Raw genomic sequence first — 255,892 nt, forward strand, 5'->3', positions numbered from 1 at the left:
GAGTTTTTCCTAATATCCAACCTAGACCTCCCCCACCGCAACTTGATTCCATTGCTCCTTGTTCTGCCATCTGTCACTACCTAGAACAGCCTCTCTCCATCCTCTTTGGAACCTCCCTTCAGGAAGTTGAAGGCTGCTATCAAATCCCCCCTCACTCTTCTCTTCTGCAGACTAAATAAGCCCAAATCCCTCAGCCTCTCCTTGTAGGTCATGTGCTCCAGCCCCCTAATCATTTTGGTTGCCCTCCACTGGACCCTCTCCAATGTGTTCACATCCATTCTATAGTGGGTGGCGGGGGGCGCAGACCTGGACACAATACTCCAGATGTGGCCTCATCAGTGCTGAATAAAAGAGAATAATCACTCCCCTAGATCTACTGGCAATGCTCCTACTCATGCAGCCCAATATGTCATTAGCCTTCTTGGCTACAAGGGCACACTGTTGACTCATATCCAGCTCCTCATCCACTGTAACCCCCAGGTACTTTTCTGCAGAACTGCTACTTAGCTGGTCAGTCCCCAGCCTGTAACAATGCTTGGGATTCTTCCGTCCCAAGTGCAGGACTCTGCACTTGTCCTTGTAGAACCTCATCATATTTCTTTTGGCTCAATCCTCTAATTTGTCTAGGTCACTCTGGACACTGTCCCTACCCTCCTCTCCCCCTAGCTTAGTGTCATCCGTGAACTGGCTGAGGGTGCAATCCGTCTCCTCACCCAGGTCATTGATAAAGATGTTGAACAAAACTGGCCCAGAACTGACTCTTGGGGCACTCTGCTTGGAACCAACAGTCAGATGTCCATTGCCTTCCCCGTATCCACAGAGCCAGAAGGCAATCAGGTTGGTCAGGCATGACTTGCCCTTGGTGAATCCGTGGACTATTCCTGATCCCTGGGAAGGTGGGGGCCATGTGCCTATCAATGGGTGGGCATGGCCTGCCCCTACAGTGGGGGGGCTTGGCTCCCATGGGGATCCCAGGTGGCAGGGCAGGGTTGGAGGCTTCCCTCCCCTGCACCCAAAGTTCACTCACTGGCGATGCTCTTCATTCACATACATAATAGGACACATGCTGTACTCACAGAGATGAAAATCTGGAGTAGCTGCACATGAAGAGACCTCACTTCATCTTTCCACCGGTGTACATGAAAGCAGGCGCTGACTCAATAAATATCATATACCAAAAAATCATTTTGACAGGGTGCATTGCTTAGAGAGAAATCCCTTCCCTTCATGCTTTGTTAAGGAACACAGTTCTAAAATTAAGGAATTTTTTTTTTGTAATTTTATTACTCAAAGAAGGGTGTGGCTCCAGTAATGTGTGTATATTTATATATGGAAACATGCAGCAAACCAACCACTAGCATTGACAACGTCAACAGAGAAGCCCACAAAAATTAAGCACAGGGGTAGGGCGGGATCACATTTAAACTCCTAACCTGCAATGGCCCCTCTCCATTTTTCCATTCATACTTGGAGGAACTGTTGTTCTATGCACCGAGCCATGTGCACATCAGCACCACCAACAGAAATACAGGTGGTGGGAGGTTCTGGGAGCTCTGCATAACATCTGGGTGACATCGGAATCTCTCCTGGTTAGCAGTCCAAGCGCTCAGCTTCCAGGAAACGCTGTTAACTTCTGCTCCTATGGAGTTACAAAGGCTGCATGTCTAGCCCCGAGGAAATGCCTCACACCGCTCCACATAAAGTGCTACATAGTCCTGTATTTTGCTACAGCTCCACAATTACCCTTGTGGCTGGGAGAGGTTTTGACACTTCAAGGGAAATGCCATGTCACCCTCTTTCAAAATGATGGGGACCTTGAAGACAGAGCATGTGAAGTAGGTGAAGGCCTAAGACAGTGACATGCACACCTCTGTGTGGGGAATGCCCTGCAGGAAACCATCCTTAAACTGATGTTATACAAGTCAATAAATTATTCCAGCTTCTTTTACAACATAAGCTCCCATGGTAAACATGCACTACACTAGTTAGGGAAAGTGTGTGTCTGAAGGGCAATGAATATAGCCCTTTCTTAGAGGCATCACGCTAACACAGTGTTTCTTAAACACTGGAACACCAAACAATATTTTTATGGGGAACACCAAGATTTTTTTCTGTTGAGCAAAATAAAAACTGCCCCTAGGGAAAATTTGTGGAGCAAAAAAAAATAAATACCACTGGACCTGGGAGCACCACAACCCCGCCCCCGCAGGAAGCCTGCCCTACTAACAGTCTGGTACATGGAACTGAAAATGTAGACCACAAACAAGTAAGGATAATAATAAACAAATGCTAAATAAGGTCATGTGTCTGGCCAGGAGGGAGGGTAGACCAGGGTCTCGGGGCAGGGTGTCTGGCCAGGAGGGAGGGTGGACGAAGGTCTCGGGGCAGGGTGTCTGGCCAGGAGGGAGGGTGGACGAAGGTCTCGGGGCAGGGTGTCTGGCCAGGAGGGAGGGTGCAGGAGGGGAGTTGGAGCAGGGTGTCAGGGCAAGCTGGGAATGCGGGGTCTTGGCAAGGAGAGGGGAGTGAGAGGGGTTTGGGTGAGGGGTCTGGGCATGAGGGGGGATGCTTACCTGGCTTGGCACCCTGCTGCTGCATCCTCCAGGGAGCATGCTTTTGTTCCTCGTGGTGGGGGGAAGGAAAGAGCTTAGTTCCCCCCCCCCCATGCAGCAGGGAACCCAGCCCAGCTGCAGCACCAGGCCAGGCTTCGCGCTGGCAGGGCGGGGGGGGGAGTAGTAACCCCGACCGTCCCTGAGAGATTAAACTCTGCCACTTCCTCGGCAGGCTGGGGAGGGGCGCAGAGAAGAGAGAGGAGCAGGGCTGGGGGGCAGCAGAGCCCGAGTGCACCACAGGCAGGGGTGGGGCAGCAGAGCCCAAGCACGCCCCAGGTGGGGGGGGGGGGGGCAGAGCCTGAGCTGCGTTCCCCGCAGGCAGCAGTTTTAAAACACTGAGGTCCAGGAGCGGCTCCTCAGCTCCGGCCACCCTCCCCCTCCCCCTCCCAGCAGCAGCAGCTGCTGTAAAGCGGCCGCCTGAACACGTGGCGGAGGAGGCTGCGCAGCACCCGGGGCCCCGTGGGTCTATTTGAAAACATGGGATGGTGGGCGGGCGAAGCCCGCCCACCTTCTAAAAGCCCCTCCCCAGCCTTATGGGAGGGACACTGGACCCATGTCCAACTAATTGCTTGGGACAAAGAATGAATAAAGGATCAAGGAGTGCGGGTTAGAGGTTCAAAATAAGGGAGCCGGATGGGGACACCGAGCAGAGAACCCCGGACAGCGCCCACTGCTCCTCAAAGCTGTCGATGGAGCCAGTGGACGCCGCCCAGAGGAACTCTGCCCGGATTCGTGACACAAGGGAGGAGCGGAAATAGGCCCCACAGTCGCAGAGAACCCCCTCGTCTAGCATCCTCCTCCTGGTATTGTAGATGGTGCTCTTAGCTAGAGCCAGGAGGAGGTTGACGAGGAGGTCTCGCGACTTTGTGGGGCCACGGATAGGGTGTGCGTAAATGAATAGGTGGGGGGAAAAGTGCAGCCAGAACCTCAATAAGAGGTTCTGGAGGAGCCGGAATAGGGGCTGCAACCTGGCGCATTCGAGGTAGGCGTGCGCCAGGTTCTCCCTCACGCCGCAGAAGGGGCAGGTGTCTGGAATGGGGGTAAACCGTGCCAAGTACACGCCCGTGCTCACGGCTCCGTGAAGGAGCCGCCAACTGATGTCCCCGATGGGCCGCGGAATTAGATCGGAATAGACGCTGGCCCACCGGGGTTCCCCACCCTCTACGGGTCTTAGATAGTCCCGCCATTTGGTATCAGGGCGGGACACGAGGGTGGGGAAATGCAGGGTGTGGAGCACGAGCGTGTACAGGAAACAGACCGGCTGCAGATTTTGCAGCCGGCTGGGGGTCCAGGGGTGGGGAGGCCGGGGGGCCCCGTGGGACAGGGGCCATCCTGCAAGCTGCGGGGCGGGGAAGGAGGCAGCTGCAGAGGGGGCTGTCTAGGGCTCTGCAGGGGAGCAGAATGTTTTCTGTTCTCTCCACAGCGCACCTCGGACTGGCTCGCGGCACCCTGGTGTGCCACGTAAGAAACGCTGCACCAGCACAATCATTTGCACTAGGTAACCAGCATGTTTCCCATAGTCCAGAAACTAAGCAATCCATGGCCTCGGTAACTTCCCTATGGTTGGACTGGAAGTGTGCACTACCCATTAGTAAATGGCATATTAAAGTGCAGGGTTAAGTTTGGTAAATGATTCATTTCCATCTGCAGGTGGCGTTGTCCATTAAAAAAGGGGACACAACAAGATATTAAAATCACGCAGAAAGGAACAACCCCACAACATTTACTCTAAATTCAAGAACTTCCTGCAACGCAAGCAAAGGCTTTCTAACTACTACAACAGCACACAACCGGAGCGGACAGCTGTGGATTGCAGTGGTGGGTCTTTGTTCCATGTTCTCAACCCAGGTTGCACTTCCACGGGTTTTTGTTTGCCTGCACCAAGAGCACCACCTTCCACTGCTCAAATGTCTCTTGAGCACGTGTTGTGAAAATATATCTAAATGCATCACTCACCAAAATTAACTACAATTTGTATGTATTCATATGCAATAGATTCCAAGTGGCGTAACTGCACCGATCCCGGATATTAGAGAGGCAAAATGAGTGAAGGAATATTTTTACTGGACCAAATTCAGTGAATGAAAGAGACAAGCTTTCAAGTCACACAAAGCTCTTCTTCAGGTCTCAGACCTATAGTCCCAGATCCTGTACCGAACTAGAACAGAGGCGTGTGACTTCACTCAGACCTGAAGAAGACCTCTGCATAGTTTGAAAGCTTGTCTCTTTCACCAGCAGAAGTTTGTTCAATTAAAGATATTACCTGAACCACTTTAGCTCTCTAATACAATAGATGTCCATTACTAAATTTTTACTATTAATAAATTACTAAATTTTGCTAAATGTTTACAATAGATGCCCATTACCATTTTCTAGATGAGGCTTAAAGTGGAGTTTGTTAATATTATGAACTTTGTTCCGGTGCTAAATATCTAACTAAACATTAGGAAAACAAATATTGTTTTTTTTTACTTTGCTTTGTATGGGTTGGAATATTATCAGTAGTTATTGCAATGGGAATCTCATTTCTATTCCAGTTTTCCTTGTGACTGTGACACCATGAGCAAATCACCTACCCTGTTTGAACCTGCATTCCCCACCAGTAAAACAAACCTACTACTACTGATTTCACAGAGGTGTTGTGAATACTAAACCACACTGAGAAAGCATATCTTAGATGACAGAGGCATGATGTTCCATTGCAGAATATTTGCTGGCCTGTCCCTTGCATAGCAATGTTCTCCTTCCCCAGAAGTCAAGCTGCTCAGAGAGGTTTTCAGAAAGCAGACTATGGCAGGGTTTACACTGGAATCCTTCCTACGAGTCAACACAAGTTTGCCAAACACGGCTTGTTTCATAAACTATGTTGGGTTTGACATACCAACATTGTCTGATTAATATTCCTGGCCAACACTACTGGTATCTTTTCTTTTGACATCTCAGGCTATGACTACACTGAAGGTTTATTTTGGAATAAGCTTTTCCGGAAGATATCTTCCAGAAATGCTTATTTCAAAATAGAGCGTCCACACACATCCTTTTCCAAAAAAGCTTTTTCGGAAAAAGGGTTATTCTTCATGGAATGAGGTCTACCACGGTTGGAAAAGGCCATCCGTTATTTCGACTTTCTGTCAAAATAATTGAATTGCAGTGTGTACACTAGTATTGTTTTTCCAGAATAACAGCCATTATTCCGGAAAAACTGTGCTGTGTTGATACATCCTCAATCTCGGATGCTGTATCGTCTGCTTACTACAGAAGAGTAAGTCTACAATAGTAGAGTCCCAACCCAGCAGCCTTTCTGGTGAATGAAAACTAATGCAAATGACTCATTCATCTTCTCAGCAATGATCAGATCTTAATTAACTGCATCCTTTATGCCCTGGTAGTCAGGTTCATACACAACATGTCCTGTCACTCGTTTCTTTACTCTTTCCTTTTTTGTCCTGTGGAATTCCCAATTCCTGTGCCCTCTGTGAGGGTTCCCCTTACATTTCTATCTCATCGCCCATGGTAGTGCTTCCTATCGGCCTTCTCCAAATAACTGACCTGAAGCTGATTCTGCTAGTGACTGCCTCCCTGCCTGAGGAAACTGCCAGGGTTAGATGGGAAGAAAATCAGTGGCCACCTCAGAAGCAGCAAGACCAGTAGACTCTAGTAACAGAGGAAAGAACTGAAACCATTTTTTCAGCCTTAGCTGTTGTTACTGACTTGAGATAGACTCAATAACCTTGAATTCTCCTGGACAAAATAGGATTATTGACCATCATGCACTCCTAGGTTGGATCAACTCTCCAAAGCTTAAAAATTTCTTGTGCAGCAACATGAAGAGAAGAAGCCTTTTTCTGAGAGCCAAATACATATCTACTATGATAAGAATGCCTGTTGTCACAATCATCTGAAGAAGTGGATTTTGCCCACGAAAGCGCATGATACCATCTACATGTTTTGTTAGTCTTGAAGGTGCTATTAGACTATTTGTTGGTTTTTAAGTTTTTCTAGTTACTGACTAACTCGTCTACCCCTCTGAATCCCTAGGTTGTTATGCATTTGTTTGGAGTTTGCAGATCAAAAAAAAGGATTTCAGACACAGTTGTATTTCTGCCTAATTGGAAAATGTCAGTGCAGAGCTTGATTTTCTTTTGGTTTTCCTTAGCATGATAGAATTAATTGTAGTATTGCATGCAAATGGGATTAATATTGTACCTAATGCTTTTGTTATGCAGCTCTTCAAACAGTGAGCTATTCTCCATGAGGCTATTTTGGTACCTTCCAGGGAAAGCTGATGCCCACTCGAGGGAAATGGAAAGGAACAATATTGTTTTTCTTTTACCGGACTTGGTTAAGCCAAAACCAGATAATAATTACTGCATGTTAAAGGAGAAATTCATCTCTCAGATGTGCAGCTCTCTGATTTCACTGGGAGACCCTGGTACACATTTCAAGGCCACAAAATGTTCAACAGACACATCTTCATTTTGACCCTAAAGTGCAAAGTGAGTGATCCTATGATGAAACTGAAGAAACTCTCCTTTAGTATGACTAGAACCTCATCTTCTGATAGAGTATTTGCATCAGCCTCTCTTTTTTAAAACTTGCCATAATTCCTCCCACAATATAACTCTCATGTGAAGTCTTCCAAATTAAACCTATTGGTAACAGTCCCATATGGTTAGACTTAGGCAACCCAGTAAAGCATATAATCAATACTGCAACTCAAACTTCTTGCGTCAGTGATTAAGAAAAAACCATCTAGCTAGAAAGTATTAAATCATGAGCATCGTTCAGTCCCAATGATTCTGCTCTGCTTTTATTGGCAGGGATACACAGTATTAGACAGAAAGATCTACACACATACCTATGTGTAGGCATTCACACAGAGATGATTTCCACCTTGGAGCAATAAAAATTAATAACAAAAATAATTAAACCTTTGCAGCCTCCAAGCACTTAGAAGCCTCAGAGTCCCAGTGTCAGATGCTGCTGGAAATGCAGCTTCCTCCTGAGAGAGATTTAGGTTTGGCTGTAGGAACTATCCAACTGCACTGATCACAACACTAAGTGATAGATTATACAATCATATCGACTTCCAAATCCCTGGGTTAATTCTTTTAATTGTCTCTGCACATCTTTTCCCATTAGGCTGATATAACTTGCTTAAGTACACAAGAATTGATTTATGACAGCAGTGGGGATGGTAATCAGAATCCTGGTATCCAATTAATATGCTCTCTGTAAGAGATACAGGACAAAAGTAAAAGTCTCCTGCATGGGAGTACTACAATTTGGTATTGACGTCAAAGGCAGAGCCACACAGGAAGAGCAGAAACCAAGGCTGTGCATAGGAGAATTTTGCCCTAGCAATAGATTGTAGAAAAGCAAAATCCCTGCCTCCTCTTCTTAATTCTCAAGTGCCATCTTCCAAAAGTGGTAGGTGCATTTTTAAATAGATCAGAGAAATGTAAAGGACTCATTACAGGTTCAGTGCTAGGAAGAGATGAAAACCTACTGGATCTCATTACAGTCCTTCATCTCACCAGGGTGCAAGGGTGACCATTAACACTGATCTTCATTTGTCTCTTTATATAAGGAGGCATCTATTTCACCGTATGTTTAACATCAGTTGTAAGCTCCCTATAAGTCTATTGTCTTCCATATAGTACAACAGTGAGCATCGCAGAATGTTCACTGAAACAGCATACTTTCAGAAAACACTGACTATTCACTAACAGTGATTTTTTAATTTGTAAATACAAGTCAGAAATCTAGTCAAACAATGCTCTTTCAGGCAGGGAACAGAAACAAGGCCAGGGTCCAATCAAAGCTAACCAATGCAGTTCATAATTCAAATTGCAGATATTGGCTATTTTGCAGCAAATTCTTTGTGAACAAGCTACAAACCAAGAATGAGTGACAAAATTCTCAAATAATGAATACATGTGAAACAATTGCAAAACAACCTCAAACAATTTATGAGCCGAGAACAAAGACAACTCCATCTAATGTATTATTAATTATGAATTATTCACTCAACTCTATTCAACCATATCAAAGGCTGCTTTGATAGATCTAAAAGAGCCAGCGTGAACCCCTGACCTTTGTACATCACTAGGAAGGACTCATCAGCCAATGAGAACCACACAGTCTCTGTACCATATGCCAGTCTGAAGCTGGATTGACTGTTAGAAAAGACTTAACCAAGTACTTAAAATTACAAAAGGCATAGTGAAAACTACTCATCTCACTCTTTTTACCTTAGCTGGAGTTATGAGGAAAAAAAGAGAGTTGTTCAAACAAATAAAATGGGAGTTAAATTAAAAGGAAATAATTTTGCCTAGAGCATAGTCAACCTGTGAGGCTACAGGAGGTCATGGAGTCAATACTAGGCCTAATGTTTTTTAAAAAGAATGATAACAGAGTGGATTGATTTCAATGAAAGTGATTAAAACAGTTATTTACATCAAGGTTTCTATTTGATAAAATGGTTTAAATTAAACCATGATTAAAATTGGTTATTTAAATCTTGTTTTGCATTAGTACCTTTTATTTTCTTAAAGAAAAGTTGATTCTCACTGGTTGGTAACCATTAAAACACATAGACTGGCAACTAAACATAGCCTTTCTCCTAAATTTGGTACTATTTTTGCTAACCAGGAGGATGCACTATGTCTATAAATATTTATTTAAGCATTCAAATAGCTTAGACATTTATTCAGAATCTTAATTTCTACAGTTTTGACTGTGTTAGAAAATGGTGAGTGATGCATTTTTTACTTATTAGATTATGATTCACTTTTTACTCATGATTTATGTCTGTTTGGAAAAACTGGAATTCAATTAAAAAATTGAAAAACATTACTTTTTTAAGTTAAATAAAACTAATGTACAGAATATATAAGGACAATAAAAATTAATTAAAATGTGTTTTGTATCTATAAATAAATGATTTACTAAACAAAGGAAGATTATCTGTAGTTAATGAATCAACGCATTTGCTTCTGATTACCATGTCCTTCAAGATTTTAGAACAATAGATCTCATCCTTCCATGCCTAGTTTTTACTCTTAGATTGGAAAAGACAAGTTCGCTTTTTCTACCCCCAATCAGTTTCTTAGCTTTGAATGAATTAATCATTGAACGGAAAAGACTGAAATGAAGAAGGTACTCTCTTTGCACCTGCAGAAGAAGGTACTGTAGTCAAAAGCTGTTTTAGCACTACCTGTTTAGCTTAGCCAATGACTTTCTCCTGTTCAAGTGGTTTACTTTCTTTAAAACTTTGGTAACAAACATGTATTGATTAATATGTTTTTACTTAATTAAATTATTTTGATATATTAATTAAATTATTTTGATATATTGTAATAAGTTTAGGCCCTAACACAAGCTGTCATATTTCAAATTCAGTTTTAAATAGGTTCACTCCTAAAAGAAAAATGTATTTAATTTAAATTTAAAAAGGCAATCTAAATTTTTAAAAATAGGGGTTGTTTTTTTTAATTGATTTTTATCCACCCTGAATGCCAGTGCCATTTGTATGTAGTGCAAGCTAAAACGAGAAACAATAAATCTCGTACTTAGGGGCATAATGAGATCACCTGAAAGGTCAGGAAGTAATGCATATTCATCTGTCCCAAATACTCTTCCTTGCTGAATTCTATTCTGTCACCTGTCCTGTTCAGTGTGTACATGAAGCAACTGGTGGTGATGGTCAGACTGTTTGGATTGTAGCTCCACCACTAGGCTGATTACATCCATCTCTGTTTCTGTTGTATTGGACCTAAACTATGTGGTTTATCGATTTTCCAGTGTTGAGCCAATACTAGGGCTTAGCAAAGAATTCATTGGCTGAAGCTTAACCAGGATAACACAGCAGTAGTGCTGATAGGACTCAGGAGGAAACTGAGGCAAGATGGTGGTTATTAACCCTTTAGATTGAGAATTTTTTTCCTGCCTTTTGTTATTCAAGTTTGCAACCTCACAACTCAGCTCAATTTTTAGGTTCATAAGCAGCCCAGATAAGCAGCAGTGATGAAGGATGCTATTTCCCACTTCCTTTAATTACACGCTTTTGACCATTCCTTACATGATGAACACCCACAAGTTACAGCCTATGAGAAATGCCACAGCCTACTCACTTAGAGGAGCTTTCCGCAAGGAGCAAGCAGTGTTGGGGGCTACTCTGCTGGGAATTCCCAATGAGAGGCAAGCAATTCGGAGATTCACTCATCTGCTGATCCAGCAGAATCTGTTTACCCAGGCTGTGACTGGGGGGGATGGTTTAAAAAGGTTTGTGGGGTTGGATGAGGGAGATACCACATTGTGTTATTTAATATGTTTGTTTAGGTGCCATTCTAAATTAGTTTTTTACCTAGTGAAAACTCCTATAGGTTGTTTGATAGGCACACTTAATATATAGGAAAAATAAGCATCTTACCTGATGGCTTGAACATAGCAAAAGCAGAGCTGTTTGGTTTGGCCCCAAGACAAAGCAGGCCCCTGTGATGCTAGACAAGATTCACATACTTTCCCAAGGCTTTTCCTAACCCAAGCCCAAGATCCCTGAGGTGGCCCCAGTACTTATCTTATCCCAGAACCACAGCCATAGCACGACAGACTCCTACTCTTATCTTACAAATTATTACTAAACCTAAACCTAGCATGGATTCATTAAACGTCCCTAACCCCAGTCCTAAGCCAGCCCCAAATATTCCAGGGTCAGTGCCAAACTGACTAAACGCTGTATTTGCCCAAAGATCCCATCCTAAGCTTAGGCCAAGCCCACAATCTGGTCTTGATCTTCTACTTCTCCCAAGATCTTGAAATGGACCCCAGCCCATATTTAGAGTTAAACCCCTAAACTGGACCAATCCTGGATCCTTCTTTGTTCCCATGACCAGGCCCCAAGTCCAAAGGAGCCATTTATCCCAGAGATATCAGGACCCATCTATTTATGTTTTATTCATAATTGTGTTTTAATTATAATTTTGTAGTAGAGAATTAAAAAATCACTGTGCATGAAGCTTTCTTGGCAAAAATGATCTGGACAAACTGGTGAGTGAAGTGGTCTGAAGTGAATAAGAAGAAATTGAATAAAGACAAAGGCAAAGTATTCCATGTAGGAAGGAACAATCAGCTGCATACATAGGGTACATCTACACTGCAGGCTAAAGTCGAGTTAAGATACGCAACTTGAGCTACATTTACTACATAGCTGAGGTCAAAGTCGCTTAACTAGGCTTTTGGTACTATCTACACAGCAGGAAGTCGAAGGAAGAACACTCTTCCTTCGACTTCCCTTACTCCTTGTGAAATGAGGGTTACAGAAATTGAAGTAAGAAGTCCGTTATTTCAAAATAATTTTGAAATAACGGGCTTGCTGTGTAGACACACACTCTGTTATTTTGAAATAACATGAGTAATTTTGAAATAAGAGTGCAGTATAGACATAGCTATACAAAATGAGAAACAACTGCTTAGGAAAGAATACTACGGAAAGGGATTTAGGGATCATAGCAGACCCCAAGTTAAATATGAGTCAATAGCGTAACACTGTTGCAAAAAAGCAAACATCATTCTGAGATGTATTCTAGGGGTGTTGTAAACCAAATACAAGATATAATTCTTCTGTTCTACTCTAGGCTGATTAGACCTGAGCTGGAATACAGTGTCTAGATCTAGGCACTGCATTTCAGGAAAGATGTGGACAAATTAGAGACAGTCCAGAGAAGAGCAACAAAAATGATTAAAGATAAAGAAAACATTACCTCTGAGGGAAGATTGAAAAAACTGGGTTAGTTTAATCTGGAGAAAACTGAGGGTGCGTCTACACAGCAGGGCTTAACTCAAAATAAGCTACGCAAATTGAGCTACGTCAATTGCGTAGCTTATTTCAAAATAGCTTATTTTGAAATAGGGAGCGTCTACACAGCACTTATTTCGAAATAGAGCACTCTTCCTCTGACTTCCCTTACTCCTTGTACAACGAAGGTTACAGGAGTCAGAGTAAGAAGTCTTGCAGTTTGACAGTATTTTGACATTATTTCGAAATAATTGTCTGCTGCGTAGATGTGGACTAAGTTATTTCAGAATAATGCTAGTTATTTTGAAATAATGTTGCTGTGTAGACATAACCTGAGAAGGAACATAACCTTTTATGTACTTGAAAACTGTTCTCACAAGAAGGAGGGAGATAAATTGTTCTCATTACCCTCTGAGGATAGGACAGGAAGCAATGGGCTTAAATGAGCAAGAGAAATTCAGGTTAGATATTAGCAAAAACTTCCTAAATGTCAGGGTGGTTAAACACTGAAATAAATTGCCTAGGGAGGTTGTAGACTTCCTATCACTGGAGATTTTTTAAAAGTAGATTAGACAAGTACCTGTCAGGTAATACTTAGTCATGCCATGAGGTGACCTCTCAAGGACCCTTTGGGTATGTCTACACTGCAACACTATTTTGAAATAACTAGAGCTATTCTGAAATAACTTAGGGTATGTCTACACTAGCCACCCTAGGTTGAACTAGGGTGGCTCATGTAGTCATTCGAACTTGCAAATGAAGCCAGGGATTTAATTATATCTTATAAATATATTTGCATGTTCCGGGCTCCACCATTTTTAAATGCCTGGTAGTTTGAACTCCCTGCCCGCGGCTACACATGGCATGGGCTAGGTAGTTCGAACTAAAGCCCCTAATTCAGACTACCATTACTCCTCCTGCAATGAGAAGGAGGCATTGCAGGCATTATTTTCCGAAAGATCCCCGTCTAGACTGGCGCTTTTTTCTGGAAAAACTCCGAGACGGAAAAAAGCAGCAGCTATTTTTATGCAAATGAAGCGGGGGGGATTTAAATCCCCACTTCATTTGCAATTGCGATGTGTCTAATTTGCATCCCTTTTATGGAAAAGGGATGCAGTCTAGACACAGCCCTAGTGAAATAGTTTTTCCTAATATCCAACCTAGACCTTTCCCACCACAGCTTGAGACCATTGCTCCTTGTTCTGCCATCTGTCACTACTGAAAACAGCCTCTCTCCATCCTCTATGGAACCTCCCTTCAGGAAGTTGAAGGCTGCTATCAAATCCCCCCTCACTCTTCTCTTCTGCAGACTAAACAGACCCAACTCCCTCAGCCTCTCCTCATAGGTCATATGCTCCAGCCCTCTAATCATTTTGATCACCCTCCGCTGGACCCTGTCCAATGTGTCCACATCCTTTTTGTAGTGGGGGGCCCAGAACTGGACACAATACTCCAGATGTGGCCTCACCAGAGCCGAATAAAGGGGAATAATGACATCTCTGGATCTGCTGGCAATGCTCCTCTTAATGCAACCTAATATGCCATTAGCCTTCTTGGCTACAAGGGCACACTGTTGACTCATATCCAGCTTCTCATCCACTGTAACCCCCAGGTCTTTTTCTGCAGAACTACTACTTAACTGGTTGGTCCCCAGCCTGTAACAATGCTTGGGATTCTTCCATCCCAAGTGCGGGACTCTGCACTCATCCTTGTTGAACCTCATCAGATTTCTTGTGGCCCAATCCTCCAATTTGTCTAAGTCACTCTGGACCCTATCTCTGCCCGCAAGTGTATCTACCTTGTCATCAAAACATTTCCAGTCTTCCTGTTCACCCAGTTTTTCCAGTAAAATCTGCCTAATCTGGTTATGCACCCCCTCCTGGATATTTGCCAGATTGCTGAGAAGGGATCTAAAATCTGAATCACATGTGCCCTTTCCCTGAGAGGGCTGAGAGGCCATCTCTCTGTCTTTGGGCCACTAGGAATGAACACCGATTGCAGGCCTCCTGTCTGACACCCTTCTTAGCAGAGGAGACCCCTCAGTCCAGTTGCCTAGGCCCAGAACCAATGCAGCTTTCACACTGAACCTCGTGACAGCTCTTGGCTACTCCCCAGAATCCCACTGAGGCGTGAGCCTTCTGGTTTACAGTTTAGCTCTTCAGGGACAGCTCAGACCAAAAGCAACTAGACGCCACCTCGCAAAGTTTCTAACCTCTCCGTTAGACAAGAGAGGCTTCCAAAGCACCTCTCCCCACCCCTGGGGAATCACAGAACAACCTTCCCCCACGAGTCCTACTTATCTGGGGAAGAAAATGACTCACAAAAAGGGGAACAGGAAGGTCATGGCTGGGTTGGTGTCAGGATCCTGCTGGCACCTACCCTGCCTTTGGTAGCATGGAGCAGACAGGATCACCTCACTCTCCTCCCCTTACCAGAGCCCCCACAGGCTCTGAAAGGTTTAAAATATGCAGGGCTAAAGTGACTGGGTCTCCAGTCCAAGGCAGGGCAGCATCAGGTATAATGTGCAGGGAGAAGCCAGCAGTCATGAGGCAGGATGGGGCTGCATTCCCTACCCCTTAATACTGGGGAGCTCTGTGTACTCTCTGATGCTGGCCAGTCTCCCTGGTCACACAGCCAATCACAGCCTCACACCCCAATCTGTGCCCTGATACTTCATTGCGCCTCCAGAAGGGTGTTCCCCCCAGTCTGAAAAACAAAGCTGGAGGAAACCCCACCACACCCCTCCCCTGAGAGTCCATCTGTATCAGGGAGGTGGGTTCCCCTGGCCTCATCACTGTGCTCTTGCAGCAGCTTTCCTCTGCTTGGGCTGATAAAAATGGCCAAAGACCCAGAGCAGAGCAGCCCCTCCCCTTTTACAACCTTCTGTAATGGGACCTCCTGATCAGCCAGACCAGGTGACCTCAAAGCCCTACAGGTGATTTCGCGGTCAGTTCCTGGGCGAGAGCTGGTCTTTTCTCTAGAGAGCTTCTGATTGAATAGCGGACCTGATTTAATAACCCTCTAGCATTAGCCTGGTGCGTCAGCCCCCTGGACTTCTAGTTCAACATGCAGGGTTCTCAAAGGCAAACACACACCATGTTCAAAATGGAGTCTGCAATCTGGCACAGATACCTCTAAAAAGCATGCACTAGCTAACAAAATTAGTAAGCTGTGTGTTGACAGAGTCCCTAAATCATTTTCAGTCTTCCCATTCCTTCCACTCCTGTTTACTCCACTCTGTTCAGCTGTTGGCCTCTTACTCCTACTCCAGATTAAATTGCTTCCTATTACAACTCCATTTCTTCCTCATTCTGTGGCTTTCTCTGTTTTCTACACAAACACATGCACATATGTATTCTTCAAATGTTATCTTAATTGGCTGACAGGTGAATTATTCTTGAAGATAAATTCTGTGGTTTAGCACTGAATGGCTGAAAAGAAGAGAACTTAGCAAGGCTGATGTTTTTGGAGTATGTTGGGGATCTCATTTTTTGTCAGTGAAATGAAGGAAGATTTGATAGAGTAAGGGTGACAGTAGGGCCCAGAAAGAGATCTGACAGTAGGAATGATCTTGAAATCTTGCTGATGCCATGTGTAGCTCAAAGAAAGAGAAGACTGATACAGGAGATCAACCAATGGATTTGCCAGTGGTTTGAGATTTATAGGGTAAGAGTTTGAAAGATGTAAAAATGCAGGAAGGGAAGGTGATTGTTTAATGTGATCCAAGCGAATAGAACTAGGCCTACTGGGATAAAAATGGAAAAGGATGTTTAAGGGTTAATGTCAAGAGACTACACAAGCAGTGACCCCTGTTAGACTGTGGAGTAGTTTCCCAAGAAGTGGTACAAGCCCAATAGCATCAGCTGTTTAAACTAATGTGAAAAAAATACTCAAGAATATATTGTAGAGAATTATCCTACCATTGCAGGGAGTGAATAACATAATCGAATGGCTCTGATACATCTTCAGCTCTGTGACACTTGTATTAGCCTCCAGTATTAACTAGAACATCCGCTGTCACTTAACTAACACAAGCCTATACACACAGCTCATAAACCTGAAGTATCTGATTGCCTGCTGTCTCCTTTTTGTCATCTGTTTCACTCTCTCTCAAAACACTATTTGCAAAAGATGTAGGAAGCATGACAGCAGTTTGCAAACTATATGACAAACATATACAAATTGATGCAACATAAACAAATTGATGATTTACTACTGTCAAAACTCAGCAGTAACATTTTCAGAAAGAAATTATACAATTTAAACATTGGTTTTATGCAACTAGTAAATGTGCTCTGGTATAAAGCCTGATTACCTCTATATTTTGGCTGAAAATTTGAGTGAATTAAAGTAACCAGTCCCATGATGCATTCCAAAAAGTGGGTGTGAAATGGTGATTAAGTCAATGGCAAAACTCCTATTCATTTGAGTAAGAGCAGGATGACACTTTAGGTATATTGATGCAAAGGAAAAAAATATTATTTGCGGATGCAAAATATTTGCATTTACTTTTAAATTCTGCATACAAAATAATATATATATCGTTCTATATTGGCTTCCATTGTTTACCATACAAAGGGACACCTGAAACAGATTTACTAAAAACAGACCTTAATGCTCCATTTTCTCTCTATCCTATTCTAGACAATTAATACAGTATTTGTCTATATAGGTTAAATTTCTCTATTTAAGAGAAACAGACATGTAGATCTTGGTGAAAAAATATCTAGAAAAGGAAACACATAATTTGTTCAGAGATGGGTGCCAAAACATATTGCCAGATCCTTAAGAGGATGAGTTCTTTATTACAAATATTAAGTACTAGGGCTATTAAGGGGATTAGTATTCTGAAGATGTGAAGTGGTCCAGCCTTTTAAGTCATTGCATTTAGTCTTATATCAAGAAGTTTTTCAGTTTTGCAGATTCCTAAACACGTTATAACAGTCTCAGATCCATTCTTTACAATGCAATTTTATCAAAAGTCATTTCTCCGTTTACAAAATTGCAACAGTATTACCAACTCTTAATCCAAAGCACAAGTGTGGGTTTTTTTAGTCATAATTCAATGAAGTGAGTGCATCTTTTGCAAGGTCATTGCATCTGTTTTCCTATTAAAAGATATATATTGGTGTGGGACAGAAAAAAAATTAGAAATTCCTAGGATTTTCACTTCTTACTTATACTGGAAAGTTAGAAACCTGAAAGTTCTGCTACAAGTCACTTCCACTCAAATCTAACTTGTGTTCTAGCCTTTTGTGTGTTTATTTATATGAATGTGTTAAATTCTCATCTCTATGGAAATCTGATTACCCTGAACATCACTTCCACTAATTGTTTGATTTTTAAAAATCACAATCTTTTGTCTTACAGGTTTTGGATTGGACACCCAAAAATAAATGAGATAATTTTCTAATTATGAATATCTGAAAACTGAGAAGCCCATGAGGGCTAAAAGCTATAAGGGCTGGAAAGCTCAATAGACAGAGAAAATACAGGTGATGAAAAGTCAGGTGTTTTCCTTATCTTAGAAAAGAGGAGATTAAAGGGGGTTATGATAGAGATCTAGAAAATCATGACTGGTGTGGAAAAAGTGAATAAGGAAAAGTTACTTACTTGTTACCATACCACAAGAACTAGGGGTCACCAAATGAAATGAATAGGTAGCAGGTTTAAAACAAACAAAAGGAAGTTTTTCTTCACACTGCGCATGGTCAGCCTATGCAACTCCTTGCCAGAGGAAGTTGTGAAAACCAGGACTTTAACAGGGTTCAAGAAAGAGCTAGATAAATTCATGGAAGTTAGGTCCATTAATGGCTGTTAGCCAGGGTGCGTAGGAATGATGTCCCTAGCCTCTGTCAGAGGCTGGGAATGGGTGACTGGAGAGGGATTGCTTGAAGATTCCCTGTTCTGTTCACTCCCTCTGGGGCATCTGCATTGGCTACTGTCAGCAGACAGAACACTGGGCTAGATGGACCTTTGGTCTGACCCAGTATGGCCGTTCTTATGTTTTTAGGTAAGTGCTAAGGCTGATGGCAATGAATACAATTATGATGGAATGAACATAAAGGCTTTTCAATGAAAGGAAAATCTCTCCAATTTCCTTTAATGTGAATTTGCCATTGAACTCAGAAGTAGGACAGGGTGCTCGTCACAGACTTCCTTTCCCTTCTTCTACAACCTTTAGAACAAAAGTAACTCATCCTAGAATCTTCATACTCACCTTACTATTCATAGTAGGTTTCCAAAGAGCTAATGTGCTGCAATGTAGGTTGAGTGAAGGATATCTGTGTCTCAGCAGTCTCCCAGTCAACCCAACGTGAACATGCTCTCTGCTGTCTTTGGGGCTTTTGGAAGAAGAGAACATAAGGACAGAGTGCTTTCACCTCACCTTACCTTACCTTGGAGTCCTGTTTCATAAGGTATTATTCATTTCTAAACTGACCTTGCTTTTCACTTCATCTCACTGTTGCTCCATCAATTTCAACCACATTTGAAGGTCCATTCTCTATTAGTTTTGCCTAGTCAATAAAGTTCACGTAGCTATGACTCATCAGCACATAAATGAATCAACTGATCTGATTTACTAAGAAGACTATATTTATTATGCGACATTTTTCAAGTATAATTCAGCTTGCCCTTGATGGTAATAAATGAGATATCAGCTCCCCTGAGACAAGAGAACCCGCCCCTGTATTTTCCAGGCATGGCCCTAGCCAGATTCCATTTTAGAGACGGGAAACAGCCATATCTTTGATTAAAAAGGAACCTTTAATCAAATAAAGTGCCTCATCAAGCAAGAGCCAAGATTCCAATACTCTTGACTGCAGCACACAAATAATCCAAAATCAAATCTCCACCACACACACAACCCATTACCACTTGGTGTAAACGTGACATCCATCACAAGTAGGGAGAATGTCCTTCAGCATTTTTACTCTTGTCCTTAGATTCATTTGTCTTCTCTCCCTCCCCCATACCAGATATGCTTTTTATACATTTTTTTAAATCCTTCTCCTCAGGCTGATCCTCTGGGGTATTTCTGTGGAAGCTCCAGTCTACATTCTTTGTCCAAAAAGAAATGTTTCCAAGGAGAGTAACTGATACAGACTGTGCATGAGCCAGGAGTAACTGCAGTGGCCTTTGGGTAACTTAGTAGTGACTAGTTTTCCTTCTTGCTGCTGTCGTTTCACTTTGTGACAATAGTCATTTTGATTAATGTTACATCATCCTTGGGATCTTTGACCCTAACCATAATTTTAGTGAATAAAATTAAATACATAATAGTTCATTAACAACAACAGCCCTGAGGATATCATTTTACATTTCTTGTGCTTCTGTACATGCAGAATTGCATATGTATACCTATCTCTATGCGGACTCTCATCTTAAGGAGTCTTTCTGGTCATCTAGACTGTTTCATTTCAACTGTGCAAGACATAGCAATTGACAGAATGAATGACTTTTTCTTTGGCCTCACAAGCCCTGCAGAACACAATGCAAGCAAATGAAGGAGACTTGAACTCCATATCAATGAAGAAACCATTTTTCAGTCAGTTGAGAGGTCTAATTATTTTAAACAGCATTTGCAGAGCTATCTCCTTGGATTAGTCTACACATAATTCTGCTATATGGAATGTTCGTTTATTTATTGCACGCGACAAACTACACAGGCCAGAAAGGAGGTGGGGAACTCTGCTATAAGGAGTTTTTAGTGGAAGTAGTATTTTGATTGTAATTGTTTTAAACCCTAGGCTAACAATGTTGTGATATATTTGAATATATTTCATTTTTCTGGGTATTTCTGAGACTGGTAATGTGCTATATACAGCAATCAAAAAGACTTTGCAGCCTTAGTAGCTCCACATTGATTGATTAAAAATGCAGGAAATGTGCAAATCTAATGTATTTCCCCTATTTTGTTGGTTTCCTGTTTGCATTTCTTTCCTTTTGGGCGGGGAAAACAGGCGTGTCCATTTCATATTGCTGTGGTCCATTTCACTGGTGTTTAAGCTGTGTAGGAGAATGTATAAATCCAAACAAGACACCTTTCTCTGGATTGATAAATACTCAGGAGATTGATTGACTGTTTGTTTGGACGTTAATTTCCTAAAACCTCTTATACTAGCCACCACCAGGCAGATTTGAACCTGGAACCTCTGAAATGGGTATAGGAGCCTCTACCCTCTGAGCTAAAAGCCACCTGGCTCCCACCAGCGGTGGAGAAGCCTCTTGGTCTTAACTGTTGCTGTGGTCTAGGTGCTACTGCATTAGTGATTCACATTAGGTGTGTGGGTTACATAATCAAAACCAAAGCTGAGAACTACCCCTGACATTGTCCCTCTTGCCTCAGGGCTGGGCTCTCACAAAGTTGGCTGTTTTAAGGGTTTTGCCACTGAGCCACATTAGGGAAATTTTCATTTTCTCCTATTATTCAGGCCAGATGTAATGAAATCTAAAACTGTTTAATGTAGAAGGTTAATCTGCCTTGAATTATTATTTGAATGCAGAGTGTTTCTGGGTTTTCCATTTCAGCAAAATTAAACTGCTCCAAGAACCGAAAATAAGCGGGGAGTGCATTTACAAAGCGTGGCACAAATTGGCCTGAAATGCCTCCAAAACGTGCTTTTATTGGGATGCACGGCTAATTTATCACCACACCTCGCTTATATAAAAGTATTAAGAGAAGGCAGAGCCTGCGTGAAGCATTTCCGGGAGGTATCATTCGCTCCTATTTAAAAAGGCAGCGAGTCAAGACAAGCCCCTTAGGTATGTTGTCGGGATGGGGGTAGGGGTGCAGAAACTGTATGTGCCATTTCTCTCCGTCGCCCTGCGCTCTCCTGTCAGTTACATCAACATGTGGCGCCCAACGTGGAGTTAATTCTCCCGGCAGCATTACAGCAAAAGTCCCAGCGATCCGACAGTCGCACAGCGCTGGGAGGGAAATCGTTTTACAAAGAGTTAATCCTCTGCTGCCTGAAACCCCACAGGACCCAGGGCTGCGTCCCTCCTAAGCCAAGGCAGTTTATTTCAGTCCGGCCGTATGAGCATTTCACCTGCTGCCCCTCTGGGGACGAAGCATTCATTAGAACGCAGTGAACAAGCGCACGCCCTGCTCGGAGACAGGCTGCTGACATTGTAGGGACCGGATCAGGGAGATCTTAGGGTCTGCTTCTTGCTCTCTGAGCCCCCTTCCGTGCCTCCAGCACAGACCCTGGCAGAGCAAATTGGCTCATTTCAACAGACTCCCCGGCCCCGCCAAGGGAACGTGTCAGCCCAGCCCTCCCGCTCTACCCAAATATTCGAGACTGAGCTTGAGGGGTGTTCGCGCGTGGGCTTTTCAACTAACCGCTGCTCTTTACTGGGACCAGCGCAACGGCGGCAAAACCGAGAGTCTCTTCTTCTCCACAGATCGGTGCCTCGTCTGTTGCTGTCCCTTCAGAACCTGAGCCCACCTACAGAACCTGGGCAGCGGGGCTAGCAACACCCCCCCCCCCCTCTTCCTTTGGGATAAACTAGCGGAATCCTTGGGGTAAATCGCCCGGCGCGGAGCAGGGTCAGATGTAGCCCCACGCGCGTGCACCCCACACGTCCCTGCGGGATCGGGTTCGCCTGGCGCCTGCCACGTGCCGCCCCCCAGCTCTCCTCTTGCAGATTCTATCTGTGGGTTCCGTCCTCACCCCCCTCTGGGCTTCAGGCCGGGCGAGGCGGGGCTGGGCTGGGCAGCGCGCTTGTCCCGGAGCCCGAGGAAAACTCGCGTCTAAGGGGCTACGCTCAGGGACCAGCTGGCCGGAGATTGGCTCCGGCTCCTCCTTGCGATGCATTAGCATTGAGAGACGCAGCTGGCAAGTAGCCACTGGGGGGCCAAAGCGAAGTGTGCGTCACAGCCCGGGCCGGGGAGGGGAGACGGGGGCTTTTTGGAAGAAAGGAAAAAAAAATAAGAGTGAGCTTGGAGCAGCATGCCCCTCAGTCTGCGCCAATGGCAGCCCGAGCCGGCGAGCCTGCGCTGGGTTGGGGGCAGGGCTTGCTGGGGCTGGCTGCCGAGCGCTGGAGCTGAGCCCGGGAGGCTCGCGGCGCTCCGAGGCCTGGCGAGCCGGGGCGTGTTAATGCTGCTGTTGATGGCCAGTCCTTCCCACCCGCCTGGCAGCCGCGGCGGGGATGGTCGCTGCGCACGGGCAGTGAGCGGCGAGCAAGCGAAGGCAGCGGGCAAAGCCCGTCGGTCGGCAGAGGAGCAGCGGCTGCCCACGCGTGGCTGGACGCCTGGCCGCAGCGAGTCCTCCGGCCGGCTACAGTGACAGGCGCCCGGGGATGTGAGGAGCCGGGGGCACAGCACAGCCGGGGAAAGAGCCGAGGAGGCCCGGGAAGGAGCCGTGCCGCCGAGGCAGAGCGGCAGACCCCTTGCGAGCGTGTGGCCCGCCCGCCAGTCCCAGCTCCCTGCCCTCGGCGCGATTCTCCCACGCGACCCCCCATGCACAGATAGCGAAGTCCCCGCGGACGGGCGGAGAGGCTGAAGTTTCAGGTGGGCAGCGGCTGCGTGGCCGGGCGCGCCGGACCCCCGGGATCGGAGGATGGCGACCGAAGGGGGAGCCGGGCTGGCCAAGTCCGCCGTGGAGAAGCTGTCGGACGCCATGGGCGAGAAGACCAAGCAGCTGGGCACGGCCATGCAAGACGTGCACCGGCAGCGGCGGCTGATCCTGGTGATCGTGTGCGTGGCCCTCTTCCTGGATAACATGCTCTACATGGTGATCGTGCCCATCATGCCGGTCTACATCTCCACCATGTGGAAGGCGACCGAGAACCTCTCGAGCGAGGCCAACGCCAGCGGGGCCAACGCCAACTGGGCCAAGTCGGTGCTGGGGCGCGGCTACCACCCGGAGAACGAGGACATCAAGATCGGGGTGCTCTTCGCCTCCAAGGCCATCCTGCAGCTGCTGGTCAACCCCCTGAGCGGCACCTTCATCGACCGCGTGGGCTACGACATCCCGCTGCTGATCGGCCTGACCGTCATGTTCCTTTCCACCATCATCTTCGCCCTGGCCGAGAACTACGCCACCCTCTTCGCGGCGCGCAGCCTGCAGGGGCTAGGCTCGGCCTTCGCCGACACCTCCGGCATCGCCATGATCGCCGACAAGTACACGGAGGAGTCGGAGCGCAGCCGGGCCCTGGGCATCGCCCTGGCCTTCATCTCCTTCGGCAGCCTGGTGGCGCCCCCCTTCGGCGGCGTGCTCTACTGCATCGCCGGCCGGCGGGCGCCCTTCCTGGTGCTGGCCTGCATCTGCCTGCTGGACGGCCTGCTGCTGCTCACCGTCATGCGGCCCTTCGGCGGCCGGGCGCGGGCCAACATGCCCGTGGGCACCTCCATCCACCGCCTCATGGTGGACCCCTACATCGCCGTGGTGGCCGGCGCGCTCACCACGTGCAACATCCCGCTGGCCTTCCTGGAGCCCACCATCGCCACGTGGATGAAGAAGACCATGGGCGCCTCGGAGTGGCAGATGGGGATCACATGGCTCCCCGCCTTCTTCCCCCACGTGCTGGGCGTCTACCTCACCATCAAGCTGGCCGCCCAGTACCCGCACCTGCAGTGGTTCTATGCGGCTCTGGGCATGGCCATCATCGGGGCCAGCTCCTGCACCGTGCCCGCCTGCCGGAACTTCGGGCAGCTCATCGTCCCGCTCTGCGGCATCTGCTTCGGCATCGCCCTGGTGGACACCGCCCTGCTGCCCACCCTGGCCTTCCTCGTGGACGTGCGCCACGTGTCGGTTTACGGCAGCGTCTATGCCATCGCGGATATTTCCTACTCCGTGGCCTACGCCCTGGGGCCCATCGTCGCCAGCCAGATCGTGCACACGCTGGGCTTCCCGCAGCTGAACCTGGGCATGGGGCTGGCCAACGTGCTCTACGCCCCGGTCCTCCTGTTCCTCAGAAACGTCTGCCACATGAAAGCCTCTCACTCCGAGAGGAACATCCTGCTGGAGGAGGGACCCAAAGGGCTCTATGACACCATCAAAATGGAGGAGCGCAAAGGCAAAGGGAGACCCCCCCATCCAGCAGGGGAGGTGGAAGGAAACAGCCTGGAGTCTTACCACAGGGACCTGGTAGGGGCCTCGGAGGAGGACTCCTCAGACTATGAATACAGTTAGGCTGCACGGAGCGGCCAGAAGACGGGTTACAGTGGGGGGAGGGAGCGAAAGTATTATTGCATTTGTTTATGTACCAATGTGCACTATCTACAAATAACCTTTGTCATGCTGTAATGGCTTTCGTCGTCTTCTCGACGTGTGTTGAGTTGGTATTTCCTTAGACACCGGCAGGGGAAAATCAGGAGGAAGACTAATTGAATGACGTATTTACTGTGGTGGTCCTTCCGAAAAACGTTTAGCTGGGGTCTCTTGTGCAAAAGTTTTCTCCAGTCGAAACCGTGTGTGACATATTGTATATCTCTGTAAAATGTATAAAGGGGTGGGCGTGTGTAAGAAAATTCAGATTGCATAGCCAAGGACTTAAAATTCGCTCAATCTTGTATATATGTACGGACATCTTTATTTGGTTTCATATGTAACAACCACCAAAAAATCGCGTATTATTTGTTCTTTGGGAATCAGCTCTAGCATTATACTCATTTCTTTCTGTTGTGCTGCTATCCGGGAAATGCAATATACTGTACCATGTGTAAGTCCAAATCTACAAGGATAATATGATCGAAATAAATGAAGTTTGAGGGGATCCATAGTCTTCGTTTCATTGTTCGATGTTGAGAGCAAAGCTATGACTCTAACAAATGCCAAGTAGTTCCCTATGACATTAACCTCGTTTATTTTCTAAGATTGATTCAATAAAGATAAACCCCTGGGGGGATGGGACCGCTCATTCTTTGAATTCTATGTAAAAGTGTTCCGACAGAATTCCAAACACAGTATTAAGCATCACTGCATACAGTGGTTTAGTATTAAGGTGGTTTAAAAAAAAACACGGCACTTTTGCAATAAAGTGTTCACATACTCAAGAGCTTCCGAATTTTGTATTTCTACCAGGTACCTTTACGGTAATGTACAGCATGTAGCCCTGCCTCTATCACATAATTATAATCGACGGGGATAAAATAAACAGTAAGTTCCAACTCTCTATAACGTCTCTCGTGATTTCCAAGCGCTTCACAAAGCATGTCAGGATCATGGGCTAAAAAAAGACGAAGGTGATTTATTCAGACGTACCCACAAGGTAGAACCTTTGGTCCAAACGCAAACATGGAACCGAAGTTCTTATTTGTCCTTTAAAATTCCCCCTTGCTTAGAGGTCGATATAATGCATCGTTTATTTAAATGTCCATCCGGTTATTAGACAAAACGAACTACTTGTTTTCAAAAAAAATAAGAGTCCCCTGTCAGTGTGTATATTAATGGAAGTAGTTCCCTCCAGCTTCCTAGAAAAATGAGTGCTGCAAAGAAGAAACAGAGCAAACCGTTCATCAATTTCACTCTCCCATCAAGGTTTCCGCTTGATATAGGGCACTGTGATAGCAGCTTTCGGGGCATCCCAGACCCTGCGCTGCGGTGCAAATAACAATGAAACACTGCGTTGTAATGGAATTCCGATTTCGGTAACTAAGGTTCAATATTGACTGTAGGACCAAGCTGAGTCCTACTTTCATAAAATAAATCTTAGCTCTTTGCAATGACCAAAAAGAAATGGAACACGTAAGGATGTAACAAATATTTCGCCCAGAGTCCGATAACTGGGATTTCCCTGACATCCTTCCATACAGTGATCATCAGATAAATCGGCTATAACTTAATGTCACTGAAAACTTACCTTCTTTTCAGTGTGTCTAGTTCAAATGATCGTTTGCTTTTGTGTTGGTCGGTGAGGAGGCTCATCTAGTGTAGCCATCTACTGCCCACTAACTAAGCACCCACACTCGGATTTCATTTTAAACCAGCCGGGAAAGAGCTTACTTGCCTCTTCCAGGACAAATAATGCTTTGTAAAAGAGCCCGCTGTGACTGAAGCGAGTTACTCGTTTATCTACCGAATTCCGATTCTAATCATTCAACCCCTTTTGTTACCCACCTTCGTCAACAGTGCTACTTTAAACCCCGGGTGCGCGTCCAATTGCTCCTTCCCCTGAAACCCGCTCCCCTGCAGCTAAGGGGCTTGAGGGTTGGAAATAAGATCTGGCTCCATTCTAACGAACGCGGGGAAAGCAGAAGCTGCTGCTGTTTAAAGGGGGCGAGAACTTGCGTTACCACTGAATTAAAGGCAGCAACACTGGGAACTGTTTTCCTCCCGTGGAGTCAGAGCTGTGTATTTCCCTCCCACTGGCCCACCCCCAGTTACGCCGTTAATCATACAGTGAACGCCAAGCGGGGGGCTCTAGCTGGAGCCTGGAAGCGGCGATCAATATACAGGAAGGTGCTCGCCGTCAACCGGTCCCTTCAAGGGCTGGCGAGTATTAGCGCTTCCCAGTGGGGCCGGGGAAGGGATTTCATTGCCCTTTTCCCTACGCCAGACAGCCCCGGGGAGGGCGAATCGGCCATTCAAACAACGGCTGCCCAGACTGAAATGTGGCTTTATTACAGTCAACGCCTCCCGCCGTCCCTGCGCCAGCTTTCCACTCAGAAAGAGGCGCTTCCCTTTGAAATAGACGCCCTGGGTCTGTGCCCGCGCCTGGCAGCCCCTCCCGGCAGCGCGGGAGCCCTGTGGCTTTCAGAGGCTGGGAGAGGGGCCGCAACCCGCCCAGCCCCTGCGGCTGGCCCGGCGGGGAGGGTGCGCGCCTCTTGTCCCGCCTGTAGGCAAGCTGCGCTCTAGCTGGCGTCCGGCTCGGAGCGGGGCTGGGTTGCCGGATGGGAGCGAATAGGAAGGGAGGGGGAGGAGTCAGGAGGCTGCACGAAGAGGTTCGCCCCGCGCCCGCGTGTGTCCAGAAGGAAAGGGAGGCACGAAAGTACCTTGGACAGAGCCAAAGCCGGCGCCGCAGCCTCCCCATTGACCAGCGCGCGTCGGAGCCTGCGAGCCGCCCTTCGACGCCTGAAATCCCCGGCCCCTCCGCGCCTTTGAAACTCTGACTTCGAGCGTCGGGGTGGAACAGGTGAGGGGCAGGCGCTGCCCGGCGGGGCTCGGGCCAGGCGCCTTTCGTCTGTGCCTTCCCCTTCCTTCGCGCCGGCCAGGTGCGCCGCCCTCCCCGCGCGGGTGCGCCTTCCCAGGCACTCCGGCCAGCCGGCGGCTCCGCGGCTCCAGCTCGGCAGGCAGGGGCTGTTGCCTTTGCCGCTACACGCTGGGGACGCCCCCCGTTGCGGGAAGGGGCTTGGGTTTTATTGCGGCTGTTAATTAGCTCCGCTGCCGACTCCGTGGTGCGGGGGGTCGTGGCCAGGGTCGGTCAGTCCCTGTGCGCGGCAGCGCGCCTGGCACCTTTTCACGGGGCTGCGTCCAGGAGGGCGCTTTGAAACACGTAACCGAGAGCCTCGCCCAGTTCGCGCTCCGGAGCCTGGCGCCCGGGCGAGCTCTGTGCCAAAGGGTCCCAGCCATGGCTCGGCGCCCCAGGCTGAGCGCTTCCTCGCGGCGGGGCTATTGCCATCAGGGGTGATTGCCCAGCGGGAGGGCCAGTGGCGATGACAAGCCGTTGGCCAGGGACTCGGGCCCGGGCTCCTCAGCTCCCCACGCGGGGCCCCGGGCCTTTCTGTGCGTCCCGGGCACGGAGCGCGACAGCCTCGGGCAGGTATCTGCCGCGCCACAACTTCGCATTCGCCGCAGAAACTTCAGCGCCGCGGCGCCTCCAGCTGTCGGGCAAGAGGGGGCGGAGAAGCCGCTGGAAAAAGGCAGCAGGGCAAGGGCGGCTGCAGGTGACCGCTGGCTTGGGGCGCAGCGAGGGATCCGGGCTCCCGGGGTGCAAGAAGAGCTGGTTGCTCAGCGGGAGCAGCCCTCTGCCCTGTGCCCCGGAGCCTCCAGCCGCGCCCTCGTCTCCCCTTCTGCTGCAGCCTGAGGCGCGGAGCTCTCAGCCTGCGTTGCCCAAAGGATGGAGGCCTTGGTGCGGAGACCTTCCCATGGCCGCCTGGCGCCGGCTAATACTCCCTCTGCCTCCTTCCCTCTCGGGCAGCGACCTGTTTGCTGCCCGCCCCAGCCCAGCGGCCGCTGCATCCCAGTAGCTTTGGGCACTTGCGGGGCTCCCACCGGCACTGCCAGGGGGAGGTTAGACGCTGGGGTTACATCAGTAGCTCTCGTTCTGTCTTGGCAGTGCCAGCCAGGGGCTACTGCCCTCTGAGCCTCCCTCCCCAGCTCACCTTGTGTGTCCATCTCCTACTCTGTGCCTAGCTCTGCAACCCTTGAAAGGCTGGGTCAGCACCAAGAGAAGTCCCTGAGGTGCTCAGGGTTCCCCACAAAATGCTGAAAGCCTTCAAACCCCACCGAGGCCCAAGGGACTTCAAGGTGATCAGGACCTTGTAGGAGGCACTTGGAGGGAATCAGGCCTGTTGCTCATGGAGAGAGGCTGCAAAAGATCTACTGGGTTAGCTTGGTCTATCTCATAGCTAATGCAGGATTCCCCCCTAGCTTGTCTCTCTTGCAATGGAGCTTTAAAGGTCTCAAGAAATGAAAGCTTAAGGACTTCACTGCCCAGGTTCTTCCAACATGATTCTGCCTAAATGTTCCCCTTCATCCCAGGACTTTATTTCACGCGGTACAAAGATATATAAGAGGTCTTAATAATAATAATTAATAATAAAGGTTGTGATTTCCCAGTCAACATCATCTATTAAGCCAATGGCCATGTGACTCCCAGGTTTAAAGTAGGCATTAAATAGCCCTGACTTTAGTATTTTATAACCGAACAAGCCCTAGAAATTCATCGCTTTCAGTACATGCTCTTGAGAATAAGCATGATTGGTTGTAAGCAGTTGGTAGCTTCACACTATTACAGTATAAATTGCAAGAAGTATTTTAACTGATAGCTAAAACCTATCTATTGACTCCAATAATGAGTCAGAAACAAACCCACATAAATGGGTCAGTCTCTCTGTTAGCTGCTACAGAAAAGGGCAATCTCCTCTGCTGTGGATTTTTGCTGTTGGTGTGAAGTAGGGTGAACATCGCATGTTTCCTGCAAATGGCAGCTTCCTACTAAACAACATGGACTTAACTGAAGGAACTGTAAGGGTATTTCAGCCATCCATAATCAATTACTTAATTTTTGGCCCAATAATTTTAACAATGTTCCTTTTAATGAGAGTAAGTAACCATAAAGTTATCTTGCTTTTCTCTTTTCCTGGGATTTTCCATCATTAGAGGCAACATTTGTTTTTCTTGCACAACGTTTAAGTGAATTTAGGATTTGTGAGAGAGACTAGATTGACAGCATTTTCAACTGAAAACAAGATTCTATCCACTGAAAATACAAAACATAACGAACTATAGTGCAAGCTTTGCCCTATTACTCCAAGTCCTTGTACATGATCCATATTGTTTCTTTATATTGTTCTTCATGTTCACTAAATGAAGGACAGGATCTAATGGCTTAATTAGAAGCAAGAGAGGTTTAGGTTAGATATTAGGGGAAACTTTCTAATTATAAGGGTAGTTAAACCCTAGGACAGGCTTCCAAGGGAATTTGTCCCATCACAGGAAGATTTTAAGAACAGGCTGGAAAAAGCTGTCAGGGATAATCTACAATTACTTAGTCCTGACCCAGTGCAAGGGACTGGACTTGATGTCTCTCTGAGGCCTACATTTCTATGATTCTATAATTTTACTAACCCGAGGTGCTTTGCATTTGCTAGATTTTTCCACAGATAAAGAACAAATATGTACTTTGAGACTAGGTGACATTTAGTTCAATTTAAATAAAAGAATAAGGAAAGACAGAAACACAGTAAAGTCTGCCTGTGAGAGCACCAGAGGTGTGTTTCTTCTGTACAGGCTGTGGCAGTTCCAAAGACAAACTGACTGCTCTGTCTTTGAACATAGGTTTTTATGAATTTAGAGGCAGAATACAGAGAACTAAAGCATCATAGTTTCACAGCTATATGCAGCACAGAAGTCAATAAGCACTACAGAAAGTTTAAATTGTTTTAAGTTTATGTTGTTTGTTTAATTTTCATAAATACTTGTTGAGATTTTTGTAGTTACTATATCGGGAGCTGAGTGGTACTCTGCGTTAATGTGGCCTTTCACCTCATAGTCTCTATACTGAAGCACATCGCAGATCAAAAAGAGTTTGGTGTTTTTCATTCCAAGGGCCTGTAGAAATCCACCAGTGTTTTAAAATATCTCACAATATGGCACAAGCATTAGTCCATCCATCAGAGCCTCTGAACTGGAATAACAGAAGGAATTTCAAATGGCAATTTATTGGCAGAGCTGTGCAGAGGCCAAAAGACTGGACTAGCAAAGATGGCATAGAATCATAGGCTTCGTCTACACTGCAGCCCTATTTTGGGATACCGGAGGTATCCTGAAATAGCCATTCCACATCTTTTGAGCGTGCCCATTATTTTGAAATATAACGGCCTTGTTATTCTGACGTCCCTGAAAAACTCATTTCACGAGGAATAAGGGACATTTTGGAATAGCGATTTATTTCAAAATAAGTGCGGTGTAGACAGCACCAAATTTTAAAATAAGCTATTTCAAAATTGACTCAAAATAAGCTACATAATTTGCGCCAAGGCAGGACCAAGTAACCCTCGCCCATCCCTGCCAGTGTTTGTCCAACCTGTTCTTAAAAACCTCCAGTGATAGAAATTCCGCAACTTTACTTGGAAGCCATTCCAGAGCTGAATGTAATTGAAATACAATCGGGGTTGAACTGGTATAATTATATTAGCAAAAAGTCACTCCCCACCTCACATAGTTATACTAGTACAAAAGCTGTCTGCAAACGAGGACTTACTCTGAAATCATGTGACACACTGCAAGGTAAATTAGCATGACAAAAGGAAGTGTATCAAAACTGGCAAAAGAGAACCTATTAAGTGCCCAGGATCTTTCTCCAGAAATGAATTTATAGACAAATGCAACAAATTGAATGCCAAAGTAATATTCTAAGGATTCTATGCAGTTTTCTTTAGATATTGTAGTTCTGTTTCTTTTCCATTTTGCATTCTTATGCTTCAGTATATGATTGCACAGGGAACGCTATATACTGTGCATATTTTGGTAATAAATAACTGTCACTGACTTGGCTTTAAATCTTTTCTCTTTTCAGAACCGATGTGTTCAGCTCTGTAAGTACCCTCAAGTGGCTTCAGTTTCTGGCCTCAGTAAAAGATATCAAAAGAAATGCAAGGATGCCTGTCTTAGAGAAATCCACACAGAAGGAAAAAGATGCATGCAGCAAGGATGAGACAGTAAGTAACTCTTTTTGGACAAAACTAAATACCAGAACTGGATTAAAGAAAGGTGTTTTTTTTTAATTACTATCAAAATGAAACTCAGTGATGAATACAAACACTATTCTTCACCTTATTTCTTTATTTTTGGGAAACAATGGTCACTTGCAACAAGACTGTTAATCCAGTTTAGCACTTTTCGTATTCAAACTACAAGCAATTCATCCTCACTTGGCACTTGTGATCATGCCTAGATAGTTATGTATTATCCATATTCTACAGAGGCAGAAAGAGAGACCAAAAATAGAGGTGATTCTTTACAACAAAACCTGAAGTGGCAAAATATTTTTTTTACCAGTGCAGGCCTATCTGTTTCTCACATACAAATCATGTATGGGTAAATATGTTAAAATAAATAGATGATTTACAGAACTTAGGTCAGAAGTCTGGATGAGCATGCCCAAAATTAGTTACTTGCATCCATCAAGTGTGAAACTTTTGCCCTTTGTGAAGCTATGGAACTAATAGCAATCTTACTTGGACAAAGCATGGTGGAATCAGAGTACCTGACATCACCAGGACATACCATGTTTTATGCCCACTGCCACTGAACTGCTCAAACACATTCCAAAGGAGATTGCATGATTGTACTGTGCTCCAAATGGACAAAAATCACAATTAGACCACTTAATTACATTTTCATTTATAATGTATATACATGCATTGGAGGCAGTGGGGCCGACAGCCATCACGGGCTCACGGGCCAGGTGTGGAGGGGCTGGCTCTGCGTCCCCAGACCTTAGGTGGGAGGGGTAGAGCTGGCAACAGTCAGGCTGAAGCATCACCTGGAGTGCAGCACTGGGCCCCCTTCACAGCACTCAGAGCCATGCGCAGTGTGAGGAGTGGTGCTCCAACAGCTATTAAAAAGTCCCAGGGCTCTGGCTGCTACTGCTGCCACATTGCTGGGCCCCAGAGCAACTTCCCCTTTGTCCCCTCCTGTCACCAGGCCCAATTAGAGGCTAAATTAGACCTTCGTCTTTGTAAATTAATTCATCACACTCTCCGTGGGTAACTAAGTATTATGCCCATTTTACAGATGGGGAAATTGAGGCAAAGTGATGCTTTTCCCATAGCCTTGGATGGCAGTAGTAGAGCTGGAATTTGAACACAGAGTTCCTTGTTCCCAGTTCTTGGTTCACAGCACTAGTTTCTCACTCACATTCTCTCTCTGATAAAGGAACAAACCCATTACAAATGAATTTACAGTATATCAGATAGGGTAAAGCAATCTGAAGGCTTCTTATTTATGAAACAGGCAAAAGCCAAAACAAAAGAATGAGTATCTATTTAAAGAACTGATCCAGACAAACACTCCACTGAATGATAAATATTAATGGCAGGGTACGGATGGCTTTCAGGACTCTGAGGCAACCATACACCAATCAGAGGACTACTCTTGTGATTTCTGATTTTTACTCAAAATCCGTAATATTTTTCCATCCTTCCATGGTTCTCTGCATGGTTTACCTCCTCTGCTAGACTTCTCTGCTCTTTTTATTTTTAATGAAAGCTCATATTTGTTTTCCTTAATACCATCTTATAAAACAAAGTGATACTGTCTGACAGTAATGCATGGTAACACCAAGAAATGCTGTTTGAGAGCCATCATTGATTCATTACTATATAGGCAACTATGCTCATCACCAGAGATCTTACGTTAGGTCAATATTGTCACTGATCCATCTCCACTGAAGTGACACAATTACAACAATGTTCAAAACCACAACTGCTAAAAGACACCGCACATTTAAAATCTACAAGGGTGCCACTTGAATGCATTGATACTGCCTCGTGGCATGCAGAATTATTAGAACGATGAGCCAAACATAGACTGTAGCTAAAAGAATCTCCCCTGGAGAATTAAAGGTGTCCAAAAGGGAAGTTTTCCTAAGGAGTCTGAATTCTTTTCTAGAGAAAGAGCTCATTGGGATTCCATATTTCAGTCCTGGGGGAATTCTGCAGTTTTACTACGGCTCCAAATGTAACAATTGAAGAATTCCCCCAGGACTACTATTTTTCCTTTTAGTCACCCTCAAAGAAAAGCTCTGTGCATCTATTCCTTAAAATCAGTCTGCATGTGAAGGGCAGCACCAACTAATTCCAAAGGAATCTCTGCATATTTTATGTTAAACTTGTTAAGATTCCTGCATCATCAGGAAGGCTTCCCTTAATGAGAAATTTAATTCTTTCAGGGAGATTGCTTTAAGTGTTGCCTTCATCTGGCCCACCTTTTATAATACACATACAAAGAAAAAAAAACATTTGTATGCTATTTTTATAGCAGCTAGTGCAAAAAATATGTGACAGAAATGGCATGTGAGCAAAGCTAGAAGTATGGATCTGAGCATAGACATTACCATCTTAAAACCAGTCTTAACCTGTATATTTCTCTAAAATAGTCATACCAACTGTTGTAACTCAACCAAAAACAAATACTACAAATGATTGAAAATATTTAGTGCTCTATCTTTTTATCATTAGACACTGCCCAAGCTTCCAGTCCCTCCGTTGCAACAGACCTTGCACGTGTACTTACAAAGCATGAAACACTTAGTGCCAGATGAGCAATTTAGGAAGACAGAGGCCATAGTAGAAAAATTTGGAGTTGCAGGAGGCGAAGGAGAATTCTTGCAGCAAAAACTTCTAGAGAGAAGGGAGAAGACTGGAAACTGGGTAAGCAAATGCATATTAGAAAATCAATGGCTTATGTGTAAGCATGTTCATTTATAATTTATTTGTGATGTTCTACAACATGATGTACATGAAAACTCTTTAGATCAGGTTACTCTAAATCAGAACACCTTCTGCGATCAAGGCCAGAAGTTAGATTAGTTTAAAAAGTGCAGGTGCTTTTTACTCTTTTTCTACCCACATTCCCAGAAGGACAGAGTGGAATGTTTCTAAGATGATTTGCTGGTGGCATTGTTAAAAATGTAGATATTTACAATGCCATCATTAGACTTTGGGTCAACAGCTCAGTAGGATGGAAGAGGAGAGTTCACTGTTTTAAGCTATTTGCACATGCAGGCAGAGAGCGCTACTTCACATGCCTTTGGAAATCTTGAGAGCTAGACATTCTCCACAAACTGATGGGGCTACAAAAGGAATGTGGGCATAGTGTACTACTGGGTACCAAATCCGTCTGATTCTTGATCAAGTCAAATTATCCTGGGCTGTATAAATGGGAACATGTTTTATTTAAGACTATTATTTGCCTTTCTGTCAGATTTCCCTACAATAGCCTCTTTGCAGAAAGATATATTGCATGCTCCATTCTAAAGACTTCAATCTTTAAACAATCTAGGGTTCTGCTTCTTAATCCGGAAAAGTTCAATAGGTTATAGATAAATTGTGTTTGATCTTTGCAGATAGTTACATGCCATCCTTTCTGAAGCTGTCTCTACTGGCCAATTTGGAAAATGGCAGTTGTGACAGCATATTGGATAATGCATGAGTGATAGAAATTGTGACTAAACTAGAAAAATTGTATATATTAAGGTTTATCCGTCTTATCTACTAAGAGGGAAAAATCTAAGTAAAAAATTATCTCCCAGGTATAGAGACTACACATAGGCTATGTCTAGACTGCAAGCCTCTTTCGAAAGAGCCTCTTTCGAAAGATACTTTCGAAAGAGCCTCTTTCGAAAGAGAGCGTCTAGACTGCACGCGGAATTTCGAAAAAGCAAGCCGCTTTTTCGAAAGAAAGCACCCAGTGAGTCTGGATGCTCTCTTTCTAAAAAGCCTGTTTGCTTTCAAGAACGCCTTCTTTCGAAAGAGCACTTTCGAAAGAAGGCGTTCTTCCTCGTGGAATTAGGTTTACCACCGTCGAAAGAAAAGCCGCACTCTTTCGATTTAATTTCGAAAGAATGCGGCTGCAGTCTAGACGCAGGTGAAGTTTTTTCGAAAAAAGGCTACTTTTTTCGAAAAAACCCCTGAGTCTGGACACAGCCATAGATATCATGTGCAAGCTGCACTGAATGGTCAAATCTCCTTTTGTTATTCTTTTTCTAAAACAATAATTCATACATTTACTAAATAAAATGTGTTTCTGATCACTATTTAAAGAAAAAGATCATTCAAATGAGAAATGTGATCCATCTAAAGGGTACAAAATTATAGATATGCCACAAATAAGGCTTTTCTGAAATATCGCAACATAGAGTCTGGCTATTAAAATTAATCACTCAATTGTGAAGACAAACTAGAATGATTTTATTTTGGAATTTAACTTCCCAGGAATACAGCTTTGGCCTCTTCTCCTGAAGACTCCAGGGAATGTGGGGGAAGGAGTTATTTTCAGCATCTGTTCCAATAGCACTGAAAAAAAATCTCAAAGGAAATCTTTTAGAGCAGATGCAAACATTCATAATTAGCTTTTCATAATTTCTCTGTTTCTATTTACTGTACTCAAAGCGATAAATTCAGACAAACACCTTGATTTTCCAAACAATTCTCTGTCTTCCTAATAATGTTGATCAGCCACAGCACGAAACAGTGGCTGGGGACATGAAAATTGTCTTTATTGTATTTTCAATTTCTATACACAAGTGCTTAGAAGGTCATTACTTGTGCTTGTGTGGATCAAGTACTGATCCCAATCACATGCCAACAGGGACCTTTGAGGTTTCTCCTATTGGGCATACAAAAACTCAGGCACCCTGAATCACTCACCACTTTTGAAAATTTAGGCCCTGGTATTGTTTGTTTTGAACTGTATTATATATCTAAATCTGTGCCCTGTTGGCATGTTAGTGGACCACTGACTATTATGGGGTTCTGTGCAGGCTCAGGATTCCACTCATCCACTATTATCTGCAGGATCAGGGTCTATGCTTGTTAAGTTCTCTAGGACTATGTACAGCTCACCATTCTGCACAGCAGTAAGCGCACGCAGGGTACTTGAGCAATAATAAAAATGGCATCTAGGCAATATCAACCAACATTTGTAGCAACTGTCTCCATAAGAGAAGCCTTCTCTGGTTCTGTTCTATTCATCCTTAAACATACAGTTTATGCCATTAAGAAATAAATGCTTACCATTGTTTTTGAAAAATACTTTTCTGTGAACAATATATAAGTATTAATACAATACACTGTCTTACCTTTTTATGGTACACACTGTAAATTATCATACACTAAATGATAGGTTAATGGATTGGTGGCTGATTTAGAGTGAGCTGAGACCACTGAGCCCAGACTGAAAATGATCAATGGCCCTATTAATCAAAGCCCATGTTTGATGCATAGTGTCACCAACCGCCTATACACACACACACACATGCACACACTACTCCTTTTACTTGGTTCTAAGATGTTTCATGCCCTTTCCTTAGGTGTTTAACTACTGGTTGGATGACATGTACCTTAACAACCGGTTGGCTCTTCCAGTCAATTCCAGCCCTGCAATTATCTTTGCTCATCAGCATTTCAAGGATACAAATGACCAGCTGAGGTAATGTATTAAAGACCATAGTTTTTGCCTCTGGAAAAAACCTTAAAATATGCTATTCTGGTAAAGAGACAACTAGCTTGTTTGAATGAATGAGATGCCAGTCATTAAACCATTCCCTATTGTACATACTATAGCTATAAGCAGCTTCTAGTTTCAGGCATGCAGAAACCTTATGTTAAGAATGATACTTTTAATAGAAAAATTTGCCATCTCATTTATCATTTTAAACAATAGATACTAATAGGACTTTTGCAACTAAGGATGCTTGTGAGATATCTTAAACTGCTTGTCCGGAACTTTCCCAAACCAGAGCTCTTTGCTGGAAAATGAAATCCTGACTCTATGCATGCTGCTTAGACTGAAAGAGACTCCAATATGCTAAAGACACAATTCAGCAAGCTGTAGCAGAGACCTACATATCAGCCACCCTAATCTGAGGTTTTTGTGCCATGCAGGACAAACTTTTATGCTCAGTTTAGCATCTCCTGGGAACTGATGAGTAAGGAAAAATATAAGCGCAAAAGCTTGTATACTGCCTAATCTCCCACCATGTACCCAAAGGCTGCACAAATGCTGGAAAATAGGCATTAACTTTGTTAGAGTCAAAACAACCTGAAAATGCAATGGCAACAATTGGGATACCAAGGACTAGTACTGAGAAATCAACACCCTCCAACAATACAATAAAGTCCATTCTAACACAACAGTGACTGCTTTATTGGATAACAGATTGATACAGAAGACTGTTGCAGAGCTGAAAGAAAATAACTTGGGATGTATCTACCCAGCAGTGTTATTTCGAAATAACAGCCGATATTCTGAAAAAAAACGAGCATCTACACAGCAATTCTGTTATTTTGAAATAATGGATGGCTTATTCTGACTTCTGTAAACCTCAGTCCATGAGAAATAACGCCTATTCTGAAATAGCTATTTCGGAATAGCAGTATTGTAGATACTCCACTGCTGCTATTTCGAAATAGCTCCTTTCCCAAGCCACTCAAAGTAATTATTCCCCAGTGTCTCCTGGGGCTCTAAATCAAGGTAGCACATCCACATTAGGGGAATCTGCCTTGGACTAATTTTGAGGCTTCTCTGTAGTGTAGACGTGCTATTTCGAAATAAGCTATTTTCGAGTATTTCTTCTGGAATAGCTTATTTCGAAATAAGCGTGCAGTGTTGATGTACCCCTGGAGATACAATATTAAAACATGAACTAGAAGAAAATCATTTGCAGGGCTCATGAAGAATTAGGCCATATATAAGCAGCAGTGCTGATTGTATAATCAGAAAACTGGGTTGCGGGAAGGATCACTTTAACAGACAATGTTTTCAAAAATTACTTTTTATCCCAAAGTAATTGCATTACTCCTGATTATACCTGCTGCTGCATGTATAAACAATGAATTCTGGAGCTCTGTTGCATCCAAATAATATCTTTGGTATTGACCTTTCCCACTCCCATGCAGAGCAAATTAAGAAGCTTTTTGGTTTGAACAAACAACTGTGACTTTTTATGGGGGGATTATACAACAGGGGAGAGATTGGGGGAAGAACCTGGAGTGGGCGTGGGAAGTGGTAGACGTGCCACGCTCACAGCTGGGCCAGGTGTGAAGAAAAGTGACAAGGGCAGTCACCCCAGGAGACACTGTGCACGAAGCATAGCCCCAATCTCTGCGCTGACACCAAAGGTCTCGGTTCAGATGGTGGCGATGTGCTTCGAGTGAGGCCGTCTGTTGCCTACACAGACATGGGCACTTTTCTGCAGGGGCCTGGATGTCTCAGGGGAGCATCACTACCCCTACAGCCTGGAGACATGCAGGCATGGGAATGTGCCAGCCAGGCCAACAGCCTGTGGGCGAGAAGGGGCGTAACTGAGGGGGGAATGTTGGGGTTGGCCATGGCTCCACTGAAGGGTGCTGTGTGGCATCGGGGTCACAGAGCTGTCCTGGTGCCACAAGCCCTTTCCTTTCTGCCTGCAGCTTTAAACTCTGCAGGACAAGGGGGGCATTGGAGGTGTTGGGGTGTGGCCAGAGTGGCCACAAGTGCAGCTGTGAGAGGCCTCTGGAGCCCAATTATTTCAAAATAGCAGCAGCTGAGGCTGTGTCTAGACCGCAGGCTTCTTTCGGAAGAACCTTTTTTCGGAAGAGATCTTCTGGAAAAACTTCTTCTGAAAGAGAGCATTCACACACAACAGTGCATCGAAAAAGCGATCTGCTTTTTTGAAAGACAGCATCCACACTGAATGGACACTATCTCTCATTTAAGTTGTGATTACTAGGGACAGAATGGCAACCAGGGTACCTGTGCTTTTTCCTCTTTCCTCTTCTTTCGAAAGAATTTCCTCTTCCCCATCTATGCACATCTTTTTGCAAAAGAGCTCTTTCGGAAAAAGGCTTCTTCCTTGTAGAAAGATGATTACCAATGCCAGAAAAAAACCCTCTGTTCTTTTGATTTGCTTTCGGAAGAACGCAATTACAGTGCGGATGTAACTCATGTTTTGTTGGAAAAACGGCTATTTTTCTGACAAAACTCTGTAGTGTAGACATACCCTCAGGCTACGTCTTCACTGGCCCCTTCTTCGGAAGGGGCATGCTAATTTTGAAAGTGGGAATAGGGAAATCCGCGGGGGATTTAAATATCCCCCGCGGGATTTAAATAAACATGTCCGCCGCTTTTTTCCCAGCTTGGGGAAAAGCTGGAAAAAAGTGTCTAGACTGGCCCGATCCTCCGGAAAAAAGCCCTATTCCAGAGGATCTCTTATTCCTACTTCAAAGAGAGGAATAAGAGATCCTCCGGAATAGGGCTTTTTTCCGGAGGATCGGGCCAGTCTAGACGCTTTTTTCCGGCTTTTCCCCAAGCCGGGAAAAAAGCGGCGGACATGTTTATTTAAATCCCGTGGGGGATATTTAAATCCCCCGCGGATTTCCTTATTCCCACTTTCAAAATTAGCATGCCCCTTCCGAAGAAGGGGCCAGTGTAGATGTAGCCTCAGGGTGTCCACACAAATGCTATATCAAAATAACAATTTTAAAATAAGCGTTATTGCTCATGATAAGCAGGAGTTATTGTTTCAAAATAGCAAGCCCGTTTTTTTCGAAATAACAGGCTTGGTAGTGTGGATACTCTACTTGTTATTTCAGAATAATGGGAGTAATTTCCTAGTGGAGACCAGTGCTGAGAGTAGCTACATTTATTTTAAAAATGAAAACATGAAGAATAAACAATGTTAACCAAGCCAAGTATACAATATACATCCCCAAATGTTATTAAAAATAAGTTTCCAATTCTTAACCTTTACCAAATCATTTCCCCTTTTTAAAAAGCAATACAGAGCAAATCTACTTTCAAATATTGCAATTTCCTTTTAGCAGTTTCCAGATGCACTTTACTGAAAGAGTAAATGTATATGCATTTATGCTATTATAGTTTTATAAAAACAGCCAGAACCTTGAAACTTATCAGGATTATATTAACATTTTGCATAGACAGTGCACCACATCTTTTTAAAACCTACACTAAACATTAGAATAAACGTGCTTCCTCTTGTTACTGAATAGAGTCACTGTGCACATTCTTTTCTATGAAACTACATTTTGCATTTCTCTAAACCATGTGACCTGTAACAAGCAAACACTTTTAGCATAGAGGATGCCATTCAGAAACATAGCAAATGCGCGGTCTAAGGAAGTCATGTGCCTGCCACACAGCTATGGAGTAAGAATATATATTTCAGGACACCAAGAACTTCTATACACCAGGTAGTACTTTAAGCATTTATATTACTGAGAAGCCAATCTACAATGCAGCCCCATCCCTTCTGTAAACAGCTATTTCCAAATAGCCTCCTGAGGTATCCAATCAAAATTGATTTAACTGTTAAATATAATTACTACTTGATTATAAACTGTGTGGGGCAGAGACTGTCATTTTATTCTGTTTGCATAGCACGTAGCACAATGGGGCCTGGTCTATGACTAGAGCTCTTAGGCACTATGCCCATACAAATACATCACAGTGTAATTATACACACCAGTCAACTAATTTTTCCTCTGTATGTGTGTATGTTAAAATTAATCACAGAGGGTTTTTTCCCCCTGTTCTTGCCAAGAGACAGACTCTGTCAGGCAAGAAAAGGGGGAAATTGATCTTTATGGGCCTTCTCAGGCTCAGGCTGAACTCCCAGAAATGGCACACAGTTGCTGCCTAGCAAAAGAGTGATGGTATGTCTATATTTTACTTACAGGTTTGCTGCTAATCTCATTTCAGGAGTGCTGGATTATAAAGCTTTATTGGATGTGTAAGTATTTTGGAAATAGAATCACGGACTGATTGCAAATATAAAGAGCTCAAATTAGGAATGGTTGGAGGTATCCAAAGTCAGATGGCATTAGGTTGTAATTCACTGGACCAGTGTGAGGACCTGAAATTGTTCAGGTCTGGTAGCTTTGGCAAGACCATGGTAGCGTTACATGCTTCTCCTTTCTTTTTACCATATGCAGCGCCAAATGAGGATTCTTCATAAGTCATGTCAGTCATCTGACAGATACACAGTTCAACATAAAAATGTGACTAATGTGACTGTTTCAGACCTACCTAAGGAATCCATCCTCCCCAGCCACAGATCAGTGGTGGTGATGTCATAGCAAAGTTTGCAACCCCCCCCCCCCCCCCGCCCTTTGAGAACAGTACCATTAATAACTGCCATAGCACCATTCATCCAAAGGAATTTCACAAACTTCATTCTACAGTACCACTGAAATGCATCCAACCAAAGAGTAGAATGCGGCAGACAATCAACACACAGCACACTGCACCACAGGGGAGGGAAGAAACATTTTAGATCCTGAGATAACGAGAGCCCCCTCGTCACACATCCTGACCAGCATTCATTTGGGTCAGGGAAAGGCAAAGATGATATTTAGCCATTTGAGATCTCACTTAGGGTGACCGGATAGAAAGTGTGAAAGATCAGGACAGGCAGTGAGAGGGGTAACAGGTGCCTATGTAAGAAAAAGTTCAGAATATTGGGACAGTTCCTGTAAAATCGGGACATCTGATCATCTTTGTCTCATCACCTGTGAAATTACTATAAGAAAAGAAATTAAAGGAGTTGTTGGATTTTTTTACTTCAGAGTTTGAAACTATTCAGAAACTTACCACAGTTGCTCAGGACTACATGCTTATGTCTATGATAAACTGTAGATTTGTATGCTATACCTGCATATCTAAAAATACATCTTTAAGTGGCAGCATGGTATACATCTATGAAGAGCTAGGAATACATATTGCTTAGCAAAGTTGTAACATTTTATCTTTAATATTTTGACCTGGTTTCTTTGATCTATAGAAGACTCATCACAGCATTTCTTGTGTTGCTTTAATAATTCTTTACTCCCTTACTCATGAAGTGTTATGGTTGTTGCTAATCTTTGGATACCAATACTAATATTTCCTCATTATAATCATCAATGTGCTTGCCAATATCCATTGTTGCCCTGTTACAATTATAGGATTGTCATTGTAATCTTAGCATCTTTTGGATCATTACTTTGGCAAACACAGTAGGCACACAACTAGTATCCAAAAGCAGTTCATAACTTTCCAACATATGTAGTTTTAGCTATGTAAATAGCCTAGTTGCTTGGGTAAAGTATTTCAAACAAAGCATAACTCAGGTATAAAAAAATTTATAACAGAAGAACATAGATTAACCTGTATTAAATCAGTGCAAGTTTTTCTGTCAGAATACTATAGCATAATGTCCCTTTCCTAAAATCATGATAATCAGAGGTTTTCTTACCATTTATTTACTGCTCTTGTAAAAATAGGCCCAATTTGAGATTGGGAATCCATTGGATTTTCACTACATCAGAAAGCCTAGCGAGCTGACAATCTAAATAGACAGGACAAAGGTGGAAAGAAAGGAAGTATTATTATCCCCATTTTACAGATGAAGACCTAGGTACAAAGAGACTAAGGCCCGGTCTATACTACAGCAGAATGTCGAATTAAGATACGTTATACCAGCTATGTTAATTATGTAGCTGGAATTGGTGTATCTTAAATCATCTTTCTGCACCATTCACACAGTGGGAGGCCAACAGAGCAAATGCTCCCATCAGCTTCCCTTACTCCTCACAAAAGGAAGAGTACCAGGTGCTGGCTGGAGCTGCCCTCAGCATTTGATTTATAGGTCTGTGTTAGACCCGGTAAATTGAACACCAGAAGATCAACCTCTGGAGCACCAATCTTCTGCAATGTGTAGATGTGGCCTATATAACTTTCCCAAGGAAGTCTATTGCAGACCTGGGAGTTAAACCACTCTCTTGGTCTAATGTCTTAACCATAAAGCCTGGAATTTCCCTGTGACCCCTCCCCACAATGACAACTACATTCATTTTTACTGCTTTGCCTATACCATAAACTCAAATTCATAATCAGAAAAGTAAATATTCCACAGCAAAGTAACTCAATATGTGGGGCTTCATATATGAAAGATTTTATGTTGGATGATGAAAAGTGAGAGTTTACTGTATATTCACAGATGATGAATATATTTTGCAGTCACTGATTTGCATGCCTTGATATTGTTTGAGTCACCCACATATATTCATTGGATGCAAATACAGTTGCATAATGAATATGCATGAATGTGCCAGAAGTGATGTATTTAACTTCGGAAGGGGAATTCATCATTTCTTTACACTGTAATCTAGTTTTTATTATTCCATTTGTATTGTACCTAATCTAATTGTAACAGAACAAAGGACAGATTAGATTTCTTTTCCTTTCTGTCCCTCTCTCTTTCTCTTTCTACTTTTCTCTGGCTTTGTTTTTCTCCTCTCTTTCCAGCAATTCTATTCCTGTTGATTTTGCTCGTGGACAGCTCTCTGGTCATCCTCTCTGTATGAAGCAATACTATGGACTCTTTTCTTCCTATCGTCTTCCAGGCCATACCAAAGATACTCTTGTCGCCCAGAAAAGCAGCATAATGCCAGAACCAGAGCACATCATTGTTGCTTGTAACAATCAGGTGAGTAACCATTTTGGTTCTAGACCTTTTCTTCTTTCCTTCAGAAATCTAGCATGCGTACATTTTCTTGGTAACAATGTAATATGATCATTGGTCCAGTAACACAATTAATGTCCAATGCATGATGGCACTGGGCTCAGTCCTGAAGGCAATACTTAGTTCTGCCAAACATTTTAACAAGAAGCTCACAGAGGTGTTTTTTTCTTAGCCCAGTTTACATTCGGAGCACACTGCTACAGAGAGGAGAGATTAGAGGCTAGAGAAAATACTACAGCATTTGGTTTCCATTCAAATAAAAAGCTTATCAAGCATAGAAGCAACACCGCTGGGCAAACAAATTTACATGAAGTGCATTTACTAAAATGTTTATGTTTTGACCTCAAAAACTATGTTGGGGGTATTGGCATGCCTCAAAGTGCTCGGCCTTTACAATTTAGAGTGAGGATAGAAGGAGAAAGGACCTAGTACAGTATTCTTCCCATACAGCATTTTGTTTGCAAGTCCTTGACATTTAGTACAATATGGTACATTCCGAAGGCAAAGATTTTGCTTTTTTAATGCATTGTAAGGAGTAGAGCCGGTCAGAAAATTGGATTTCTCTTCCCCAGAAGATTGTGGCATTTTAACATTGTTTTCTTTTGGAATTGAGATGAAAAAGTCAACGTTTCAGAATCATTGGCAATGTCATGAGAAATCCTGGACTCATGTAATTGTCTGTATAAGGCAATACCCCTGGAATCCCAGCCTTCTAACCTGTGTGGTCAGGACAATGAGCCAATCAAGAGTAATAATGAGAGGGCAGAAGATTAAGGAACCTATGGGTGGCAAGAAGAGTGAGGCATGACATGTCTAGAGGAAGGAACTAGCAGTCAAAATCTATTTGAAGGACCTGAAGGATAATGATCAGAATCAAGAATCAGGCCTACAGGTTGAACCTTGGTGGTCTGGAACCCACAGACCCTGACTGGTCCCAAGCAAGGGGATTTGCTGGACCAGGGGATGTGTCTCCCTTCCTGGCCCATGCTGCCCACTAGGTTAGGGATCCAGCTGGCCCCTGCTGCTCCCTAGCTCCTCACTAGACGCCACAGGCTGTGCTGCTGCCGGGGATGGAGCACCGCGGCTGGAACTCCACAGCTGCCTGGCTCTGCAACTGGGGCTGGAGCTCTGTAGTCAAGGGCTGGGGCAGAGAGCAGGAGCCAGAGCTCCATGGCTGGGGCCAGAGCTCACTGGCTGCAGCTGAGGCTGGGGCAGGAGCTCCCCAACTGCTGGAACCAGAACAGGGCCGGGGCAGAGCTCCATGGCTGCCACTGGGGCTGGAGCTCCTTACTGTGCCGCCCGTTTTCTTCCCCCCACTGGGCTCCCAGCTGTGTTGCTGGTGCCCCCTACCACTCCTGCCCTGCCACCAGACCTCCCTGTTCCTGGGCTCTGTGGTCCAGGAACATCCCTGGTCTGAGCCAGACTGCGAATGTTGCTGGACCAGGGAGTTGCCGGACCAGGGAAGTACAACCTGTAGTCCTGTGTGGTGTAGAGTTGGGGGGTTGTTTTGTTTGTTTTGGGGGGGGTTGGTTTTTTTTGCTTTGTTTTTGGCAGGAGAGGAAGTTTTAGTAGATAAAGGTCTGAGCTGGTCTTAACTCAGACCCTGTCAGTTTCTCTAGAAAGGGGGTGAGTGGCTCCTGATTTGCATGGGGGTGAGAGCAGAATAAGGTGCACATTATTTGAATAAGATTAAAAACACCCAAGGAATTAAATCCTGGAAGCATGTTAATAATTTCCCTGGTCCCAGCTATTTTAAAATAGCATGGGGCTCTGCATTGCTGTTCCCTGTAGAAGCCACAGTGCGCCTTATTCTGCTCTCACCCTAGGAGCCACTCAACGAAGTCAGGGGCATTAAACTGGTTCAAACCCAGACAGGCGAGAGCACAGTATCAGCACACTACGTCCCTCAGCCATGTAATTCTCACTGGGCAGACTATAGCATTCCCACATGGGGCAAGAGGTGCTCTTACAATACGTCTACACTGCACAGCTATTTTGAAGTAAGCTATTCCAGAACAGTTATTCCGAAATAGCTTATTTCAAAATAGCACTTCTACATTGCAGGGAAGCCCCAAAATTAGTCAAAGACAGGCTTCACTAATGTAGATGTGCTATCTTGAGTTAGAGCCCCAAGAGGAATAACTTAGAATGGCCCTGGTGAGGCCTGGTGAGGCCTGGTGATAACCCCTGGTGAGTTATCTCGAAATAACGGTGCAGTGTGGACGCACCATTACAGAACTCAGTACCATCTGGCTGTGATCCTCCTGACTTTATCATCTCCCTGCAGTTCTTTGTTTTGGATGTTGTCATTAATTTCCGCCGTCTGAGCGAAGGGGATCTATTCACTCAGTTAAGAAAGATTGTCAGAATGGCAGAGAACGAAGAAGAGAGGCTGCCTCCGATTGGTCTACTGACATCTGATGGAAGAACCGAGTGGGCAGAGGCCAGGACAATCCTCATGAAAGGTTAGCAGTGGCAACCCCAATCTTCTCTTCCTCCTCCTCCTCCTCCTCAGATCTTGTCCTTGATGGATGGTGAACTGTAAGGTGGCTAAAATCTCAGCTCAATACTTGTAAGCATGCAAATGTGTCATCACACAGTGTAGCAGAAAATATGATTTTGAGCCTTTAGCTGTGTAACTCCAACTGCTATGCCCTGTGGATAGATTTCATCCCCTACTTGGTCTTTCATCTGATACATTTTGAACATTCCATCAGAGTTTGTTATTTTTCTAGTTCCTCATGGTCAAACTGTGATGATGAGTACAACACAACCATAGGCTTTAATCGGCGTTGGACAGTGTAGCGTTTTATGTTTTACACTGTAGTCAGACTGAAGCAAGGTAAGGGAAATCTCCCTATTTATCTTTCTCTCTGGACAACACCGACTAAAGCCTATAGTTGTGTCATGCTCATCATCACAGTTTGACCATGAGGAACTAGAAAAATAACAAACTCTGATGGAATGTTCAGTTCCCCTCTGAAAAATGCGAAATCATCCATTTATCTCTGGCTCAGAGATACCAAGAAGAACATTATTTGTACGTTAGAAATGAACTAGAGTTTACCTAGCACCTTGTCATTTCAAAATATATCCCAAGAGGATATTTCGCGTTGCAAATAATTGATAATGGCTTTTTAGACAATCCACCCACCCTCAGCCCTCATTACAAATAAACAATAAACATGGAATTAAGCATTAGCTTTTCTAAAAGATGCACCGTATGGACATGATGAGCTTCTACCTAGATAGTACTGTGTTAAGTACAGATTAGAAAATTCTCTATCTTTCTTAAACTCCACGGCTGCGTCTAGACTGGCCACTTGATTTTGCACAAGAGCACTGACGTTCTACTGTCCGAAATCAGTGCTTCTTGAGCATATGTTTTGACGTTCCCGTTCGGGCAAAAGCCTTTTTCCGGAAATGTTTTTGTGCAAGAGGGCCAGTGTAGACAGCTAAAAACTGCTTTGCGCAAAAAAGCCCCGATGGCAAAAATTGCGATAGGGGCTTTCTTGCACAAAACCACATCTAGATTGGCATGGATGCTTTTCCGCAAAAAGTGCTTTTGCGGAAAAGCGTCCATGCCAATCTAGATGCTCTTTTCCGCAAATGCTTTTAACGGAAAAACTTTTCCGTTAAAATTATTTGTGGAAAATCATGCCAGTTTAGACGTAGCCCACATGATTGAAGAAATATTGAGCTCATTTCTTGTATCTGTAGTGCTTTCCTCATGTTCAGCCTGATTGTCTTCTGGTGTGATCAGTGTAACTCCATTGATTTCAAAGGAAGTTAAAGCAATTTTAATCTGCTAACGGTCTGTGTTTTCAATCATTCAGGATCTCCAAGAATATTGCCTTTGTAAGAGGGTTGGCTCTACAGCACACTGCAGCCTACCCTATGGTACAGAAGAGGCCTTTGTTCTGTGGATAGAGAATGTCTGTATCCAAGAAGTGCCAATCTGACACTATTCTCCTATTCTAAAATTGATTGTGTTTAGGAATTTCATCTTCTACAAAGTCTGCTGGATTGGCATGTGCCAGCTTGTTGAAATGCCCTAAGAGCTCATGTTCTTGGCTCTGATTTGGTTCTTGGATACTCTGATTTTCCTTTTGAGTGGATTAACATTGATTACTCAATGCATCAATACTTTTGGCTAAGCATTTAGTTGCTTTCAATGTTGAGTCTTGTGTTTGCATTCCCTTTTCATACTCTGAGCTCCATTCCTCCAAATTCCTGAGCAACCAGCAAAAGTTTTCTTGATGTGATTTGTAAAGAATCACTATGTAAACACAGAAACTCCCAGTGAATTTTGGAGAGAATTGTCTTGTCTAGATACCAGCAAAGAAAGAGAGCCTACCTAAGCTGGCAAATTGGGTACCAAGATGGAAAAGAGTTATTTAAAGGCCAGGATCTGAAAGACATTTTCACACTTGAGAAGTTTCATGCTAATAATGTTCATAAGTGCAGAGTGTTTCTATGTGTGCAAATACTTTTCAGGTATTGACACTTATTTGTTCAGGTGAGAGATTGGTACAGGAAAGAATGTGCAAGACTCACGACAAACAGATTTTGCACATATAGGTATTAGTGCATGTCATGGCTATGAAAGTTTGGTTCCCAAAATAAAACCTACCTCCTTTATTTTTCTCTATTGGGTTGATAGTCTACTGCCAATTATTTTGAATTACTACTATCCTGGATTACACTAGGGCATGGGGGAAAGGAGGGGAATGGTATCCTAATTAAGTTTTACTATAGCATTTGTAGTATTTCCCATTCTACATGCAGGAAATTCAGTCAATACTAAAGGTGAGATAAACATTTATTCATTTTGTCACTAACTGTAACCTGCATCAGCCATCAAAACACAAAGTTCAGGCATCACTTCAGAATTATTAAAGAACCCCTCTGCTGAGACAAAAGTTGGCATTTTTTAGATAGTAAATAGTAATTAAGGATCTGATCCACAGATCAATGAAATCAGCAGAAAGATTCGCTGTGCTTTTGTTCAGGCCTTTATTAAATTACTACAATATTTGAAGGCACAAGTTTGCATACCATAAAATGGTAGCCATTTTTGTATAAACTTATAGCAAGACATTTTCTTTAAAATATTGCTACCTTTTTTCCTGTTTTTCATAGTTCCTTTAAATCCACTTTTCATTCTTCTTTGCAAATGGTCTGCTCCTTGAATTTCTACTTGCCATTCATTTAGATCACGTGCTGGAAAGAAATACACATTTTACTTCTGCATGTATGCAAGGGATATAAGTGCATATATTATATGCTCACAGTAAATAGCTTATATTTTGATCAGTGTGTCCTTCTAATAAGAAAAAAAAGTTTGTATTTACAAAGGATACCAAATTCACAGCACTGGAAACTGAAGTCAACAGATCAGAGACAGCATAACATGTGTCAATAACTTTCACAAATCCCCAAGTTATCAACCCACACAACATTCATACAAGTAATCTTGATGTGAACAGTTTTCTATCCCAATCCCAATTCTCTTGAGTCCAGCAGTCTCATAGATCTCAATGTTCTACCAATAAATAAACTATCAACCCTTTCATTGCTGTTGGAGTTTGTCTAGACTTCCAGGAAACACCTTCATGCAGATGAGTCAAAGGAGACGTTGAGATATAATAGCATTAAAATATATTTGGGGATTGACTTTGGACACCTAGCAGTTTTCTTACCATGAGTGGATGGAGATCCATAGCCGTACTGATGTCATGAGAAAAAAAAGAATTGAAGAGACATACAGATTAATAGTTGGAATAAAAAACATAACTGCTGAATTTCAGCAAAAGAGGGAAGAAAAAACAGCTGCGTTGTTCCAAACATTTGAGAAAGAGCTAGTATAGCTTATCCTGATTTTGTTATTTTAAAAGCAATTATTCCCATTTTATTATTCCCATGCCAATCCCATGCATTAAAAACCATGCCAGAAAGACATAAGAATCATGAGATTGGTTTAAAAAGTATGATTTTTTTAAAGTCTTTGCCTTACGGTTTCTGAGCCAGAAGAGTACTCTCATGCCACTTTTTCAGGCTTCTCTATGCAACCCTGAGGGCAGAAACATTTTTTAAAAATGAAGCTGAGATTTTCAACTAATCATCTGTTCCCAGGAGCCGTGGCTCTTAAATAATAATATATTAAAACCTAACAGAGCTTTGCCTCTCAAAGCATATGACAATTATTAATGCATTTACGCTCACAATACCCCTGTGACGTAGAAAAGGGCTATTAATATGGTTAAGTTATTGCTAGAAATGGAGAACTGAGGCATGGGGAGCATATTTACAGTTAGGGGACTGAGACAAAGAGAGACAAAGGGTGTGTGTAGACTGCACCCTTAGCTTGAAATAAGATAAGCAATTTGCGCTTCGCAAATTGTGTATCTTATTTCGATTCTTTTTCAAAATAGGCTATTTTGCAATTTGGCACGTCTACATGGTGACAAATTTCAAAATAAAGCACTATTTTGTAATATCCCTTGTGGAACGAGGTTTACAGGGATGCTGAAATAGTGCATCCGCTATATTTCGTAACAGTGGACACATTCAAAAGAGGCGGGATAGCTATTTTGGGATACCTCTGTTATCCCAAAATAGCATTGCAGTGTAGACGTACCTAAGTGATTTGTCCAAGGCCCCACAGTAAGTCTGTGTTAGAGCAGGAAATTGAAAACATGTCCTAGCCTAGTACCCTAACTATACTGCAAAACCTGACAAACATCAAGCACGAACAAAACAAATACATTTGGAAAAGGAAATCAACAGTTAATTGTGAAGAGTGTGCTGTAGTAAGAGAAATTTAACAGAACCATATAGAATGGAAACTCCCTGAACTCACATACCACAGAGATTTATAGTAGTTCAATACACCCAAGAAAAAGATCATTAAAGTAGCTTTAAAGCAAAGTTTAAAAGGAAAGAATAGAAATACTTATAGCAATGGATCATCCTGAAATATACTACAGTTTCATATGGACACATGATTATTAATGTCCTTTCATCTGGGGTGAAACGTTGCTTGTAATGGTGACGCATTTAGGCAGAGGTGGGACAGACTAAAAGAGTCAGCCAGTTCTCCAGTGCTGGGAGAAAGGGAGCGAGGCAGCAGGAATGGGTTTTCAACACTGGAAAGGGGTATTATGAAGATAAGCAGAGTAGAGTTTGTGAGACACTCAAATATGATGAGAATGGGGAAATGGGGGGCATATAAATGTGATTAGATAGAGAAGAAAAAATGGGAATTTAAGAGAGTGAGAGTGCAAAGAAGCTATAAGATGTTATGTTGTACACCAGTCACGATTGTTATACACACACAGTCATTAACTGAGTTCATATTGCAAACCTAATAAAATACAAAGATCTAAATTTGGATCCGGTGAAAGCATGTGCAAATCTACTAAAGTCATTAGAGTTGCAGTCTCATAGGGTACGTCTAAACTACATGCCTCCGTCGACGGAGGCATGTAGATTAGCCAGATCGGCAGAGGGAAATGAAGCCGCGATTAAAATAATCGCGGCTTCATTTAAATTTAAATGGCTGCCCCGCTCTGCCGATCAGCTGTTTGTCGGCAGATCGGGGCAGTCTGGACGCGACGCGCCGACAAAGAAGCCTTTCTTGATCGGCACAGGTAAACCTGGTTTCACGAGGCATACCTGTGTCGATCAAGAAAGGCTTCTTTGTCGGCGCGTCGCGTCCAGACTGCCCCGATCTGCCAACAAACAGCTGATCGGCAGAGCGGGGCAGACATTTAAATTTAAATGAAGCCGCGATTATTTTAATCGCGGCTTCATTTCCCTCTGCCGATCTGGCTAATCTACATGCCTCCGTCGACGGAGGCATGTAGTCTAGACACACCCATAGGGTATGTCTACACTACCCCCCTAGTTCGAACTAGGGGGGTAATGTATGCATACCGAACTTGCTAATGAAGCCTGGGATTTGAATTTCCCGGGCTTCATTAGCATAAAGCCAGCTCCGCCATTTTTAAAAGCCGGCTTGTTCGAACCCCGTGCCGCGCGGCTACACACGGCACGGGCTAGATAGTTCGAACTACGTAGTTATTCCGAACTATCTGTACGCCTCGTGGAACGTAGTTCGAACTATCTAGCCCGTGCCGCGTGTAGCCGCGCGGCACGGGGTTCGAACAAGCCGGCTTTTAAAAATGGCGGAGCCGGCTTTATGCTAATGAAGCCCGGGAAATTCAAATCCCGGGCTTCATTAGCAAGTTCGGTATGCATACATTACCCCCCTAGTTCGAACTAGGGGGATAGTGTAGACATACCCTTAGTGTCTAAAGTTAGCCCCTTTGATTCCCTTCTTTTCCTATTAAAAAAATAAGTCCCCTAGAAAGATTAATTTATCAGATTAAATACAATTTTGTGTGTTAGATGGGGTGGAGGGGCACAAGCTAAAATTGTTTATGCAGTTTTTGTTCTCTGCTAAGCCCTTGTTTTCATTCCTTCTAGGATTTTTTTCCCCATCCTAAGTCATGGTACATGAGTTCTTTTTCAGTTCATTTTCTGCTTACATGATGAACTTGTCAGTGTTTGACTGATTGGTTCTCTGGACATGTTCTGGTTCATTTGTAAAGGTATCTTCCGATTGCTTTGCTGTTTCTAACATGGGAGTCTCATTTTATTCACTTTTCTTTGTGCATTTTCTTCCTCCTTTTCACTGTACAGTGACTGAAGAGATAGTGTAAATGACAACCTCACATGAAGGAAGTGAGCAGCTGTAGGCTGTTAAGAGGGATTTTAAGTCAATGTATGAAACTGGTTAGTTTTTTATAACAACCATTTAACAACAATCACTAATATATCCTAGACTACAATCACAAGTCTTCCTTAAATTTGCCACACTTACCTTTTCAATTAATGATTAAGAACTAACAATAAACATTTTTTCCACTTCATATTGGCCTTCCCATTGAAGGCCAGACTTTACATTCCTAATATTTTGGTGTTAAAAGCCATAGATAGATAGATAGATAGATAGATAGATAGATAGATAGATAGATAGATAGATAGATAGATAGATAGATAGATAGATAGATAGATAGATAGATCATTCCTGCCTTTATTCATCACAAAGAAGAAAAAGGGAGTGCAAGCCCAGTTGTTGAAAAATTCTATGCACATCACCTTTGAGGGGGGATGGGAGAGAGAAGCACAGACTGAAAACCAAAGTAAGTGCACTTTGTTCAAAGTGTGTCAGACAGAATGGAACGAAGGAGATGCAGAGCATAGATTATGCAATAAAGTGTTCACAAAACAAACCCCACAACTTTAACTTCATATTTTTCCATTTTCAAATTATAATAATGCCTAGCTCCTATCTGGCATTTTTCAGTAAAGATCTCAATGTGGTTTACAAAGGAGGATGCGTATCGTTATCTTTATTTTACAATGGGGAAACTGAGGTACCAGTGGTAAAACCATTGACATGCCAGTGGTAAAACTGGCAACAGAACCCAAGTTTCCCATTTGCCAGTCCAATGCTTTGCCTTCTACACAATAATTTGAGAGCACTCAACTGTAGAGTTGAGCACTCAACTGTACAGTTATCTTCTTTATTGACATGGAGCTGGGAAAGTTGGAAACACTTACTTAACAGGAAAATGTGAGTTTACTCACTAGGCAGATTTTTTTTCAGTGCTCCCAAGATGAAAAATTTCAGGCTAACTGAGGGTGTGTCTATACAGCAAAGTTATTTTAGAACAATGGCCGTTTTTCCGAAATAACTATGCAAGCATCTACACAGCAATTCCGTTCTTTCAAAATAATTTTGAAATAACGGATGGCTTATTCCGACTTCAGTAAACCTCAATCTACAAAGAATAATGCCTATTCCAAAATAGGGCTGTGTAGACGCTCCACTTCTGCTATTTTGAAATAGCCCCTTACCAGGGCCATTCTAAGTTATTGCTCCCCAGTGCCTCCTGAGGCTCTAAATCGAAATAGTGCATCTACATTAGGGAAGCCTGCCTTGGGCTAATTTTGAGGCTTCCCTGCAGTGTAGATGTGCTATTTTGAAATAAGCTATTTCGGAATAACTATTCCAGAATAGCTTATTCCAAAATAAATGTGCAGTATCGACGTAGTGTGAGAGAACAGGTGTTTCCTTGTTTCACAAGGATTTTTACTGTGAAAACAACAAAATGAAACGGGGCTGGGGGGGCGGGGGAAGAGATCCAGTTATTTTATCATGGAATGTTTATTAAGCCACATATCAGGGGCCACATCTGCTTTGATAAAATTTAGTTGCATGGTTTGGTAAAAGTCCCAGGGAGAATGCATGCAACTAAATTTTATCAAAGAAAATATGATGTGATGAAAAAGTCGTGGTGAAGTGAAGTGAGGTCTACCTGAATTCTTATATGGTTACTTCGGAAAAAATAAAGGCTTGATTTTGCCCCATGAGCTATAGTAAAGTGGGTAATTTTTAGAGACTGATACTCCTGACCTATTGTAAAAGAAAGACAGTTATACTGCAAAATTAACACAAAAGTCTGAATTCTTTGGAGCAGGAATTGTCTTGCTCTATCGGCCTGGCCTTTCAATGAGTTCTGATGGCAATAGGGCTCTGCAGGACAGAGGAGCCCTTCTGCCTGGCACTCATTGCAGGACTGTGGCCACCACCTTGTTCCACGGAGCGCTTTGGGTGCTTCTGTAATGCAAACAACAAGATGCAGTTGTAAACCTGTTGATGTTTTATCCACAGACTCTACTAACCGTGACTCCCTGGATATGATTGAACGATGTATTTGCTTGGTGTGTCTGGATGGCCCAAGTGGAGTGGAACTGAGCGATACAAATATGGCTTCGCAACTCCTACATGGGGGAGGCTATGATAAAAATGGTGCCAATCGCTGGTATGACAAATCCATGCAGGTAAGGTCTTACTGTGCTCTGACATGTAATTGCTCTGATTCCCATTAAACATGCCATACTCACGTCTCATGTGTCAGGGCTGATTACCACATGCTCTGATGGATATCTGCCTGGATGCCAGAATGACTTTTCATTTCCTTTGGAGATCAGGCAAAGACCACTAGCAAAGGCAGGATAGTCAGACTGGGAACCCACAAAATGAGGAGGGTTCTATCAGCATGTCAAGCAAGAAGCTGGGAAGGACTGGCATTGAGACCAGAATGGCTTCCTGCCCATGAGTGACAGCAGACAGGGGAAGCAAGACCTTCCTGTGGAATAGGAGGTGCTGCAGTGTATTGTGTGTCCTTTGTAACACTTGCATAATTTAATTAATAATGTGACTCGTTACCCAAGCATCTGAGAGCTATTTCCTCTACATTCCAGGAATATCGTTTTCCCAATGTAAAAGAAAGAAAAAGGTTACATTAGGAAATCTAGAACAAGAAAAATTATGACAGCAGCTGATAATTCCTCTCTTTCCAACTCTTTCACATTAATACAAAGCTCTCCCAACTCTGGTCCTCTGGAGGGAGCAGGCTCTGTATGCAAGTCAACAGAGAAGTAACAATGCTGTATTGTTATCATCCATCCATTTGCTGTATCTTATCCAAAGCACAGTGCATCCAGTACATTATCCTATGCTTATTATTTATGCTATGGCATTTCTCTTGCTAGTTTGTTGTGGGAAGAGATGGAGTCTGTGGCATAGTGTGTGAACATTCCCCTTTCGATGGGATCGTCCTGGTACAGTGCAGTGAACATTTGCTCAAGCACATGTGAGTCCAATTGCATTATTAACATAGCAGAACAGCATCCAGATGTTTTTCTATTCAAATGTTCAAAGAAATGAATGTGCCTGAAAACAAACAATGTGGTAACTGTTCTAAGCATACTGGGATGCTCTTTCAGGGCATGTCTACACTAAAGGGGAAATAATGTCTACACAGTAATTACATAACTGGAGTCGATGTAGCTTAAATCACCATCCACACAACAGCAGTTTGATGGGAGCAAGCATTACCATCGGCTTCTCTTACTTTTCATGAGGAGCTAGAGTACCAGCCCCTTCAGTGTGAATTAGCAGGTCTTCACTAGACCTGCTAAATTGAACCCCAAAAGATTGATCGCAGTAGTGTCAATCTTCCACGTAGTGTAGACATGGCCTCAGAGTGAAATTCAATGCTATGTCTTTAGCTCCACTTCAGTTCACAGTGAAGTCACATGTTTCTCCCACAAATCAACTTCATACTCCTGATTATGGTCGTTTATAATTGGAATTGCAGTTTGCAGACTTGAAAGCATTGAAACAATGTAGGACTTTAATTCTCCTCCATTTTTGTTTAACAGACCAAATCCTACTTGTCTTGATATCAGTGAGAGTTTCCCCTTTGGCTTCAGAGTAGGCTTTGTCCCAACAAGCAAAAATTGACCCCAAAACAAAACCTCGTGTTTAGAGACAACTCAAATGACTGGCTCTTTGAAGTTATTCTTGCTTTACACTGGTATAAATGGCATCAGAATTAAGCCCATTGCATGTGTATATGTTTTCCCAGCAATATAGAACATCTGTGATATCAGAGCTCACTCTGGCTTCTACTGCATACCACAGAAACTGCTTTACCTATAACAACATTCATAAGAAATGGGTTGTTGCTATGTCTCTATTGTATTTTCTCTATCATGTTTACAGGAAGGAAAGTTCTAAGAAATTAGTCAGAGCTGATTCTGTGAGTGAGCTTCCTACTCCAAGAAGACTGAGATGGAAATGTTCTCCAGAAATTCAGGGACATTTAGCATCATCAGCAGAAAAACTTCAAAGGTACTGCAGATTCCTGGACTTTTCTGAACTGCTTCAAATTGTGAGACACCTGACCAACAATTAATTAATTATAGAGCCCACCCTTCCTCAACTCCCATGAAAGCTGAAGGTACTCAGTGACTCACATAATCAGGCCTGTAGGGCTGTGCAGTTAACAGTACACTCAGGTACTCTACTGTCATTACATTCCTTTTATGTAAATATAGGAGAAGCTTACGATAACTACAAATACCACTGGAAATAAATTTAATATAGTGTTCATTATTTACATAAAATGCAAACAGTGGCCTCTCTTTGTGTAGGTATATGGTCTGATCTGACAAAAACAGAACAAACTATTTCCCTCAGGGGAAAATGTACTTAGGGGAGTAGTAAACAACTGGTTTGAATAGATAATTTGAATTCGAGCATTCAGTTACTAAAAAGGCCAGTTCTTCGGAGCTGGATTTTCCAGATCTTAATGGCTATGCATGGAATTTTTCACAGTGACTTTACAATGTTTTTGGGGAAATTCAAGCTTGTTATGTTAATATTCTGATTAAAATTAAACAACGTAAACATGACAAATTTAAATCTTTGCTTAGTCTGATACCATTAGATAAGGTGGCACTGTTAAAGTGTTTAAAAATCTTCTAAAATATAACACAAGAGGCATTAGATCGTTCCAGAAACTTCCCAAAATTGTCTTTGTTTCTAAATAAACAAAAGGTGACTTATTTTTTTAAATGTGAGTTCATAATAAAATCAAGGTCTGTATTAGATTTTTAATCTATCTATTATTTAAATACAGGTGCTTCACTAATATGTAATTTATAATAAGGCAGAATGTGGTTAGCTTTCAGGAGCAGAATCCCGTGGGGGTGGGAGAAAGTGTTTGACTCAAATGAACATAGCTACAGCAATGCTGAAAGTTAAAGTTGCATGTTGAATAGTGTGTGATTAGAGATTGCTAGTTAAGAACAGTTTACTGGTTGCCAAGTGCCAGACATTAAACTGGAAGCGTGAACCCAACAGGTTCTAGGTGAGATATGTGGTGAACAGTACATGAGAAAAATGTTTTCTAAATATTGCTTGCAAACCACAATGTTACATAGGAATCCTGCATTTTCCTCTACAATAAATGTCCTTGCTTGTTTTCTAGGATAGTAAACAATCTAGATTTTGTTGTGTATAAATTTGAAAACTATGGAAAAGAGTTTATCAAGAAACAAAAGACTAGCCCAGATGCCTACATTCAAATAGCACTTCAGCTGGCATTTTACAGGTATGTTAATCAAATCACAGGAATAATATATTGTGAGCAGAGATTTACAATTAATCAGTAAAACAAAGGGCTCAGTCCTGCACCCAAACTCCCATTGGCACCAAAGGGGGTTAGGCCTGTTGCATGGGGTCCTTAAAAAGCAGAATAGAAACCCATAATAGTAATCACTTTGTTCTGACATATAGCACCACCCTAGTTTGTTTTTATAGTGATAATGGGACTATTTAAATCAGCTAGAAAAGTAAGCAAAACTCCTTCAGTTACTGCAAAGTTAATGAACCTATAACCTACAGCTGAAGGGAAGCAAATTGTCATTTCCAGATAAATCCAAGAATGGTCACAGCCTCTTGTCTGTCTATTATCATTCAAGCTGTAGCTACTCAGACAGAGGGGAAGGAGGGTGGGTATGGAGTAGATGCAACACATCTCAAAGAACAAGTTACGAAAGGCGAGTCACTGTTTTTCTTCTTTGACTGCTTGCTCATATGTATTCCAATTCATGGATTCACCAGCCTTACCTAGGAGGAGGGGCTGGAGCAGCAAGTTGCTGGCTGGAGCACAGCTGGGCCATAAGCTGCATCTTTCCTGGACTGATGCACAGTGGAGTAGTGTGACACGAAGGCATGGACGGCTTGACAGATCTCCTGGAGAGCGAGGAAGGCAGCCAAGGAGGCTTACACCTATGTGAGTGCATCCTGACAGGTGGTGAGGGGACCTCGGCTAAGTCATAGCACGTCTGAATACACATTGTGGTCCAGGAAGAGTCACACTGTGATGATACTGACAGCCCTTTCTTGCGGTCTGCCACAGCCACAGCAGCTGCGAAGACGTGTGGAAGGGTTTGGCACGATCAATGCAGAAAGCAAGGGCCCTTCTGGCTATAAAGGAGTGCCGTTTTTGCTCGGTGAGCTCTTGTGGGGCTTGAGACAAAGAACTGCAGGTCTATGTTGTAGCTGGTATGGAAGCTGGAGACGACGTCTGGAAAAGAGCTGGGTGAGATCTGAGCTGAACCTGGCCCTTATGAAAAACAGTGTAGGGAGGTTCGGACATTAGCGCACGGAGCTCCTCCACCACCTGCCATGCCAAAGGGATGGCTACCAGAAAGGCCACTTTCCACAAGAGGTACAGGAGAGAGCCCATGGCTCAGGGTTCAAAGGAGGCCCCATAAGTGCAGAGAGGATCAGGTTGAGATGCCATGCAGGGACAGGGCACTTGACTGGTGAGAGGAGCCTGTCCACACCCTTAAGGAAGCACCCAACCAGCAGGCTTGTGAAGACAAAGTGACCTACCTCTCCCAGACGGAACGCTGATGTAGCTGCCAGGTGTACTTCCAGCAATGAAGTTGCCAGACTCTGTTGTTTCAGGGACGTGAGATATTCAAACACTGGAGGGATAGAGAGGTGAGGGCCAGGCTGCCCTGAGAGCACCGCCATGAAAATCCTTTCCATTTGGCCAGATACATAAGTCTGAGAGAGGGCTTTCTGCAGCTGAGGACATGTCAGACTTGTTCCAACCACACTTGCTCAGCAGGGTTCACCCATGCAGCCTCCACACAATCATACGGAGGGAGCGAAGGTCGGGGAGATGGAGGCAACCACTGTCTTGTGCAATGAGGTCCTGGAGGAGGAGTAGCAGGATGGAGAGTTGAATCGACAGTTCCAGCAGTGTGGGTACCAGTGCCGGTGTGACCCAGCAGGGACCACCAAGATGATGTTCGTTCTGTGCATGTGGATTTTGAGATGCGCTTTGTGGACTCTCAAGAATGCATGCAGCAGTCTAGTCCACAAGAAGGATCGGGAATGTGTCTGTCAACGACCCCATACTGCGTTTCTGGAAGGAGCAATACTACGGGCACTTCCTAGTGTCTCAGATTGTAAAGAGGCAATTCCTCAGCCATCTGCATTGCCTGAGTGATGAGATCTCCGAGTTGAGCCTCTCCTGACCAAAGTAGACACGCTTGTGATGAGGGCAATTGCAGGCCATGGAGCATGAAAATGGACTCCAACCCTCACTGGCTGTGGGTCCAGCCACCACTGGAGCACATGGATCATGTGGCAAGGCATCATCACCACCACCATGTTGATGCTGTCATGGGCCAGACAATACACTGACATGAGCCATGAGCTGGAGATGGAGCCTGGCAAATGGGATGAAAATTATACAAGCCACCATGTGGCTCAGGAGCTTGAGACGCATTCTGGCCGTGGTCACTGGGACATCAGCGAGAGACCACACCAATTAGGTCATTGTGATAAAGCGGTGCTCTGACAGAAATTCCCAAGCCTTGGTAGTGTTCAAAACTGCCCCAATGAGCTCAATCCTTTGTGTGGTCTGAGCAGGGCTTTGACGACCGTGGCGAAAACCACTCGTCAGCCCTGCACTGCGCAAGAGCGCACCGCCGGTGAATGGGGCGACCGGCTGAAATCTACTCGCCACGGGTGAGTAGATAAGCGGATTTGTCGAGGCCTGAGTATGAGGGTCCATTTTTCCAGGGTTGAGTAGGAGGCCTAACTCATGAGTGTAGTCCAGGTAAGGCCCACTTGAACCTCCACCAGCTATCAGGACCAGCTCCTTAGAAGCCAATTGTCCAAATAAGGGTAAACCTGGATGCCATGACGTTGGAAGAAGACAGCCACCATTGCCATATACAGTAAAACTCCATTGGTCCGGCATCCAATGCTCCAGCACTCCTGATGGTCCGGCACCATCGGGAACCCGGAAGTGCTCCGGGCAGCCGGACAATTGGAGCTGCTCTGCACCCGGCTTCCCCGATTCAGCTGCTGCTGAAACTGACCAGCAGCTGAATCGGAAAACTGGGGGCAGAGCAGCTGGGGTGCTTCCGGGTTGGTCCCATAGCGCTGCCTCTCGGGGCTGCGGGACCAACTTGGCAGCACCCCAACTACTCTTGGGGACGCCTAGTGCAGAGCAGCTGGAGTGCTGCTGGGTTGGTCCCGCAGTGCCGAGGGGCGGTGCTACAGGACCAACCCAGCAGCACCCCAGCTGCTCTGTCCCAGGCGGCCTGATTCAGCCGCTGCTGAAACTGACCAGTGGCTGATTCTGGTCAGCCACTGGTCAGTTTCAGCAGCAGCTTTATTGGGGACACCTGGGGCAGAGCAGCTCGGGTGCTGCCGGGTTGGTCCCGTAGCACCGCCCCTCGGTGCTGCGGGACCAACCCGGCAGCACCCCAGCTGCTCTGCTCCAGGCGTCCCCAAGAGCAGCTAGGGTGCTGCCAGGTTGGTCTTGCAGCACCGAGGGGCGGCGCTACTGAACCAATCCGGCAGCACCCCAGCTGCTCTGCCGCAGGCATCCCCAATTCAGCTGCTGCTGAAACTAACCAGCAGCGGCTGAATTGGGGATGCCTGGGGCAGAGCCAGACTATCGGAAGGGAGGGCTATGAGGGGTCTGGGGTGGCATCCCCCCCCACCCTACCCCAGACCCCTCATAGCCCCCCCTTCTGATAGTCCAGCATATCTGATAATCCGGCAGATAGTAACGAAGAGTAACGGTAGTTCAGACTAGGAATCCTAGTCCGAACTACCTAGTCCGTGCCACGTGTAGCCGCGCGGCACGGAGTCCGCACTAGCGGACATTTAAAAATGGAGGTGCCCGGCGAGATGCAAATGAAGCCCAGGAAATTCAAATCCCGGGCTTCATTTGCAACTCCGGTTGCCTACATTACCACCCTAGTTCGAACTAGGGTGGTAGTGTAGACATACCCAGGGTGATTGAAAGCCCCATGAGAACCAGGGCCTGTGATATAGAAGCTTCTCTTAATTGACCGAAGAAAGCCTCATCTACCTCATCCACCTGATCTGATGGTCTATAGCAGACACCGACCACAACATCACCTCGGTTGCTCCCACCTCCAAAAACTCTCAGCAGGCTTTTCTCCCTCTATATACTGGAGCTCTAAGCAATCAAACTGCTCTCTTACATACAGTGCAACTCCTCCTCCTTCTCTCCCTGTCTGTTCTTTCTGAATTCATACCCTTCCATGACAGTGCTCCAGTCATGTGAGTCAGCCTAACAAGTCTGTTATTCCAATCAAATCATAATTCTCTGACTGTGCCAGGACTTCTCATTCTTCTTGCTTGTTTCCCAGGCTTCTTGCATTCGTGTACAGACACATGAATGCCTGAAATGGCATTCAATTTCCTCTCGTTGTTTTCTGTGACATATACACAACAAAACATGCAATCCATTTTTTTCTGGTTTGAAATAAAACAGGTTCAATGTTGTACGTAAATGATTAATCACACAATTATTTTATCATGTGGCACTAATAAAACAGTCCTAGAGATCTTTCATTAAATTCTAGTTGAATTAGCCTTCTTGTTACCTACCAAGTAATTTTTTACTAGTGCTTCATAAATAAAATAAATATTCAACTATGTACAGCTCTTTATACCATAGTATTTGTCTTTTGGCAATTTCTTATATAATTCTAGCAACATTAAAATGAAATACTACACAAAAATAAAATCAACCTCATAAAAATAAAACCTACTGAGCTCATTTTTCTTTTTGCCTTTATGATTCCCTGAAAAAATTGCTCTCTGCTTTTCATACTTCATTCTCCCAGATGCCATAGCAGACTTGTTCCTACCTATGAAAGTGCTTCTATACGCCGATTTGAGGAGGGAAGAGTTGACAATATCAGGTCTGCAACCCCAGAAGCTTTAGCTTTCGTGAAATCAATGACTGATGACAAGTCATCTCTATCGGTATGTTAATTTCTCTTTTGCTTTTATTTAAAATAGAGGGAAAAAAAGCACGCTTTTCAGTCTACTGGGTCTATCCACTAGATGATAAAAAAGAACATAAAAATATAGAGTGACAAAAATATTGGCCTCATATACACTATAGTGAGGTTGAAACTTTTGAAGATATTTGTTCAGAGTGTCTTTTAGCATGGTGCAAGTCATAGTCCAAGCATCTATTGGAACTTTAACATTGCAATGCAATGATGTACCGTGATTTAAGAAATCTTAGTATAGTACAGACCAGTGTACAAATTTCCAGAGGCCAGGCCCACCAAAAGGAGAGGACAAAGGAGGGAACTTTTCTAGGGCTCTGTGATCCTAAAAGGCACAGGGCTTCTGGCTGCTGCTGCTACTGTGGCAGTAGTACTGCCTGGAACCCCCGGCTCTTTAAATAGCTGCTGGAGTGCCACACAGGGTATATAAGGACTGGGGGAAGGGGGGACGCTGCACTCTGCCCGGTACTGAGGGCTGAGGGCAGTGGGCAGCTAGCATGGCATGTTCACTGCCCTGGCCCCACCCTTTTTGCCTGAGGCTCCTCCCCTTCTAGGAGCTCCCCCCCGACCACACACACACCCCTTGTCCATGTACCCATGTGGCTGTCCGCTCCCCTGCCACAGACTGCATAAGAAGTGTATAATTAGGTGCCATTTTCCAATCCCCCACCAAATCTTCCACTTCTGTAAGCCTGTCCAGTCCAAAAACCCTGTGCTGAACAGGGCTCTCAGAAAAACTCAGTGTTAAAAATCCACTGACATGATGCTGGCAAGGCTGTGCTGGTTCCTGAACAGGATATAACTGTGTAATAGTCTTTGCTTAGAGTTAACAGGATATCGCTGAAACAGGCTATCCCTGGTGAGCACACTAACTGTGTTGCATCCTGTCAGTGAGCAAGGGACTGTCACATGGGATACACAGTCCTCATTTCTCTAGAACCACCTCTGCCAGCACAGTCATTCTGTGTGCTCCAGCCTTTCAAATCTTTATCTCACCCCTCAGCAATAATAAATAAGGAAGATAATGATGTCTTTATTTAATCTAAAGAACCCTTGTGCATCTCTGCCCAATGGAATTATGGTTTTCCTGAAGATTAAAAAGGATGCATATTTGTCAGTACATGTTTGGAAAGGTACTGGGCTGCTGAATTGCTCTGTGAATATTTCACCCATAATTTTGGAACACATATATTTGTTCAGAGTTAACTATTCTTTTCCAGACTAGACTCACATAAGTATATAGTTACAAAATGAATTAGAAACAGGATTCCCTTAGCTGAAGATTTTCTACTTCCTGAATTTTTCAGACCTACAGTCCATGAATGGAAGTGAAAAGATTTTTTTTTCTTTTTGGTTGTACTAAAAGGCACGCGTCTTTTCAGTAACATTGAAATTTCTCTCTAAAGTATTTTTTGCTGGTAGTCTAAATCAAATCATTATTTTTTTGCTACTGATACCAGAGAAAGTGATTTTGAAATGATAGTCTGAACAGTTGCCAAAGACTGAGTCTGGCTAAGATTGATTTTCTAGCACAGGAGATGTATATCATGGATTAGACATTATCTTCACAGGAAAGAACATCTGACATTGAAGAGACTGCTTGAGAAGCTGTAAATCACATGTAAAGACTGCATTTTATAATGTAATGTATATAAAGGACATGCGTCTTGGCTCTAGTGTCATAAAGAGATCAGATTCTGTGCTGTGAAGATCTCTGAGTAGCCTTGGATTGCTTCTAAAATGAATTCTTTATTCAAAAGATCATTGATTGTCCATGCAAGCTGAAGCTTCCCTATTTATTTAGAACTACACAAAAGGAGTCAGTAACTTTTGACTGTTTCAAGATCTCCCTAATCTGCAGCATCTGGCTTGCTATACAGAGGTATTTTAGGGTTGATCCCATGTCCTAAAGACTGTTTTTTGACAGGAGCTAAAGCAGACCTGGAAAATTCTAATTGCCCATTCACTCAGGGGAGTGATTTTTTTGATCAGCTGATAAAATATCAATACTTTTTTCATTAACATCATTGTCATTGTCATCATGATCAAGTACATTCAGTAGATTTAGTTCCTGGTCGGATAAATGTCCATGATGGTTTTGGAAGGCTGGATTAAACTATGCAATTATTATGTCTTCTGAAATTTAATTAATCAGACCTTTATCTATTGCAAACTTTACTGACTGCCCACAGTGGCCTACACTGACTTACCCTGTTTATAGTTACTGAGAATTTTCTTCATTAGTGCATCTCATCCCTGCTGATCATGTTTGTTTCAGTAAACTGGTTCTGTTCACTAAGGGTGCATCTACATTGCATCCTTAGCTCAAAATAAGCTATGCAATTTGACCTAAGCAAATTGCATAGCTTATTTCTATTTAATTTCAAAATAGCTTATTTCATAATTTGTGTAGACAGTGCCAAATATCAAAATAAACCACTATTCTGAAAAGTCCCTTAATCCTCATGGAACGACGTTTACAGGGACATCAGAATAGCAAGCCTGTCACATTTTGAAATATAACAGGTCTTGTTTAAAAGACACGGTATCCCGCAAGAACGACGCAGTGTAGACATACCCTAATTTATTAAGTGACACCTGCTGCCCTTTCAGATAAGAGTATGAGTAAAAATATATATTAAGCTTTATATTGACGATGAACGTGATGCAAACTCCACTAAGACAACTGAAAGTCTCTTCATGACTTCCCTTGGCTTTAGATTAGGTCCTATGACCTATTTGACCCCCACAAAATATGGCAGGACTAGTGAGCATGACTATGAAACACTGTGGCCTTCTATTCATTCAAAATGCCTACAACGAAGTTGGTATTTTGAGGTAACTGGCAGCATTGGGTGTACTGACAATTGGTTACTAGCTTGTTGCCAGTAGAAGTTATTTCACTGAGAGATTTTCAGTAACAGTTACATTTTTATTCCGCCAACAGGAATCTGAGAAGATGAAACGATTTAAAGATGCAATCATGGCTCAGACTAATTATACTATTTTGGTGAGTAAAATGTTGTTCTGCCTGGATGAAAGCCATGCAGTTTTATAGCAAAAACATGAAGGTATAATCACTAAGTACATGACCTTCAAAAATATTAGGGCTACGTCTACATTGGCATGATCTTGCGCAAATACTCTTTAACGCAAGAGTTCTTGCGTTAAAGTATTTGCGCAAGAGAGCATCTACACTGGCATGTGCCTTTGCGCAAGAGCATCCGTGCCAGTGTAGACGCTCTCTTGCGCAAGAAAGCTCCAATGGCCATTTTAGTCATAGGGCTTTCTTGCGCGCGAAATTCATGTTGCTTGTCTACACTGGCCTCTTGCACAAGAACAGTTGAGCAAGAGGGCTTATTCCTGAGCGGGAGCATCATAGTTCTTGCACAAGAAGCCCTGATTTCACACATTAGAACTTCAGTGTTCTTGCGCAAGAACTCCCCACCAGTGTAGACAGGCAGCATGTTTTTGCGCAAAAGCGGGTGCTTTTGTGCAAAATCATGCTAATGTAGACACACCTTCTGCATCTCTGGATACTAGAGGATTCCAGGACCTCACACTATGTTATTGACTATCTGATCAAACAGCCATATGGCTCCATCTTCTTTGATCTCACTTCAAGAAACACCTTCCAGAAGCTGATATGGTAAGGTTAAACGTATGACCAAGATAGCACTTGTTAGCTTACATGATAACTTTTGGACATAATACTCTTGGGCATAACCTTTCTAAATATGATAGTTCTTATATAGTGTTGTCACAGACTATGTCCTTGTGTAGTTGACCTCTCCACATGGACACTGGACATTTGTGTGACACTTACTAATTATTATTAATTATTTGCATTGCATTAAGGTATATGGATGCAGCTCAATTGACATTAATGGAGCTGCATCCATATACTCCACCTTAGAGTGACATGTATTACAAATACTGACCTAGAACTTGCAGGGTTATTAACAACAAATGAATGATTGTATGATGCTCTCTTTGAAAGACTGTTGAAGGTGTCCTACAGTAAAACAAGGGGGTCCCCTGGTGAAGAAATCACTTTACTTGTAAAACAACCCATTTTCTGCTGATTAAAAATGAAACTGCTGAGCCCTGGTAACACTTCACAACCTGCTGTGTCAAGACAATGCGCTGACTTACAATACTAATCAATACGTACTCAAATCACTCATGATTTTAATAATTGTTAATAATCAGTTTTGTTAAAGAATTTACCACCTTTGGTTTTACCTCAGTCCAATGCCTAACACATTTTCTGTAAGCTGCTGGGCATAATTATTGCTGATTACTGTTTAAATAGTAGTAATAGACAAGAAAGCATTCTCCACTAGTCCTTATTGCAAAGGCATGTGCAGCATGTGAGGGGGAAGACAGGTACAAGGAGGTAGATTGTGGACTGAAGAAAGAGATGAGGAATGGTGGTTTGTAGTGAAGACTCTGCACTGGGATGTGGAAGGAAAAGATTCTGGTTCTGCCATAGATTTTTTTTCTTCTGATCTTTAGTTCTTCATCTGTAAAGGGGGAATATTAATACTTCAGTTCTCATATCTGCTTATATAGATTTTAAATTCTTCAGGAACTGTTTCTCACTGTGAATATGTGTACAGGCCTTAGCACAGAATCTCAGAGAGATCCCTGGGCCCTCCCTTAACACAACTGAGAATTTAATAAATTGTCTGAGTCTAGACTGGCATGATTTCATGCAAATGCTTTTAACTGAAAAGATTTTCTGTTAAAAGTATTTGCGCAAGAGAGCGTCTACACTGGCACGGATGCTTTTGCTCAAAAGACATCTTTTGCGCAAAAGCATCTGTGCCAGTGTAGATGCTCTCTTGTGCAAGAAAGCTCCGATGGCCATTTTAGCCATTGGGCTTTCTTGTGCAAGAAATTAACTTGCCTGTCTACACTGGCCCTCTTGTGCAAGAATACTTGCGCAAGAGGGCTTATCTCTGAGCGGGAGCGTCAAACTATTTGTGCAAGAACCACTGATTTTGTACAATACAAAGTCAGTGTTCTTGCACAAATACTCACGGCCAGTCTAGACAGGGGGCAAGATTTTGCACAAAAGCGGCCACTTTGGTGCAAAATCTTGTCAATCTAGATGCAGTCATTCAGTTTAATTCAGTTTTAGATGTAAAAGTACTCCCACTTATTTCGAGTTTTCATATCTCCTACTCATAACCCCAGTTATCTGAAGAAGTGGGCTGTGCCCACAAAAGCTCATGATACCATCTACATGTTTTGTTAGTCTATAAAGTGCTACCAGACCATTTGTTGTTTTTTTTCTGTAACAGATTAACTCAGTTATCCCCTGAAGCTCTCATAGGAATGTTATTTAACTGATGTGCCTTACAACTCTGGGAGAATTCAGATGAAGATTTCTACAATGTGACTAAAATGTATATGTTATAGACTGAAACATACCAGTCCTAGTGAAAATAAAACATCCACCTCATAACACAAAGAGCAGTTTAGTGTGATTTTATTTGCCCTTGTTAGAGCTTGGCAGCAATATTGCTATCTTAAACTCGGAGCCCTAAAATTCAATTTAGCACAATGTTTCCTATGTGTTGACTCACAGTTTATTTCGTTAGCCTGTCTCGGTCTCTCTTCAGATATGGCATTGATCTATGTTTCAAAAATGTCAGTGCTAAGAGCTTTATAAATCTTGTGATGGCAAAATATGTCCTTTGATCATCAAGTCAATTTCCCTTGATAAGAAAAACCAAGGTAATGTCTGTTATGCTGCACAGTCCTTTCTCCAGTGTCTCTAAGCCATGTGTGCTGATGGGCATACAGACCATTGACCAAAGGCTATGTTCTCCTTCATAAATAGACAAGGTCATTTACTCCCTGTCCCTTACATCATTCATCTACTTAGACGTTGGGACAATTATTTCCTTGAGAGACAAAAAAATTGCTGCCTTCTTTGAGTCTTACTTGTCTCCTACCCTTTTAAAGCATCTTATCGTCCGTGTCCTGGAAGAGTCAGTGCCCTTTGGTCATCAGTTCTATTTTAATTGCTGTGTGAACTTTCTTGTTCTCCATCTAAATGATCTGCCCTTCCCAAATGATTTCATCAATGATGAACTCTAATTGTCTGTCTGAGATAAAATCTACACATTCGCCAATTGATTCACCAGGAACTTGAATATGTACCACAAGGTTTTTTGATAGCATCCATGGCTGGCAGCTGTGGTGAATAAACTGAAGGAAAAGGTTAGATTTAAATGTGTCTTCATCTGGAGTTACTTTCCACCTACTTCAGAACAGCCAAAACCAGTCTGGCGTGGTCAGGATTTTTTTAAACATGATTTTTAATTCTCAGTTAATTCAGTGCTAGTCCCCTAAAGCACAGGAAGGTTGGGACAAGTGTCTCAGGGCTTTCTCTTCCATATTCCTGATAAGTGTTTTAGAGCAATAAAAGGAGAGCTAACCCTAAGAGAATCAAGCCAGGCTAATGCATGGAAGGATGGGACTTTGGAAGCTAAGTCAGTGGTAGCTTCAACAACAAAAAAGAAAGAGCACCCTCACCTCTTGGACCTTTTCTTCTGAAGTGACTGGGAACACAAGAAAACTCTGGATCTAAATTTTGTTGGATCCTAAGTCCTTTAACAACCAGGACCCAGATCCAAAAGTTGAGAAATATCTGTTCGGAGAGGTTTTGAAGCTTTGCTTCCTTGAAATCAGTACAGGTAGGCTGTGTCTAGACTGGCAAGTGTTTCCGCAAAATCATCTGATTTTGCAGAAAAACTTGCCAGCTGTCTACACTGGCCGTTTGAATTTCCGCAAGAACACTGACGATCTCATGTAAGATCGTCAGTGTTCTTGCGGAAATACTGTGCTGCTCCCATTCGGGCAAAAGCCCTTTTGCGCAAATCATTTGCGCAAGAGAGCCAGTGTAAATAGCACAGTAATGTTTTCCGCAAAAAAGCCCCGATCGCGAAAATGGCGATCAGGGCTTTTTTGCGGAAAACCGTGTCTAGATTGGCCACGGACGCTTTTCCGCAAAAAGTGCTTTTGCGGAAAAGCGTCCTGCCGCTCTAGACGCGATTTTCCGAAAATGCTTTTAACGGAAAACTTTTCTGCTAAAAGCATTTTTGGAAAATCATGCCAGTGCAGACGTAGCCATACTGTGAAGTAACATTTTCACAAGCGCCTAAAAGGAGTGTTGTTGAAACTTGGCTATCTAACTCCCTTCAACTCTTTTAAAAATCCCACCCATTTTATTTACAGGGCCTGATTTTGAGAGATAATGAGCACTGCTAATCCCAGATAACCTCAGCAGGAGTTATGGGTGCTTAACATTTTGAAGATCAGGCGCTTACATAGCACTTAAAGATGCTTTATTAACTTTTATTATTCATTACCTAGAATGTACATACTCTGAGTAATTTTAAAATACATTTAGGGCATTATTCCACACAAAGTCCTCCAAGTCTAATTAAGGCAAATGTCAGCAACAGCTGGGAGTTCTAAAGTTCTGCATTCTGTGTCAGTTAAACTGCTTGTTTTCTATTATATTTTGCTAGGCCATTACTGGGATGGCGATAGACAATCACTTGCTAGGGCTCAGAGAGACAGCACGGGAGCACTTCAAAGAACTGCCAGAGATATTTACAGATGAAACATATTTGACAAGCAGTCGATTTATCCTCTCAACCAGCCAGGTTAGTGTTTCAAATTCATGGGCTTTGTTATAGCAAGTGTCTTTATTACAGAAGTAATTCATTCCTGTTCAGCAGATTCTATAGTTCACAATAGCAGGGGCGAGGAGAGAGATAGCTCAGTGGTTTGAGCATTGGCCTGCTAAGCCCAGGGTTATGCATTCAATCCTGGCAAAGGCAATTTGGGGCAAAAGTTTGTCAGGGATGGTACTTGGCTCTGCTGTGAAGACAGGAGGACTGGATTCAAGGTCCCTTCTAGTTCTAGGAAATAGGCAACCTCTATTAATTTATGAGAATGGCATTTTGATATATTATGACAATGACACCAACATCCATGCAAAATTCCTGATTTTCATTCCACAGTATTTTTCCATAGTCAAAATACACATCATAAAAATTGGATGAAGCCATAGCTTCCCTTCTTTATCCCAAAGTTATACCTCAACTGACAAACTTTGCGAAGCCTAGTCTTAAATGCAAAAACAAGCATGTGTATGCGAGCCTTGGCTTCCTTCCCTTCCACTGTAGATCTCCCTTCTTGCCCTTGTCCTTCTAAAGTTGACAAATCCTGTAGTAATTCTGTTTTCCAGTGACAGCACAGTCACTAAGCCAGACATGCTGCCATTGTGGAGAGACAGGCCATGAAGCTTGAATAAATATTTTTTGTAAAGGCAGCTGTGTTGGAAATTTCAGGCTAGTGTTATCCTAGGTTGCTACTAAGCATGCTACTAAGAGGTACAAGGCTTTGTGTAGCCTTGCCTCACCTGTGAGCACCCCCCACTTCTTCATACTTAAAAAAATACTGGCTGGCTGTTACCCGACTCTAACACACCTGGTTGCTAAAACCTGCAATCTCTGATATAAACCAGATGGGACATCCTAATTTGCTGTTCAATAGAAAGAAGGCAGCAACAACAAAACACATTCAAGAACTTAGGAGATGAAAACTGGGAAAGACAGCAACTAGAAATGAGGTTGTAAGATTCAGATCCTGTGACTAGTGGAACCCAAAGGCAAACTTATAGTTGGCACAGGCCTAAGACCATCGCTGGCTCAGCCTATCCAACATGTACAGGGACAGATTAGGGAATGTAAAGTGTAAATATCCTAACTGTAGGTTTATTCCTCCTTCAGATATTCACAAAAATTGTCACAGTTGAACTGATGTGGAAATGACCTTTTCCATGTACAGATGGTATATGCTGTAACAAGATGCTTTACCATGCCAATATTGCCTAGATTCAACGTTTTGAACAATAATATTTTCTGTACAAGTGTAATCAAAACTTACAAATTAAATGTATCTCTAGATACAGTGGCAGGGTTTAGTGAAAAATGAAAACTATATACTAATTCATTTACTGAAACTCTACCTCAACTATATGGGACTGCGAGTGTGCTATAAAAAGTGCTGATATTATTGTGCAGAAGCATAAATACCTTAATAAGTAATTTGATCTTGTCATAATGTTTGTTGGCTTTCAGACATGAGTGAATGTAGCCAGAATACCACTACATAAATTCTCCAAGAAGCCATCCATGAGCAAAAAAAGTGCTTCTGAATAGCTTTATGGCCTTCGGCTGTTCCACAGCAAATTTATCTGACAATGGTATGACTCTATTAGCAGGACTAATGGCTTGTTCTACGCCATTAAAAAGCCAAATGTCACTTTTGAAGGCTCATGTACCCAAACCTGAAATGTATAGATTTCTAGCAGACTTTAAATTTCTTTCAATAGGAAGTGTTTCATTCCAGTATTATGTCACAATTAAATCTGAATCGTAGCAGAAAAATTGTCTCAATTAATAGCTGAATAAATTAAAACATACTGTTTTTTCATGGCCTCCTGATTATATAAATGTTAGGAGCCGAACAAGTATTACGTTCTATAACTCATTAAAACTTTGTGCATTACAAATTTAAATTAACTTGAGATAAGTAGAGTTAAATCTTAGGGAAATTTTAGGTAGTATAATTGTTGATATGCAGTCCCAGTTATTCCGTAGAAATCAGTATGCAAAGCGAATAGATGTTAAAGGTCTAGTTAAAACGATAGAATAAATGAAATATATGCATTTGAATCTCAGGCAATGAGCCCAGTTCTCAAACATAGGTAACTGACTAGAACAGCCAAAATTTGTATTAGGACACTCAGATAGGTGTTTAGTCTCATACATAGCTGTTTTTATCTGTCACAATGCTGATTCTGGTGTCCAGCTCTGTGCTCCAAACTTCCTATTAAGTCAACCATATTTGGTAATAGGATCCTCTATGTTTAAAATGCATGGGGCTTTTTAAAAATTCTTTAATGATAACTGGATTATTTCAGTGGCCCTGATTAAACTTGAAATCACTCTTTCCCCACCATCAGGTTCCAACCACCATGGAAATGTTCTGCTGTTATGGGCCTGTGGTCCCCAATGGTTATGGGGCATGTTATAATCCACAGCCAGAACATATATTATTCTGCATCTCAAGCTTTAAAGAATGTAAAGAGACCTCCTCAGCCATGTTTGCTAAAGCTATAGAAGAAAGCCTCATGGAAATGAGAGATTTGTGCAACAAATGCAACTCTACTATGACAAAATCGCTGGCTAAACAAGAAACACCTACAAAATCTCAGTTGTGATCCAGTCTCTCAGTTAACTGAACCACATATCACCATGTTATCTGAAACCGTGTTGCAGTGGAATATTTTGTGGCTTTCAGAAAGTGGTTAGTTTTTGTTATATTTAAAATTTGTTATTTTAGACCTGTAGAATAAAATGTTGTTCGACAGCTTTAAAACACTTAATCTCAGCATATGCACCTATAGAAAATTAACAAAATTATTACCTATTATTCAAACACAAAGCTGTGAATAGATCACTCATACTAAGAATTCTGAGAATGTTGTTTGGCAGGATGAATTTAATACAATTATATTGTTATAGCAAGTGGGAGTGATTTACTACAAACATGTTGGTGACATTTGAAATACATCTTTTACCTGCAAAATTATTTAAGGTGGTAAAGTTTCATGCAATGTACATATATACAAACGTATATATAGACTTAGCAAAATTATTTTAAAAATAATTTTGACTGATATCCATACTTATTTTTAAGCGTTTTCCAGTTTTTATTTATTTAAATGTTCACAGTTGCATAAAATTACGGGTTTGAACATTTTTTGTTTTTATCTATTGAAATTTTCAGAGTTGCAGGAAAATGTGAGGACAGAAAATTATTTAATGATGGTAGATACTGAGATTCAAAATGTTAAAGCTTTATAATGTTTAAAACACAAACTGTCAACATCACATATCAGCATATACGAAGTAAACTGTCTGTATACCAAATTCAGCAATACTTTTTTTTCCTTTGCCTCTTTGTACATTTTAATTCTGATCATTAATGGAAATATGTTTTCATCAGTTTGTGTGTGTAAAATGAAATATTGATATTTACTGATAAAAAATCAAATCCTTCCAAGCCTACACACTCTCTCATCCACCCAATCAACCAATGCTGGGCTGTGCCCAAAGAAGTTTATGGATTGATCTCTCACTTACAAAGAGGATTCTCATGGATATGAACATTCACAAAGTACAAACAAAAGTGGGAGAAATCTTAACAGTGATGCATATTAAGGGATAAAATACTGCTGGCATTACCCCTGTAAGTAGTCTCAATGAGTTATGCACATAAGCTCAGCAGGAAATGGCTATAACAATGTATCTGAACACTTTATGGTATGTGAATTACAAGAATACAAAATTAATATTTTAGTGACATTTTTATTTTTATAACATAGTATAGATTTATGGCAAATGTAAATGTGTATTTATAGCATCTTAATTTTTTCTGTTCTAAGTTTTATGTTTTAAAGAAACTAATATTATATCCAGAGATATATAGAATTGAAGTAAACTGTATATTGGTACTATGAAGACAGAATGTTTAAACCGCAAAAATCTGAATACAATAAAATGTATTGCAAGAAAAGACGTGATTGAGTTTATTTAAATCACACAGACAGCAATTATTTTAGCTTCATTTCTTACTTAAGCAAAGGTCTTGAAACTAAATTTGCTATGATGTCTTCATCATTTCCATCTGAAATATTTTCAATGCTATCAAGGTATATGAAATATCAGACCTCTTCTATTTTAGTCGCAGAAAATGTTATTGGTGTTCCTGGTCTGTAGATGATCTGGTTCTAGTTTTCTCAGTGTGGATTTTCAACCCTGTTAAATGTACACAGAACAGGATGGCCGCATTTGTTTTGGCTTACATGTCTCTGTGGCAGAGTTGCCAACTAACTGTCTGCTCACACAAAACTGAACACCCTTACCCATGGGTGGGCAACCAGTGGATCCTGCCCATGTTACCTTGCTGCTCCCCTGTCCCCAGACCTATCAAGATCTGGGAACAGGGGAGCACGTAGTCTCCTCCCCCACCAGGGGCGCATGGCACCAGACGGCTATCAAATTGACATGGGAAGAAGCTAAGTTTGCATCAAGAGACTATGAGAAATGGAAAACAGTGATGGCCCTGTGTTCTGTATAGAATGGAGATAACGTAACTGGAGTTGACATACATTAAACCGGCTTGACACCATCTTCACAGTGGGAGGTTGATGGAAGCTGTCCTGAGCAGTGTGCCAGGCTGTAGGGCAAGCAGAGTAGCCTGCCTGGGGCTCCCTGCTGCATCCGTGTGGCAGATCTAGTGGCTTGGTGGGCCAGAGTCAGCCCACGGGGCGTATTTTCCCCAGACCTGCTCTAAACACTATCTACACCAGGGATGGGCAATAGTTTTTAAATGGGGGCCTCTTCATACATTTCTGAAGTGGCCTCAGGCTGCCCTGGAAGGGGAAGTCCTCAGGCCGAAGAGGCAGGGTCAGGAGACTTCTTGTGATCCCCTGCCCACAGACTCTGATTGGCCTGGGGGGAGGGGGAAAGAGAGACGGGAAGCACGAGAAGTCTTTGCCCTCTGCCCCGTGCTTAGAGAGAATCACCAGCTGTTTTAAAACAGCTGGTAGTTCCCTCTAGGCCAGGCATGCCCAAAGTCCGGCCCGCGGGCCAATTGCGGCCCGTGTTCCAGTTTAATACGGCCCCACAGGTAAGTTGGCAATATCTATCTTTTATGGCCCCCAATGAATCCATATGTATTGAGATGAATACATTGTAAAATCTCAGTTAATGTCAGTTGGTCTAAATCAGTTATAAATATATTTGGACACAACATGTATACTTGGTGTTATGTTCCTGTTCATATTTTTTGAACTTAAAAGTTGACAGACAACCTTTATTACCAATAATATGTAATGTACTTTACAATGTTCCTGACATATTTCAGCTTCCTGGATTTTTTTTTTCATCTGGCCTTCATATATGAAAGGCAGAGTGATTTAACACCTGTTTAGATTTGTCATCCATGTGACGAAATGAAAAGTATGCCGTTTGCAATAAACTTTGCATAAAATAGTTAATTTGCATTTAATTTTAATGGTTCAAAGAATGTCAAGCAAAATGGTCGGCCCTCACGCATGTTCACTTCATCAAATCTGGCCCTCTTTGAAAAAAGTTTGGACACCCCTGCTCTAGGCAGCACAGCGGGAGGAGACTTTGTATGATCCCTCTGCCCCCAGGCCAATCATTTGACAAATCATGCCTTATTAGAGTTCTTTAATGGGGTCAACAAAGATGTGGACAAGGGGGATCCAGTGGATATACTTAGATTTCCAGAAAGCCGTTGACAAAGTCCCTCACCAAAGGCTCTTAAGTAAAATAAGTTGTCATGGGATAAGAGGGAAGGACCTTTCATGCATTGATAACTGGTTAAAAGACAGGAAATAAAGAGTAGGAATAAATGGTAAGTTTTCAGAGTGGAGAGACGTAACTATTGGTGTCCCCCCAAGAGTCAATCCTATTCAACTTATTTATAAATGATTTGGAGAAAGGGATAAACAGTGAGGTGGCAAAATTTGCAGATGATACTAAACTGCTCAAGATAGTTAAGACCAAAGCAGACTGACACGAGCTTCAAAAAGATTTCACCAAACTAAGTGACTGATCAACAACATAGCAAATGAAATTTAATGTTGATAAATGTAAAGTAATGCACATTGGAAAAAATAATCCCAATGGTACATACAATATAGCTAAATTAGTCCCCATCATAACTACTCAAGAGCGAGATCTTGATGTCATTGTGGATAGTTCTCTGAAAACATTCACTCAGTGTGCAGCGGCAGTCAAAAAAGCACACTGAAAGTTAATAATCATTAAAAAAGGGATAGAGAATAAGACAGACAATATCTTATTGCCTCTATTTAAAACAGTGGCATGCCCACATCTTGAATACTGCATACAGATGTGGTCACCTCATCTCAAAAATATATATTAGCATTGGATAAGGTTCAGAAAAGGGCAACAAAAATTATTAGGGGGTTGGAATGGGTCCCATATGAAGAGAGATTAAAAAGACTTGGACTTTTCAGTTCAGAAAAGAGGAAACTAACGGGGGGGGGGGGAGAGAATATGCTAGTGGTTTATAAAAGCATGATTGGTGTGGAAAAAGTGAATAAGGAAAAGTTATTTACTTGTTCCCATAATGTAAGAACAAAGGGTCAACAAATGAAATTAATAGTCAGCAGGTTTAAAACAAACAAAAGGAAGTTTTTCTTCTCTCAGTGCACATTCAACCTGTAGAACTCCTTGCCACAGGATGTTGTAAAGACTAGTACTTTAACAGAGGTCAAAAGTGAGCTAGATAAATTCATGGAGGTTAGGTCCATCAATGTCTATTAGCCATGAGGTGTAGGAATTGTGTCCTTAGCCTCTGTTTGGAAATGGATGACAGGAGAGGGATCACATGATGATTACCTGTTATGTTCCCACCGACTACATCTACGCTGCATCATTTTTGCGGAAGAGGAAATGCAAATGAAGTGCTCATTAGCATTTCTCACGCTCTCATTTGCATAGTCTCTTCTGATCCTTTTTGCGGAAGAGGTTTTTGCAGAAAAAAACACAGTATAGACGGGGCCATTTTTCGCAAAAAAAACCTTTTGCACAAGATCATGTAAACCTCATTTTTTGAGGAATAAGGGACCTTGTGCAAAAAGGGGTTGGTTTTTTTTTGCGAAAAATAGCCCTGTCCACACTGTGGTTTTTTTACGCAAAACCTCTTCTGCAAAAAGGCTAGGACGAGACTATGCAAATCAGAGCACAAAAATGCTAATGAGCACTTCATTTGCATTTCCTCTTGCACAAAAAGGATGCCGTGTAGAAATAGCCTCCCTCTGGGGCATCTGGCATTGGCCACTGTCAGAAGACAGGATACTGGGCTGGCTGGACCTTTGGCCCTTCTTATGTTTCAGACCCAGTATGGCCTTTATGTTGCAGCCATAACCTTTTAGCCTATGCCTACTATGGGGATTGCAGGGCGTTATGCAGGCAACACCTTGCATTTATTCAGTCACTCGTTATCAGAGTGGGGCTCCATCGGGTTAACATAAGTGTATCGGTTATGAAGGGCAATGACTGCAACATACACCAGGTGAGGAAACCCCCTTTTGGTGACGCGCTCTGAGTCCCATTGCAGGGCACCCCGCGCTGTGTGTAACTGAGCGAGGCACAGTCCCCGCCAGGGTGCGTGCCTGTGGGATGCGCGGCCGCCCCAGCTGAGGCAAGCCCGGGTCCCCGCCGCCAGGGGAGACTAGAGCGCGGCCCCCGGCCCCGCCCAGCAGGCGCCCAGCTCTCCCACGTGACCCGCAGCTCGCTGCCATAGCAACCGCCCGGCGCAGCGGCCGGCGCCCCGCCATGCCCCCGCGCGCCCTGGTGACGCTGCGCTACGGCCCCTACCGGAGCTGCGGGGTGTTGGGGCACCGGACCTCCCGCCTGCAGGGCCTGCAAGGTGCGTGGGCGGGCCCGGGGGAGCGGCTGCCCCTCCCCCATCGTACTTCAGCTAATACTGGAAGTTAAATAACGGCTCCCCGTATTCCCAGCTGACAGGAACCATTTCAAGACTCTGCTGACTTGGGTACCTCCAGTTAACGTCAGTTAAAAATACTGGATTATAAACTCACGCCAAAGTATCCCACGCTGCGCTCATCCCTCTGCGTGGAATGTTAGTGTGTACTGACTCTGCTCGTGCTTTTCGCGTAAGCTGCTCTGAAACTAGATGCGTGGGTGCAGCCCCTGGGACACATCTGTACCCTCACGCTCCTTTCTTGGGAATCACTGTGTAGGCTAGATAGAGAACAGAGTAGATACTTACCTCTGACTTCCTAGCAACGAGTACTTAAAATCCTTGCTAGCTCAGAAAGTAAGCTGATGGGGGTAAGTTGTATTTATTTCCATTTATTAACATTAAGGGTCTGATTCAGCAAACTCCTGTGTGTGTTGTGTTTACTAATGTGAAGCGTTCTACTGAAATCATTGGAATATGTGAGAAACACACCTGGGGGTGGTTTAGCAGAAACGGATCCTAAACTAATAGGCTATGTCTACACTGGCATGAATTTCCAGAAATGCATAAAACGGAACAGTTTTCCGTTATAAGTATTTCCGGAAAAAGAGCATCTACATTGGCAGGATGCTTTTCCGGAAAAGCCCTTTTTCCGGAAAAGCGTCCGTGGCCAATGTAGACGCGCTTTTCCGCAAAAAAGCCCCGATCGTCGTTTTCACGATCGGGGCTATTTTGCGGAAGACACTACTGTGCTGTCTACACTGGCCCTTTTCCGGAACAGTTTTCCGGAAAAAGGACTTTTGCCCAAGCGGGAGCAGCATCGTTTTTCCGGAAAAGCAGCTGATTTCTTACAGTAGATCATCAGTGCTTTTCCGGAAATTCAAGGGGCCAGTGTAGACAGCTCGCAGCTTATTCCGGAAAAGCGGCTGCTTTTCCGGAAAAAGTGGCCCAGTGTAGACACAGCCATAGATTCTTTCAGCAATTCCCTCATTGAGCTATCCCTTTTGGAAATTAATTCAGAGGACATTAGATAAATATTAGAGTGGACAGTAGAGAAGTGGAATACCACATACTAAAATTAGTTTATATTTTGTAAATATGAATGTCACAGAGCCAATTACCACAGACTACCATTAAAACTCTCCAGAAAGCATTCAAAAGTATCTAATGAAGCCTCTCCCAAGCTGTCAAACTGCTGGATGCTCAAGGAGTGCTTCCTTATTAAGTGGACTCCTTGCTGAGCCACTTTTAGTTTTTTTAAAAGTTAAATTACAATTCTGTAATAATATTTTTCACAGTTAGCTCTAGTTATGTTAAACTGATTAAACAATAAAGTGGACACATACCAACACTCAAAAGTCATAACTGAAATAGTAATTTGATCCAGAAAGTTTCTATTTCTGGCTACTTTTCTGAAAGAAACAGAGATTGGAACACTGAGCTGAAAAGTACTGTTTTGCATTAGTAAGTTAGTAAGATGTCTACAATAGGTGTATTTTCCCTGGGCAGTGCATTAAATGAAAATAAAATATCTTAATATTAGTTCATACTCTCTTTGTTTTCTACTGATAAGTAATTAGTGGTAAACTACTGCAGGATTTTGCTTAGATGGCCAAAAACACACATGCACGCTAGGGATGTAAATGGTAACCAGTTAACAGGTAGGGGCTGTAACACTTCTCCACCTGTCCTGGGCAGGGGTCTGCTCCAGCCCCAGAGGGCCTCCTGGAGCAGCCCCTGTCAATTGCAGACCCAACCTGCCCCCTCCCCCCACCACTGGTTATAGGCTGGCTCTCTGAGGAGAACTCCAGAGGAGCTGGCTGCAGCCCCGCTCCCAGAGAGGCTTCTCTGCAGTGTAAAGCTTATTTAAGCGTTATACTGCTGAGCCTGTAGCGTGTGTAATCACTATGATTTTTAAAGGTTACATAGTTAAATGAATTTTTACATCCATCATGCACATGCAGTGTAAAATGCCATTTACAAAGCATATGAAGGTCCAAACCAGTATAATACACAAATTATGTATGCTAGAAATGTATTAATAATCAGTCCTCTTATTTCCTAAGTTTTTCTGAATTTAAGACAGCATTGTATAATGTGCTGTAATAAGTAAATTTCCTCCCAATTTGTAAAAACATGTAGCTAATATGGATCAGAATGGTTCTCAAGTCAAGTTTTTGAAAAGCATAGAGATGACCTATCTGGTCACATTCTCCGACTACTTCAGAAGAATCTCAAAAATATTCAGTTATATTGAAAAATAATTTTGTAAGCAATCTTTCAGATCAATTAACAGCGCAGTTAAAGGTTGCTTGCCTGCTCCTCCAGTTGCATTATAACATTGTCTTAACATTTCACAGAGAATTTATTCTGAAAGTATCTGCAGGTTAATCAAGTATGTTCCTCATGGCTGTTGTGCCAATTAATAGCATTTTTAAATGAGTAGTGAGCTTCTTACCTTTTTTTTAAATGCAAGATTATAATTGAGATAGTGTTTTTCAATCAAAGCAGGCCCATTACTGTAACAGCAGTGAAACTACAAATTAGATTTAGCTGAATTATTTTAGAAATTTTGCACAGTGTTTGTCTGTACTATGCCTTATTAGCAAATCCTTGTGCTCACGAATACCAGAATTTAGAAATACTAAGTTGAAAACCAAGCAAATGACAGTTATTGCATGTGGCTTTTCTGACTTTTTTGTAGCTGTGTTGCAAGCAGATGGACACCAACTTATTCTAGAAAAGATACCAGATTGGAATACTGTAGAACTCATAGTGAATGGAGAGTCTGTTTTCCAGTGTAACATTAATGACCTGGACTTTGGTAAGCACTTCTTCACTGTATCGCCTCTTTGAAAACTATTTAGTTTTGAAATAATAGTGCTTCCTAAGGCAAAGTCAAATTTCTGTCAATTTTAACATTAATATTTAGCAGTTCTAAAAATGTCTTATCCGGGAGGCATCTTAATGTACACAGTAAGAGAAAGGATGGTCCAGCAGTTAGCACAATAGCTTGGTGCTTGAACTTAATTTCTCTGCTCCATTACAGGCCTGCTGTTTGACAGTGTTAGGTCACAGTCTCTGTAGGTTAGTTCTCCATCTGTGAAATTAAGAAATTGTACTTCCCTATCTCACATGGATATTGTGAAGAACTTTATTAAAGGCCTTAAGAAGAGCTCTGTGTAACCTCAAAGTTTGTTTCTCTCATCAACAGAAGATGGCTCAATAAACGGTATTACCTCACCCATCTTGTCTCTCTAAAGATAGTGAAGCACTCCAAATCAATACTAATGGGGCCATACATAGTTAATTTATCCTTGCAGTTATGTGAGTGTCACGGGCGGTCTACCCGGGCCCCCTGTAGGGCCGGGCAGATAAGCTTCACCCCCATGAGTTATCCTTGGCTAACGTCCTTCTAGTCTGGGCATTCGGGCCCTGGCCTAGTTCACCACACCCTGGTTGGGGGGGGGTAATGTGGCCCCATGGCCGAGTCTATAGCACCGCTGTCAGTGGGGCAAATATGGCCCAGTAGCCAAGTCTATAGCGCCCCAGCGGTGGAGGATAAATATGGTCCAGCGGCTGAGTCTATAGCGCCCCCTGTCTGGGGTAGATAATGGCCCTGAGGCCGAGTCTATAGTTCACGAGAATAGCTACCCTCTCTGGGGGTGGGTAAAGAAGGAGGTGGTAGGGAGGCCCAGGCCCTCCCTCTTCACTGGGCCCCAGCCCAGGGCCCTATCGGTGGTAGGTGTTTCCCACCACTGGCTGGGCAGGGAGTTCCGCCCCCCACCCCCCCGAAGCCCACCAGAACACTTCCTGCTCCCCACCCTGGGCTATTTCCTACCCTTGTCTGCTGGCCAGTGTCATCCCCACCTGGGCTGGAGAATGTGGCAGCTGTGCCTGGCACGGTGGCCAAGGCCGCCCACAGCTGGCAGAGCAGCTCTGGTTAGTCCAGCGGCTGCAGCTCTGGCTAGTCCAGTGGGTGCAGTTGCTCTTGTGATCCGGCAGGAGCTCCTTCACCTCTGGCAGTCCTCCCCAACTGAGCTGCTCTTGGGGCTTTTATACTGCCTCTGCAGTTGAAGCATGCCTAGCAGGGCTGCAAGAGAGGGGCCTTCTGAGCCCAGCAAGCCTGGCTAACCCTTCTACAAACAGTGCAGGGTTGGTACACCCCGTCACAGTGAGGTAGGTAAGAATATATATAGAGAAAGGTCATTTCAGAGTAAAGCTGAATTTGGTGCGATGCACAGAAGGCAAGGACAAAAAGTAATGAGAATCTCAAATGAAACTGCAGGTGGAATTCGGTAAACTTGAGTCACATACCTATACTGGAGTTTGGTTGGAATGCTAATTAATATTAGAGCTGCTTGGGAACACAATGGTTTTCTGACAGAAACTGCCCTTTTTGCAATATTGAAATTTTCTCCATCCAGGTGTCAAAATGATACCTCCCTGGTTGTTCACCTGGAAGGCTCTTGTCAATTTCACTTTCTCCTTTCTGGCAGAAAGTGAAATTGGCAAGAGCCTTCCTGATTGTCTGATTTTTCCTAGTATAAATCCTATTTTTGTGCATGTATGTGAAATTAGATATATGAAATGTGGATCTGTGTATAATTCTACATGTGTTAGTGAGGGCCATTACTGATGACCTGGAAACGTAGTGGCTAAGTGATCAAGTCAATAATCTGTGAATGGCTCTGATTTTCCTGTAAGCCTAACTAGTGGTTGGTTACGCCAGGACATGTGGCCAGGGTACCTGATGCTGAAACCTATTTCGGATCTTGGTAAGAAGGATCAAGGTGAGAAGTTTGAACTGAGCTCAAAGAATTCCCTCCTTGGGCAAAAAGAGATATAAAGGGGGGAATCAAACAACAAAGGCAGTCACCAGATACCAGGAGACACCCCTCCCCCAACTTACCACCTAAGATACATGCTAGAAACATCTAAGATTGAACAGGGGGAAGGATCGGACTCAAGCTAGGCGGCTGCTTAACTTGTGAAAGAGGTATTTAGAACAACTGTTTAGGGGTAAGAATTTGCATGTGACAAGTACCTTGGTGGATTAGGATTACCTGGCATGCTTTGTTTATTTTGGTTTAGTAATTTATTTTGATCTGACTACAGTAGAGTCCCAATTATCCGACCTAAACGGGACCAATAGGCGGTCAAATTAACAAAAATGTTGGATAATACGAAAATGGCCTGGGATTTGAACAATTCTTCGCTGTATTGTGAGAGGGGTCCAGATCACTTTAGCCAGCCCTCCCCTTAATCAGTCCCCGCACCAGCTGTGCCCTGTGAGTGGCCCAGGGGGCTCCCACCCCATTGCGGGCTGCCAGTGTGCTGCGCTCCGAACAGCTCAGAGACAAAACAGCCAACAATGGCCGTGGCTCGGCCCCTTCCCTGCCTCCCGACAGCAGCGCCAGCCTGTGCCCGTTGGCCCCGCATACGCCCCACAGCTGGATCGCACACACCCGGTCCCCCCTGCTTGCTGGAGTAAGGGCTGGGTTTGAAAGGGCCAGGTCAAATTAGCTTCTGTCAGTTCAAAAATGTCATACAATCACTCTTGACTACATGTGGCAAGAACTTTTGTTATCTGAAAGACGTCACTGCCAACAGGACCTAATGCTGTGCTGGTGCACAGATTACATACTTGCTTATAGAGAGGAGAGCCATCTGTCTATTGAATCACGTACAGTATTTGCAGCATTTCTGTAGTGATTGAAGTTCTCCAGGTACTGAATCTAGTGTCATCAATTTATTCAGCTAAGGAAGATCAGTCCTGGTTGATGCAGAGTTGGGTTCTAATACTTGAATAGGAAAATTCAAAGGAATATCTGAATGCTATGAAAAGGAGTAGTAGTATGAGATGAAAATCTATTTTCTCTGCATATTCTTTGTTATCTTTCTCCTTTAGGAGGTGATGGCAAATTGGATCCACTATGTGAAGAAGCCAGAATAGCAGTACTAAATGGTTACTGATTAGTGGACACATGTTCTCTCTCAGTATAGACCAATGGATTATATTACAGACACATCAGAAATGCCAGGGTAAAGGTCATTCTTTATAATTTCATATATCTTAGTGTTTCTGTGCATAATTTATTAATAAAATATGGTCATGTCAAATAAATAAGAATGTATAACTTTCTTACAGAAGCAACTATATATTATTTTAATCTTAAATGTATTACATATTTATATGTAGTTTCTCTATGGTTCTGGTAATTTCTTTTACATTACAACCTTGTATTCTAGAGCTTAGGTGTAAGCCACCTCTTCTAATATTTCCATCATGAAGAAAATCAAGGGAGTAACGTTTCCGATTATGACCACCAGTTCAGAGTTAAGGTTAATTTTAAAAGAAACAAAAACATCTGATGGTATGGAAATGTGGTTAATTCAATTAAATGATGATTTCTCTGAGCCGTAATGCCCTCCTAAGAAAACTCAGAATATCTTATACGACGTTAGACATCCATACTACAAAATAATACTCCCTTTATTCACTTTCTCCACACCCATTTTATAGACCTCTATCTTATCCCCCTTAGTCTTTTTTCCCTTCAAGCTGAACAGTCAGGTTTTTTTCCTCTCTGTCCTCATATGAATACTTTTCCATATACCTAATCATTTGTATTGTCCATCTCTATAATGAGACACAGAACTAGAGAATTTAACAAATATCCCAAGGCAAGGAAGATGGAAGAATGATATTACCATGAGATCAGGATTAATGTCATTTGGGTAACCTTAACTGCTTTATTAGCATATACAAACATTTTAAAAGTATCTTAAAATTTAAATCCTGAATTTGTTGGTTCTGATGCTCTAACCCCACTTTTTTTTATATCCTTGACATAGTATCAACCTTAAGGATGACAAAGTGAGTGAAGTAATCTCTTTTATTGGCCCAACTTCTGTCCAAAGGGGAAGTGGCATTAGAATATATATTAACTACTTATGCTCAAAAATCTGTTCCATGTTGCATTTAGCTGAGACACTCTTAGTACCTTTCCCAGCCATGAAGAAGAGCTCTGAAAATTAGCTTGAAAATTAGTCTATTTAACCAATATAACTTGTTCAATTAGAAGTTATTACTTAGTCCACCTTACCTCTCTAATATGCTGGGACCAGCATGGCAACTGTCAACCTTAAATCCATTTTGCCACAACATTTTGCCTATATTGATACAGCAGTTTGAAAACTATCATTTAACTGGTCTTTTTGATAGTTTGTTCAGTTCAAGTCCTGGATATCTATATTTTTAAATGATATACTGGTTACTTCCTTCCTGTGAAAGAAGGCTTCTTGGGTCAACCTTTGTACCCTCCTGCTATTATTTGAACAAACGAGCACCATGGTAATTATCTAAAGTATTATTAGGTGATACAATCACAGTTTCTAACAATATGTCTACAGGAAAACAAAGCTTACCGTTATAGAGTAAGAGACATCAAACACTACCCCTTACAACATTTCCTATCAACCTTAACCTACAGGGAGATAGTTTCAATTACAAATGACCAAATTGCATTTATTGCAGCATGGATCTGAAGCAAAGTAATGAAACATTGTCAAAAATAATACCATCACTATGCCCTGCTATGGTCCCTTACTAATAAGACAAGAAAGCCAGAGGCACTTAAAAACCCATCTTCAATAACTGGGAAGAACTAAGCATACCAGTAGCAAAAATTGTATGAAGAAGGAACTTTATTGTCCCTTCAGAAGACTGAAATAAAATAATATCATTTGCCTTCTTCAAATGTGCTTCCTGACTTATTCGCAGAGTAAAAGAAGGAGTAGAAATAGCCTTCTGTATATAATTTTATTTCAGTATTAAAATTAACAGTTACACCAATGACAAAAGTGTGTTCTATATGTAGGCCTTACCTACAAACTGCTTTTTGATGACAAAACAGTGAGAGTGTTTATACTGCAATGTGACCTTTATCAGGAAAAACACCCAGTTTTGGCAACAAAAAACTTCCAGCCCTGCAAGAGACATTTCTCTTTTCCCTTCCCTTTATTGTGGACAAAGACCCAGTGTGGATTCTGCTGTTTGTTTTGTCAAGAGACCCGGCTTCTGTCAATATCCCACAATGCCAGCCCTGATGGCTGGCTCAGTGTTTTGTGATGTCTGCTGCCCTGCAGACTTGCGCCCCTCTCCTTTCAAAGCTCTGGGAAGTATCTGACAGCTGAGTGGGCTGCACCTTTGGGGGGACAAATGAAGACCAAATCATTGGAATGCTCCTGTTCTGCCCTGCTAGCAACACAGCAGCAGGCAGACTGCTGTTGCAGGGGGAGGGCTAGAGAGACTGCTGTGCTGCTTTGACATTCCTCAGCATGGAGAGCTCACAGAGCTATGAGGGAATCCCAAGAAGTGAAGGGATCAGCTCTGCCTTCCCGCAATACTAGTTAGACCAGTTTTCACTTTTGGTGACTTTTGCACATGGGGGAGGCAAGCCCCCCACTCCTGCTGAGGCTCCACCCCCAAAGGAGCAAAGCTGCCTCCCCACTCCTCCCTCCACCAGCGGGAAGACAGGAGGGCTGGTGGGTGCACATGCCCCAGCCTCCCTGGCCCAGAACATGAGGAGGGAGGCGGCCCCAGCCTCCCCAGCCCTGGAGCACAGGGAGTGAGCAAGGTGCACAACCCCAGCCTCCCTGGTCCCGGAGTATGGGGAAAGAGAAGGGTACGTGGTTCCAGCCTCCCCCGCCAGGAGAGCTGGGGGCAGCAACACTCCATCCCCAAGAACGTCTATAGTAGGTGTTCTGGGGGCGGAGTGTGGGTGGGGCTAGGCTGTGTCTTCCCTTGGCTAGGGTACCGGACGCTCATGCTTTTGCATGTCATCAGCACTTTTGTCATCAAACCTTCCCAGTGTAGACACAGCTTTAGAACTGATCAGTCTTGAACACAAAAGACAAAGATGGAGATTCTTACCCCTGTTCTGCATATGCTGGATAGAGGGCAACATAAAGGGCTCTAAAAGCTAGTTCCCCCAGCACAGGAACTAAAGAACACAGCTACTGGCTGTCTTCACAGGACTGTCTCCAACCCCCAAAAGAGGGACATGTCACGGCGTCAGGGAGCAGTAGCACAGGGAACTGCAGGGATTCTGCTGCTCAAACAGTCCTCATTAACCATGTTAAGTTACAAGACCTTTCCAGCCCCTGGAACAACCCAGAATCAGAAGAGCTCAGTGGTGTCTTAAAACTACTTTAACTCTCTCTCTGGGCAGCAAGTTCTGTGCTGCACCTCTTCAATTAATTCATTTTGGCTTAAATGATTTAGATAAAGCAATCCTAATTTGGGGGACATTTTATTTACAGGAATTGAAGACTAGGGGCTCATTAAACTCTCTATGCATGGAACACCCACTGCAGTCAGGAAAATATATGCAGAGAGCTTGAAGGAGTGAGTTCTATTTCCAGACAAGTTCTTAGTTTATACAAGAACATGGTCTCTCTTTAATTTCTTATAGAGAACCTTTCACATGTGAATGAATCTATCAGATAATTCAAAACATTGTAGAAACTTGTAAGTTGAAACAGGCTTCCTCTGATTGGTACTGTGAACCATAAGGAACAGGCAAATGTGGATGATTTCAGGAGAGACTGTTAAGGATCTACAGGGACCCTGAAGTTGTTTACTAAGCAGTTGGTCAGGAGCTACATTTTTTTAGATTAATAATTCCCTGTGGTGGGTGGCCTAACCGTTACTTACTGAAGGAACATTTACACTGCATGCTTACTTCAAAATAGAAACCCCAAAATAGTTTATTTCGAAATAGCGCGTCTACACAACAAATTCCCATCAAAACAGTGCTGAACTATTTTGAATTAGAGCATCCACGCTCATGGGACTTTAAGCCACCCGGAAGCACTTCAGGCAGGGCATCAGGACAGCAGTCACTTCCTGGAGCTGCTGTCTGAAGCTAGCTGAGGCTTGTGCTTAAAGGGGTCTGTGAGTGGCAGACACCGTTTGCTGGACAGTGTGCTGCTGGGATCACCTCCACTGCTTCCCCCACCCAGCAGGCTCCCCTGGCAGGGGCTCAGTGTCTTCCACCTCACCACACTGGTCTGGGAGCAGATGCTGCTCTAAGAGTGCAGGCCTGGCCATGTGCAGCACAGCTGTGTGTGTGTCAAGAACCGCAGCTTCCTTACTGGTGGCTTGTGGTGGGAGGATGTCCCACCACAGGATCAGGACTAAGGCAGGCCTGTTCAGGATCCGTGTAGGCAGGAGCACAAGGGTCCTCTATGGCAGCCTCCTGGGGCTGAATGCTCCAGACCAGCGCTCCATGTGCACCCACATGCCCAGGCTGCTGTGTGATGCCCAGGCTGAGCGAGGAGCACACCGCCCCTCGCTGCTCCCCATCTGTGTGTCTAGGGACCATCATGGAGCTCACCTGATGGGCTTTCCACTGCATCATCCAATCCCTGGGTGACATCCTGGGAGGGTGGTAATGGCTCCAAGAACAGCATGAGATCCTGGCCAGTGGGCATCATGGATCTCAAGGCCTGTTTTTCCTCCTTGGCCCCAGGCCTGCCCTCTGGGAGGGTAACAATGGCCATTTCCCTGCCACAGTCCACAAGTGGGGGGAAGGACAGACACCCCCTCCCGAATGCAGTGGAGCTGCTCGTAGTACTGGCAGCTCGGCAATGCCGCACTTGAGTGGGAGCTGCGCTTCCTGGCCTTAGAATAGGCCTGCCTCAGCTCCTTCACTGTCATCCGCACCTGCTCCTGGCGCAGATGTGTTCCCTCTGCACCAGGCTGTTGGCCATCCAGCCATAAACCTCCACATTCCTGTATCTGGTGCACAGATCCTGGAGGTTCACCTCCTCACCCCACAATCCAGGATCTCCACCACAGATCAGGAAGGCCCCAGGCAGGGGATTGGGAGCTACCTACAGCAGTGCTGGCAGCCGTTGGGGGCTCAGGTGCAGTGCTCTGGTGTACCATAACAGCATGGAAGGCAGGGTTGGTAGGTTCTGCTATGTGGCACAGTGCGAGCTGGGCCTGCTGTGTGCTACACACAGTTTCCCCTGCAGCTGCACCTTTAAAGCCTATGGGGACCTAAAGAGTTCTGATGAGTGCGGACAGAGTGGCCAGCCCAGCATGTGTGGGAAGCCCTGGAAGCACCTTATTTCGAAATAACCACAACTGCACTGTCTACACATGCCCTAGTCCGAAATAACTATTTGAGAATAGGTCCTCTGGTCAAATTCATGTCTGCTGTTAGCAACCACAGCTCTCATCTACTTTAGTGGAAGCTAAGCCCACTTTTGCTAGGATAGAGTTCTGGGTGTGGAAGGAATGAGAGCAAAGAGTCTGAATTTTTAATTCAGGCAGAGGTGATAACATCAGCACCACCCTGCAGCGTCTCCGAGCACAAAAAGATTCACTAGTATCAAAACAAGTAAGACAAAAAACAAATCCATCAAATTCTTAGGCAGCTTTGTTTTAACTTGTAGGTAAGATCACAGGCCCCGTTTACTGAGTTTTGCTCTGGCATGTCTCCTCTACTGCTTTATTGTTACAATAGGAAAATAATTTAAAAAAAAACAAATTAAGTACTACTTTGAGGGTTTTAGCCCCTTCCTGCAAACATTTGTGCCTAGCGTCCAAGGGGCCTGTAGGTGGCTGGCTATCCTATTCCACTGCATTTGAGCAAAGAAAGTTGATGCTTTAAAAAGTTTTAAATTGACTACTGTACTTTCAGACCTTCATGTTTAGCTTATCCTACAGTTAGAGCCATGAACAAGGAAATCTTACTTGTAGAGTCTCTCTACAGTGACTTTCACAATAGATGATATGGAAGTCAAATCATGAGGAACACAGAAACAGTAAATGGTGCCAGTAGGAGCCCAAACTAAATTGCTGTGTGGCCTTTATGTATTGACTAATTGTCTCATTAAGACACGTTTCTGATCACTGAAATGGATCTCAAGTATTCTTAGTCACTGAAAAAATTGTGCCATTAAGTGCTTTTCTCTCTGTCCTCAATGCTATTTACAATGGAAAATACACAAAGATCCTAGTTGATTGCAGCACCTCTGTTGCACAGTTGGCAGTCAAGTGGTACTAATGGCAGAATAACACAATATAACTAAAATAGTTTGCTTATTAGAGTGATAATCATGCATAAGATGATTAGGCTGTATTGCATGATTTTTCTTTATGTTTGACATGTTCTTCCAAAAAATCTGTTTTCCAGTAGTTTCTTAACAAGTGGAGAGGAGGGAACAACCCAACTGTCAGCCTTCACATATCTGTAGTTCTGAAAGACCTTAAAGACATTTCATAAGTTCTTAATGTTTGGTTAATAAAGGATTTAAACAACTACAGAAAGCATAGGTCACAGTAGGGCTATGGTTAGCCCTTAGCAGAATGAACACTAGGAGAGCAAACCAGCAGAACTTTTTCTTTCTCTAATGGGTTCGGGATTTGTTTATAAATGTGCTTCTGAACTCCATTTGTAAAAGGAACCTAACCTCACATAACACACAGGTGACACCCCATTTACAGAGTTAGGTCAGAGTCCTGGCCATTATTTCCAGTGACTGTATGAAGCAGGTACTAGTACAAAATAATTTTGTGAAATCTACAAGCAGCCACGGGCAGTTCTGGTGCACATATGACAAGATGAAAAAGATCAGATAAAGAAAAAGAACAGTTACTTACCTGTAACTGTTGTTCTTCGAGATGTGTTGCTCCTGTCCATTCGAGTGAGGTGCGTGCGTGCCACGTGCACAGTTCAGTGGAGCGTTTTTCCCCTAGCAGTTCCCATAGCGCTGGCAGGTCACCCCCTGGAGTGGCGCTGCTATAGCAGCACATAAGTACCCCTGCCGGCACTCCCCCACCTCAGTTCCTTCTTGCCGGACACTCCGACGAAGGAGGGGTAGGGGGAGAATCGAATGGACAGGAGCAACACATCTCGAAGAACAGTTATAGGGAAGTAACCGTTCTTTTCTTCTTCAAGTAGTTGTTCCTGTCCTTTCGAGTGAGGTGACTCACAAGCAGAAAAACCGCTATGGAGGAGGGGTCGGAGTAAGCCTCTAGAACCAGAGAGAGAGATTAAATCAACCACCATATAGATTAAATCAACCACCATATTAACAGAGAAGGGAGAGAACAGAACAAAAAAATTCTAACTTTTTTTCCCCCACAGTACAGAACTAAGAACAGCGGCACCGAACGCGGCATCATTTCTAGTCTGCTGGGAAAGCGCGTAGTGTGCCGTAAACGTGTGGACGGATGACCACGTGGCTGCTCTACAGATTTCTACAATGGGAACATGCGCCCCAAACACTGTGGAGGATGCGTGAGCCCTAGTGGAGTGCACCCTAACCTGGGGTGGCTCCCTGTGGGCCAACTTATAACACTCTGTGATACATGAGGAAACCCAGGTGGATAACCTCTGGGTCAAAATAGGAAGACCCTTCATTCTGTCTGCATATGCAATAAACAGCTGTGTTGTCGAGGCGCACCAGGATTAAGCGCTGCGAGATCATGAGCAAGAACACCTCGCATGCCCTCCTGACTGCCTGTAACTCCCTTACATTGATGTATAAGGTTCTCTCGAGAGGTGTCCACACTCCCTGAGTTCTGCGGAGGCATAGGTGAGCTCCCCAGCCGACGTTGGAGGCATTTGTCACCAATGTGACTGAGGGCAGCTCGATCTGGAACAGTACCCCCCCCATACCACCTCCCTCCGAGTCCACCATTGAAGGGAGGCAATTATTCACGGAGGTACAGTGAGTAGTATGTCCCAGTGAGCTGAAGTCTGGTTGAAAACGGTCGCCAGCCACGCCTGGAGGGGCCGAAGTCTTAGCCTGGTGTGGTGAACGATGTAGGTACACGCCGCCATGTGGCCCAGCAACCTCATACAGGTGCGGGCCGAAACAAGGGGGGAACGCTTCAGGTCATTTACCATGGCTAGTATGGCATCAAACCTTACCCTGGGAAGAAAGGCTCGTGCCACCCTGGCGTCGAGGAGAGCCCCGACAAACTATTTCCTGACAAGGGGTCAAGATTGACTTCTCGTCGTTCAGTAAAAGCCCCAGTCTCGTGAAGAGGGACTGTATAGAGTCTACTTGAGATGTCACCTGTGCCTGAGAGCGCCCCCGAACCAGCCAGTTGTCCAGGTAGAGAAAAACCTGGATGCCCTGGGTCCTGAGAAACGCGGCTACCACCGCCATGCATTTCGTGAATACCCTGGAGGCCGTAGAGAGCCCAAAGGGAAGAACAGTAAATTGAAAATGGTTGGGGGACACAATAAATCGTAGAAACCTCCTGTGACTTGGCCTTATCGCTATATGAAAATACGCGTCTTTGAGGTCGAGGACCGCGTACCAATCGCCCCGTTCCATTAATGGAATGATGGAGGTCAGGATTAGCATTCTGAACTTCGTCTTTATCACCTCCTTGTTGAGGTACTGGAGGTCCAGAATAGGGCGGAGCCCCCCTTTTGGTTTTGGGATAACAAAATAACGGGAATAAAACCCCTTGCCTTCCAAATGGGAGGGGACCTGTTCTATCGCACCCTTTTCGAGAAGGGCAAGGACCTCCTGGTGCAGGACGGCCTCGTGAGATGGGTCCTGAAAAGGGATGGGGGGAGAGGGGAAAAAGGGGGAGAATCCTGAAACGGGATAGAGTACCCCATCCTCATGAGATCGAGGACCCAGCTGTCCGAGGTAATCTCGGCCCATGCTTGCGCAAAGTGGGATAGCCTGTCCCCAAACCGGGGGGAGAAAAAAGGGGTTGGCCGATGGTCCTTGCTGATGCTGTCAAAACTGGGGCTTAGAGGAGTGAGAAGGGGGCTGACCGGCCCCCCCCAGCATTATCCAGGCAAGGGCGACAGCGCCTCCGGTTAGAGGCTGAAGTCCCCGTTGCCCCTGCGCCCCCATTGGGAGCACGAGGCTGGTGCCTCCAGTAATTTCCACGGCTCTGCTGGAAATGTGGTCTACCCGGCTGTCTATAGGGAAGTTGACGCCTTTGAGGAGCTGGCGTGTGTCTCCCCAATGACCGAAGTGTCGACCTGGTATCCTTCAACGTGTGCAGTCTAGAGTCTGTATGCTCTGAGAACAGGGCCTTCTCCTCGAATGGGAGGTCCTGGATGGTAGATTGCACATCTGGTGGTATGCCAGATACCTGCAGCCAGGCACTGAGGCGCATAACCACGCCAGATGCCATAGTCCTGGCAGCCGAATCTACTGCATCTGAAGAGGCCTGCAGGGCTGTGCGTGCGATTGCCCTGCCCTCCGTGGTGACAGCAGCCAACTCTTGTCATGCCTCAGGCAGGAGCTTATCCCCAAGCCTGCCAGGTATTATAGGCATACTGGCTTAGCATTGCCTGCTGGTTAGCAATGCGAAGCTGTACTCCCCCCGTAGCATAAACTTTACGCCCCAATAAGTCCAGGCGCTTAGGCTCCCTGGCCTTTGGGGTTGCCCCGGGTTGTGGCAGCTTTTCTTTCTGTGCTTCGGCCTGGACGACGATAGATCCCGGGACGGGGTGAGAGTACAAGTGCTCATGACCAGATTGCGGGACAAAATAACGCCTCTCAACGCCTTTAAGGGTAGGGGTCAGTGAGGCAGGGGTCTGCCAAAGCGCGGTAGTAATCTTGGCTGCCGTCTTGTTCAGCGGCAAAGCCAGCTTGGCAGGAGCATCCCCTGATAGGATGTCCACCATGGGATCTGACTCTTCTGGCACTGGAGTCCATCGCTGGCATGGAGGGTGCAGGGTCAGCTAAAGCCTCATCTAGGGAGGAGGAATAGGCATCTGAGGAAGCTGGGGACTCGGCTGTGGTGGCACCTCTTCCAGAGGCAGGTGGTCTGCGACCTCCATATGGGAAGCGACAGGCCCAGGGGGCGACGGAGGCCTGGGAAGTGACGCTGACGCGGGGGTGTATTGGCAGGAGGCAGCAGACGTCTGTGTGGGCAGTGCGGGACCCTGCCACTGGTGATAAGCCCAAGGTGTCCAAAAAGGCCAGGGGGGGTTGCGGCTGAGGGGGCCAGGTCTGCTGAAAACCATCCTGGCCCATGTGGCGCCAGGAACGGTGTCTGGATGAGGATCTGGAGGAAGCCTCTGAGCGGAGCGACTCCACATCTGACTCTGACGAGTAGTCTGAGGCGGTGCCGAGCCAGGCTGTCCCCGACACTGAGGGGATTTAAGCATGGCCATAGACTGAGGCTTACCAGCGTGGACCGGTGCAGGAAGCCGCAATTGAGCCGGTGCTAATGAAGTGCCGGCAACAGCTGATGCTGGCTGATGGTGCTCCCTCCTCTCCGGCACCGGCACCAGGTCATCAGTGCCAGATGGAATAGCTGTCAGAGCGGGTGCCGGCACACCAGCCGGTGCCGCGATGAAAGCCGGTGCCACAGCGAGTGCTCCAGCAGGAGTCAAGGCGGGTCCTTGCACTGGTGCTTGTGCTGGTGTCGAGGCGGGCGCCGAGCCCGATGCCGGTGCCGAGCCAGGCACCGAGCCGGATGCCGGTGCTACTGTAGAGGTGGATGCCCACACCGGTGTTGAAACTGATGCTGGTGCTGTAGTAGAGGCGGTGGTAGCCGGCACCTGCAGCGATGCCAGAGCTGGAGTTAGAGTAGCATGCGCCGGGGGTGGGGGTGGTGCCCCTGCTTGGCACGGCACCGGGCAGCAGACTGGAGGGTGCTGTGGCAGTGGAGCCACAGGAAACGGTGTCCACTGGTACTGGGCTGGCTGCAGGGCACCCGACATGGGCATGATAGACTCCGGAAGTGGTGCCAATGTCTTTCCTGGTGTCCACTGTGCTTCTCTCACCGGCGCTGGTAACGAAGTTGTCAGGGGTGGCAGCACCATGAGAGGCTGTGGCACCGCTGGCCAAGGCTCACCCAGCACAGGGGCAACTGGTGCCATCACGGCCCCCAGTGTTGGTGGCCGCGATCCTACTAGCCCCAGCGCTGAGTGCGGGGAGGCCATGAGGTGGATCAACTCATGAGCCGCCTTGAAGGTCTCAGGCGTCGATGGCCGGTGCAGTGACAGCACGCCTGGACTACTGCCAAAACCGTCCTCCTGAATCCCAGAGGGAGGAGCATCAGACCGCTCGAATCTCCGCTGGCGATGGTACTTGCCTGCGCCAGGCTTCCAGCTAGGCAGCCAACCCCTTGAAGCCTTAGCCCTCTTTGGGGCCAGGCATTGTGAGCGGTGTATCGGTGCTGGTGGCTTAGGCACCGATGCCTCATTGCATACTGGCACAGCACGCGCTGTGTCCGGTGCACTGGTTAATGCAGTCTGAAGAACCGGTGCCGGTTGCAGAGCCTCCTCCATCAATAACAGTTTTAAGCACGAGTCCCTGTCTTTTTTTGTTCGGGGCTTGAATGCCCGACGGATTCTGCAGGTGTCTGTCAAGTGATCCTCCCCCAGACACTTCAAGCAGTTGTCATGGGGATCACCTCTGGGCATAAACTTCGTGCAGGACACACAAGGCTTAAACCCCTGCGGTCCAGGCATTCCCTACCCCCCGAGAGGGGTGGGAGTGGGAACAAAGGAAGTCAAACACTAAGGGTATGTCTACACTACAAAGTTAATTTGAACTAACGGATGTTAGTTTGAATTAACTTTGATAGGCGCTACACTAGCGCTCCGCTAGTTCAAAATTAATTTCAACTAGCGGAGCGCTTAGTTCGAACTAGGTAAACCTCATTCTACGAGGACTAAGCCTAGTTCGAATTTACTAGTTCGAATTAAGGGCTGTGTAGCCCCTTAATTCGAACTAATGGAAGGCTAGCCCTCCCCAGCTTTCCCTGGTGGGCACTCTGGCCAACACCAGGGAAACTCTATTGCCCCCCTCCCGGCCCCGGACTCCTTAAAGGGGCACGGGCTGGCTACGGTGCCCGTGCCAGGTGCAAGCCTGCCAGCACCCAGCCAGCAGACCCTGCACCTGGCACGGCTCTAGCCAGCCACCCGATGCCCCCCAGCCCTCCACCTCTTCCTGGGACCAGGCTGGTGGCTCCCGGGAGCTTGCCTGGGACCGCAAGAGGCGGGCAACCGCCTGGTCTAGTGCAGACATAGTGGACCTTGTCCACGACCTACACACTAGGCACAGGAAAGTGGCCGTCTACGGCAGGAGAGCTGCCAGCCTGGCCACCCAGGAGCAGGTTTGCATGAAAATCAAGGTGGTCCACTGAGACCCCCGACCCTGAGCCCTGAGCTTACAATGGCCGTACTTGGTCAGACCAAAGGTCCATCTAGCCCAGTAGCCTGTCTGCAAACAGCGGCCAACCCTAGGGACCCTGGAGGGGATGGACCGAAGACAGTGACCAAGCCATTTATTTCGTGCCATCCCTCTCCAGCCTTCCACAAACTTTGGGCAGGGACACCACTCCTACCCCCTGGCTAATACCACTCCATGGACCCAACCTCCATGACTATCTCACTTCTCTTTAAACTCTGTTCTAGTTCTAGCCTTCACAGCCTCCTGCAGCAAGGAGTTCCACAGGTTGACTCTGCTTTGTGAAGAACAACTTTCTGTTACTAGTTTGAAGCCTGCTACCCATTCCTTTCCTTTGGTGTCCTCTAGTCCTTCTATTATGGGAACTAATGAAGAACTTTTCTTTATGCACCCTCTCCACCCCACTCATGCTTTTATAGACCTCTATCCTATCCCCCCTCCGTCTCCTCTTTTCTAAACTGAAAAGTCCCAGTCTCTTTAGCCTCTCTTCATATGGGACCTGTTCCAAACCTATGATCATTTTAGTTGCCCTCCCCTCTCCCACCCTCTCTCTTCCCCTCTCCCAGCTCCTTTTTCCAGTCTCCCCCAGTTTTGTTCAATAAAGAGATTCTATTTTTGACCACACGTGTCCTTTATTTTGTACATCAGGAAGGGGGGCTAGGGAAGGGTAAGTGGAAGGAGGTGAGGGAGGAATGGGGCACGAGCCCCCGATGGGGAGGACTGGGCTGGCTCTGCGGGCTTCTGGGGGTGGAAGCTCTCCTGCAGCCCCCACCCCCCCTTTACTCCCTCTCCCCAGATGGCAGCCTGCGGCAAGTGCAGCCGGTCTGATGGCTGAGTGCTGTGATGTGCCCAGTGTGGGCACTCAGGGCACTCCAAGCCAGGACTGCTTTGCAAGCGGGGAACCCCTGAGAACTGTCCGTCCGGGGTGGGGGTCGGGTCCCTTTAAGCACAGCCCTCGGCTAGCCTGAGGCAGCAGCTCCACGCTCTCTCAGTCCTCATCTGATGCCCTGCCGGCACTGCTTCCGACCAGCCTTAACCCCGGTTCAGGGTCCACTTAATGTGGACATGCTAGTTCGAATTAGTTTTTTAGTCTGGATCAGTTAGTTCGAATTAGTGCTGTAGTGTAGACAAAAAAGATAAGGGGAACCTTAAGCTAACTAATTGAAATTGACACGCTCCAACCAACCATCACTGGTGGTAAGAAGGAACTGAGGAGGGGGAGCACCAGCAGGAATACTTATGTGCTGCTATAGCGGTGCCACTCCAGGGGACGACCTGCCGGCGCTATGGATACTGCTAGGGGAAAAACGCTCCACGGAACTGTGCATGTGGAGTGCACGCACCTCACTCAAATGGACAGGAGCAACTACTCGAAGAAGAATAGTGGATACCAGAGTGGCCAAGAGATTCTATTACAGTTATGGCAAAAAAAAAACAACCAAACAACTGTTAAAAAAGGTGTTATTTAATAGAATTCAGTGAAATGGAGAGGACTAGCAAAAGGCATGTGCACCATTTCATTGAGATTTAAGCAATGCATATGCCTTGTGAAAAGCAGTAAATATTTCCTCCCCTGGATAAATAATACATCTTGTTTGTTCACAAGCCTCTTCAACTTATTTTACACATTAAAGTTCCAGTATCCCCCATGATAATCATTCACTCTACGTTGGTGTTGGTCAGTTATTCACTGGAAGAATATAAAAAATGCCGATGTCAGCATAGATCTGGGAAATGTGTTTAATCTGTCAGCCAGGATGTGTATTTTGGGATACTGCGTCTTTTGAACACAACCACTATTTCAAAATATAATGGGCTCACTATTCTGACGTCCCTGTGAACCTCATTCCACAATGAGTAAGGGACATTTTGGAATAGCAATTTATTTAGAAATAAGGACTGTGTAGACGGCACCAAATTTTGAAATAAGCTATTTTGAAATAAGATTGCAATGAGATACGTAATTTGCATAGCTCAAATTGCATCTTATTTCAAGCTAATGGTGCTGTGTCGATGCACCTTGAGCATCCTAGCCTCTGCTAGAAGCAGGGAGTAGAAGTTGGGATGGATTGCTTGCCAATTGCCTGTTCTGAAGTACCTGGCAGTGGCCACTGCTGGAAGAGAGGATTCTGGGCTAGATAGCCCATTGATCTGATCCATTGTGGCCATTCTCATGTTCCCAGAGGGACACAATCGGCTGTTGTAGTTTAAATGGTTTATCACCTGTCGCTACCAGCACCTAACGTTATTAAAATTCAAACTAGTAAGACATCACATTACTTTTTACTATGCATGTTAAATATTTATTTTTGTGATGCACAAATCCAGGCAGTGAAACTAGAAAAGGCTCAGTGTCAGTTTTATTTGGTTTTTCATGCACCAACAATATTCCTGGCTTTGCTACATGTTTCTTGTATGATTTTTAGCAAGTCACAACCTCCCTCTTTCCCTTTTCCCATCTGAAATGGATAGACTACTGGCCTACATCATAGGGCTGTTGTGAGGTTTGGTTCTTTACAAATGTTAATGTGTTTTTAGATTCTCTGACAAAAGATGCTGTATAAATACATACTACAGTGCTGCAGTAATCCAGATGCAAATACGTTAGAATATTGAGGGGGAAAAATACAATTTAATTTCACTACTTTTAACCAATGAACAAGTATAAGATTGTTCTGCTTTAATTACTGTATTTGAAGTATATCTGTAATTTCTAATAATAATTTTGGGTATTCTGAAGTGTAATATTTAGAATCTTGAAAGCATTCCCTATCAAAATGTCTCTTTTTTTACTGGGAAGTAATTAAAAAATACAAGTGAGATATTTCTGTTCTGGCAAGGAATATATGATTCAAGCAAACTAATTACTCCAAATAGGCTCATGCAGGATGTGGTGAGCTGCATTACTAATCTGCCAATTGAATGGAAAAAAAATGTTTAACTTTGTTACATCTTGTGCAGTACATTAAAGGCAAGGCCCTATTCCTCATTCACGCATACATGTATGCAGAGAGGCACTAAACACTGTTATACACAAAAATGCACGATACCTGGCAAGGAAATTTGAAGTATCATTTTGTAACTTTGATCATGTGCTTAAGGATTAATGATAGGGCATAGAACATACTGGAGAGACTCAGTGTGCTCTCTCTCGGGTTTCATAACAAAGACAGATATCATACATTTTCTACAGTTCACTGCATAAATATATTTACTCAATTCATGAACTTTCCAGTGGTGGGTTCACAATAACAAATAGTATTGTCCTGCTATGTCTAGTAAGGGAATTGAATGATCTTTGAAACAAGACCTAAAAATAACTACCCCTAGTGAGGAATTTCCATCTCTTTTCTTCTCATACAAATGAAGATCATAACAGTGACACCCAAGAGAAGGGGACAGAGTCATTTGATGAAGTGTCTGCAAGGGAAATAGACTATTTTGAGGACCGCCTTCGGAAGAGCAATTTTATTGATATGGGACGATATCCTGATAGCCCAACTCAGGTAGATTTTTCACTGAGGGCAGTGGAGGTTTTGCCTGAGCAGGAGCTTCAGAATTTGACCCATGTATAAAAAAAGAAATTATCTTCCTGCTATAAAGCCTCAGTACAATGTAGTGTAAAAATTCTGAATCATTGTTAAATAAGGAACGATAGTCAGAAAAGAACAAAGATGTTCTTCAAATAGCAGTATCCATATTGTAAGAAAAGTTAATTATCATAGGAGTCTGTCTAGCAGCTACTCTTTGGATGCACTGGAAATTTAAGCAGCTTTAAAACTCCACTTCCACTATTTCAGGGGCAGGGAACTTTTTTAGGGTTCCAGGCCAGTGACCCACATAAAAATCAGTCAGAGGCCACACACAAGTGAGAAGCAAACAAAAACAAAACCAGACCCTCAGTGATGTGGCCCCCAAGTGAGAAAGCAGAGCCTAGGAGGGAGCAAACTAATAGATTGTGTGTGCTCCAGCCCTGCACAGGAGTGCGGGTGTGGGCTCCCCAATGCTGGGGGAGTGGAGCCCTGAGCCTCGGGGGCCAGATCCAGGCAAGCAGTGGGCTGCATCCAGCTGCCAGGCCTTACGTTCCCCACCCCTGCTTTATGTGATCAGTCAGTACAGTATTTATCAGAGAAAAAAGAATCTGATTTAAGAGTCAGAAGGTGACAACAGCTCCAGCTCTGAGTTGCCTCAAACCAGAATTAGAAAGGTGTCGACAATAATTTGAGATTGACAATACAATACTTTTTTCAGAGTAATTTAACACTATATGTTATGCACACATTTCTGTGAAATGCTACTTGATTAGTAAAACTGCAAAGTATTTATGACTCCTATGGTACCCTCAAGCTGCAGAATAAAGAAATAGCCATGTCTGTATTTCACATATATGTATTTGTCAGGTATATTGCATTAAAAACAAACTCACACAAAGATTGTTTTACAATTGATTGGCAGAATCCGAGACTATCCCAGGAGTCATATACAATTCAGACATATTAATAAGATATTTCATGCTTTGAAAAGCTATTCTGCTTCAGTCCAGATGCCAAATTGCTGATCTGATACCAGCACCTGTGTCATAAAATTAAGAGCAACCGTCTTAAGAGTAACCATTCATACTGCAACACCACACACTAAACACTGTAAATATTCTTTAAAGTAGGACTGAATGAAAGTTCCATTAGGTTAGCACCAAGAACTACTGAAAAAAGGAAGGTTTAACTGCACAAAAATCCAAAAAGCATCAGCCTTGCTTCCCTCTCCCTTTTTTAATTATTCAAGCACTGCTGTAAATCCTTAATTAATGTATACCAATAAATACTGCATCTCTAAAACATCTATTGGGAGCAGTTTGTTAAACATTTCGTTCCATTCATGGGGGGGGGGGGGAATTAATTTGTACATCATTTCATTCAGTTGTATTCATTATACTGTTTCAAGAAAATATATTATTTCTTTCTTCTGAATAATAATATCAACAGAAGTAAAGCCATTCATCTGAGGAATAGATTGGAAAATAATGTTAAAAATCACTGTTTTACTAATCAGGTTTCCTTGTGAAGGTCTGGCTGATCTACAATACAATTATACATTTACTTAACTGTGACTGAAGGTAATGAAATGACTTATTGTGGCTAAAATATCAGAAAAATTATTGCAAATACAGTGGAAATTACCAACACCCAAATTGTATACAAGTTTGAATCTCACCATTCAGAACTCTCGAGTAATAGATAAGTGATCAATATTTGTGTATTAACAATATATAATCAAAAGAAATAAGCCCCAGATAACTATTACTTGGGAAAGAATGGCAATCACAAATTACAGGCAAGATGAATAAGGAGGATCCCAGTCCAGGACGCAAATTGCTATAGGGACTTTACTTTTTGCACTTTTTTTTTTGACTGTACAGCCTGCTTTTCCAGTTAATACATATTTCATTCCTGTACTGCTAGCACAGCTAAAACACATGGAGCACATAAATACATTCCACCAGTATAGTACAAGGGCACCCCAACTTAGCACATGATAGTTTGACAAAGGTCATGAACAGTGACATTGTCTGAAACGTGAGTGAAAGCACAATAGCACATGGTGAATAGGAAAACTCTCTCTGAAATAGAGGAAAGTACAAGAGGAGGTAACAAACATCATGAAACACAGAAGATATGTAAGGTGTGGATCACAGATTGTCTCAACCGATACATGTTGGGTTTACCTCGACTTAACTTTTCATCCAGCCCCGGGGGCAGAGGGAAAAATCCCACCACTCAGCCGAGGCCATTGAAATGAGTATACATGTGTTAGCTTAACCCTACACAGGTGGTCCAGGGAAGTTAGGACTGTGCTTTGTTGACAATGCACCTGACTCGAGTGTCTTACGTGATTCTGTGGTCTTTAGGGCCCTCTTAGAGTCTGCTGTGCTGGCTACCTGTGCACAGCTGGCACAACATACAGGTAGAGCACACATAGCCAAATGGTTATCATCACTGGATAGAGCAAAATACCTGTCAGGACACCACCCCAGTGACTTCTGACTCACACCCCCCACTCATGGAGCTAACCTCCCTTTCACGTGTCAGGGAGGCTGTATTTTGGATGTTTATGCTCCCTGTTGTGCAGGCAATGTTTTGTGGGCATGAGTACATTTAAAATCTCCTCTATAGGCTTTCCTGTAGCCTAAAGGAAAGGTGTACCACTCCAGAAGCAGTTCTTCCATGCTGATTACTGTTCAGTTTTGATGCACTTCACAAGCCTGTCTGAGAATGTTCTCATCTCTCTTAGTAGGGAGGCAAGTTGCGTTCCTCCTATATTACAAATAAATCGAGAGATTGTACAAGTTCACTTGAGTCTCTACTACAGCAAAGCTAAATTTCATCCACAGTGCAACTCAGTGTGCACCAAATTTAGGCACTTAATTGTTCTAACCACTCTCCCAAACTTCCCTCAGGGCCAGGGACAGAAACCAGGAACCTCTGTCTATCACAGTTTAGCAAACAGTTGCATGACAGACTGGTAAAAAAATGTGTGTCACGTCTTCAGTAATAGCTGATCTACTCCTCTTGTCACTTGAGTGAAAGAGGCTTGCAATGAGGCGATGAAGGTCGAAACACCACTGGTGATCTGCTGGGGGTTGTAGCTCATGTTTGCACATTTTTCCCCCCTTTTAAACAACTGATTTATTTAATGCACAAAGAAAGGAAAAAGTTAAAACTCCTTAATCTGCCACGTGTTGCCATTTGAAAATGGATTTTGACTGCATCTGTCACAGACAGGCAGGTTCAAAGGTTGAGAAGCAAGACAGCAATTCCTATAGGTTCTGACGGTTATTCCAACATTCAGAGAACTCTAGAAATACTCTTTCTGTAGAGGAAGGAAATGCCAATCTGCTAGGTGCAAGTTTAGCGGAACAAAAAATTCTGCTTTGCCTGAAAATGGAAAAAAGGGAATCAAGATATTTGCTACCTAATAGGATGCAGAACCAACAAGATCTCTGTAACAGAAATTCAATGATTAAAACTGGTCCTACCTCATCAACCCACCACCACGGAGACTAGATGTTAATTTACCATTAATGACTACATCAATTTTAAATCACTCACGAAACAATTGACCACTTTATCAATAATTAAACAGCTTTTGAGAAATTCTGTAAAACATTTTCAATGAAAAACTACTAATCCAAACACTTTCCTGTATTATCCTCTCTTTTGGGTAATAAACCACATTTTAAAATAATGGAACAACAAAAGTTAAAGCTTCCTCTGAACTAAGTGTCAGGAAATGTTTAAAAAAAAATGGGGGAAACAAATGTAGAGAAGTGTCAACATGAGAGGAGAAAAAACTGCTCTTGGCTTATTACAGACAAACAAGTTCATTGTGTATTTCAGTCTGCAAGAGATTTCCTATCTGATTTTTTTCCAAAGACTAAGGAAAGTGAACTACTGAGTCTGTCTCCTTGATCTTTAATGTTCACATTTCTTAGCCCAGGAACCAGCCTTATATAATCCACGAGCTCTATCAACTCAAGATTCCTCTTGCAATGCAACAACCTGCATACCAAAATATTAAATGACTGAGGGCAGATAAAATAACACTGAAGACCTTTGATTAAAGTGGGCAGAGATCTCTAGGGTTTCAGGCATTGTGATTTAAGGCACTGTAAAGCACGTGTCATTTCTCTCCAGATTTGGCCTTTGACACTTCTTTAGGTTCAGCGATAGCAAAGTGTCAAAACAACAGGAAACAAGATACATGGGGCAGCAGATTCAGCTGCAGAGATTTCATTACTCATCTTTTTCTGGTTTTGGAATAAATTTAGTGCTTGTGAAATATTCTGGATTAAGAGTCCAGGACCTGCAACTTTTTGTCTACAGAAAACATGCAGCACAGAAAGCAAGTGTAGTCTTCCTTTACCCTTGCCTGCTGATGAGCCTCACCCTCCTATCCACCAGCAGCCCCACTGAGCACACTATGCCTAGGGAGACTGAGGCCACACAGCCTGTGGTCTTGATGTGGCAGGGCAGAGGAGGCTGTTATAGGGCTGGGCAGGCTAAGGTCTCGCTGCCCACCCTGCTGGGACTGGGGCAGAACTACCTGCCTCTCCAGCAGTCTGGGGCTGTGCCTCCCAGTCTCCCAGTGACATGGGGAGGGGGATGCTACCCTGGGGCAGGGCCAGCAGGGAGTATGGAAGGGGCGGGGCTGGGGGCTCCCCCCCCCCCAGCAGTGGTTCACACACTATCCATGCACATTGGGTTTGCTATTTGACTACACTTTGGTCAAGTGTGCCAACAAGTTGCAAAAAACAGTGACATTTTGTTTACCCCCCCCCCCCCCAACCCACATCTAAAATAGAAGCTATTTAGAGGGTAGTTTTTTGGTTGGTTGGTTGTTAAAATAGATCCTCAATGAACAGCCTCTGCTATTTCTTCTACAGTGGTAGATATTGCCCACGCATGCCATCGGTGAGTGCAAACAAAGTGGTTCTCATTTGTTAGGAGAAGATTGGTGATGCAGATAATGTAGAAGGCAGAGCAGAAAGGACTCATTCAACTAACACTGTTAAAATAATCAAACTTTTCTTTATTACAGACTGGAAGAAAATCCATAACACAGACTGTATCCGTATCAAACCCCAGCAATCTGAGATGCTTACACATGGTCTGAGATCTCACTTTCAAAAATGACAAACTGGGTATGTTCTTACGCTATGTGGGTTTGCATTTCTCCTCTTGCATGAGTGAAGAAACATGACATGTCACTAATGAGTCAGGTTTCACATGCAGATGACATGCAGGATGGCGCTTACACCACCTGACTGCTTTCGAAGCACTGTACAAATATTTACTACTTCTGTTTTACATAAACACAAACTAGCCTAAATACTACACACGCTAAAAGCTTTCTGTTTCAGAATGTTCAGCGAGACCTCAAACTTATTTTATTTGTTTAAAAAAGAAAGGGAAATACCAAGCCTCTGACCTACTGCGGAAATTCGAGTTTAGAATTGATACATAAGCACTCGTTTTCTAAGAGTCTTCATTGAAGGTCCACAACTGTTCTTTTATTCAGAATTCATGTTCCAGCACAGCAACAGGATCATATATTAATGAAACTAAAGCAGACCTTGGGCATTACTAGCAGGATTATGGCTATCCGTCGTCATGCTTTATTGCTACCTGTTAATCTCGAAAGGGAAGTTTTGAAAGTTTACAGCCTAGTCGGTGAGTGCAGCCAACAGCAAAAACCTGTGCTGTAGAAGCTTGCTAAGTAAATAATCTTTTTGCACCAAAATGTTGCTCCCAAGAGTCCTCTAACAGGATTTTAAGAAGGTTCTGATAGTTTATAAATCTGCTTTGAACTTGCAAAGAGAAATACTCTAATTTAATTGTTCAATATTTGATCTGATTTTAACCTCAGTGCCATGCAATGATTTTTAACCGGATTGTTCAAAACCATCTACTGCTTTACCCTTTTCTACCATATCAAATAGCCCAAATGTATTTCCTTTTACTAAAGTGAAATGACCTCCACTGAGGTAGAAAACAGAGAAAGCAGAAAAAATAAGAGATAGCAGCATTTTTATGAATGGGATGTTAATACCAATCCCCAAAGGAGAAACTGTCAAAAACAGCCATAAGGGAATGTATTACTTTTTTTCATTCTTGCATAGATTTTTTTTTTAAACCATAATGCCACAGTCTGAGACACAATGAAAAAGGAAACCTGTCATTCACTTTTATTTCTATGTTAATTTTGTTTTCTCCTTTTGTGAATCCAGAACCATGCTTGCATCTATCACAGAAATGAAGACTGAAATATTTCATTTTGCACTGAGATGGCACACAGAGTACAATAAATAGTTCCACCATTATTTAACAGTATCCAGTTCTCACCCAGGAAATATACATTGAAATACTGTGGATTGTGGCCACCGATAAGACTAATCATATTCTCAGCTCTAGGAGTGAACAGGAGACACATTCAACTGGTCTAAACTTGCAGTAGTTTCCCAGCATCTATAAAGACTGTTAAACTTCAAAGGGTACGTCGAGACTACAGGCTTTTGTTGACAGAAGTTTTGTCGACAGATACTGTTGACAAAGCTTCTGTCAACAAAGAGTGTCTAGACTACATCTAGTTCTGTCGACAAAGCAAGCCACTTTTTCGACATAACAGTGTAGATGCAAAGCACAGTGTACATGCAATAATGTCTTCTGTCGACAGAACTCTGTCGACAAAAGGCATTATTCCTCATAGAATTAGGTTTACCGCCATCGACAAAACTGCTGAGTTCTGTCGACGTTATGTCAATAGAACTCAGAAGCAGTGTAGTTTTAGTTTTGTCAACTAAAAGTGTAGGCATAGTTTTGTCAACAAAAGTCCAATTTTGTCAACAAAACCCTGTAGTCTAGACACACCCAAAGACAATCAACTATTTCAGAGGCGAGAGAAGAACCCAAGACAGAAGCCCAACATACAGGTACACTATTAAGGCTCTTGAATGGACTACGCTTGGTTTTGGGATCCCAGGGATAGGTGAACACCTCATCACAGTCTCCCCTCTGCCAGAGCAGATGGATCATGGAACTATCCTGCCGTCTGTGATCCTGAAGAAAGCTGGTGTCCGGGTTGTGCTCTTGGCTGAAACTCACAGCTGAAAAGTTAAGTTTTAACAAGATGACGGCTCACTTGGAGGAGATGAGCATCAAGATCTGGAGTACAGTTAAAAACTAATCAATCCCAGTGACAATATAGGCCAAATTACAGTAGCAGCAGCAAAACGGCAGACCTTCTTACCCCCCCCCCCCCCGAATCAAACACATTGCAGTATCCAAAGGCTGAGTAAAAGCATGCTTTGAGAAGGGAATCCAAGATGGGGTGAAGGAAGAATTCCTTCAACTTGCTTCCCAGTTGCTTGACATGGTACGATTTCAAGTCACCAGGGCCTGATGAAATGCATCCTAGAATACTGAAGGAGCTGATAAGAGAGGCATCTGAGCCTTTAGCTATTATCTTTGAAAAGTTATGAAAGTTGGGAGAGATACCAGAAGACTGGAAAAGGGCAAATATAGTGCCCATCTATAAACAGGGAAATAAGAACCCAGGAAACTACAGACCAGTCAGTTTAACTTCTTTGCCAGGGTAGATAACGGAGCAAGTAATTAAGGAATCCATCTGCATACACCTGGAAGATAATAAGGTACTAGGCAACAGCCAGCATGGATTTGTAAAGAACTATTCATGTCAAACCAATCTGATAGCTTTCTTTGATAGGATATCAGGCCTTGTGAATAAGGGAGAAGCGGTGGATGTGCTATACCTAGACTTTAGTAAGGCATTTGACATAGTCTCACATGACCTTCCTATCAATAAACTAGGGAAATACAATCTAGATGTGGCTACTATAAGCTGGGTGCCTAACTGGCTGAATAACCATTCTAAGAGAATAGTTATTAATGGTTCAATGTCATACTGGAAGGGCATAACAAGTGGAGTTCCACAGGGGGTTTAGGGAGGTTTAGGTTGGACATTAGGAAAAGCTTCCTGTCAGGATGGTTAAACACTGGAATAAATTGTCTAGGGAGGTTGTGGAATCTCCATCTCTGGAGATATTTAAGAGCAGGTTAGACAAGACACCTATCAGGGATGATCTACATGGTGCTTGATCCTGCTGTGGAGACAGGGGACTGGATTTGATGATCTAGTGTTCTCTGATTCTATGATTGATACATTTCTTAGCTTAATTGCTACCACTTTAGCCCATGAGCTTTAACAGCAACAGAAGGCTATAATTTTGTGGTGAAAGTTTTGGCCAGGCTTCCTCCCCAGTATATAGCAGCTGTGAAGTACCCCAGACAGCCTGTGGCTTCCTTACACCCTGCACAGCTAATTATAGTGATTATGCAGCTGTCTACACCTGCAGGAGGAGAAGACTGCATGCAGCCCAAGGAAGGGAAAATTAAAATTCCCTGCTACTGCAAGACCTGAAAAGGCTGAATATCTATAGTCTAGGGGAAATCCACAGCTGCAGGGGCAAGCCAGCCACACTTGCTAGAGAAGAGGATGAGTTATGGTGTTCCTAGGGAGATCTGCAGCTTTTGTAATACAATCCTGCATTTTATGTGATCCTCCACACAGCCCACTTTCAGCCGCCTTAAAACTTCAGGCCCAGGGCAGAACATAAGGTAGAGAAAGCCAGGCTTTTGATAGCACTAATCCTATGCTCATCAGCCGTGTCTCCACTACAAAGAAGATTGAAGCAGCTGCAGTCGATCTTCCTGGGTTCAAATTGGCAGGTGTAGTGAAGACACACTAATTCGAACTGAGAAGGTGCTCTGGTTGATGTCGGTAGTCCTGCTTCTACGAGGAGTAAGAGAAGTTGAAGGGAGAATAAAATCCCGCAGCGTGAACGGCGCCACAATTCAAGTTAAGATACTTTGACTTAAGCAATACAATTAATGTAGCTGAAGTTGTGTACAGGCAGTCCCCGGGTTACATGGATCCGACTTACATTGGATTCCTACTTACAAACGGGGTGAGGCAACCCTGCACTAGCTGCTTCCCCCCAGCAGACCAGGGAGACGCGAAGCTAGCGCCCCCACCTCCCCAGCAGACCAGGGAGATTACATACAAATTCAACTTAAGAACAAACCTACAGTCCCTATCTTGTATGTAACCCGGGGACTGCCTGTATTTTAATTCAAACTTACCCCTAGTGTAGACCAGGGGGAAGAGAAAAGGACAAAGGATAAGGCATAAGAAAGCAGGGGCCAAATGTATAGTCAGTAGCACTCTTACACATGGTCTAACATGCAGGGGCTTTGTGGTAAAACTAGTCAACCATTTCCCCAGACATGCTTCCCAGGGTTTGACTGGCCTGCCAGGCTGGCTCTATCTAAGGGTATGTCTACACTACAGCACTAATTCGAACTAACTTAATTCGAATTAGTTAATTCGAACTAGTGCATAGACCTAAAAACTAGTTCGAATTAGCATTTTGCTAATTTGAACTAGCATGTCCACACTGAGTGGACCCTGAGCCCGGGTTAAGGATGGCCGGAAGCAGTGCTGGCAGGGCATCAGATTAGGACTTAGAGCGTGTAGTTGCTGTCGCAGGCTAGCCAAGGGCTGTGCTTAAAGGGACCCGACCCCCACCCCAGACAGACAGTTCTCAGGGGTTCCCCGCTTGCAAAGCAGTCCTGGCTTGGAGTGCCCTGAATGCCCACACTTGGCACATCACAGCACTCGGCCATCAGCCCGGCTGCACTTGCCGCAGGCTGCCATCCAGGGGGGTAATCGGGGGCTGCAGGAGAGCTTCCACCCCGAGGAGCCCGCAGAGCCACTCCAGTCCCCCATCGTACCCCATTCCTCCCTCACCTCCTTCCACTTACCCCTCCCTAGCCCCCCTTCCTGATGTACAAAATAAAGGACACGTGTGGTCAAAAATAGAAACTCTCTTTATTTAACAAAACTCGGGGAGACTGGGAAAAGGAGGTGGGAGAGGGGAAGACAGAGGGTGGGAGAGGGGAGGGCAACTAAAATGATCAGGGGTTTGGAACAGGTCCCATATGAAGAGAGGCTAAAGAGACTGGGACTTTTCAGCTTAGAAAAGAGGAGACTGAGGGGGGATATGAGAGAGGTCTATAAAAGCATGAGTGGTGTGGAGAGGGTGCATAAAGAAAAGTTCATTAGTTCCCATAAAAGAAGGACTAGAGGACACCAAATGAAACGAATGGGTAGCAGCCTTCAAACTAATAACAGAAAGTTGTTCTTCACAAAGCAAAGAGTCAACCTGTGGAACTCCTTGCTGCAGGAGGCTGTGAAGGCTAGAACTAGAACAGAGTTTAAAGAGAAGTGAGATAAAGTCATGGAGGTTGGGTCCATGAAGTGCTATTAGCCAGGGGGTAGAAATCTTGTCCCTGGCCTCTGTTTGTGGAAGGCTGGAGATGGATGGCACGAGACAAATGGCTTGGTCATTGTTTCGGTCCATCCCCTCCAGGGTACCTAGTGTTGGCCGCTGTCGGCAGACAGGCTACTGGGCTAGATGGACCTGTGGTCTGACCCAGTATGGCCATTGTAAGCTCAGGGCTCAGGGTCAGGGGTCTCATTGGACCATCCTGATTTTCATGCCAACCTGCTCCTGGGTGGCCAGGCTGGCAGTTATCCTGCCCTAGATGGCCACTTTCTTGTGCCTAGTGCGGAGGTCGTGGATAAGGTCCACAATCTCCGCACTAGACCAGGTGGGCGCCCGCCTGGTCCCGGGAAGAGGTGGAGGGCTGGGTGGCAGCGGGTGGCTGGCTCGTGCCGTGCCAGGTGCAGGGTCTGCTGGCTGGGTGCTGGCAGGCTTGCACCTGGCATGGGCACCGCAGCCAGCCTGTGCCTCTTTAAGGGCTCCGGGGCCGGGAGGGGAGCAGACGAGTTTCCCTGGTGGTGCCTAGAGTGGCCACCAGGGAAAGCTAGGGAGGGCTAGCCTCCCACTAGTTCGAATTAAGAGGCTACACAGCCCTTAATTCGAACTAGTTAATTCGAACTAGGCGTTAGTCCTCGTAGAATGAGGTTTACCTAGTTCGAATTAAGCGCACCGCTAGTTCAAATTAAGTTCGAACTAGCAGTTTGTATGTGTAGCGCCTATCAAAGTTAATTCGAACTAACATCTGTTAGTTCGAATTAACTCTGTAGTGTAGACATACCCTATAGGTGTTTGGTCCCAGGGCCCTTCAAGGACAGCATATTTTCCTTTCTTTGGCCATAAGAAGTGCTTATGACAGCAGAAGCAGGGGCTTATTACCCTACCAAGAAAATAAGACAATTTAGAGGAAAGGAGTCAGATAGCTCAAAACTTAAAGGAAAAACAATTTCAGGTTTGTAGCTATCTAGTTATCTACTGCACTCATGAATGCCTTACAGGTTAATAATGCAGTGTTCAGAAGGACCTCACCTTTCTTTTTCCTACTGTCATCTTCTCTCTCACCTACAGTGGTTTACCCCAGCTCCTCTCTACTCTATCCCTGCCCGTCCTCCCCCCCCCCCACCTCTTCAATCCCCTCTTTCATTCATCCAGCTTTAAAAAAGGGTCAGGAAAGAGTCAGTCCAGCTTGAAATGCAAAGGTGAAACTGATGCATAGGAATAAATTTAGGACTGGTAACATTCTTTGCAACTATCCTGTAAGAGCCACATGCAACTCTTTTGCCACAATGCCATTTCACTACATAGCATTTTGTGCCTTCAATTTTTTTTCTTCACTAGAAATAATTGTTTTGCAATGCCATGCTGAAATGGGTCTTCATTGCACTACTATTTTGGACTTCAAAACTGCATTATTTTTCTGAAAACAAGACTATTTTTTGCATGAATAAAAGTCCAATGTCTGCTCAAACTGTATAATGTGCTAACATTAGCATGCAATTCCACTTGCAAACTGAATCAAGTGAAAAATTTTGTCTGCAAGAAGAGAGATCCTGTTTGCAAGGCAACAATGACATTTTTGAAGGTTTTTACTAATTGGACTATTTCATCAAAAAACACAATCCAACTGACACCAGTGTTATCAAACGTCACTGCAAGCATTTTGTAACAGCCACAGTTTTCACTCTTGGATATTTGTAGTGACTTCAGGCACCTTCAGAAACTTAGAAGGATCATGCACATTAAACACAAGGTTCTACCTGGCAGCATGTTTCAATCATATCTCAGCTTCTATTCCTCTAGCCTGAAATTATACTGTATATTTAACAGTTTTAGCAGAAGATCGGTGGCTGTTGTAAGTAGCTACTTTTTACAGCTATATTTCAGATTCCAAGGAAATCAGTATCTGAGGAGGGAGGTAGTTAAGAAAATGAAATAATTACAAATCAATAAAAACCTCAAAAGCCTTGCAATATTGAACAGCAGCAAAATAACCAAACCTTAAAAAAAAAAAATCCCACCACCACCACAACCACCAAAACCAAGAGGCCCAATTCTCTGCAACTTTCCATCAAAGTCAAAGACTTTCTACCAGAGGGCCAAATCTTTGCTCCCATTACCCTGGTTGGGAGTATAAGCATATAGGTAGGGCCCTACCAAATTTACAGTAATGAAAAATGCATCATGGACCATGAAATCTGGTGTTGTGTGCGCTTCTACCCTATACTAGAATAGATTTCACGGGGGAGACCAGAGTTTCTCCAACTGAGGTCCTTCCCCAAAAGGGGAATTGTTGGAGGTTGCATCATTGCCACCCTTCCTTCTGCGCTGCAAGGCAGAGAGCAGCAGTTGTTGGTGTCCAGTTCTGGAGTCAGGGTTCTACCGTCGCAGTGCAGAGTAAGAGTGGCAATACCATCGCATGGCAGCCTTGTTTCTGAACTGCTCCTGGCAGTGACCCTGCTTTCAGGTCTGGGCACCTGGTCAGCAGCTGCTGCTCTCTAGCTGCCTGGCTCTGAAGGCAGCGCCCCACAAGGGCAGCAGTACCACAGCTCTCACCATAACCCCTTTGCTAGGTCAGGACCAGGCCTGCCAAGAGGCCTAGGGCAGGGAAAAGGGCAGTTGCCCTGGGATCCGTGATTCAAAAGGAACTCCTGGCCGCTGCCACAGCTATTGGCAACGCAAAGAGCTGGCGCAAAGGGCTAGCTGCCTCTGGCCCCTGCCTCTTCCAGGAGCGCAGAGCTGTCGCCCCCCCCCTTCACTTGCCCAGAGGCCCAGCCAGTATGTTGTGCCCCTGGTCAGGACCCCCACAATTAAAACACCATGAAATTTCAGCTTTAAATAGCAGAAATGATGGAATTCAGGACTTTTAAATCTTACAGCCATGAGAGTGACTAAAATGGACCGTGAGTTTGGTCGAGCCCGATGCACAGGTCACAGGAAAGCCACATGCTGACAGTGAAGTGGAAGATGGGTTTGTCCACAGGCAGAGAACCTGCATAGAAAGACTTTGTCCTGTTTGGGCTGCCAAGATGCTTAGAATTGCAGGCAGCCCAGGAAATGGATCCAGTCATCATCCGCTCATTTCAAGTCCCTCGCTGTCTTCTACTTCACTGCCTTGTGTTCTCCCAGGTCTCTCCAGCTGCTCTGCCAAACATCCTTTTGTGCTTAGTCACTGCTTCTCCCCCTGCCAGTCTTCCTGAGGTTCTGGCCCCAGTGCCCCTCTCCTCTGCATGTTCTTCACATCAGCCCAGAGTCAGCTCTGCATCAGTGCCCACTTCCCTCCCCTCCCCGAACTCGCCTCTCCTTTCCAGACTAACCAGCCCCAATGTAATACCGAAACACTGAGCTCTTCTCTCTCCCAATTCACAGCTGTTAAAGGAATCCTCATCCTCTGAGCCTCAAAACCTTGGAATCAAAAGGAGGTGATCTCCTCTGGAGAGAGGCATCAAAATCAAGCTGGCGCCGTCTATATATTATCTAAAAACCCCGCAGCCAATTGCCACAGCTAACACAGTTGTTGCCTTAGGCACCTACTGCAGCCTTCCCTCTATGTCCTTGCTGTGCCCCTCCTCATCGCCCTCCAATGGTTCCAAACTGCTGCTGCTAAAATCACCCTCCTTGTGCGCTGCTAGGGTCGCATTTCCTTCCAATTGTTCTCTCATCTCCATGTTCAAGCTTTTTGTCCTCAGCTTAAAGGCTCTGTGAGGCTCCACACTTGCGCCCACATCCCTGCTCGGATGATGCTGTATGTACTACAACAACGTTTACCAGCCACAGCCAAGATGTAGCCCCATTGTGTGAGGCACATGGGTACAAATGGAAAACAAGACAGCTCCTGCCAGAAAGAGCGACCACTGAACGTAAAGATGACAGCTAAAACGTGGGAGACGTCATTCCCATTTTACAAAAGGGAAACAGATGCAAAACAGTGTGACCTTGGGCCAAGTCACTCACAAGAAGTAAGCAGCAGAGCTGAGAACTTGAACCCCAGACCACCAGTTAGCCTCAAGCCCACCTCTCCTCTCCATCTAGTCTTCTTTCCTTCACTCCGTGCCTCCTGCCTCACTATTCCCTTCTGAGCCCAGGCCTGTCATTGGTTTTTCATGCGGCTTTATGAGTTTGAAACTTCCTCACTTCTCCTCCCTCTTCATTCAGAGCTCTGGAACTCATTTCTTCCACTAATCGTTTCAACTTTAACCCACCAGAGCTGCTACCACACCCACCACCACACACGCCAAACCCTCTGTGTTCCACCATGGAACTCATCTGCTGGCCATCGAGGGCATGTCCTCTCTCCTGAGACTGTTGGGGATCATGTCTCCGAAGTGCCAAGCACACTGTTAGTCAGTCAACTCAGCGGTTCCCAATTGCTGGTCCGTGGCCCACTGCCAAGCCATGGACCTCCGGCTGTTGGGCTGCGGCAGCTCTGGGGGACGGGGCTAGGGCACACCGCTCTCACTGCAGCAGTTGGGAGAGGCGGGTCTTGCCCCAACTCTCAGGCCGGGCAGGGGCGGGGTCTCCTCCCAGCCACAGAAGTGCTTCCCTGCGCAGTGGGAGGGCTGCGCTGAACCGTCCTGCCGCTCAGGAAAGTGCTCTTCCACGGCAGGGAAGTGACCACCCCTGCCCGTGCTGGCTGGATGAGAGGCAGGGCAGGACATGCCTCTCCCAGCACCCAGCTCCTCCCTTCCCGCCATGGCTGGTATACCCCAGCACCACTGCGATGCCGGCAGAAGCACAGGGCTAGGTGAGGGGGTGGGCAGGCACTAGGGGCACCAGGGGCAGAGCTAGTGCTGGGGTCGCTATAGGGGCAGGGTTGGCTCTGGAGGGCTTGGTGCGTTTGGGCTCTGGAAACAGGAGGCTTGTGGTGGGGGGTTCTAAGGGACGAGGGCCTGGCACTGAGGTGTTTGGGGTGGGGAGCCGGCACAGAGGAGTTCTGAGGGCAGGAGACTGGCGTGGGGGGTTGAGTGCAGGGACTCGGGTTAGTGACTGGTGCTGGGGGATAGTGGAGGGGTGAGCGGCTGTAGGGATTAGTGCTGACACTGGGGGTTCTGGAGGCTGTGCTTTAAAATTTGCATATTTGCACATTCATAATTTGCATAATGAATATGCAAATACAAATTGCCAGTCCACTAAAAGTTTGTGAATGGGTTTGCCGGTCCCCAGTATCAAAAATGTTAGGAACCATTGAGTCAATTTACTATATCATCTAGAAAAAGAATTGCTGTAATGAAACTTAAAGTGAGAATTAGGTGTCCTATGGCACCAGGAGCCTAACATGCTTTCCTCACTCCTCACCCCTTCACTAACATTTTGTAGGGTTATTGCCTTATGAGCAGCCCTATATCTGGATTCTCTCTTTACACACATTTGTCAGTTTTACTTCCTTCCTTCCCCAATTTGCTAACAGTGCGTTTGAGGGGAAGAGCTACCCAGAGCCTTTTACCTTAGAAACCCAAAAATCAAAATCTACATTTTCTATGCACTTTTATTGACACCCTTGAAAGTGGTGTTTTATGATAACGCTGCATGGAGAGGGTGGCCGAAGTCTTAGAGTCAGAACTTCTTTCCTTCAAAGGCGTCCAGGTTGAAAGCTGTGTCCAGGAATCTCCTGAGCGATACCAGGTGAGCATTCTTGTTACCTGTGGCAGGAGCAGCAGCTGGTTCTCGGCCAACATACCTTTAACACAAGAGACAATTGGGTAGACAACAAGTGAGGAGAGACGAGATGGAACAGCAACACTTATAAGGATGGGTACTTGCAATGTAGACACTGCTGAACAACAGCTTTAGACCACAGGTGCAAAGCAGGGGAAACTCTCCTGTCTTATGTCCATGCCCCCAGTTCTAGCTCCATTAGAGAGTTGTTGCAATTTCTGGTTATGGTCTAGACTTTCAGCTGGTCTAGATCAGCATAGCTCTTCCGGCTTCAACAGAGCTGGGACATTGCACCAGCTGAGGACCTGGCCCAACAGCTCTATTGAGGTTTGGGTTTATGGAAGTGGAGGAAGGAACCAGAATCTGGGTCACTCCTGCACCAATATCCCTACGGTATTTTAGGAGCAAACAAGCTGGAAAAAGAATTGTGAGGGAAGCTCAGTGGCTCACATATTGTTCTAGTTAATGGCTGTCTCCTCCAGAGGCACAATTTGGAATGGGATTTGTAGAAGGGAAAAGTAGTCCATGCTGAAGTAAAACAAGAAAAACCATAAGGCATGAAAGTGAAAATAGGGCCTGACAGACAGTGATGGTGAAGAGGGCGTTGGCTTGATAAACCCCTTTGCTTTTTAAATGAAGTCCCGGTTAGAGACTCTGGTTTGGGATGATCACCAGGCTCTCACTATTAAGGATGGCAGGCAGGATTTAAACATACTGCTGTTGTGTTCAAGTGCTGACCCACACAATTTAGGGGACAACATACGTGCAGACCAACCAGAGCAAAGGAGTACGATATGGACCATACATTGTGAAACAGGAGATATGAAAAACCCCAATCCCCAAACTCTGACCCTTGAAGGTCTATAGAGCTTAACTTTTCCAGACATGTGTCACCCCATCTCAAAGTATCAGACTAGTATGAAGCCTCGAAGGCCAATCACACCTGTGTTGCAAAGGGAACACGAAAATAAGTCTCATACCATATGGGCCGAGTGTGATTCACAATGGTTCGGAAACGAGGTTTGACATAATCATAGTATCCAATGTTCTTGTGCTCTTCCTGACACCACACCAGTTCAGCGCCAGGATATTTCTCAAGTTCTTCTTTTACCAGATCAAAGGGGAATGGAGAGATCTAAAAAGAAATACACTGAAACTAAATAGTAATTCTCTCTCTTACATGCAAAGATGTCACATAAAGCAAGGCTGTCTCCAGCAAATATTGCGCTCTGCAATTGTCATTCACTTACCTGTCCATACAGTCTTGTAACTTATTGCACTTAACTCTGACAGAATAAATATAAAGTAACTACAACATAACATCCACTCAGAATTCAAAGAGAAAGTGTCATGGTACTGCCTACCAGTGGGAACAGCAAGTATAATAGCACACTCTTCTGTGCCTGTCGGGGAGCTGTTCTGCAAGGCTACAAGGACAATGTGTTTTGTAACACTGAGTACTTGCAAAGATGCTTTGGGAACACCGGAGGGCAGTACTAGCTGGCGATTCTTGACATACATGACTATTTTCAAGTCACACTTTGAGCATGGGGCTTGGAGCTAGGAGCTACCAAATTCTAATCCTATCTCTGCCATCACTGATTTGCTATACAGCCGAGTCATTTAACCTCTCTGCATCTCAGTCATCAAAGTACACATGGGAAAGGACTAGTTTTCCTAGCTCACAAGGGCCTTTCAGGATTAGGTGATGTCTTGGAAGATATAATGTACCATACTAACATTTAAGCTTTATCATTATTATCATGCCTTGCAACTGCAAATGCTTTAAAAGTTACAATCCATGGCTTTCCAAAGTCTGAGATTTTAATAAGGTTCTGGGGACTCACCTGCTCCAGCCTAGTTATAGCCACTTGTTTCTCCAAATCTTGACTCTTTCTCTCTTTAATGAGATCATAGTATACCTTCCCTGTACAGAAAATCACCCGTTTAACCTCATTCGGTGTCTTTGCCGCAGCCCCATCTTCAGCAATCACACGCCTGAAACTGGTACCTAGTCACACCAAAAGTTGAAATCAGAGTGCATTCCTCTACTGATGGTAACATTCAGTCAAGAAATTCTACTGAGGCCAGCCCCATCTTGACTGATCTGCAGAGAAACTGTCACAGTGCTCTGTGCCCATGAGGCAGTATCACCCCATCCTCTGTATTCCGAGATCTTTTCAGATGCCAGGTTTTGACAAGGGTTATTTAAATACAATCCAGTTGAAGGAAGGAACCCATTAAAGGGTTTCTGATAAACAGCTCTTCACAACTTAACTAGAAGGAGACTGGTATTTTTCTTGTCATGCTCAGGTACCAGGCTCACATTGTCATAGTTCCAGGAAAATGTACCTGTATTTCCCCTCAATCATCCAGCAATAGCATCCACTCTCAGGCTCCTTACTCCCTAACCATTGCCTCCCTTGAGTGCAGACTCATCTCATTACTGTCTGTCCAGGGTACTTCCCGACTATACCGTTCCCTGCCTTCACTGTATTAAAAGAGAACTAAGGACAACCCAAGGAATTGCAGACCAATCTTTCCTCTGTACCAGGAAAGATAATGAAGCAAGTAATTAAGGAATCCATCTGCAAACATCTGGAAGATAATAAGTGACAAGTAACAGTCAGCATGAATCTGTAAAGAACAAATCACGTCAATCCAAGGTAATAGCTTTCTTTGACAGGATAACAAGCCTTGTAGACAAGGGAGAAGCAGTAGATGTGGTATATCTAGACTTTATTAAGGCATTTGGTAAATCCTGTATGAATATTAATAAACTAGGGAAATACAAGATGGAACTACTATAATGTGGGTGCATAACCTGTTGGATAATCATTCCTAGACAGCAGTTATCAAAGGTTCACAGCCATACTGATAGGGCATAATGAGTAGGGTTCTGCATGGATCAGTTTTGGGACTAGTTTTTGTTCAATATCTTCATTCATTATTTCAATAATGGCAGAGAGAGTACACTTATAAAGTCTGCGGATGATACCAATTAGGGATTGCTCATGCTTTGGAAGACAGGACTAACTCAAAATTATCTGGACAAACCAGAGAAATGGTCCAATGAAATTAGGATGAAATTCAACAAGAACAAATGCAAAATACTCTACTTAGGAAGGAACAAGCAGTTGCACACTTACAGAATGTGAAATGAAAGGAGTACGGCAAAAAAGGGATCTAATGGTCATAGTGGACCACAAGCTAAATATGAGGCAACAGCGTGACACTGCTGCAAAAGAAAAGCAAATATTCTGGGATGTATTAAGAGGAGTGTTGTGAGCAAGACACGGGAAGTCATTTTCCCTCTCTACTCTGTGCTGATTAGGCCTCAGCTGTAGTACTGTGTCCAGTTCTGAGCACCGCATTTCAGAAAAGATGTGGACAAATTGGAGAAGGTCCAGAGAAGAACACCAAAATTGATTACAGATCTATACAAAATGACCTATGCGGGAAGATTGAAAGAACTGGGTTTGTTTAGTCTGGAAAATAGAAGAGAGCGGGGACATGATAGTTTTCAGGTACATAAAAGGTTGTTACAGAGAAGAAGGAGAAAATATGTTCTATTTAACCTCCAAGGATAGGACCAGCAATGGACTTAAATTGTAGCATGAGAGGTTTAGGTTAGACACTAGGAAAAAATTCCTCTCTGTCAGGGTGTTTAAGCACTGGAATAAAATTCCTAGGGAAGTGATGGAATCTCCATCATTTTCTAATTTGCTCTTAAAAATCTCCATACACCTGTCAGAGATGGTCTAGATCAGTAGTTCCCAATCGCTGGTCTGCGGACAAGTGGCAGGCTGCGAACCACTGGCTGCCGGGCTGCAGCAGTTCTGGAGGCCAGGGCTGGGGTACACTACCCAGCACCTTCCCTCCCGCCGTGACTTTGGGAAAGGCATGTCCTGCCCCACCACTCAGCCAAACAGCACTGGGCGGGGTCTCCTCCCGGATGCTGAAGAGCCTTAGAGCAGCCGTGACCCAGGCAGCAGCCATCAGCTGGCAGGCAGCGCAGGGCTAGATTAAGGGAGCCATGCAAGCACTGGGGGCAGGGCTAGTGCTAGGGGCATCTGGGGGTGGGGGACTCTAAGATGCAGGGGCTGGCACAGGAGGTTCTGAGGACAAAGTTAATACTGGGGGACTCTGGGGACCAGGGTTTTTGATGGACCAGAAATATTTTATTTGTATATTTATTATTTGAATAATGAATATGCAAATAAAATGTCTGCCAAACGTTTGTGAAGGAGTTTACTGGTCCGCAGTATAAAAGGGTTGGGAACCAGTGGACTAGATGGTACTCGATCCAGCCATCAGTGCAGGAGGCTAGATCTGATGACTTCTGAGGCTCCTTTCAGTTCTATTATTCTATGATTTTTCCCTGGAGAGAGAGGCTGCCCAAGCATTCCTGCTAGCTTGCTTTCGGCGGAGGTTGCAAGTGTGACTGCCCACAGTTACAGATACCACACAGCTTTCTGTGCAAGCCTATTTTATTCTTGAGGGAAAGGAATTCAGCAAAACTGTATTAAAAATGGTAACAGAACCTACCCACATAATAAGCAGCTCACCTGAGATCACACTCTCACTATGGTTGGTGATTAATTCTGTCAATCCTTTGCTAAGCATTGAGACCCAGGGGTCCTGATTATTTGCTGGACCCAAAAGGAGGCCTTGAATCAGTTTAAACCCTGGCCATTTATCAAAAAGCCTTCTTTTGTCTGTTGGTCCCTGGAGACCCCAGTTTGGATTAGTATACACAGATTTTTCAATGTGATGGAGTTTCTCTGGGGATGTTACAACATGAGTGAATTTACCAAGATCACTCCCTGCTGTTCTCTTATTTATCCTTCCACTGGAAATTTCCATAATCCCCTCAATAACATAGATGATTGCAATTTTCATGCAATAGACTCCAAAGACACTAAAAACCTCAATGTAATAAAGTGTAACTCAATGCAATAAGGTTTGTTAGAGGGTATCATTGGTCTGTCTCTTATTTATAACCTGGGGTTTTGGTGTTAAGCTGGTTCAATAGTCCTGTATTGCTGAACTAGACATATTTTTGACAAGTAAACATGCCACCTACCAAATATATTTCTAAGGCAATCTTAGCTGAAGAATTAAGTAAATAACTTCTAGAAAGCCTGCAAGAATACTTGGTACATGCAGTAAATTCACTTTTAATTCCAGTAAAACAGGTTTCAAGAAAGATGTGTTTGTGTATTTATTACAAGTCATTGCACTAGCAAAAACCTTCAAATAGCAAGGTCTGATGGTTATAATTGAGCTACTATTATGTAAGCAAGTATATAACTTGTATCTTTGTTACAGTGTGCTCAAGACCTTCTGTTTGAACCATTACCCAAAGGAATAATACATACGGTACTCAGATGTATAGCTTTGAGTACTGGGATACAATTTAGGTTGCATATCACAAAGGACTGCCTGGCAATAGGATGTATTGTCCCTGTGGAATGGTCTCCCAAGAGAACTGGTAGAAGCTCTTTTGCTTCGGGCACAGCAAACTAGAACGTACAATACTGAGTAATTCTAAAAACAACCATAGACTAGTAGTACCTTAAAGGCTAACAAAACATGTAGATGGTATCATGAGCTTTTGTGGGCACAGGCCATTCTTCAGATGACAGAAGTGTTAGAAGTCCAGATCCAAGAAAGAGTAATTCTAGTTTATCTAACAAGGTTTCATCAACTGCTCCCTTCTATGATTAATATAGAAATAGTTTTAATCAGCCAACTATGAGTTTGCAAACAGCAGCATGACCTCCACATCTGAACCACACCCACTTATCCAGAAAATAAGTGTGTCAGTCATTCATCGCAGGGAGAAAATCAGGCATGAAAGAAATGCATAAAAGAAAACCTGATTTATGTCTAAATTATCTAGTCTGACTGAGCACTAGGGATCATCATTAAATAGAATTCAGAATTAGTGCTTATTGGGTCAGCTGGACTTCTTAGCTTTCACTGATATAAAAGAAAGCCATGTAAAGCAGTAACAAATGTACATCTCCATTAGCAATTAACTTGGAGCTTTGGCTACTACTGTAGAATAGATGGGAAGCCCAAGAAATAAATTAAGAGTGGACAGCATATAAAGGGACCAGACCATGATTATTAATTAATCCTAAATTTCATTAGTGTGAGGTTTCCAGAATGACTAATTCTATGTGCTACAACACAATCAAATCCAGGAAAATCCCTTTCATGATCAGCACTGTATTCACACAAAGGACGCACTGTTTTTTCCTAGCAACAATCTCCTCAAAAAGAAGAGAATGGAACAGAAAGTTCCTAAGCCTAAGCTCCAAGGAGATGGAAATCGACCAATAATTCTTTCTTTACCTACAAAGTTAGAATACCAATGTGCCCAAGGAGTCCATCTTAAGGCAGAGCAAAGGGCCTTGTTCTTTTGTTTACACCTCCTGAAGACTCAGCTGTTGTGCACCTCTCCCTAAATATTAGCTGGCAAGTTCACCACCTCTCTCCTTTTTTCCTGGCTGTGCAACAGGGGGCTTGTCACCACCAGCTGCCACTGCCTCCCAGCATGGGATAGCACAGAGAGAAAAGCTTCAGGCTGCCAAGCACTGACTTAACACCTCCCTTTTCCTGGTTAGGCTCTTGCTTTAGTTTAGCAGTGGGATAAGACAGGTCCAGAACTGGGAGTGTAAGGAAATGACAAGTCAGTGGAACCAGAACCAATCCTGGGAAGCGAAGCAAAGGGGAATGATTTAAAAGCATGGAATTGTTAAAGACAACAAAAGGCCTTCATTTAAAAAGTAGGAAAGTGGATCCCTACAGCCTTGCGATGAGAAGAGCCCTGCAGAGAGAGAAACACTCCTTCCCCCTTCCAGAGAACAGCTAGCTATGAGATATGCCTCCCTATGTAATGAAACCGAAGTCTAAGAACTCATTGTTTGGATGCAGATTTACTTGGACACGGGAATAAGTTTCAAAATCCAGGCCAGATTTCTCCCACCCATGCGCACAGCAACTCCCAGGGAAATCAGTCAATCAGAGGTGCACGCGAGATCCTCCAGGTGTTCTCTCTCTCTGGAATGGACACTCAGCATTCTGAATACACAGTCTGGCACACGGGCTGCATACAGCTGTTTGTGCATTCACAACATTTGTAACTTGACCTACCAGATACCATTTCATCAAAACTGGATTTCGCTTCAGGATGTCTCAGCAGTGACTTGGGTGTAAATATAATAAGCTGTAAAATACAGATTGTTACAACTCTCAGATGCTGCTGCTTGATCCACTGCCTACTATACACACACAATAGTATTCTTGACACACAAATGGACACTTTATGTGGTACTCTATCACAGTTCTTAATACACAGGCTTTGGAAAAAAACTCAATGGTGAACAAAAATCTATACTCTTTGGAAGTCTTATCACACGCTAGAAATCTCTAGGGCTGGGATTTTCAAAAAGCCCCAGGGCAACTAGGCACCCAAACCCTACTGTATTTCCCCAACTCCTTATGGTCCCTTGAAAACGTCAGCCTACATGTCTATTGCTCTCTGAAGGTACACGTGATTAATGTGAATTATATATTTTGGAGTTGGACTATGGTAGAGAACCATCAGAAAAATCTCTTGCACTTTTGTTTCATGATAAACAGCTCTCTCTCTCTCAGTCATATACATCCAATGAGTGAATGTTAGTCTCCAAATTGTATAGAATTCAAATAGCCTCAGAATCTTCCATGGAGGTTCCTTAAAACACTTGTGCTATGCAGTTCTAATGGGATGGCACTGAACAAAGCATCTCCTGGTAATTACCTTTGGAAAGGGTCTCATTCTTAGCACAAAACTTCACAGAGTGCAGAAGAAGTTACAGAGGTGTGCTAACTTGGCCTTAAATCTGAACTAGAGAGGATGAATCTCAAAACGAAATAAATACTTACACAAACCCTTTATCAACTGGACCACAAGCACACCAAAACTTAATTATATAGAGATTGGATTCAGCTTCAGCTTTGATGCTTGGTCTATATCAGGGGTGGGCAAAAGGGCCTTCGCAGGCTGGATCCACCCCACCAAGTGGGTTGATCCAGCCCATGGAGGCCCTACTGCTCCCTCACCCCCAGGCCAATTAGAGCCTGGAGGTGAGGGGAAACACATGAAGTTTCCTCCGCCCTGCCAGGAACGTGCAGTGCTTTGAAGTGCTACGCATGCCTGGCAGAGTGGGAGGAGACTTCATGTGCTCCCCCACTCCCAGGCCAATCATGGTCTGAGTGGGGAAGCCCAGAAGCATCCTAGCCCCACCCCTTCCAGAACGGCCCAGGCAAAAAATTATTGCCCACCCTGGTCTACATGGTGGTTTTGGCAACCAGTGTAGCTAAACCAAAACAAATCCTTAACACAGATGCAATGCAAAGATATGAATTGTGACATCCTAAACAATTTACCCCAGTTTAAATTTGGGCAAACCTGCACCACAGCATGTCATGATTTATATCAGAGCAAGCTTGCTTCTCAAAGTGTCTACAAGAGTGACAAAAACCAACATAACTTCAGATAACATTAATAAGAGCCTGTTTTGCAGCCTCCTGCACACTTTTAAAGCACTACTAACTACTGTCCTCAGTTGATAGAATTTACAAAACCCATTTGAGTAACACCCAGGCGTTAGTGCTAAAAAAGTTACAAAACCAAAACTCTGAATGCAAGTGGTTCAGCTTTATAATTGGGCAACAATATCAACTAAGCTACTTACAGGTTTTCTGAATGGCAGCAAGATCTGTCTTCTGAGGACATGAAAGTAATTGGCTGGAGTTGAGCAATTCACCACAATCCAGTTGCATTCATAGAGCTGGGAAACTTCAAAGTCTGCAGCACTGAATTCCTAATAAAGACATTAATGGCATCAGAAAAGCTGCCTCCTTTCCCTTCCTCCCAACTCTGCCCCCCATCCACTTGTTGGGGTGCCAATATGTTAGGCATTCTGGTGCACAAGAAATGAACTAGAATAGCCTACAAAATGCCTATATGATGCCTACAGAAATCTGGTAAGAACATCTAGGAAGGTGATGAACTGTGATCATGGAGATTGCTACAGTCAGCATTTTACCTCCTACGCTGAACATCCCGTTATATGCCATCCATTATCAAGCCTTTCCACAACTTATTATGAGATCCTATTTTCAGTTGTTGATAATTTTGCCAAACTTTAGCAGTATGTGTTAAATGCTCCGATGCTGGGTGTTTGACTCAGTCTGATCTATTTTAATTTCAGTTCCCCATCCCCCTCAAAAAAAGTTGAGCCATTTCTGAGTGAATAAGTATGTTAAAATATGCTAGCAACCTTTCCTTTGAACAGCTCAAGTGCCCGTATGCTGTGGAATGGGGACTTGATACTTGGTATGTGGATGGCCTTTGTTTAATGGATGCTAGTCTTATAAAAATTTGCCGAATTTGCCAACATACAAACCTTTGGAAAAAAAAAATCAGTCAATGAAATGTCAGCCAAAACACGAGGATTCCATTCTCACTGAGTATGCTCCATTCCCTCACAGTTCCATTTTTGACCAGATTGCACCATCCCCACATGACTGAGTGGCCTCTACCCACAGCATGAGCGAGGCAGAGCATTGGAAAAAAGTTAATTACCATCCCATAACTGCTGCTTTTCAGACTGTGCTGCACAGGTCTATTGCACGATAGGGGCGTGTGTGCCAGTTAGAGATTTTCCCCTTCAGCAGTACCTGCTGGAGCAATGTGAGCAGCCTCTTCCTTATATTCACCACACACAGGTCTAAAGGGCTGCCTGGCCCCAACCCCTCTCCGTTCCTTCCTACCAGAGTGGCTCAGAGGGAGCGGAGGAGGGTGAGTCATGGAAAGTCTATGTGCAACACCTCAAAATATAACAGTTCCCAGAAAGGCTGGTAACAGTGTTTTGGTCTTCATGTGATAGCACATATCCATTCACTGTAGTTGACTTGTAAGTAGTTTGAATGCCAAGCGGGCTCCTGCTTGAACAGTGATTGTAGGACTACCAGTCTGACCCTGGCTTCACTTCGATATTGCCTCTCACAAGGCCATCTCTCAAACATATGGAGTGCTGACCAGAACGTCACCCTACAAGTGTCCAGGGCTGGAACACGAGCCAGAAAAGCTACAGAAGCTGCCTGCAACCTGACAGAGCCATCACTTTTTGGAGATGTGATATCCACCAGTCATTAGCATAAACAAATACAGCTGGGAATCCAGGGCAGTCCTCTAGGGGGAGGAGCGGATGATCCTATTCTCTATGTGAAACCAGGACAGAGACCTGAACACTCGAGTCCAATGCAGGTAAAAAGCCAAAGCTCTTCCAATATCTAGAGCAGGGATGGGGAACCTTTTTGAGTGTCAGGGTCTGCTGACCCACAGAAAATCAGTCTGCAGGGTGGGGGAGGGGGAAGGCCAGCACACAAGTGAGAAGCAAAAAACCCCCCAAAACAAAAATTCCTCTAACATGGCCCCCAACTGAGATGGAGAAAAACGGCCATTCCCCACATTCCCTTTGCACATTATACCAGTGGGTCCACATAGGGGCTGGAGCACCAGCACAGGCTTCTCAATGCTGGGCTGGGGCAAGCCTCTGGGGCTAGATCCAGGTAAGCCAGGGGCCAAATCTGGCCCTTGGGCCTGAGGTTCCCTACCTCAGATCTAGAATATGGTGTTTTCTTTCTTTACTTGAGCTGGGCTTGGGGGGAAAAATGTGTAAATAAACTACTTAGTTAATATGAAAATCAGAAGCCACTTTAGATGGGAAATAATGGTGAGGTCAGAGGAAAATATTGTCCCTAAAGAAAACTGTATAGGGAGACTGATATCAAAGCTTTCAAAGGGATGGGTAACTGGCAAAACCTGGGGTTGAGAAAGCTGGCTCTCTGGTAAGTAGTAGCTCTAAATTAATGACTAGAACAGGGGTCTTCAACCCTTTTGAGCCCAAGATCATTTTTTGAATTGAAGGGCAATCTAGGATTTACCTGCCCCTTCCTGAGGCCCAACCCCTCCCCTAAGACCTCACCCACTCCATCCTCTCCTCACTGGCTCTCCCCTACCCTCACTCACTTTCATTTGGCAGGGGCAGGGGTGCAGAAGAGTGATGGCTGAAGGCTTTGGGAGGGAGTTTGGGTGCAGGAGGGTGCTTCAGGCTGGGGCAGTGTGTTAGGGTGTAGGAGTGAGGAGTGCAAGCTCTGGAAGGGAGTTTGGGTGCTGGAGCGCGCTCCAGATGGAAGCAAACTCTTTCTCAGAGCATGCACCCCTCACTCCCTCCTGCACCCCAACACTCTGGGTGCAGGTGGGGGGTTCCAGGCTGAGGCAGAAGGTTGGGTGCAGGATGGGGTGAGGAGTGTGGGCGCTGAGGAAAGATGTAGGGGAGAGGTTCTCCATGTGCTGCACTGCTGCCAGTTCCCACAAGCAGAGCCTCCCAATGGCTGGCTCCTGGCCAATGGAAACTGCTTGGACAGCGCTGGGGACAGAGGTAGCACGGAACTGCCTCCCTCTCCTCCCAGAGGCTGCAGAGACTGCCTGCACTCAGCGGCTGTACACAGCCAGCCGGCTGCTTGCAGTAGCAATGCCGGGCCAGGCAGATGCAGCCACCTGAGGATTGTGATCGACTGGCAAAGGTGACAGGATCTACTAGAGATGTTACATTTTGATTAGTCGATAAGGGTGGCCCACACACTTACTATTCTAGCTGCGTCTCTGCCTTTTCCTCTACTGTTTCAAGTCCCAGCTTGCCCTAGGTTCCACACTGCACCTCTGCCTTTTAAATGTAGTTAGAGATGCAGATGGTTGCTTCAGTCCCTGCTCGTGTGGTTTCCCACACAGTGCCTCTGCCTCCCTTGACCCCCTGCAGAGACTGGATCCGACTTTGAAGCTGACTCCTTACAGGACCAGCTCCTGCTCCCCCTGCCCTTGCTGCCTCTGATTCAGAAGCAATGGAGGGGAGGGGGTGAGAGGAGCGACTAATTGAGTAGTGACCTGACTACACAATAAGCCTAGGCTTATCAGGTAGTTGACTAGTCACGTATATTCCTAGGAATCTACCAGCTGATCATGATCGACAGGTTGGAGACCACTGGCCTAGAAAAACTGGTAGTTGCAGAAGAGGCCAGAGGAGGATGATATGCATGGTAACGTCTATTCCTCTTTTTGGACCCTGGCCCCCCTGAGGCTGCTGTGGGTGTAACAACTTTCTTTTTGCTATTAGTGTATACATTTTCAGAGACTTAATAGTCACTCTTGCGACCTTAAGACTACAAAGTCTCATGTCCTACCAGAGAACAGCAAGGGGCCTTCATAAGGGAGATCTGGAATGATTGCCCCTGCAAGAGAAGACCTGATGACTGAAGCCAAGATGCACACTGCACAGAGATGGAGGAAGCCGTAGCTCAAGCCATACTGTTTGCTGTATCCCTACTTGCAATGCTGTTCTAACAACTAATCTGTCATCCTTCTCCCTAACACTGAACCCCTGCTTTGCCTCATCGGGAAGCTGGTCTTTGAATTTCAGGACCTTATCGCACGGGCTGAAATCACAGCTATCCAGCAGAGTCTGCTTGTTCACAATATTGAGCTGTAAATCTCCTGTGGAATAAAGTTCCCTGCTGAACAGGTCTAGTGTTTTTTCTTCTTTCCCTTACAGAATAAAGGCCGGGGCCCCCATGTCTCTCTTTTCATTAGCCATTAGATATGAGACAGCCTTGAGAAAGGTGGTTATAAGGACATAACTTTTTTCCACCCTTTTAAGCAGCGGGAGGCAGAGAAGCTGGGATCTGCCATAAAACCTTGACCGGTTCTACGATAACCACATTAATATAAAGAGCTACTGTAGGGAGTCCTGAGAGGCTAAAATATCCATGAACCTACAAGATCTTTCCAGCACTGCTACTGGCTGGATATCCAGAGCTGCAGCAACCCATTTCAAGTCTGAAAGCATTGGGGAGGAGGGATGTAGTCTCAGTCTCTACTGCCTGATCAGGTGACAGAGTAGGAGCAGCAGCTAAGAAATGCTGAGGAGGCCCCTCCTCCAATTCCTTCACAGGAGAGTCCTGAGCACAGTTTCTCCCTGTACGGTATTGGGACCTTGTTGCATAGGCTCCCAGCACCTCACCAATGTAGAAGGGCAGGAAGAGAGTGGAGGAAGGAGGCTCTCCAGTGTGGATGAAATCCCCACAGGGCACAAAAGGGCTCCTGATATGACAGTTGGACCCAGGTATGTGGAAGTACTCGACTGGTACCATGGTGGCTGGGCAAACACTCCACTGGGACTGCTGGGTACACTCTGCTCAAGTCACAGGTGATCTCATTTCAGAGTCCTCTTCCTGAGACCCTTGGAGAGCTGACCCTCATTGGTACCAGAGACCAGCTCTGAGTCTGGAAATGGGGTACCAGTGAGATCACTCGCTCCCCTCAAGATGGAACTCTATAGAAGAGGCGCCACGACTGTATGAGACACGAACTGTGCTCTGGGGCTGGACCAGACTATGGAAGCAAGAACTTTCAATCTTTCTATTGGGAAAGACTCCTGAGCAGCATGGGAAGCTGGCAATGATGGACTAAGCGGCCTTCTGGCTGCCTTAAAAGCCTCAGATGTAGAAAGCTCCGGAAAGGGCTCCTGAGCCTGTAGAACCAAAATGTTCCCAGACAGACCTTCAGGGACTGGTTTCAATAGATCCTTCCAATGCTGCAGAGTCAGCAATCCCTCCTGACTTATGGACTGAGTTTGGGGGTGTATTTCTTTAAGTCTGCTTCCAAGTCCTTGCCTCTGCTCAGTGCCTTCACCACGGACTTTGGAGACCCTGGTATTGAGTCCTTGAGAGACTTGCATTATATCTTCTTAGATGCTTCTTAGATGCAAGTGATTCAGCCTTTTGACTGAATCAGAACCACAGGAGCTCTCTTAACCGACTCTGATGTGATACGTTCCTGCTCTGTGTGTAAAGGTTCAAAGGCAGATAAAATGCAGACTTCATAAGCAGGGACTAAAATCTGGCAGCACTGTCTTTTTTAGATCAGCATCTGAGCCCTCTATAAATATGGTATTTGTCACTCATATGTATCTCTCCAAGACACTTAAGGCAGCAGGGGCATGGGTAGTTTGCTTATCACATGATCAACAGATCTTGAAGCTAGGAGAATGTGACATTAGTCTGGGCATCTGGTACCAGAACTGGGCATCCTACTCAAGAAATACTATTCTTTCACATGCACAAGCTTAAATCAAGACCATGGGATTGTAAAACTATTAAAACAAGACTAATTTAACCTATTTTTTGTAATGGGCTGGATTTTAAGTCTATGTTTAATAGTCCTCCTTGGTGAAGGGGAATATCTAGCTGACCTTTAGAATTACAGTATAAAGGGAAAAAAATCTTGATCCACTTCAAAAGCGCATAGATGATTCAAATATTGTAATAAACATATAGGATTTTTTTAAAAGCCACTGAGGCTTCACAAACTCTCAATGCATGTATTTTTACACTGCATACACACTCAACTCCTGGCTGGACAGTTCACTCTGTTAGAAGAACACTGTTTTTTAGTCTCATCTGATGGGCCTTAGAAATGTGTTACAGACTCCTGCTTGTGATACATTCAGCCATATAAACTGGAAGAGTTTCTGTGCCTTAGGAACAGTCATAAAGAGAATATTGTCAGAGATAAATTGCATCTGACTTCAACAATGAAATGAAGTGCAGACTAAACACCTTTACTATTTCTCTCCAAATGAGCTGAAAGTTACAGCAAATTCTTGAACTAAATATTAAAAAGACACCAGCTGTCTTCAAAGGCTACTTTGAAACCTGCAGGAAAATATCCAAGTGCTGTTTGGTGGCACTAAAATTATTTCTCAACTAATAATCCCAGCAAAACCCAGTTTAAAATACATCTCTGAAAAGCTAAGAGCAGGAAAAAGGACATTGTTTTGACAAATCTACTTACTGGATATGCATCAGAATCATCATTGCTCATCTGCAGAAACCTCTCCGGCCTTGCTGAAGAATGCTCTGGGCCCTGGTAATCACATCATTTAAAAACAAAACCAACAACAGTTTAGTTGTCTTTCTAGATCACTCACTGCACAAGTGCTTCCTGCCAGCCTAATCACCATGGAGCAGCATCAATACAAGGTGCTCAACCAGTCAAAGGGGAAGTGCTGGAACAATGGCAATGAGAGAAGAGGGAGAGCTTTGAAGAGGGTAAGATGATGGTGCCCCTGAATAAAGAGGTTGTGATCTTGATCAGATGGAGAGGGGTTACATAGAACTTCCATGTCACTTCCACTAATTAAAGGTTACATTGACAATGTGGTTGTGCAAGGTGGTGCAAGACAGCCGTGCCTGGGGCAGTTAACCATCCTGCCAATCCAGCACAGAATGGTGCAAGATGAGGATAGTGGTGAAGCACAAATCTGTGACCCTTTAATAATAAGCATCACAGAGTCACAAGCCAAGAGGTGTCTCATACGTGGGACCATGGAGCATCTGCTACAGCAGAAGTTGGATCCCCCGCTTAGCTATGTCTTGAGCACTACGTGGCTCCTACCCTACAACATGAGTGTGTGCAGAGGAGACACTCCCTTCTCCCACTAGCACACCAGCTTTACATACATCAAGCTGTTCTAGATGGTATATGTACTTTGACCAGCTCCCTGCAGAATCATTGCTAACCCATGTTAGATATTCCAGTTAAAATGTACTCAATCTAAGCCAAATACTCCTTAAAACCTTCTTCTAGGAATTTTGCATTATGCATTACTGGCCACCATTTTACACCAGGGAATGAGGAACACAGGTAACAGAGTAAGTCAGCGGTAGGGAACAGAACAGAACAGAACCTACTGTCTTCTGACTCCCACTTGTCTCCCTTATTAATAAGGTTGGAAAGTTAATTGCAAATGAACAAAAGAATGTGGTTGTATTTATTGCTGATGCAGGGTGTCATTGTAAGGGAGACAAATATTTATGATAACAAAGGACTTTCCTACCAGAGAAAACAACTATGAGGTATCTCATCTTAAAGATGTAACTCCATTTAACCTTTCATCTGTTCCTCATGGCTTGCATGTTAGTTAATTCCATTTACGAACAGGGGCTCCCTTCCTTTACGTACCACCTCTGTTCGTTACTGCACTGAAGTCACAATGCCAAATTTCTGGGAACGTCATAGTGATTTCTAGCACAAGTAACTTAGAAACTTGGTAAAAGAACAGGGGACAGTGTAGTAACATGTATTTCATGACTACTCCCTAGGGTACTGGTTTAGCAAGCCCTTAAACAAAAACCCTAAAATCACTCACTATCTCCCCTTTGCACAAAAGGAGCATGAAAATGAAGCTGCCAGCATGAATGTGTCCTGTATAACTGTTTTCTTGCAAACTGGGCTCAGTTTTGTGGTGCAAACTTATCTCCTCATGAGTGGCAAGGATATGAAAACCACAAAGCAAAGCCACACTGTTCTGGCATGTCTGACACTCTAGTATTGTTAGTATCATTTCTGTTGCAATCTAGTCATGTGCTGTAAATCATAATTCTTAAATACACACATTTCAACCTCCTCCTATTATAAAAACATTTTAAAGCGTTTAAAATAAAACAGCCAATAAGCATGCTGATTTCACTGTGCCAGAAACAGAGGTTTCTGCAGAGGAGACAGCAAAAACACAAGCTTCGCCCTACCTCACCTCCAAAACATACCCACAGCTTTGGTGTTAATCCTCACACAGACCCCACTCATTGCCTGTTTGAATTTCTTTGCTGAAAGTCTAACAAGACTGCCATTTGCTGATGTGGAGGCGGTTCTGGACCCCCTGTCCAACAGGACATGTACAGAATACATTAGCTGGCGGCATATCACACATTCTTCACAGAGAAAAATCACCCACTGGGTATGAACAAACAGCAGTGTGTCAGGAAATATTATAATGGCATGGAATTAAATGTATAGAAACAGAATGGGAACAAGAAATGCTTTTATGTCCACTTAAAATGACGGAAAGTGAACATATACAGCTATGGCAAGCACATCAGTATCATGATAGCATGTATTTGTCAAAAGAAACACTCTAAACATATATTAAGAGTTTCTTAAAGTATAATTTTAAACAACAATGGTCCTATAGCACCTTAGAACAGTGTTTCTTGAACTTTTTAAGACCGAGGAACACCAAACAATTTTTTTTTATGCGGAACATCAAGGATTTTTGAACTCTGTTCTCTGCGGCACACCTCCGACTGCCTCACGGAACTGTGCCGCAGAACACAGTTTAAGAAACACCGCCTTAGAGACTAACAAAAATATATAAAAGAAGTGGGTTGTGCCCACCAAAGCTCATGATACTATTTATATATTTTTGTTAGTCTCTAAGGTGCTACAAGACCATTGTTGTTTATGTTTTTTCAGTTACAGACTAACGTGGCTACCCCTCTGAGACTTTTCAAAATATGCTGTCAGTGAATTCTAAAAGGGAATAACTATTTCTAGCAGCTCAGGGCAGAATGCTGATATCGCTTTTAAAAATATTTTAAGGGATGCCTAGAATGATCCTACTGCTCCAAGTTTGGAACACAGAAAAGAGTTTCATGCAGATTTTATGCTGATCTGGTTCCAGACCTTTTGCGGCTAGCTCACTGTTTCTGATGAGAGAAGTAAGCAGCCATTCAAAGGGCTTCTTTCCCTGAAAGAGCAGATTTCTTATTTCTCACAAGTTACTCAAATCATCATCCATTTTTTTTAAATGTATTCATCTGAAAGCTGCTTAAAACCCTCATGAAACAATGTTTTAGCTTAAAAAGTAAAGTTTATACTGGTAAACGCATGGATCTGAAAATCCAAGGTTTGTTTCATGTCACCATAAAATAAAGCAAAGCAAGTGCTGTGAAATCTTAACTATACCTGGGAATCCTAAGCTGCCTCCTTTATACTTTGCTCTTTATAGGAACTTCGCATTTTAAATTACAATTTTTCATAATCACAAATCTCTAATGCAAAAAAAAGGATTTTTTTCGTCAATGCACATTGTATTGACCAAGTCAGTCTTTCCAACGGTAAGGGAACAATGGCAGACACCACTGCAAATAACCCCTTCAGAGGAGGTCACTGAAATATTTTCTTCTCATTTCTGACCAACTGTCAAGACCAATCACTGCAAAAACATTGTTGAGAAAGAGGAATAGTCTAACAGGTCAGCAGTATACTTAATTTTTATGGAAATAATCATATGATGCTGAAACTGCATATGTATGCTGCAAAAAGGGAACAATAAAAGGCTCTATCATTTTTATTCTAACACTTCATACCAATGCACGTTTATTGTTCCAGTGAAAGTCTTACCATTCCTTCCATTCCATGTGGCAAAAGCAGCACAATCCCATTGTGACGAACCCACTTAGCCTGTCCTGAGCTGATAAATTGGTCTATTATGCACTGAGCAGTGTTGTGGAAGTCGCCAAACTGCGCTTCCCAGCACACCAGAGCATTGGGACTTGCCATGGCAAAGCCAAGTTCAAAACCTAAAAACAAAAAGGTATAAAGACAAAGGAAACAATCCCAATTAGAATTATATTTGGTTTTCCATAAAGTAAGACAGTACCTTTCTATTGCCGCTAATTAAACAAAAGAGAACAGAATATGCACCAAGAATGTCTATTCAAAGTGCAACACAGTGTTTTCAGTATATCACTTCATCTAGAAAGATTAGCAGATATTTGTTTATATATGGAGGGTACAATCCTGCAAACTCTGCCTTATGTTAGTTGTCCAAGTCAATGACATGAGGAAACTTCCACGAAAAAGTTAAGATCTTAACTAAAAATAATTTTTCCCCCTCTCCTTGTAGTAAATATTTTATACACAAGTCTAGATAGATGGTAACTTTTGAATAAAATTCAATATAAATATATTTATAATTAATATTTAAGGTTCAGTTCAATTAACTATTTTTCCATCTTCTGCATTTTGTAAGCCTGCACAATACTATGAATGTGTTTGTCTATTCACACAGGTTTACATCTGTAAACTGGATCTTTAATATTTGTTTTATTAGAAGATTTACCTGGTGTTGCTCGAGTCCTTAACTCAACTAATTTTGGGGTTTCAGAAAATAAAAATGAAAAATCATTTGAATCATTGCTATGGTGGGGGCTGGGAATGAGGGTTCAGTATACAGGCTGCCCCAGGGAGCCCTCTCTCACCATAGCAGCTTAGAGTCAGATAAGAAGTGCCTCTCCATGGCCACTGCAGCTCCAGTGGGCACAGCCAGAGAGAGGCATGTCCAGGTTTGTTTGCTCCCTGCACTCCCCAGCCAAACTAAGGAATGCAGCAAACTGCACTTTCTAGGAAAGCAGTGACTGCAGCACGTCCCCACCCCTTTCTTATTCCAGTCCCATGGGCCCTGGAAATTTTGGCTCTGGTGGTTGGTCGGCGCTAGAGAGAGATCTGCTGCCTGCTACTTTTTCTCCTGGGCTACATCTAAACTACACCCCTCTGTCAGCAGAAGGATGTAAATTAGATGTTTCAAAAGTGCAAATGAAGCAGGGATTTAAATATCCCAGGCTTCATTTGCATAATCACATCATAGCAATTTTTTGAGTACAGGATTTTTCGAAAAAGCGCCTTGTCAAAAAAACCACATCTAAACCGCGGTTTCAGTTTCAAAATGGCACTTGCTTGAAACCGTGCCATGACGTGATTATGCAAATGAAGCACAGGATATTTAAATCCCTAGTTCATTTGCACTTTTGAAACGTCTAATTTACATCCCTCTGTCAACAGAGGGATGTAGTTTAGACATAGCCCCGGAAACCTGCTTATTTATTGAATAAACATTTCCAAAGTGCCACAGTATCCAATCACCATTTGGTAAATCTACTATATATTTGACAGAGTTTGTGTTTCTGTCTGTGTGTCTGTCTTTGTTCAAGAACTTCTCCTAAACAGTAAGAGCTGGGATCACCAAATTTGATATATTGCTTCCTCCATGGTATGCTATATCTTGAATACTGTGTACCTACGTGGTTGTCTCGTCTCACAAAAATCTCAGCATTGGCAAAGATTCAGAAAAGGGCAACAAAAATTGTTAGGGAGTTGGAACGGGTACCATAAGAAGAGAGTTTAAAAAGACTGGGAATTTTCAGCTTAGAAAAGAGGAGACTAAAGGGGGATACGATAGAGATCTGTAAAATCATGACAGGTATGAAGAAAGCGAATAAAGAAAACTTATGTTATGGGAACAAGTAAATAACAATTAGGGGGTCACCAAATGAAATTAATAGGTAATAGGTTTAAAACAAACAAAAGGAAGAATTTACTTATGCAGAACACAGTCAACCTGTGGAACTCCTTGCCAGAGGAGGTTGTGAAGAACAGGACTTCAACAGGATTCAAAAAAGAACCTAACCTGAGGTTAGGTCCATCAATACTTATTCACAAGGATGAGTAGAAAGGGTGTCCCTTGCCTCTGTTTGTCAGACACTGGAAATGGGTGAAGGGAGGGATCACTTGATTCCCTGTTCTGTTCACTCCCTCTGGGGCACCTGGCACTGGACAATGTTAGAAGACAGGATCCTGGGCTAGATGGACCTTTGGTCTGATCCAGTATGGCTGTTCTTATGTTCCTCTTATAACTTTAAGCAACTTAAGGGTTTGGTTGCACTAGGAAAATGGGATGTGCCTGGAATGGGATTGCTTCTCATAAAATCATACAGAAAAGTGACAATCAGGCACATGAAAGGGTTTGGCTGGAAGCACTCCATTCTCTCCCTTCTGGGACTGCCTGAGCCTCCACCCCCCAGACACACATTAGAGAGGGTGGGAGGGCTGAAGCCCCCTCCCCCATTCATATAGGAACATTGCTGGCTGTTCTCCATCAGGGAGCGATGTCTTTTTGGGACAGCTCAACCCATATGCATCTGATGTGTAGGACTTCTAAGCACCGTTCCCTCCACTGTACAGAAGGAAGGTAGGCGGGCAACACAGAATTGCACAGAGGTCACATGACTTTGCCAGCAGGTTAAGAAGTCAGTGACAAGGCTGGGACTAGAGCCAGTGTTTCCCTAGTTTCATGCTATACCCACTGGACAACACTGCCTTTCCGTAGTCAAACAAACGTAAACATGGATTCTGAATACAGCTGAGTTTTTCCCAACTAAGATCATGTTTAAATGCAGTGGGAATCACTTGTTGCCTGTTCCTAGAACCTGCCAGGTTCCAAACACCATAGCACCCTCAACAGGCTACATGGGCATCACTTCGTTGCAGAACGTACGCCTGCTCTTGCTGAACAAGGTCTGTGGCAGTGCCGTAAAGCCCCAATTCAACTGCAGGGACTGGGTGATAATGACTGGCCAAGACAAAAAACAAACAAAAAGTTATTAGAATACAAACCAGCTAGTGGAATTCATGCTCAGCAGCTGTGCTACAACACCTTAAATGCAAACTGCCTGAGTATTTACATATGCTACAGGGCTTTGTTGTGCAGCTTTAAAATGCAAGATTTCAAGCAGAGTCAATGTTTGTGAACACACAGTTAAATACCAGGCATATAATAATCATCTCATGTTAATGACCTAGCTTAACTTCAAGGTATTTTCCCTGAAGGTAATGGCTTATTTGTGAAAAATTCCTCTCTCCTCTCCCAGTGCTCCCACTTACATGGGTCATGACTAGTGAGAACACAAATATTTCTATAGCAATGAAGAATGACACCACATGAGGCTACACCTCAACACAAGGTGAAGACAGTGGTTATGATGGACAGGCCATTCTGTTAGGCTAAAGACGAAAACTGCACATTTAAAACACAGCTCTGCATCAGGGGCTGCTCTGGCTGGGCTGGAGCAGCCCTGCCTGGGGATGGAGGAGACACTCCAGCCCAACCACTGGTGGGGAGACTTGATACCCTATTACAGCTATCAGATTGGTTTGACGTGATTTGGTTTTTACAAATCCGTGCTGGCTGTTCCTGATCACCTTATCTTCCAGATGTTTGCAGATGGAGTCCTTAATTATTTGCTCCATTATCTTCCCTGGCACAGAAGTTAAGCTGACTGGTCTGTAGTTTCCTGGACTGTTAATTCCCTTGTTATCGATGGAACTACATGTCAGTGGCGTAGCAAGGGTGTTATGCACCCCGGGGCAAAGGCAAAATGTGCGCCCCCCACACATTTGTTGCAGGAGCATTTTGCAGTTGCTAATTTTACTTGTGAAGCACTTGCCCATGGAAATGAGTTTCAGAGGGGTGGCCATTTAAATGTTTCAGCAAAAACAAAGTGGAGTCCTGTGGCATCTGACAAAGCGAGTTCCGACCCACAAAAGCTTATGTCAAAATAAATTTGTTAGTCTTTAAAGTGCCAAAGGACGACTTCTTGTTTTTGCCCATGGGAGTGTCACTGGCAGCCAACCATGAAAACTGAACATCCTAGAACACTGAATACTTACAGTGTTAAACAGTTAAAACCAATGGGTTAAATTCTGTCCTCTGATTCTCCACTAATGCTAAATTCTTCTTTTCTTAAGTTTGCTGCATGTTACACGAAGACCAACAAAAAGGTTATTCTAAAATGTAGACTTCTCCATTATCACCAGAATCTGCTGTTAGTGCACAATCCATTAAAAAAGCCAAATTAAGTCATATTTGTCTAAATCTGGTGTGTTGTTTGGGCCCCTCTCTACATAAAGTTCATCCAAAATACTAGAAAACAGTAAGCCATGGAACCAATATTATCTAACATTTATGGGTGAGATTTTCAATCACAGAAAAGGCAACTAGGTGCCTAACTCCAGGTGACAGTTCATGGGCATTGGGCTCTTAACTGCCCTTTGGTCTCTGAAAATACTGTGTATGGATAAAATCCAAGGGCAATTTTTCTTTAATAAGCAATATTTGCCAAGCAAATGTGTGACATATAGGGAAAACATGAAATAAACATACAAAAAAACCTCTGGAATTATGATTTCTGGATATGATCAAACTTATATGCTTATTTTTAAGAAGTCTGCAACTCATACTGACTGATGGAGACCAACTTGGCATCCTGATATTCCCTGAACACAGCAGTGTGCTCAGCAGAGTGCCCACCAGCAAAGGCTCAGTGACAGGCTTCACGTACTTGTCATTTGTGATTCACACCAGGGTGACTGGAGGCTCTCCTGAAGCATCTCTCCTATGGGAATTTATGGGATACGTGGATTGCATCACAGAGTGCCGGGACATAGAAATAAAACAGCCAAAGCACACCTACACCACTGGGGGAAAAAGGGACTTTTAGCAACACTAAAATGTTGAGACTTTGATACTCTTCTGTATTAAGAACAAGATCAGGATTTAAAATTAAAGGAAATAGAAAACACTATGCTTAAGAGCCAGATGAGAGCAGCATACTGCACTCACAGTATGTCTATTTTTTAAGTCATCAGCACATGGATATGAAACCTGGCCCTATAGGACTAACAGGATAAATCTTCACTAAAAAAAAAAAATTCCCTTTTGTTTAGATTTTATTCTTTTAGGCTATGTCTAGACTGCTGCATTTTATCGGAAAAAGGTACCTTTTTCTGATAGTTTTGTTGGAAGAAGCTTTTCTGAAATTTGGCCCGTCTACACTGGGCCAAATTTTGGAAAAACCTCCTCTTTCGGAAGAGCTCTTCTTCCTCATCGCACGAGGAAGACAGGGCTTCCGAAAGAGCGCATCTGCTCCTCCCAAAAAATGTCAGAAGAGCAGATGCTTTCCCTGGACACGGCAGAGTTTAAATGGGATATCTCAAAGTCCAAGCGAAACCAAGGGACTGCAAGAATACATTAACCAAGTTTGAGATCCCAGTGTGCTAGAAGCTGTACATACACATACTAAGACAATTTACAGAACAGACAAAGGTTGGGAGTGGGGGAACCTCCACTTTACAGCTTGGGAACAGAGATTACATGAATAAAAGATGAGATTCGCCTAAAATTATGCAGGAGATTCATGCAGAGCTGGGTTTTGAATCTAGATTGCCTGAATCCCAGTGCAATGCTTTAACTACAAGAACATCCTCTTACATTTCACTCGATTTTTTTAAAGTTGCAGTTGGACATACATAAACCAAAGCTATACCTCTCTAAACGTTGAAAGGCTACTGCTGCAATTAAAGCCTGTCCTTCCCCCTGGCAGAGCCAGTATTTGCACTCTCCTGGAAGGTTTATGAACATGTAGATCAACCTGAATATGTTAATTAGGGGGAAAGAGGAGTATCCTGAAAACAAATCCTTTTATACATGAATAGATAGTTTGCATTCACTTTTGGAGAGTGACTTTTTATGCACAGTTCCTATGGAAAGTCTATTCCAGATGTTTGGACCCCATCTTGATGAAAAGAAAGTTGATGAACCACTACATCCCCGTAGTGCTGAACTCTATGAACGGCCCATCCATGACTCCAGCAGATGCTCCTTGTTCTCTTCTTGCCAAAAGAAAGATGAAGACTCAGAAGGACTGGCCTTTTCCCTTCAACCTAATGTTCTTGAATGGTCCTAGCTGACCATCCTCATCTCCAATAATGCTATCTTCCAAAAGCTTTTAAACCTTAGACAATAAGGCCATACAAAAAAGGAGAACTAAGAACATTCACAAAGCGTAAAGCCTGTACAACTTCTTCACTGCAAGTTCCCAAAGGTATTTACAAAATAGATTTCCCCAGATAGGTTTGAATCCCATTCTAATTTTAAACAAACATTAAGAGACTATTTCTGCTGATTGGGTGACATGGTTGAGAACATATGCAATATGGCTAAATTGCTCAAGGCTTATTTGCATATATGCTGTGCTCTGTAAGGACAGGGGTAGTCTAACTTTCAGATGAGACATAAAACTGAATTTCTGACCACTTGTGGTCATCATCCTTTAGTAAGCATAGTTAATCCTATTGCCAGATCAAATTTGTGTCTCGGGTAATTAAGTTCTGTATACCAATACTATCCCTGCAATTTCAAATGAATATCATACCCTTTTTTACCGCCTTTGTTTACTGTTCCTGTTGCGTGTGCTCTTTCAATCATTCTTTTATCAGTGTGGCAGGGATGGGGGTGGTAAGCAAAGTGCAATTCTGTATTTCTTCCCCCTGCGCACGACACACACAGAAGCATACATCTTTCAAGTAACAAAAGTAAAGCTGCAGCTTAATTCAATATGATTTTCAAGTGTCCTAAGGCATGAACATTAAAATAATGTAGCAAGTGTTTTGAGATGTCTACACATGACATATTAGTAAAAGAACAACCATAAGAAAATATTTGCTGCTATATTTAAAGAAAAGTAACAATGGGGACTGGTATTGGAATACACATGCTTCTTTTAACATAAGAACAGTCATACTGGGTCAGACCAACAGTCCATCTAGTCCAATATCCTGTCTGCCAAATGCCCCAGAGGGAGGGAACAAAACAGGTAATCCTCACATGATCCCTCCCATCACCCATTTCCAGACAAACAGAGGTTAGGGACACCATTCCTACCTATCCTTTTAAATCACTAATTTAAATACAGCCCAGGGGAAGCCATAAAATCATTAATATTTGGGTTCTGAGCCACAGAAACACTGATGAACAAAAGACACAGAAAGCTCCCTTATAGCCTCCAAAAGCCTCACTATATGGCCGTGAAGGACTTTGCCTTCTGTTTTTATGTTTTCTGCCTAATTTCCTGCTGTAGTTTTAATTAGATGATATTTGCTACCTCTTCCATCTATAAAAAATGGTATGGCACTGCCAGAGTAACACCAGAGCCATATTCTGACACAGAGCCCTATTCCTTAGGCTGCATATCAGGGATGAGATCATCATCTCATGTAAACATGGGGTCATTCATGAGGGAAGGTACTGTGGACTTTTAGACTGTTATTGCTGCAAAGGATTTTTTAATTGTTCAAGAATCATTCTTATTCCAACTCAAAAGACAAATTCAAAGATTTAAGACATCCAAAAAAGTTAAACAGATAAATATTCTTCCTTTCTCTCTCATATTTCCCAGTCAACCATAAAAACCATGCCAAACTCCATCTCCAAGCCTAAGAAGATCCATCAGTCTTCTGCAGGCTCATCTTTTCTCTTCAAATCTCATGTATCTGGGAGTTTTCCCTTTTCTCAAGATGAGGCAATACAACCTATTCATCACTGGTGAGATCTAGACAGAAGTACTGTAGCCAATTGTGGGTACCACACTTAAGGAAAAACATGGACAAAAACTGAGAGCCCCCAGAGGTGAGCAAAAAAAAGTTCCAAAAGCCTGACTTATGAAGAATGTTTAAAAATACTAGGCATGTTTAATCTGGAGAAAAGTAGCATGAGGTGGCTTCTGATAAGTCGTCATGATGTCATGGGGAGGGATCTACTACAGACCATCTACCCAGGCAGAAGAGGTGAATGAGGCTTTTTTTAAACAACTAAAAATCAACCAAAGCGCAAGATTTGATGGTAAAGGGAGATTTCAACCATCCAGACATACGTTGGGAAATTAACACAGCAGGTCACAGGTTATCCAATAAATCGTTGGACTGCATTGGAGACTTTTTTAATTTTAGAAGGTTGAGGAAGCTACAACGGGAGGAAGCTGTTATTGATTTAATTTTAACAAATAGGGAGGAGCTGGTTGAAAATGTGAAAGCGGAAGGCAGCGTGGTGAAAGTGACCATGAAAGTGACCATGATGAAAGTGACCATGAAATCATAGAGTTCGTGTTTCTAAGAAGTGGTAGAAGAGAGAACAGCAACATAGAGACAATGGATTTCAGGAAGGCAGATTTTAGTAAACTCAGAAATTTCGTAGATAAAGTCCCATGGGAAGCAAGACTAAGAGGAAAAACAACTGAAGAGAGTTGGCAGTTTTTAAAAAGAACATTAAGGGCCCAAAAGCAAACTACTCCACTGCATAGGAAAGATAGAAAATATGGCAAGAGACAACCCTTGCTTAACCGGGAGATCTTACATGATCTAAAAATCAAAAAGGAGTTGTATAAAAAGTGGACATTAGGTCAAACTACAAAGGATGAATATAAGCAAACACCACAGGTATACCCTGTGGCAAGATTAGAAAGGCAAAAGCACAAAATGAGCTCAATCTAGCTAGAGACATAATGGGTAACAAGAAGACGTTCTACAAACATATTAGAAGCAAAAGGAAGACACCAAGGACAGGGTAGGCCCATTGGTCAGTGAAGAGAGAAACAATAAAAGAAAACGTGAAAACGGCAGAGGTGCTTAATGACTACTTTGTTGAAATGAAATGCATCCTAGAATATTCAAAGAGCTGATGGAAGAGATATCTGAGATTTTGGCTATCATCTTTGAAAAATCATGGAAGTCAGGAGGGGCTCCAGAAGACTAGAAAAGGGCAAATATAGTGCCCTAAAAAAGGAAAATAAGAACAACCCAGGAAACTACAGACCAGTCACATTAACTTCTGTGCCAAGGAAAATAATTAAGGAATTCATCTGCAAACATCTGGAAGATAATAAGATAAGTTACAACCAGCATGGATTTGTAAAGAACTATTCATGTCAAACCAATCTGATAGCTTTCTTTGATAGAATATCAAGCCTTGTGGAGAAGGGAGAAACGGTGGAAGTGGTATACCTAGACTTGAGTAAGTAGAGACTGCAACTATTTGGAGGATAGGGTCATAATTCAAAATGATCTGGAAAAATTAAATAAATGGTCTGAGGTAAATAGGATTAAGTTTAATAAGGACAAATGCAAAGTGCTCCACTTAGGAAGGAACAATCCATTTTACACATACAGAATGGGAAGCAACTATCTAGAAAGGAGTACTGCTGAAAGGGCTCTAGGGATCATAGTACACCACAATCTAAATATGAGTCAACACTGACACTATTGCAAAAAAAAGTAAACATGATTTTGGGATGCAGCAACACGAGTGTTGTGAGCAAGACATGAGAAGTCATTCTTCCACTCTACTCCGCACTGATTAGGCCTCAATTGGAGTATTGTGTCCAGTTCAAGGCACCACAGTTCAAGAAAGATGTGAAGAAATTGGAGATAGTCCAGAGAAGAGCAACAAAAATGATTAAAGGTCTGGAAGGTTTCCCAATTTTATTTGGCCACGGAACCCTTTTAAACGCGAAAGAATTTTGCAGAACCGCTAATAACAGTCTTATATATGGAGCTGAAAAAGTAGACCAAAAATAAGTAAGGATGATAATAAACAAATGCTAAACAAGGTCATTAGATCAACATTTAGTTTAATTTCACATATTTAAAAACAAAAATCACATTGAGAGTGAGTGAGTACAGGGATTTACTACGGTATATAACAGGCAATTGTACTACTGACTGCGCGCGCAGCGCTGAGTACTGATATCATCCCCACTCTCTGGCTAAGCTGGCATTACTCAGGGGCACTTATCGTGACAAACACAAATGAAAATTGCTTGTAATAAAATTAATAAATGCTTAAATATTAAATTGTTTAAATAATAAAATATTATTGTAATGGAATTTTCTCACTGAACCTTTATTTTCACTTTGTGGAACCCCAGGGTTCCGCAGAACACCATTTGGGAAACACTGGTCTAGAAAACATGAACTGTGAGGGAAGGCTGAAAGAATTGGGGCTTGTTTAGTATGGAAAGGAGAAGACTGAGAGGGGACACAATAGCGGTTTTCAGGTATCTAAAAGGGTGTTACAAGGAGGAGGGAGGAAAATTTTTCTCCTTGGCCTCTGAGGATAGGACAAGAAGAAATGGGCTTAAACTGTAGCAAGGGAAGTTTAGGTTGGACATTAGGAAAAACTACCTGTCAGGGTGGTTAAACACTGGAATAAATTGCTTATGGAGGTTGTGGAACCTCCATCATTGGAGATATTTAGGAGCAGGTTGGATAAACAGCTATCAGGAATGATCTAGTCAGTGCTTGGTCCTGCTGTGAGGGCAGGGGACTGGACTCTACGACCTCTCAAGGTCCTTTCCAGTTCTAGTGTTCTATGATTCAAACGTGTTAAAGGCTGTTATAAAAAAGTTGATGGTGATTGATTGTTCTCCGTGTCCCTGAAGGTAGCACAAGAAATAATTGGTTTTATGTAAAGCAAGGCAGACTTGGGTCAGATATTAAGAAAAACTTTCAAACTATAGGATTAGCTAAGCAATGGAATAGGCTTTGAAGGGAAGCCGGGGAGTCCTTATCATTTTAGGTTTTTAAGAACAGGTTAGACAAACACCGGTCATGGATGGTTCAAGCATTTTTTATTCTTCTTTGGTGGAAGGTGCTGGACTACATGATCTCATAAGGGCTCGACCAGCCCTACATTTCTAGGATTCTATGACAAACACATGAAACCTTGAGAAAATCCTAGAACTCATGAAGCCAGCTAACCAGCCAAAGCTCATCAGAGAACCATAATCCCCTCTGGAGAATACCTCTGTCAGAGGTTCAAGAAAAAGATGAATGTTTACAAAAAAAGCCCTTTAAAGAAACAAAATGAATATGTGCATATATGGGACATGTACATTTTATGTTTGTTCTCTCCCTCTACTATGATGTCTGGAGAAACTGGTGCAACTACATTCCGTCCTTCTGCTCAATGCTTTCACAGAACAACTCAGTTATACTTCCAGACTTCCCTATTGCTGAAACTGAACAGCCTGCAGCTAAAACACTATCTTTATGAGACTTTAATTGAATTGCAATAGTCAGCAACAACAAAATGATCCACCCAGATTAATATAATCGTAATGCTTAGCTATTGTATAACTTTATCATCTTTGAATCTCAAGTGCTTAAAAAAGATTACCGTATGTCTATTTTACAGATGGGCAAAGAAGGCAAAGGGAAGGAAGTTATTTGCTCAAGCAGCAGACTAGTGACAGACCCACATCTGCCAAATCCCAATCTAGTGCTCTCTCCTCTAGGCTATGCTGTAACAGGAGAAGTGCTCCAAATATAACCCTTAGGCTACGTCTAGACTACATGGCTCCATCGACAGAGCCACGTAAAATAGTTTATTCGGCACAGTCAAAGAAGCAGGGATTTAAATAATTTCCGCTCATTAAAATAAAAATGGCCGCCGCACTGTGCCAATGATCAGCTGATCCGACACAGCGCGGCAGTCTAGACACGGCGCGGTCGACAAGGGAAGTCTTTGTTGACTGCTCCGGTATGCCTTGTAAAAAATTCTTTTGAGAAAAAGAAAAAAAAGCTGCAGGAAGAGTTGTTGAGCGAAAAAAAAAAAAAAAAAAAAAGGAGGGGTGGGGGCAGGGCCAAAATGCAGTCTCAGTCCCTTTAATTCCTGGGCAACTCCCCCTCTCTCCCTCCGCCCCGGCCAGTGCAAGCTGCGTCGCATGTCCCAATTGGCCTTCCATCAGGCGCCCAAGCCAGGCCTTGGAAAAACAAAAAAACAAAACAAAAAAAACAGAAAAGGTCCAGTATTTTCTGAATTTTTTTACTGGACGGAAGGAACAAATACCGGGCACTCAGGTTTAATATCGGACACCTGACAACCCTATACTTTAAAGCTTCTTGTTGAAGAGTGTTGTGTGTGTAGTAGGGGTCACAGGAAAACAAAATAAACTCTGCTCCTTTTTCCATCTTCTTCTCTTGAAGCAGCAAACCCTGAGACTGGGAAACTTTGCATATTCCCCCCCATTTTTTTAAATTCAGAAGAGGTCAACTCAGAAAGGAGAAGTCACTAACTACTCTGCATAGAAAGCCCTCTTTCTCATCATACTCCAGCCTGTGTAAGTTAAACAAAAATTAGAGTTTCCACATAGGGATTTACGTTAAATTGTGGAACTTTTCCCCTGTAGGCAAGATTTTGATTTAGGGAACAAATACCATGATGATTGCAAGATACAATATAACTGCCTTAATATCTGCAGTCCTACCAGTCTAGGTACTGTTGGTAGGCTAAAATGATTAGTTCTGTATCTGTGCAATTGATTGTTTTTCAAGTTGTCCCATATACTGTCTTTGGGTATTGATTTTTTCACAGGAGTGATTTTAATACTGTCACATACAAAAATGTTGTTTGAATATTAACCTTCAAAATGGGCTCTTTAAAGTTTCAAAAAATCTCAAAAGATAAAACTGAGCAATTCTTATTTTTAACCGTATATAACTTTGTAGATATGAACTGGAACAAGATGTTGATTTCTCTCCTGAGGAATAATCTATTCCGTGTGCACAAAGATTCCTTACTACTTAGAAGCTATGATATTACATCAATAAACAGTCCATTCAAAAAACTTCCCTTAAAAATGTTACTCGCAAAAAGGATTAGAATGACAAATAAGTTATATTTGATCAAAGTTCTTAATAAAAGAGGTAAACATCCATTTGGAGCTCTCTCAGCTGAAAACTATTTATAAATAGAGATCTGTGAAGGCAAACATTTCCAAGACCCATGATACATGGTAAATGCTAACAAAATTAAAGTCATTACAGCTAAAGAAAGAAGGAAAGGACTTAACTATATTAAAATTTTAACCCATTCACATACAAGATGGTAATTTTAATAAAGATTTTTTAAAAATTAGGTTTGTCACACTTATCCACTGTAAATTGCTCTGTCCAGTTTATTTCCTTCATTGTTGACAAATGCCATAGTTACATATTTTTAAATTATGTTTATCATCAACATTAGTAATATTCATTTGTACTCATGTAGTACCCTTTATCCACAGATATTTAAGAGGAATTGCAAAACATTTGTACTACCTTTTAAAAATGTATAAAAGGAAACTCATGGTTTCCCTGCTGTTTTCAAAGCCTGGAAATAGCAAAGTTGAATGGCCACATTATACAAGGCTGTACCTTGATCTGCCAGGTCTCAATCTAGACTGAGGGAAGAAGCCATGCTAATTTAAAAAATACTGCTTCAATGTCCACTTTTTTCATAAGCAGACATTTGGCTGATACTTGTGAATTTATTTAAAACTACAACAACAAAACCTAACTTGTGTAGTTGCAGAACTTGAATTAGTATACCAATTAGAAACACACAAAGGATTTTAAAATATATATCATAAAAATATACCCATTTACAGAGGGACAAACTGAGGCACAGACTAATAAGTGCCCCATTCTGAACATATAAGAGCCCTCACCTCCTAGGCCTATGTTTAACCATACTGTCTCACTCCATCTGAATTTTAACAGTATGACCTAAATAGCATTTTATATTTTTATATATATGTAAAAATAGAATCCTCAATAGGATTATAAAGTCAAATAGCCACATAGCACACTAATTTTATTCTAAACTATCATTATCTATTAATTCTTCATTTTCCTCTATTTTTTGTGTTCATTTGCATTGTGAACTGGATATGTAGTAAATTATTAATCTACAGAGTCAATAAAACTTCTTGATATATTATTAAACATTTCCATTTTATTTTGTACTTCACATAAGATCCTTGCTACCCACACTGTGTCTTCGTGAGGTCATCCATTCACCCTCAGCTGAAGGCAAAGTGTCTGGCTAGTGCCAAAGTATAATTTGATTCACCATGACAAATGCAATTTCTAACAAAGATTTGTGACTTCAATTTATATAGTGTATTTGTAACAGCACTCAATACGTGTACGGTTGAAGCAGGTTTTCATATCTATATTCCAAGACATCCTTAATTTTATTTGTAACGCCACCACACATCCTAATTATTAACAACTTTGTAAAGCCACATATATAGCTCAAATCTTAGTTAGTGAGCATATACCCTCAAAAGAACCCCACAGCTCTATGATACAGAGAGAATTTTAGATATGCCAATACATGAGCAGGTGGAACAGTCTAAACCAAATTAAATTCAATTTTGAATCTGACTACTTTATAATTCTTTTCCATAGAATTTTTGCTGATGAATTTCCACATATGCTGCTCTACATCCTTCTTCTAAAGTATGTTTTAAATATAATGACTTTGCCATTAGTATTGAACAGAAAATTGTACAAGATAGATGCCTTGTGTGTTTATACTTCTTTCGTGTTCAACTAAATGAATCTCAAGTACAATTTCAGAATTTGCACCCTTTTATTTTTTTCCCCCCCACGATTAGGTTTTAAGCAACTGACAGGAACATTGGTGGGGAGGAATCATTTTTATATTAGGTGTGTAATGATGCTACAGTTTGAGCAGACTACTGCACATGATATTTTATATGTGGTCATCAGTCTCAAAATTAAAAAAAAAAAAAAGTTAAATTGTTACCAGTCTATTTTGACTATTTTAGTGCCTTTTTTGAAAAATGACACAAGGGACCAAATCATGGTCCATTACAGAAGGGTAAAATTTGACTTAAGGTATACATTTACATAACACGGCATGATCATCATAGTTCAGTGCTCTTTGGTTTAGAATTAAGGATGTTAAATATTGGTTAATTTAACAGTTGATTAACCTCATGAATTCTTATAGGTTAGTCGACTATTCTATAGTCCCCGGGGGCAGGACTGGCAGCCAGTGCGCTCTGGCCTCACTTTTGTGGAGCTGCCTCAATCTCGTGGGGTGCCAGGTGAGAACTGGTCCATGACGGGAGCCAGTTTAAAAACCGGCTCCCCTCTCAGACCTGCTGCCTGTTACCCTGTGCTGCTGCTTCTGATAAAGAGGCAGCAGCGGGGGGTCGAAGTAGCCCCTGTGTAGGTAGGGTCTGAGCTCCTGGACCCGGTGCAAGCCAGAACTGAACCGGGCTGCTGGCCAGCCTGCTAAAAAAATGTAGTGGGGGAGGTGGAAAGGGAAGGGGAAGAGTGTGTAGTCTATAGCATTAACCAATAAGCTTTTGCTTATCAGTTAATCAACTACATTATTACATACCTATTTAGAATATCACCTGGTTCAATACTCACCAGGTTTCACAGTCTGTTACCATCTAGTTTATGAGTTCAGTCATTTTGGCTTTAGCAATGACACCCAGGTGGTATTCTGCTACAGAAAGGAATGTATCTATGCCTTACCTAGCCACCTAGACACAAGTGATATCAGTGGTAGCTCAACCAATCACCATCCTTATTCTGTAGCTAATTTGCATGTTACAACTGCTTTAGTTATGAAAGAGCACAGATGTGGGATTACTAGGCCCACTGTCATACCAGTGCAATAGAAAGAGCTCTCAGTTACTAGTTGTATAATAATTGTAAAACCCCACCTTATTCAAAGACAGACAAGTGACTTAAATAGAATTACTAAGATAAATTTGACAAGCTATTTTTTCAGGAGTTCAATTGAAAAAAAAAAGATACTGATTCGCAGTCACATTATTTAATTGTCATGCCCTCATCTGACACTTTTTGGTTCCTACTAAAATGGAAGCAGAAATGCTCACATATGATGAAAAGCTATTTGTGTTGCATTTCCAGCTTGATCAATTGCAGGAAAACATCCAAAATGTAATAGAAGAGCTAGTAGGCTCAGATAAGAATCTGAATGTCTGGAATCTTATCAGAACAGAATCTCTCAATATGTGCAGGTTCAACCATCTTCAATTTACAATCTAAACAAAATTGCTCTTATTTAGCAGTCACCAAGTCCCAGATCTCACCTGAGACATCTTACTGCATTAAAAAACACCCCACACCTGCCCACCTGGCATTTTCAGAGACTTACCTAAAACGCCATACTCCGAAAGAGAGCTATTGCACACAGTGTAGGGGGCTTGCTGCTCCCAGAGGTGATTCATGGGAACACATGTCCTCTTGTCAACTTCTTGATCATGTAGCACATGGTGGCGATGGCTACCAAGAGATGTACACACAAATGGATTATTTGGTTACTTGCTTTTATACGTTGCCAAAGATTAAGTTATCTTAAACCTTAGAAACTATGTCCTGGCATCTGTGATCTGAATCACATAGATGCATACAATCTCTATCACCACAGAAGAATAGGATATTCACATGACAATGAATGTGTTGGTTTTGTTACACAAGGGAGTTGTGAAAATGAATCAGCATCACTGCAGTTTGTGCTAAAAATATTTGTACACGTAATAAAAATGTAGATCTTTTGTTGTTACTACTCAGTTTTTAAAATAACATACCTTCTCTATCGGATAGAATACCGTAGCTTTGTTACTGGGTAATAGGCACAGAAGTCAGACTGGCATATTTCTGCACTTCATGCAACGCGGAATATAGAGACCACTGTACAAATGGTAGCCACTTCACAGGTTACAATGAGCTGTGAAATTCTATTAGTTCTCCTCATAGGATGACTGTGGTTTGTTTTTACAGCAAAATTTCACCTATTATTTTTTAAGGACGAAGACTTAGAACAGTTGCATCCTTTTCCTCACTTTGCACTGCCATTCCCATTTTTTACAGCTCTCCAGAACTTCATTAATCAGCATTAGAATGGTGCACTAAGGAACATTATCAAAACAGAGATGACTGAAGTAATTACTGTAATCCATTAACTCCCCGAGCAAGACTAACTGAGTGAATCACACCAATATGTTCAGCTCTACAACCACTAAGGTAAGGAGGGCTATTACACTGATAATAGCTATTATGTGCTGTGTAGCTGCCGATGCTGAACAAATTAGAGACAGACTCTCTCTGTAGTCCCTTCTGTTCTAATGCATCTTAGCAAAACAGCTCTCAAATCTATATAGAAATTAATTAATAGCATAAGATCAGGGACATGCAGGATTATTGAAGAGCATCACTAAAAACAAGGAGAAAAAGTAGCTCTGACTAAGGCAGGAATGCTTTCTTGATGCCCCCTCCCCTCTCCTCCACTATCAAGGGGAAAAATAAAACTAACATGTGGCATGTTTTTTGGGAAGACATTTAAGTTCCCTAGTAGGTAGTGACTAAAGCGTAGCTGGAGAGTCACTTAATCAGAATTAGATACACACAAAAAAAATCAAATCTTGATGTTGCTTTGACCTGAGGCAGTCTCTTTGCAACTTTTCATGCTGATGCTGGTTCAGGTTCCTCCCTCTACTCATTGTTGTCCCTCATTCTTAGGTGCAAGAAGAGAAAGGGACTGTACCTTTATCTGCAGCAGTACGCAGCTTCCTTTCTACTGCTAATTAATAACATGGAGCACTGAGGTGGGAAGTATAAGGCTCATTATGAATTCCACTCTTAGTTGATCTGTGTGTGCAGTGGGGCTGACAGACTTGCTGGGCCCCTATGTAAGAGTGGGGCCAGCTCTGCACTCCTGGAAGGGAGAGGGCCTCAGGTGGGACTGGAACAGCTAGTTTTCAGTGCCATGTGGAGCATGCCATGCTGCCCCACACCTCAGGCAGCCCTCAGAGCCGCCCAGAGCACACTGTGGTGCTCTAGTGGAGATTTAAAAGGCCTGACGCTTCATCCGCCACCACTTCTGTGGTAGTGGCGGCGGCCAGGAGCCCCATGCCCTTTTGATTCACCAAGCCCCAGGGCAGTTGTCCCCCTTGCTCTCCCCACCCTCATCAGCAGGTATCTGTGTGTGAGGACTAATGGGGTAGTGTCCCCTGAGAGAACAAACAAGACTCCTATAATTAACAATGGGGATCATGAGTAGAGGTTGCTGGATACGGGACAGCACTCTATCTTGCTCCAGCTCCCTATCTAGCCTTTGTTGCCCAGTGTCACCACAAGGATCTGGCTGAGTCCTGGGATGAACTAAGTTGTCATGGAAAGTACTGCTGACTGCACTACAGCTAACACCTAAGGAGGCTACAAGATAGCAAAGACAGTAACAACCACCTGCCCTGATGTTCTCGTTATGGAAGTACAGTAATTCTAGCACTTATCAAAGCTAGTGAGGTAAAATTAGTATTTAAGAGTAATCACAGGCTGAAGGAAGGTACAGTAGACATGGTATAGCCCATTCGTCAGTCTGTCGTAGAGGAGCTTGTTTTAATATCAATGCATAGGAATTTCGAGAAACTCCTGTTACTGCTCATGGGAAGTACACACAGTTAACGCATCGGGTCCCATAATCAGTGAGCAGAGGACAAGATTTATTTAAAACTACACAGTCTTACATGTGCTCTCATCTCCGGCTGAAATCAGTCTTACATGTTAAGCTTTACAAATTTCTATAGGATTTTTTACTTCTTTTAAAATACCACTGTTGGATATACTATCATCTACTCTTATTTTTGGGAATACTTTCTAATTTTGTTCCTTATTGTCCAGCTCTTCCTAATCAATTACAATTAAGACCTATCTTCATTCCACTCTAGCAAAAGCATTTGGCAGATCATTCACACTGCTACAGGCAAGCATGAGCTTAACAGTAAAGCAAGAGCAGCTACTATTAATCAAACTGTTATGTTCACGGAAGGCTTCAGTGTTCAACTCCACAAGCATTCATGTTATTTAATTTTTACTCATTTTCCAAAAGACTGATCAATAAATTCCAGAGCTATAATCAGAGAGCGTAGGAGCCTCTTGCTAACTTAGGAGAAGTCATCAAACTAGCTAAGTTTTATGTAGTTTTTTGTGAGTGTCCCCTATAGGTATGTCTACCTGGCAGTTGGCAGCTGAGAGTCCCAGCATGGGTACACATACTTGTGCTAGCTCTGCTTGAGTTAACGCATGAAATATGGCACGGACACTGCAGCTTAAGCAGGCATCTAAGATTGGACCTGGGGTCAGGTGAGCTTGGAGTCAGGTGGCTTCCTGTGCCACAATGTCAGAACAGATAATTTTAGCATCTGACCTGAGTCCATCCACCCTCGCTGGGAATCATACCTGACAGCTGCAATTTAGTTATAGTGGCTGCATAGCAATAAAGGGTGTAAGTTATTTACTTCTTTACACATATACTGAAATCAAGCTGTTTGTTTTAAAATAAAACATTAGAAGAAAAATTTCCCACAAGTTCTCTCAATCAGAATTTTGAGGAAAACATAGGCTGCTACTATATTAATCAACTGTCACTTTAAGAGGGGTCGCTAAATCTCCAAAGAATTAAGCATCCTTAACTCCTATCTGAATTTAACAAGAGCTGGGGGTACTGAGTATCTTATGAAGACAGTCTAACATTGGAGCTAGGAAGATAAGTTACTGAAAGTATCTTTAAAAAAAATGCTTCCCCCAAGGATTCCATGAAATTGGCAGTAAAAGATGAAGGAGAAGAAGAAAGCCTCAAAAGGTCTGATACTAAATGAAGTTAAGCAGAAACATGTGGAGCTGCATACCAGAAGGAAACTGGCTAAGAGGCCAAATTGGTTCATCATGAGCTACCACAGGCAATCACAATCAAGCATAGGGCAGCTGCTAGTTCATCCAATACCAGCAATGGGATCCGCATCAAAGGATTCCATTAAATGCATCATTAAGCTTTTACACCACACAGTCAGAGCAGGGCAGGAACACCACTTATATTTTTCAAGTGATCAAATTCTGTATTCTGTATTCATTCATGTCTAAGACTCAATGTAAACCATGGTTTACATAGAACTGCATATTTCAACAGCAGGAAGGCAGAGTAATTTTTTCTTGTTGTGGAAAAAAAAAATCTTAGCATTGAGTATTCAACTGCTTGTAGCAGGGATGGAGAATGGGGAATGTCAGTACATGCCACTGTCCATCTGGCTCAGCTCCAGCCTAGACTTCTTCTTGCCTGCTTGGATGGCTTGTGAGGAGAGAGGAGTGGCACTGAAAACATGCAGTGATTGGAGGCCCCTCCCCAGATGCCCCACAGCAGCTCCCAGCAGGCCAGGGAGAGACCACTTGAAGCATTGCTCCATCTTATCCAAAGATACAGTGCAAGGAAACAGTGTTGCCTGTCTGCATTTGTAATGTGGATCCCTGAACAGGGGGCAGGACTGTTTTGCATGCCAGGTCGATGGCTCTGAGCTTCACAGTGTTGATATGAAAGAGAGCTTTCTGACAGGCCACAAGCCTGAATTTGAAGCTTATCAAAATAAACTGCCCTATCCCCGAGTGGAGACATCTGTCACCAGAGTCCAGGTAGAAATGCTTAGAAGAGTACTGTATTGCACACTTGAGCAGATGCTTCCAACAGTTTAAAAATAAGAAAATGATTTCTTGGGGGACCATGAACACTACGTGGATGTGGTGTTTCTTAGCTAGATATAGATTTCAACCACACTTGCCTGGAGCATAGGTGAAGTCTGGTTTGCTGTGCAACAAGTGCATAAGATCACAGAAACAAGAGCCAACATTTCACTAATGTTCTTGGGAGAGCTTGTAGTTGGTAGATGAGACCTATTATGAAATCTCTGCTGTGGGAGGTAGGCCTTGTCCTGGAGTCTAACACTACTGCTATGAGCTGTGTTCTGATGAGTCAGTGTGGATTTCTCCCTCTTTACATAAGGGTAGACTTGGATCCCTTATTTCTTTAGATGAGCTGCCAGGACCGATGAATATTTCTGAAACTAAGGAAGAGACCAAAAAGAGTAGATCTGTACTGTCAGAGAGATGTACCTATCAGGAATCTTAGGTTTTTGCTATGGGCCAGATGGATTAATACAATGAATTGGGCATCTTGCATGAATGGAGCAGTAAACCAGCCCTGATGATCCAATAAGAGGATTACAGTACGAAGATTTGTCATCCTGAAGTTGAAGTGTCAAATGAAGATTTTGAGATGTCAAAGGTCCAGGATGGGCTACAAATACCCTTTTTCTTTTTGAAAAAGAAAAAAAAAAAAAGAAATAAAAATCTGTTCCTGAGCTCCAAGGTTCCATTGCTCCAATTTGTAGAAGGGGCCTACTTGTTGTAACAGACAAAAGAAGGGTACCCAAAATGGGTGTAGAAAGAGAGAGTGGGAAGGAAGTGGAGCAGAACAGGATATCTCTTGCCTGCGATCTTCAGAAACCAGCATTTTGAGGTAATTCTTGCCTATTCTGAAAATAAAGCATCTGTCTGAAGATGCTAGAAATGATGGAAAAATGTAAAAAAATGCTCTAGTAGTTTTCTGGGGTCTTCTATGATGGAATCAGACCTGCTGCCAGGTAGAAACTCGAGACTAAGGGATGGGGGAGCAGAAAAGACCACAGAAGGTTGTCCATGATGGAAAAACATGTCTCTTCCTCAGTGGCTGATGGCAACATTAGATATAGGAGGGCTGTCTAGAAGTCTGCTGCTAAGGTGCTCACATTCTCCTTGGGTTTGGTACCCAGAGGCCCTATACCAAGGTGCTTGGAGGGCAAGTTGCCTGAGTCTTTTAGGTGGGGCATTAGGGGAACCCATGCCCTCCTTCTCCAGTAAGTCCCAGCACAGGAACCATGTCATTGAACCCCTGAGTGGAGGGGGAGGGTTAGGGTTCTCAGGTGGGAGTTTAAGTCTACTGCCCATGGCTCCTTATTACTGTCCCTACAGTTTGAGATGTAGCCCTTGTACTCCAAATAATGGGAATAACTTGCCTCCAGGAGCACCCCCTTCGTGGACCCAGAGCAGAGCCCTGCCATGATCCTGGATTCTCCCTCAACTAAATCCAAAATCTAAGCTTCTCCCTCCAATATTCCCATCTTGAAGTCTTGCCATCAGCTTAAACTCCACTCTACCCTCTTACCTCATGCCACCCAGGTTGTGTTCAAAAGTCACCAGTTCTTCCTTCAAAACATTTCTAAGATGCATTCTATTCTTTCTAACCAGAAAAGAAAACTCAAGCCCTCAGTACTTCTCATCTTCATTACTGAAACCCCTCTCCTTCTCTCCTCCCTTCCCCAATACATTCAAAATGTAGCTGATAAAAATTACTTTCCTCACCCACTACTTCTAACTATGCTGCACTCAGTTACTTGTCCTCAAGCAAAAGGCCATTCATAAATCTGCCCCCACCATAATAACCATAACCTTCTCCATAGTCAAACCCCAGGCCCGGGCAAAATACAGCCCATGGGCCGGATCCAGCCCATTAATGCACTGGATCTGGTCCATGGATGCTGCAAGGAGCCCCAGGCAGACACCCTGCTTGCCTCGCCCCAACCACACACCACTCAGAAAAAGCAGCTGCCAGGCCATTTCTCTTTCATTACTGAGCCCAGAAGGGAGGGGGGAAGGCTTAAGGCACTGCCCCCACTCCCAGCACAATCCTATTGGCCTGTTTCTTGTAGTTATTCACACATGCACAAGGCCCTGCAGCCTGTGCGGGGGCAGGGCAGGGCGCCTGCCTGCAAAGTGTGCTGGAGCTGCTAGTTGGGAGTCACCCAGGTAAGTCTCCTCACCAGAGCCTGTCTCTGGCACCCCAACCCCTCCCTACATCAACCCTCTGTTCCCTTCCTGCACCTATATCCTCTCTCAGATCCGGCATGCCAATTCCGTGCCTCAGGTAACAACCCAAACTCCTGCACCTCAATCTCTTGTCCTAGGTCACAACCCAAACCCCTGCACCCCAGGTCACAACCCCTTCCTGTTGTAGGTCACAACCCAAACCCTTGCACCCCAATCCCCTGCTCTAGGTCACAACCCCTTCCTGTCCTAGATCAACCCTAACCCCTGCACCACAGGTCCAGTGCCCCAGGTCACAACCGCCTCCTTCATCCAAACTCCCTCCCAGACCCCACTCTCCCTTTTGCACTTCAATCCCTTTCCCTATGCTCCCTTCTGCACCCAACCTCCATCCCAGTTCTTGTGCTTGCTCCATTAATATCAAAGAGTACAGCCCTTGACCACTTTCCAAAATCTTGGAGTGGCCCTCCCCCATCAAAAAATCATTGCCCACCCCAACCTAAGGTATAAATTGACCTGGGAATGTGGCTGGTCCTTTGGGATTGGTAGAACCTGTTTGGATTTGGTGAGAATGGTTTTCATAACTTCTCATCTGTGTGAGGTGCAGTGCTTGTTTTGGCACAGGTAAAGCTGGAGTGTGTAAGGGGGATTGCTAGGGTGACTTCATGCTGGTCAGAGTGGCAGCTTAAGTGTTCTTTATGACTGGTTTGGTGTGCCGTACAGAGGAGGGTCCCCAGTCTTGTGTTGTAAGCAGCCCTGTTTCTAAGCAATCTGCCCTAATGGGACCCTCTCAGCAGCGTCCCCAGAACCGGTCATATTACAAGCTAACATATCTTTAGTTAGAAAAAAATGCAAATATACATACACATATAAAAGTTGTATACACCATTCCCCTCCCCTTCGTATGTAACTTCTCTTTGGTTTAAGCTCTTCAGGGAAATGATTGTGTTATCATACAAGTTTAACACCACCTAGCACAACAATTTGAACAAGTCCTCTGGGCACTACAACAATATAAATATTAAACCACCATTACTATTGAATACTATATAAATACACATTCACATGCTGATAATTTCATATCTTACTATCATATGGACGTTATCTTTAAGTATAAAAATACAAAACATGCTCATATCTAATTGATAGACACACACAGCATGCAAAACACATTTGTAATTATTTACTGTGAGCTGTAATTCCTTTCAGGGCATCATAATCCATAAGAGAATCCCAAATTGTATTTTCGGACCTTTTTTTTTTGGCAGCAATCAACTTGGTACTCACCTGAAAGTTCCCCTTTCCACATCCTGCCCACTCAGTCGGACATGGATCCCTTCTTTCAGCAAAGATCCAAAAGCCATGTATTCTCCCAAGGCCCAATCAACAACTCTGTTCTTGGTCATTTCCAATCGGCTTTTCAAGATGCGAGAAAGTCCTATGTTGGGATAACAGTTGGGAATTAGAGGGCTAGCTCACAAATGTTTCACATGACTATTATATCCACCCCTCTCAGAATGCAAAGGCTGGGCCAGGAAAATGTGTCAAGTTTGAATGGATACTCCCACACTGACCCAGTAGTATTGGCATATCCAGACCAGCAATAGCACAAGTTTAAAAAGCACACAGATCCTAGTGCATCCAAGAACACATGGCCATCCTTAAAATACAGATTAAAATGAGGGGGACAGCAATAGCTAGCTTCTCAGGCAATAACTGACAGAGCCAATATTTGATAATATTCAACTATATCATTTATTTGTATCATAGTTTAATGATAGGAAAAAGAGGTCAGATATAATGTTAGCCATGAAGATCATTGTGCAACAATACAAAGAAGCCTTTTAAAAACAGATTTAGTATTATTTAAAGAAAATTAAAATTAAGAGACTAGAGTTTGTTGGTTCCATTTTTGTATTTTACACTATTAGACTTGTCTCAGTACCAACTTTTGTATAATTTGAAGTGCTTATGGATTTTGCACCAGCTGTTTTCCCTCAGGGAAGATCTTGTAATTTCTTTAGTTTTTGCAATTGCACAGAAATTTTAAAGGAAAAAAAAAATCACAAGGTGCACCCTCAGTGACTTCCACAGGGAACGAAACTGAAAACTTCTTATGTCTGCGTATATCCATTTGTGAGAAAGCAAGCTCTGCAAACGGGGTGTCATTTTACTCTATCCTGTTTCTGCCTCCATACTGATGCTGTTAGGAAATCTTGCCAGTGGCCCCCCTTTGCAACACCTCCAAAATCCATCTCTGTTTCTCCCCATTCCTACCACAGAGGCCCTAGTCCTTGCCAAAAAGCACATCTCATTCCAATTACCACAACCGTCTCATCTCCAGCATCTTGATTCTTTTCTCTTTAGACTGCTTTGAATTGGTCCAAAATGTTCATCTACCCTGTCCGTTTATCCAGCATTTCCAACCCCACTGGACCTTCCTTCACTAACTGCTCAACACTCATTCTCTTCTCCTAAGTTCTCCACATTTAGCTTCCACTTCCACACAGATCTCACTTCATCTAACCCTTGTTCCTGCCCAGGTTATCCCTTCACTATCTCGTCATCTTCAAGTTGTCCCCCAGGAAGTCCCAGTCTCCTGAAAACTCCTTTTACAGACTCAAATCAACCAGTTTTTCAGCTCTCTTCCTTCAAACCACACCTTTCCCAGAAATGTCAATATCCTCTCTGTTCCTGATGATCAGATGCTCTATTTCACCACTCAACTATATACTGTTTTTAACATGCCAACCCATGTCACTAATTAGTACACTAATTATACTGTCATCTCTTTGCAGAGGGTTCTTGTCTTCAGATCTCTCTGTAAAGCACAATATTGATGAACAACATAACACGTCTTCTCATCAAGTGACACACATTGTACTGATGTGGCTTTTACAAAAAATCTGTAGGTTCAAGACTATTGCAAATGTATCCCACTGCTACACTGTGTACAATCTGAATTTCCTTCCTGATAGGCAATTATAGTTAAACTTATAGTTAAACTTAGACACATTTTTTAAAGTTAATTAAATGCCACTAGCACACAAACACTGAATATGTTTAATTGAAAACATTGCCATAATGACTTCTTGGGAATTTTAAATCGAATAAAACACTCCCAAACAATGAACTCAAGATTCAGTCACCAAAAAATACTTTTTAAAACAGCTCTTCTATAGTTTATGATCACAATTCACTCTAATGGAACACTTGGGATCCAGGTTGAGAAATAAACCTCCCCTTGTCAGAGATTTGCAAAATAAAGTTCTATCAATCTTTGCAAGGCAGAGTCATACAGACTGGTCACTTGCTACAGCTACTAGCAGACAACCTGAGCAGTGGCTTTTGCTCTGGAGGCAAAGCACTGACACACATCTTCATGTAGCAGTTCCCATTCCAATTCCCAAATCCATTTCATTCTTCATCTATTCTGGTGGCCTTTTGAACCAATTGAAAGAGTTCTGTGGTCAGCCGCTTGAGCACTACTGTCTACGTCCACATCCAGACTAAAAGCAGGGGAAATCATACTTGTAGTATACAGACCGTCTTAGAGGAATGCCACCCCACAGAGAAAGAAAGAGCTATGTTTAATTAGAATGTGTATAATCCACACCTAAAATTAATCTCCCAGTAATATTAAGTGTCTAGTTAATTAATTAACTAATCAAAGTGTCACAGCAATCCAGAGCCACTTGCACAAATGCACACCAGACTTTGAAAGTTAATACGGTGATCACTTCAATAAACATGCTAACAATAATTAGGGATCCCTTTAACACTGCCTATTACTTGCAATACTCCCGAAGGCTGACATTGGGAGGTTGCAGGATAGATACTGACATGTTTTTTTGTTTTTTTTTAAATGGCCATCGTGGAGAAGAAGATTCTCTAGGGAGCAGCCTATGCTGAAAACAGCTCTCACACTTAGGTCAACTTCTTTCACCTGATATGAACAAGGTGAATGGGGTTATAGGAGTGCCGGGAGGTTCCACTCTTCCCGCAAACTGAGCATACTGCCCCGAATGCCTCCAGACTCCACCAGCCCAGGGAGAAAGAAATCATGCTCAGAACTTGTCAAGCTACCCACAGAACTACTCACATGTTTTAGTTTTAAGAATTAGAGTTAATAGTTCAGGATTAAGCCCCTTGATATCAAGAGCTACCAGATTTTTTTCAGAAAGTCTGACTCCGTAGCAGGACTCAGGGTGACTGACAGTCTTGCTGGGTCCTGGGGCAAGGTCAGGGGGGAAGAGGGAGCTCTGTGCTCCCTGTCAACAGGCCTGAGAGGATGGCAGAACTTAAAGTAGTCACCAAACTACCTATATCATGTCTGCCCACAAGCTCAAAGAAAGTTTGACCAAACTTGCTCACACAGTACAATGATGTGTCATTTAGCTGTACCAGAAAATGATTCCTTGAAACAAGCAGTTTTGTCTAACTGGACTAAGCCATGTTCTTATAGGAAGAGAAAATTATTTACTCACAAGGAAAGCATCATGAAGAGTGGTTTCCATAATCATAACTATGCCTTCAGTATTATAATGACCTGTTCAGATCTAGAACTCCCATTTCAGAAAGCAAGTTCAATTTGTACTGGTAATACAGGCATCTTTTCCTACTGTGTTAAAAGAATGCAAGCATATGGCTATCTGCACATACTTGTGAAAACATACTGCACTGCACATCCAGAAAAGAACAGATGCCTTGATTAGTCTAGGTAGTTACAGTCTTGCCTTCTTTGCTAACTAAGAAAGATTTAGCCAGCTGCAAGTTACAAAGACATTTTCACCTCCCTCCACATTACTAGACCACTCAGAAAAGAAGTGTGATGAGTTAGGAGAGAGGTGCTATGATAACAAAGGAATATTAATTCTTGATTCTAGAATGTTCACTGCCACCTTCTCACCTGTCAATAAGATGGCAAATGTGACCTATGAAGGCAGCTCACCAGCTCCTTCTTCCTCCTTACCAATGCACATCAGGCAAGCAATCACCCTGCAACTGATGTGCAGAAAGACAAAGAAAGCAATGTCTGACGTTTCAGAAATAGCACAGAATCGAGCTGACCTCCATGTATTTTGAAACCCTCGAGGGGCACAGAGCTTGCTCCTTTGCCAATGTGGTTCAGCATATCTTCTGGGATGCCCGTTGGAGGACAAGTCATGCTCTTTGGTTCTCCATCTAAATTAAAAAATCCTGGAAGGAGAAATGTTATAAGGCACTCTGAATGAATAGTGGCTTCTAATTATTAAGAGAACCTCTACAATACCTGCAATAAAAATCTACGATAATTTTACTGTTAAAAACAAACACTCTTGAAAACGGGTGGACATTTTAACAGCCAAGAGCAATTTGCACACTTTTTAAAATTAGGGAACCGGTTATTTCCAGGCCCTATAAAAAAACCAAAACAATTCTTGATCTCACATGCATGGCTCTTTCATTTTCTGTTTTACTTCAACTTACTGACAGTGAAATTCAACTATGTGCAAAGAGTTAGCTAGCACAGGCACCTGCCCCATTTCACACCTACTTAAGCCGTGAAAAAAAGAGGTGCATAGAGGTGGAATTTCCCTCTGAATGAATAAACACAGGTAACATTATAGATAAATCATTTGTTAATGTGTCTCACAGGGGTAGCTGTTTTAGTCTGTAACTTTAAAAACAACAAGTAGTCCTATGGCACTACTTAGAGGACTACTTGTGGCACTAACAAATATATATAGGATCATGAGCTTTTATGGGTAAACCCACTTCAGATAATAGTTAATAGTAATAGTTAATAGCAGATTGAAAAAAAGCTCTTATTCAAGTGATAAGGGGTTGCTTTTTGCCACATTCATTCCTAAAGATGTACTGACAACTGCACTTCTGCCAAACTGTTTAGACTTCCTTTTGTTCTGCTAACATCTGCAATGTAAGAACTGAATCCTTCACTGACTCAAAGGTAGCAAGCCCAAACAGCATCAACCAGTGTCACAATACTAGGGTGTTTGACGGACTCTTACCAGGCCAAGGTGAATCGAGCCAGTGCTTAATGTGTAGAATTTTCTTATCCTTTGATCTAGTATAAGCTTCTTCGCAGATTTTGTCATACTTTGCAATTTCTTCCTATAGAAAAAGTTTCCATAGGAAATAATTAGAGATTTAAAAAACACCAAAAATCCAACACTGCTTAACAAAAGTGTATAACATTCCAAAGCAATGGAACATCTACATTATAGCACACAAAACTCCAGTTTTTCCTCTCAGTTATGCCATTGTAAACTTAGAGTAACTATTTACTTCAGTCTCATTGATGGAGATTCATTCAGCTCAAACACTCTTCGAACACATTTGTCCATTGCTTAAACCAAAGTCACCCTGCTATAATGTAGATTTTCTTTGGGTAGATTCTGTAGGTGAAAGATCCAACACTATAATTGTTGATGGTAGTCTACATCATGATATAATAAAAGCTTCAAAGCAGCACATACAGTTTATTGTCATATATATGGAGATTAAGACTATCCAACTGCCTTTTAATATTACTATAGCAAAAAAAAGAAGGAACTCCCCATGCACCCTGTGTAGTTTAGGAATATAACTGTGTACATGCATTATTTGGGTACTGTAGGCAAATTGGCTTGAAGATATTTCGGCTCCTAACTTCCATTAATTTCAGTGGCAGTTAAAAACCTAAACACCTTTATGGATCTGAGCCAGCTCCTTAATTATTAGGTGCAGTTCTTGCCTGAGGCAGGATATCGCCATGATCTTTGATTCAATCTAGAACGGTATATTCCTAAAACACTGGAACACAGCCTCCCCGTGCACTGCCTTGTTTTACAGTGCTATTACTTAGAGCACAGACAGATTCAATGCCAATGAGGCACAAAACTAACCAGTTTGTTATTCTGCTTTGACTAAATGTCAGCATATTGCATATAACTGCCACTTACATAAGATGCTCCAACAAGAAGCTCCTATAACTAAATATGCTGTAGATATAATCAAGACTATTAAGATACCTCGGAACTGGTGCACTCACAGATTCAATGCAGGAAGGTGAACTCTAGAGTCTCTTTAACCATACTAATTTGCTATTTTCAAAGGCTGCTGAAGCACTGACATAGCCCACATTAACAGTTTTAACAACCCTGCGTTATCATCGTATCAGTCTAACACAGGGATGGAAGACAGCTGACAAGTGGGCTGATGGGCCCTGTGTTTACCTGAGCATCCTCAGACACAGAGCCCTGTAGCTCTAAGTGGCCACAGTTTGCTGTTCCCAGCCAATGGAAGCTGCAGGAAGTGGTGGCCTGCTCCATACCACTTCCCGCAGCTCCCATTGGCCAGGAACAGTAAGTCAGGGCCACTGGGAGCTTCATGGTCTCAGAATTAAGAACCTGTTTTTCTGGCTACCATGTATCATTTTAAGTAGTATACAGCATTTCCAATCCTCATAGGTTGACAGCAGCTACGTACATAGCACATCAACAAATCTCAGCTTCACCAGTAAGAGACAACCCTCCATTTAAGCCTTATATCAGGTGAACAATGAAAATTAAACTCATCTCCAGCCACACACCTCACCAGCAACGCTGTTATACTGTGTCACATAAAATAGAACAGAATCAGAAAAAGACACAGAACGAAGGCTACAAAGTAAAGAAGCAAAAGGTAAGTAAACAGCATTTCCCCCTTATTTTTAATTCTAAAATCCTATAATTTATTCCTTCACCTTCTTCAAACAGCATCACAAACAGCCTTCTACTCTGCTGACATAATGTACCTCAAACTCCTGCAGTGTTACAGTCCCATCTGCAATCAGCTTGTCAGCATACTTCTTCAGCACTGGTACCTGCTTGTGAATCTGCTTATACATCAGGGGCTGGGTGAACATGGGCTCATCCATTTCATTGTGGCCTCTCCTTCGGTAACAAACCTACACATGGAAGATTCAAATCTATCAATAGTGAGAAACATGAAACCAATCTCTTAACCTTTCCCACTTTTGTATGGGCTTAAGGCATTACAATTCTTGCTTATCTAGAAGCAAAGGAACATGAAAATAAACGTAAGTCTCATCAAGGCAAGGGCTCCATCTTACTTTGGGCAGCATCTAGCACAATGGGGCCCTGGTTCTCATCAGGTCCTCTAGGCCAGCAGTTCTCAGCTGGGGGTCCATAAACTATGGAGAACCACAAAAACAGGACTCAGGAGGTCTGAGAAGCATGGTGAAGCCCCAGAGTCTCACCACAAAGTCCAGAGCTGTGCCACCTGGGACTGAACTGAAGCAAGTGAGCTTTGTGGACATCCCGTGACAGGAGACCTAAGGCAACTGCCCTGATTGCCCCAGCTCTTATATGTATAAAAACAGCTGCTGAAGAACAGGTGGGCCATTCAGTTTTTATAGCATGTTGGAGGGGTGTGTCCTGAGCCCCTGCTCCAGGCACAAATACAATACAAGCAGTAGCACTGAAGCCAGACAAAAACAGGGATGAGCTCAACAACGTACATGAACACAGTAAGAAATATGGCATTACGACTTATCTTAAAATATGCAAAGTGAAGAGTTAGGATAAACCTAGAACTTACTAAATCCACAACCACGTCTTTATTGAATGTGTTTCTCCATTCTGCAGCTACATTGCACACGTGCATCACTGCTTCAGGGTCATCAGCATTCACATGGAATATGGGTGCATTGACCACCCGGGCAACATCTGTAGGATATGGAGATGAGCGAGCCATGCGGGGATCAGTGGTGAAGCCAATCTAAGAAAAAAAAAACAAGTTTGTTAATAAAGAGGGAGAAAGAGTTTGGGGGTTTTTTGCTTTTGTTTTAAACGCCTGAAATCTTTGCTTTATACATAGTTATTTACATGACAGTAATTACAGGCCTTTCAATTTGGAAGGTAAGTGTTGAGGAGTCTGCACGGCTTTCTCTGGCTTGACATGAGTTCTGGCTAAGAAGAAAGGCCCTGTTAAGTCTGATGCTAGTAAGCATGCAGGCAGGCCTCAGGCTGAAGCAAGTATGTGGAAATGTAACTTTTTGGCCTCGGTCATGGGGTAAAGGCCTGACCATAAACTGCTTAAAGCGCTGAAACTGCTACGTTCGTGCCCTCAGTCATTGGGCAAGGTCTACTAATAAGTTGCTTAAACTGCTGAAATCATTAAAGTGTATACCATTAAAAACAAGCATGATCAAAATTTCCAGAATTATTATGACGCGGCTTATAGAAATAAGGGATGACACAAAAGGCACACCCCATATTTTACGAAAGTGCTTACCATAAAAGGGGTAAACAACTTAGGATAATGGCATAAATTAAAGATTGAACAAATAATGTTAAGTAAAATGAGTAGCATATCTAAGGGTATTAGAATAAAGAAGTGCTCATTGCTGGAACACCACATAGCAACAAAGTGTGAAGCAACCGAATCTCGCTTGTGTAAAGGATGCTTCTGCACACATGTGCTTTGGGAGGGAGTAACAGAGTGGACACGAAACTATGTTCACGTAACCACAAGTTTGGGGTCTGTTCATCCACATCATGCAGTCTAAGATGTCTCAGCATGTGGGAAGGAACAAGACCACGACCTTCTATCCAGTGAGTGTTGGGGATCAAGGCTGAATGGTAAGTGCTTCAGGCTTGAACACTGTAGTATAGTTAATTTTACATTAACTGCTTTGCATTATAGATATAATAGGCTAACCCTCTTTAAAATCTATAGGAAACAAAACTATATTGCATAGTAATAAGTTAGCCTATAACGAATCATAGCTAAAGCCTATATTGTGATTGTGCTGTGTTTATCTGTCTTGCACTGCTAATGGGAATTGTATTGACTCTTCTACTTGTAAAGTTCTTTGGTTATTGTAATTGCTTGAACTTTCAATAAAAAAAAATAAGTGGTTAAGTTTAAATCTCTCTCACTGGTCTGTCCTGATAAGCCTGAGCTTATCGGGTAGTCAAATCAACTACTCACTTCCCCCCCCCCCCCCTCCACTTGCTGCCTCTGTATCAGAGGTAGCAATGGGGGGTTGTGGGGGAGAACAGGAGTTGGTGCACCAAAGCAGCACATGTCAGATTCTCTGCCTGCAACACCCCAACCTCCACACTGCTGCAAAGCAGCCTCTGCCTGCGGTGGGCCCAGTCCCAGTCACTGAGAACAGGGGCTGCTATTAGAGGAACCTCTGCCCATGGCCAGCCTAGGAAGCCATGAACAGGGGCTGCTGCTGGAGCAGCCTTTGTTCATGGTGTCCGGGGCTGGCCACGGATAGGGGCTGCTGGATCTGGCGCAAGCCAGGACTGAGCCCCTGCTCACTCCAGTCCAGGACTGCTGCAGCTCTGTATTTTACATGTAGTAAGAGCCACCTGGCTCTTGCTACATTTAAAATACTGAGCTGCAGCAGTCCCGGCTCCGTCCCAGCTCACAGTGGTCCGAGACATACCCCCGCTGCATCTCTGCACTTTGCTCCTGGACTGGCACAAGCCAAGACAGAGTGCCTTCCCTTACCGACTAATCATGTAGGCAATACAAATTGTACCGACTACGTGATTAGTCAATTACACTCCTCTGAACATTCTTAGTGCTGACTAATTTAAGGGTATGATCATTCCAGTCAATGAAAGAGGGCTTGTACACAATCTACCATGACAAGAATAAAACAAAGGAAAATATGGGAAGTCATTAAACCCAAACTGCTTAATAAATTTTGTTTTTCACCTGGTTATTGACCACAACATGAATAGTGCCATTTGTGGTATATGACGGGAGGTCACTGAGATGAAAGGTTTCATAAACCACTCCCTGTCCAGCAAAGGCAGCATCTCCATGTAGTAGTACGGACATGACCTAAGAGAAGAAAGAATTTTTAAAAAAGCATTAGGGAAGAAGAAGTTTAACTAAGTTCCTTGGGACATACACATTTTATTATGTTTTTTGAAAATGCCCAGCACCATATGATCGAGAAGGATTTTTATGAATTACCACAATTGATATATATTTTTTAAAAGTAAGAAATGCATTCACACTATTTTGCTTGACTCTCAATTGAGTGAAAGTTACAACCTGAGGTTTCCAAATTCAGAAACTAAGTTAATCAACCTACTAATCAAAGAATTAGGACACTTTACCCTGTGCTAATTTAAAATTACTAGGTTAGTTCCAAGACTAACATTTCCAATTACATAAAGAAACTTTTCTTTAAGTCACTGAATCTCCCACTTCTGCCCCTCAAAACTTTTGTAAATCGGTCTATTAGAAAAACACACACATATAAAACACCAGCAAAATTATCATAGTATGTTTGTAATTTTACCTTTTTCCCCGCTGTATCCCCTCTGTAAAACTGTTCAGCTTTGGTCTTCCCCTGAACAACAGGGTCAACTGCTTCCAAATGAGATGGGTTAGCCACAAGCGACAGAGTGATATTCTTATTTGTTGCTCGGTTGATCCTCTCGTGATACATTCCCAAATGATATTTAACGTCCCCAGAGCCCTACCACACAAGAGACAGTCAAGATTCATGTATACCAGCCACACACACTACTTCCAGTTCAATATCTAAAAGCTCCACTTCATATTGAAAACTGAATCTGGCTAGCTGTTACATGACATTCTGGATGATATTTTTTTATTGAAAATAATTTCAAATTTTAAACATTTGTTTCTGTTTCCAATACTCTGGTATCAGAATCCAACACTTAATAGTAAGTGAGCACTGACAACATCCTTGTCTCTGTACAAAACAGAGGAAGATGGCTGGAGCTAACAAACTACATTAGAGAGGTACCCTGTGACTTGAGTAACCCTGATGATTGTTTAGAGTTAATGACTAGGCATCTTTCTGAATTTGTAAACAATAAAGTTACCAATGAAAGGATGGTTACTCACCAGGTACAGTAACTGAGGTCCTTCAAGATGGTTGTCCATGTAGGTGTCTGAGTGCCGCTGTGCTTCTAAATCAGAGATACTAAGTAGCAGTGATCAGGGTGAACTGCGCGTGCGGAGCTGTCTGAATGCGGCGTTTGAAACGGTTACTCCGCATGTGCAGTCAACCATCTCTTCAGTTCGTCCTCTGCCCCAGACATGGAAGATTCTGAAGCAGAGGGGAAGAAGGGTGGGTGGCAGTTTCCCTGTGGGTGCTCCATCTCAAAGAACCTTATTTACTGGACCAGGCGAGACATCTTCCTTTCGTCTTCGAGAAGTGTTGCTGTGGGTACTCCACCTTAGGTGATTACAAAACAGTAGTTGTGCTTGGTGGAGGGAGCTTCGGGAGACCTGAATCGGTTACAGAGAGTACTGTTCAGCCTAACTGAGTACTGGAAGCAGGATATGTCTGGCTGGCATAGTGGTTGGTAAACTTATATGTCAAAGCCCAGGTGGCAGCTCTGCAAATCTCTATCGATAAACCCTGGAGGAAGACCATGGATGCTGCCATTGCTCTTGTGGAATGAGCCTGTATGGTCGCTGGGTGCTCCTGTTGGAATATGCTATATACAAGATGTATGCATCCTGAGACCATCTGGATAGTCCCATATTTTGAAATAGGTAGACCCTGAGACATCTCTGGTTGAAATGAAGAGCCTTGAAGATTTGTGGAGCTTAGTGTGTTGTAGGTAAAATGCAATTGCCCTGCAGACATCTAAGGTATGCAAAGCTGCTTTCCTGCTGTCCTTATGAGGTTTAGGAAAGAAGATGTGTAAGTAAATCTGTTTGTTGAAATGGAATTAGGTAAGTACTTTCGGGAGGAATTTTGGGTGCGCACAAAAGACTTTATAAAAAGATAACATCCGTCATGAGAACCCTAACTTGCCTACTCTACGTGCTGATGTAATTGCCATGAGAAAGGAAACCTTCATCAAGAGATGAAGTAGCAGATGGCTAGGCGTTCGAAAGGTTTGCCTGTTATTTCTCTCAGCACTAAATTTAAGTCCCACACTGGAGCTGGGTGTCTCACTGGTGGAGACATATTGTGCAGGCCCCTGAAAAAGCATTTGACAGATGGGTGTGCGAAAACAGAATGACCATCTGGGGGGGACTGAATGCTGTGACTGCATCCAGGTGCATCTTGATAGAGCCAAGGGAGAGACAAGAATGCTTTAGACACAGTAAATACTGGAGAATCTATAGGCAGTCTATGGATGCTGGTGCACAGTTCTGTTCAGAGCACCATACTGTGAAATGGTGCCATTTATGTTTATACGTTTTTCTTGTAGTGGGTCTATGATTACAGGTTCATTATGACCTCCTGCACAGATGCAGGAAACACAGCTTAGTGAGGAGCCAGCCAGCCAGAAGCCATGCCTGGAGGTGTAGCGTCTGTACCTTGGGATGATGTAGCTGCTCATTCTGCTGCGTGAGCAGCAGGGAAGGGCCATGGTGGAGCTATGCTTGTTTATAGTAGGCACGGATACCATATTTGTCTGGGCCAACGGGGGGGCTATGAGAATGACCCTGGCATAAAAATGTTTATGTTGAACGGGTCCCCTCGAGTGGTGGCCTATCCCCATCCCGGAGAAATAGCTGCGGCACTGGGTGTTCAACAGGGTTGTGAACACATTCACTATGGGGAATCCCCACCATCTGAATAGAAGCATCAGCTCTGAAGGGTTGAGTTCCTACTCATGGTTCTGTAGAAAGTGCCTGCTGAGGTTGTCTGCCAGCACATTTTCTTTGTCCAGCAGATAGGTCACGATTAGGTGGATTTTTCAGGGGATGCACCATTCCCATAGATTAACCACTTCCTGGTAGGATAGGGCCTCACCCTGCTGGTTTACATAAAATATTGTGATGAGGCTGTCCATGAGTACTTGCACAGTTCTGTTTTAAATTAAGGTGAGGAAGTGCAAACGGGCATTGTGAACTGCTCTGAGTTCCGACAGATTGATGTGCTGCCTGGCGTCTTCCCGCAATCACTGTGCCTGGATGACCTGGTGGTCTAGGTGAGCTCCCCATCCTATCAGTGATGTGTCCATACAATTGTTACAGATGGCTGTGTCGGTTGGAAGGGCACTCCCTTACAAACACTGTTGCACATGGTCACCCGGACAGAGTTCTTTATTTTGGAGGGCATAGTGAGCTGTTTGTTTATATGGTGGCCGTGTGGTCTGTATACAATGCATAGCCATGCCTGCAATGGTTTCATACAGAGGAAAGTGTATGGTACCACAAATGTGGCTGCTGCCATGTTTCCCAGAAGTTGAAGACACTGTCAAGCTGTGATGCACAGACTCGCTTGTGGTAATGATAGGAGATCCACAATTGCTGATAGGAAATCCACAATTGTTGGTAGGGATGCTGGTTCCATGAGGCAGTCCAAGTGTGCCCCTATGAATTCCAGATGCTGAGTGGGAATGAGCATGCATTTATGAATATTTATCTGAAGCCCCAAGGTATCCAATAGGGCCCTGGTGTTGATACTGCCTGTTGTATGTCATGTGCTCTGGGACTTTTCAGTAGGCAATCATGTAAGTATGGGAAGATGGTAATTACCATTTGTCACGTGTGCTGCCACCACTGCTAGGACCTCAGAAAAGACCCATGCGGCTGCTGAGAGTCCGAATGGCAGCTCAGTACTGGAAGTGGAGGTCTCGGATGGTGAATTGGAAGAAGCATCTGTGTGCTGGGTGTATAAAGTTATGAAAATAGGCATCCTGAAGGTTGGGGGTAGACGGCCAGGCTCCTTTCTCCAAGGTAGGAATTACAGTGGCTAGGGTTACCATTTTGAAATGCTAAGTTTGAATGAACTGATTGAGTTGTGGAGGTCCAGGAATGGCCTGCTTCCCCTCGCCTTTTTGATTGTGAGAAAATAATGGGAGTAAAATCCCTTGCCCCTGCAGTCTGGTGGTACATGTTCTATAGCCCTTAGTTGAAGGAGATGGTCCAATTAATGCAGGAGTACCTCTTCATGAGAGGGGTCCCTGAAGAGGGACAGGCAAGGGGGTTGGAAGGGAGGGGTTACTGAAAATGGGATGACCTGTTTGAAACAGTAACCTGTTTGAATAATTTCAAGCACCCATCTTTCAGCAGTGAGGTTGTGCCACCCTGGATAAAATGAGGCTAGTCTGTTGCCAAATGTTGTGGATGAGATGATTGCTGCTATGGAGATACTGGAGCTGTCAGACCTTCAACCAACACTTCAAAAGGTCTGACATGAAGTGGATGGTTGAGGGGCTGATGGCTGGTCAAACACTTGTCTTAGCCTATTCTGCCATGGTTGGTTCCTGTTGTATTGCCTATGTTGTTGGTTAAAAGGCGCTGCTGGTCTGTACCTGTGTAAACCACCTTTCCCTGCTTTCTTTTTGTGACAGGGACATGGATGCCAAGCGTGTTTCATGAGTCCTTCAAAGTGTGGAGTGAGGTTTTGGTGGACTCAGTGAAAAGCTTAGTGCCCTTGAAGGGCAGATCTTCGACTATAGACTGCACCTCTCTGGGGAATCCAGAGAGTTGCCACCAAGAAGCTTCTGTGCGCTGGGTGTATAGCATTATGAAAATAGGCATCCTGTGCAGATGAGATGGATCTAGCTATTTGTCGGCCAAATCTAATGTGGCTTGTAGGACTGTTCAGGAGATTAGAGCACCCTCATTGACATCTGATTTAAATTGCTCTCTTGTTGTCTGGGAGGAATTCAATAAAGGTAGTCAGTAGTGCCATATAACTGGGGACTCTGAGCTGTAGAAAGAGTACACCTTACCCCCAAACAAGTCCAATCTTCTCCAGTCCTCGTCAAAAGGTGTTGTGCGGACTGTTTGCTGCCTACCCCACTGGTTAAAAGCATGCACCACCAGAGAATTTGGGGTAGATTGGGAGAAACAGTAGTCTTCCCCTTTGGGGGCTATGTAATACTTTTTGTCCGACCTTTTGCATGTCGGAGTTATTGTGGGTTTTTCTGGCTCTATCACAGGGAGTGTGAGCCTAACATGCAGTGAGGCACGAAGCATTTTTGTCAGCTTATGTTGATTCTCCAGCATGCTTGATAATGGGATTGCCAGGAAGTCTGCCACTCTTTTAAAGAGCTTCTGGAGTGACTTAAAATCATCCCCCACAGTTGGAGGTGGTTTATGATTGAGTCATCAGGGGAGGAGAATAACAGTGGGTGGAGGAAAGTCAGGTATTTGCTTCTCTTACATCAGCCTCCTCTCTCCTCTCCCTCGGAGATGGATTGGTCAGGCACCTAGGTGGCAGATCCCTGAGACCTGGGTACTGGGGTAGGTTGCTGCGGCTGTTGTGGTTGCTGTGCCCAGTATGCAGCCCGTGGGTCCCAATACAGCCAGTTGGGAAGGATTGGTGGCTGCAGACACTGTGGTGATTGCCACTGGAGAGGCTGTTGGCTTGACATGGCTTGGCAGAAGAATGTCTTGGAGTATGTACCTTCAGAGGTCCGTCGTCGTCGTCACTGGACAGTGGTGGAGCTGATCCTGCTGGAGTAGAAGACAAACTAAAATGGGATGTATTTGGGGTGCAGTTGGTGACAAGCAATAGCGACCCCAGCATTGAGACCACGAGATCAGTTCTGTTGGTGAACATTTGCAGTGCTAATCTAGTAGGCAGTGGCGCCAGTACCAGAGCAACTTGTGGCAATATAGGCGTAACTGCTGGTGCCAAAAGCTTACCATACACCAGCAGTGTAGTCTGCTTTGTATGCCAAAGGTGTCCGATGTTTAGGTAGCAGCATGATGGTGCTCAGTGACGATGCTGAATGTTGTCTGGTCAGCACCATGGTCAGTGCAGGTAGTGCTTTGGCCTGTGCCGACGTCCAAGGCTTTTGCTTTGCCTCTGTCCGTGCCTTGGAGAAGGATTGAGCCTTCTCCTTAGAGCCTCAGCCCCCATCAGAGTCAGACTTGCCAGATGCTTCCTTTTCCGGCAACTTTGGTGCAGCCGGTGCTGGGGCAGCTTTCTTAAGCAGAGAGCATTTCCTCAAGGGGGAATCAGCCCCTGAAAAGGAATGGGATCTCTTCTTGGGCACCTGAGCCCTATCAGAGTCTGTGGGGCTCATCCTTTTGGGAGCCACGCCTCAGAGGCCACATCAGGAGATGGTTGCCTGGGCAGTGTAAGGTGCAGAAGCAGGTCAGACTGTTTTCTCAAGAATCATGATTTTTAGCTGTAGCTCCCTGGCTTTCCTGGTCCTTGATGTGAGTTTCTTGCAGTGGGAACACTGGGCAGCAAAGTGCTCCTCACCCCAGCAGCAGACACACTGGGAATCTGTCAGACAGGAATGGACAGTCTGCAGGTTATATACACCCTTTAAAGCCTGGTGAATCAGGCATGACCCAAGAAAAAAAGCAGTTCCTGGAATGCAGGAACCTTAAAAGCTTAGAACTAACTCTAGTTGTCCTATAAAAACATTTTTTTCTAACTACACTATTAGTTGTGAACTGTTAAACTGAGAAAAAACAGGAAACTGCAATTAATACATAGCTATCTGAAAACACTAACACTTGAGGACAGCTGCTGGGTTCTAACCAAAGCCAACGGCAATAGAGAAGAAACTGAAGGGACAGTTGGCTGCACATGCAGAGTAGCAGTTTCAAAAAAAGCGCGCCGGATGCTCCACATGTGCAGCTGACTGGGGGCACTGCTACCTAAAAATCTCCGACTAGAAGCACAGTGGTGCTCAGACACCTAAGGTGAGCACTCATAGGGACACTTCTTAAAGAACAACCTCTGATTCTGATCATTTAAAAATATGCACTTTAATAGTTCCTAGTACTGTATATTTTCATGGACAAGAGCACCCAGAACAACTCACTATCCATAGCCTGAACTTATCCTCTAACAATAATAAGGTTTCATGTCATCCGCACCTCATCCGCTGCTTCAAGTTTTGGATCAAACTGACAGAAGATCTGCTCCAATTCCTTTCGGATGACATTGGCCAGTACATTCAACCTACCTCTAAACAACAACAGAATGTTCAGTGATGAAATATTACAAAGCAATTTTGGAAACTTATAAGTATTATAAATATTGAAAATACTGTATCTTAATCTCCAGCCACACTACACATCCCACCCTTCCTATAGGGACATCAGAGTATCCCTACTGCATCTCTATTAGCATTCCATAGTGCCTAGGTATTGAATCACAAGCTAGAAATTTTTCTTTTGTGGCTTTCTATCACAACTCTAACATCCCACCAGTAGAGTGTTATTATCTAGACCAGCTACATACAGATGAGAGACTGGAGGAGTTTGGGGAAAATAGGGCACCATATTTTGCCTTTAGAAACACATGCACAGCTACTCTCATGGATACCCAAGTGCAGGCAGGAAATGGTCCTCTGAATATACATTTTAATGAATGGTTCTAGCAATAAGACACAGTGAGCTACTGCTGCTTGCTTCAGTCATATTGTGGTGGCAGAAGGTCAAAAGATGCACTAGCAGCCAACTAACAATCCCTGGAGTGGCTTGTACAGCTCTTCACTTTACATTTCTTGATTTTTTATTTAAGCTAAAACAAAACTACACAGTTTTGTGAAGTTAATGTATCATTCCATGATTATGAAAAGCAGCTCCTAGTAAAAGGCTATGAGAAAATAGTATGGAATTATGAACCCTTTCCCCTTGTTTGAGGAATATATTGTTTGCTAATTTTTCCTATCCCTTTTTTAAATTTTCCTTGAATTATATGGAGCTGTTTTCTCACATACAAGAAAACAGACTATCCTTTCAGCAAGCATCTGTGACTCAGCAGCCATGTTTGGGGGATGAAAGAGGGAAGGAGAGGGGGAGACAGAGCACAAATGAAAGTGTGAACAAAAAGTAGACTTGAACCTGGGATGCAAACAGAAATCCCACAAACAAATGAGCATCTCAACTTCTAAATAAAAGAATATTTCCCTTTTTAAATTATTCTGCCCTTTACTGTTTAAGATCTTAAGTATAATGCTTGCCAGACTTATGTGCTATTATAAAAGCAGGTCCTTGATTAGTCTCCCACTGTGAAAGCTTTAGCCCCTCACTAGCAGAGAACTCCCTTAAGAGTCAGATATTGATACTCAATATATCCTTTAGCTGGGATCAATATATCCTTTAGCTGGGATAACTAATCAGCTTTACCAGCCTCTCTAATCATATCATATTCCCAGTCTCTGACCCCAAACCCTAAAGCAGCGTATATCACAGTGTTCAAATAAGCCCATTATTATTTGCTTTTTTTGTTTTCAAAGAACAGTTACCTGTGAGGCATCCCCATTATTACATATTCAACTCCCATTTCACTGGATTTGTCAATGATGGTCTTAAGAGCAGGAATCATAACTTCACATCCTTCCAAACCAAAGCGCTTCTCTGAAGACCACTTGCGGGCAAGGAAGTCTTCAAACCTTGCCAAAAGAGGGAGAGAAAAACAGTAAGAAAGAAAATGAAACAGACTGTTGATTTTGAAATAACTGAAGGGCATTCAGACAAGTAATACAAGATTCCCACGGTAATTTTAGAGAAGACTTTTCAATAGCTACTCATTTTTCAAGCATGAATTTTACTGGGGGAAAATAAGTCTATAAAAAAAGGAAGGATTTCTCTCTCTCTTGCACTATTGCTCACCTTTAATATTTCTCACCAGCACTTTGAGATTCAATCCTGATACTTTGAAAATATTATGGACAAAATCAAAGCACAGAAATTTCTGCATAACCTCAAATTTTGGCTTTTCTAGTCTGCTCTCACTACGTGAAGTTCCCACTGATTACAACAGGGAAACATCTCTCATGCTGGCAGAATGTCAGAAGAAAACATCATCTTGGAGATCCAAGAGGAGACAAAAGAGAGTCCCATGTCTTCTGGAAGTTTCAATGAATAAATAAGGAAAATGGCAATATAAAAACTTGCATCTGAAAACGTGCAATTCCAGGGGAAATCTTGGAAAAGCTAGTCACTAGCACCAGTGTTCCCTCTAAGGTGCACACCAAGAATTCAGATCCGCCCACCTCCTGAGAAGAGCTACACTATGGCTGCTCAGTTTTTCCAGGGCAAGGCCAAGTGGGGACTGTCCCATTCCAGGATCAGCAGGGCAGCCCCCACATGACCCTGGCCCTAGCTTCAGCCCTCTCTCAGGACTAAAGCCAAGGGCCATGTGGTGGGTGGCTTCGGCGGCCCTGGCTGGGCCAGAGTCGCAGTTGAGCCCAGTAGCCTTCCCAGGAATTGAAATTAGGGGGGAGGGTTCGAATTTACAAGAGGGGGTGTCAGGACCAATGGAGGGGTCAGACCGTGAGGGTGAAGGTGGACTGTATGGCCCATAGTTCACAAAACTGGGGGAGGTGTTGGGGAAATTCAGGGGAGGTATATACCCCATGGGGGGGGGGGGGGTGTAGGGAAATCCCTGGTTGAGCCTCGTGCAGTGGTAGCACCTGCTCTGGCATTCCCAGGGCCAGAGCTGGAGCTGTGCCGTGGGCCATGGCTGCTCTAGCAGCCCTGCCTGGGGCTGGAGCCGCACTGCGGGCAGCGCCTGCTTCCACAACACTGGCCAGGCCAGAGTTGCAGCCGAGCCATGGGTGGAGTCTGCTCTGGAGGCCCCGACCAGGACCAGAGCCACGTGGTGGGGGGCAACAGCCAGGGCCAGAGCCAGGCCACATGGTGGGGTGCCAGGGATCCTGCTCCACTAAAGGGCTCATCCTCGGGCTCTCAAAAGGTAAGTCTGCAGTCATCTGAGGGTTAAAATAGATGGCAGATGACTAGAGAAATGTTCTGCTCCCTGTTCATATTTATGTAAGAGCCTAAACCACACAAAAGAAAACAATTCTCTCTGACCCTCTATATTCTTGCCACTTTTGAAGGCATCAATCATGTCAATAGTGTTCATTATGCCAATGACTATTTTTCTCCCTGTGGAAGTTATTTCTCTCAACACCTCTCTCTCTCTCACACACACACATAGACAGACAGACAGACAGAGTGTAGAGGAAGCTAAAAATGTCTTAATGAAGATGGATTATTTTTTATTAATGCTAAATCTATATGTAGTTGATAACATATTAAAAAGGGACTTTTCTATGATTCACAGGAGTCTAAAGCATGCAGACGCTATATGTAGATACTGGTGATATCCCTAAATTCATCTTCTGAATGTCATTAATTTGTAACTGCAGAATGAGCTTTAGAGTCAACAGGGAGGGATAATGCATTTTTTTTATGCTTAAAAAATTACTACACTTTTTGACTGGATTGGGCTGAGAAGAAAGTATAAGGGTTGGATGAAGAGTGCACTGTGCCGAAGTTAGGGGCAAAGGGCGCACAGTGCAGGGTTAGTGGTAAAGGGTGCACAGGATGGGGGCATAAGGGTTGGGGAAATGAATGGAAACAGGAAGAGTGGGAGGAAGGCTGGATAGGAATGAGACTGGGTGCCAAGCTGGGTGGTTTTCAGGGTGTGTGCATGCACGCAGGATCATGCACCTTGTTAAAAAATACTAAAACAAGGGATAATTATTATGTAACTTAAATGTGTATGTGTACGCGCGTAAGTGTGAATATATAAAACAAACACAAAAACTAACTAGTAGATGCCACAGTGGCACACATCTGAACAAGCGCACATGACGTCAATATTGGTGCATAAGAAAAAAAAAAACAACTCTCCCCACTCATGTATGGAAAATCTTAGAGGGAACACTGATTGGCACAGCTCCTCAGACAAGTGATGTAAGAATTGGTAATTTGCCAGGAGCCACTATACTGGAATCTCTGCCTCAGGAATCCTTAACTACACACATAAAATCTGTCCTTTACTGACAGTTCTATGTTGTTCCATCTTTTAATGGGTTAGGGCCAGAGGCACTGCACACAGTTAAAGTGGCTTTTAACAAATGCTGAAAGGGTAATTTATAAAGCTTAAAGATATTGAATACAAAGAAAAATAAATCTCCATGAAATAACATTAGTGGTTACATCATCAGTGTAATGCAAGGCTAGATAATGTCACAATGTCCATTAATACTCAGCTTATTCGCCAAGCAGAATGCTGCAAATTCTTTCTTCTGATCTAAAACTTAAAAACCTCAACAGCAGTGACTGTTGCCAAAAACTCTAATTTCACCCAACGGTTTTAATCCTTTGTTCAGCTGCTCTAACACCTAGCAACCAAGCAACACTTTACCAAAAGTGTGGGGAGGGGGCGGGGGGGAACGGTGTTTCTGCATAAAAAAAAAAAATCACCCATTTAAAACTGTGATCTGATTCCTGTGCCCTAGAAGAAGGAAGGTTCTGTGTGTACACGTCTAAAACTGCACAGCCAGCCTACTAAGATAAATTAATTCAATTTTGAGCTGATCTCAGCGGCTGGGTTTCAGGCTTTCTCCAGAGGGAGGGTAAAAAGAGCTTGAGGTTACCTCACTGGAAGGAATTCCCAAGTGTGCCTTCCTGAGTTCTCAAAGGGGTTTAGTATTGGGGTGACAGAAGCGATACCAATCCAAGGCCGGGATGTGACATAGTGGAGATTGTATTTACTCTGTTCGCTTTGTTACACTGTGTGTGATTCCTACTGTCCCATACTGTTCTGTTGGAATGCTGTGCGTGTGCATGTGCGTGTGCGTGCACGCGCAGGTGCCTCAGTTTCCTTGGGCACTGCACTAGAGCCTGTCTGGGGATGGGGATGGGAATGTTGGGTGCAGCTCTTACTGAGTGCAAGGCTGCTCCAGGCTGCCCTGTCTTAGCACGTACCCAAAAATAGCTCAGGCTCTTTGTAACCTGAGCCTAGGTGGGAGAAGCAGTCAGGTGACACCTTTTTGCCCAGGAAGTGGGACGAAAGAGGAGGTAGGGCTTCCTGCAGAGCTGGGACCAGTTGCGGAGAGTTAGTCTCGGCTGGCTAAGGATGCAGGGAGTGGGCCCAGGGTGCTGGCTCTGGGCCCCCTCTCCCCAAGATGGATTGTACTGACTTCTTCTGGTTCCTGTGTTAACTAGTCTATCTATGCGGAATCCCTGTTAACAAATAAACCTTCTGTTCTACTTGCTGGCTGAGAGTCGCATCTGATTACAGATGGGGGGGTGCAGAGCCCCCACACTCTGAGATTACGGATTCCCTGCTGGCACAGAGAATGTTGATGCAAGTGGTGATAGATGGGAGGGATCTATCACCACTTTTCTGGACACCCCAACCATTCAGTTCAATTGCCTGAAAAGTGGGTATCCAGGAAATTTTGGCAGAGAGCCAGGACAGCCAATGTGAAGAGAGTGAGAAATCTGAATCAGGAAAACAGGTCCTGCCTGTTTCAGTTCTTTGTGTGAATTCAGAGCAAGAGCTGGGGAAGAGATGGACTGAGCCAGGAATAAAGTATGGAATTTTCAGAAATACAGGCAGTCCCCGGGTTACGTACAAGATAGGAACTGTAGGTTTGTTCTTAAGCTGAATCTGTATGTAAGTTGGAACTGGCGTCAGCCGCTGCTGAAACTGATCAGTTTCAACCGCGGCTGAATCTGGACGCCAGTTCTGACTTACATACAGATTCAACTTAAGAAACCCAGGCGTCCCAAGTCAACTGCTGCTGAAACTGATCAGCGGCTGATTCCAGGAAGCCTGGGGCAGAGCAACTCTGCCTCGGGCTTCCTGTAGTCAGCGTTGGTCAGTTTCAGCAGCGGCTGACTTGGGGACACCTGGGGCAGAGCAGCTGGGGTGCTGCTGGGTTGCTCCCAGCAGCACCCCAGCTGCTCTGCCCCAGGCGTCCTGATTCAGCCGCTGCTGAAACTGACCAGCAGCGGCTGAATCAGGACGCCTGGGGCAGAGCAGCTGGGGTGCTGCCGGGTTGGTCCGGAGCAGCGCTGCAGGACCAGCCCAGCAGCCCCCAGCTGCTCTACCCCAGGGATAGGCAAGAAAAGCCTGGTCTGCTGGGGGGGGGGGGGGGGCACTAGCTGTAGCGCCCCCCCCCCCCAGCAGACCAGGGAGACGGGGGTGGTGGGACTGCCCAAGTCCTCCACAGCTTTGCTCCGTCTCCCTGGTCTGCTGACCTGGGAGACGCGGAGCAAAGCCGCAGAGCACGCGGGCAGCGGGACAGTCCTGGCGCGCCATGGCTGTCCCACTGCTGGCGTGCTCCAAGGCTTTGCTCCCCATCTCCCTGGTCTGCTGGTCAGACCAGGGAGACGAGGAGCAAAGCCGCGGAGCATGCCCGCAGCGGGACAGCCCAAGCGCACCTGGGCTGTCCCGCTGCGGGCGTGCTCCAAGGCTTTGCTCCCCGTCTCCCTGCAGACTCTGTTCTTCACCCTGTTATATTTGGGCTCTAAAATAGCATTTAAAAAACCAAAGCCTTTATGGTGGTTCAAAAGGCATCATGCTCATATGTGGACAGTGCGGAAGTATCGGCATCCCTTACCTGAAGGACAGTCTGTAACATCTTAAGAAACAAAGGACTTGGTTACCACAACTAGAAGGGTGTTCTATGGCTATATTAGTACTTTGAGCAGATTCTGACCAGTTTATATTCTGAAAATGACATCTTGCCCAGGGTCTGACATCTCAGACGTAACCTACAGTTCCACATAATAATTACACCAGTCAGGTCCCCAAACAATCAGGGACAATGACAGCTAATTCAGGCCAAGTGAATTAGCTTTAACCTAAATTTTGCCTGAAATTAGTAGAAATTTTTACAACGTGTGTGTGTGTGCGCGCGCGCATTTTAAAATACCAGCTTTCATTAGATTTAAACATCCTCCCTATGAGACTAACAAACTAAACACACCATGGGGATTTGAACATGAGAAGCATGGAGGGTAAGAGCCAGACTTGCCTAAAAAGGTCTTGATCCCACTATCTGGTATGACCACATGAATCAGACTGGAGAATCAGGATCTAACACTGCCTGTATTTATTGTGTGTGCGCGCATCTCTAGAGATATGCAATGGATATATTTTTTAAAATGAAAAACTGAGTCCGATGCCATTTCTAAATCTACCAGCAGCAACAGCACAAATAAGCAGCAGTTAGATTATTAAAACTGAACTATAAAATCTAAGGTGATATTATCAACACAGGAAGGAACAAACATTTAAAAAATATTATTCGTAGTGTGACAATGCTCTCTGAGCTACAAGGCTGCAAACCCAAGCAGTACAAAGCAGATTTTGCACATGAACAGATTTAGCATTTTCAATCCTTTTTCCAATAGAAAATGTGTCCACAGCTGACTGGAATAGTAATTTATCTAAAATATTTTTCCCCCTATATTTTCCATAGGCAAAATAATTTGGTAAGGTGTTTGGCTCCTTCCTGTTGGTCAAAACTGTGTCCTTCCACAGCTTACAGAGGCAGAAGTAATGCAAATCCCTGAGTCAGGAAGATAAATGAAGAAAAGTCATACAGATAGGTTGTTTAATAATCCATCACGCGAATGCCATGCTCACCTGACTATTAAGTATCTGAGTAAAATTCCTTTGTTTCATTAAAATTTAAAATTGGACAGGCATGATGTACTGCTGCCACTAGAATGGAAAACACTCCCAAATACCACAGTGTGACAATAACTTTAATACTTTCTATTACAACTTCATTTGTAAAGCATTCCACTGCCTCGCCTCTCTCTTTTTTTGGAGTGTGGGGGTGGAAAGAGTCTAATAAAGAAACATTTCCATTAATCACTCTAAATCAGCGTCACTATCCTGTGGTGACGGCACTGTTTGTCAAAGATGACAGATCAACAACACTGAGAAATGAAAGCCTTGCTCCTCATGCAAGTAGATAATTCAGCCTCCATGCTGCAGGGCCCCACGACTGAGACAGTCAACATGGGTATCAATGATGGGAGTGATTGTTGAGATGTGGATCTTGATCTATTGGGAACTAGACAGGGCTCCAACTTGTTAAATACAGGTCACTGAAATGAAAAAAAAAAAAAATCTGTGGCTCAGACAGCGTTCTAACGCTGTCTTTAGCATAGCTCAGAAGAGGGAGAATAAGCACAGTTTTAAGTCATTTACATTTCCAAATCCTGTTCTCTCCTGGCACAGCTTTTTGAAGCCTGGGAATTTATGTCTATTATCCTGACCCCGAGGACCATCAGTGGGTTGCAGGAAAAACCTGGCTATGCCACCGATACCCAAGAGATGCTCACCCTGTATTGGGCATAGGTGAGTACATCTATTTTACACACCACCAGGGGATTCTCCTCACACCAAGGAAAGTCTGAGGGACAGTTACAATGGCTTTTCAGTTTTGTGGTACCCGAGTGGGGCAAAATACAGAGTATCATGGATCAGCAGCACTTTAGAGTTCTTTTCAGACAAACTATGAACTACTTACATGGATTGATTTACTAAAATATTCTTCCAAACCTACAACACAAAAAAGTGAATTGGCTGTGTCACAAAAGCCATGGAATACCAGAGAAAGAAAATCCCTTCCTTCCCTCAAAAAGAAAGAGAAAACAAAATGTTGCTAGCCAAACCCAACATACCTCATGGAGCGTACCAGCCTAGCCAACAATGTCCGTTTTTCCTCATTTGTAAATTTCATGACGCCTGGAGTTTCAAACTGGTGCCGGATCCACTGGCATTGCTCCACATCATTGATGAACATGAATTCCAGTCCAATGTGCTGACAGTATGTATTCTAGGAGGTAAAACATGAAGTTCAGACACAACTTTGGGAGCTCATGAAGAGGGAGAAGTAGGAAAGATATTTTAAAATTAAGGCAAATAACTTCTTTCCATTATCACTTCTGCACACCTCGCTGTATTAAAAAGTTATCCCTTCCCCGCTTGTTTTCATCCTTTTTAGGGGATATAATTCAGTTCTTTACTAAATCCCAAATTTTCCTGACCTCAAGCCCTACAAAATTCACCACAAAGCCTAATATTTAAGACACCCAGAGTCTGGAAGATTCTTCTAAACTGGTAATAACCATTTAAAAGCAGGTCAATATACATGCCTTAAATTGATTGATGAAGTTCACTTAACTGACAAAAAAATTGTAAAGAGATCACAGACATTGCTTTCGATACTCCATTAAAAAAAAAAAGAAAACTGCTTATAAAAATATATCCAAAGGGATTTTTTCCAAGTGTCACCTGAAATCAATGAAGACATTGGAAAAGGTATTTATGAAACACTTATGCAAATTGTTTGATACCAGTCATTTCTTAAAAATCTGGTTCAAAATTCCAACTAGGGAGGGTAAAGAAAGTAACCTAGTTTTATCTTTGATAATGGCAACATCAACATATTTTGAAAGTAATTCCTCAGTTTGTCATGGTGGGTATTAATTTTATTTATACTATTTATTTTAGAGAAAATCTTCACTGGAAAGATATATTACACATAGAGAGGAAGCAAATAGCATCATCAAACACAGAGATTCCTATGGCGAGGGGGGTCCGGAAGGGAAAAATACCAAATCCAAATATACAAGAGGGTCTGATTGTGATAATGTAGTCAAAGCTAATCCAAACTTCTGCAGTTAAATTTTTTTTTTTTCCTTTATAGCATATTTTTTCCATGAGTATGTGAGGTGTAAGTATATTTTAAATCCTTGCACTTTAAAAATTGCCACACAAGTATCAGGCAGATAAGATGGTCAGCCACAAAGCAAATATAAAAGATACATTCTAAGACTGCAATGTAGAAAATGACTATGGATCCCCTATGTGTCCCTGTATGTACTTTGAATCTTATCCTACAAAGTGCTGAAGAGCCAGTGGTGACAGCATTCAGTACTATACACAGGAACATCCAACAAGATCAGGCACTAACCTGATTCATTTGTAATATTAGTGAATATAATAATCTCATTCTTCCCACATTCTTTTATTAAACATTTCCAGTTTCACTGAATTTATAAGGCATAATTAAATCAGCAATTGGGGGAAGTATATAGCTATACAAGGAGAGAGGGGAAACCTCTATCATACAAGCCATTTCCAATCTGTATTTTGTTGTCATGTGTTTAGGGTCCAATTCCAACATCATTACTCAGGAAAGAATCACATTGATGTCAAAGCTGCAGGATCGAGCTCACAACGCATTCTAGGGAAATACATGGAATGAAAGCTGATGGCCTACAAGGAGTTTGTGTGGGACAAACCCAAAAAAACCCCAAAGGAATGTTTTAGGGTTCCTTATCCTGCTAAGTGATCTGCCAGCATGATCCCTTTAAAAGATATGGGTCTATGTTAGTATTGTGTTGCATGGCTTACCACTACTTTGTCAATTATTCTGATTATTTGGGGCATTTGAAAGATGACCCTACAGCTTCTAACATTATAGAAACTTCTAGGATCACCTTGAATGCCACTGTAAGTTCCCTTTTGTATAGAATGTATTATCAGCTCTAGTGGAATGGACCAATTTCATACACGCAGACAACAGCAGCTCACTTCCATCTGGATGAAAGCAGTTACACAAGATAAATCACCACACTGACCTCCAGCCGCTTGATGATCTCTCGTAAAGAAAGAGCAGTCTCATCTCCTCCTATGAAGGTGGTTGTAGGCAATCGAAAAACCTTGTCCAAGTCAGATTCGTGCAAGCCATAAAACCCTACAGTGTGCCCATTGGTGAGGAGGCAGGGAGACAAAAAAAAGCACAAAGCTAAAGAAGCAGTATGTTCTGGTCAAGACAATACACTGTGGAAGCTTAGGCAGGCTATAACATAACTTCTTACTCTCAGGGAAAAGGGAAGATGTTCTGTATTTCCACATTGTAATGCATGCCACATTCACCACGTACTTGGAGAAATCCATATTTAACAAGCACATTGACATAGTTTTCAAGACATTTATCAGATGAAGGAGCAATCTCATGTACTATACTGGTATCTGCTCTGAAAGCAAGTAGTACAATATTCCAATGGAAGGCTAGCTCTGACAGAAACCTTCAACATTGGGAATAACTTAGCACCTTCACTATGTTCCCAGTTTCCATTATTTTAGCTTTTATTAAAATTTCATCTTAATTCACTTCTGCCGTGAAATGTGGCAATACAAGAAAAAGCAGCTTTTAACAGATTCATCACACCATAACTTTTGTCCTTCCTTCCCAAACTTTTAATTTATTATCCTCACTTATATAATTTAAGTTGTAAGCTTTTTGAGGGAGAAACTTAATTCCCTTATTTCTCAGGGATGTGTGTTGGTTATGATTTGTTTTGGGGTTTTTTTTGGTGCCCAATGCATTTTTTGGAAAACAAAAATACGTAGCAAATTTGAGTTCATTATAGGTACTTCTGGCAATTCTCCTCTTAAAATGCCTATATTCTTTTGAAAACAATGGTATGTCCATAAACTTTTATTCACTAAAATTCTTCCTACAACCTAAAAGTATAAAAATTACAAAGTCTATAAGTAAGATCATGGAAAATGAAATAATTTGCAGCCTTCTAGCTAACAATGTTTTTATAAAACCACTGGGCAATACGTTACTGTCCTTGTTGCCAAAAAATAGCAGCAGCAGCAAAAATCAGAATGAAACAGTGAAGAAAATCCAGATTGAAGGAATAATGTGTGTGTTTATCAGAGATGCAAAAGTTGTGTTATAATTGCACTACACGTATAATCAGTCCTTAGGTCATGAGACAGTCAGCGGCAGTATCACCAATTAGTTTGCAAGATGGGGATATTCACTGATATTATCAATTTATTTTACACATGCCATCAAATAGCTTACAAATTACCTAGAGACCCCAGGAGGAGGGGGACCTCACAATCTCATTTTAATGTTAGGAGGCGAAACTGAGCCTGTTTTTGCCATGAGTAACACAAGTCCTACCAATAACATTAGATTTGAACCAAATGGCTTATAAATTAGTTTCTCTCAAGGCCAGGTACTGTGAAAAGAATGCATCATCTCCACCTTGATTTAGGGATCTCTGAACGTGCCAAGGCCAAGAAATCGGTTTCAGCCAATCTTTAACCTATCTTTTGCAGAGCCAAGAAATGAAGTTTGAACAAGACTAATAAGTATCACAGCATTGCTCAAAGTACAAGTTGAAGGTTCTGCTTGAGGAAGCTTAATTTTAACCCTTTGCAGACTGAACACATACTGTAAACAAGATGTTTAGCATTCACTGAATAATACCTAGACAGATATCTGGGTATTATTCAGGCTAAGAGTTAACAATGTTCAAATTCCAGAAAGGGGCAACACCACTAAATAACTTAAAAATCAAACCCTAATGCCAGTTCATCAATATATTATTAAGAATATGTAATATTTGCATTTAAAAAGTGAAAATGGTAACTAGATAAACAGCACTTCATTTTTCACTTTAAATTTTTAATAAGTATCATAATCAGCCGTAACAGACTGCACATAAGTATAAGGTGACACTAGCATTTTAAATTAATTGTATTTTGTTAATTTAATAACACAGATATTACATCTCAGCTTCTAGCATAGTCATTATTCTTTCGTTTATACCAGAGGGCAGACTTGGGTACGAGCGCCTCCCAAGGACTAAGAATGGGTTTTCTTCAGCTCTAGCAGAAATCATGTTCCCACTGCAGAAACTGGATGAAAACTGCCTTGCAGAACTGCAGTTATTTTGGCATCCTAGACGCTTGAGTTACTTCACCAGTTCTGCTTAACTCTTTTAAAGAAAGTTACTATAGAGCCAACTTCTGCAATTCCCTTTTAAAAGGCACAGGGTCAGAGATGAGTCCAAACGAAAGAGCATATCTTTGGTCTCACAAATCTGATCCAGACCAACTGAGGCTACATCTAGACTCCAGGCTTCTTACGCAAGAAGCTTTTCTTGGAAGAGATCTTCCACAAAAACTTTTTGCACAAGAGAGCGTCCACACTGCAAAAGTGCATCAAAAAAGTGATGCGCTTTTGCAAAAGAGAGCGTCCAGACCGACTGAACGCTATCTCGCAAATAAGCAGTGATTGCTATGGACAGAATGGCCACCAGAGCACCTGTGCAAAGTCCAATATTCTTTTATTTTTCCAGCTGCGCACTGGACGGGAAGCATAGCATGGGTGGGGGGAGTGGCTGAAAGGCGGAACCACGAGCGACGCTTGGAGCCTGTGATTGCGCAGGAGCCTGGCGGGGGCGGGGAGAGTGGCTGGGAGTCCATCAGTGCTTCTGTGCAATCACAGGCTCCCAGCACTGATGGCGGCCCCGCCTCCCTGCCTAGGAGTCCCCCAAGGCTTCTGAAGGCCCCGCAAAGCTTCTGAAGCACCCAGAGCGCTACCAGGTGGGGAGTCCCAGCTGAGAAGTGGATCCACGATCGCTGCTCTGGGTGCTTCAGAAGCCTAGCCGGGGCAGGGGGAGTGGCTGGTAGTCCCAGCCACTCCCCCTGCCCCGGCTAGGCTTCTGAAGCACCCAGAGCAGCAATCAGGGCCCAGCTGGGACTCCCAGCCTGGTGAGACGGGACCACCATCGGCTCTGGGAGCCTCTGATTGCACAGAAGCCTGGTGGGGACGGGGGAAATGGCTGGGAGCCCGCCCCCGCAAGGCTTCTGCAGAATCACAGTCTCCCAACACTGATCGTGGCCCCGCCTCCCAGCCTGGGAGTCCCAGCTGGGAGGTGGGGTTACGATCGCCGCTTATCCTGCATTCCTTTTTTTTTTTTTTTTTGGCTCGACCAAAAAATATCGGGTGTCCAGTATTTTTTGGGAGACCATCTGGCAACCCTAGAATAGTCTCCACCAAGGTCCTGAGTTAAGCTTTTTGGTTTGTTTTACTACAGACAGTGCTCATGACACTAAGGAAAACATCAACATACTGAGGATGGGTGGCAAGAGGGATTAACACATGCCATTTCTAGTTTCATGTGTCTCATCAGGCTGATTGACATTCTTTCTACATTAATTCACAAGGATTTAATTAATCAATCCTATATGTAGGATAGCAGTATTTGCAAAATTAATTAAGTGTCCACTGTCATTTCATTCAAATTAAGGATCCAAGGAGAGGCAGAGAGAATATCAGTGCTCTATGCAAACATCTCTAAATTACAGGCTGAAGAACTATATTGATTTTCTATTGCAGAAGGAAGCCCAGAACCTTATTTCTCCTGATCACCAGATCTAGGAAAGGCAATAAGGCCAACTGGATTACAGACAAAGTAAATTAGAGATCTGTTACAACGCGGATATCCACTCTTTGCACCATGTTTTATTTCCTATCCAAATTTTCCATACAAAGAAAGATAGAGCAGAAATAAAAGTAGATAGGTAAGTTGGATTTTAAGACAATGAAGGAGATAAATTTTAGGTTCCAATGTTGGTGGATCTCTTTTAGCAGCTGCTCTTTATTCTAGCTTTTTTTTAACTTTAAGAGAAAAGATACTACAGGCAGTCCCCGAGTTATGCGGATCCCACTTACGTCGGATCCGCAGTTACGAACGGGGCCCTCTCCCTGGTCTACAGCAGACCAGGGGGACGGAGAGCAAAGCAGAGCAAAGCCGCGGAGCACACAGGCAGCGGACAGTCCAGACGCGTCTGGGCTGCCCGCTGCCCGCGTGTTCTGCCGCTTGCTCCCCGTCCCCCTGGTCTGCAGACCAGGGGGACAGGGAGCAAAGCAGAGCAAAGCCGCAGAGCCCGAGGGCAGCAGGACAGCCACAGCGCGTCTGGGCTGTCCCGCTACCACCGTGCTCCGCGGCTTTGCTCCATACGCCTGTGGTACAGCAGCTGGGGCGCTGCCGGTTGGTCCCGTAGCGCCGCTCTGGGCGCTACTGGACCAACCCGGCAGCACCCCAGCTGCTCTGCCCCAGGCGTCCCCAAGTCAGCTGCTGCTGAAACTGACCAGTGGCTGACTACAGGAAGCCCCTGCCCCGGGCTTCCTGGAATCAGCCGCTGATCAGTTTCAGCAGCGGCTGACTTGGGGATGCCTGGGGTTCTTAAGTTGAATCTGTATGTAAGTCAGAACTGATCAGTTTCCGCAGCGGCTGAATCTGGACGCCAGTTCCGACTTACATACAGATTCAACTTAAGAACAAACCTACAGTCCCTATCTTGTACGTAACCCGGGGACTGCCTATATAGTAAAACTCCAGTGGCCCGGCATCCAATAGTCTGGCACTCCTGATGGTCCGGCACCATCTGGAACCCGGAAGTGCTCCGGGCAGCCGGACAATTGGAGCTGCTCTGCCCCCGGGTTCCCCGATTAAGCCACTGCCGAAACTGACCAGCGGCTGACTCAGGGAAGCCAGGGGCAGAGCAGCTGGGGTGCTGCCAGGTTGGTTCCGTAGCATCGCCCCTCGGCGCTGCGGGACCAACCCAGCAACACCCCAGCTGCTCTGCCCCAGACTTCCCCAAGTCAGCCGCTGCTGAAACTGACCAGCGGCTGACTCCGGGAAGCCCAGGCACAGCATGCTCTGACTTGGGGAAGTCTGGGACAGAGCAGATGGGGTGCTGCCGGTTTAGTCCCGCAGCGCCAAAGAGCGCATCCCCCCCACTCCACCCCAGACCTGTCATAGCCCCCCCCTTCCTATAGTCCGGCATATCTGATAATCCAGCACTCGCTGGGTCCTAAAGGTGCCGGATTATCACAAGTTTACTGTATATTGATCATGTTCCTTCATCTCTGAAACAAATTATATCTAAGAAACCTAAAGCAATTTCTGGAGAACCAGAACCCACTGCATTATTCCTCTAAGACACTGTTAACTGATTACAACAACATTCAGGTTTACAGTCATTGTTCAAAGTTCTTCAACCTCAATTTTTCTTCCTATAAGATACAGCTCAGACAGATTCTTTAAATTAAGACAAAAAGATGGCATGGATATTGAGAGGACTAAGACTCAAATTTAAGCATCTCTTCATTTAGTCAGAAAACTTACATCAAACCTATTTTTTAAAATATGCAGCTCTTTCATCATCCACAGAAAGATTTATTCCTGGACAGCCACACTGCTATTCCACAGAAGTAATTAAGGCACAGGAATCACTCACTGAACTACTGTATTAAGATTTTAGTATGTTTATAATATCACAGAATCCTGGAGTTGGAAGAGACCTCAGGAGGTCATCGAGTCCAACCCCCTGGCCAAAGCAGGACCAACCCCAACAAAATCATCCCAGCCAGGGCTTTGTCAAGCTGGGACATAAAAGCCTCTAGGGATGGAGGTTCCACCATCTCTCTAGCTAACCCATTCCAGTGCTTCACCACCCTCCTAGTGAAATAGTTTTCCCTAATATCCAATCTAGACCTGCTCAACTACAACTTGAGACCATTGCCCCTTCTTTGGTCACCTGTCACCACTGAAGAAAGCCTCTCTCCATCCTCACTCTTCTCTTCTGTAGACTCAATAAGCCCAAATACCTCAGCTTTCCCTCATAAGTCATGTGCTCCAGCCCCCTAATCATTTTGTTGGCTGCCACTAGACTTTCTCCAATGCGTCCACATCCTTTCTGTAATGGGGGCCTCAAAACTAGATGCAGTACTCCAGATGCGACCTCACCAGTGCTGAATAAAGGGGACTGTGGGTGTGGGAATAAAGGGGTCTCAGCACTAGATCTGGCCTACAGGGAGCTGAAGGCAGGATCCAGGCGTAAGAGCCTGCCTTCATAATTCTCCTCAGAAACCCAGCTTGGAAGCAAGACGACCCTCAGCTGCATGGGGAGGCCCTTATGTAACAAGAAAAAGGGCAATACAAGGATTGCCTCAGGAGTAGTGTCCTCTCAAAAATTAAGCCACAAAGTTCCCTAATTTGGGGCCTTACCGTAAGTTAGGCCATCCAATTACCCAATCTGCTGCCAATAAAATAAGGCTTCAAAATGCACCATATAAGGAATCAATAAATAGGGGCCAGGGAAAGGTTGCTTCCTAATATGGAGAGGCCGGGTCCGGGAAGAGGTATCCTCACCATATTAGGAAACAAAAGGATGATTCGGAAAGAAAGGGATACGGCGGGTACCAAGAAAAGGGTAGGGATAAAAGATGCTGTAACCATAACTTAGGGCTCACTTCGTTGGTCACGAGGCAGAGGGGAACGAGCGGTCTGGATGTGGAAACCGAATAAATCGCCTGTCACCACTCCACCCAGCTTCGTCCATCATTCGGCCCTGCAACAGGGACTAATTCTCGAGATTTGCTGGCAATGCTCCTCCTAATGCAACCTGGCATGCCATTAGCCTTCTGACTACAAGGGCACACTGTTGACTTATATCCAGCTTCTCATCCACTGTAATCCTCAGGTCTTTTTCTGAGAAACTGCTGTTTAGTCCATCAGTCCCCAGCCTGTAAAAGCTTGGGATTCTTCCAGCCCAAGTGCAGGATTCAGCATTTGTCCTTGCTGAACCTCATCAGATTGGAAGATTGGGCCAAAAGCAATTTGTCTAGGTCACGCTGGACCCTATCCCAAACCTTCAGTGTATCTACCTCCCCTCCATCTTAGTGTCATCCACAAACTTGCTGAGGGTGCAATCCATCCCCTCATCCAAGTCATTAAACAAACATGTTGAACAAAACCAGCCCCAGAACTGACCCCTGGGACACGCTGCTTGACACCAACTGCCAACCAGACATCAAGCCATTGACCCATTGAGCCCGACAGTCTAGCCAGCTTTCTATCTACCTTACAGTCCATTTATCCAATCTATACTTCCTTAACTTGCTGGCAAGAATACTGTGGAAGATCATATAAAAAGCTCTGCTAAAGTCAAGATATATCACGTCAACCATTTTTCCCATATCCAGAGCCAATTACCTCATCATAGAAGGCAACTGGATTGGTCAGGCTTGACTTTCTCTTAGTGAATCCATGTTGACTATTCTGGATCACTTTCCTCTCTTCCAAGTACTTCAAAATGAATTCCTTGAGAATCAGAGCTGGAAGAGACCTTAGAAGGCCATCAAATCCAGCCCCCTGCCCAAGGCAGGACCAATCCCAATTAAATCAACTCAGCCAGGGCTCTCACAAGCCAAGACTTCAATACTTCTAGGGATGGAAACTCCACTACTTCCCTAGGTAACCAATTCCAGTGCTTCACCACCCTCCTAGGGAAATATTTTTCCTAATATCCAACGTGGACCTCTCTCACCGCAACTTGAGACCATTATTCCTTGTTCTGCCAACCATCACTACTGTGAACAGCCTCTCCCCATCCTCTATGGAACCTCCCTTCAGGAAGTGGAAGGCTGCTATCAAATTCCCTCTCACTCTTTTCTTCTGCAGACTAAATAGATCCAACTCCCTCAGCCTCTCCTCGTAGGTCATATGCTCCAGCTCCCTAATAATTTTGGTCGCCCTCTGCTGGACCCTCTCCAATGCATCCACATCCTTCCTGTAATTGGGGGCCCAGAACTGGACACAATACCCCAGACGTGGTCTCACTAGAGCCGAGTAAAGAGAAATAATCACATTGCTGGATCGACTGGCAATGCTCCTTTTAATGCAACCTACAGTCAAACTCCGATGGTCCTGCATCTGATGGTCCGGCACTCCTGATGGTCCGGCAACATCAGGAACCCGGAAGTGCTCCAGGCAGCCGGACCATTGGAGCTGCTCTGCCCCCAGCTTCCCCGATTCAGCCGCTGCTAAAACTGACCAGCGGCTGAATCGGGGAAGCCAAGGTGGGAGCAGAGCAGCTGGAGTGCTGCTGGGTAGATCCCATAGCGCTGCCCCTCGGGGCTGTGGGACCAACCCGGCAGTACCCCAGCTGCTCTGCTGCAGGCGTCCCCAATTCAACCGCTGCTGAAACTGACCAGCAGCGGTTGAATCAGGGACACCTGGGGCAGAGCCGGACTATTGGGAGGGGAGGCTATGAGGGATCTGGGGTGGCATACCGCCCACCCCACCCCAGACTCCTCATAGCCCCCCCCCTTCCGATAGTCCAGCATATCTGATAATCCGGCACCCCCTGGGTCCTAAAGGTGCCGGATTATCGGAAGTTTACTGTAGTATGCCATTAGCCTTCTTGGCTACAAGGACACACTGTTGACTCAGGTCCAGCTTCTCATCCACTGTAATCCCGAGATCCTTTTCTACACAACTGCTACTTTGCCAGAAGGTCCGCAGCCTGTAACAATGCTTGGGATTCTTCCGTCTCAAATGAAGGACTCTACACTTGTCCTTGTTGAACCTCATCAGATTTCTTGTGGTCCAATCCTCCAATTTGTCTAAGTCACTCTGGACTCTATCCCTGCCCTCCAGCGTGTCTACCTCTCCCACTAGCTTAGTGCCATCCGCAAACTTGCTGAGGGTGCAATCCATCCCCTCATCCAGGTCATTAATAAAGATGCTGAACAAAACCAGTCCCAGAACCGATACTTGGGGCACTCCGCTAGAAACCGACCACCAACCTGACATCGAGACGTTGATCACTACCCGTTGGGCCCGACCTTCCAGCCAGCTTTCTGTCCATCTTACTGTCCATTTATCCAATCCACATTCCTTTAACTTGCTGGCAAGAATGTTGTGGGAGACTGTATCAAAAGCCTTGCTAAAGTCAAGGTATATCACATCCACTGACTTCCCCATATCCACAGAGCCAGTTACCTCATCATAGAAGCTAATCAGATTGGTCAAACACGACTTGCCCTTCGTGAATCCATGCTGACTATTCTTGATCACCTTCCCCTCTTCCAAGTGCTTCAAAATGGATTCCTTGAGGATCCCCTGCATGATTTTTCCAGGGACTGAGGTAAGACTGACTGGACTATAGTTCCCTGGATCATCCTTCTTCCCTTTCTTAAAGATGGGCACTACATTTGCCTTTTCCCAATCATCCGGGAGCTCTCCTGATCGCCACGATTTTTCAAAGATAATGGCCAAAGGCTTCGCAATGACATTTACCATCTCCCTCAGTACCCTCGGATGTATTAAGTCCGGACCCATGGATTTATGTACATTTAGCTTTTCTAAATAGTTCCTAACCTGTTCTTTCTCCACCCAGGGCTGCCCACCTCCTTCCCATACTGTATTGCCTAGTGCAGTAGCCTGGGAGCTGACCTTGTCTGTAAAGAGAGGCAAAAAAAAGCATTGAGTATTTCAGCTTTTTCCATATCATCCTTCACTAGGTTACCTCCCTCATCCAGAAAGGGTCTCCCAGTTTCCCTGATCACCCTCTTATTGCTAACATGTCTGTAGGAACCTTTCTTGTTACCCTTTACACACCTTGCTATCTGCAATTCCAATTGTGCTTTGGCCTTCCTGATTACAGCCTTGCATGCTCGAGAAATATATTTCTACTCCTCCCTGGTCACCTGTCCAAGTTTCCACTTCTTGTCAGCTTATCAAGGATTTTACTGCTAAGCTAAGCTAGTCTCCTACCATATTTGCTTTTCTTACTGGGCATCAGGATGACTTGTTCCTGTACCTTCAGTAATGTGTCCTTAAAATATAGCCAGCTCTCCTAGAATCCTTTCCCCTTCATGTTAGCATCCCAGGGGATCCTGCCCATAAGTTCCCTAAGGGAATCAAAGTCTGCTTTTTTGAAGTCCAGGGTCGGTCTTCTGCTCTCCTTTCTTCCTTTGGCCAGGATACTGAACTTAATAATCTCATGATCACTGCTGCCCAGGTTGCCATCCACATCAACTTTCCCTACTAATTCTTCCCTGTTTGTGAGCAGGAGGTCAAGCTGCACATGGCCCCTGGTCAGTTCCTTCAGCACTTGTACCAGGAAGTTGTCCCAACATTCTCCAAAAACTTCCTGGATTGTCTGTGTACTGTTGTATTGGTCTCCCAACAGATATCAGGGTGATTCAAGTCCCCCATGAGAACCAGGGCCTGTGATCTGGAAGCTTCTCTTAGTTGTCTGAAAAAAGCCTTGTCTACCTGATCTGATGGTCTAGAGCAGACATCCACCATGACCAGTTGCTCCCAACTTTAAATTTAACCCAAAAACTCTCAACAGGCTTTTCTCCCGCTTTATACAGGAGCTCTGAGCAATCATACTGCTCTCTTACATACAGTGCAACTCCTCCACCTTTTCTTCCCAGCCTGTCCTTCCTGAACAGTTTATACCCTTCCATGATGGTGCTCCAACCATGTGAGTCATCCCACCAACTCTGTTGTTCCAATCAAATCATAATTCTTTGACTGTGCCAGGACTTCTAATTCTTCCTGCTTGTTTCCCAGGCTTCTTACCTTTATGTACAGACACTTGAGATAACCAGCTGATTGCCCCACCTTCTTCGTACCAATCAGAGGTGGTCCTCTGTCACAACTTTCTCCTTCAGTTTCTTCCCAGTATCCCACTTCTCCACTTATCAGTCTAAAAAACTTTAAGTCAATATGTTTTTTTTGGAATATACCTAAGTCACGATAATAAGGCCATATAACTAAAGATAATTATTAGAAACTAACCCTTAAGTAATAATGAGTACGATACATTTTGAATTTAAATCCGTTGACAATTAAGATCTCTTCCACGTAGCGCTCAAACCATAGTGATGGGCAATTACAGAAATGTCTATTAGTCACTTTAGATGTGGTTCAGAACAATGCACTGCATATGACCATTTCCTTTATATATATTTTAGAGCATGTCTGAGTCCATCTGTCTGTGAGCCTGTTTGTTCAAGAACTCCTCCTAAACAGTAAGAGCTAAGGCCATCAAATTTGATATGCAGCTTCCTCTTCTCCTAAATTAACACAAGATCAGGGTTTGCTTGTGCCAGGCCAACAGGAAATCCCTGGAATGGGACTGTTTTCCATAACATGTAAATGGAGGGAGTAGAGAGGAAGGATGCATTACGTGAGTACTGGAGACAGCTGCACCACCAAGAGTGGCCAGCTAGAGCTTGCCATCTTGCCTGCCACCAGACCAGGTAAATAGTCCTCCTACTTCCCTCCCCTTGGCCACAGCACTGGAGACTGCAGGAAAAGAAAAGACTCCTGACGACTATGGGGGGTTAGACGGAGAGAAAAAGCCCATTCCAGCCGTGGGTGGGGGAGAGAAGGCCCCACTAGATGGGACCTGCCACCCTAAGCTTCTCCTCACCCCCTCCCAACCTTCACTCTTGCACCTTCCCCACATCCACAGCTCCCTGCCCTGAGCCCTTCCTCGACTCCTCCCTGATTCTTGGATCCCTCTCCATGCCACCTGTCACCTCAAGGAGGTGCCCTGACTCTTACACGCCCCACACCACCAGTCCCCTGTCCTGAAGGACCCAGGCAATGCCAGACCAGTCTTCTAGTACAGTAATAAGATACCATGGGCACTGTGTAACTGTTTGTTTACTGTGCACTTGTTCTAAATTCCACTGTCCCTCAGTCTGCCCTCCTATCCTCTCCACAATAAATGTTCAACAAAATACCATGCAGTGGCAACCAACTGAGAAGAGAGAAGCTTCACTCAAATGATTGGCCATCCTCTTCTAATACATCTGTGCAAATTGCCAAACCCACATTATACATTACCATCTCATCAGCCAATCTACACTCAATTCCCTAATATTCTAAAAGCATAGACCTCCCCAAGTTTCAAACAAGCCCACTAATGAACTTCAGCTGCTTCTACATGTAGGCAGTGCAAAAATGAGGTACTTCTCTATTTTCAAATTTCCATGAGGAGTGGTCATTCATTAGAAGATTCACATAAAACGTATCACAATCAAAGAAAAGGCACAGTGATTTATCAAAATAATATATAAGGTTAGAGGACCTTTCTCCAATTAATAGTTGTCCTACCTAAGAAAAATACAATACTCAGTTGTTGTAATTATATTGCCTCTCTAGGAGGATAGATTGTACCATGAGACATGTCTCTGGACAAACAATGGTTAATATAAAGTTTGAAATTCTCACCCAGTTTATCAATAGTAGTGATTAAATCAGATGGAACAAATGAATCCAAATCTGCATCCAAGATTCCTAGGGGATCCAACTGCGCCACATGATGTCCACGGATCTGAATGGATACAATTAGATAGGAAGAGGGAGGAAAAACACACACAAAAATGAATGATAAATGAAGTCAGTAAAAAAAGGGAGAACTCACTAACAGTTGTGCCCCCAACACACAGAACTCATGGAATCAAATATACAAATATATGATAAACCCTATGGGAGCAGACCAATGGTCCATCTAGTCCCCTGGTAGTCAGCAATGTCTCAGTTTCAAGATTATTATGGTCCATAAAATGATAGTCAGCGAACACAGGTAGAACCGCAGGTGGATAATCAGACCAATCCAGGAGCCACAGCTAATCTCATAGTTGGGCAGCCATTTCCAAATGGAAGGGACAAATCTGAACTGTTGAGTGAGACTACAATGCAGTCTTTCCTCCTTTCCCATTTCTCTCTTTCCTGTTGTCAGTGGTTGGTGACAGATGTTTCTGGCAATTAAAAGTTTAAGGATGTCTAGTGCATGGTGGGTTGTGTTCCCAGCTATCTTGGCTAACAATCACTGATGGATCTATTTTCCCATGCGCTTATCTAATTCTTTTTTGAACTCACTTATTTTGTATCCTCACAAGTCTCCAAGGCAATGAGTTCCAAAGACTGACAGTGCATTGTGAGAAGTACTTTCGCACAAATTTTTAAACCCTGCTTCCTATTTTCATCTGGTGATCCCTACCTTTTGTATTATGTAAAGAGATAAATAAACACTTTTTCCCTTTCACTGTCTCCTTACCATGTAGATTGTATAGAGCTCTAACATATCCCTCCTTAGTAATCTTTTTTCCAAGCTGAACAGTCCCAGTAATTTTTCTCCCCCCATATAGAAAGCTGTTCCATACCGCTAAGCATTTTGTTTTCTTTCTCTACATTTTCCTCCTCTGCACCTTTTCAAATTATTATTTTTTTTTTGTGATGAGATGACCAGAACTGTATTCAAAGTGAAGGCATACCATGGATTCATTTGGCAGCATTATGATATTTTCTTTCCCAATGATTCCTCACATTTGGTTAGCTTTTTTTATTGCTGATGCACATTGAATGGATGTTTTCAGGGAGCTATTCATGATAGCTCTAAAACTTCTTTTCTGAGTGGTAATTGCTAATTTAGAGCCCATCATTCTGTATATATGATTGGCATTATTTTTCCAAGGTGCAATACTTTATACAGACAACCCCCAACTTACAATCCCCCATAATTTATGACTTTTTTTTAAAATGCGAGATAGCTACTCCCCCCCCATACACACACACACACACACTTATGTCCACAACTTGCATTTATGACGACGTTCACCATAGACTCCACATGTCATCCCAATACAGGGAATGCACAAGGTCAGACTCGCCAGTCTGCAGCTGCTGTTTGAACTGCACAAGTCTCCATCACATCGGTCTTCACTTTTTAGTTATTTTGTACATTATTTTATCTATTTAGTTTAGTTTTCCTACATTTCTGTAGTCAATTTTGGTATTTTTAGGGTATGAAATAGGTTTTCAGGAACAGAACCACCAATTATAATATTGCACCTATGGGAAATAAGGGTTTGACTTACGACAGCTTGACTTATAACAGTTTTCCAAGAGCCAATTAGGTCATAAGTGCAGGGGTCTCCTGTACTGTAGATTTAATTCATCTGTTATTTTGGTTCAGTCACCTAGTTTCATGAGATCCTCTCGTAACTTTTGCAATCCGTTTTTGACTTAACTCTTTGAAGTGTTGTGTTGTCTACAAATTTTGCCATTTTGCTGTTTACCTTTTTTTTCCTGAACATTTATTAATTTGCTGAACAGCACAAGTCCAAGTATAGACACGTTGGGGCTCTCCACTGTGAAAACTGACCAGTTATTTCTATACTTTATTTCCTATCTTTTAAACAGTTACTGCTCTATGAGAGGACATTTCCCCATGCAGCTTAGTTTTTAAGTTAATGGATACATCTATGAATTACTGGATGACAATTCAATTCAATATACTAGTTTCAATAAACTAGTGTCCTAAACTTCAATGAACAAACTATAATTTCAAAGGTTGAACTAGAATTTGAGTATAAGAAGCAACAACTGAACAACTTAAAGTGCAGTTATACTCTTAAAGCGATTTTCTAAAAAACATCACCATGGAGTTTGGTATTTGTGTCTATTTTCCATAGGACGCATGCTTGGTTTACAAAGCAACAAAACAACTTCCTAGAATTGCCAATCTTGTAAAAATTTAGCCTTGATGTAGCCAGGCTTCTCATGCAGCATCACCATTATTAAAAGTTCCGCTGATCAAATTGCACCCTTGATGAGACGCACATCCAACTGGAACTGAGCAAACAGGGTTGATGATACTCAGAATGGAACAGAATCCTCAGCTCTATCAATGTTAAGCAGCGCTTGCTCTGGAGCACCAGAAGAACTAGTAAAAGTAACTCACTTGATGCACCAGCAATAACTACTATAATTCTGAAAAAAGCCATTATTGCAATGAAAAGCAAAAGGAAAATTTAACATTTAATTTCTGTAGCAACTATGTATGTATACACATGAAGTGCCCAGTATACTCTTTGATGATCACAAGGTTCAAAAAAAAAAAGCACAATAGAGTAGCACTGTCTACTACAGTATAAAATGCTAGCTACGGCATACACATTTTCCTACTTCGATTGCTACTTCACCTTGATTTAGTGTATAAAATGCAAATAGTTGGAGAGGGAAAAGAAATTGAGGTTCGATGCTGCAGCATGGGAGAATTTTTTTTTTTTAATCTTTCCCTCCTCCCCCTCTCCCTCCTCCCACCCACTCATGCATCTTTCCCAAGAAATTGCAAGGTAACTGTGTTCTGGAATCACAACTTTTTTTTCTAATTATTGCCATGATAAATGAAGCCAAAAGGAAGACAAATTGATCCCTGTATAACTGATTGAACCAATCGGAGTTGAGAGCTTCAAGACTGTTCAATTTTTAAAATTAAATGCAACAAGTCAGGGAAGTTTGGAAACTGTCATATGAAAAAATCAAAGATTTGCAAGCAAATTTGGAGTTCTTGCTCATGGGTTCAGCAGAAATAAGGCCTATTTTAGAGATGATAAACTTGATTCCAAAGTAACAGGTTTAAATAATGACTTAAAAGACTCAGACCTAGAGCTCTAAAATTTCCCCCTTGCCTTCTGAGCCCTTGTCTACACTAGCGAGTTATTTCGAAATAACTCAGCTTAGGTCAAAATAATAAGTTGAGCGTCTATACTACCAAACCTGTTATTTTGAAATAATGGGCTAGTTATTTCAAAAATCTGAATTCTTGCTTTCCTTGGGGAATAGCACTAATTTTGAAATTGTTATTTCAAAATAGCATTAGTGTGGACATTCCGGTGCAGCTACTTCAATAACTGACCTCCAGAGGCCTCTCACAGCTGCAGATCTGACCTCTCTGGACACACATGGCATGTCCACTGCTCCCCTTCTCCTGCAGAGCTTAAAACTCCAGGCAGCAGCTGAAGGGCTTGTGCCACGTGGCCAGCTTTCCAAGCCCCGTGCCACGCAACAACATCCTAGGAAGCCATGACTGACCCCAAACCTCCCTCAGAGCCTCCCACGGCTGCCATTGGCCAGGGATGCAAGAGAACTCCAGCCTGGACCTCATCAGGGTCTGGGGGGAGGTGACTAACCTCCAGGGCCTCTACACTAGAAAGCAAAATGTGGACATCTATGGCTGGATTGCTGCCAGCCTGGCCAACCAAGGCCACCACTGGACCCTGGACCAGATCTAGATGAAGGCCTTGACCTTCATCCAGACCTGGTCCAGGATCCAATGGTGGCCTTTTTTTGGCCAGTCTCTGCCCTTCACCCTGGCAGAAAATTCTCCCACTTGCTCTCACACAGATTGTGGAGCACACAGCAGGCTGCCATCACAAAGTGTATGTTCCGCCTGGACCTCAGTGAGCGCGTGAAAAGACTCCTGAATCTCCCCTTTAAATGGCCGAATTCACACTCCACCAGCATGTGGCACCTGTTCACCCTGGAGTTGAAGTGCTCCTTGGTTGGGTCCAGGCTGCCCATGTAGGGCTTCATGAGCCAGGGGAATAAGGGGTAGAGGCTGCTTTGCCCAGGATCATTATGGGCATGTCCACCTCCCCAACTCTGATGATTCAGTCAGAGAAAAGAGTGCTGGTATGCATCTTTTGGAACAGGCAGGAGTTCTGGAAGATTCAGGTGTCATGTGCCTTCTCCGACCACCCGACGTTGATGTTGGTGAAGCATCTCTTGTGATCCATGAGGGCCTGCAGCACCACGGAGAAGTACCCCTTCCTGTTTATGTAGTCCAAGGAAAGCTGGTTAGGAGCAAGATTGGGGATGTAAATGCCATCTAGGGCTCCCTTCCACCCCACCCTCTCTCCCCCCCTCCCCCCCGTTGTCCATGTTGCCCAGACTGACGACCCTCCATAGCGCAGCACGTGGTTGATGGCCTTGGCTACTTGCAGGAGCACGGCCCCAACTGGATTTCCCCACCCCGAACTAGTTCCTGATGGAGCAGCAGCTGTCCGACGTGGCAAGCTTCTACAAGGCAATGGCAACGCACTTCAGCAGGAGGATGGCAGGTCTCATTTGGGTGTCCTGTCACCTGAGGGCACAGGCAAGCCACTCACAGAGGAAGGTGGCCTTACACATACAGAAATTCTGCAACCACTTCTGGTCATCCCATAGCTGCAGGATGATGTGGTCCACCAGTCTGAACCGATTTCCTGCCATCAGCAGTGGCATTCCGCTGTGTCCAGGGGATTGAGGGACACGTGCAGCAGCAGAAGTACCAGGACCTGGATGAGCAGGACCTGTGGTCTAGGCTGGTCCTTGTCCTGCTGGAGCAATATGTGGGTAGTTTGGAAGTACTGCACCATGAAGCGCAGCACAAGGTCCATGAGCATGGAACTTCATTGCAGCAGCTCTGGCTCTATGGTGTGAGTGCTGCAGCATCCACAAAGGCAACCAGAGCACAGTGTGTCCATTTTGTGTCCCACAAGGGGGGAGGCAGTGGAGGAGTGGTGTATGAGACGCAGCCATAGAGAAAATCCCCTGAAAGCACTTGTCCCCTGTTCCTGGGCTGCTGCCAGAGCAGCCTCTGTTCGCAGTGGGCAGGGCTGGCAGCAAACAGCGAGAGCCCCCACAGACAGTGGCTGCTGGACCCGGTGAGAACTGAGACAAGCCTGACTCAGTCCCAGCTCCACTGGGTCCAGGAGCTACCCCTGCTGCAGCTCTGCAGTTTAAAGGTAGTAGGAGCCAGGCTGCCTGCCCACCCAACACTTTCTACATTTAAGCTGCAGAGCCGCAGCGGGGGGTAACTCCCTTATCGACTAATTGTGTAGTCAATAGAAATTCTATCGACTACACACTTAGCTATTTACTTGCTTCCTAACAGCCCTACTGTGATACAATGGCAGGCTTTTTCACTTAAGTTAATTAGATCCTCTCAGGAAGAAGCAGAGCCACTGAAAAGGGCTAAGAAGAAGCAGATGGGTGGACATTAAGATCCAGTATGCCCCAAGTTTTCAGGTGGCCTACATGACTATCTATTCTGCTTATGAGTAAGGATTGCTCTGTCCACCCTCCACTGTGCTAGGATGATACTTCTAGTCATGCTGGTCTCTCATATGATAGGATAATATTCTAATACCTTGATCTCTGTGAAGTAACAAAATTCACTGATTAAGACCCTGGTTTTCTTCTTCAGGTTACAATCCAGCAAACACTTCTGAGCAAACCTAATGCTTATTTTACTGTCAGTAATAACATCCGAACTCATAGTAGTAAGCATTATTAGGGTTGCCAGATGGTTTAACCAAAAATACCAAACACCCCCCACTCAAAAAAAATCCCTACTGGGGAAAAATTCTGTTGAGGGAAAAAAAGGGGGGAGGGAGGGGAGAGCACAGTTGTTGAGCAAACACAAAAAAGCATGGCCCCTTTAAGAAATGCTTTTGAGGCTTTTTGGCCCTAAAAGGCTGCTGGTGGCCATCCACCATCTTGCCTCCGTGTGCCAGGCTGGACAACACCCATGCGGAACCCAGTAAACACCCGGGATTTTCGCCTCCTGGCCGAGAAAAAAAATCAGAAGATACTGGACATTTTAGGTGTCTGGTATTTTCTGAATATTTTTTTACCAGACAGGAGGTGAAAATACCAGACTGTCCAGTTCAATATTGGATACCTGGCACCCTAAGCACTATGTCCTGTGGACAGAAGTTGCAAGACTGAGCCTCTAAATATATCTCCATCGGGTATTATTTCTGTTTTCTGCCATTTGCAGGTTTTATCCTGACCCACTACACAAGCTCAGGAAACAGGGAAGTAATAAAAGCAGAAGTAAACAACTATTCTCTGTGGATATTAGCATTTTCAATTATCATCTGTTAATTAATCTCTGTAATAGATAACTAATCCAAGACAACATGTAACAAATCACATCAGGTAAAACAGTAAATGTCTTACAAAAAAAACATCTGGCTAAAAAATGTTTAATTATTATATTCTGAGACAGCAAATGTCAAAAAACGTATAGTAGTTTTGCAACACACTTAGATTTATCATTTGAATAGTATTTCATAGAATCATAGCGCTGGAGGAGACCTCAGGAGGTCATCAAGTCCAGCCCCCTGCCCAAGGCAGGACCAGTCCACTCTTGGCAAAACAGTTTCAAAACATGTCATTTTTAGGGATGCATTTAAGTCACAAGTCTGATAGTGTTCCTGGGTTGCAAGTATAATATTAAAAAGCAGCTAAAATTATTGATACAGGAAAAAGCGGTGAAAGTGCTGTGTAAATTTATGCGCCTTACTGTTCAATGTGTTGTGAAATCTGTTAACCATTTACATACCATTGTAAGGGTGAATGGAACAGAAGGCATTTCTTTTCAGAGGCTGTGGTCAAATATAGGTTTCCTCCTCACCCTATTAAGGAAAATTTCAACAATTCCAATTTAAGCTTCACTGACTGTATGCTTTCAAAAAAATCAGGGGGTTCCCCCAGTGGTTCTGATCTGCAGACCATTTCATTAGAAAACATTCCATTCCACAAACTCGGAATGCTAGGAAGCGAGTAAATAGCTAATTGTATAGTAGATAGAATTTCTGTAGTAAAAGACCAGTAGGACAGGCTGCTTCAACCACTTCACCCAACATAGCTTGAAATCCTGTTTTCCTCTGTTTGTAAGCAGTTTTTGTGCATTTATTTATTATTGTGTTCATATTTTTCAAGTCAAGAACCCAACTGATTTCTTGAGATTATACCAAAGTTCACCTGTGCTTAGAATTGGCTCCTACTCTCTGCTGTGTCAGTGAAGCCAAAACTCAAATCAGAAGCAGTTTCCAATGACAGCTCACTGCACAATTTACTCCAGAAACTGAGTAATAATAGAAGCACATCAAGCATAAATCATGTGGTGTTGACCTACTTCAATTTGGCAAAATGACTAACTTACCAGTAAGGAGAGATGGAGGTAAGGGGAGGTGTAAAGAGAAAGCAACTGATGGGAATGTCCAAGATACAGCAAGTCTCGTGAATAAATTTACAAAACTATTTTCCCCAACTATCATATTCACAGTGATCAGGATTCACATTTTTCCCAGGGAAAAGAGAATTCAGACCTTCCAGAAAGTAAAATTGACATAAATCATATTGGCTTTTCCTTGTCTGAAAACAGATGCAGATAAAGAAAAGCAGATTGTGCAGGACAAGGAAGAGTTTCGTTTCACTGCACAATATGCACCTGATTTTGCAATAGAATGTATTATCACTTATTACCCAGGAAAAATATGCTCAAGTGAAACAGTTGAATTATTCTGCCTCAATTCTCCGTGTGAATGGAGTCAGATGGATAGGCAGAGCTGAGGATCAATTGTTTTGGTGAAGAGGCAAACCCCTAAGGTGCTTTAGTTCCACAATGATGATGGGTAAAATAAAAGAACCAAGATCAATTCAACTATTTCTGCTCTAGTACTGACACCCTTTGCAATACTGTCACTTAACCTCTGTGTCCCCAGTCTGGACAACTGTGATAAAGATAACCGTGTTCAAGTGTTATGAGCACCAATGAATCAATACATACTAGTGCCACTTAGGGATCCCATTATACACCTGAACATCACTGAGTTATGCATTCTATACAGTATAAAGAGGCAGTGCCTGTACCAGATCTAGACATAAAACAGATAGAAATAGATACAGGAAGCACAAGAAAACAATATTTGCAAAGTGCTTTTAAAAGGAAACTCTCCCCCTCCAATATAGTGTTAAGTAGCAATTGTACACTTACTTGATATGCTCTGATCAAAGACTGCACAGCAAGATGGTCCTCAAGCAATTTTTCAGCTTGACCCGGTGTCTTTGCCAATCCATGGCTCTGAAACAACAACGCTCTGCTTTTTGAAAGGTCTGGTAAGGGTGTCTGGTATGCTTGACCAGGAGGAGCCCCAGCATTAGCATTTCGGAAAAACAAGTCCCAAGACTGGGCAAGGTTGCAGAGAAAAGGGGAAGGAAGAAAAAAAATGGTTTCATTAAATCAAATAAAATCCATGATTCAGAGCAGTAACTTTACACATGACAGTAAATATGCAACATAAGAATGGCTATACTAGGTCAGATCAATGGTCCACCTAGCCCAGTACCCTGCCTTCAGACAATGTCCACTGCCAGATGCTTCGGAGAGAATCTTGGCTAACAGTTATTAATGGACCTCTTCTTGATGAACTTTTCTAATTCTTTTCTGAACCCCTTTATACTTTTGACTTTCACAACATTCCCAGGCAACAAGTTCCACAGTTTGATTGTGCACTGTGCGAAGAAGTTTGTTTTTAACTTTCTACCTACTAATTTAATTGGGGTCCACTACCACCCCAACTCTTGTGTTATACAAAGGGGTAGACTTCACTTTCTTATTCACTTTCACCATGCTAGTAATGATTTTATAGACCTCTATCATATTGCCTCTTAGCCTTCTCATTGCCCCTCTCCCTCCCCCCCCAAAAAAAGTTAGTCTTATTAATTGTTCCTCATATGGAAGCTGTTACACACTATCAATCATTTTTATTGTTCTTCTCTATACTTTTTCCATTCCTAATATATCTTTTTTTAGATAGGATGACAAGGACTGCACACAGTATTTATGTGAATGTTCCATGGATTTATGTAGTGGCATTATCATATTTACTGTCTTATTATCTATTCCTTTCCTAATGGTTCCTAACATTAGCAGCTTTTTTGACTGCTGTGTACACTGACCGTATATTTTTCAGATTACTATCCAGAAACAACTCCAAAATCTGAGTGGTGTCTGCTAATTTAGAACCCATAATTTTGTATGTAGAACTGAGATTTTTTCCAATATGCATTACTTTGCATTTATCAAAAACTTAATTTAATCTGCCATTTTATTACCCCAATCACCCAGTTTTGTGAGATTCCTTTGACACATCTTTAGCTGCCACATATATTTTGTGGCACAATTTCAGACAGGATTATATATATATACACACACAATGCAGTGTATCCACTCCCTCCCTCATGTTCTGTGGCAACTCCATGGTACTGGCTAAATGTAAACTATTATTTCTGTTTGATTTCTAGGATTTTGATTTTTGTCATGCTTCAGAGCTTTCCATCATGCCTCTGAATAACAAAACACATATGTCAGGTTCCTAAACTTAACAGATAAAGATGACCTGGTGTGGCTTCCCTGTCATATACGCATTTCAAAAAGTCAAGAATAATAGGGATTTGGGAGGGTATGGGGGGAGAGACCTGTGTTGATAGGCTACGTTTTAGATTTCTCGAAAATATAACTTGGCTAAAAACATAATTTTATCCATTCAACAAGAAGTCCTGTAACACCTTAGGGTACGTCGACACTAGCCCCCTAGTTGGAACTAGGGAGGCTAATGTAGGCATTCGAAGTTGCAAATCAAGCCTGGGATTTAAATATCCCGCACTTGATTTGTATCTTCCCGGCTGGCAGTCACTTTTTTTTTTTTTTAATTTACAAGTCCGGACTAACTGCCCGCGTCTACTCGTGGCAGGGACCCGGTAATTCGAATGAAAGCCCTAGTTTGAACTACCTGTTAGGAGGAATAACAGGTAGTTCAAACTAGAGCTTTAATTCGAACTACCAGGTCCCTGCATCGTGTAGACGCGGGCAGTTAGTCCGGACTTGTAAATTTCAAAAATGGCGACCGGACACACACACACACACGGAGTATCATGAGCTTTCATAGGCAAAACCCACTTCTTCCGATGAGGAAGTAGGTTTTGCCCATGAAAGCTCATGATATTAGCTATATATAAAATTGCGTTAGTTTCTAAGGTGCTACGGGACTATTTGTTTTTAAAAAGTTACAGACTAACATGGCTATCCCTCAGACTTTTATCCATTCAGTCTATGTACCTATGATGTTAATACAAGCAAACATTACTGGATATACAACCAGGAAAGTTCTATAATGACATCTATATGCTCTCTTTTATCAAGACTTTTTAGATATAAACAGGCAGATTTCTTTAATTATAAGTGTTTTTGGATACTCCATTGGTGTTCTCAGGCCCACACCTGGAGCTGGTCTTTTCAACCACCATTTGCAATTTGTCTGAATTCAGATCACTATTAGGCTCTTTTCCTCAGCATTTCAAGATATTACACAATCAACCACACTTCAGGGCTGTTATTTCAGGGTTATGAAATGGTTGAGAGTCATAATTTATGAGGCTAAGTCAAATGTCACAAACAAACAAAAAAACCACCTATTTTCATCAATTAGTCCTATTCAAATGTATCCAGATTAATCATAGCCATCTGAATTTAAATAATAATATCCAGTTCTCTCAACAATTAACGAGCCTGGAGCTAATCTCTTCTCTGCTGTTACATTTATTTCTCAGACAAAACATACAAACTTCTTGAGGTACAACACCTCAAATGCTGGCTTACATATAATAATACAATGAAGACAGAAAGAAAGACAGAAAGACAGAAAGAAAGACAGAAAGAAAGACAAACAGTCCCCTTCTTTCTCTAACAACACCTAGTTTCCTGAACTGTCCCCATTGTTTAAATAGGAAGATAACATTACTGAAACCCAAAATGGACAGTTGTGATTGCCTTCATTTGAAAACATTTCCAAATACAATAAAAGACAAATGCCATGATGTAAATTTAATTGCAATGTAATCTCAATAGGCCAACTGTTAATCTTTATCTTAAAAATCTGAAAAATTAGAAAGACTTCATTTTTCCCTATTGGAACCAGAACCCAAATAGAAAATTAGAATAAAATTGACTAAGTGGGATACAGGTTCTCTAAACTACTGCTAATGGATTTTCTACTGTAATCAAAGATGCAATAAGCAGGAAGTCAGCAAGTGGGCCAAGCCAGTGCAGTCCCCACACAATGCCTGACAGTTTGATACACCTCATTTTAATGGAAACTCAGTTGATTGTCATCTCCACACCTCCCCCGCCCTACATTTTTCCTGCATAAGGGAATATTTGAACTCAAGATGGAAATCCTTTCAACCTTCATAAAAACTATTTTGAAGTTACTAAAAGAGGTCCTGCCGCCTCATCAGTTAGTTGTAGGAACAAGTAGGCAGACTGAGTTAAATCCTTGGTCTCAAGATCTCCACTGTCTGTCCTGGCATCTACATTTTACTAATAGTTTGAAAAAGAGCTGTTCTAATTCTAGCCTAGGAGATCTGAGAATGCCTACTGCCTTGGGTCTCAGAAATGCATGTCTCTGGAGCAATACCACACAGAGAAAAAGGTTAATTCATGAGTTATTACTGTGACGGACCAGGTCGGGTCTGGGCACAGCTGAGGGCACCCACTCAGGGCCAACTGCTCAAAACCAGGGCTTCTTACAGCCCCAGACTGGAGACCTTTTCCAGACATGCCACAAACCAGTCACACAGAGCACTTCAGCTGCCAATCCAGCCAGCAGGAAGCCTCACAAGCAAAACCCCTCAGACATCCCACTTCTCTCTGTGCCACAATCAGCCCCGGGCCTAACACACAGGTGAGTGGTTATAGAACCCAATCTTACCTACCCTGAACAGGTCCTCTCAGTCCCAAAGAACCAGCCACAGATTCCTGGTCAGTTTACATTTTGGATCTTACCCACAAGATCACTCTGGGCTAATCCTTTAGAATCTAAAGTCTAAAGGTTTATTAATAAAAGATAGAAAAGGTTGAGAGTAATGTTATTAAGGAGAATATATTACATGCACCAATCATCAAGTTCTTGATGCAGGCTCTCAGAGATATTATAAACTGCTAGCTTAAAAGTCTCTGGTGTACATCCTATGTTCAGGATGGGCCAACAATCCTTCCCGGCTCTCTGTCCCTCGCAAGGCTGCATGTGGGATTAGTAGCAGAATTGAAGACAAGATGGAGACCGCCACATGGCATTTTTATATCTGTCCCTGATCTCCCAAGCCAGAGTGGGTCACATGGCCAAGTGACCTATCCCTGTGTCCCATGTCAGCAGCCATGATATTGGCTGGTTTGCAGGTCTCCAGAGCATCCCTCAGGTGTGTATTGGGCACCTTGAGAGCCACTGTTCCTGGAGCCTCGCCAATAAACATAGTCATTGACTGAACAATTGCTCCTTACAACAGGCAGTCCAGAGCCCATTGCTCTGTCTCAGACAGAGACCATTCCCAGTATAAGCACATAGTCCATATTCATAACTCCACATCCAGATATCACACAAGTACGTGAATAGCATACATAGAATCAGTAGAACATAAGCTTTCATTTGACACCTCACATGGCCCCCTTTGTACAGACTTTGGGGCAAACACCTCCCTCCTCTCCTGTGGGCACAGAAGTGATCTGGCTGCTCCCCTTAGAATCCAATAATGTGACAATTACCTATTTGAAATTTAAATTGCTTTCTAAATGATTCCATGTCAATCTTAAAGCTGTAGTCTCTTATTCTGCACTTATATTATTAATTACCCTCACTAAATCCCATTGATTGGTTAGTATCCCATCCCCTCCTAACTAAACCATACTTAAATTGTTTAAGTAACAAAGTCCACACAAGTATTTCGGTTTTTTTAACTTTTTAAAAAACAAAGTCAGTGACATAAGCAAAGCATTATCACATAATTCATTGCTTCAAATCAGTCAATACAACTATTTTGAGTTTGCAATGATAATCTCTTTATTCAATAAAGTTTCAGCAGGATACAGAAACTAAACCTTCAGGGAACATAGTTAGATTTTAGATAACTGGAGTGGAGGTGGTAGAATGACATTCATCCAAGAGTACTTCATTCAGTAATCGCATTTGTGTGAAGAAAGATTTCCTGAAAGAATACTTCCATATAGTTACACAGAAAGAAATGGTAAAGATTCACACATCTGAAATTTATTCTTCTAGTTTCAGACAGTGACAATAAGGTAGCTAAAAACAGCATTTATTAGTATCTTTTCTAAATGACCATTAAAAATTAAAAAGTTTCACACAGCTTAGTTCTTCTTTCTAATTTTCACAGCATATTTGACATCTGACGTTCATACATTCAAAGTTACAGTCATGGAGAGGACCAGTGTAACTTTTACTACAATGTCTCATAAGGTTTTACATTTAGATATAAAAACAGTATATGACAGGGCAGACATACATGGAATAATATGGCTCTAGACATTGCTTTTAAGGCTGTTGGTGGGCAAATCTATTCAGAAATTATTAACAAGTTAACTTAAGGTTTATAACCATAGGCCCTGTTCCCACTATGCAAATCCAATACATCAAAAGAGTTCAGAAAATAGTTTCAGAATGGTTACATCTGAAGATATAGGCAGATGAGGGACATAGGAGCTGGGGGGAGAGGATAGTTCACTTTTACTATTGAGGTCTTGACTGCATCGATTTGCTGAGCAGGTTTGACATTTCATCAGGATGCCGGGGGGGGGGGGGGAGGGGACACCATACCATTTAGCTAAAGAAAATTAGTTTTTCCTTGGACACACATCCATCAAGACCATCAGAAATGTGTATGGTATCAATCTTGAAAGACATCAGAATTCAGTCTTCTGGAGCTCATGTACCAGTATCTGTCTCAACCAATAAAATTTACTACACCACTAAATGGACTAAGATCAACTTAGTTCCATAGGCTTTCCCAATTCAAAGACTAACACTCTTCAAGATAAAATCATCATCAAAGATCTGGTTATTTAATTTACAGTAATAGAAAGAAGAGACTATCACCAAAATGGTGACATTGAACGTAGCTGTAAAAAAAGGAATTTAAATTAAATCTTTTTATAAATGTTGTGGTGCCCTGTATTTTCAGCTTAAAATCTTATCCCTTCCATATATTTTCTAAAGCAGCAAATCTATTAAGCAAATATTTGAACTTTTACTCACACAAGTATATATAGTAAATATATTTATTTGTATATTTACTAGTATAACTCAAATGATTCATTGACAGTATCTTGTTACCACTTACTGTAAAGCAGTAGATGTCAACATACATAAGGTTAGGTTACTTGCTCTTTTATATTCTAGAATCATTCCAGAAAATCTAAAGTAGTTTTATTCTAAAAGTCTATTTCCATGTAATATAAAAAGGTACTTTGTCCTATCACTAAAAGGCAGCACAATAAAGCCTGAGAACAGGATTTCTTGAACTTATTTCTAGCATCACAACATTAATACAGCACAGCCTCTCAGAGACTGATTTCCAAGCATATAATATAAGGAAGCAATTACACATTCACGGTAGACTGGCTGCATACAGGAAAACATGGTAACCATTATGTACTCAATATCAAACCATGCAGTTCTGTAATTAATCTTCTAATAGTAATAACTGAGCCTTGACAAGCCCCTTCCTTATGATCTATGGCCTTGACACCACTCTATGAACAGAAATAATGATACCTTGTTCAGAGCTCATGTCATCTTCTGACCATTGCTGTTTTAGATACTACTTTCAGGAGGCAGAAGATGAACACAGAGAAGTAAGAAAGCAACTCAGAAAAGAAAAAAAACGAGAAGGATGGGAATATATGAAATAGTTTCCGAGAGAAATTCCATCCCAAGTTCACTTTCCATTCCCCTGGGAAAGTTATCCTTGTTATGTCTTTGATTTTCCGAAAAAATCCTGTCAATCAATTTCAGATTCATACTTACATACTATTTTAAAAATTTCTGGTTTGCAAAATACACAAATATATAGACACACACAGGAGCAGCCCTTCTGAGAAATATAATGTAGGGAGCAGAGGTTCAGAGAGATTTACAGAAGTTTCCAGGAAGAAGTGGACTCATCTTAAAATCTTATCACTTCCCAGATTCAAAAGAGAGAAACAACATCTCAGCAGAGGGAGTCCAAAGCAAAGGGACTGTACCTCTTGGTACAGTATCCAAAAAACTCAGATTTTATACTGGCTATAAGCCACCTAATGCAAAACTAGACCTTTGTAAATTATGCTGGACATATTAATAAATAGTGCTACTCAATGGGCTGAACAAAAGGAAAAACTATGTAGCACTTTAAACCATCTTGTTAGTCTTTAAAGTGCTACGTAGTTTTTCCTTTTGTTTTAGCAAGATCAGACTAATCCGGCTACCTCTCTGTTACTATTCAGTGGATTGAGGAGAGACATTCAAAGTCTTAACTGGTGCAACACAGCACTTTCCATCAATAAAATGTTAACATCTTAAGTCTACTACACCTTTCTTGCTTTGGGGCCAGTTCCTTTGATGACCTGATTAATTTGTAAATTCATTTGGATTTATGGAGTGATACAAAAAAGTCTGTGTATTTTCTCTTTAAAAGACACAAGATGGACTTGAAATCTAGTCAATTAGAAGGAGAGCTAAATGTAATCTTAGAGATTATACTTGTTCCAGAGTCTCCCTTTCCCTTTCCACCATTTAAAATACATACACAAAATTCTTGTTTTTTCCTCTTGTTGTGTGAAAAATCCACAAACAATAAGGGATACTGACTACAGGGGGAAAAGTGAAACAGGCTATATGCAAAATACCAAGTGCAGAAAGAAAACACTGAAAAAATATTTTTGTTTTAACTAGTATCTCATTTACAGAACTCTTGCTAGTGTTGCTTATAAAATTTAAATAAAAATGCTCAAAAAGTAGTAACTTTTAAAGTTGACTGTGTCCCTTTAAACATTTACAATGGCTGGTCTAAATTTGCCCAGGCAGAGTCTCAAAGATAACACAATTCTGTGTGGGAAAGGAAAGGAAGAAAACTAAAAGCCTCCCACAACCTCAGGAATACAGCAATCTAAGTTTGCAAAGACCATCTTTTCCTTTGGCATGTGCAGGATTATATGGGCTACACACTCATGCCTCAATTCAGTGGCTGTAAATACCTGAATATGTAACCCACATACCACTAGCCCAGGTAAGGGCACTTGACAACTTACAGTGAGAAAGAAGGAGTTTCCTCTACAACCTTACCTGAAAGCAAGTTGGCTTTCAGCTTAAGGCAGTGGTCACCAAACAGTAGATCAGGATCTACAGGTAGATCTTGGAGTCTGACAGGTAAGCCTGACTGGTTTGGCTAAAAGACTGTTATCAAGTTCAAGCACTTCGGCTGCCCCTCCCCCTACTGCTGCGCACCTCCTGCCCTTTGCCTTGGAACTGCCTCCCCCACCTAGGGTTACCAGGTAGCTTCAAAAAAAAAAAAAAAAAAAAAAAAAAAAATACAGGACACACTTGATCTCAGATTGGGGGTTGGAGGGAGGGAGACGACTGGCCGGGAGGGGAGCGGGGCTGGCCAGGAGAAGGGGGGAACTAGCCGGCAGGAAGCAGGGCTGGAGGGGGGGTGTCAGGGGGAGTGGAGCTGGTCGGGGGAGATCGGCCGGCGGGAAGCAGAGCTGGTCTGGGGGAGTGAGGCTGGCTGGGGAGATCGGGGGGGGGGGGGGGGGGGTAGAGGGGAATGAGGCTGGCTGGGAGGAAGTCGGGGGGAGAGAATTGGCCGATGGGGAGCGGGACTGACCTGAGCACATGCAGATCCTGGGGCACTGCCCATCCTGTGCACGGTCCAGGCGAAGCACAAGCGAGTCCGGCCCCAGGGATTTCCTGCTGCCCCCTCGCATAGTTGCATACTGCCTGGCTGGTACGCTGCGTGAGTGTGTCTACCAGCCAGGCAGTATACAACTACGTACTGATACTCCTAATAATAAAAAAAACTAACCTAATTAGAAAATAACAAACATTTTATATGTCCGGTGTTTTCTCAATTTGTTTCCCCAGACAGAACCCTCAAATACCGGACTGTCCAGTTCAAAACCGGATACCTGGCAACCCTACCTCCACCTCCAGAAGCCTCCTGTTTGCTGTGCAGGGCAGAGAAGGAAGAAGAGGGGTTCTGATGTCATGATGCCCCCTCTCCTATCCTGTGTCCTATCTCCACAGAGCAGAAAGGGGGCACAACAGAACTTGGGATGGAGTTTACTGGCTGCTTTTGGGAGTGGTGCAGGGCCATGGCAGGGATGAGCCTGCTTTAGTCCCACTGCACCACAACCCAGGAGCCACCTGAAGTAAGCAGTGTCCAGTTGGAGCCCCCATCCTGAACCTCCCCAGTCATGAACCCCAACCCTGCCCTAGCCCAGAGCACCCCTACATCTGAACAACCTCCCAGAGCCTGCACCTTGAACCCCCTCCAACATCCCAACTGCCTGCCCCAAGCTCAGCTCAGAGCCCCTCTCACACTCCAAATTCTTAGCCCCACTGCACCACCTGTGGTAAACAGTATCCAGCTAGAGCCTGTATCCTGAATCCCTGCCCCAGTCATAAACCCTCTCCTGCACCCCAAGCCCCTGCCCTAGCCCTGAGCCCCCCCCATACCCAAAATTCCTTACAGAACCTTTACCTTGAACCCCCTCCTACACCTCAATTCACCCCAGGCTCAGATCAAAGCAACTCCAAATCCCTTAACTCAAGACCAGAGTCTGCACTCAAACCCTCTGCCCTGCTTGATGAAAGGGGGGGAGGATGGAGTGAGCAGGGGTGGAGCCTTGGAGAAGGAGCACAAAGGAGGCCAGGCAATGGTATTTGGGTGTAAGTAGGTCCTGGATTGCACTTACATTCAAAAAAGTGATCTTGTGCCTAAAAAGGTTGGAGATCACTGGCGTAGAGGCTCACGTACTAAACTCCAGAGGTCGAGTTTGGTTGCACCAGTCAGACATGCACATTTACACCTGTACACATTCAGAAGTGTTTGAATGTACATGTGAAAAACCAAATAAAGGTAATGAGTTCTGCATTGCTAATTCTAACACTTGGGTAGGTAGAGAAATAAAACTAAAAAAGTGTTAGACTTCACACAGCATGCATACAGGCACTGTGCCAACATGTGCCTATGCACAACAAAAGCTAGGTAGAAAGCCAACTAATTACAACTGACTGAGGTAAAGTTTAAGACAAACAGTCTTGTCTGAAGGTTTTTAATACCATACTCTATGTCCACTAGAGCTCCATACAGTTATTTGGCTTCAAATATAAGTTCTAACTAATCAGCAAGATACTCATATAACCTGTATGTATAGATAGATGCTCAATAAATCTAACATGCTAGGTTTTTAATCTGATTGTTTCCCTTTAAACTTCACAAATGGCTTTAACACTACTGTGGTTCTCAACTGGTGGTCCATGATGACTTTTTCTGTGATCCACAGGAATATTGTCCAAAGTCACATGGCGTGAGCAGGCACCGCCGTTAAGCTGTTTTACGCCGTGTTCACAAGCACGCGGCGCGTCATCCACAATGTCACCTAGGACGCAACCGCGTTGTGTTGCCAGTAACTTCTGTCTGAGGCTCTGAGCGTCAGTGTTGCTGCCACCGTCATGCTGAGCGGTTGCTGTGTCGTTCGTCCTGTGCTACATGTGCTAGAGGTCCATGAAAATTTTTTGATTGGCCTGGTGGTCCGTGGACTGAAATGAGTTGAGAATCTGCTTTAACAGATCAGATTACAGTACCTGAAGCACTGTTAGCATATTTACCTGGACAAGACACTGAAATACCCACAGGTTCTTAAAACTGCAATGAAGCCCTTTAAAGAGTCTATTACTATCAGAACTGATCTCATCTAATTCTAGAAATGAAGACAACAGATCTCCAGGAAGGCAGTTTTGTCTGTGACCAGGATCACAATTGCTGTTTCTTTTGTCTGCTTTCGAACTTGTATTCCAACAAGCTCTAAAGATTAAAAAAACAACCAATAGTCTAGAAGCATCTTAGAAACTAACAAAACATGTAGAGTTCTGCTAGACTATTCATTGTTTAAGTTCTTCCAGTTACAGACTAACATGGCTACCCCCCTGAAGCTCTAAAGATGTCCATCAAAGATTGAGAGTCATCACAGAATTCTCATCCTGCTTAACAGTTCTCACTTACTCTGTAGCTTAATTAAGCATACTTCCTGTTTAAAAACCTCACAAAAAATGTTAAAAACAGATAAAGTCTACTGAGTTTGGTTTTCTCTTAATAAATCACCATGATTGCAAGTATGCTCATGATTCTCAAAGCACTGTCCAACAAACAGGGAACACTGGACAGAGACTAAGGAGACCAGGGTTATAATTGAGCTCTACATAGACAAGTCACCCTGTCTCTTCATGCCTTCCTTCATTTTCTCTCCAACTTTGTTTCTTTTCCACCAACCTAAAACGTCATTATGGCAGAGATTGTCCCCAACTATGCATTTTTACAGCACATAGTAAATGGGGACCCAAAACTCAGTTACAGCTTTTAAGTGCCCGAATAATACAATAGTAAAGCAGCCATCACCAAAGTTCTTATATCACATGGTAGTTTCCTTCTACCCAAATTGGCAGCTTTTCTGAACTCACCTTTTTCTGAACTGTGCACACACACCCACACCCACACCCACACACACTTCCTGCAAGTGTACCAGATGCCTTCTGACTATTAACCAGTGTTCCTTCTAATTTTTCCATCCACCAATGAGCTGGTAATGTGGGCTTTAGGGTAGGGCTGGTGGTGAGCAATATGGAGTGCAGGAGGTAGCTCCAGGTTGGAGGGACTTAAAGTGTTGGCTTACCTGGTTGGTTCTGGACAGCAGCGCTAATGTATGCCTGTTCTGGGGTACCATGCTGCACCCTGGAAGCGGCCAGCAGGTCCAGTTCATGATGGGGGCACATGCGGCTCTGTGATAAGTGGAGCCCTGTATTTGCCCCACCTAGAAGCCAGACCTGCTGTTCTGGCTGCTTTCCCACTAGCCCCAACAGGGAGCAGTGGCAGCCAGGGCAGCTCTGTACTTCAGTCAGCTGGGAGGGGGCCGCTTTCACACCGCAGTTGCTCCCTGCTGGGACTGCACTATGGCCAATGGAGAAAAGTGTTTTTCTGCCAGCTGCAGCTTTGGGACACGTGGAGAGATCTCTCTCCCTGCTGCAGCCCTGAGCCCCTGTGCTGGGAATTTAGTTGTTAACATCCTCTTTAGCTCCACTATCAGCAATCAAAAGATTCACCGGCTGAAGTAATCTTATTTCCTTTTTTATTTTAACGTCATTGTACAGACTTTAACCTGTTTTGATGACATAGTTAGTATTAATTTAACCACCACATGCACAATCAACAGAACGTGGATTGCCAGCCATGCAAATCCTTTCAAAGTCAGTAAGACATGCAATGTTTAAATGCTGTAAAACACACAAGGAAAAGTGTATTAACAGTGATAAAAAGATGCATGATTTCATGTCATTTGCAAACTAAGGCATATTCTTTGTCCTCCTGAAGAGCTTAAAGTCTGCTCATTTTTATGACAACAGTCTTTGCCCATGTGAGTATGACTCATTTTAAGAAAGGGCTACAGAATAAAATCTTAAGATAGAAAAGAGAAAGATGAGTTGCTGCAAGATTTACTCCAAGAAATCTACACTCCATCTATTAGGATTGTCATTCCCTAATACATACCAGAAAACGGCTCCCAAATTACTACTGAAAAAAAAAAGTGAAAGGCCACACTATCAATTTACTGTTTTGAAGGTTGTTGTACATATTCCTGTTGATTAGCTGAACACCAACACACAGAAAACCATTTGTCAAATTAAATTTTGTTTTCAGCCTAATTAAGACAACAAGAGATGAGAAAGCTCCATAGCTACATAATGCAATCAGGCATAGAGAGTAAACAATTTCCTCTCTTTCTAAAAAGACATGTTAACAGTCATAAACCCCTGCAATCTAGAGGAGAAAACATTAATGCCCTTTAAATACCTGAACCAAAACTGTCACCACCACAGAAATTGAGAATTACATGTGTGAAAAATTTAGGTTGTCTCAGAACTATACTTCCTGAATTCATAAAGCACGCTACCATCCTTTAAACACCTGTTAGCAACCTTGCTGGCGGTTTCATCATAGGAACCGAGACCAGAAAGGGCATGGAAACTGAACTACCTCTCTCTACCCACCAGCTCAGAGGTAAGGTAAAACAGGGAAGCCTGCACACGGTGCTGTACTTTTTCTGTGAAAAAACAGAATGCTTCAGTTACCAAGGCTTTCCCCAGAACTAAACTCACACATGAGCCAAAAGAAAAATTGTAATTGCTAATTAAAAGGGAGATAGCCGATTATCTGTATACCTCATTTTACTCATTTCTAGAGGATTTAACAGTAAAACCAAGTTCTAAATGTGATATTTTTTAAATTGTGCCTTAAGCACCAAAAACACAACAGTGTTTCACCAAATACTTTATAAGCAGTTTGCACTATTTCTTTCAAAGAAAGACAGGACAGTAAGGCTCTGTCTATACTACACAGCTTTCAGAGATATGGCCATGTCAACACAGTAGTGGCCCTAAAAAAGTGAGGAAGCATAAACACTGTTTGTCAGCACATTTGCAGACAAAAATACCTCCACCTCCTATAAGCAGGGTTTATGTTATCAGTAGGACACTTTGGCCGATGAGCTGTTTAAGCTGCCAACTGCCATGGCAAAACTGGTCTTGGGGCATTGGTAGATGTGGCTAAGTACCTGTGAACAAGAGAAGTTTTGTAATTCCATTAGCAGTGTAGACAAAGAGCATATCTACATTACAAAGTTTTGTTGCTGAAAAGATTGTCAACAAGCAGAAATTGCCAAATGAAAAGCTGGCAAGCCATGGTCACACTTCCTCCTTCAGTCACTGATTGTATCCACATTTTAGCTCCCTTATTGACAGCATGACTAATGCATGGTGGGTATGTATCCCACAATACCTAGTAATGGCCTATGTGGCTAGATGGTGTAAAAACACAAACTGGAGCATGGCGCATCTTGGGACTGTGCAAACTATCTCGTCAGGACCACTTTGTTTCCCAGCCTGCTAAGGATTTCTGGCTTCCTTTCATGCCATTCTTTGCTGCGCACTCCAGTATCTGCACTAAGAAAGGATGGAACCTGCACTTCTCTATGATCTGCTAAGCGTTGTGAGGACATCACACGTGGCAACGCAGCTACTCTTGAAATTACTGACAGAGGAAAAAAGACTCACAGACAGCTGACAATCTGTGAAATATGGACAGCAGCAACTTGTCCTTGCATTTGGCACTTGCAGAGCAGCTGAACAGAGTAGACCGTCACTTTTGGGCTAGGTGGGAAAGCAGCACTAATTGGTGGGATCTCAATGTCATGCAGGCATGGGATGAGGACCAGTGGCTTCTAGATTGTTCAGTTGTTCCTTTAGTGCCCTTTAAGTGGCTCATGAAGCAGAATGAAATGATTAGTGTAAAATGCTTTGACAATCAACACTTTACAAAGCAACCTTCCTGGAGCTCTGTGCAGAGCTGATCCCTGAACAGTATGTAACACAAGGACACCAGAATGGAGCTGCCCCCTGAGTAGAGTGAGAAGCATGTGGCAATTGCTGTGTGAAAGCTAATGACCAATCAGTTGCAAATCACTTTGGAGTGGGGAAGTCAACAGTACAGGCTATACTACTGTAAATGTGCAGAGCAGCCATGACTCTGGGAAAGGTGCATGACAGTGGATGGCTTTGCAGAGATCGGCTTTCCCAGCTGTGACCAGGCCACTTTGCCAAAGAGTACATCAATAAGAAGGGACAATTCTCGATGGTGAGGCAGGCTCTCATGGATCACTGTGGACGTTTCACAGACATTAACACAGGGCAGTCTGGAGAGGTGCACGATGCACACATCTTCAGGAACACTAGCCTGTACACAAAGCTGCAGGGTGGGGACTTTCTTTCTGGACTACAAGATTAGCGGGGGGGGGGGGGGGAGGAAGGGATGGGGAGAAAAGGGGTGTGTGAAAATGCCCATAGTAATCCCAAGAGGCTCGTCTTACTCCTTATAGTCCTGATTCATGAAACGTTACACAGGGCACAAGGACAGCAGTAAGGAGTGTTTTAACAACAGGCTGAGCAAGTACTGCCTCGTAGAGGAATGAGCCTTTGACAAACTGGAAGAGAGATTGAGGTGTCTTTGTGGCAGACTAGATTTTTATGGAGGAAAATATTCCCATGGTCATACCCACGTGCTGCACTTTGCATGATCTCTGTTTGAATCTAAGGGTGAAATTTTTGCTCAGATGTGAAGCACTGAGGCACAGTGCTTGACTATAGAGTTTGAGCAGCCAGACACAAGGGCTGTCAGAGTAGCCCAGAGTGATGCTATTAACATCACAGAGGTTTTGAGGCAGCACTTTGACAATGAGAGGGACTAAAATACCTCTTTTGCAGTTGCTTCCCTGCTGCATCCCACGTAACATATATCCATGCAAGAAAATGTTTGAACAGCATGTATCTAGGACTGAAGCAGTTACTTTACAAGTCTGTGGGACAGAAAATAAAATTGTTGTACGAATAAAAAAAGGTTTGCGTTTATTGATCAAGATAGATTACAGAGAACAGGCCACTGCACCCAGTTTTGCTGATAAGGGTAAAACCTTCTCAGAAGTGGAAAACCTCACAACTGTGGATAGGTCCAGCTATCATAGTCTAAGTTGTGGAGTGCAGGGGAAACTGAGGATTCCTTGCAGGTGAAAAAGAATGTGCAGGCATAGATGGGGGCGGTGGTTGCTGAATGAAGAATTGTGTGTGTGCCACAGGGGAAGTAGTATGTGTCACAGGGGAGGTCAAACCCAAATCTGCTCATCTGCTGCTTGATTAAAGACTTGAGCATCTGTTTGCTACTCCATGACCTTTATCATCCAGTCAGTGGCGTCCTTCCTGCCCTGTCTCTCCATTACCCAGAGCTCCTCTTGCCTCCCCAACTCAGGAAGGTGGTCAAGAACTCCCCCACAAACTAAATCCTCTCTGTTTTAGCCACTTTCTTATCTTCCACAGTCTCTCTGCTGGGGTACATCTCTGTAACCTCAAGGTCTCCACTGTAGAACACAATTCAGAGAGATTGTTAAATTCCAGCTCAAGCATTTTTTGCAACATATCCAATCACTTTCCATGTTTACAGTACTTGCTGAGATCCGTGAGAAAGTGGGTGTGTGGGGGGGAAATAGGGGTATAATGGACATGCATAGGGACAAAGGAGAATATAGTTATGGCTTGTGGAGCAGCTTTGCAGGGGAATTATCCTAATTATCCCACACTTCTTCACCGTAGCAAACATCTCACTGCTGAAGGTCAGGAGGGTTCAACTACTGAATGCTAGCAGCTTTAGCCCTGCTCCATCTGCAGCCCACGTATGTGCTGCTTTGATTCCTGCACCAGTGATTGCAGAATAGTATGGGACAGTGTCCTACAATAGAGGAAGAAACACAGCTGCACTGCATGCAACCTTCAGCAGAGGATTAGCAAGTACCTAGAGCAACATTTCCACAGCATCTCTCTGCAAGATTGTATTGAGACCTCTGTGCATATCAACACCCTGCTTGAGCATAATGACATAACACAGGACTATGCACTGGCTGCACTTCTGTGAGCTGTCTCCAACTTTTCTGTGCCCTACACCCACCTCTGCACTCCACAAGCAGCAGACACTTACCTTGCCTCTCATCTCCTGCTTCCTAGAGAGCTGAGACTGACTACGCACCTCAAGAGTGGAAAATAGTTCCAGGCTGCCTGCCACACTGGACATTCCCACTGGAAGCCCAAGAGACTCATCTAGCTCTTTCTCCAACTTTTATTTCCTCCTCTGGGTTAAGGCCTCTTTCTGCTGATTCAATGCCCTACAAAGTATCCATGAGGCTCTTGCTAATGGAGATGAGGTCACTACTGACGACTGCATCTAGTTATTTATAAAACTGACAGGTCTTAGGTACAGCACAGGAGCGACGGTTTGGTACGCCTGCCTCGGCTCCTTTATCTTCACTATGTGCTGCAGCATGTCCCACACATAGCCCTTTTCATACAAGACTCACAAACTTTGCCTGCACAAGTCCCTGTTCCTACAGGTCACTCGCAACTGGGACCGTACCGACTCCTCTCCCCATACACTGATTGGATCCAATAGTTCTGTGGTTGTCCAAGATGGAGAGCATTTGGAGCCAGCCACGATCAGCTGGGAAGATGCCAAGAAAGTACTAGATGCTGAACCAGCCAGCAGGAAATGGAATTAAAGTTCCCAGAGATTGAAAGGGGGAAGGGTAGATTGCTGTTTACCTGGCTGCAGGGCACCCAAATTCAAATCAATGACCAGACCAGCTGCATGGCCTTGTAGGAAACTTCCTGGAGTGCAATAAACATTAAAAAAAAAAAATCTATGGTGTGTATGTGATATGTTTGTCAATAGTGAAGAGAGGAGGAAAAATGTCTCTTGTGGGGTAAAAGTTTTGTGTCTTTGAAACTGGGAATTCACTTTTGTTGTGAATTCTCTCACTGTTTTGTCTCCAGAAGGCAGTTTTTGGCAACAAAACATGGTATTGTAGACATGCTTAAAATCCCAGTTTCTGTAGGTATTTTTTTTCCAAGTCTACAGTAAAAGCATTCTTAAAACTAGCAAAGTGTGCTGGGTCATGGGAGTCTCAGACGGTAACATGAAAAATATGGCAGAATGAAGGTAAAACAAAGCAGGAGACATACAATTCTGTTCTTAGGAGTTCAGTCACAAATTTAATTAAATACATTTTTTAAGCAAGAGTCATCAGTATGAAAGCGTGTCCTTTGGAATGGTGCCCAAAGCAAGAAAGGACATTATGCTATGTAGCATATCTGACAAACAACATGCAATGCTGGCTACAACAGTGCGATGTGAATGCCTGTTCTCACTTTCAAGTGACATTGTTTCCCACTTTTAATTTACAATCTCTCTCAAACAAAGAAACTTGTTTGTTCTAGCAATTGGCTGAACAAGTAGTAAGACTGAGCGGACTTGAAGATGCTAAGGTTTTTACTATGTTTTTTCAGTTCAGTATGTAAAAAAAAAATCCTATCTTTTTGTATGTTGCACTTTTTTGATGAGGAGGTTGTTCTGCAGTACTTGTAGTAAGTGAATCGAAAAATACTATTGCTTTTTATCATTTTCACAGTGCAAAGATCTATAATGAAAATAACAAAAAGGGAGCAATATACACTTTGTATTCTGTATGGTAATAATCAATATATTTGAAAACGTAGAAAAAAATGCTAAAAGTTAAGATTTAAAATGGTATTCAGTTGTTTAACAGCATGATTAAAACTGAGATTAATCATGTAAGTTAACCGATTAATCAACAGTTCGAAAAATGTTTTTCATTAACAAAAATACCAGGCATAGAGGTAACAATTGAGAAATAGCTAGCAGGTGTTTGGAGTTCAGAATCATGTACAAAGTGAAATATTTTTCAAACTACAGGCAGAAACTTAAAGGTTTTACAAAACATTTAAGGCTGGAATTTCCAAAGCCAGACTGGGGAATTAAGCACTCGCCTCCTTTCACCAGAGCGATATTTACAGACAGCAGAGGACCTATTGTAACCCTATTACAAATATTCAAGGCTTGACATTTATGTCAATTTTGTAAATTACTAGTAAAGGAAAACAGTTGACTGAATAATCATATTGCAATAAAAAAAAATCTGAAAATCAGATGTCTGCTTCTGTTAATAGTCTTTTAAACCAGGACATCCCATATTCTTCAAACTAGTTTACAACTTGGTGCTAGCTTACTTTTTTTTTTTTTTTTTCTGCAATTTCAATCAATATATAGAAGCTTAGTTTCATTTTTACATTAATAAAAGCCTTTACAAAATAGCTAACAAGTTAAGACGGGAATCAATATTTGTATTTATCTTTAATAGCAGTATTTTCCAATTATGTCTAGACTTACCTTATGCACACTTTTAGGGTTTTCAAGCCATGTGTAGTACATTTCCTCTACATAATTTGAATTACTTCCACTCAAGAATGGTTCTGTGGATCCTGATGAAGCACATCGTTGACTCTGCAGAAATACCTTTCTGGCTACATCTTGCTTTATCAGAAACTGTATAGCAAGCGGTTTCATGGTAGCTAAGAGAAATCTCAAATGACTCATGTTTGTTCATTAGGTAGATGATCCAAGTCTGTTAAAAAGATAAAATAAACAATCAGAAGAATGTCCAATGCACTATGGATATCTTATATGAAGGCAAGACTCATTTCCCTTTAACAAAGTTCCAGCTTAAAATATCTTCAAGAAAGTGGAAAGCCCGCTGATCATTTTTGAAGCTTATGCTTTGATATCTCTGCTGCCTACAGCTGTAAGTGTGCGGCTAAGGAGCTACCCATTCCCATTTCCTACACCCAACAACCCATCTTCCAAACTTTCTCAGAATTGGGAACTGGTGACAGAGTTTCTATGGATGCATGAAGAAAAAGAAGATTCACTCATTCACCCACATCTCTCAGTAATATTAGCAACTGCTGCTGCTATCTCTCCTTGAAGGATGATGTGGCATTTTTAAAGACCAATCCCCCCTAGAAGGTTTGCTCCCACATCCTATACCTGAGAGGTTAAGACGGAGTTCGGAGTCCCAAATTCATAGCTCCATAGCTGATGGAGAAAGGGAATGGAACATTAAGAGGGACTCGAATAACTGTTCACATTGGCTTTAGGTTTAAGACAGACAAGGTTACTGTAAGTGGTGGCTTGTCCGTGCCCACTTAGGTTAATCTTCTGAAGCAATTATTAATTTGTGTAAATGAGCACTCTTGAACAGTGAATAAGATAAATGGTTACACTCAAGCACCACTTAGCTTCTTTGCTTGCTTTAAATGGACAAGTGCATGTCCTAGAATTCTGAACAAAAAATGTACACACTTGCAGAGTTTCATCTTCATCTGAGAAATTCTGAGCATTAGCAATTTCCAGTGATACCAGGGTACACAATATTCTCTCAGAATTAGACTTCTAAAGGTAAACAATGATTTGAAACCTATACAAGAATCCAGCTATACAATTAAGGGAAACCAAAGTTATAGAAAATGCAACCACAGCATGAGGGGGAAGATGATAAAAAAAAAAAGTGGAAACAAAATTAAGTGAGAAACTATAAGATCTTAAGGATATGATACAGAGCAAGAATATTCAAAGTTAACCCACCCTGACAGGTTATCCCTGAAGTGTGTGCTATTTGATTACTACAAGATAATCAAAACACAGTAATAATCTACACTGATCCACTGAAAGTAGTCTTTGTATGGATTATCTAGTTATACTGCCAGTTTTAGCTGTGAATTTCGTTACTTATGCTGCTGGGCACTAACTAAACAATCACTAAAACAAAGATTTTTAAATAAGCATATGAAAGTTTTAAATACACTTTTAAAAAGATTCTAAAAGGACACCAACTTAAAAAACACACCTCTGATTTTTATTTTGTATGTACTATCATTATCAGCAACAACTATGATGACTATAAATGACACAGATTAGAGCAAAAATATTTTTCACTAAGTATGTTTAACCACACTTTGTGCATGTTCAGTTCATCTGCACATAAATGATCTTTGACAAACCAGTTTTCCCTGTCACTCGTGAGAGTCCTCCAAGCTACCACAGGAGAAAGACACTTAAAAAGATATCAGGAAAAGATCCTTGTCAGAATCCTAACTGGGCAGGGGAATGGAAAGGCAATTGTTTCTAACCCATTCAGAGGTAGGTTTGAGCAGGGCCACCAACAAGGGGTGGGAATGGGGCAAAAGGGGAAGTTGCCCCAAAGCCCAGCAATTTAAAAGGGCCCAGGGCTCTTTAAAATCACCACCAAAGCCCCACACGGTGTAGTCTGGGTGGCACTGAGTGCCAACTGGGGAAGGCAAGGGGCAGTCCAGATGGCTTTTAGGGTTGGCTGTGTCTAGACCCTCCCTTCCATCCAAGGCCCTGCCCCTAGGAGGAGCCAGAGCTGAGCCACCCAGGGTCTGGTGAAATCTTATCAAATCCAAGAATTTGAGAATCATCATGAAAATATTTCTGAAAATATAATAACCACCACTACCTGGACAAAAGAAAAATATTGCCTCACAATCTCACAGGCAACTTTTTATTTCTAAATAGACTATTAGAAGGTAAATAGAAGACACTGTTTAGGACTCATTTATGAAACTTCTAACTGATCACTGCCTTAAACTCATTTGAAAAGGGTATTTGAAACTAGGGATGTAAATGAGTAGCCAACCAGTCGATTAACTGATAAGCCTAGGTTTATTGGTTAATGTAGTCTAATACTCACATTCCTCTCCCCTCCTCCCACCCCTTGCTGCCTGTGTATCTATTAGAGGCAGCAGCATGGGGCGGGGGGAGGGTAAGAAGCCTCTGCCTGCAGTGAGCCCAGGCCTGCTTAGGGCAGAGGCTGCTTCGTGGCAGCAGTCCCTGACCATAGCAGGCCCAGGCTCAGAGCAGCCTGTCTGCAGTGAGCCTGGGTCCACCACGGGCAGAGGTTGCTCCAACAGTAGCCACTGTCTGCAGGGGGCTTGGACCAACCCCCACGGACAGAAGCTCCTGCTGCGAAGCAGCCTCTGCTCACAGTGGTGCCAGTACTGGCCATGGACAGAGGCTACTTTGCGGCAGCCTCCCGGCTCTTACCCCGTTTCCCCCACAACAACCTCTGTCCGAAGGGAGCTCAGACCCCCTGCAGGCAGGTACAGCTGCCATGCCATCCTGCTGCCTCTGTATCAGAGACAGCAGCACAGGACAGCAAGTAGCCGGTTCATCAGCAGATCTGGTTTTTAAATGGTCTCCCCTCGTGGACTGGCTCCTGCATGGCACCCCGTGCTGCTGCCTCTGATACAGAGGCAGCCACATTGGATATCAGGGGGCTCCCTGGGAGTAGAGATGTAATAGTGTAGTCGATTAACCGATTCATCGGTAAGCAAAAGCTTATAGGTTAACGGTATAGACTACACCAGTGGTCACCAACTGGTAGATTCTGATCTACCAGTAGGTCTTTGAGCTTCTGACAGGTGATTCTGACTGGTTTGGCCAGGAAGCGGGGCAGATCTCCAGCACAAAGCGACTGTCCTCCCCCAGGGGGAAACTTTCCACCCAGGAACCAGCCAGGGACCCGTCGTCCCTGGAGGAGGGGCCCTGCCACGGTCCTTCTGAAAGTCCAAGGCTGCGTCTAGACTGGCAAGTGCTGGTGCTTCACCCACTGTCATGCTGGTCCTGCTTTCTGACTTGGAGCTGCCCCTTGGGAGCCTCCTGCTTGCTGTGCAGGGTGTGGGAGAGAAGGGGGGGTGCTGATGTCCTCCCCCCATTCCTGTGCCCTGTCTCCACACGGAGAGAAGAGGACGGAGGGAGCTTGGCGATGCAAATCTCTGTCACTCTGTAAGAATGACAGACACACACACACTGTGTGACTGTCATTCTTACAAACACACGCTGTCCTTCCCTCATCTCCTGACCCAACACATACATGGGGGGCGGGGGGAGGGGGCCTTTGTTACTCTTTTCTGCTTGTAAAGTGTGTTACTTTTAGTTTGACTGGTCTGTGCATTTCATAACTTTCATTTCTCTCATGCTTAAATTTAATTGTTTGAGTAGTGAGTACTAAAATGCCTAACCTGCTGTGGCTGGAGTCATTATCCCTATGGCAATTGTGCTCCTGGAAATGGCTGGCATGTCCCTGAGAAGATTAGAGCCAGGGGGTCTCCACATGCTGTTCTTGCCTGTGGACACACTCCTGCAGCTCCCACTGAACAATAATAGAGAACTTTGGCCAGTAGAAGCTGTGTGGTTGGTGCCTGTTGATGAGGGGCAGTGCGTGGAGACATTGCTTTACATGCCAGCTGCTTTCAGGAGTACCAGGATGTGGGCAAGCCTGAGGCAGCTGTCTAGTGGGACTTGAGCCACAGCCCTGCCCTCCCCCAGGCAAGTGCCCTATCCCCTAAGCCACTCCAAGGCCCACCCCATCTTCCTGCCTCCTTTCCTAATGCAGGAGCCAGGTCCAGCCCTGGAGAAGCCTGTGTTGGCTGTCCAGTTGCTCCCAGGGTGTGCAGGCCTTGAACCTGGCCACACCGTGTTCCCGAGGCAAATGCTGTATGTCCTAGTCCACTTGAGAACCCACCCCACCTCCAGAGGGACCTTTATCCTGTGTTGGCTCCAGCTGCTCCTAGGATGGGTAGAGGCAGGGATGGGACTTGAGCCCATCACCCTGTGCTCCCCAGGTGAATGCCCTATCCCCTAAGCCACTCCAGAACCCACCCCACCTCTGTAACTTCAGGGCATCACTTACCCTGCTTTCCTAACGTGGGAGACAGCACCATCCCTCCCACAGTCCAAACCCCTTGGCCCAAGACCAGAGCCTGCACCCCAAACCCCTACCCCAGCCTGGTGAAAGCGAATGAGATTCGGGGAGGAAGAGGGATGGAGTGAGCAGCCTCGGAGAGGGGGGGGGAGGAAGTGGGCAAGGGTATTTGGGTTTGAGGTAGATCTTACACTGCACTTAAATAGAAAAAGTGATCTTGTGGTTAAAAAGGTTGGAGACCACAGGACTACATGCATTTCCCTCTCCTCCCTGCTAGTAAATTTTTTAGCAGGCTGGCCAGCAGCCTGGCTCAGTCCTGGCTTGAGACAGGTCCAGGACCTACCCCTGCTGCAGCTCTGCATTTAAAGTGTATTAGGAGCTGGGTGGGCAGGCAGCCCATCTCTGTCCTGACTCATGCCAGGCACTACAGCTCTGCATTTAAAGTGTATTAGGGAGCCAGGTGGGCAGAAAGCCCAGCTCAGTTCCAGCTCACGCCAGGTCCAGGAGCTCAGACCCGCCCTTAGACAGGGGCTGCTGCCACACCGCACTGCTGCCTCTTTATCAGAGGCTGCAGCACCGGGCGACAAGCAGACAGACCTCAAGGGAGGCTGTTTTTTTAAATTGGCTCCCCTCATGGACCAGCTCCCGCCTGGCATCCCATGCTGCTGCCGCCTCTGATAGAGAGGCGGCAGCACCAAGTGGCAGGGGGCTCCTCGGGAGTGAGGCTGGGGTGCACTGGCTGCCAGCCCCACCCCTGGGACTACAGAATAGTCAATTAACTGATAAGAATTCATGAGGTTACTCAACTATTCAATTAACTGATATTTAGCATCCCTACCCGGGTGTGGGCCAGATTGCACTGGCTACTGGCCTCACCCCCAGGACTACAGACTAATCAACTAAACACTAATAATTCATGCGGTTAGTTGACTATTCAATTAACCAAAAGCTAAGATCCCTATTTTAAATGTGGTCCTACTTCTTACCACAACCTATTCTGGCCTGTGCACTCAGAAGCAAATGTTGACAAACACAAGTTAATGAAAAAAGTACCCATGTGCATCTGGAGAGCACACAAATAACTGCTTCCTTCCTGCTACAAGCATATTCCAGATCACCTCCTCATGCCTGAAAAAGATCTGCTGAAAATGCTAGGGGTGAAAATCATCTCCCTCATTTCTCAGACCCTCTTCTAACTCCCCAAGATGTTACCCTAAGCTATTAAGTTCAAGAGTAAATTACTTAGGAGATGCATGCTTTGAGCATAATTAATATTTTAAAATCTATTGTGCTTTGGTAACACAGGAGAGCTAACAACAGTAAAACTGTGCAAAAAACCTTTGGGACAAAACTAATGCCTTCACCTCAAATCAGAGAGAGTATAAAAGATTCAAAAAAGTATGGGGGAAAGTTTTTTGGAAGGGGGGGGACAAAAGGTAGGCAGACAAGAGAAAAATTACTGAAAGTCATAGTACATGAAAAATATAAAGATGATAAAACCTCCACAGAAAGACACACAACGGACAACTATTAAATTTAAAAAAATGGCAAAATATGTAAAACAAAATTATGAACAAACATGGGAACATGGAAAATAAGGCTAGTGAATATCTGCAGATTTGCAGGGCTCTATAGATAGAACACCAAAATCTACTTTTACCTCATTTTTAAAAACACGGGCTAGCTCAAATTGATTGTATCCATTAAATATTCCAGCCGAGGAAAAAGAGAAGCAAGGAGTCTTCAAGTTATTCCAGCCATCTTCCTTTTTCTTTATTCAAATTTCAAGAGAGGTCAAGTGACCCATTTTAAGAGATAATTCAATTATTGAAAATATAATCCAGAAACTCAAAGACAAATTAGTTATCTCCTAGGACAGTACAAAAGACTATTGCTCAGGAAAACTGTTACCAGGCATATTATCCTTAACTAACAAAAAAGTTACACTTTATTTTACACAGGTAAATATCAGAAGCAGACAAAGCCATCTCTGATGTTAATTCCAAAATCAACAGATTTACATTAAGGATTTATTTTTCTCAAATATAATCTCCTCCTGGTTCCTCCCCTGTGCTTACTGCTCTCCAGCACAGACATCTGTTGTCAACTTCAACACTTAGCAAATCGAGAGACCAGTAGTATGATCACAGAGCATTCTGGCCTACTCAGCCCCGAGCCCATCATTCAAAAACAAGCACAAAGGCCAACTAACAGAATCAAGAAACAGTTAGGATTATTTCATTTCACAATGCCTCCTAAATCAAACCTGAAGTGAAAATAGTGATTGACAAGGGAGCATGCCGAGTCAGAAGCAACTAAAAGGAAAATATTAATTAAATCTCTACCAGGGATTGAAAAATGAGAAGCAAGTACAGAAACAGAAAAGCAAACTTTATATTTATTAAACAAAATAAACCACTCCAGTATTAAAATAGTGGAAGAAAACAGACAGCACGGGTGGATTTCGGTCCAAAAGCCTACATGTCTGTACTGTAATACAGCTTATGATAAACTAGTTTTCAATCCTTGCACAAGAAAATGTTGACACACACACACAAGATGGTCAATTACAGAAAACAGAAGTGGAAAGGAAAGGATGCAGCACAGTAGGCCTGACATCAATGGTAATGACTACACTCACCTACCGTTTACACACAAACAGAAAGCCAAGTGTGCATACTTTGGTAGAGTGGTTCTCAGCCAGAGATACGGGGCACTCAGGGGGCCATGATTAGGTGTCAGGAAGCCCATGAAGCTGGGTCAGCATCATACTTACTGGGGTTCAGGACAGACAAGCCAAAGCCCCACTGCTTGAGGCTGAAGTCCAGGACCCTAAGCCCAGCCATCTAGCGCTGAAGCCAAACTCTGAGCAACTTGGCTTGACAAGGGCATCTGTGGCTAAACTGCCACCCTATTTACAGAAAAGCAGCTGTTGTGACACAATGGGTGACATATTGGGTGATGGACTCAGAATAAAAAAGGTTGAGAACATCTGCTTCGGTAGGCAATAATTACTAACATTAAATTCACAGTTTCCTGAAATATTTAGGACAAACAGTTAGAAAGGAAAATGAAAGCCTTGAAGAACAAAAGTGACTTGTCTACACTATCACCTAAGCACATGTAACTTGTGTCCTTCAAGGTGTGCAAAACCTCCCCTTTGAGTGACTTAAGTTATATTGATTTGAGGGTACGTCTAGACTACATGCCTCCGGCGACAGAGGCATGTAGATTATACTACCCGGCATAGGAAAATGAAGCGGCGATTTAAATAATTGCCGCTTCATTTAAATTTACATGACTGCCACACGCTGAGCCGATCAGCTTTTGTCGGCTCAGCGTGATAGTCTGGATGTTCCACAGTCGACATCAAAGGCATTTGTCGACCTCCCGGGTATGCCTCCTGAGATGAGGCATACCCGGGAGATCGACAAATGCCTTTGACGTTGACTGCGGAGCGTCCAGACTACCGCACTGAGCCGACAAACAGCTGATCGGCTCAGCGCGCGGCAGCCATGTAAATTTAAATGAAGCGGCAATTATTTAAATCGCCGCTTCATTTTCCTATGCCGGGTAGTCTAATCTACATGCCTCTGCCGCCAGAGGCATGTAGTCTAGATGTACCGTAAGTGTCATCCACACAAAGCTACACCAACAGAAGATGCTCTCCCACCAAAATTGCTCCTGCCTCTCATTCAGGCTGAGTAATTTTGTTGACAGAAGAGGAGTCTTCCATTGACATAAGCATGTTTTCACCAGACACACTCCACCTGCATGGATACACCAATGCAGATGCACAGATGTGGCACATTAGTGAGGCCCAGTGCATCAAACTACCATGACCATTGAACACAATGACATCATCAGTACATTATTCACATTGCCCAAAGAATGGGATAATCACAGCTAATCAAGACTGTCCAGACAGTCCGAGTGATGTGTCAAACCATAGCACAAATAAAGTCTCAACAGACTTCTCTAATTGTTTCAGTCTTGCAGGATTCTCACTCCAAGACCCTTAATTTGCGAAGCTAGCAGTCAAATAAGGATGAGCATTCCCCTTTTTTTGCTTTTCTGGACAATTCTTGGGTAAATAAAAGAGGGGGAAACTAAACATTCAAGTCTTTCCTCTGCAGATTCTGAATTAAGTGAATCATAAGGGCACAACCAAAAACATATTTCTAGTCCAAGTGCCAGATCATAAATACAGTAAAAGCTCTGTTATCTGGTATATTGATGGAATGGGGATTGCCAGTTAACGGAATATTCTGGTTAACTGAGAATTACTCTTTACCCAATGGAATACCAATTTTCAAATAATTAAAATACAATAAAATGAATAAAGTATAAAATAGTAAACAGATACTCACCAATGCAGTAGTACTGCATTGCAAAGTGGTTAGTTTCTTGAAGCACTTACCTATATATGTGTAACTTTTCTGTACAGGTGAGTATCTTATCACACTATATATCACTACAGGGAGCACATGATGTACATCCACATTACTAAAAATACAGTTTACACAAAAACTGTACTGAACATAATTTAATCTTTCTTTGATGATTCAGGAAGCACTTTAGGATCTTGCAGTTCTATAGGGTCATCAATATCAACATGAATTGTCATTGGAAAATTAGAAGGTGCAGAGACTAAGCTGAATCTATGGCCCTATGAAAGATGCATTTTTAATAAATGCCTGGTTTCATCTTGCTTACTTGTCTTCTGACTCGTACTATACCAGTTAGTATACTAGTTCTGGTTATTAGACTGAAATTTTGTATTCGGAGATATCAGAAATGTTCGTTAATTGAGCTTTTTGGTTGAGTGCCAAATAACAGCTTTTATTGTACCTAACTCTTTTATAAAGCTGTTCATCAGTAAATTTCTAGTTTATCTTCTTTGTATAAGGTGCTTTGTTATTCCCATTTTACAGCTGAGAAAGTGAGCATAGGAAAGTGAAGTTACTTGCTGAAGGTCAGCCAACAAATTAAATTATAAAACCCAGGTATTCTGAGTCCCAAATATATACTTTAGTCACTAGGCAACACTACCTCCCATAGAATTAAATGGTATTGTGCAAAAACAAATTTAAACATTACAGAAAAACCTTGAACGACCACATAAATCTCCATCTCTTTGCAAACTAAAGTGATATTCCATCAACACTATGAGATTGCCCTTTTCAATGTATTTACTCTTTTTCATATTTGTGATTGTGCAACACACAGGGAGATCACACAATGCAGAAAAAGCACAATACATAGTAGTCAAGGATTATTTGGATACATAGTAGGCAAATTACATTGTCAAAAAAAATGTATATCTAAAGCAGAGGTTTCGTGCCTTAGACTACAGTTGCTAAAGTCCATCATCATAAACAGCCAGTTTAGACACCCTGGTCCAGAAGCAGCCTACCCGAGGAAGTCCGCTGTGCCTGGAACAAGCAGGCACTTATCCCTCAAGCCCCCCTGTACCGCAAAGGGCCTTTCCTGGCCAAGAATTCCCAGGGGGACTTTTATTCTCCGCCCTGCCTTGTCCAAGCCCAAGGGCAAAGGGAGACGCCCCACGTGTGCGCCGTAACCCGTACACCCCCAGGCCTCCCCCACTGGCCCCAGTAGCGTTACCAAGGTGTCTCGCACACCCGCCCCTGCAGCGTACACAGGGGCCCGGTTGGCCCGGGACACGGTCTCGCCCCGGGCGCTCAGCAGGGCGGGTTGACAGACCTGGGGCGGGCCGGGGCGGCTCCGGGAAGTGGCGCGGGGCTGGCAGCCCCCACCAGCCCCGGCCGCTAGTGAACAAGAACGGCCACCGGGGGGGGGGGAAGGGCAGTGGATCGCGCACCTGCGAGACAGGGGGGAGAATTACCTGCGTCACGTGGGAGCAGGATGGCCGCCCGCCTGGAATCTATCTATACCCGGCGTCCGATGGGCGCGGTGAGGTCATACGATGGGTGGGAGGGGCCACGTGGGGAAGGAGCGAGCGAGCGCCTGGCGCTGTCCGCCGGGCGGTGCTGGAAGGGAGAGACAGGCGGGAGGGCTGGGAGCGCCCCCGTGCCCCACAGACCCTCCCGCCAACCGCCTCCCCTCCCCCCACACACCCCCAACCGCCTCCCGCTCTATCCTACAGACCCTCCCGCCAACCGCCTCCCCTCCCCCCACACACCCCGCCAACCGCCTCCCGCTCTATCCTACAGACCCTCCCGCCAACCGCCTCCCCTCCCCCCACACACCCCGCCAACCGCCTCCCGCTCTATCCTACCGACCCTCCCGCCAACCGCCTCCCCTCCCCCCACACACCCCGCCAACCGCCTCCCGCTCTATCCTACCGACCCTCCCGCCAACCGCCTCCCCTCCCCCCACACACCCCGCCAACCGCCTCCCGCTCTATCCTACAGACCCTCCCGCCAACCGCCTCCCCTCCCCCCACACACCCCGCCAACCGCCTCCCGCTCTATCCTACAGACCCTCCCGCCAACCGCCTCCCCTCCCCCCACACACCCCGCCAACCGCCTCCCGCTCTATCCTACAGACCCTCCCGCCAACCGCCTCCCCTCCCCCCACACACCCCGCCAACCGCCTCCCGCTCTATCCTACCGACCCTCCCGCCAACCGCCTCCCCTCCCCCCACACACCCCGCCAACCGCCTCCCGCTCTATCCTACCGACCCTCCCGCCAACCGCCTCCCCTCCCCCCACACACCCCGCCAACCGCCTCCCGCTCTATCCTACCGACCCTCCCGCCAACCGCCTCCCCTCCCCCCACACACCCCGCCAACCGCCTCCCGCTCTATCCTACCGACCCTCCCGCCAACCGCCTCCCCTCCCCCCACACACCCCGCCAACCGCCTCCCGCTCTATCCTACCGACCCTCCCGCCAACCGCCTCCCCTCCCCCCACACACCCCGCCAACCGCCTCCCGCTCTATCCTACCGACCCTCCCGCCAACCGCCTCCCCTCCCCCCACACACCCCGCCAACCGCCTCCCGCTCTATCCTACCGACCCTCCCGCCAACCGCCTCCCCTCCCCCCACACACCCCGCCAACCGCCTCCCGCTCTATCCTACAGACCCTCCCGCCAACCGCCTCCCCTCCCCCCACACACCCCGCCAACCGCCTCCCGCTCTATCCTACAGACCCTCCCGCCAACCGACTCCCCTCCCCCCACACACCTGCCAACCGCCTCCCGCTCTATCCTACAGACCCTCCCGCCAACCGCCTCCCCTCCCCGCCAACCGCCTCCCCTTCCCCCCCACACACACCCTCCCGCCTACCGCCTCCCCTCCCCCCCCACACACACCCCCACCAACCGCCTCCCCTCCCCCCCACACCCCTCCACCAACCGCCTCCCCTCCCCCCACACACACCCCGCCAACCGCCTCCCACTCTATCCTAAAGACCCTCCCGCCAACCGCCTCCCCGCCCCCCACACACCCCGCCAACCGCCTCCCCTCCCCCCACACACCCCGCCAACTGCCTCCCGCTCTATTCTACAGATCCTCCCGCCAACCGCCTCCCCTCCCCCCACACCCCGCCAACCACCTCCCCTCCCTCCCACACACACACCCCCACCAACCGCCTCCCACTCTATCCTAAAGACCCTCCTGCCAACTGACTCCCCTCCCCCCACACACCTGCCAACTGCCTCCCACTCTATTCTACAGACCCTCCCGCCAACCGCCTCCCCTCCCCCCACAGCCTGCCAACCACCTACAGACCCTCCCGCCAACCACCCTCCCCCCCCCCCCAACCACCTCCCACCCTATCCTAGACCCTCCCACCAACTGACTCCCCTCCCCCTTATACACCTCCTGCCAACTGCCTCTCTCCCCTTTACACATCCCTCTCTAACCGCCTCCCACTCTATCCTACAGACCCTTCCACCAACCACCTCCCTTCCCCATACACACCCCGCCAACCGCCTCCCGCTCTATCCTACAGACCCTCCCACCAACTGACTTCCTTCCCCCTAGACTCCTGGTCACCAACCTGTCTACTGCGATCAACTGGTTGATTTTGGGGGCACAACCAGTCAATTGGAGGTGTTCCAGCCCCCCCCCCCATTGCTCCCTACTGCTATGAAGCAGCCCACACTGGTGCTACCTCCTGGGAAAATAGAGGTAGCACTGGCTTCCTGCAGCATGGGGAGGGAAGTCCCATAGCTGCACATCAGATCCTGTGTCTCAGGAACCATGTGGGCTGCTCCTTCCCTCCCCCAAACAGCCGGCACACTTCCTGAAAAGCCAGGTCTGGCACGCAGCCAGGAACTTCCTTCCCTGTGCTGCCTGTCTTCCTTCCTGTGCTGGGGGGAGAGAGAGGAGGAGGGGAAAGAAGTCCTGGGCTGTGTTCCAGCTCCGACTTCTTAGGAAGCATGTGCACTGCTCCTCCCATCCCCAAAACACAGGGGCTGTGTCTAGACTGGCAAGTTTTTCCACAAAAGCTACTGCTTTTGCAGAAAAACTTGCCAGCTGTCTACACTGGCACCTTGAATTTCCACAAAAGCACTGACTTCCTACTGTCTGAAATCAGTGCTTCTTGTGGAAATACTATGCTGCTCCCGTTCAGGCAAAAGTCCTTTTGCGCAAAACTTTTGTGCAAAAGGGCCAGTGTAAACAGCTGAGATTTGTTTTGCGCAAAAAAGCCCTGATCGTGAAAATGGCGATCGGGGCTTTTTTGCGTAAAAGTGCGTCTATATTGGCATGGATGCTTTTCTGCAAAAAGTGCTTTTGTGGAAAAGCATCCGTGCCAATCTAGACACTCTTTTCCACAAATGTTTTTAATGGAAAACTTTTCCATTAAAAGCATTTGCAGAAAATCATGCCAGTCTAGACGCAGCCTGAGTGAGTTTCCTGAAGAGTCAGAGCTGGCATGCAGCTGCAGGACCTGACCTTGCACCCTCCCAACAACTCATGGCAGGAAGTCCCTGGCTGTGCACCAAATCTGACTTCTTAGAAAGTGTGCTGGCTGTTTTGGGGAGAGGAGGAACAGCACACACTGTGGGATCCCCAGGTACTAGCTGAGCTGTCCCTGCCGCCTGGCCAGACCCCCCACAAGCATCCTGCCCCCTGGCAAGTCTCCCACTTGCACCCTGCCCCAACCTCCACCAGCACCCTTCCCCCTGGCCAAACCCCCATTCAGCACTTTGCCAACACACAATCCTGCACTCTGCCACGGCCTCATGGAGAGATATACCTACCACACAGAGCTGGAAGGGACCTTCAGAGGTCATCAGATCCAGCCCCTGGCCCTCACAGCAGGACCAAGTACCATCCCTGACAGATTTGCCCCAGATCCCTAAATGCTCTCCCCCCCCGCCCCAGGATTGAATTCACAACTCTGGGTTTAGCATACCAATGCACAAACCACTAGAACTATCCCTCCCCCCCATCAGCACCTTGCCCACGCACCAACCAGCACCCTGCCCCTGCCTCCTGGCCAGACACGTACCCCCAGCTTGCTCCTGTAGCCTATTTGCCACCCAGATTCTGCACCCCCATCCCTATCCCACTCACTGGCAACCCTGTCCCACACACTGGATCCCTCATTTTTGGCCCCACCTCAGAGCGTAGAGGGGCCCACAAATTCCACTAACCCTGGAACCTCAGAAGTGTTCATATGGCCTGAGGCCTTGAACCTCAGTCCTACCTACTCTCCCCCTCCATAGAGCTGGAGTGCCAGGGGAGTGAGGTGCCTCAGTTGGGGCCACATCAGTGAGGTTGGGGTATTTTGGAGGGGTTGTTTTTTTGTATCTCACTTGTGTGGTCCCCAACTGATTTTCTGTGGATCAGTGACACCTGACCCAAAACAGGTTCTCTGCCCCCTTATAAATAAAGACATTGTGTGTTTGACATAATATTTTCTTTAAAAATGAAGCCTGGCCAACAAGCCCCAAATTGGGACCAATCCCCCATCTGGCCACAACATCATAAACACTCCTGTATACACACCCCAGACCCAAATCCTGAGCCCATCATACACCCAACCCCCCCTGCCCTAAGCCCCTCATACACTCCAACCCAAACTCCTGCACCCCTACACCCTCAAGCCTGTGGCTTGCTCAGCACCCCAACCCTCTACCTGACCCCAAAACTCTCCAGCCTGGAGCCCCCTCTCCGAGCCAGCATCCTCTTCTCCACCTCCTCCTGCACTCAAACTCCCTCCCAGAGCTTGCACCTCTCAACCCTTCCCACATGCAAATTCCTCATTCCCACCCCAAGCCCGCACCTCCTGTCTTAACCCAGGGAGAGTGAGTAAGAGACAGCAAATGATGGAGAGGAGGGGAACAGAGAGGGCAGGGCCTAAAGGAAGGGGTGGAGTCCTGGGGAAGGGATAGGGTAGATCTTGTCTTGCCCGGTCAGTTAAAAAGTGATCTTGGGTGTAAAAAGGATGGAGAGTACTGTCCCTCTACACACCCTGCCAACCACCTCCCTTCATTGCCCACCAACCACCTCCCCTCCTGCCTACACACTCCGCCAACCACCTCTCCTTCCCCCTACACACCCCAGCCAATGGCCTTCCACTGTATCCTATAGACCCTCCCACCAACCGCCTCCCACTCTATCCTTTAGACCCTCCCCACCAACACCTTCCCCTGCCCTACATACCCCCTGACAACTGCCTCCCCTCCCCCATACACAACCCCCACCAACCATCTCCCTTCCCTCCTACACACCTCCTGCCAAACTCCTCCTCTCACCCTACACATGCCTCCAACCACATCCTTTTCCCCTACACAATGCCTGCCAACTGCCTCCCCTCCCCCCTACACACCTCCCAGTAACTGCCTCTCCTCCCCACTACACAGAGCCCGCTCAACAGCCTCCCACTCTATTCTACGGATCCTCCTGCCAACCATCTCCCCTCCCTCCCTACACACACTCTGCTGATCGCCTCTCCTCCCCGTATATATCCCAGCCAACCACCTCCAACTGTATTCTGAAGACCACCATCATCCACCTCCCGCCTCGCCTACATATCCCCAGCCAACTGCCTTCCCTCCTCCCTACACACACTGCAGCCAACGGCCTCCCACTGTATCCTACAGACTCTCCCTCCAACTGTATCCAACCGCCTCCCTCCTCTCTACAGACCCACTGCCAACCACCTCCCCTACCACTACACACCTGTGCCCTGAGCCCATCATATACCTACCCACCCCCGTCCTGAGCCCTTCATACACTCCAGCCCAAACTCCTGCACCACCATACCCACAAGACTGTGGCTTGCTCAGCACCCCAACCCTCCATCTAACAACACTCTCCAGCCTGGAGCCCCCTCTCCGAGCCAGTATTCCCTTTTCCACCTCCTTCTGCACCCAAATGCCTCCCCTCCCCACAACACACATCCCGCCAACCGCCTCCCTCTCCCCACACACCCTGGACAACAACCTTCCACTCTATCCTACAGATGCCCGCTCCAACCGCCTCACACTGTATCCTACAGATCTCCCACTAACTGCTTCCCCTCCCCATATATACTTCCTGCCAACTGCTTCTCCTCCTCACAACACACCCCTTCCATTCACCTCCCCTCCCCCAAACACCTCCCTCAACTGCCTCCCCCACGCACCATCACCAACCGCTTCCCCTCCCCACTACACACCTCCCAACAACCGCCTCTTCTCCTCCCTACACACAGCCCAGCCAATGTCCTCCCACTCTATTCTACAGACTTCCCAGCCAACCGTCTCCTACTTTGTGCTGCAGACCTCCCCACCAACCACCTGCCCTCCCCACTACAGATTCCTCCAGCCAACCGCCTCACACTCTGCCCCATCCCAGCATTGGGGAGCTGGTGCTGGTGCTGCTGCTCCATCTCCCATCTCCCCCCCCCCCAACACACACACACAGCCCCACTGCATGGCTGGAGCACACAAAATCTACTAGACTGGGCCCTCCTCGGCTCTGGTGTGTAACAGGAATGTGGGGAGTGTCTCTCACATCAGTAAGGGGTTTTTGTTGTTTGGGTTTATTTTCCTCACTTGTGTGCAGCCCCTGACTGATTTTTCTATTGGTCAGTGGCCCTTGACCCAAAGAAATGTGCCCCTGCTTTAGAGCAATGTGATCCGACAAGGGAGCCAATTGTGCACTTTGATTTTTTGGCTAGCTCTGCAGCAGCACAGTTTGTAGCAATCATGAAGCTACTGTCAGCCCTCAACAATGGATTACCAGAACATTGCATGCTTCAATCACCTCCCCTCTCTCCTCCTAACTTGCATTTGTGCTGGGGATTGCACATAAGGTGGTGTAAGAGCAAGCTCTACATTGTTAGTGATTGTCCTGCAGTGGAAAAGTCAGCTCTGAATATCTAGCAGATTCTTTGGACCCTTTACTCCCTTAAAGTAGCACAAAGGGTAGGACCAGGCCAGAGAAGTCATCTCAATAGGATTGATTCAAATCTTATCCAACTGTAAATCAGGATGATTCATTAACCCTTGGAGTTAATGAAATTATGCCACTTTAAAAACCAGGATAAGAAAGATCAGAATGAGGCCCATGGACTTCAGAAGAGCTAATGGAGGTTTGCAGTGAGGACATCGAAGCATCTATTCCAGTAAGGTTAATTGCACAAGGTCAAACAGAAAATCAATTTTAGAGCTGGGAGTACAATTCATGTATCTAACCACCATTTCTGTATTCTTATATTTAATGTGTCTAGTTCAGAACTTTATGGCCGTGTCTAGACTGGCCAGTTTTTCTGGAAAATCAGCCACTTCTCCGGAAAAAACTTGCCAGCTGTCTACGCTGGCTGCTTGAATTTCCACAAAAGCACTGACTTCCTACTGTAAGAAATCAGTGCTTTTTGCAGAAGTACTATGCTGCTCCCGTTCGGGCAAAAGTCCCTTTTGCGCAAAACTTTTGTGCAGAAGGGCCAGTGTAGACAGCTGAGATTTGTTTTGCGCAAAAAAAGCCCTGATCACAAAAATGGCGATCGGGGCTTTTTTGCACAAAAGCACGTCTAGATTGGCACGGACGCTTTTCCACAAAAAGTGCTTTTGCAGAAAAGCATCCATGGTAATCTAGACACTCTTTTCCAAAAATGCTTTTAATGGAAGACTTTTTTGTAAAAAGCATTTCTGGAAAATCATGCCAGTCTAGACATAGCCTGTAGGGCAGTGTTGCTTATGTATCATATTCTGCTGTCACTCCCCATTACAATCTTATAAAGGACAACAACATGGTAGTATTATAGACCAACAAGCAAAGAAAGCCAAAAGCACAATCCTCATGAAGGAGCCTCAGCACTCAATTGGATAGAATAAAATTAATACATGCTGCTCAAATCAAAGGGTCTCTAACAGAAGAACCAAGTACGTAAAGAACAAGACACAAACCAGGGAGAAAGTAGTTTCAACATGGACGTTTTCAGGCTGTGTGATGGGGTATCTGTCCCAAGCTAGCTCTCCAGGCTTTGGAGGCTGAGTTATAGGCAGCCACAATTGAGGCTGCAGCTAATAGGCTGAGTGGTAAGCAGCCACAGGTGGGGCTGGAGATAGCTAGGGCCCTGCTGGGGCTGTATAAATGAGGGCTCCTGAAGTAGAGGAGAGAACACTCTTGTTCTAGCAGTAAAGCAGGAGGGATCTGGCTGCTAGGGAAGCTACAGAGGCTTCCTGAAAGGCAGGTAGAGCTGGGGAGCTATGGCCTCCAAGGCCTGCTGGGCTTGAGATGAGGCCTGAGAGTACGAGCACTGAAGAGAAGCAGAAGGCAGTAGGCTCACCCCCTTGCTAATGATGAGTGGCTGTTTCAGACTGCAGTTTGCTCCTGAGGCAGGGGCTACATAATGTCGGGCAGTGGGTCACTAGGAAAAGGTGGGTATAGGGGACTGGAGTTCCCTGGGAGGGCAGGACCCCAAAGGGCAGGGGCATTGTTGTAGAGTAATAATAGGAGGAAAGGGAACTGTGGGCAGGAAGGGACACAGGGTCTAAACCAGTGCAGAAGACAGGTAACTGAGGGTGAGACACTGGCCAGTAGAAGGTACTCCAGTGATGAAGAGCTGATTCCCTGAATGACAAGCAGGAGACGCTGCAGCAGTGAGACATGATCCTGTTACATGTGGTTAGCAAGAAAGAGGGGATTACTAGAGATGAACCTGCAAACAAAGGTCATGCAGTACTTGAGGCAGTAAAATAACAAAAACTGTTCTAACCCTGAGAGGGCAAGTTGTGCCTGACCTATCTGATTAGCTTCTATGATGAAGTAACTGACTCTGTGGACATGGGAAAGTCAGTGGATGTGATATACCTTGACTTTACCAAGACTTTTGATATGGTCTCCCACAATATTCTTGCCAGCAAGTAAAGGGAATGTGGATTGGATAAATGGATGGTAAGATGGATAGAAAGCTGGCTAGAAGGCCGGGCCCAGTGGGTAGTGATCAATGGTTCGATGTCAGGATGGCAATCGGTTTCTAGTGGAGTGCCCCAAGGTTGGGTTTTAGGACCAGTTTTGTTCTGTATCTTTATTAATTACCTGGATGAGGGGATGGATTGCACCCTCAGCAAGTTTGCAGATGACACTAAGTTGGGGGGAGAGGTAAACACGCTGGACGGCAAGGATAGAGTCCAGAGCGACTTAGACAAATTGGAGGATTGGGCCGCACGACTCCTTGCTGCTTTTGCAGATTCAGACTAACGCAGCTACCCCTTTGATACAAGAAATCTGATGAGGTTCAACAAGGATGAGTGCAGAGTCCTGCACTTGGGATGGAAGAATCCCAAGCATTGTTACAGGCTGTGGGCCAACCAGCTAAGTAGTAGTTCTGCAGAAAAGGACCTGGTGGTTACGGTGGATGAGAAGCTGGATATGAGTCAACAGTGTGCCCTTGTACCCAAAAAGGCTAATGGCATATTAGGTTGCATTAAGAGGGGCATTGCCAGCAGATCCAGAGGTGTCATTATTCCCTTTTATTTGGCTCTGGTGGGGCCACATCTGGAGCATTGTGTCCAGTTCTGGGCCCCCCACTACAAAAAGGATGTGGACACATTGGAGAAGGTCCAGCAGAGGGTGACCAAAATGATGCTCCAGCCCCCCAATATGACCTATGAGGAGAGGCTGAGGGAGTTGGGTCTGTTTAGTCTGCAGAAGAGAAGAGTGAGGGGGGATTTGATAGCAGCCTTCAACTTCCTGAAGGAGGTTCCAAAGAGGATGGAGAGAGGCTGTTCTCAGTAGTGACAGATGGCAGAACAAGGAGCAATAGTCTCAAGTTGTGGTGGGAGAGGTTAGGGTTGGATATTAGGAAAAACTATTTCACTAGGAGGGTGGTGAAGCACTGGAATGGGTTACCTAAGGAAGTAGTGGAGTCTCCATCCCTAGAAGTGTTTAAGTCTCAGCTTGACAAAGCCCTGGCTGGATTGATTTAGTTGGGATTGGTCCTGCCTAGAACAGGGGGCTGGATTTGATGACCTTCTGAGATCTCTTCCACCTCTATGGTTCTATGATCCTATAAGTTGCCACTTACCAACACCCGTCAGCTTCAAAACTTATGGCAAGAGCCAAATATTTTGTTTGATTTTAGTCCTCATTCAAAACACAGGACATTATTAAACTAATAGACAGGGCCTTTGGTCCTTACCCAGCAATATTTCATTAAAGATAGAATGTACATACAAGTGTATGTAACTAATGAGTAGATGAAGAAATATAGCTGGAGGATGAGAGGTAAGCAGGAAGATTTAAAATGCAAGGTCTTTACTGGAATAGTGAGAATGAATTACCAAAAGCTACATCAAAGAGAAAATGTTCTGAGGGCATTTATGCCTTTCTATTCAATATTTGTATGGGGAATGGATGGGAATATTAAAGTTATAATTGACTAAATTATTGGAAATATGTCTAAGCCCTTATATAATCACCCCTGTTTGATGTGCCTGAATATACAGTGGAGGACAGTATGGTAACAAGATCTTGATTTTTTTTTCTTCTTCTGTCATTTTTTTGAGGAATATATTCCATGCTTCCTCTCCACTGGATTTCTTCATGCTACAAATATTTATGCATTTTCCTTGATTATATGTAAAGTTGTATATTTGTTATGATTTCAACTGTCCTTGATAAAATTACAGAATAACATGCAACCAAAATCAGTCATCTATAGCCGTGTTTCTCAACCAGTGGTACGAGTACCTTCAGGGGTAGTTGAAGTCTGGGGAGTATGTCAACACAACTGAAATTTAGAGAAAACTGAATTTTTGTGTTAAGTTTTACAGCGCTTTATTATTTTTCTACTTTTTACACCTAAAAATTTAATCACCCACCCGGTTACGATTAAGTTGTTTAAACAAATGTGTTGCAAAAAGGTAGGAAAAAATTGTCTCAACTGTAGGTACTGGGGGTACTTATAATTTTTTTGTAAAAAAAAAAAAAGGGGGGGTACAGGCAGTCCCCGGGTTACGTACAAGATAGGGACTGTAGGTTTGTTCTTAAGTTGAATCTGTATGTAAGTCGGAACTGGCGTCCAGATACAGCCGCTGCTGAAACTGACCAGCGGCTGACTACAGGAAGCCCGAGGCAGAGTTGCTCTGCCCCGGGCATCCTGGAATCAGCCTCTGATCAGTTTCAACAGGCTAAATCTGGACGCCAGTTCCGACTTGGGGACGCCTGGGGCAGAGCAGCTGGGATGCTGCTGGGTTGCTCCAGTAGCGCCGCTGAAACTGACCAGCAGCGGCTGAATCAGGACGCCTGGGGCAGAGCAGCTGGGGTGCTGCCGGGTTGGTCTAGTAGCGCCCAGAGTGGCGCTGCGGGACCAACCGGCAGCGCCCCAGCTGCTCTACCACAGGCGTCTGGAGAAAAGCCTGGACTGCTGGGGGGGGGCTACTAGCTGCGCCCCCCCCCCCCAGCAAACCAGGGAGACGCAGGCGGGGGACCGAGACGCACCGCGGTCCCGCTACCCGGGTCCTCCACGGCTTTGCTCTGCGTCTCCCTGGTCTGCTGGTCTCCAGCAGACCAGGGAGACGGGGAGGAAAGCCGCGGAACATGCTGGCAGCGGGACAGCGGCGGCTCGTCTGGGCTGTCCGCTGCCCGCGTGCTCCGCGGCTTTGCTCCCGGTGTCCCTGGTCTGCTGGAGACGGTCCCCAGCAGACCAGGGACACCCGGAGCAAAGCCGGGGAAGTGGAGGGGTCCCGCGCCTCTGAGGCTTTGCTATGGCAAAGCCTCAGAAGCGCGGGACCCCGCCGCCGCTGCGGCTTTGCTCCTGGTGCCTCTGGTCTGCTGGGGACCATCTCCAGCAGACCAGGGACACCGGGAGCAAAGCCTCCGCCTCCCCGGCTTTGCTCCAGCTGTCCCTGGTCTGCTGGAGACAGTCCCCAGCAGATCAGGGGCACCCGGAGTAGCTTTTCTCGCCCCGGAGGTTGAGGTGGCGGGACCGCTGCGCTCTGGACAGTCCCGCTGCCTGCGAGCTCCGGGGCGAGAGAGCCCCATTCGTAAGTGCGGATCCGTGTAACTCGGGGATTGCCTGTACTTTATAGATCAGTGTTTCTCAACCTTTTTTAATAGTCAGCTAAAATTGTTACTTCAGTTTACAATTGACACCATGACTTAAATAGCTACATGCTTCATAATTTTCTGGGGGAAGATTAGAGGTAGGATGGAATAAAGAGGAAAAATTGTACCTGGACTAGAAGAAGGCAAGGAGGATGACGACGAGGGAGTCATAATTTACTCTATGCAAAGAATGTTACAAAAATTATTTAATTAGGGTCAACTTGACTGCAGTAATAAGCAAAAATCTCAAACAGGAAGGATCACCAGCAGGTTTTTACACGAGTCTCTCTATTGTAATGTATGTTAAATGACCCTAGAATCAGATTAGGTCCTTTGGTTATCACAGCAATTGATGGTTCACGCTAATTTTGCTGATTAGAAAACAGGAACATATTTTTTTCCTTGAGATGATAATTCTTGCTCATCAGCTAAATTAGATAAATTATAAGTCTTTATTGCCATCTTACTGGTTCTACCAAGAGTGTGTATATTTTTCAAGCAATAGTCATATTTTGAATACTTAATATGATTTAAGTTACACAGATCATTCAACAAGAGCATTGTATCTGGAGGAGAGTTCCAAGGCATGAAGCACATAGAGCAGCTCATAAATTGATGCTCTCCATGATATTCTGCCATGCAGATCTGGGAGGAAGGTGAACCAGCTAAACTGATTAGAAGATCCTATTGTCATTGCAAAACAAAAAAGTTTGCTGAACCAGTTACATGAAAAGTCATGTGATAGTACAATCTGCTGACAACGAATAAAACACTGTTAGCTGCCATAGTTACTAACCAAGTTTTAATATTATTGCAGGCAGGCACAAACCTTGTTTAGAGGCAATCATGATAAACTGATTATAAACTCCATTTAAAAAGTGCAGTACATGTTGAACGTCTCTCATCTGGCACCTTCAGGACCTGAGCAGTGTTGAACCAGAGAATTTGCTGAACCAGGGAAGTCAATATTGTCTAGTTGCATTACCAACACTTCCACTGTTTACTAGGCTCTAAGGGGTAAATTAGAGCTAAATGACTGCACAGAACACTAAGGGTGCATCTAGACTGGCAAGATTTTGCGCAAAAGCAGTTGCTTTTGCACAAAAACCTGCCAGCTGTCTACACTGGCCACTTGAATTTGCGCAACAGTACTGACTTTGTAATGTACAAAATCAGTGCTTCTTGCACAAATACTTTCACGCTCCCACTCGGGGAAAAAAGCCCTCTTGCACAAGAATACTTGCCCAAGAGGGCCAGTGTAGACAGGGAAGAATTGTTTTGCGCAAAAAAGCCCAATGGCTAAAATGGCGATTGGGGTTTTCTTGCGCAAAATCGCATCTAGACTGGCCACGGATGATTTTGCGCAAAAGCATCCTTGCCAATCTAGACGCTCTATTACAGAAATACGTTTAACCGAAAAACTTTTCCGTTAAAAGTATTTCCACAAAATCATGCCACTCTAGACGCAGCCATGGAGCTAGGACTGGTGGCTGCAAACAAACTTTATGAGACTGCAGGAAACTTGGCCACACCCATGATAAGTGGATATCTAGCTAAAAATCATGCCTGATCACGGATGTTGCTGGACCAGAGTGCCAGACTAGAGAGGTTCAACTATATCGTCAAAGCCTTGCAGAACTCCCATTGACTTCATCAGGTATACCTAATAAACATTTAGCTACTATAATGATGAGCATAGTATATCTGCTTTGATAAATACTCCGTCCTCATTATCTTAGTATCTAACACCCAGATCCACAAAGGTATTTAGGCTCCAAACTTCTACTACCCCAAAGTGCTTATTTTGCTCTCTGAACTCTGCATAATTTTTGCAAACTTCCTCCTTTTCAGGGGTTTATATGTAGAAAGGTGGTCTCACCCTGTGTTGTAACAGAGGCCTCTACGTTTAATTGTTTCCTTTTTATTTTAGGGCACCCAACAACAGCTGTGTCTAGACTGGCCAGTTTTTCCAGAAAATCAGCCGCTTTTCCGGAAAAACTTGCCAGCTGGCAGCTTGAATTTCCGCAAAAGCACTGACTTCCTACTGTAAGAAATCAGTGCTTTTTGCGGAAATACTATGCTGCTCCCATTTGGGCAAAAGTCTCTTTTGCACAAAAGTTTTGCGCAAAAGGTCCAGTATAGACAGCTGAGATTTGTTTTGCGCAAAAAAGCCCCGACCGCAAAAATGGCGATCGGTGCTTTTTTGCACAAAAGTGTGCTTAGATTGACCACGGACGCTTTTCTGCAAAAAGTGCTTTTGCAGAAAAGCATCCATGCCAATCTAGATGCTCTTTTCCGAAAATGCTTTTAACAGAAAACTTTTCCGTTAAAAGCATTTCCAGAAAATCATGCCAGTCTAGATGTAGCCAACCTATTTTTACGTATAGCTGTTCCCTTTCCTCTTACCTTCTTTATTGTCTTTCTGAGAATTGCTGTCTCGCACTTCTTTTCCTTTTTTTTTTTTTCTTTCCCTTGTATTGCGGGTCCACTAGTCTGTACCTTTATGTGCCTGTACGTTAATGATCGCATGTTCTGTAATGAACTCCTGTGAAGTCCTCTGGGCTATTTTCTTGTGACTCAAAATATGTGCAAACCAGTGACCTACCACATCATACATCCTACTTTTCCACTATATAGGAAACTTCCATATCTTTCTGCTTAAAGCTACAGCTGACTTGAAGGGAGGTTATACATGCAGAATGATAGCACACACAAATCCTGTGTCAGAAGTGGAATAAGTCCTTTGAAGTCACTCATTTTCAACTCCATCCTGTAGTAAATGTACATAGGCAAAACTCATTAGTGTATGTACATTTAAAAAATTAACAACATGCCTGCTGATTTAATCTTTAAGGCTAGGGTAAGAACATAAGAATGCTCACACTTGGTCAGTCCAAAGGTCCATCTAGCCCAGTATCCTGTTTCAACAGTGGCCAATGCCAAGTGCCTCAGACAAATGAGCAGAACAGGTGATCATCAAGTGATCCTTCCCATATCACCCATTCCCCACCTCTGATGGGCTAAAGACACCATTTCTAGCCATCCAGCTTAATAAGCATTGATGGACTTATCCTCTATGAATGTATCTAGTTCTTTTTTGAACCCTGTTAAAGTCCTAGTCTTCACAGCATCCTCTCTCAAGGAGTTCTGCAGGCTGACTGTGCATTGTGTGAAGAAATGCTTCATTTTGTTTGTTTTAAACCTGCTACCTATTCATTTCATTTGGTGACACCTAGTTCTTATGTTATGGGAATGAGTACGTAACTTTTCCTTATTCATTTTCTCCACACCAGTCAAGATATTCTATACCTCTAGCATGTCGCCCTTTAATCTCTTCTTTCCTAAACTGAAAAGTCCCAGTCTTTTTCATTTCTCTTCATATGGAAGCCATTCCAAACCCATAATTTTTGTTGCCCTTTTCTGAACTTTTCCACTGTTATATCTTTTTTGAGATGAGATGACCACATCTGCACACAGTATTCAATATGTGGGCATACCATACAGAGGTAATAAGATATTCTTGGTCTTATTCTCTATCCCTTTTTCTAATAATTCCTAACATTTTGTTTCCTATATGACTGCTGCTGCTGCACATTGAGTGGATGTTTTCAGGGAACTACCCACAATGACTCAAAGACTTTGGGTGGTAATAGCTAATTTAGTCCCATCATTTTGTACGTATAGTTGGGATAATGTTTTCCAGTATGCATGAATTTGCATTTATTGACATTAAAATTCATTTGCCATTTTGCTGCCCAATCGCCTAGTTTTGTGACAGCCTTTCGAAGCTCTTCACAGTCTCCTTTGATCTTATCTATCATGACAGTTTAGTATCATTTACAAATGTTGCCACCTCACTGCTTACCCCATTCTCCAGATCTTTTATGAATATGTTGGATAGGATTGTTCCCAGTACGGAACCCTGTGGAACACCACTAGTTACCTCTCTCCATTCTGAAAACTGACCATTTATTTCTACCCTTTGGCTGTGTCTACATTGGCGCAATCTTGCATCAAAGCGGCTGCTTTTTGTGCAAAAACACGCTGCCTGTCTACACTGGCGGGGAGTTCTTGCGCAAGAACACTGATGTTCTAATGTGTGAAATTAGTGTTTCTTGTGCAAGAACTATGATACTCCTGCTCAGGAATAAGCCCTCTTGTGCAACTGTTCTTGCGCAAGAGGCCAGTGTAGACAGGCAACATGAATTTCTTGCGCAAAAAAGCCTGATGGTTAAAATGGCCATCGGAGCTTTCTTGCGCAAGAAAGCATCTACACTGGCACGGATGCTCTTGCGCAAAAGCACATCTCTTGCGCTAAGGCACATGCCAGTGTAGACACTCTCTTGCGCAAATACTTTAACCCAAGAACTCTTGCGTTAAAGAGTATTTGCGCAAGATCATGCCAATGTAGATGTAGCCTTTGTGCCTATCTTTTAACCAGTTATCAATCCATGAGAAGATCTTCCCTCTTATCCCATGACAACTTTACTTAAGAGCCTTTGGTGTGGGACTTTGTCAAAAGCTTTCTGGAAGTCTAAATACAGTATAGCCACTGGATCCCTCTTGTCCACATACTTGTGATCCTCCCCTCTCCTCCCCACCCCCGCCACAAAGAACTCTAGTAGATTAAACAAAAAACAGGACTATGTAGCACTTTAAGTGCTACATAGTCCTGTTTTTTGTTTCAGCTACACCAGACTAACACGGCTACATTTCTATCACCATTCTAGTAGAGTAATAAGGGATGATTTCCCCTTATAGAAACCTTGTTGACTTTTCCCCCAACAAATTATGTTCATCTACGTTTCTGACAAATTTGTTCTTTACTATGGTTTCAACTATAGTAATTTGCCTGTTATTGACATTAAATTTACTGTCCTGTAATTGCCAGGATCACATCTAGAGTTCTTTTTAAAGATTGACATCACATTAGCTATCTTCCAATCATTTGGTACAGAAGATCATTTAAAGGATAGGTGAAAAACCACAGTTGGTAGTTCTGCTATTTCACATTTGCGCTCTTTCAGAACTCTTGGGTGAATGCCATCTGGTTCTGGTAACTTGTTTCAGTTTAGTCTATCAATTTGTTCCAAAATCTCCTCTAATGACACCTCAATCTGCCCTGGTCTACACTAGGGAATTATTTCAAAATAACAAGCAGACCATCCACACTACCAAGTCTGTTATTTCAAAATAATAAGCCGGTTATTTCAAAATAATAACTCCTGCTTTCCATGAGGAATAATGCTTATTTTGAAATAGTGGTAGTGTGGATGCTCCATTGTGTTTTTTTGAAATAACTACTTCCCAGAATCATTCAAAGTAATTACTCCCCACTGCTTCCTGGGCCTCTAAGTTGAGGTAGTGCATCCATTAAAAATATGTGTCCTGGATTGAAGTGTCATTAGAGGAGGTTTTGGAACAAATAGAAAAACTTAATATTAACAAATCTCCGGGACTGGATGGCATTCATCCAAGGGTTCTAAAAGAACACATATGGGAAATTGCTGAGCTATTATCTGTGGTTTGTAACCTATCCTTTAAATCGGCTTCCGTACCTAATGACTGGAAGGTAGCCAACGTGACACCAATATTTAAAAAGGGCTCTAGAGGCGATCCTGGCAATTACAGACCGGTAAGTCTAACGTCAGTACCGGGCAAATTAGTCGAAACAATAGTAAAGAATAAAATTGTGAAGCATGTAGAAGAACATAATTTGTTGGACAAAAGTCAACATAGTTTCTGTAAAGGGAAATCCTGTCTTACTAATCTATTAGAGTTCTTTGAAGGGGTTAACAAACATGCGGACAAGGGGGATCCGGTAGATATAGTATACTTAGATTTTCAGAAAGCCTTTGACAAGGTCCCTCAACAAAGACTCTTGTGTAAATTACATGGCCATGGGATAAGAGGGAAGGTCCTTTCTTGGATTGAGAACTGGTTAAAAGACAGGAAACAAAGGGTAGGAATAAATGGTAAATTTTCAGATTGGAGAGGGGTAACTAGTGGTGTCCCCTAAGGGTCAGTCCTGGGACCAATCCTTTTCAACTTATTCATAAATGATCTGGAGAAAGGGGTAAGCAGTGAGGTAGTAAAGTTTGCAGATGATATCAAACTGTTTAGGATAGTCAAGACAGAAGCAGACTGTGAGGGACTCGAAGATCTCACCAAACTGAGTGACTGGGTAACAAAATGGCAAATGAAATTTAATGTGGATAAGTGTAAAGTAATGCACATCGGGAAAAATAACCCCAACTATACGTACAGTATGATGGGGGCTCATTTGGCTACAACAACTCAGGAAAGAGACCTTGGAGTTATCGTGGACAGTTCTCTGAAAACTTCCACACAGTGTGCAGCGGCGGTCAAAAAGGCAAATAGGATGCCAGGAATTATTAAGAAAGGGATAGAAAATAAGACCCAGAATATCTTACTGCCCCTGTATAAAACTATGGTACGCCCACATCTTGAATACTGTGTACAGATGTGGTCTCCTCACCTCAAAAAAGATATTTTGGCCTTGGAAAGGGTTCAGAAAATGATTAGGGGTTTGGAACGGGTCCCATATGAGGAGAGGTTAAAGCGACTGGGACTTTTCAGTTTAGAAAAGAGGAGACTGAGGGGGGATATGATAGAGGTCTATAAAATCATGAGTGGTGTGGAGAGGGCCGATAAAGAAAAGTTATTTATTAGTTCCCTAAATAGAAGAACTAGAGGACACCAAATGAAATTAATGGGTAGCAGGTTTAAAACTAATAAAAGAAAGTTCTTCTTCACACAGTGTGTAGTCAACCTGTGGAACTCCTTGCCAGAGGAGGCTGTGAAGGCTAGGACTATAATAGAGTTTAAAGAGAAGCTGGATAATTTCATGGAGGTTAGGTCCATAAAAGGCTATTAGCCAGGGGATAAAATGGTGTCCTTGGCCTCTTTGTCAGAGGCTGGAGAGGGATGGCAGGAGACAAATCGCTTGATCATTGTCTTCGGTCCATCCTCTCTGGGGCACCTGGGGCTGGCCACTGTCAGCACACAGGGTACTGGGCTAGATGGACCTTTGGTCTAACTCAGTACGGCCGTTCTTATGTTCTTATATGTTCTTATGTTCTTATGTATACACAGCAACATTATTTTGGAATAACTGATGTTATTTTGAGATAACAAAATGCATGTCTACACAGCAAGCTGTTATTTTGAAATAATTTCAATATGGAGGACTTCTTACTCCAACTCCTGTAACCCTCATTTCACAAGAAGTAAGGAAGTCAAAGGAAGAATGTTCTTCCTTCAATTTCCTGCTTTGCAGACAGCACAAAAAGCTGAATTAAGCTATTTCAACTTCAGCTATGCAATTGACGTAGCTGAAGTCCTGTATCTTAATTCGACTTTTGCCCTGCAGTGTAGATGTGCCATATGGGAGCCTGCCTTGGGCTAATTTCAACATTACCCTGTAGTGTGGACAAACTATTTTGATTTTGTTATTTTGGGAGTTATTTCTTCAAAATAAACTATTTGGGAATAATTTCCTAGTGTAGACGTGCCCTTTGGGATTATTCCTCAGATTTGTCACCTAAAAGAATGGCTCGTGTTTGGAAATCTCTCTAACATTCTCAGCTGTGAGACTGATGTAAAAAATTCATTTAGTTTCTCCACAATGACCTTATTGTCCTTGAGTGCTCCTTTAGCATCTCAATCATCCAATGGTCCCACTGGTTTGTTAAGCAATAGGTTTAAATTATAGTAAAGTCTGTTTGGATTGGACATTAGGAAAATCTTATCTGTCATGGTGGTTAAGCACGGGAATAAATTGCATAGGCAAGTAACGGAATCTCCTCATTGTAGCTTTTAAGAGCAAATTAGACAGTCAGGGATGGTCTACTTGAGATAATACTTAGCCCTATCTTGAGTAAAGAGAACTGGACTAGAAGACCTGTCAAGGTCCCTTTCAGTCTTATGTTTCTGTAACAGTCATGCCAAATGGTTATTATTAGAGATAAGTCTAATTTTTGTGATTTCCTGCTATGTAGACGTAATGTTCTGCAGAACAATTATCTCAGGGGACTGGGAGTTCTAGTTGTAACTTGTGCTTTCTAATGAACAGTTATCCATTTATTCTCCCTATATGTCCCCAACTCAGTCCCACTGGTTGACCAAACTAGGCTCAAATTCCACCTTTGGACAAGCACATAGCTCCCATCAACTTCATTGGGATCTATGTTTGTGTAAGGGAAGCAGAATTCAGCTCTTTGTTTCACTGTACACTGTTCATTGATTATGGGATGAGTTGCCACTTGGTAGCTGGCATTATTTCAGTAACAAAGATCAAGTCAGTGGTCTGTTAATGGCACCTTCTTTAACTATAAAAACAGACTCAAAATGTCTGATCCATATTTCTGCTGAATATCCTTCATGGAAGATGAGATACTATAA

At 43.9% G+C, this 255,892-nt stretch overlaps 4 protein-coding genes across 7 annotated transcripts; 3 read left to right on the forward strand and 1 right to left on the reverse strand.

Moving 5' to 3' along the window:
* Positions 1 to 20,967: 20,967 nt before the first annotated feature.
* SLC18A3 (solute carrier family 18 member A3) lies at positions 20,968 to 25,308 on the forward strand. The gene has a single exon (XM_006112392.5). It carries the CDS (start codon positions 22,974 to 22,976, stop codon positions 24,546 to 24,548), a length of 1,575 nt encoding a protein of 524 aa, XP_006112454.1. The 5' UTR covers positions 20,968 to 22,973; the 3' UTR covers positions 24,549 to 25,308.
* Positions 25,309 to 27,135: 1,827 nt separating this feature from the next.
* CHAT (choline O-acetyltransferase) lies at positions 27,136 to 74,746 on the forward strand. The gene is made up of 15 exons (XM_075934806.2): positions 27,136 to 27,489; positions 31,597 to 31,738; positions 34,262 to 34,453; positions 37,114 to 37,232; positions 41,479 to 41,532; positions 44,088 to 44,268; positions 46,592 to 46,769; positions 55,049 to 55,218; positions 55,933 to 56,033; positions 56,948 to 57,076; positions 58,218 to 58,340; positions 62,923 to 63,064; positions 66,044 to 66,106; positions 70,644 to 70,781; positions 73,151 to 74,746. Exons 2-15 carry the CDS (start codon positions 31,679 to 31,681, stop codon positions 73,406 to 73,408), a joined length of 1,908 nt encoding a protein of 635 aa, XP_075790921.2. The 5' UTR covers positions 27,136 to 27,489; positions 31,597 to 31,678; the 3' UTR covers positions 73,409 to 74,746.
* Positions 74,747 to 78,558: 3,812 nt separating this feature from the next.
* C8H10orf53 (chromosome 8 C10orf53 homolog) lies at positions 78,559 to 92,258 on the forward strand. Of its 2 annotated transcripts, XR_012905784.2 has the most exons (4): positions 78,559 to 78,681; positions 81,440 to 81,559; positions 84,647 to 84,780; positions 91,902 to 92,258. XR_012905784.2 is itself a non-coding variant. In XM_075935771.1 (3 exons), exons 1-3 carry the CDS (start codon positions 78,588 to 78,590, stop codon positions 84,709 to 84,711), a joined length of 279 nt encoding a protein of 92 aa, XP_075791886.1. In that variant the 5' UTR covers positions 78,559 to 78,587; the 3' UTR covers positions 84,712 to 84,880. The 2 variants fall into 2 exon arrangements, 1 of the variants encoding a protein (XP_075791886.1); XM_075935771.1 differs by lacking the exon at positions 91,902 to 92,258 and having other exon boundaries at positions 84,647 to 84,880.
* Positions 92,259 to 116,318: 24,060 nt separating this feature from the next.
* OGDHL (oxoglutarate dehydrogenase L) lies at positions 116,319 to 243,387 on the reverse strand. Of its 3 annotated transcripts, none has more exons than XM_075934808.2 (23): positions 243,325 to 243,387; positions 225,603 to 225,837; positions 206,653 to 206,844; positions 198,270 to 198,372; positions 185,994 to 186,109; positions 184,029 to 184,183; positions 176,831 to 176,977; positions 175,455 to 175,545; positions 168,967 to 169,146; positions 168,372 to 168,500; positions 166,236 to 166,415; positions 165,430 to 165,582; positions 163,664 to 163,766; positions 162,723 to 162,851; positions 158,940 to 159,090; positions 151,120 to 151,247; positions 134,868 to 135,046; positions 131,478 to 131,549; positions 125,257 to 125,385; positions 123,671 to 123,743; positions 118,354 to 118,517; positions 117,487 to 117,641; positions 116,319 to 116,528 (listed from the first exon to the last, which is right to left on the reverse strand). In XM_075934808.2, the coding sequence occupies exons 2-23, from the start codon at positions 225,807 to 225,809 to the stop codon at positions 116,405 to 116,407; spliced, it is 3,060 nt and encodes a 1,019-aa protein (XP_075790923.2). In that variant the 5' UTR covers positions 225,810 to 225,837; positions 243,325 to 243,387; the 3' UTR covers positions 116,319 to 116,404. The 3 variants fall into 3 exon arrangements, with proteins under 3 accessions (XP_075790923.2, XP_075790922.2, XP_006112456.3); XM_075934807.2 differs by lacking the exon at positions 243,325 to 243,387 and adding an exon at positions 235,862 to 236,145; XM_006112394.5 differs by lacking the exon at positions 243,325 to 243,387 and adding an exon at positions 235,720 to 235,816.
* Between the last annotated feature and the right edge of the window lie 12,505 nt (positions 243,388 to 255,892).

This window comes from Pelodiscus sinensis, chromosome 8, assembly GCF_052426305.1.
Source record: "Pelodiscus sinensis isolate ZL-2025 chromosome 8, ASM5242630v1, whole genome shotgun sequence".
Lineage (NCBI taxonomy): Eukaryota > Metazoa > Chordata > Testudines > Trionychidae > Pelodiscus > Pelodiscus sinensis.

Excerpts from the sequence above, each read along its gene's own strand:
- C8H10orf53 (XM_075935771.1), top strand. The coding sequence starts at position 78,588 with ATGCCCCCGCGCGCCCTGGTGACGCTGCGCTACGGCCCCTACCGGAGC. Across the intron at positions 78,682-81,439 it reads CCGCCTGCAGGGCCTGCAAG|CTGTGTTGCAAGCAGATGGA; the intron begins GTGCGTGGGCGG and ends ACTTTTTTGTAG. Across the intron at positions 81,560-84,646 it reads CATTAATGACCTGGACTTTG|GAGGTGATGGCAAATTGGAT; the intron begins GTAAGCACTTCT and ends TTTCTCCTTTAG.
- OGDHL (XM_075934808.2), bottom strand. The coding sequence starts at position 225,809 with ATGAGTCATTTGAGATTTCTCTTAGCTACCATGAAACCGCTTGCTATA. Across the intron at positions 184,184-185,993 it reads AGATCATCAAGCGGCTGGAG|AATACATACTGTCAGCACAT; the intron begins GTCAGTGTGGTG and ends TTTACCTCCTAG. Across the intron at positions 162,852-163,663 it reads GCTCGATTCACCTTGGCCTG|GATTTTTTAATTTAGATGGA; the intron begins GTAAGAGTCCGT and ends TTCTCCTTCCAG.
- SLC18A3 (XM_006112392.5), top strand. The coding sequence starts at position 22,974 with ATGGCGACCGAAGGGGGAGCCGGGCTGGCCAAGTCCGCCGTGGAGAAG.
- CHAT (XM_075934806.2), top strand. The coding sequence starts at position 31,679 with ATGCCTGTCTTAGAGAAATCCACACAGAAGGAAAAAGATGCATGCAGC. Across the intron at positions 56,034-56,947 it reads GAACATTTGCTCAAGCACAT|GAAGGAAAGTTCTAAGAAAT; the intron begins GTGAGTCCAATT and ends TCATGTTTACAG. Across the intron at positions 63,065-66,043 it reads ATGACAAGTCATCTCTATCG|GAATCTGAGAAGATGAAACG; the intron begins GTATGTTAATTT and ends TTCCGCCAACAG.